Here is a 268,484-nt window from a genome sequence, read left to right as displayed (position 1 = left end):
AGCCATCATCCCAAGATTCACACTGCATGCTATACCTACCATTATCTAGAATTGGGTGGAGAATTTTGCCCTTCTCTAATCTTGACCTGCCAACTGAGGGGTATGATTAAAATTGGAACTCATATTGTTGGAAACAAATACATATTCCTGTATATATTTGGGGCATTAAAATCTACATGCAAAGTTTATTGAATATGCTAAATTCTGATTGCCAAGACTGAGAAACAGTGATCTATAGCAAGGGACCTCCCAGCAGCACCAATGAAAAAATGCCTGCTGCTCGCTCCCAACCTACACCAAAGGACTAGAGCAGTGATGGCTAACCTTTTTCAGACCAAGTGCCCAAAGCGTGTGCGCCCAAACCCTCAAAATGCAATGCGCACACAGCCCCTGCACATGTGAGCCCTGTGCATGCAAGCGCCCCCTGCATATGCCCCACCTGGCGCATGCGTGCGCAGCCCTCCATATGCCCAAACCCCATGCATGCACAAATGTACAAATGTACAGACCCAAAGACCAGCCGGCTGATGGGACAGCAAAGCTGAGCTGGGCTGATTGCGTGCCCACAGAGAGGATGCTGCATGCCACCTCTGTTACGTATGACATAGGTTCACCATCGCAGGACTAGAGGGTGGCAAACTCAATCATCCACAACCCCTTGCCCTTCTTTGCAGCCAGTGTTGTGCAAAAAAAAAAAAAACTTAAAGAGGACATACACACAGGCATGATTCCCCAAAACAGTAAAGTTTGCAATTGATTGTATGAATCATCTGATTGTGTGAGACCATCTGAATCAATTGTGTGAATCATCATTGATTATGTGAGACATTTGAATCTCTGGGGGTGCATCATTCCATAAGGCAGTAATGTGACAGAGAAGGCCTGCTGACTGGTCCCATAGAGGAACTTTAATCCGTTTATATTGTTGCTGCTGTTGTTCATTCACTCTGACTCAAGACAAATAGCCCTTCTGGATGATGGCTGCCAGCTGTTTTTGCTCCAGATCGGAGTTGCAGTCTTAGAGATCTAATATAAGCCATGAGAACGTCATATGTGTAATGATGTTGCAACACAAATTATGCATTTATGAAGTCAGTTACCGTTCCAGGGATTCCCTTGATTAGTAAATTGCCTGTTGCAAGACATTGGGGGAAAAATTGGCTGCCATGCCTCTTTTTATGGGTTTCGCATTTGGGCGAGCAAAGAAACAGATGAGATATTAAACAACAAACGAAAACAAGTTTTCTTTAAGCCCACCCTAAGATTGAAAGACAAAACACCCAATCCCAGCAAAGCGGAAAGTTAAAAAAAGCAGAGTGGAAAAGCCTGGGAGGGAAAGGAGAAAAAGAAGATATCCGTATTGCAAGACTTTGGATTGGACGAGGTGACGCTCTGCGTCTTGACGTCATGGCCAGCGACGGTGCTAGTGACTTGATTTAGCCCTTCAGCCCGCTGCTTCGTTCCATGGACATCCGGGTCTCTGCGAGTGCGTGCGGAGAAGGTGGAGTCTACGAGGCCTGGCTCGACAGGTGTGTGTGTCGGTGTGTGCGTGGGGGGGAGGGCGTCGATGGCGGCGGCGGCGACGTCGGTGCTCCTGTCCGCCTTGGCTACTCGCCTTTCCCAGTCGGCCACCGCCCGCACCTACGGGATCTTTTGCAAAGGGCTGACGCGGACCCTCCTCATCTTCTTCGACTTGGCGTGGAAGCTCCGCATCAATTTCCCTTACCTGTACCTGGTGGCTTCGATGATGTTCAACGTTAGGCTACAGGTGAGCTTTTCTTTGGGGAGCGGGGGAGAGAAACCATCACCAGAATCAGAAGGGCTCCCCACATGGGTCCAGCCTCTGCCAGCTTTGCTTCTTTAAATTTTATTTCATAAAATTTATAAATTTAAATTTATCGTTATAGTTTAGAATAGAATAGAATTATTTATTGGCCAAGTGTGATTGTACACGCAAGGAATTTGTCTTTGGTTATATAGTGTGTGTGTGAGTGTATACTTACACACACACACAATATTATAAAATGATAAATGGGTTTATCAGCAAGCTCACATTCCTGGCCTCGTATCCCAACAGAGGTAACCATAGAGACATGAAATAATGGCTTTTAACCGAAATAACCCTGCTTTTCTGGGTTTGTGCTGCCTAATTAAGTTGGTTTACTGAGTGACCCTACCTTGTGGGTTCATGCCACATGATGATTTATTAAGGAATTGAAAGGAGTTTGCATACCATGCGAAGCCACCCAATACAAACCAAGGTTAAATCTCATCAAAGACAGGTGTGACATGAATGGTAGTTGCTGAGGATTAAAATGGCCTAGCCTAAATGAGAACGTGGCAAATCATGTTGATTTGTAATGTACCTACCTCAAAGGTTTTCTGAATTAACTCTGTATTGCAAATTTTCAGGATGTACCAAACCAACAGTAAGTCCCTTGGAGAATTTCTTGCAACATCCTGAAGTAGAATTAGATTTTTTAAAATATATTATTAATGTGTATTCTGCCCAACCCTAGATATTCAATGACTATAAAAACACTTAAGACAATACTACTAGGGTGCATAAACAGGGATAGAATCATGGTCACGTGAAGTGTTAATATCACGTTAATAATGCCTTGCTAAGGCCACACTTTGAATGCTACATCCAGTTTTGGTTGCTACAGTGTAAAAAAAAGATGTTGAGACTCTAGAACAGTGATGGCGAACCTTTTTTGGCTCGCGTGCCATAAGTGGGGGGAGCGCAGGGGGGTCGTGTGCGGGCGTGGTGCACCCATAATGCAATGCATGACACCCCCAGTGCGCACGCACGCACTACAGCTGTGACCCCCCATTTTTTGCATGCTTTTTTTGCCTCCCCAGGCTCCAGAGCTTTATAGGAGCCTGGGGAGGGCGAAAACAGCCTCCCCCGCTCCCCCGGAAGCCCTCCGGAGGCTTCAGGGACCTTCAGGCTGTTTCCCTGAAGCCTCTGGAGCAGTCAAAACGAACCTCCGAGCAAACCAGAAGTCGGTTCCCGAACTTCCGGTTTGCCCGTAGGGCTGGTTTTTTGCGCTCCAGAGGCTTCAAGGAAGCTCATGAAGCCTCCGGAGGGGCTCCGGGGGACGGGGGAGGCTCTTTTTGCCCTCCCCAGGCTCCTATAAAGCCTCTGGAGCCTGGGGAGGGAGAAAAATGGCTTTAAAAAGGAGTGAACTCAGCTGGCCAGCGCACACATGCGCGCTGGCCAACTGACAGGGCAGCGCCTCGCGTGCCCTGACAAATGGCTCCGCGTGCCACCTGTGGCACGCGTGCCATAAGTTCGCCATCACTGCTCTAGAAAGTGCAGAGAAGAGCAACAAAGATGATTAGGGCACTGGAGGCTAAAACATAAAGACCGATTGCTGGAATTTGGTGTGTCTAGTTTAATTAAAAGGACTAGGGGTGACTTGATAGCAGTGCTCCAATATTTGAGGGGCTGCCACAAAGAAGAGAGGTCAATCAGTTTTCCAAAGCACATTAAAGCAGGACAAGAAGCAATGGATGGAAACTAATCAAGCAGAGAAACAACTTAGAGCTAAAGAGAAATTTCATGACAGAACAATCAGAGAACAACTTGCCTCCAGAGGATGTATTCTTCCTGTAATTATCACACAGAGAAATAACAGTAATAATATAAAAGCAGGATGTGACAAAGGAATATATTACAGCCCTTTCTTAATTTCCAAATGGGGAGGACGGATTTTAAATCTATTCTCAGCCGCAAATACTCTTTGGATAGCTGTGAGCTAGGGATTCTTTCTCAGCCAGCCTACCTCATAAGGTGATTGTGGTGAGGGGAAAACAACTGAATTGGGGGGGGGGGACACGACATTATATTGGTTACATATGGAAATATGAATTTTAATTTTTTTTAAAACTGGCTGAGGTAATAAATATAAAGATGTATGCATTCATGTACACACATTTAAGTGCTCAGAATTAGGTTTATAAATTTCTTGCTTTAGTCCAAAGACTTAAGAGCAAATCTCAAGATAAAATTGAGGTTCAGATTATGTTATTTTTAGAAAATAAGAGCCCCTCTGTGAGGCTTTTGGAGTTGTGTTCACCAGTACCCTAAGCCACAAAACAGCCAACCTTTGGCTGGCCAATTAGTTTTATGAGTAATTGTGTTGTATAGTTCTAGAAAATTGGATTGAGTAAGTGGATAAGAATAATGCAGTTTTGTTTCCTATTGCCAATTTTAAAGTGAGAAAAGCAAATATCACTCATCTCTGTTCTTGGATTTGAGCTGTGGCATATCCAAAATTAATAACATAGATGAGTTAATAGTGAAGTCGTCTCTCTCCTTCCCAATAAATATATTTTCTGAACTCTTAATTATCATTTGTGCAAAACATTTTGATTGAACTTTCCAGGTTACACTGATTTGTTCCCAGTTGGGTGATCCTTAGTTGATCTTTTAGAACAGGATTTAAATGCTGTGAATACTAAATATCTGAGATGTAATCCTATGAAAGGATTGATTAGCCAGCAAATCAGCAGACAATGTTACAATAGCTTAATAGGCAATCTGTGGCCTTCAGATGTTATATAATTACACACATGCTTTGGCCACGCTTCTAGAACAGGGCTGTCAAACCCGCGGCCCGCAGGCCAGATGCGTCATGCACTGGTCACGCCCACCCCCCTTTTTAGCAAAGGGGAAGAGTTGTGATACGTCACATGACAGTGTGATGATGCGAGTTTGACACCCCTGTACTAGAAGTACTTGTAATTCATAAACATCTGGATTCCTGTAGATCGCCCCACAGTAGATGATCAAATATTGTCAACTGGTAAAAGTCAGTTCTGAATATCTTACTGATCTTCCCAATGTTGCTGTACTCCTATTTTCTGTATGTTTGTTAACAATTGAAGGCAACAGGTGATATTTTATTTGGAGATATGAAACTTGTTACTCTGTGCAGGTACAACTTAGTTTCTTAAAATGTATTTCTCTTGTGTTCATATATTTCTCCATAATGTGTTCTTCCTGTGATGAAAATTGTAATCATCTTGGTCTGAAAACAAGCCCCTTAAATCTATGCTTTAATACCGTGTTTCCCCGAAAATACAACCTGTCCCGAAACTAAACCCATGCCACATTTTTCGCGTGGGCAAAAATATAAGCCCACCCCCAAAAATAAACCCCCCCTCCGGCCAGGCAGAGCACCGCTCACTGACCTAGCGTTATTCCGAAAGCGCCAAGTCGCAGGAGCCAGGGGGGGGAGAGCGCTCACGTTGCTTGCCGCCTTCGGGATACCGCTAGGTTGGGGAGTGGCGTTCTGCCTGGCCGAAGGGGAGAGTTGCCAGGCGGCTGCTCCCTTGTGAACTGGCTCCCGAAGAGCCGGGCACAGCCTCAGCGGCGAAGCAGCCATGAGGTAACCATGCTCACGAGCAGCCGCCCGGCAAATCCCCTCTCCAGCCGGGAAGAGCGCCATTCACTGACCTAGGAGGTAATCCCTAAGGTGCCAAGCCATGTGGCACTCTGCCCGCCCTCCAGCTCCCGCGGCTTTGCACATTCGGGATACCCCCTAGGTCAGTGCATGGAGCTCTGCCCGGCTGGAGAAGTGGGTTGCGCGAGCGCCTGTTCCGCCCGCAGCTTCACCAAGCACTTGCGCAGCTCTCCCAGGCCACCGCCGCTGGCTGCTGCTGCCCGCCACCGCCCGCCACCGCCCCGTTCCGCTCCGCGCATAACTTCCAAATCCAAAAATCGGGGCCGAGTGTTCTAGCATCAGCCGCTCTAGGACTGCTCTCTATGGTGGGCCGGCTGCTGGAAGACTCTATCCGGAACACTCTCTGTCCGGCAGCCAGCCCACCATAGAGAGCAGTCCTAGAGCGGCCGATGCTAGAACACTCGGCCCCGATTTTTGGATTTGGAAGTTATGCACGGGGCGGCGGCGGGCGGTGGCGGGCAGCAGCAGCCAGCGGCAGTGGCCTGGGAGAGCTGCGCAAGTGCTTGGTGAAGCTGTGGGCGGAACAGGCGCTCGCGCAACCCACTTCTCCAGCTGGGCAGAGCTCCATGCACTGACCTAGGGGGTATCCCGAATGTGCAAAGCCGCGGGAGCTGGAGGGCGGGCAGAGCACCACATGGCTTGGCACCGTAGGGATGCCATTCACTGACCTAGGGGGTAATCCCTAAGGTGCCAAGCCATGTGGCGCTCTGCCCGCCCTCCAGCTCCCGCGGCTTTGCACATTCGGGATACCCCCTAGGTCAGTGAATGGCACTCTTCCCGGCTGGAGAGGGGATTTGCCGGGCGGCTGCTCGTGAGCATGGTTACCTCATGGCTGCTTCGCCGCTGAGGCTGTGCCCGGCTCTTCGGGAGCCAGTTCACAAGGGAGCAGCCGCCCGGCAGCCCCAAAACAATAAGCCCTCCCTGATAATAAACCCAAGGGCATATTTCGTGGGGCAAAAGAAAATAAGCCCCTGGCGTATTTTCGGGGAAACACGGTATTCCATTTAATGTGTTTAAGAAAAGGTGTTCAAGAATAATTCTGAAGTGTGACACCACAGATCCCTGTGGAATCTAAACAAGCAATTGTTGGAAGATACTATCTTGGTATTTAGTTTATTGGATAGTGGCAAATGCAGGTTTCACTGAATTGCAAAATATTTTAAATTGCAACATGCTAATTGTAGCATCAAAGCCAAAGAGTACTAGAAGAGAAAAAGTTAAGTTTTTTAAGTACAATTACCTTGTTTTATAAAAAGTTGGTTAGCGCACAATGCTGATCAAGGTGTATTTGCAGTAGGCTCTCATAGTTGAAACTGTCATAGTGTTTTTACTGTGATGTTATTGGGATTCAAACATTTAGCAACAAGGCTTGCTATTAACATCACAACATCCTGCAGCCATGATTGCCATTAGCAACCTTGACTGACAGCTTCTGACAAGCCCCCTTTCAATGGGAAAGCCAGCAGGAGATTGCAAATGGTTATGTGACCATGGGACAATGCAGCTGCCTGGGATTTGCCAAGCAGCAACTGTTGGAATTGTTATAAGTTGGTACGGTCCTGTGATGTGCCTTGTAAACAATATGACTTAGTAATGGAGTTACCCAGTGAAGTGAGGACTATTTGTATATGTTGCTCTATTTCTTTAGATTCGGATTTGTTTTAATCATATTGAATAAGCAGCTTGGTTTACACATCAGAGTAAGCTAAAATCAAACAGATTTCAGAACAGGTTAGATCAATTCAAGTGTCTTGTTTTACTGAGCCGTTAAATTTAAAAAGGGGCTATGGTGTTGTTCTTGTGTAGTTGATGGGTTTTTATTTGCTTAAAGCAGTTCTATGAGATAATGATTTGGTTTACTTTAAATCTGGATACTGTATTATCCATGCATTAGCAAATTGATTATAACCAATATGTGTATTTTACTTTTTCCTCTAAAATGGGAATGCCCTTAATCATGAATAGTATCAAAATAATATACAGATTGGAAAACATCAACAAACAAAAAAGTCAATTAAAAATATTTAAACTATACTGTGCTGAAACAGGATAGGATTATAAAAATCATGATTGGATTTGTTGAATCAAATGTAGATTAAATAATACTTTATGGCCTTGGATTCTTTCATCAAATGTCAATTTAATCTATCCACAGTTCAAAGTAATAACAAATCTATTTGATTCCTCAGATAGGCAACATGAGATCCCAGGAGCGATTCTTGCTTATTTTCATGATTGTAAATTATACTTATTGTCATATCCCACATCAAAATTTCTGTAATCTAAACAATCCCTTATAATGGTTAACTGGTCAGTTCAGTTACAGATAAAGCTTTCCGAATTGGTTAACTTTATGATTTTAATGATAACAAAAGTTTTCTTATCTGTGTTTTTACTTTCTTTGCAGGTTCATATTGAGATTCATTAAATCATGTCTTATGTTGCAACCAGAAAACATTCCACCATTTACTTTGGATTATTACAATGCGGAGCTTTGAGGACAGGGAAATGATGCCTTTCTCTTTTACCTGTATGGCCCCGGAAGAAGATTTGGGACACCATCACCTGCAGCAAAGGACTAACCTAAATCAGCATAAGGAGATCCTTCACTTTCTAAGGCAAAGGTCTCTTTCCTTCACTTTCTTAGCAAAGAGCTCTCATATGGATAATTATCACTTGCAAAAGAAATCTTTCTTTCTCAAAATTGGGTGCTGCCCTCTGTTTCAAGCTATCCCACTGCCTGATATTGGTGAAAATGTCTTACCACATTGGAGCAACATAACAAGAAGAGTCCTCTCATCCAAGGAATCACTTGGTTTACTACAGAAAGATCTCCTGGAGAAGGTCTTTAGTCCCTTCACTAGTACTATAATAACTGGTTGGTTAGAGGGAGCTCATGACTTCATTAGTGAACCAAACAGGTGGAGAACACTTTATACCCTTTGCACATTTTTGACTGTCAGAGCCCTAGCATAACCAGAAGCAACAACGGTTAGAACTGGAATTAAGGGTTGATGATGGAATGTACCCTTTGTTTACTTGAGATGTTGATTTGCAAGGAATTTCAGTCTTCAGATCTGAAATCCAGCCTGGCTGCTGGCATTGGATGAGCATCTAGTGTGGCTTTTTGGTGACCAACATCTGTCTGTCTCTCTGATTTACTTTGACCTCATGTCTTTGCCCAGTAACTTTGAATATACAGAAATATTTTGCAGTATAAAATATCCAAGCAAGCATCGTCAGATATCTCAGTGGTTGCTAGCTATATGAGCATTATCACCTCACATCTCTGTCATGTAATAGTAAATATAAAAAGTAGCATTTGGAAATAGTAATGATTACTGAATCTGAATCTGCTTATTGAATCTCCCTCACTTGTTATTTTTAATATTTTTCCGAAGCCGAGTACTGGTGTGGGTTTATAATATTCTGGACAACCCAAATTTAACAGCACTAGGGAGCTAAACTGGCCCATGGGCCACCAAATTGATTCAATACAACATTCAGGAATCCATTTTTGCTATCACTTCTGTGTTAATACCAGCATATTATTGATAGGGTTGAATTTGAACAGTATACAATCCTGTGAATTGTTGCCATACGATGCAGGAGCAAAAAAAAATTCAGCTTTTACTATTTATTGCACTGGGGTCAAACTTGCAGCGTCACATTGCCATCATGTGACTTTTGCAACGCTATTTCCCCTTCACAGAACTGGGATGGGCGTGGCTTGTGCGTGACGCATCCAGCCCACAGGCTGCCAGCTTGACAACCCTGGTGTATTCCTACCTTGCATATGGGGTGAGGGAAGCTTTTCCACTTAACATTTTCTGAAGCATTTCTGAGCCCACCAGAAACACATTATATATGAGGAAAGCTGAAAGTTTTAAAGAAATTAAAGAACTGGAAATCTTACTGAATTATAGTTTGTACTTGGTCCAGCGATCCTCATTCTCTTGGGTGCAACGACATGCTGGTTCGGGAGATGAGAGTCCAATCATGGGTGATCCAGGTTGAGGAATGCTGGTTTAAACGTGACAGCATTTTCAGCTGGCCTTTAGGCAATGCAAAACACCCTCAAGATAAGGTTTGTGATGTTCTGAAGGCCTAATCAAGTAGCCACCTGTAAAATGATAGTTGGCTATAGCTGTTTTTAATCATTATCTCTGTATTGCCATCTGTATCCAGGTGTATAAGGATAAGCTTAGATGCCTTGTTTTAGGTACTGTGATAAGGATTTAATAAAGAATTGTTACTCATGAGGCAAACATTTTTACGGTCAAAAGCCAAAGACCAGGTTTCTATCATATGAAAGGATGACTATATAAAGGTCATTTTTCCAATATACCTTCTGATGATGTGGGATGTAGTTTCTCCTATAGAATATTATAGTCTAAAATATATTTACGGTAGCATCAGAGCTTTAAAAAAAGCTGCATAGGTATTTCCACCTACCAAAACTTCCAGAATCTGGAATTGCAACCTGCAGGACTTACGATTCATAAAACATTGTAGGTGTGCAGTAGTGTTTGCAGCTGTCCTGCTATCTTGTAGCAAGAGTAGCAGAACATTATGAAGATTATTAAAGATTCACCACTTTATTATGCAGGTATTCTTGAGACTGTGTGTGCAGCTGGGGAAGTGGCTTATGCGCAAAACTGGGTGCGATAAATTAGCTTATAACCCAGAACACTCTACTGCAAAGCTAAGGGTAGCTCTTTTCCCTCAATAGGTTGCCGTGAATATCCATTTTAAATGGCAATGTGATGAAATACATCAGTGAGGTTAGGATTCCAGAGAACAGCGTTCTTCTTCCAAGCCAAGGGGACTTCAACCTAATTCTTGAACAATTCTCGAACAACACAATTCTTGAATATTTTCAAGTTTCCTATTTCTGAAATATTTTCCACAAGCTTACTGGGGTTTTGTGTCCTGATACTTTCCACATGTGACTAATGCATATGCATAACCTCCTAGTGTGTTTTTAAAAAGGATTTTGATGAGAAAGTTAATGCAACTCTCTTTTAATCACATTCCCTACTTGCCTTGTGTGGGACACCTGAAGATTTGAAACATTCAGCAGAACAGAAGGACATTTGGATTTTGCAGTCCATACCAAGATGCACCACATCTTTGTGTAGCTTGATAAAATTAAGATTTGCATTCAGCCTGGTACTCTGCCATTTGTTCTATTGGCAAAATTAACATGCTAACACGCCAGAATCCAGAGATCTTGACTGATAACAAATCATGCTTAAAGAAATGACTGCAAGATTATGGCTATTCTGATTTAAATGTAACTTGCCTATGTAAAAATCCCCCAAAGTCTGAAAAAGCTTCTATTTATACATTTCAAGGATGAAGTTGAAATTGCCTGAAGATCCATCATTCTGGACTTTGAATTGGACTGTATCTTCCTTTTAGTAAAGTCTGCACTTTAATCTGAAAGAGGGACTTTTTTTCAGATGTTTTTTGCACTAAAGAATTATTTCATCAACAAGCTGATACAGACATTTCAGAAATACTTTGTTAGGAACGGAGTAGGCAGGAGTGTGTACAAAGAAGGCCTTGTTCTTGCAAAAGTCCAAAGTGGCATAACACTTGGACTATAAATGACTTTTGCTGCATCCCTCTGCAAATATTATCGTGTGTTTTGGTACTGAACTAAATATATTGGGCTATAAGGCCACTACTTAGCCCTTAAAAACAGCATGATACAAACAGCATAAAAAATATTTTGTCTTGTTCTAGTCTTACATAGCGAGCAAAATATCACTTGACAGGGACTAAGATGGATTACTGTCCATATGTGGATGTTTATATTTTCTGACATGTTTCTTTTTAGAAGAGTTGATGTACCAAAGGTATTGGCATTGGAACTTAAGGAATACAACCCATTACAATCTCCCCTTGTTTTAAATGTTAGTTCTAAAAGACATTGGCCAGTACTGAGCTGTCTTCTGAACAGCCCCTGGGGGCCTGTTGAGCTGCTGGACAATACTACAGTGAAGTGGTTGAAGACATGCAAAAATATTCACACTTACTGATTCTCTTAGCAGTACTTTTTAAAAACTGTTAAAATATCACATTTAAACTAGGATTGATGCAAATGCTGCTCTGCCTTACGAATGATTAAATTCCTTATTGTGGCCAAAAGCCCAGCACCATTTCTTTATGAAATTGGGCATTATCCACAAGGATGTGTCCTTTTACACAGCATTTTCACAAGAGAAGCCATCTCGGTTGATTGTTGCTGATGTTCTCATGATAAAAATGCCTTTATATGGCCTTACATTGAATATGCATCTGTATTCAACTTCATATGTAATGCCAAGATTTGCACACTGGAATGCTTTGTTTTACTAATAGTCTATTGTAAAGTTTTGTTCATTCTTACATGGATGTAGAATTCTGCAAAGTTCCCCCCATCCTAACATTATAACAAGATAATACGGGGGGGGGGGGGTGTATGTTTAGGATGGTGAAACTTCCAAGCCTAAAATAATTTATTATACAAGAGTATAAAATCTTTGTTAGCCTCTCCTCTTTGTTTAAAGAGAGCAAAGATTGCATTTCTAAATCATGGGTGTTCACATTTTTGGCTTGCTTTTGCCACATTGAATGAATAATTGTCTTAGACTGCATATAAAACACATAATATAATTAATGTATATAAATCACAATGTCAAAAATTTACAGTCTTTACATTACTAGCTGTCCAGGGCCGCAGGCGGCCTATGGGCCACCAGTTGGACAGGTCTGGATTAAATACTTTTATGATGGGATTTGGCAAGTGTAATTTTACTTACTTCCTCTGGAAGAAGTAAATTCAGCCCACATCGTATTTGCTTTCTTCGTATCTGGTGTATTTCCAGGTACCTTATTAAAACTGCTTGAAGTTCTTTGTCAGCTGTACCATGTTGAACTGAATCTATTGGTTTTATGCTGAATTAGCTGATACACTAAAAACTCTTCTAATTATTCAAATCTGGGGGAAGAGTTCCCATACATAGAAAATGTATATTAAATTGCAATTCTGGGAGTTCCTCGATTTCAGTCTGTAGATAATTTTGGAAGTATTGCAAGAAGCAGGTGCCGGGATTTGTTTGTTGTTGGGTTTTTTGCATGTTCTCCACCCAGGTTTCCCCTATCCATGTCAGTTTGGGTGAATGTATGGAATACATTCCAGTTTGATACCTTTCAATGTCTCATCACTGCAACTGGCTTCACTCATCCTACAGAACCATGATTTTAATTGTGGGTTATTAATGAACCTACCATTGTCTAGACTGGCAAGACTTGTTAATAAATCAAGCTGACATCACAGATTGCACACACCCAGAGAGTCATTGCTAATTTGTGGCTGGGGGCTGTACTTGGTTACAAGCTTTGGAATTGAGAAGAATTGAGACTGGTTTGAAATTTTCCTAACTAGTCATTACTTGTGGCTGAAAAACCAGCTGAGACCTTGAACCGTGGTTTAAAATTAACAATGGTTAGGTTAACAGATAGCAGTAAACTCTGCACTCCTCAGTGCCCATGCTCTCAGTGTGAAGTTTCCAAGAGTTGCCCTAATTAATTTACGATCCCTGAGACAAGGTTCAAATAGACCCCCATTCATTTATTAGGACTAACATCTTGGCACGGACTTCTGTGTAGCTGAAACTAAATCACACTTAATGGCGTCTGACCTTTACCCCTGTGCCCCCTCCCCTCTGGCTGAGGTCATCAATCACATTCTCCAACAGGACGTTTGGCAGGGTTCTGGACATGCGCATTCACATCCCAGTACAGAAATATGAGACTTTTACTCTGGCCAAAAGTATGACTGTCTATTATAGTCCAAATCACTGTGTTTCCCCCACTTTTTGGCAACTCTACTATAAAGTCCATTGCAATCTCCTCCCACGGCCTTGTTGGCTCTGCTACTGTTTGCAGTAGTCCATGGGTTTTTCCTGGTCGTCTCTTCATTGTGGCGTAAATGGTACAACTTTTCACTTAACTATTTTATTTATTTATTATTATTAATCATTTTTATGTGCCGCACCCTCTCCACCAAGGGACTCGGGGCGGCGTACAGTTTACTACATAACAAATGAATGACAAGGAGGAGATATACAAAAAGCATTATACACACACAATAAATAAATAATCAATTAATTAAAAACAGCAAAAGGCAATTAAAAAACAATTAAAACACCCAGAGTCAAACCTAATTTAAAATTGTATCCAGAGGGGTTAGAATAGCTATAATTCAAGCCAGGCCGGCTAGTCGGAACAGGTGGGTCTTGAGTTTCATGCGGAAGGAGCGGAGATCGGTTGTTGTCCTGATGTCGGGGGGGGAGGTCATTCCAGAGGGCTGGGCCCATCACAAAGAAGGCCCTGCCCCTTGGCGCCGCCCTCTGGCATTGCTTGGTGGACGGCACCCGGAGAAGTCCCTCCCTGTGAGAGCGAATTGGTCGCAGGAATGTATGGGGCAGGATACAATCCCGCAAATAGCTAGGTCCTGTGCCATGGAGCGCTTTAAAGATAGTAATCAAAACCTTGAAACGCACCCAAAAGACTACAGGGAGCCAGTGCAGCTCGCGCAGGAGTGGTGTCACATGGGAGTACCTCGTACTCCCCATCACTGCCCGCACGGCCGCGTTCTGGACCAACTGCAGTCCTCGGGTGCATCTCAAGGGAAGCCCCATGTAAAGAGCATTGCAGTAGTCCAGACGAGACATCACCAGCGCCTAAGTGACTGTGCGAAAGGCATCCCGGTCCAATAGGGGGCGCAATTGGCTCACCAGGCAAACCTGGTGGAACGCCCCCCTTGCCACGGCTGCCACATGGTCATCCATGGACAGCCGGGCATCTAGGAGGATGCCCAAGTTGCGCACCTGTTCCACGGGGGCCAGTTGGTTGCCCCCAATGGCCAGCGATGGGGTCAGCTGGTTGAACCGAGGGGTCGATAGCCACAGCCACTCTGTCTTGGAGGGGTTGAGTTTAAGTCTGTTGTCTCCCATCCAGACCCGTACGGCTTCCAGACACCGGGACATCACGTCAACGGCCTCGTTGGGGTGGTTCGGGGTGGAAATGTACAGCTGAGTATCATCAGCGTACAGATGGTATCCCACCCCAAAACCACGGATGATCTCACCCAGCGGTTTCATATATGTGTTGAACAGGAGAGGCGAGAGGACCGACCCCTGTGGCACCCCACAAGTGAGTGGCCTCAGGGTCAACCGCTGCTCCCCTGCCAACACACATTGCGTCCGGTCGGAGAGGTAGGAGCAGAACATCTGCAGTCCGAAAGGCAACACTTTGAATTGAAAGCTCCCTAGGGGGCAGTTGAATGCTGTTTTCCACTCATCTCCCTCTCTGATTTGTACTCGGTAGTATGCTTCTCTGAGGTCTAGTTTGGTGAAGACTTTTCCCTTGGCCAGATGAGATAGCATATCCTTCATGAGGGGGAGGGGTATAGGTTGTGTATGCACAACCCATTTATCCCTTGAAAGTTCACACACAATCTCATGGTTCCATCTGTTTTTTCTTTAAAGAGGACTGGTGCCGCGACCCGTGGCGTGGCTGGCTCAATGAACCTCCTTGCTAGGTTTTTGTCTATGTATTTGTGCATCTCTTGCATTTCCCGGGGTGTCACAGCATACAGTTTGGGCTTGGGTAGTTTTGCCCCGGGGATGATTTCGATGGCACAGTCTGTCTCCCAGTGGGGAGGCAGAACATCGCACTCAACCTCGCTGAATACTTCTGCGAGGTCCTGATATTCTATCGGAATCAGTTTTGCCTCTGGGGTTTGTCGGATGTGGTTGCCAGTTGTTCTTTTGGGCTTTCTTGGGGGGTTTCCAGAGTGGGTGGTGTTTCTGCTTGCTGGTGTGGGAAGGGTTGGGGGCCCCTTGATATCCTAAGTCTTCAGGTACCCCCTTGCCACCAGATGGTCAGTCCCCACTTGTCTAGCCAGGAAAGTCCCAGTATGACTGCGTCTGTCATTTTGGGGGCTATTATGAATCAAATTACTTCCCAGTGATCCGCTAGTTCTAGCCTCATTGGTTCAGTTAGGTGGGTGGCATAGGCTCCTCCCATTAGGGACCCGTCGACCTGCTCGAACCTGATTGGGTGGGCCAGTTTTTTTGCTCTGATCCCCAGATTCAGGACTATGGTTAGGTTGATCAAGCACCTTGTGCAGCCTGAGTCTATTAGGGCTTGAAAATCCCCCTGGTTTCCTGTTTTTGGGACTGTGAGGCGTATTGGAAAAAGGAAAGGGTGAATTGATTCACTCACCATTGGATCATTTTCTCCCTCGTCCTCGCTGTCATATGATTCGGGTGACTGGTTGTCCTGCCTGGGGTTCCATCACTTTCGCCTGAGGGGAAAGGGGCCTTTGTAGCCTGGAGGGTTTTCCCGGATGTGTTAGTGGTCCGTTTGGACCCTCGTTCTGGTCGTGCCCTGGGTGGTGGGTCTGGCCTTGGTTTGGGGGCTGGGGTTGGGCATGCAGCTGCCATGTGGCCCATCCCCCCCATCTGTAGCATTTCAGCGGACTTCGAGGGAGGGCTGGACTCAGAGCCTGCTGTGGTGCTGTGGTTCCCTGCTGGCTGGGTGGTTTCAGTTCGGATTGACCTCTCTCTTGTGTGTCCGGTTGGTTTGTCATGTCGTTGGTGCGCAGCCCGCTGTCGACTTTTGTTACTACTTAGAACCACTCAAAGAGTTGATTTGGGATGTCGCAGTATGCAGTTACCTGGGCAATTTGCTTGTCCAGGCTTGTTCTGAAAAAATGCACCAGCAGCCGCTCTGGTAAAAGGGGTAGCCTTCCTATGACCCTCCTAAATTCACGGATGTACTCTTTGATGGGGCGGCCCGTCTGCTTTAGGTTGCTGAGTTCCTCTTCTGCATATGGGTCCTCCTCCGCCACCTCCTCAAATCTGGCCTCTAGCAGTTGCAGGAAATCATCTATGTCTTGCAATTGGGGGGGCTCTCCTCTTGTGAAGGGCTGCTAGCCATTCCCTTGCTTCTCCCTCTAGACCTTCTGCGATGGCATTCACCATGGCTCTGGGGGATGGGTAGAGGTGCCCATAGCATTCTAGGTGGATATCAGCTGACTCAAGGAATAGGGCTAGCTGGTCTGAGTCTCCGTCAAACTTTCCCCTGAATTGGGGTGGGTCATCCAGCCCTAATCCCCCAGCCTCCTGTCGGCCTTGGTATGCTTGCGCCTGATATGGCTGGTTATCTCTTTCACCCCTAGTTCGGAGAGAGGGAGGGGGTGGCCTGCTTTTGGCAGCCTGCCTTCTACATGGGAGAGGGACTGGTTGCCGTTCTGGGCTCCTTCTCCTTCCATCGGGATGGGGAAGGGGGCTGCGCTCCAGTCTGCATTTCTTCCCTTCAACAAAATCAGATGTCCCTCCCCTCAGTTCCTCCCTCTGTTGCTCTTTTGCACTCCCTCGGGATTCCATCTAGGACTTTGGATTAGGGCAAGGAATTTCCACCAGTACTTATCTTCTGTTGCTTCTGCTTCTGAGTTTTGCCACATACCTCCAGCTGCAATCAATCTCCTGTTGCCTGATTTTCCCTCCAAGCAACCCAAACATTGGGGGAGGGGGTGCTCGGAGGGCCCGGGCTTCAGGAAACCTGGAAAAAAAATATTTTAAAAGTCAGTTTCAGCTATCACTGAAGTTTCCAAGAGTTGCCCTAATTAATTTACAAGCCCCAAGACATGGTTCAAAAAAAAAAAAAAAAACCCATTCATTTATTAGGGAGGTGGAGCTTCCTGGAGCTATGGCGTCTTACCCGTGAGCTCTGCATGCCTGCGGAGCTTGCATGAGCGAGCAGGGATGCTACTGGTCCTCTACACTAACTGGGAGGACCGGGTCCAGGAGAGGACCACCCTGGCTTTCCAACATGACCCCAACGGGTCCCCAGGGTGGTCTGGCGATTGGAGAAACCCGATGAAAATGCGAGGGTGAGAGAGCCGGAGAGCAGGAGAAAGAGCCAGCGCCGGCCGCTGCTACGGCTGCTTCCGCCGCTTCCGCTGTGGAGACGCCGGACGTGGGATGGCGTGGGACGGCGCGGGATGGCGCGGGACAGCAGGGCGAGGTCGGCTGGCGTGTGTGTGGCATGTGTGTGAATGTGCAGAGCGGCTGGGCGAAGTAGGAACTATGCAGGTTGTTGTCAGTGCTGGCTGTGCCGGGAGAGGCCATGGAGCCGGGTGCTGGGAGCCCTGGAGGCCTGACGAAGTGCCGAAGCGCCAAAACGTTGGCAGGAGGATTGGAGGCCGGCTGAGGCGTCGGAGGCACTGGAGGTTGGTGACAATGGCCCCTGGGGCTGGAGCGGCGTGACATGGCGATTTGAGATGCTGGACACAAAGGGGATATACAGGGAGAGGCAATGGCGGCTGCTGGAGCGAAGGAGAGGGGAGGAGCGAAGGTAGCAGCCCTTTATCTTCCATCATTGACCATCTGCCCTGTTATTATCCCCGGTTTACCATCCACCGACCAACTGCTTCTTACTGTTTTCCTACTGTTTTTCTACTGCCCACCTATCCTTTGACCATCTACAGACTGATTGACTGGTCTGCTATACCCATCATCCCCACCTACGACTTTTGGCTTTTATCATCGGTACCCAGGCCCTGGCTTTCTGCATCTCTCTGCTTTTTCCTTTCTCCTGGACTCAGTGCTGTAAGCAGCACCTATTTTAACATCTTTTTAAAGTGATTTTAACATCTGTAGCACCCTCAATCGATCTGAGGCCCTGCTGAACTATGGTTTATTTTTACTCAAGGGTAGACCTGATTTTATTGCGGGAGTCCCCCCTCTCGCAAATATGGCCCTCTGCCCTTTCGAGGGCCCACCTTAATGACGGATGCATTAATCCAGAGAGGTGGAAGAAGAGGAGGCTCCGGGGGTTTTTGTGTAAATGTTTTTTAAATGTTTTAAGGGGATCCAGGGTGGGGGGAGGGTTTAGCCAGACCAGGAATAGGAGTAGAGCCAGGCAAACAGGTGGGACTGAGGAGGAAGAGAGCGGAGTGGGGGAGGGGAGTCAGTATAACGTTCCTTTAGAGGGTTCCTATATTCCAACGGTCACAGGAAGGGGTGGATGCGAGGACAGAATAAGATTCTGCAGTCGGTTGGGAGACTGCGGGCGCTGGATACGCCCGGTCGTTTGTACCAACCCCCGCATTCTAGGTGGTCAGGGCTTACAGAGCCGAGGCATGAGGCTGATGTTGTGTAACGCAAGGTCCGTTGTTAATAAGGCCCCCCTCATCCATGATCTGGTTTCTGAGGGGGAGCCGGACCTTGCAGGGATCACGGAAACCTGGTTGGGCCACGAGGGGGGCTTGCCCCTCGTGGAAATGTGCCCACCAGGATACCGTGTATTCCATCAGCCTCGTGCCCGGGGTAGGGGTGGTGGGGTGGCAGTCATTATGCGGGAAGTCCTGGCACCGAGAAAATTCACCGTACCTCATATATCCGGATGTGAGACTCTAGGTGTGAGATGGGGCCCAGGGAGTCAGTTGGGCCTGCTGATTGCATACTTGGCTCCTCGCTATGCATCAACGGCCCTGCCAGAGCTCCTCGAGGTGATTGCGGAGGTGGCGGTTGAGACCCCCAGACTATTAGTCATGGGGGACTTCAACCTGCCATCCACGGGTGAATCATCCGAGGTAGCCCGGGAGTTCATGGCTTCCATGACAGCCTTGGACCTGACCCAAATAATTCAGGGCCCCACAGACGAGGGAGGCCACATGCTGGACCTTGTTTTCATCTCTGGTCGATGGAAGAGTGATCTGGGAATAGGGGATCAGGTTATCACTCCCCTGTCATGGTCAGATCACTCGCTTCTCCGGCTGGACTTCCCTGACGCCACCCCCCATTGCGGGGAGGCGGAACCAGAAGATCTTAGATGGTTCCACCCCAGGCGACTGATGGAACCAGATAGGTTCCAGACGGAGCTTGGGCCACTTCCTGTAGCCCTGACCCGCTCCCGGATGGAGGACCTGGTGGCCGCATGGAACAGTGCGGCAGCCGGGGCCTTGGACCGGGTGGCGCCCTTGCGGCCTCTCCGGTGGCAGCGAACCACCCTGGCCCCTTGGTCCACCGAGGAGCTGAGGGTGATGAAGCGCCACAAGAGACGCCTAGAGAGCAGATGGAGATCCTCTCGTGCCGAATCTGACCGAACACAGGTAAGAGTTTACGGACCTACCTTGTGGCACTAAGGGTGGCTAAACGTCGATACTATGCCACCCTTATTGCGTCAGCAGAAAACCGCCCTGCCGCCCTGTTTCGGGTGACCCGCTCCCTCCTGTCACAGAGGTCGCGGGAAGCCCCTTTGCAGGGGAGGGCACAGGAATTTGGGGAATATCTGCAGGACAAAATCGCTCAGATCCGGAGCGAATGGGTCCCCCTCACCGGAGGCGAGTCTTGAGGTACCACTCTGGGAGGAGTTTGACTCTGTTGCCGCCGAGGATATAGACAGGCTACGCGGGCGACTGCGGGCCACCACATGTTTATTGGACCCTTGTACTGGCAGCCTGGGAGGTTACACGAGACTGGCTCCTAGGGCTGGTGAACGCCTCGCTGGGGGAGGGGTTCCTACCAACCGCCTTGAAAGAGGCGGTGGTGAGGCCCCTACTTAAGAGGCCTTCCCTGGACCCAGTAGAGTTAGCCAATTATCGTCCTGTCTCCAACCTTCCCTTTTTAGCGAAGGTTGTTGAGAGTGTGGTGGCGCAGCAGTTCCCTCGACACCTGGAGGAAATTACTTATCTAGACCCGCGCCAGTCCGGTTTCCGACCCGGCCACAGCACGGAGACGGCTTTGGTCGCGTTGGTGGATGATCTCTGGAGAGCGAAGGATGGGGGTTGTTCCTCCATCCTAGTCCTCTTAGATCTCTCAGCGGCTTTCGATACCATCGACCATGGTATCCTATTGCGTCGACTGGAGGGGATGGGGGTGAGGGGCACAGTTTTGCGGTGGTTCTCCTCCTTCCTCTCCGGTCGGACGCAATGTGTGTTGGCGGGGGAGCAGAGGTCGACCCTGAGGCCGCTCACGTGTGGAGTGCCACAGGGGTCAGTCCTCTCACCTCTCTTGTTCAACACATACATGAAACCGCTGGGCGAGATCATTCGAAGATTCGGGGTTGAGTGCCATCTGTATGCAGATGACACTCAGTTGTACATCTCTACCCCGAACCACCCCAACGAAGCCGTCGAGGTGATGTCCCGGTGTCTGGAAGCCGTGCGGGTCTGGATGGGTGACAACAGACTCAAGCTCAACCCTTCCAAGATGGAGTGGCTGTGGCTACCGGCGCCCCGCTTTAGCCAATGTGTTCCATCTCTGGCCATCGGGGGGGAACAACTGCCCCCAGTGGATAGGGCATGCAATTTGGGCGTCCTCCTAGATTCCCGGCTGTCGCTAGATGATCATGTGACGGCCGTGGCTAGGGGGACGTTCCACCAGGTTCACCTGGTGCGCCAATTGCGCCCCTTACTAGAGCGGGACGCCCTTTGCACAGTCACTCATGCCCTGGTGACTTCCCGTCTTGATTACTGTAACGCTCTCTACATGGGGCTCCCCTTGAGATGCACCCGAAGGCTCCAGCTGGTTCAGAATGCAGCCACGCGGGTTATTATGGGGAGTACTAGGTACTCCCATGTAACACCTTTCCTGCGTGAGCTGCACTGGCTGCCTGTGGCTTTTCGGGTGTGTTTCAAGGTGTTGATTGTCATCTTCAAAGCGCTCCATGGCTCGGGACCTAGTTACCTGCGGGATCGCATTCTACCCCATACATCCCTGCGACCAATCCGCTCTCACAGAGAGGGTCTCCTCCGGGTACCTTCTGCTAAACAGTGCGGGCGGGCGGTGCCTAGGAATAGGGCCTTCTCTGTGATGGGCCCAACCCTCTGGAACGACCTCCCCCCGATATTAGAACCACCTCGGATCTCCGCTCCTTCCGCAAGAAACTCAAGACCCACCTGTTTCGATTAGCCAGCCTGGCCTAATTGAAATTGTAATTGTATTTACAGGGAACATCTATTACTAACCTTCCTGGATGGCTTTTGAAATTTTAAATTGGGGTTTTAAACGGGTTTTAGAATTGTTTTAATTATTTAAATTGGTTTTGGGTTTTATACACAGACGGTATGTGTGCGTTGTTTTGTTTGTCTTATGTTATGTTTTGTCGTCTTGAACATGAACGGTCTGTACACCGCCCCGAGTCCCTACGGGGAGAGGGGGTGGTCTATAAATTTAATAAACATAAACATTTAAACAAACATTAGGACTAACATCTTGGCACGGACTTCTGTGTAGCTGAAACTAAATCACACTTAATGGCATCTGACTTTTACCCTATGCCCCCTCTCCTCTGGCTGAGGTCATCAATCACATTCTCCAACAGGACGTTATGGCAGGGGTCTGGACATGCGCATTCACATCCCAGTACAGAAATATGAGACTTTTACTCTGGCCAAAAGTATGCATGGCATTTCCCTCCCCTTCTCAAGGTGATAGTAGTCATGGAAACACCTTAGGCGTTGACACTCAGACTGACAGGCGTTGGGATTCAACCAACACATTTCCATCCATTGGCACTGAGCTTCAGAAGAACCCAGAAGTATCAGCCTGATTAAAACTACTGAATCCAGCATCTTGCTTATAAGATAGCTATTCAGATTCAAGATTTTGTGTAATAATTGATTGGATTGGAACATCATGCTGAGCCAGGGTTTTTAAAATGCTGTTATGTAAGTCAGTGATCCCCAATCTTTACAGCTCAGCGATCCAGAATGGAGGGGGAGAGGGGGACCATCCTGCCACTTGTGCAACTTGAGCTGTGTGTGCGGGTGCAGGCCCGCCACTTAACACAAGTCAAACTGCGCATATGTCCTGACCAGCTTCCGCAGCCTGGTTCTGAACAGGCCATGGTGGTTCATGGCCTGGCGCTTAGGGATAGTGGTGGGATCCTACTGGTTTAATAATGAGTAGAATCCCATCCCTGGTTAGGGACAAACCTCAGTGGTTTGTTTCATATAGCGGTTTGTTTGTTACTTACTAGGCCTGCAAAGGATCATTGTCATTTGATGGCTTTGTGGCAGTCCAAGCCTTCGGATGAAATCCTATGGAGGTCACTTCTTTATATATATATATATATATAAATTTTTATTTTTAATTTTCAAAACAAAGACAACACAAAGAATCCTCCTTTTTTACATACTGTAGAAAGTGTATCAGTTAGTTACAAAAAACCTTCCTGCATCTTTTCCACAGTCATCAACCATAATTCATATTAACTCAAGTATTTTAACTCATATTTATACATATTACCATCATCAAATCTCCATTTTCATTTGACTACAATTGTTTAAATATCCTTCATCATAAAATATACCAAGATTTAAAACATAACCACTTACTGGCATTTCATTTGCTATTTCTAAAATTCTCCAATAACACTGAATCCTTATGGCCTATTCTAGCTAAACATCCATAATATCTAGTAACAAAAATTTCTAATCCTCCTTACCAAATCACTGTTTACAATTTACACCCAGTTTCTTTATGTTGTACCCATACATATATATTTTCCTTTGTATCATTATCCCTCCTTTATTTAACTGTATCCTGTATCATAACATTTCCCCCCTAATAATCAAAATTTAACTTAATTTAAAAGTTCTTTTTTATTAGCCTTTATATATAACCAAAACGATTTCTAATTTTCCTTTCATGGGTACCATTCAAATATTCATATCCAATTATTACTTATCATAACAATGCATATGTATATATTATCATCAATTATTTATTTGACTATATCTATTGTCACTAAATTTCACTAAGTTTAACTAGTTTTAAATTCTGCACTTCCATGTATCAACTTGTATCTTTCCAGTAGCAAAACAGTCTCATGTCTTCTGCCATTTGTGGTATCAGTCCTCTAATCATCTCCTTAATCAAATTTGTATGGACTCCTCTTAGCAACTCATTGCTTATTAAGTCTCTCATGTAATTTTGATGCCCTTCTTCTCTTTCCTTAATCAGCCTATCTTTAATTGTCAGGGGTGTTATCAATGATGTTGCTAATAAAATTTCTCTCTTTAAATCCATAAATTCTTTTGTTTTATCTTCTTCTGTATCTTGCCATCTGTGGTAGAGTTCCCCTCCATTTAATTCCTCTTTCAATGTTCCACTCTTTCCATTTCCAGACACAAACCAATCACCGTAGATATCAGCGGATTTAATTTCTTTATGGTCATTTTCCTCTTCGGTTTTTAGGACTCTAACCTCCATTTTTTCCACTTGATAAACATCTCCAACTTCTTCATCATATTTTACTGTTAGATGCTCTATGTTTTCCAACTTCTTCTCCATTCTCTCAAATGCATTTGATAATTTCTGAATTTCTAACAATATCTTTTGCAGGCTTAAATTTTCTTTCTGCTGTTGAAGTTGTGCCATTATCTCCAACTGACAAACACTGCTCCTCTAGCTTAGAAGGTTTTTAGAAGATTAAGCATAAATTCACAATAAGGTCTTATTTTCACTTTTCTCTGGTTAAAGATATACTTCAAAGGAACATCTATATGCTTTTCTTCTTATCACTCTCTATAAACAAATAGTGAGACCTTGAAGTGCCAAGCCAGAATAATCAGGAAAGTAAGAGTGTTTTGTTTCCAATACACAAACTTCCAGCCTCCGAGCAATAGCGTTTTTCTTTCCCTCTGTTGTAACATTTTTTGTTTCCTTTTGTATCTTTTTTATATTCCAAGTTAAACAAAGGTCAAATTCTTGAATGAGTTAGAGAAGAAAAGGGGAAAAACACCCACAGTAGTGAAGAAGTAGAATTTTAGTCCATAGGTTACAAAGAATAATAAAAGAAAAAAATAGAAGAAAACTTCTTCCATTCGTTTTAAAAGGCTTGCATAAATTCCATCCATGAACATAGCATTTAAAAAGCAAGATAACTCACTGTCCCAAACCATTCAAAGCTTAATTCCGCCGCTTATTTCTTCTGTTCTTAAATTAACTTTAAGTTTTTTATAGGCAGTCTCTTTTAAAACGGCAAAAATTCCTTACCAGCTGGAAACGCTCTCTCTTTCCATATCCTTCTGTTTTGGAGCCGCCCCAACTTCATCAGCCTAATGGCTGGATTTTTTGTCCCCGGCTTGAAGAACTTCTCTTGGATCCATCAGGGACTTTGTGATGTCCCTGAGATCAGCAAGACATATTCTTCCTGTTCACCGTCTCTGCGGGACGGTTTAGGTCCGATTGGACCACCCAGCGGCAAAAGTATCGGCTGTGGTCTCAGAGCATCAAGACCGCACGTCTGTATTGTCGCAACGTTGGCTCCTCCTCATCTATAAAGGTCACTTCTAAATTACTAGGGTGTTTGTTTGTTTTTTGAGATCTCTAAACCCGGGCATGTTGTTTTTACTGTGCAACACTAAACTGCTAAATCTGGTGAGGATGTATTTTCTCAGTGGACATGCACTGAGCAAGAGAAGGAGGCAATGCAGTCATCTACTAAGTTGGAATGTTTTAAATGGAATTTGCCCCCTGCGCCAGTGCTTTGAAAAAGAAAACAGATTCTTCCTCTTACTCACTTTCAGGGACATTATGTAGTGTTGTCCACCATTACAAAATATAATTAAAAATGAAACAAAGTATTTGGATACAAATCGGGCTATTTTTAAAATATCTCCAGTAGCCTAGACAAATTTAGACACCATCACCATCAAACGTTTTTAAAAGTCCTCGCATCACAAACCCTCCTGGTCTGGAAAAGCTATTTCAGTGTTTGAGGTTTGATCTGCAGTCCCTGTTGAAAGCTGATCACCATAGGGCTTTTATGTTGTAAAATAGTATTAGAGAATAAATGAATCAAAGGCTTCTCCAGGACTGGAACTCTTTAAATGTAAGCAAAAAACAAAAACCAACCCTGGAATTGTGTGTATTTCTTAAACAGATAATGATGACATTGCTTGCTCACACCACCTGAGGGTGCTACAGGTCAAATCTAAAACTTCTTAGCATTGAGATTTTTGAAAGTCTTTCATTGGGTTTTTTTGTACATTTGTGCTGCATTGTATTTTTTTTTCCTCTGCTGCTCTTTTAGCAATTTAGCATAACGTATCAAAACTGAAATTCATGCATTTGTTGTGGTTGTTTAAATTTGAACATGCCGCTGAATGTTTTGACTTTAAAAAGGAGAAATAACGTTTTCTTGGTAAACAGTGGGAAAGAGGGGAAATGCTGTTAGTGTTGCCATTAGAAAAGACTCTCTCTCTCTCTCTCTCTCTCTCTCTCTCTCTCTCTCTCTCTCTCTCTCTCTCTCTCTCTCTCTCTCTCTCTCTCTCTCTCTCTCTCTCTCTCTCTCTCTCCTCCCTCCCTCCCTCCCTCCCTCCCTCCCTCCCTCCCTCCCTCCCTCCCTCTCTCTCATATACAGGTAGTCCTCGACATTCCATGTTTCGCTCAGTGACAGTTTGAAAGTACGATGATGCATGAACAAAATGACTTTATAAGCCCTGCTTGAAGTTATGGCTGCTAAAGGGCCCCCACAGTCACTTGAACAAAATTCTGGCATTTGGTAATCTGTGTGTCCTCATGAACCCCGTAGGAACAATGAACGGCCCCGTTGTCTATCCTTCCCCCATCCTCCCCTTGCTGGGTGCCCCCCCCCCCAAATCACACCCTGGTCTACTTACCTTTCCATAAATCTCTTTCTGGAAGCAGTTTAGCCAGCCAACAAAACCTGTTGGATTGATTAGATGGCTAAAACTGGTCTACTCTTAAGTGTGGTGGTTTCCATCATCTCTAGGACAATGGCTGAGAAAGCTTGTTCAAAGCAAAGCAAACTGGATAGCTTAGGCCTTTCTGGAATGATGAGAAGAATAGAGAAAGCACATATCAAATTAGGGGAAAATCTCCATCACAACCCCATGTAGGCAGGGCCGGATTTAGATGAAAAGAGGCCCTAGGCCAGTGGTAGGCAACCTTTTTTTTCAACTGAGCCAAATCTCGCCAAAACCACGATTGAAATTTATTTTGAGAGCCACATTTTTAAAACCGAAAATACATAGGATGGTACACTGTTTTTAGTTTCAATAAACTCTGGCATTTGAAGCACGCAAGTCTTAAAGCTGTCAAGTTACAAGATCCTTGCATCCCTAACCCTTTAGAAAAAAAACCCAGGGTCTTCAAACCTGACAGCTTGAAGACTTGTGGACTTCAACTCCCAGAATTCTGAGAGTTGAAGTCCACCAAGGGCATCAATCATATTAGCCCAGGCAGGGATCTGCAAAATTGGCTCTTAAGACTGGTGGACTTCAACTCCCAGAATTCTGAGAATTGAAGTCCACCAGTCTTAAAACAGCCAACTTTGCAGACCTCTGTGTTAGCCCAAAGCCTGGCGCTGGGGGGGCCTTGCTCCCCCATTGGTGGAGCCCCAAGAAGCGAGGAGGGAGAAAAAGAGACGGAGGCCAAGGAGCTTCTCCCCCACCCCCCGCAAAAATCTTATCAGGGAGCTGGCGGGCAGTAGCAAATTAGCTGATCACGCGGCGTGATCGGCTAATTTGCTACTGCCCGCCCGGCTCCCCGGTTAGATTTTTGCTGGGAGGAGGTGGGGGGGAAGCTCCTTAGCCTCCGTTTCTTTTTCTGCCTCCTTTCCCTTTTTTCTTTTCAAGCGCCCCTTTCCCTTTTTTCTTTTCGACCCACAATGATTAGGGAGGATCCTGAAGCGAGGAGGGAGAAAAAGAAACGGAGGCTAAGGAGCTTCCCCCCCCCGCCTCCTCCCAGCAAAAATCTAACCGGGGAGCCGGGCGGGCAGTAGCAAATTAGCCGATCACGCCGCGTGATCAGCTAATTTGCTACTGCCCGCCGGCTCCCTGATAAGATTTTTGCGGGGGGGGGAAGCTCCTTGGCCTCCGTCTCTTTTTCTCCCTCCTCGCTTCAGGATCCTCCCTAATCATTGTGAGTCGAAAAGAAAAAAGGGAAAGGGGCGCTTGTTTTGAAGTGCCCGAGAGGAGGGAGGGGAGTGGGCGCCCGGCACACAGAAGAGCCACATTAAAGTGTGTAAAGAGCCGCATATGGCTCGCGAGCCGCGGCTTGCCGACCACTGCCCTAGGCTATTCCACTTATGGGGCCCTTTCACCTCCCATTTTTAAGTTTGTAAATTACATGAGAGATAATAAAATACATCATTACTGTGATATATATCAATATATTAAATGAAACGTTGTAATTGGCACTAACCTTTATAAAAAATGTGGCACGGATAATAAATAAAAATAAAAGGCCCCTCTTGATCTTGAGGCCCTAGGCTGAAGCCTAGTTAGCCTATAGGAAAATCTGGCCCTGCATGTAGGCTTTGCTGGTAATTCAGAATTCCTCAATGTTCTTGTCCATGTTTCTCCACGTACAACAGGCTTCCAGTGATGCTTATTGAATGTATTTTCTCATTCCCCCCCCCCCCCCCGCCCTCATTGCTTCTGTGCGAGGATTCTATGCAGGGATTAAACAGTATAAAGTCCCAATTGCAATCAACTGTGGTACCTAAACATAAGCCAGGAAAGAGAACTTTTCACAGGGTTTAATACTGAAGCAAAAAGGATAGGAGGACAAATAAATTTACACAGGGGAATAAGAGTCATTTGCTGAGATGGGCAAGTATAGAAATCAAACAATTTAAAGCGAGCGAGCTCCAGTTCATGCAATATATAATTTATAAAGGAAGAAAAACAATGTAACAGAAAACACGTAAGTGAAAGGAATTTATGCTGCTTGCTCTGGACTGCTTCTGGGTGGTTGGATAGCTGGATGAGGCATGCTGGGTGTTAACTTAGGGGCCTGATCCAGCACACGTTCTGATTCATCTGAATATGATGATGCCTCATCCACAATCTTCATCATAGATGAAAAGGAAACTGGATTTATATCTTCTGTCTGGCAATTTCTGGAAGGCACTACGGAGGCCATTTGCCTTCGGCAGAAAAACTTCATTCTAAGGACGGAAAGTGTCATAACATTGGAGTTTAGTACAATGTGTAGATTTAAAACCTTTCCTATAGACTTGAGGTGGCTTAGGATAGGGAAAGAATTCATTCATCTGGGTTTTTTTTAAAAAAAAAAATATTCATGTCTTTATTTCCCTTCAAACTCATTCGGCACTCAACAGCCAATGTGCCACCATAAGAACTTAAATCTTTCCTCAGATTCTATAAGTGCTTGTAGCACTTTTAGCAGCAATAAATACAACCAAACATTTCCTATAATTTGTGATGAATCTCTCTCATTTCTTCATAGGCATTCTGATCCCATTTTCTATGGTGACCTGCTTGTATTCAGTAACGTTTTTAAGATTTCTAGTGTGAATTATTTGTTTCAGGTACTGCTGCAACATTTTTAGTGGGTTAGACCTCTTGTCTGGATGAACTTTACAAAAGCCTGCATTTGCTACTCTGCATCCATTCAGTTAAGTCTGTTTGGAGTCACTGATTTAGCCATTTGCTCTTCAAGGACTGATAGCTTGATATTCTCCTGCATGTATTATTTTATTATTTTATTTTATAGTGAAATTTAAAGAAAAAGTACAGCATGAACTGAAAAAAAGAACTACAGAAGAAAAGTATAGATATGCTATGAATTATGTGTCGCAAAAAGAAAACTAACAAAAAAGGGGGGAAGAATCTTTGTAATAACTGGAGTAATGTAAAATCTATTCAATCCTTATGTTTATAGTTATAGTTTATGATTAAATCTAAGCAGTGGTTCAGTGGTTAAGATGCTGAACTTATCAATCAGAAGATTGGCAGTTCAGAGGTTCGAATCCCTAGTGCTGCGTAATAGAGTGAGTTCCCGCTACTTGTCTCAGCTTCTGCCAACCTAGCAATTCGAAAGCATGTAAAAAATGCAAGTAGAAAAATAGGGACCACCTTTGGTGGAAAGGTAAAATCGTTCCGTGCGCTTTCAGCGTTTACTCATGCTGGCCACATCACTACGGCCACATGACACTTCAGACAATGCTGGCTCTTCAGCTTTGAAACGGAGATGAGCACTGCCCTCTAGAGCCAGAAACGACTAACACATATGTGCGAGGGGAACCTTTACCTTTAAGCATAAATCGAATCATATAGACACAAATTGCTTCATCTTCCTGTGTTTAGAGCACAGAGATCTTTCAAAAATAGGTAACAAACTCATGTTGGATCCATTCCTTAAGCTCAGGAGAGTTTCCTATTATGAAAAATAATTCTTTTTCCTAAATCTGGTTTTTTAGGAATGCATAGTTCAGCATCACATTAAAATCCGTAACTACAATAATTATCCTAAAAATTGTATTAACATATGTAATAATTTGTAACCAAATCAAGGTCTACATGTTCTGACCTAGGCTTCCCAGGAGCATGAAACAAACTCCTTGTCCCAACAAAAATCCTTTTATTAATTTACTGTGAATTCTGCTCATTCACGTCCAACAAAGTCTTTCAAGGGAGGATTTACAGTCACAGACCTTATCTGGCTTGGAGAGCTGACAGGCCGATATCTGCAAAACTTGGCAAGGAGTCTCAGAGAGTCACAAACCAATTAAGCAAACTAATCGTGTCCTGCAAACTCCACTCCCCTTTCGCTCCTCTCTTATTTCCTCTGGGAGGGGCCATTCACCATCCACCTGTGGCCTTACTCCCGTCGACCCCTGTTCTTTAGCTGTTCCCTTCGTCTGACAACTCTGAGCATGCGCACACTGGGAACAGGTTCCAACTGTTTGTCTGCCTCACTGATGTCTGACTCTGAAGGCATCTGACAAGTGCCATACAGCTCTGGGCCCTCATCAGAGCCTTTCCCAGACTCCAGGGCTGAACCATGTTCCTCCCCAACCTCCTGATTGTCTGAATCTGCTGCCAGCTCCCTTGGCCACTGGCGGGCCACAACACTAAATAAGATTTGATCATGCAAGAATTCTCACATTTCTTGCAATGGTTTGCCATGAGTACTTTCAACTGGTATTTTGATGAGAGACTTACCTGCCATTCCTGGAATGAAGCCATGCAGTTACAATGCAGCACCCGGATAGCATTAGCAGAAGCAGAAGATTCACAGTCGATATTATCAACAGAACTTTTTCCTGCTGTCTTTTGGGTTGGGATTCTTTGACTCCAAAATATTTCCTAGTCTTTTGTGCCTTATCTGAAACTAAAGTGTAGGGGGGGGGGGAGAGAAAATGGTTAAATGGGGCCAATTGGAGTGTTTAGGAACAGTAGTGGGATTCAATTTCTTTTACTACTGGTTCTGTGGGTGTGGCATGACTTGGTGGGCATGGCTTGGTGGGCATGGCAGGGAAAGGATACTGCAAAATCCCCATTCCCTCCTGATCAGCTGGTACTCGGGAGGCAGAGAATAGATGGGGGCGGGGCCAGTCAGAGATGGTATTTACCGGTTCTCTGAACTACTCAAAATTTCCGCTACTGGTTTTCCAGAACTGTCAGAACCTGCTGAATACATCTGGTTTAGGATGTATTTCAGTGGAGCAAAGAAATTTTTAACATTGCCCTGTTTTGATTACAGGTAGACAAGCCTACTGACTGCCTACTTCAGTGACTATTCAAAGTTACAACAGTGTCCCCCCCTTTTTTTTCAGCCAATGCCTGCATTTAAGACCATTGCAGCATCCCATCCCTTTAAGACCATTGCAATGTGTTGACCATTACAGTCAAGTACACCTTGTTCCATGCCTCACCTATTGTTATTTACTCCTTGCAGAAGGGGTGGAGGAAAAAAACAGGTAAAGCATAGGTAAGATTGCCTACAGAAATATCTTTCTTATTCTTCACTCCCATCAAAAGGAACATAATCAGAGATGGTATTCAGCATAGGATACAAGGATAAGGAGTGGTGTGACCAGAGGTGGTATTCAGCCAGTTTTGACAGGTTCTGGAGAACCAATAGCAGAAATTTTGAGTAGTTCGGAGAACCAGTAAATACCACCTCTGACTGGCCCCGCCCCCATCTATTCTCTGCCTCCCAAGTCCCAGCTGATCAGGAGGGAATGGGGATTTTGCAGTAACCCTTACAGCCCACTAAGCCATGCCCACAGAACTGGTAGTAAAAAATAAATAAATCCCACCACTGAACGCAATGATGCTCTGTAATATCTCCACTCTGAGAGGGGTTGCAGTTGGGATGAAAAAAAGAGCAAGCGTTTATACAGGCAGTCTCTCCTGTGCCTGATTTGCTCTTCTCCCCTGCCTTTCTCACAGAGCAGAGGGATTGAAGAGGGAGGGATTACAAGAAAGTAAGCAGGTACACAATGGGGAATGCTCCAGACTATTTGCGTTGTGTGCCTGTGGTTGCCACTGCCAATGCATTCCCTTTGAGGTATGTTCCCTATTGTGAACCTGCTTAATCCCTTGTAATCCCTTGCTCTCCAATAAATGTAAATACATTAATTCCATTTTTATTAATTATCCTGGCACTGGGATGAACCTTCCAAAGTGCAGGATGAGACAAACAAAAGCTATGAAACTGATTAGTTTGGTCAATTTCAAGCCAGCTATCCCAGGGCCAATGGGCAGGGGAATGGGGGGAAAGTCACAATCACATGATTTCTCACTTAGTGACCATTTCGCTTAGTTGCCAGTTTCATTTTTGGTAGTTAAATTAGGACTACGGTACCTGTATCCATCTCTGTCTGAATAGGAATAAATGCTAATAAATGCATTCTTTGGATAAAAAAATTCAGATAAAAACCCATATAATACTTAGTAATACTTAGAATTAAATCTAGCATTATTTGAATTAATAGTACATTTAGTCACTTCCATAAACAAAGGAATGAATTAATGGAGACTAGCAATTATATGTAATAAAGAGATGGATATATAGATATAAATGTATAGATATAAATGTAGATGGTGAAAGATATATAGATGCAGATGATACATACCGTATTTATCGGCATATAACACGCACAGGTGTATAACACGCACCTTCATTTTAAGAGGGAAATTTCAGGAAAAAAAATTAAATTTCAAATAAAGAACTTTGAAGCATCTTTTCCCTGAAGACTCGTGTTTAGTACATTCAGATGCTTTCTTTCCTCTTTCCCTCTTACTTGTATATCCTTCCTTCCACCCTCCCTTCCTCCTTCCCTTCCTTCCTGCCTCCCTTACAGTTCCCTCCTTCCTCTTTCCTCCTGCCTGCCTGCCTTCTTTCCCTCCTGCTTATCTATGCTTCCTTCCTTCCTTGCACCTCCCTCCCTTCTGCCTGCCTGCCTTCTTTCCTCTTTCCCTATCCTCCTATCCTTCCTTTCTCCCTCCCTCCTTCCCTGCCTCCCTTCCAGTTCCATCCTTCCCTCCTTCCTTCTGCCTCCTTCCTGCCTGCTTGCCTTCTTTCCTCTTTCCCTCCAGCGTGTCTGCTTTTCTTTCCTTCCTTCCACCTCCCTTCTGCCCTCCTGCTTTCTTTCCTCTTTCCCTCTTGCTTGTCTATCCTTACTCCCTCCTCCCCTCCTTCCCTTCCTTCCTGCCTCCCTTCCAGTTCCATCCTTCCCTTCCTTCTGCCTTCCTGCCTTCTTTCTTCTCTCTCCTGCTTGTCTGCTTTTCCTGTGTGTGGTGGGAGAGAAATTTGAAAGGTCTTCTGCTTTTGGAACTCAGAAATACCCCCCCACTCCCCTTTTCCTCCAGCGAGCACGGAGCTTGAAGGAGGAAAAGGGAAAGGAAAAGCGCGAAAAGGAGGTGGGGGGAGAGAAATTTGAAAGGTCTTCTGCTTGCCGTGGGCGGGCCGCATTTACATAGAGCAGGGAGGGCTGTTAAAGGGCTGTATTAAACTGTAAAAACATGGCTTCTTAACATTATATCGGCGTATAACACGCATACATCATTTGCCCCCTATTTTTCGGGGGGGAAAGTGCGTGTTATACGCCGATAAATATGGTAGATGCAGGTGGAATAGATAAAGATATAATAATTATTGATATAGATAGACATAGTTTGAGTTTGAGTTTTTTTGAGTTTTATTAAATTTATATACCGCCCCCCTCTCCCCGCAGGGACTCGGGGCGGTGTACAGACAGTACATATAAAACAACAAAGCAAGAACAACAAAACATTAGACAACCAACATAAACATATGGTCTGTAAAATACCCGAACTCATTTCAAGTTAAAAACAGTCTAAAACCAAATTAAAACCCCAAAATTTACAATATTAAAAAGCCATCCAGGAAGGTCAGTAATAGATTGTACTTATGATTATGATTAGGCTAGGCTGGCTAGCCGGAACAGGTGGGTCTTGAGTTTCTTACGGAAGGAGCGGAGGTCAACAGTAGTTCTAATGTCAGGGGGGAGTTCGTTCCAGAGGGTTGGGCCCATCACAGAGAAGGCCCTACTCCTGGGCACCGCCCGCCCGCATTGTCTAGCGGAGGGTACCCGGAGAAGACCCTCCCTGTGTGAGCGGATTGGTCGTAGGGATGTATGGGGTAGAGATAGAGATAGATAGATATATTTGGCCTTATTCTATTTTGCACAGGCGGCTTTAAAATTTGGAAAAGTGAAAGAAAATAGCAGAAGAGGAAAGCCAGCAGCAAGAGAGGGGTTAAACTTTGTTACCATAGCAATTGAGCACTGAAAGAATTGAAAGATTGGGGTAGGGACCAGAGGTTGGTTGCTGCCAATTCGGCCCGGATCAGGAGAACTGGCAGTGTGAGGCTCCACCCACCTGCCCGGATGCTTCTGTGTATGCGCAGAAGCGTTGCACGCTCAAACCAGTAGTAAAAAAATTAGCAACCCACCTCTGGTAGGGACAGATCATCACAGAGAAAAGAAAAAGAAGTAACTGCCATTTTCAGTGCCCTGACAATTCCTTACAGAAATGGCAGCTGCTTTTGGAGCTTTCTGCCCCATCAACAGCTGGCCGATAGGAAGCTGAAGGCCTCCTTATCTCTTGCAAGCTTTTAGGAAGCCAAGCCCTGTGTGCAAAGCTGGCAGCTTCAGGAACACCTTCCCAAAATCTTTCCTTTGCTTTAACCTCAACCCTCACTCCAAAAGCCACAGTTCTTCAATAAAGAGAACAAAAAAAGTTAGGAGGGATGGACTTGTTGATATCCCCCCCCCCAAAAAAAAAAATTAGGTGCAAAAATTAAACTTCCGGCCTCTGCTCTCCAGTGTCTATCACTTTTTAAAAATCTTAACTCTAGGCTGAAGAGTAGACGAATGGAAGCAAGCAGGAAACCAACTTTTTCTCTTGAACTGGAGGGGGGTGGGAATTATCTCCAAAAGTTTTGCTGACTAGAGACTTGGGCAACAAAATGGAGGACGCTGGGTCTTTGCAGGCTTTACTTGTCCTTCTGGCTGCCTATAGAGCCCAGCTAGGACTTAAAGGCTTTCTCAACCTTTGACCGCTTTAACAGGTGTGGACTTCAACTCCCAGAATTCCCCAGACAGCATAGCTGCACAGAGAATTCTGGGAATAGAAGTCCACACCTCTTAAAGTTGCCAAGATTGCGACGCACTGGGCTAGGGGAAGTCCTTTGGAGATGAATTATTTCCAGCTGATGGGACAAAAAGCTCAGAAAGCCTAGGGAATGGATTCTCTTTTTCCGCCCCAGAAAGGCAGGGGCGGAATTAGAAAAGCCAGGCTCGCCTAGTGTTTTCCTTCCCCATTGTTTCTTGGTGATGGGGTGACATAAACACTGAATCTCTACAGACCTTTAGCTATACAATTTGGGATGAACACCCTTTGAATGGTGTGGGAGAAGGAATTGGTTTCTAGAGGGGGGTGAAAGACTCAAGGACTATTTATATTCATTGTTAGATATTAGCATATATCGGAGTAAGTCTCCCCTCTGGTCCGCTGCTACAGCGGGAAACAGGTATCGTTCTGATTGGTCGAGGGGCGTACCCGATCCCTATAAAAGGGGAACCCTCCGACCACAGAGCAAGCTGGATCACTACTATTACTAATAAAGAGCTGTTAAGTCACTTCGTGTCCGCAGTCTGTCTCTCGTTGCCCAGATCTAACATTGGCGACGAAGGTGGGGTCAAGAGGCAGATAGGACGAAGAACGCTACCTCCAGAATCTCCGGATTTGATCCAGCCCAGGAATTCGGCAGAAATTCCGGCAGCCATCTCAGATCACCGCAGCGCGGCAAATTCAAACAGAGAAGATGGCGATGCATGCTCCCCCCGCTCCTTTCGACCCAGCAAACGACGAATGGGAAGCCTTCATGATTCGTTTCGAGTGTTTCCTCGAAGCGAACGAATACACGGGGATCACCGACGCGAGGAAGAAAAACATCTTCCTCGGCTACTGCGGAAAGGAAGTCTTCAATACGGCCAGAGACCTCACCGCGCCTACTCCAATACAGGCAGTATCGTGGACGGCGTTGCAACAGGCTCTACAAACTCATTACGCGCCAAAACCTTCCCGCCATGTCTGCCGCAAGGAATTCAACACGAGGAACCAGAAGGCGGGAGAATCCATAAATCAATATGTTGCAGCCCTACGAAAAGCAGCAACTCACTGCGAGTTCAGGGATCTGGACGAGCACATCTTAGCGCAGCTCATCTGTGGGTTAAGAGACATTTCGCTACAAAAGAAGCTGTTGGCAAACCCGAATTTAACCCTACAGATAGTGCTAAACGAAGCAAGAGCGTCAGAGTCAGCGGAGAAATCATCGGTGACCATACAACGAGGGGCCAACGTAAACCAGCCAGCACCAAGACAAACCAGAGTACACTACGAGGACACAAGCCCCGACTACGAGAATCCCGAGTTCGAGGACAGTCACCTGATGCAGAGCAGTCACTTGAGGCCTGGGGGAAGACCCGGATTCCGTTTACCGCCCTGCGCAAGCTGCGGAGGGAATCACCCCAGGTCTACTTGTAGGTTCAGGAACGTTGTTTGTTTGCATTGCAACAAACTGGGGCACATCGCACGAGTGTGCCGGAGCGGAGTCCCTGCCACATGGCAGCCACCCATGTACCGCCAACAGAAGCCCAACCCAGGGGCTTGGCGAAATCAAAAAGGGCGCCCAGAGAGAAATCCACAAGTGTTTACCCAGAGAGAAAATTTCCAAAGAGCTGAACGAGCGTATCCCCAGAGAGATTACTCACAAGGAGCTGAGCGAGCGTATCCCCAGAGAGAATACACACAAAGAGCTGAAAGAGCGTTCTATCAAGACGCTCAACGAAAGTATTTTCAGGATGTAGACGATGAGATAGAGTTGACCCAGAGAGAGGAGTTGCGAACGTATCTCACCACAATACATCAGGTCCGCCCTAAGCGGCCAAAAAGGCTGAGAGTCACAGTCCTCTTGGAGGGCTCACCCTGCAAGCTAGAAGTTGACACAGGATCGACCCTGACGATTATTTCATGGGCATCCATGAAACAGGCTATCCCTAGCCTCAGAAAGAGCCAACTACGCGCTCCAGACGTCCTGCTACGAGACTACCAGGGGAACCAAGTCCCCATCGTGGGCCAAGGCACATTCCACATCCGTTTCAAGGACATCGAAGCGCAGCTGCCCGTGACCATCGCCAGCGCGCCATTGCAGAACCTTCTGGGGCTTGATTGGTTTGAAGCCCTGGGGTTAGAAGTCACCGGAATCAACGCCGTGAGAAACAGCAGCGCTGAACAGATTTTTAAGGAGTTCGAGGATGTGTTCAGCCCCGGTCTAGGCAAGTATGTGGGTAAACCAATATCATTCAATTTAGACCCCAAGGTGGCGCCAATCCGACTTAAACCGAGACGAGTGCCTTTTGCACTCCGCCCAAAAATAGATAAGGAAATAGATAAGTTAGTGGAGCAAGGAATCCTTGAGCCGGTAGATCACGCGCGCTGGGAAACACCCATTGTGACCCCAGTCAAACCAGACGGATCAGTCCGCATCTGCGCGGACTATAAATGCACAATTAATGTCGCGCTACAACAGAGCGCATATCCTGTGCCTGTAGTACAGCACTTATTGCACTCGTTGGGGCCAGGAAAGGTATTTGCTAAGTTAGACATGGCACAAGCTTACCAGCAACTGCCAGTTGATAGCGCCACAGCGGAGGCCCAGACTATAGTGACACATAGAGGAGCATTCAAATGCAACCGGCTACAATTCGGTGTGAGTATTGCCCCAGGATTGTTCCAGAGCGTCATGGAACGACTGTTGCAAGGGATACCGGGAGTCGTCCCCTATTTTGACGACATCTTGGTGTCCGCTGCAAACGAGGAGCAATTAAATAAAAGAGTCAGAACTGTTTTGGCCAGAATCAGAGAGAAGGGTCTCCGCCTTAAAAAGGAAAAATGCCAAATTAACGTGCCTAGCGTAGAATTCCTGGGTTATAGAATCGATGGTCAGGGAATACACCCCACTTCAAAGAAAATTAAGGCGATCCAGGACGCCCCCACACCACGAAACCAGACCGAGTTGCAGGCCTTCCTCGGATTACTTAACTACTACAGCATTTTTCTGAGGCAGAAGGCGACCGTCGCTGAGCCACTACACCGTCTACTCCAGAGGAACGCACCATGGAAATGGGGACGATCCGAAGCTGCAGCTTTCGCTGGGGTAAAGCGCCTGCTCACCACTGACTCACTGCTTGTCCAATACAGCCAGACCCTACCGCTGGTATTGACCTGCGACGCATCACCCTTCGGAGTTGGAGCAGTCCTCAGCCACAGGATGCCCGACGGAAAAGAAGCACCCATCGCTTTCTACTCCAGAACTCTTTCATCAGCCGAAAGGAATTACAGCCAAATGGACAGGGAAGCGCTGGCTGCTGTAGCTGGAGTAAAGCGTTTCCACGAATACCTCTACGGCCGCGATTTTGAACTAATTACAGATCACAAACCGTTGTTGGGACTTTTGGCGGGAAACCGCCCCACCCCGGTCTCCCTTTCTCCACGCATGACCAGGTGGACTGTTTTTCTGGCTGCGTATTCATACAAATTGATTCATCGACCGGGCTCCACTCTCGGACACGCAGATGCACTCAGCCGTTGCCCATTACCTGACATTCTGCCAGACCCCACTCCAGAAGTACCGGTATTGCTCATTGACTGTTTGGACTCTGGACCGGTTTCTTCATACGACGTTGCAAGGTTCTCCTCTAAAGACAATGTAATAAAGCAAGTTCAAACTTGGGTTTGGAGGGGGTGGCCGAAGGGAAACGTGGGCCCGGAATTCAAAATGTTTTGGGCAAAACGGGACGAACTCTCAGTGTTACAAGGTTGTTTATTGTGGGGGGATCGAGTTGTTATTCCGTATGTTTTACGTAGGAATGTATTAGATGCTTTACATATGGGTCATCCGGGGATTGTTAGAATGAAGGCGTTAGCAAGAAGTTACGTTTGGTGGCCAAACATGGACAAAGAAATAGAGGAGTGGGTGGCCACTTGCGACCCATGCCAGGAATCGAGACCAGCACCCCCGGAAGCGCCCGCCACAGAATGGGAGAAACCTAAAGCACCCTGGTCGCAAATACACATCGACTTCGCAGGGCCATTCCAAGGTCAGACTTTCCTTATAGTTGTGGATGCATACTCAAAATGGCTAGATGTAGTCCTAATGACTTCAACCACGGCAGAGGCAGTCATTAAGGTTCTACGGCGACTTTTCGCCACTCATGGCCTGCCCGACCTCCTAGTCTCCGATAACGGGCCCCAATTCACGGCCATGCATTTCGAAACGTTTTTAGCAGGTCAGGGAATTCGGCATGCCCTCGTCGCGCCATTCCATCCGGCATCAAACGGACAGGCGGAGAGAATGGTGCGATTCACAAAAGAGGCCCTCGCTAGGATGGGTCCAGGTGATTGGCAAACACGCATTGACCATTACCTCCTAATTCAGCATATTACCCCAAGCGCAACGACGGGTAGGAGCCCCGCTGAACTACTCATGGGCCGCCGTCTACGGTCTCACCTGGACCGTCTTCACCCAAATTACTCTGCCACAGCTCCCCCAGACTCCACAAGCAATATTCGGTCTTTCAGCATAGGGGATTCAGTATACGCCCACAACTATGCAGGGGGAACATTGTGGATGCCGGCAAAGGTCATTGGCATCACGGGTCCACGATCGTATCTGCTGGAATTAGAAGATGGGCGGAACTGGAAAAGGCACATCGATCAACTTCGGGGTCGTCTAGCACACTCAGACCTTCGAAACGAAGACGAGATTTTCCTGCCTACAGAAAGTCAGCCACGTGAGAGCCCCATCATAGAAAACTACGACACCTGCGATCCAAGCTCGGAACAAGAGAAAACGCACGAAGCAGAGCAAACCCCAGACAACGTAACCGAGAAGACTCCAGAACGCCCTAGCAACGAAGGCACAAAACCTCCCGAACGTGAAACAGGAAAAGCACCCGATCCTGCAACCATTTCTAACCAACCCGAACTACGACGCTCCTCCCGAGCAAGACAAACACCCACCTACCTAAAAGACTATGTTACATACCGCAACGTTCCATCTAGGAGGGGAGGGGTGTTAGATATTAGCATATATCGGAGTAAGTCTCCCCTCTGGTCCGCTGCTACAGCGGGAAACAGGTATCGTTCTGATTGGTCGAGGGGCGTACCCGATCCCTATAAAAGGGGAACCCTCCGACCACAGAGCAAGCTGGATCACTACTATTACTAATAAAGAGCTGTTAAGTCACTTCGTGTCCGCAGTCTGTCTCTCGTTGCCCAGATCTAACATTCATTTTCTAGCTTACCTAAATATTTGCTGCACGAATTAGGAATTATTTGGAGCAATTCAACTCAAGTTCTTTGAAAGCCAAAATGTTTTACTTCCATTATTATAGATGAGCATTAGAAACTACGGTATATAGCTGATATAGTAAATGTTTTCAGTTTAAATACTGCTAAACTGTTTCCTTACGTGGCACAGATTTGAAAAACATATTGTGAGGAATATCCAGTTGATCATCATGTAATCCTGCAATGAATTTTAGAAGAAAGTAGTTTAAAAAAAAAACAATTTTGCCAACAGTTTTAATCATTAATTAATCTTTTAAATAATTAAATATGAAATCAAAAGTGATGTCCCTCTGAGTGTATGAAATTTTTAAACTGTAGTTCTTTATGTGTAGTAAGAAGATATCTAGTTTACATCCTTTAGAATTTTACTAAATCTTCTATACATAATTATTGATCCTATTAAGGTTCCATGAGATATTTAGTCTCTTGTCAAAAACTCTGGAATGTAAACTAAAGGATGCACTTAAGGGAATGTTGGCAAAAAAAACCACGTTACCAGGGATAGCTGGTAACACTTTTTCTATCAAGTTTTATTTATTTTTTAAATAAAAATAAGCTTTTGTAAATGGTAGATGACTTCATCAGATGTTTGGAATGGCTAAATTGATATAGAATTTGGACTGGAGAAAGAAGGAGGGTAGCATGTATGTAGAAAATAGAATGGCTAGGTAGATGCAATTAACATATGGGTTAGATTCAGGGATGGGTTCCTGCCAGTTCTAACCTCTTCTATAGAAGAGGTTGCACAAATGAACCGGTTCCAGCTCCCTCCCCCTGCCCGTCCGCACATCATCAAGATGAAGAGCGAGAGGAGGAATTCTGGGAGTTGAAGTCCACAAGTCTTAAAGCTGTCAAGTTTGAACACCCCTGGGTTTTTTTTTCTAAAGGGTTAGGGGTGCAAGGGTCATGTAACTTGACAGCTTTTAAGACTTGCGTCCTTCAAATGCCAGAGTTTCTGAGCCAACACTTTGGTTGCTCAGCAAGAGCATTGTTAAGTGAGTTTCACCACATTTTACAAGTTGGCCACGCCCACCCAGTCACATGGCTGGCAAGCCACTCCCACCTGGTCACATGGCCAGCAAGCCACTCCCACCCAGTCACATGGCTGGCAAGCCACTCCCACAAAGCAGGCCACACCTACAGAAGAGGTTCTAAAAAATTTGAAACCCACCACCGGTTAGATTATGAGTATTATCAATTAACAATTATAATGTGTTTATTTTTGCTCTGTAGTTGAAATTCAACAGAGAAGAGTTGATGCAGCAGAGCTATAATACCACCTGTCAGGTCCACCACCTTTGGCTCAGTTCAGTGCTGGTGTCATGCCATCAAAGACTGGTGGGGGAGGAGGGAAGCACGAAGGGGACACAAATGGTCAGCAATATACCTGTGTGCATTTTTATATGGGAATTTGGGATCGGGGATGACATATGAAGAAAAGCAGATCACTGTGGGACTGGTTGGTGCCAAGGTATCTTTAAGGCCATTTGCCCTGAGTGTGGAAAGTTATCAGTCCAAACCCCTCAGCATTCCCAAAAACCCAGGCAACATTGCATTGGCTGGAGTCGGATTGGTCATGGGAGGAGGGATGGGATTGAAAGAAATAGTTTGGTCTTGCTGCATGGAAAATTCAGATTCCGCCTGACTTTACTGCAACCAGCATCTCTTAGTAAAAGTACCTTTCACTTCAAACATGAGTCGAAGGTTTTTCTTCCCTAAGGGATTAGACTGGGGCGAGTCGGACAGCCACCTCTATCAGTGACATCACTACTTCAGAAGGCTAGTGTGGACATTACTGAGTTGCATAGATCAATGGTCTAATTTGGAACCAGTTTCCCCCTTTCCCTAATGGCTGGCTGGGGAATTCTGGGAGTTGAAGTCCACAAGTCTTAAAGTTCCCAAGTTTGGACACCCCTGCCCTAATGGAACCATGAATTGTGTTATTGTTTAAATATTACACTATATAGGCCGCCTTTTCATACATTTCATACACAATGCAACATCTTTCTAGAGTTCTGGACATTTGGTAGCTGACTGAAAATGTCAAATTTATCTGTCTTACACCATATGTAAGCTTCTATAAGGCATGCCTAGGCAATTAATTTATGTTGAATGGAGAACGTACGCTGTTGTAGACTCAAATGCACAGTTCCTCTGATTGGTGCTATATTTAGGTATAATATAGTTGGACAATATGGAAGTTGAGCACTTTCCATTTTGCATCTGAGAAGTGGTTTCACTGGGGGGAAATGGAGGAATGTGTGTGATACTTAGCCTCATATTAATAACATCCTTTGAGCTGAACGATACCTTCCACAGGGATATCCATGGGTGGCTCTTGTACATTTATGCTGGGATAGTGAGGGCCGAATATCGGTTCTAAAAATTTAAACACAAATAGACACACAGAGTAGTCTTCTAAATGAGAGTCATACATATACCTTTCTCTAATTGTCGCTTCTAAAGGAAGGCTGGCAGATGGCTTCATATCAATTACGAAAAATCAAATCAAATCAAATCAAATTTTATTTGATTAGCCGCACCCTCTCCAGAAGGACTCGGGGCGGCGTACAATTAAAACACATAAAATATACAAATATAAACAGTACATAAACATATACATATGCATGGAGGAGGTAAACAGATGAATAAAATAGAATTAAAATTTCAATTTAAAATCCCCTCAATTAAAATACAAAATACACAATTAAAAAACCCATCAGGAGCGATATGATAAAACTATGGTTGAGCCAGGCCAGCTACTTGGAAGAGGTGGGTCTTGAGCTTTGCGCGGAAGGAGCGGAGGTCAGAGGTGATCCTGATATCAGGGGGGAGGTCATTCCACAGGGCTGGGCCCGTCACAGAGAAGGCTCTGCTCCTAGGCGTCGCCCCCCGACACTGTCTGGTGGACGGCACCTGGAGAAGTCCCTCTCTGTGCGAGCGAATTGGTCACAGGGATGTATGGGGCAGGATACGATCCCGCAAGTAACTAGGTCCTGAGCCATGGAGCGCTTTGAAGATCGTTATCAAAACCTTGAAACGCACCCGATAGACCACAGGAAGCCAGTGCAGCTCGCGCAGGAGAGGTGTCACATGGGAGTACCTCGTACTCCCCATAATCACCCGTGCGGCCGCATTCTGGACCAACTGAAGTCTCCAAGTGCATTTCAAGGGAAGCCCCATGTAGAGAGCATTGCAGTAGTCGAGGCGAGACGTCACCAGCGCATGAGTGACTGTGCGTAAGGCATCCCGGTCCAATAGGGGGCGCAATTGGCGCACCAGGCGAACCTGGTGGAACAAGCAATAAAGGAAATATTTGTGGCTCGGGGTTGAAATGTGGAGGTCCTTGGTGCTCTCCCTGAACTTGGTCATTTTCTTGCAGATGTTTCGTTACCCACACAAAGTAACATCATCAGTGCACTGGCGATGTAACCCGGGGGTGTCAAACTCGCGTTGTCACACGAAGCATCAGGACCTGGAGCTTCTTGTTCCAGTTCTCAAGAAATGCAGCTATTAATGTGGTTGAACTTTGGTGTCCATAATTTAAAATGCTGACACTAAATGTTCCCTCCTAATTTCTCTAGCTAATATCTGAAGGAATAAAGATTGCCAGAATTCTGCATTTAAAAAAAGCAAAGTTCAGTGGATATCTTCAAATATCACAGAAATGGGAAACACCCAGCTTGATTCTAACATCTATAAAGGATATTAGAAGGTATACAATTTTGAAAGTGTTACCAGAATATCAATTACTTTTCTGCACAAGTCTTACCATCTTTGAGTTCTGATATAGTTTCTCCTTTGTTTGTGGTCTTGAGCTCTTCCACTGCAAGATAGTATCAGAGTGTTTATTAAAAACAACCTAAATGTATCTGTTGGACATATGAATTGAGCAGCCTAATCTTATAGCATTTTAAAAAAATCATTTTACTGCTTTGAGGGTTAGGGTTAGGGTCAGAGCCAGGGTTAGGGTTCACACGTATTTTCTTCTAAAAAAGCAAATACGTAGCCCACCTATTTTACAACTCTCCACATTTTATTTGTCTGTGTCGCTCTCTTTCTCAATGTATCCATCAATCATCTGTCCTCTATCTCTCTATTTCTATCTTTATCTCTATATATCGATCTCCATATACAGCATCTATATCATCTATACAGTATTTATTATCTCTCTATCTCTATCTACCTACCAACCAATCTAGCATCTAGCATCTATTAAAGTGATAGATAGATGCCACAGGTGGCAAGCAGCGCCCTCTCTGTGGGCATGCGAGCCATCGCCCCATTTCAGCTCTGCTGCGCATACACACGTCTCGCGCCAGCCAGCTGGTCGTCAGGTCTCTACCATGCATATATGGGGGAGGGCACATGCAGGGGCCCGCACACACATATGCAATGGGTGGTGTGCATGTGGGATGCTGCATGCATGCGTGGGGTGTGCAGGGCATGGGGTGTGCAGGGCACGTGCGCATGTGCGTGGGGTGTGCAGGGCACATGCGCATGTGCAGGGCATGCATGCAGGGGGTGCATGCATTGCATTTTGGGAAGTCGGACGCATACACGCGTGTATGCTTTGGGCACTCAGTCCGCAAAAGGTTAGCTATCACTGATCTATCTATCTATCTGTCTGTCTGTCTGTCTGTCTATCTATCATCTATCATCTATTTATCTATCTATCACCTATCTATGTATGTATCTATCATCTATCTATTTATCTATCTCTCTATCTTTCTATCATCTATTATTATCTATTATCTATCATCTAATATTTATTATCTATTATCTATGTATCTCTCTCTCTCTCTCTCTATCTATCTCTCTATCTATCTATCTATCTTTCTATTATCTATTTATCATCTAATATTTATTATCTATTATCGATGTATCTATCTCTATCTGTTATCTATCTATCTTTCTATCTATCTCTATCATTTATTATCTATTATCTATCATCTAATATTTGTTATCTATTATCTATATATCTCTATCTATCTATCTATCTATTATCTATCTATTTATCTTTCTTTCTATCTTTCTATCATCTATTATTATCTATTATCTATCTATCATCTAATATTTACTATCTATCATCTATCTATCTATCTATCTATCTATCTATCTATCTATCTATCTATCTATCTATCTATCTATCTATCTATCTTTCTATCATTTATTATCTATTATCTATCATCTAATATTTATTATCTATTATCTATATATCTCTATCTATCTATCTATCTATCTATCTATCTATTATCTATTTATCTTTCTTTCTTTCTATCATCTATTATTATCTATTATCTATCTATCATCTAATATTTACTATCTATCATCTATGTATCTATCTCTCTATCATTTATTATCTATTATCTATCATCTAATATTTATTATCTATTATCTATATATCTCTATCTATCTATCTATCTATCTATTATCTATTTATCTTTCTTTCTATCTTTCTATCATCTATTATTATCTATTATCTATCTATCATCTAATATTTACTATCTATCTATCTATCTATCTATCTATCTATCTATCTATCTATCATCTATCTATCTATCTATCTATCTATCTATCTATCTATCTAATCTAATCATACCTAAAGACCACCCATCTCTGTGTATTCAGGGGCTGAATGGCTTTTCATTTTAGGGAAATCAATTTCCAACTGCGTTATGGAGATCCTTGGATGCTGATCAGAGTCCTTGAAAGGATCCGAATAATGGCCCACATAAGCTTCTCTAGAGTACAGACTGTTCATGAGAACCAAATCTTTTGTTACAGTAAACATTTACAGGGGAATTTGGGATGTTCCTTCCTGATGTGTTGTACTGATAAGGGAGTTGGCCCACATTACCAAATCAGCTGAAGTGTACCCCAGACCCTACATGATGCATAGGACCACACTTGGCACATTTCCAGGAATTTTTCAGCATCTGAGTCAATATATAAAGGTTTAATTAAAATGGGGAAAACTGACCAAATTATAATGCATGAAAAAGTAAAACAAAAAAACCCTTTGGATTTTCAGATACCCTCTGCCAAAAGAAAGATTATGCGGGGGGGGGGGGTGTGGAATCTTGCAGCCATTACTGTATTCTCTGAGAATGTAAAATAAACCTCATTAAATTGTTTTGGAAAATATCCATTCAATAACAATATGGCATAAAATCAATTTAAACTCATGCATAACATTTCACTGCTTCGATGCATATCTGCTGCTTACAATATTTCTGCAAGGTCTCTAAACTCTCCAGAAGCTTAATATTTATTCTTTCATCTTCTTTCAAATGCTGTTTTGGAATCTCTAAAAAAGAAAAAAAATAACAATATTTATTTTTGTGCTCCTCGGTTTAGATCTACAGGATTGAAAATAATTGAATATTGTTAAATAAATGTTTTTTTAAAATGAAAAGTAAATTAAAAAGAGCCAGTTTGATATAGTGGTTAAGGGCAAGAGTCAACACTGTCTCAAAGGTACACAGAGAGAGATTTTAAATATACCCAACTTTTATATCTATAATGATATAGATAGAGAGATAGATGATAGATAGATAGATAGATAGATAGATAGATAGATAGATAGATAGATAGATAGCGATAGATAGATAGATAGCGATAGATAGATAGATAGATAGATAGATAGATAGATAGATAGATAGATAGATAGATGATAGATAGATGGATGGATGGATGGATGGATGGATGGATAGATGATAGATAGATAGATAGATAGATAGATAGATAGATAGATGATAGATAGATGGATGGATGGATGGATGGATAGATAGATGATAGATAGATAGATAGATAGATAGATAGATAGATAGATAGATAGATAGATAGATAGATGATAGAGATAGGTAGATAGATAGATGGATGAATAGATGGATAGATGGATGGATAGATAGATAGGATGATAGATGATAGATAGATAGATAGATAGATAGATAGATAGATAGATAGATGATAGATAGGTAGATAGGTAGATAGGTAGATAGGTAGATAGGTAGATAGGTAGATAGGTAGATGATAGAGATAGATGGATGAATAGATGGATGGATAGACGGATGGATGGATGGATGGATAGATAGATAGATAGATAGATGATAGATAGATAGATTGATTGATAGATAGATAGATAGATTGATAGATAGATAGATAGATAGATAGATAGATAGATAGATGATAGATGGATAGATAGATAGACACAGAGATCGGTGGGGCTAGAGAGAGACAGCATTAACAACAGGTCTTTAGATTTGAGGAATATATCTTTTTCTTAAGTTTTCTTTTAGTGGCCATCTTCCATTATTATGGAAGATAAGCTCATCGATTATTTGTGTTGGCTATGGCACAACTGCTGGAGAGGATAATTGTCTTCATGCCCTGTCTGACCTCTGGCTTTTCCATGTTGGAAAAGGTCCTGTCCAAAGTTGTTCCATTTCCCCAGCCCACAATCTAACTGGTCACAGTTTCTTTAAAATTGCTATAGGTTGAAAACCTCCATCTACCCCCCACGCCACCAACAAAGAATTGCTCTGCAAGAGAAGTGTTTTCAGATATTCCCGAAACTAAGAAGTTCATTATTCACAAACTGACTCAGAATAAAAAGGGAAGAACATTTTCTCATTATATCACATATATAAATACTGAGGTCTGTCATTGAAGGGTTGGCAATATCAATACTTAGAGTGTTACTTGTTCAAGCTTGCTCTGTAACATATTACAAATACAATAAAAGGAAGGCCAAATAAACTTGAGAATCCAAGCCCAAATCCAAAAATGAAGCAATTCCTGCTTTTTGATATCCAAATGGCTTCCTTTTCCTATCAGCAAATTTGGGAGTTTGCAGGGATTTGAACCATAGGCAAACACATTAATTAAACCACAAGTAAAATCATTTAATATACAATTATATGACAAAAGCAATCTCTGTTCCTAAAGGAAACAGAGACGTTTTCAAATATATCATACCTTTACTTCTTCCTCCAATACAGACAAGGAAAGGCAAAAATATCAAGAACAATAGATCCATATTGTTCACAATCTATACATCCATGTAACAAAAGAATTGTTGTGGACAAATCTGGTTTTTTACCAGAATCCCTCCTGTCATTTTTTGTGGTTACTCATTATGACATCATCACATCTTCCTGACTCATAATGAACTAGTTGAATAAGAAAAGACACCTAATCCTATCATTTTCCATTTGCTAAAATCATTTATATTACACATAAACATGCTTCCTAAAATTAGTGATTAGAATTAAGAGAATTGTGTAAATATTTGTCTAGATCCACCGTGCAAACAATAAAGCCTGACAGATCTATAAATAAAATTTGAGATTTTGATATCCTATTCATAGCTGTTGATACCCACATGTATAATCATTTTAGCCATTGCCTGACCAATGCAAGATGAAGGCCTTGTCCGCCTGTTTCCAATCTATACGGTCCTGAGCTTTCTTTTGCCAATTGGGCCTGCAATACTTACTGATGTTGTCGATCCACCTTGTTTTAGGTCTTTTTTGAGGATGCTTTTATCAAGTGGGATCCATTCTATGACTGCCTTGGTCCACCTGCCATCAGTAGTTCTTGCTATGTGACCAGCCCATTTCCATTTCAATTCTTTTGCTCTCCTGAAAATATTGTATACTTTTGTTTGTTCTCTAATCTTTCTATCTTGTAATGCTGAGCATGTATGGCACTTTCTGCCACTTGTAGCTTTTGTATCGACTGTGAGATTAGTGTCCATGTTTCATACCCATGTACAGTATATACCAGTAATAGCTAACCTTATTTGGCTCCCATGGCAGAAACAGGGGGAGCGCGGGAGGGGGTCATGTGTGGACATACCACACCTATAATGCTATGTGTGCAACCCTGCATGCATACACATGCAACCAGCGCCCCCGCTTTTGGCACTGGTTCTTTTGCCCTCCCCAGGCTCCAGAGGCTTTATAGCAGCTGGTGGAGGGTGAAAACAGCCTTCCCATGGCCCTCGGAGGCCCTCTGGAGGCTTCAGGAGCTTCCCTGAAGCCACAAGAGGGCGAAAAATGGCCCTACGGGGAACTAGGAAGTTCGGGAATGGTGACTTCCGGTTTGTCTGTAGGCCATTTTTCGACCTCCGCAGCCTTCAGGAGGCTTTCCTGAAGGTTCCAGAGGGCGAAAAACGGTCCTATAGACAAACTGGAAGTCACCATTCTCGAACTTCCGGTTTGCCCCTAGGGCCGTTTTTTTTTTTGCGCTCCATGAAAAAACAGCCTCAAAAGAAGGCCGAAGTCAGCTGGCCAATGTGCGCATGCACGCTGGAGCTGACAGGGCAATGCCTTGCATGCCCTAACAAATGGCTCCGGGTGCCACAGGTGGCACGCATGCCATAGGTTCGCCATCAATGAAATTGAATGCAACATATGGTATTAGCAGCTTTCTCACAGTCTCAGTGGGCCCTCCGACATATACTAGGAACTGGAATTTTAGCTTTATTTATGGAAGTACCTCCTCAAACTAATCTGATGTTTAAGAGTTATGGTGAGGGGGGGGGATATGTTTAGAAATATATTTTTAGCAAACATCTTCCAGCCTTTACTAGAAGTTGCTCAAACTTGATAAGTTTAAGATGGAAGGACTTGGGCTCCCAGATTTCCCACCCATCCAGAATTCTGGGAGTTGAAGTCAAGCCATCTGAAAGTGCTCGTGGTTGAGAGACACAGCTTTAAGCAAAGGGCCATAGGCATTTATCTTTTACTCATGGAGCTGTATTCCCAACCAAGCTATTTTCCTGAAACCAAACTGGAGCTCAAGACTCAATTGTTTGTTGAATTGCCTGAGAATAGTCTACAAACGGACAATGTGCAGAAAAACAGGAGAAACCCTGAGCGTTTCTGGAGGAATCTGCAATCTCAGTTGCGCTGTTGACACACAATCATATTTATATAATCCACTACTTAACTTTTGCATATCCAATCGATGTATTGATGACAAGCATCTATAAAAACTAATTATAGTATTTCCGCTCCACCCCTAGTTTTAAAGGATTTAGCTATCTCAGATTTCAGAGAAGCTCAAAATGCTGCTGGTCCAAACCTTGTTTGTTAAGAAATGTAGTTGTAAATATTGTTATTGGGCCGTATCCGATAGAGGATATAATACAGAGTAGGTTAAAAATGTCATCTTCATTGTCTGTCAGTTGGTCCGAAGTCAACAGCTCTCCTTGAAGTACAATGTGATGTATTTTTCACAGAAAACCTTACTCTGTGTGTGTGTGTGTGTGTGCACGTGTGCGCGCATGCGCGCGCGCTTGGCACACCATTTCAAATCACCTTTTTTTCATATTCTTACCCTGGAAACAAGAGTGGTTATGAGGGTGAAGGTTTGTTCTCCAAACTTCTAGATTGCTTTCCAAACAGGCTAGATAACATCTTCAGCGGAGTTTAGTGTCACTGTTCTTCTGTTTATAAGGACTTCGGGTGTGGGTGTGTCATGTGAGGGTCTTGTGATGGGTCAGCTGTGAGTCATCAGGGAGTCTTGTGATGGGTCTTGTGATAAGGAGATTACCTCAGTCAGGGTCATTAGGAGGTGAAGTGCAGGTGGTGGTGAGTTTGCGTGGGTTGGTTGAGGGTCAGTGCTGTCTCTGGTTGGCTGTGTGGTTGATTTGGATTCTGAGGGGTTCATAGGCTGATTCAGAGATAGTATTCAGCTGGTTCTCTCTGGTTCAGGTGAACCGGAAGCGGCAGCTGCAGGAGGCTCTGCCCATCCCCACCTCCGATGTAATGCTTGAGTGCTGCCCACGCTCACATTTGCACACTGGTAGGAAAGGTAAATGAATCCCAACTGGTTGTAGGTCAATGTGTCTGCTGATGGAATTATCCACAAAAATCCCGCATATTTTACAGCAATGAAGCTTGTCAACCAGCTAGTTGATGGTTAGTAGCACTCAATCCTAGCATTCAGCAGTTCTCCATGCAGTCAATCATCAGATTTGAAGGAAAAGCACACCTTGGAGGCTAAATATTTAGTTCTAAAACAACTTAGTGATCTTCTGTTGGAAGGCCAAGTAGCTGTGCTCACACGGAATTTGTTTTAGTGATGGTACAACTCAAAAAGGTTTTAGTAACAAAATTAACTAAAATAATATATTGAACTGTACATTGAACATTGTTAACTAGGAAGATATAAAAACATGCAAAGTTTTAGGTAAGTGACACATTAAAGAATATGCCATGGGATAATATAAAGGAAAACAACATTGCACAGCAGATGATACAATGGTTTTTCAGATTGCTTTTGTTGGCAACATTTGGACAGAGTGGTAATAAAATGGACTATGGGGAAAAATCTGTCTCTTTTATAGAGAAAACATTGAAATCCAGGCAATAAATACACACTAACCTTTTAAACTCAGAATCTTTTAAATATTGAAAAAAACCACACATTGAAATAGACTGTATTCTATCATTAACTCTGAATTAAAGCTCCCATTTAGGTTCTTTATCTATACTTTATGAAATACTCACGGTTATAAATTGAGATTTCAGGAAATGGAACACTCCCGTTTTCAATTCTTGTTTTCTTATCACCCTTTTTCAGCATTCTTTATTTTTAACTAAAGAGGAGAGGTTTTGCCCACATAATTAAGAGGAAGTAACCCATCCCATTATTTTTATTTCATTAAACATAGCTACAAAACTTCCTTCATTTTGTCATCTGCACTTAAAAACAAGCTGAAAATGTAAAAGTTTTCAAGCAATAAACTTGATGTACTTTATCAAAACTGAAACCTTCTGAAATCAAGAGCATCAGGGAATGAGAGGGGCTACGATTAAAAAAAAGTCAACATTTTACGTCAAAATAATATTGTGAGAAAAAATAAAAATGGATTTGGTTGCTCTGCTAATTCAAAACAGATAATGTCATGAAAATCTAAGGAAACTCTGGTATTATTATGCCACTTTTCTTTCACCCATCTAAACTATGATTTCTTTTTTAAAAAGTCAACAATTTATCTCAAAATAATATTGTGAGAAAAAATAAAAATGGATTTTGTTGTCTTGCTAATTCAAAATAGAGAAAGTCATGAAAATCTAAGGAAATTCCAGCATTATTATGTCCCGTTTCTTTTACCCATCAAGGCTATGGAAAGAGATAATGTAAATACCAAGATTTCTTTGCCCCAGAAAAGGGGAAGGCAAGACATAAAAATTCCATTTCTGTAGGAAGAGAAAATTTGTTGAAAAATATTTTCTTTTTTTTGTATGACATTTCACAGATATCCATATCAAAGAGAATCTCTCTCTCTTTCTCTCTCTCTCCTTCCCATCTCCCACCTTCCCTCCACACATGTGCACACCCAAACACACAACCATACACAATCATACACACATAGACAAGGGAGAAAGCCCCGCAAGATTCTCCATCTAGCAGCAAGGAGAATTCTTTCCTTCGTCTTTTATGTGACCAGCGTAAAAGAAGAATACTAAAATAATAAACCTCCCTAAGGATACATTTAAAATTAAAGTCAAATTTACATGATAAACCCCTCTTGGGAGGTTTTGTAAGGGTTGCAAATCTAGAAAGTTTCACACTTTGCAGTTGTAGGAAAAGAGCAGTATATAGAAAATTCCTATTATTAGAAGTCTTTCGGCATGAGCATGTTCTCAATTACCCAAATATAAGTTTATGATAACATCAAACCACATTTGGTAACCTAAAACACCACACATTTAATAGTAACTCTCCACTAATTGTTAAAAGTCTGGAGATTTCACATGGTCAGAGTAGTGGTATCAGGAAAGTCCCAATTTGGTGCTGAGGTCAGGTGTCATGTCCAAAGGCTTGCTATTTCTGTGTAAATTTATATATAATCAGCCAACATTGCTTATTGGTGACATATCAATATTACAAAGAAAAAGAAAGGGCCTCCAGTTCAGGAAATTATGTTTCTTGAAATAGTCCCAAATGTTTTTATTTTATTTTATTCAGCACTGAAATAACTACAGAATGAATCCTTCAATTTAGAGAGGACTCTAAATCAGGAGTCTCAAACTCAAGGCTGGATTTGGCATGCAGGTGCCCTGAGAACAGCGAAGGACCAGCCCACGGTACCTCCGTCAGCAAAAATGGAGCTTGACCCACCACAAGCGCCTCCAACACGAGTGACAGTGAGCTGGCCAGGGCCTATAGCCACCCCCCTCTCCCCTTGAGGTCAAACACAACCCTGATGCGGCCCTCAATGAAACTGAGTTTGATACCCCTGCTCTAAATCAATGGTCTTTCTCTCTCCCTATACCTCCCCCCCCACATATCCCAAGCACTTCTTATGTTCTTCTAAAGCCAAAGCATTTCTTTTCTGACTTCAGGGTATTGTACGAAGAATAATGTCATTTCATTCAGTCCCTGCTTGAAGGAATAATGTAGGCTTGAGAGGAGCAGAACGGAAAATCCATTGAAAAGCCACCTCGGTTTAATAATCTCCTTTCAAAAACAATAAGAGGAAACCAACACTAAACCTCATGTCAGAGAAGCCCTCCTCCCCAAAATAAAATATTCAATCTTAATTGCAGCGTGAACTATAGAATCCATTGTTCTTTGAAGACATGATTGGGCCTTCTGGTCAGTGGTCAGAAGGGGTTGTCACAGTCAGTCTCTCCGGGGTCTCTTTTCCAGCACACCGCAGTTAGTCCAGTAGTAGCACTTGCCAAATACCCTCAGCAGAAGGAGAATCTCTGCCATTCATAGAGAGCCTCCGTGTGACATTCTATACCTCAAGACTATTTGTCCTGCTATAGAGAAGGAAATGCAACAAGGGTGTATGCCTAATCCAGAACGGGATTAGGTTGTTTAATGGGAGTGGAAGGTTTTCAAAGTCGATTTGAGTAAGAAAGATAACACATACTATTAGACTAAGTGCATCATGTAATTAATAGCGGGTATTTCTGAAAATTTGGAAAAGAAACCTTCTATCTTGAGTGATAGTAACTGCCTTGTTGATCAGTTCCCTTTGTTTGCAGAAATAAAATGTCTCATCTTTTTGTAATAGCTTATTTGCTTTCTGTTTACATACATACATACATACATACATACATACATACATACATACATACATACACAAACATATACCTACATATATACACATATACATATACACATACATATATACACATACATATACATATACACATATACATCATATACACATACACATACACCTATACCAGTGACGTGTGATGAGGTTTATGGCTGGTTAGGCACTGACCCAGTGGTGAGTTTCAAATTTTTTTAGACTTGTGGACTTCAGCTCCCAGAATTCCACAGCCAGGCATGCTCAGTTCCGATTTAAAGCAACAGCATTTGTTTTTCTCCTTTGCAAAAGAATTTTCCTTCTTTCTTTCTTTTTCTTCTCCCTTCCCCTCCTTCCTCCCTCCCTCCCTCCCTCCTCTCTCAAACACACACACACACACAAACACACACACACACACACACACACTGGATTGGACTACACACACTTTCCCCCAGCCCCGGAAGGATCCAGCCCAGCTTCACTGATTACAGGTTTGAAAAGGCAAAGTGGCTCTGCCTGCAATCAAACCCTAACCCTTCCCTCCAGCCTTTGCCCAAAGCCCCGCACCAGAAGGATGAAGTTTGAATTCCTCCCCCTCCCTCCGACCCACACGTACCTTTTCCAGCTGTTTCAGAGAGGATTTCAACTCTGCTCTTGCCTCGGGTCCTCTGAAGAAGCCCCACCCAAATGAGTGCCCTCTACTATGAGGCAGAGAACTGCGTGCCTCACCTACGTCAGGAATTTTTAGGCTTTTAACCCTTGCTTAACTCTGCTCGAGTGATCATAAAACACCTAAAGTCAGACTAGATGAGGCATGCAGTTCTCCTGCCTCATAGTAGAGGGCGCTTTTTTAGAGGCTTTTTTAAACAGTTAAGCAGAGTCATCCACTGTGAGGCAGCAACTAGCTCAGCTTTTTCCTTTTACATTTTTTTTCTTTTCATGATGACAGTGGTGAGGCTGTGCCTCCCCTGCCTGCACGTCACTGACCTATACCTATACATGAATCTGATCTAGTTCATGGCCACTGTTGGGGAGGCAGATCTGGTCCAAAGATTTAGTCATCATATTCAGGTGATCTTGATTAACATTACCCCTTGAATCATCCAAGCTGTGTTTGAAACTAGTTTAGAAATCAAGACACTGTTGGGATGTTTTTCAAGTATCCTACTCAGCATGGTTCATTCAGTATCTATTCTCTGAATTCTGATATCAAGAGAGGATGCCGGGGAAGGAAGGACATAGATGTTCTCAATTCCTTTCCCAAACAAGGAGTATTTTTAGATTAACATTAATCTAAAATATTTCCCTCTATTGCTTGAGGTCAGCAGAATGAGCAAAAAACATCTCAGCCTCTTGACTCCCGCCTCCGAAATAACTTGGTAGAACATCAGGTTTCTTAGCAGGTACTTCAAATGAACCCATCTGAATTGCTCTGCCTACTTATTTTATTTATATATTTACCAAAGCCATCAAGAGTTCTCACTCAAGGCACAAATGGCTAAATCGTGTTACTGTGGGTTTATTATGCAAAGACTTGGCTCTGTGGAAAAGGCTAATGCTGGGTATGGTGGAAGGAAAGAGAAGAAGAGATTTGAAAGACTAGGTTAGGGACAGAATATCATGAAGAAAATATATATACAGATTGAAAATGACTTGATCCCCCCACTTACTCACTCCCTTCTCTCTTGCTCTCTTTCGGTAAAGTGATCTCAAAACTCTTTTTAAGACCATTGTTCTCTTGTGTTTTACAAGGATCCTCCAATAATCTATAAGTTTGTCTTAAGGAACATTTTTAATTTGTTTCACCACTTTCCAGGAGAGCAAAATCGTCTCTCTTTGGAACCTGGGGCACTGAGGCACTTAATGAGCCTCAATAGATTATCTGGTTTACTCAATTGGGCCCTTGGAGATTCCCCCGTCTGGACTTCCCAATATAAATCTGACTTTAAAAAAAAAGAAACATGAAACATAAAGAACTGTAAAATATATTTATTTGTGCCATTTCCTCATCCGAATGGTGCTTGGGTATGCATGCAGTGCATAGAGAATGAGAAACTGAATGTTTAGATATAAGTATTGGGTACTGGCACACATACACATTTACATACATATATACATGTACACACATTTCTAGAGCATACTGACTTGAAAGTACACTCTTAAGGTACAAGTAGTCCTTGATTTACAATCAGTCGCTTAAGAAACGTTTGACGTTACAACGATTTGAAAAAAAGTTATTTGTGATCTGTCTTTGAGATTATGGCTCTCATATTAGCCAAATGGTCACATGGTTATACTCTGGACCTTGGCAAACAGCTCACAATTTTGGTTGCAACATCCTGCGGTCACCTGATTGCATTTTGTGACATTTTTTGCCTTTTTTTTTTTTTTTGGCAAAAGGCAGCAAAAATAGCTGCCGGATAAAATGGGTTTGCATTTACGACCACGTGGTTCATTTAATGGCACCATCATTCACTTTAGTGACTCTGGTGACATGTTTAGCAACTGTCATAAAAACAATCATAACAATTGAGCCCAGTCACATAATGCCTCAATTTATGACTGCAACAGCTGAAATTTCAATCCCAATTGTAATCGTAAAACAAGGATTACCTGTATGTGTATAGTCAAAAAGTATTATACAGAAAATGTCATCACACCGCTTTTTTTTTACTTCACAAAACATTCCCCCAGGAGATCAAGCTCTTAAGTCATTCGAACTGATAAATAATTTAAAATCTTCCATCTTAAGCAGCTTCTTCAGCGGAACAGTCAATGCCTGCGTAGGTGAACTTTTCATACAAAGTTGTATTCACATAAGTCTGGAAATACAATTGAAAAGAATAAGCTTTATATATTTTACTTGTACATAGCAGCTGATGCAAATTATTTTCATTATTTATTTATTTATCATTTTTTTAAAGAAGAAAAAAAGAGAAGGAATGGGCAAAATGGGAAAAGAAAAAGAATGATGCAGAAATATAGTATCAGTAAGTGGACAATGGAGTTACCTAGTCTGTACAGTTAGTGGTCAGAAATTAATCATTAAATAAATTATTAGAAAAGATTTGAATCGTTGAGCTAAATCCCCACTGTTTAATGATGAAAATTCTCATAGATCTCTTACTTTAATCTCCACTAAAGCAAAAACTATGTTGGTGAACCTCTGCTATTTTCCTTCTCTTAGAAAAAAATATTCTTGTCCCAGCGTTTTTTTCAGCTATATTATTCTTAGGTCAGCATGGAGTGGAATGGTGGCCTAGAGGTGGAGTTTTCACCTCACAATCAGGAGCTGTGAATTTGATCCTAGGTAGTAGCAGATATTTCTCTCGGTGCAAAGAGAAAATATCTGCTGTGGGCTCTCCATAGGCATCAGGAAGGGCATCCAGCCAGTAAATGCTCAGCTCCATCAGTCATTCTGACTCTACCCTGACACAAGGGATTACAGGGTTGTTAAAAGGAAAAAAAAAATCTTAAGTCAGGATATGTCCAAACACTTGAATGTGGACTGTTTAGACCAGGCCACCTGAAATTGTCTTTAGAATTTTGTGATATTCTGCCTCTGAATGTTTTTTTCCCAATCACGAAATGCATGAGAGATTTTCACAGTAATACTGAAGGTGATTTCCAACCATGCTATGACAAAACATCTTTTCACTACCCATGTGAAATAGAAGTTAGTTTCAGGGCAATCATTTCAATGGGAAATGTGACTGGATGTCAGAAATCATTGTTTATTCTTACCTTCCTTTCTTCTAACATCCTGCTCAAGGAAACGAGTATCTGGGCAAAGGATGGCCTTTCATAAGGTTTTTCTCTCCAGCACTGCCTCATTAAATCATAACTGAGGGGGGAAAATCAGAAGGAAATATCAGCCAGAACAACAAAAATTATGTATGCATAATAACTACGCCGCGTAATGGAGTGCGCTCCCGTTACTTGTCCCAGCTTCTGCCAACCTAGCAGTTTGAAAGCATGTAAAAATGCAAGTAGAAAAATAGGGACCACCTTTGGTGGGAAGGTAACAGTGCTCCGTGCACCTTTGGCATTTTGTCCTGCCGACCACATGACCACGGAGACGTCTTCGGACAATGCTGGCTCTTCAGCTTTGAAGTGGAGAGGAGCACCACCCCCTAGGGTTGGGAACGACTAGCACATACGTGCAAGGGGAACTTTTACCTTATAATAACTACCAGATGCTTAAAAATAAGTCTATTAAATGACAGAGATGGTCTGTGGCAAAACAGACTATCCATTCCTTCCCTAGATCATTATTATTAGTGGTCCCATTTTTAATAGCTCCTAAGCTAAGTGCAAATAGTAAAGGGACCCTCTAATGGACGTTTTCCTTGAAAACTCTGGGAAATGCATAGAAGAACAGCTCCTATTAGTTTCAGTCTGAACTAAAGACGAAGAATATCTCCTACGGTGCCTTTTAAAATGCCAATCTAGACAAGCATTTTATAGAAAGGTGAGGCTCATCTCTATGCTGTGGGATGACCTTCCAATCTTTTTTCTTGACACAATTTTCTTCCATCCAAAATACTTTTCTGGAGGTCCCATCCCCACCCTCAATGAAGTTGTTCTCCCAATACTGCAAAGCTATACATTTTCCCATCTAGGAATATCTGTATTTGTGGGTCATTTAAAAATAATAGAACCTATTTTACAGTATGTCTCCCCACCTCACCCCGCCCCGGTCGGCCATTCAGATTTCATTGAGGCATTGGGATTTTCAGGCAGGGAATCAATTGTTTTTTTCCACATTGGCTATTTGCTCTATAAAACTCACATAACTCATCATCATTAAGTACTTGTTATAGAAGCTAAGGTGATTAGGCCATTGCAACCATCTCTTGAAAAATACACACTGGGAGATGACTCCGAGCACAAGCCATGTTACTAAAGCAAATATGATAACAAGAAAGGCAGCAAAATGTGCGATCACTACTCTGCTGGAGATGATCAAGACATATATTTTAAAAAGTTTTCATTTTGAGCTCAAAGTACCTTTTGTGGACCTAGCTTGTTTTCAGAATGTCATACATTCTAATCAGAGGTGGTATTTAGCCCGTTCGGACTGGTTCGGCCGAACTGGTAGTGGCGACTTGCAGATGGGCCCACCCACCCACCCATCTACCCACCCTGGCTCTATGCCATCCTATTTAGCTATTTTTTCGAAGCCATGTACATTCATGCAAGCTGCACGTGTGAGCAAAGCACATGTGCGGAAGGCCATTCACGTGCGTGGAAGGCGCTCGCGAAGTGAGAGTGTACACGTGGGGTGAACTAGTAGTAAACCTCTGTGAAACCCATCTCTGATTCTAATGCAACCGGATTCATAATGACTATCTAAAACATTTCAAGCATTCTATCAGCGGGAACAGTGGGAATGCAAAACTAAACCCTGCTTTCTCTCCCCCCCCTTCTAGAACATGGGACACTTTTCCTGACAAGTTATGTGAAGTTGTCAAATTTATGAAAAAGGTGATGTAGGCAGAAATTCTAATGGTAGGTGGGAATGGCTTTGGGTGACAGGAGGAAGAACTGTAGACTAATCAGCATGTAAAAGATTTATCTCAGAAGGAGAGAGAGAGAGAGAGAGACAGACTATGTTTCAGAAAGGCCCCTTCCTAGTTTACTGGAGAGTAACAGGAAAGGAAGGGAGAAATATTTCCAGACTTGCAAGATTCTGTTGTAACCGTACAATAAAGATATGACCTCCAACCACTAAGCACAATCAATCAATCAATCCCAAAGAATATTTGTTTTGATTTTCTTGTTTTTCTTTGAAGACATTTCGTTTCTCATCTAAGAAGCGTCTTCAGCTCTGACTGTCTGGTGTGGTAATGGAAGGATTTATATTCCTTGCAGAGACCTGGTCATTTGCATTCTTTTAGAGAGTTGTTGAGTCCACTTTGAGGTTTGTCTGTGTCCTGAGTAGTTCAATGGGTGTCCACACCATTCAGTCAGAGCTGTTGGATGAGAAGGGAAACATCTTCAAAGAAAAATAAGAAAGTCCAGTTGCCTCTTGAAAAAGCACCTTTGGGACAACCATGATCTGGATGACTAAGAATCTCCATAGACAATCAATCAATCAATCAATCAATCAGCCAATCATCAATCAGAGGTATGTTGAAATGTGACATATTGTACAAAAAATTACGATCACATAGACTGATTACGCATATCCATTGTCCTCATTCATTCGTATGTTCTTTTGAGATTTATACATTTTTCTTCATCTATGGCTTATTTTAATAGTCACCTCTTTTCTTTCTTGAAACAAGTTTACTTACTATTGTGAGTTCATTTTTGCAATTTGAATCTCACCTCTGGACCCATAGGGCATTCAAGACCATTTTCAGTATAGCAAGAACCAAGAGACTTACACCTCATCATCACAGTTGAGTGGCTTCTCCAGTCTATACCCTTGGGGCAATTTTTCATAGAGTTCTGCGCAGGTCATCCCACAGTATGGTGTTCCACCTAAAGAAGAAAACTATTTTTTTCTCTTTTTTGGGAGGGAGGGGGTTTGTTTGTACTCTTCTAGATGACAATAGGTTTATAATTGTCTTCTTAAAACAAGACAAATGAGATATTATCAACAAGGCTGGGCATATCATTATCTAGATCAGCTCTACAAAATTGGACCATAAACCCCAGATATCAGAAATTCATCATTTTTCCATTTTTGCTCCATTCCTCAGGTTTACCACAAATAGTGAAGCTATGAAACATAGTTTATGTCTGATTTAGTGGAAACAACTGCTTGAAGTTTTATGTACCAAAGGGCAGAAACGTTTGAGTTGACTTCTGTTTATTAATAAATGATAATGAAAGGGTAGAGTAAAATTAAAAATTCTGCATTATAAGTTCACATAAAACCCTCAAGGTACAAAGATTCCATTTTTGTCTGCTTTTAACAATCGTTTGTTAATATCTCTGAATTGTTGACAGCAGAGGAAGCTAATATCGCCTTATTTTTTTATTTGGACAAATGTGCACACATGGATATATAAAGAAGCAAAAAAGCTTCCTTTTTATAGGTTCCTTCTTGAACCTATCCTTCCTAGCCCAATCTGTTTGCTCAACCCAACTATCCAGCCCAGGGGTCAGTAACCCGCGGCTCTGGAGCTGCATGTGGCTCTTTCATCCCTCTGCTGTGGCTCCCTATCACTGGTCAGCACCACAATTTTGAGAGGAGCTTCCGGTTGGGAGGGGGGAAAGCACAGCATGCCAGGAGGAGACTCTATGGCAAGTGGCAGGTTTTCCAGTCAGCTCCACAATTGATAGGGCTTTCAGTTAAGCCAGGTAGACAAAAAAGGATGCCATGCTAGGAGAAGACTCTATGGTGGGAGGAAGACTCTATGGTGGGGGGGGTCTTCCGGTTGGCTCCAGAGTTGAATGTGGGGCTTCCAGTTAGGACCTTTGTGACTCTTTGAGTGTTTAAGGTTGCCGACCCCCTATCCAGCCCAATTTGCTTGGCAAACCACATCTGGAATATAAGTGGCATCCAGAAGTAAACCGCAATTCAAGTGTGCAATTTTCAAATATAAAAGGTCAAAAAACAGATCAGCCAGTCTATGAACAGAAACTCCTAGCATCATCTCCTGTTTTGGTATTGGAACTCAGGAGTTTCATGTCCATTAACATTAGTTTTTATTGTGAACATTTACATAGCAATCTGTCATAAACATACTATACTTTGAGTTCATGAGCACATATATGCACTTGAAATAAAAACCAAACAAGCAACATGATAAAAACCAAATATATCCAACAAATAAAATGATGCATACTAAGACATAAATATGGTTCCTATATGCAGATACTAATATTAGAAAAGATTTGATTTGGCCTTCTATTTATTAGCTTCTTGGTTGAGCAAGCTACATGCTAGGATGATGTTCTTGATAGAAACAATATAATAAAAGCACAAGAAGTTCTCAGAATGTATCAATTCAAAGTGCAGTAGTGGCAAAAATAAGCGATTTTCAGATTAGGGAAGAAAACGAACAGGTCAAAGTAACATACCTAAAAGTATTTTTAAAATTATGTATCTATTTATTTATTTTTATTTATTTATCAGGATTTATAGACCGCCCCCTCTCCCCGAAGGGACTCGGGGCGGTGTACAGGCGTCTCATTAAAACAAATGCAAAAGATAAATATCCTATACCCTTAAAAATGAATTAAACCTAATACAGCTGTACAGAAAATTAAAAATTAAAAACAACTAAAAAGCATACCCCTAAAAAACTTAAAAATGCAGGCTTGAGGGACTAAAATTGGGAATTAGGCCAGGCCAGCTAAATTGAATAGGTGGGTTCTGCTAATCCTGTACCAGAAAATTTTAGAAAATGTTGACCAAAATTATTGACCGTATTTTCTACATTGGGATACATAAAATTATTTAGGGTTTTTTAGTGCAGAAAAAGGACAGGAAAATGGAGATGTGTGACAACAGCAAACCATACTTTGCTAATCCACAAGTTATCCCACAGTTGACTGGCTTTATATGGTACCAGTGCTTTGAAACTTAACACCTTTAAGATGTATGGACTCCCAGAATTCCCCAGTTGAAGTCCACATATCTTAGATTTGTCAAGTTTCAAAAACTTGAGGTTTACACAAAACCTCATACTAAAAAAAAATCTTACCCCCTGAGAGTGAACCTTATACAATATATTCTACAGTTTCCCAAATATCATTTTTAGGGCTAAGAGATTACAGCCTAAATTACTTTAATGGGGGAATTATTTAATAATGGAGGACAGGGGAAAAAAAAGATAAGGCATCTCTGAATGCAATAAAACAGTAAGAATATAGGCTAGACCTGCTTGGAGGCTCAAGGACAAATCACACTGGACTGACTATACCCAGCCTATGATTTTATGTTCTTTACCAAAATAAAAACTCTAGGAAAAGGGTGAGGGTAAGGAAACTTACCCAAGCTAACTATTTCCCATAACAGCACGCCATATGACCAACTGCAAACAAGACAAAAGAAAATAATAGCTTAGCATCGATTTCCTTGGAAGAAATGTGCATTATAAAAATGTATTGATATAGAAGCAAAATTATCAGATGTAATCTTCCTTTTTTTGCCTCATTTGTTTATTCTTTCATTTGTTTATTCTTTCTCTCACAAGCATGTACAAGAAGGCAGAGCTTTGATCACACCACCTTTTTTGATTATTTTGATTCCCTCTGTGGACATAACTAAGTTGAAAACAATATGCAAGGGAAATGGATCTCCCTCATTTTCACAAACACTGTAACCCTCTGAAGAGAAAGAATTTTCCAAATCACACAATGAATTGAAAGGCCAAAATGGAGATTTGAACCTGGGTCCAAGTTTGTTTCTTAATGATTCCATTATACATTTTCTCCAAGTTTTCTACCTTGAATAAAGAAATATAAAAATGATCTAAACAGAGAAACTCACACATCACTGTTGGAGGTATACACGCTGTAGTTTAAAGATTCAATTGCCATCCATCGCACTGGAAGCCTTCCCTAGAACAACAAAATTAACATGCTATATATTAGGTGTTTCCTTAAGCACAGGATCAATTAACAAGAACAGTTTACTAGACATCTACACATTCTTTCAAACTATGTTTATATTACAGGGACATTGATGTCTAGACAACAAAAATGCATCATCTGTGCCCATCTTATAGCTAAGAGGATAATCCTTCAACTTTGGAAAGATAAGTTTGATTGAAGAATTGATATTGCTTGAAAATTAAAATTATTACAGACATAGATCAGTATAGATAATAGCAATGAAATACAGTCATCCTTTTTTGCAACTGTTGTGTATGATTTTATACACATGAATGATAAGCCCATACAATATATAATTGTATTGTACTGTTTTAATTATATTGTTTTTTCTCTTTTTTCTTTTTTATTAAATAAGCAAAGGGGGGGAAACTAGAATGGTTTCCTTAGCCTTTTTGAAAGAGGGAATATCTGTTGTATGCACACTATTTATTTTATTCATTCATGCCATTTTTAATCTGCATATTCATGGTTAAAAACAACTCTATAACGAGGATATTATCTCTTTCCCATTGTAAATAGGATCCAAGTGTGCAGTTACAGTATCACTTATAAAACTTGTAGGGCACCACAGAATAAGTGGCAAAAGCCATCCAAAGTCCCACTATAGGTGTAAGTGTGTCACAGGTAGAAAAAGGGGCAGAGAGCATTGACTGTGCCATTATGACTATCCTGTTGACTTTTTTTGACACCTGCACTTTTCTTTGTACCCAATTTTCACATCTGTATAAAGTTAATTATCATAAACTATTCATCTTTGTCCTTTAAGTGCCTATAAAACATCATGTCATCTAAATTCTCAATAGGAAAAATGGACTAATATCTAACTTTCTTATGGTACCAATAAAGTTTCTAAACAAGAGAAATCTAGTCTTATGAACAATACTGCTTCCATTCTTCTCTGCTCCTTCCTGAACAGGTATTCTTTGCAAGAAAAATGATGAAAGAAATGTGTGAAAGATAGGAGGGGACAAAGCCAGTTCACTCAATAATTCCAGGAGTGAATTCTAACTTTCTAGCCTGGATAATTTTGATCAGATATAGATTTAATCTAGGACGTTTTAGCAAAACCTTTAAGTTCTAAAGACAATTTTCATTTTTTAAAATAACATTGAGACAGACTATACCCTTCTGTATGAAAGATATGATGAAAATGTTCTTCTTTCCTTACCATGGTCTTTTTAACATAAACTTCTTGACCTCTAGATAAACCAAAATCGGCTATTTTTGCAACATAATTTTCTCCAACCAAAATGTTCCTTGCTGCTAGATCCCGATGGATAAACTAAAGGGAGAAAAGATTCTCATTGCAAATTTGAATCTTAAATTATATCTAATAACATATTTTTGTGTGCGAAAACAACCAGAGAAATATGCAAGATATGTTTTCTACAGGAGCAACAATTTTATTGTTCATATTTTTACATGATAGATACCAGCATTGATCGAAGAAATGCCAAGGATAAGGTGTGGCGTGACCAGAGGTGGTATTCAGCCAGTTCTGACAGGTTCTGGAGAACCGGTAGCAGAAATTTTGAATAGTTTGGAGAACTGGCAAATAGACTGGCCCCGCCCCTGCTACTTTCCAGCTTATCTTCTTTTGTTGCCCTGAACAGGAGAACGGAGCTGGAAAGCAGGTTAGTAGGGTGGGGAGGGAATGGGGGATTTTGCAGTATCCTTCCCCTGCCACACCCACCAAGCCACGCCAACAGAACTGGTAGAAAATTTTTTGAATCCTATCACTGGGTATGACCCGGTTCAAATTAACCTCAGCCTATTTCATGGACTTTGGGGAGATGTGCACTAAATCACATAATACAACCATATTTTTAATTGGGGAAAATAAAATAAAAGCTCACCTGTTTTTGGCTCAAGTAATCCATCCCTCTGGCCACATCAGCTGCAAAGTGCAGAAGTTGCTGAGATGAAAGAGTGGAGGCTGTACTATTAGCTATGGCAAATGCTGGATCTGTCTCAAGGACCCGACTTTTTCTCAAAAAATCAAGCAAATTTCCATGGGGTGCATATTCAATAGCAAGGTAAAGATAGCCTGTTATTTAAAAACAAAAACAAATATTGTATACAGGTAATCCCCAAGTTACAACTGTTCATTTAGTGACATTTCAAAGTTACAAGAGCACTGAAAAAAGTCACTTATTTTTTTCATACTTCTGACCTTTGCGGCATCCCCATCATCATGTGATCAGAATTCAGATGCTTGGCAACTGATTCATACCTATGACCATTGCTGTGTCCCAGGGTCATGTGATCACCTTTTGCAAGATAAGCAAAGTCCATGGGAACCAGATTCACTTAATAATTATGGCAAGACAGATTGTAAAATGGGGCAAAACTCACTTAACAAATGTCTCATTTAACAATAGAAATTTTGGGCTCAGTTGTGGTTGTAGGTTGAGGGCTACCTGTAATTTCATAAAATGAATGAATAATTATTTCTTTTCCCAACAGGAGAGATCCTATGGGGTGAGTTTCTAGAATAGAGGTATTTGGGGTTGTTGTTTTTTTCGGATAAAATAGAGTTTTTCAAACTTGGCAGATTTAAGATGTGTGAACTGCAACTCTCAGTATTCTCAAGCCAGTATATTGACTGGGGAATTCTGGAAGTTGAACTCCACATATCTTAAAGTTGCCAAGTTTGAAAATCTGTATTATAGAAGCATTTATTTACACAGATTAGTTTTCTGGTTTCTTACCCAGGCTGCCAAACATTTTTGAATAATACCCATCTTTCCTTTTCTTCTTATTATGTGCCTCCCATCCAGATCTTCCAAAGTTTTACCCCATGGTATAAATACAACATGGTGTTCCTAAGCTAGTAGCTAGAGAAGGGGTATGATTAGTCTAGACTTCAGTGTCCAAATTTGGAGGAGAGATACCTGGACATACATAGTAAGAAAATGAAATTGCATCATAATGTTTTCATGCAGTATAGCTACTACTGCAAATAATATTATTTTCCTTAATATGATTTTAAAGAAATCCACTGAAAATAAATGTACCTCGATGTTCACAGGCACCTAAAAGGTTTATGATGTTAGGATGATGTCCAAGTTTACAAAGTACTTCCAGTTCTCCAGCAAAATCTCTGTGATCGTCTTTGGAAGCATATTCTGCAAATAATTGTTGTTTGATTTTATTGTCTTTAGTTATTAATCTTTGCAGCACTTAATTAATACAATATTGTTCATATTATGAATAGCATCTGTTTTTTTAATTATGTCCAATAATAGATGTATTAAAAACTAACAAAAAGACAATTTTCAATAGTCATAAGTGCATTGGTTGCTTGCTTGCTGTTTATAACCTGCTGAATTAGTTTCTGCAATAGAGCAGCCAACGCATAGTAAAAATATAGTAAAAAGATAAAAGACAAAAATATGACCAATTGTATTCAATGAGATTAGACCTTGGTGGTTGGTTGCTCATGATTTCAATTTTAAATATTAACACACTAGAAAGTTAGCACCCACCCCTCTTTTTGGGAAATATTAAAAAGGTAGAATATTATATTTCATAAGAAATGGAGAAACATGCTCTTGGAAAGCAGCCCCCACCTTTCTTAATAGCCCGCAGCAGATGTCAGCGCTTAAGTGATAAAGAGTTAGCTCTATTCATAAGCAAATACCCTCACCCAAGATCCAACAAAAGTAGGATTAGCCCTCAGCCACAATAGGAATTGCCCAAAGCCCCTTCATTGTATCATCTCAGTTGTACCATCCCCAGTAGTTCAAACTTCAACCAAACGTAGCTCAAACAAACGCCTAGGATTTGTACATGGCCCCATGGGAGTCTGACAATAGACAATAGAATACATATTCTTGCACAGGAACAGGAAGCTCAAGTGCAAAGCCTAAGAGAAGGTATAAACACTCCTTACTCTCAACTCCATGTAGTCAGCTGCCCAGAACCTATGTGGTTCTGCTTCAACATTAAACCATATTTCCAATCTGCCTCCATGTTTCCAGTGTCTTTCTCCTCGCTTGGAATTGAACCAGATGGATATTTCTTCCAACAACACTATCATATGTCCTTCCTTATCTCTATGTCCCAGGGCATTTTGGGAAGGAGGAGACAGATGAATAGGAGCCAGGCACTCCATATGGTTTCTTGTGCTACAGAGGTCGCTGCAGAGGTCCGTGTAAAGCTCAAGACCCAACTCTTCCAATTAGCTGGCCTGGCTCAACCATAGTTTTATCCTATTGCTCCTGACGGTTTTTTTTAAATTTTGTAATTTTAACTGAGGGTGTTTTAAATGGTTATTTTAATTCTATTTTATATATATTTTATGAGTGTTACCTCCTCCATGTACATGTACGTGTATGTGTTTATTTGTATTTGTATATGTATTGTATATATATATATGTATATTGTATGTGTTTTATTGTACGCCGCCCCGAGTCCTTTTGGAGAGGGTGCGGCTAACAAATTAAATTTCATTCATTCATTCATTTCATTCATTCTTGGAGTAGAAAACCTTGAGAAAGTACCACTAAAATCTGCCCTGGGTATACAATATATAACACCAGCTAAAGAATGGGCAGCTGTATTTTCACATGTTTGTGCATATAATAGTAATTTCAAATGGAACACAACATTGTTTTGATACCTGAAATTCCTCATTAAGGAATCACCATAAGGAACTTAGTTGCTTTGTTATTAAGCAGCGTGTGATTCAGGGATGGTTTCTGGCAGTTGCTACTGCCGGTTCGTTCAGCTGCGGCTGTGCTGCACTGCACGTGTGTGCATCACATGCGTGTGTGTGTTTGATGCATGCTGCATGTGCATGCGCACTGCACATGCATATGGAGTGCAATAAAAATTGTTCTGCGCATGCCCAGAAGCAAAAACAAGAAGAGCCAGTTCGGGGGAATGGCAGGCCTGGATCGCTACCAGTTCCAGTGACCCAAGCTGCCGAACCACTACCAGTTCAGCCGAACCAATCTGAACTGGTAGGAATTCCAGTGTGTTTCCAGCATGCTGAACAACTTGCAGCCACAGTTGGTGAGAATTTGCAGTTGACGTGTGCCTTGATTAACAAACTAGTTAAAAACAAATCACAGTTTGTGCAAAGTCCGTGGGCCTAGCCTATGTTTTGGGTTACTTTTGGAGTCAATCAAGGAAAAAACACGGGTAACAATTCCAAGTAGAAAAATGAAAACCAGCAAATTCAATAAGAATTCTCTTCCTGCCTTTCAAACAACCCTCCCTTTTCTTTCTTTTTAAGAGCTTTTCGGCTCTCTTTATATGATTTTGAACATAATAGGATTCTTTCCTGAATACACATTCAAATCAGAGGCGAATTCCACATCAGACAGATAAAGCCAACAGATGCCTTCCCAGAGATTTTCTGCCTGGATGTCCCTTCTTGCTCTGAGATAGATGCTCACCTTTCATCCTTTTGATAGCGGCATCCATTCGCAAGCCGTCTTTTTTAATTCGGGCTTTCAGAACTTGCCCAAAGTTGCCTTCTCCAATCACATCTTGAAATTTGATGTCGTTCCATTCCAAAACTGGGTAGATTGTAGGCTCAGTGCTATTTTTGGCTTTCCGGCTTAGAGTCAGAGTTCCCGAATTGAACTGTACGGCTGGTTCATCCCTCTGAGTAAAAAAATCAAGCAAGCATCATGTGATAAATTGTTACATGGATCGCTTAACGCTGCATCAATTGAACGTCTTGGGAGATTGTGTTTATGTCTCTGATTTTTTTCTAAAAAGAATTTAAAGGAAAGGTTTCCAAAAGCAGGATCGGTTCAGTATTTCGTATTAATTAATTTCCCTTGCTTTCAAGGCACACTTAAAATACAGATTTCCATGATTTTGTGTAGTTGGCTATGTTATACTGCAACTGGCTTCAGTGCCTGCCAACCAGTATAAGCTATGCTATCTTAGTGACCATTGGGAAGGTGAGAAATGGAATTGCAGTAAAACCTCCATGGAGCTCTTAGTTAGAGAGATGGGCCTTTGCTAAACCAAAGGGAATAGGCACAGAGAGTCTATGCATTACAATAGACCTTACAGAATACAGAATAACAGAGTTGGAAGGGACCTTGGAGGTCTTCTAGTCCAACCCCCCTACTCAGGCAGGAAACCCTTCAGACAAATGGTTGCCAAATCTCTTCTTTCAAAAAAGGTGCACACTATTTTTCCTAACAATGAGAGCACCGTGGTTTAACCTCCTTCACTAAGAGGGGAACTTGGCCATCTCTTTGCTTCAAGTAGACAAGCATCTCCTTCTAGCATGAGGGACTCACCACCACATTTTGGAAAGCCTGGGCCATGCGCTGCTGGAAATTTGCCCGCTTCAACTGTAGCATAATGAAAAAGGCCAGTAGTATTGTCAGGCAAGTCATCCCTGCTGACCCCAGGATAGCTATCAGCAACATTTGACCTCCTTTGGACTCACTTCGAACTGTGGGAAGCAGATGGATATGAATCATTTATTGTTAAAGAATCGTACTCTTCTGAAGTGATGCTACAGCTTATTCAATCTTTGGTTTCTTAAATTACTAGCCAGAAGATATAGATCTCCATATTACAGGCATGATTGATAGATGAGTAATTCAAGTGATATGAAAAACAATAGGACATCCTCTGAAAGTAAGCCCTCTGCATCTTCCCCCCCCCCCCCCCCATAATTCTCTCTCCTTAAGGATGCCTGGCTTATTTGTCATAAACCAGATTTTCAAATACAGGCCTTAGCAGTAGGTTCACAATAACAGTGAAATATTACTTATATTTCCATTTTCAACATTCCATTTCCTTATCAGAACGTATCTACTATAATAAAATCCCAAGTTGCATGGATTTATCTGTAAAGCTTCATTCTCAGAAACTATTTATGTAGGGCCAGGGGGGATGCAATCCTGTTTATTTTCTTTAGATTCTTGGGTTCTACTACCTATTCTAGAATTAAAACGTTGTTTTCTTAGAAAAGGGATTTACACCCAAGCTGCAAACAAGTAGCAGAATGTTTGCCTTTTTAGTTTACAGACAAACAAACACAACTTATTCCAAGGTGAAGATTTAAGACATAATCCTGTTTGAGAAGTTGTCTCAAGGGTTATGCAGGGGTCCCCAAACTTGGCAACTTTAAGACTTGTGGACTTCAACGTCCAGAATTCTCTAGCCAGCGGGAGTTGAAGTCCACAAGTCTTAAAGTTACCAAGTTTGAAGACCTCTGTGTTATAGGATAGATTGCGCTCTGTGTTGACAGGGGAGGCCTGTAGGTGGCAGAAGAGACCTATTGCTAGAGAGCATTATTTTGTGCAAAAGAAGTTGAGCTGAAGGAATAAATACTGAAACAGCATTGCTTGAAGATCCTGGGAGGTTTTACCTCTCCTGGATCAAACATCCTCTTTCTCTTGATGCTCGTTCAACAGAGCACGGGGAGGAATATGTCAGCCTGGAGCTGGCATGGAAGCAATGTGAAATAAGACTTTAATAAGGCCAAACAGGGAAGAGGAGAGTGAGAAAACAATGAGATGTCACTATCAGATATAACTTCTGTGCTGGCTGTGAAAGGCTAGGGATAACTGTTCCGACAAATTTATTATCTCCGACTCTTAAATTTTAGACTTTTTTTTTTTTAAAAAAATCTCTATTTCCTTTTTGGGTGACTTACAAATATAAATACCCTGGTTCCCTGAAAAATAATATCCAAATGGAAAATAAGCCCTAGCATGAATTTTTTCAGGATGCTCGTAATATAAGTCCTACCCCCCCAAAAATAAGCCCCAGTTAAGATCGCCAGCAGACGGAGGCTTTTTGTACTGTATATCCCCCCCAAAAAAATAAGACCTAACCGGAAAATAAGCCATAATGTGTCTTTTGGAGCAAAAAATAATATAAGACTCGGTCTTATTTTGGTGGAAATACGGTAGTGGTGTAGAATTTTAGCTGCCATGTGCTGACTCTGTAACCTCTTAGAAAGGGCTGTAAAGCACTGTGAAGTGGTATATAACTTTAAGTGCTATTGCCATTAGGTATGTGGAAGGGATTCTGCTTAGATTAAAGGACACTGTTGGTTGTAAAGCCACAACTTCCAGAAAGCCTCATCATTCACCATGGTGATCAGAGTTATGTTGGAGAGTGTTGGAAAGCCATGTTCTCTATTCCTGGCATCAGAGGTGGGTTGCCAATTTTTTTACTACTGGTTCGGGTGTGCTCCTGCATCTAGGTGAGTGGGCAGAGCCTCCCGCTGCCGCTACTACAGGTTCGGCCAATCTGGGCTGAACCGGCAGCAACCCACCTCTGCCTGGCATTCAAGATTCTCCTAATGGAGAAGAATATTTTACACAATTCCCTTTTACTCAGAAGCTCTGGCTCCATTCTGAAGGCATAGGGCTGGGGTGAAAGAGGGAAGATAACTTGGCAAAATTAAATTTACCTCCCATCCCTCAATGAGAATATCTTGCATGAAAAGAATTTTGCATCCACACCATAAATCTCAACAAATGTAAACACAACAGAACAATAGTAAGTGGCATGAAAGCATCATTTAAATAATTGATGATAATTAAAAGCTGGACAATTTAAACAGTATGTTATGATTCTTTTATTACTTTTGTTAAATAACAGAAATGAGGAAGGTGGTAAAAACCAGAGTAATCCCCATTGTTATGGTTCAGTTGTGACTGACCAGTAGTGACTTGACAGCTATAATTTCATCAATGCTGTTTGTCTGAGTTGTGGGAGTTCTCTTAAATTCAGGCTGGGAGCTGGGATAGTAATCTAGTTTCCTTGTCAGCTTTGGTCTCTTTTTAAATTACCTTTGATTTATCCAGGCATCAGGATCTTCGCCTTTGAATTGTGCATTTAAGATTTAGGTTCATTTTTAGTGCTTCTGGTGAACTTTATTTAGTATTGAATTATTTGTTTTCTTCCGGTGTTCTCTACAATTTTCTTCAGAACCACAATTTAAAGGAATCTTTCTTTGTTCAGCCTTTCTGATTTTATGTTCAGCCTTTCTGATTTTATTTGATTTTTTTTATTACAGTGTCTTTTTAAATTACCTTTGCTATCATATTGCAACTGGCAAGGCCGTGGTTTTGTCTCTGCACTTTAATATTTTGTCAAGATGTATTATAGACGTATCGATGTATCCTAAGTAGCAAGTATCTATTTCACAGTTTCCGAGTTTGAGAAGCTAAAACCAATTACTAGTTCAACATCACCAGTTAATATTTCCATTGAGTTGGCATTGCTCATTGTCCTGTTTTTAATTTTTCTTTAATACTGAACATAAAATTGGCTTTGGCAATTATTTCTTTCACTTTAAACAAGATGTTCTTTTAAGTCTTTTTTTTTTTTTGCTTCTAGGCCAATTCAGTATATCTAAGATTTTTTAAAAAATATTTCTCCCAGTTTCTGTTTCTTCTAGTCCAGCATTTTTCAGGATATATTATATCTGTCAGTGAAATAAATAAGAGACATCACGTAACCTTGCCACACCAGCTTTCTAATTTTGAATCTTTGGTGCTCCATATTCCGTAGAAGGGACATTTATTTACAGGAAATGCAACGCCTGGCACCTAACTAGTGACATCATAGCAGGAGGAGAGTCAAAGATCATGTATTCTGAGTACATGTGCATGCCTGGGAACCAAAGCAAAAGGAAGTGACCTGAGATTAGCAATCTATTGTACAAAGCAGAAGCAGAATGAAATAGGAACTCTTCTTAACTCTCTGTTATAATCCATAGATAGCCCTTTTGTAGCCAAGTGTCAATGCCACTGGATTTCCACTTTCAATTCTCATTTGGTTATTATTTTCAGTTACACCTTATTTAAATGCAACTCTTAGTTTCTTCTGGCTGTTCCCTGGAATGCAATGTTGTTGGGCAAACTTCCTGTTTCCTTTTGCTTCTGGCCTTTCTTCAGTTATTTTCAGCATGTCATCAGGCAGCCATTTAGCTTTTTGTTTTGCTTTTTTGCATTTTAGGATCCATTGCTTTAGTTCATATTTAGGATTAAGGTAACTTTTATTAGTCCATTTACAGGTAGTCCTCAATTTACAATCACGATTGAGCCCAAAATTTACGTTGCTGAGCAAGATATTTGTTGTGGGTTGCCCGATTTATGACCTTCCTTGCCACAGTTGTTAAGTGAAATGTGGCAGTTGTTAAGTTACTTACAGGGTTGTTAAGTGAATCTGGTTTCCCCTTTCTTGTCAGAAGGCCACAAAAGGTGATCACATGATCCCAGGACACTGTAACAGTCATAAATGTGAGTCAGCTGCCAACTGTCTGAATTTTGATCATGTGACCATGGCAAGGGTGCAATGGTTGTGTGAAAAACGGTCATAAGTCACTTTTTTCAGTGAATGTTTAACTCTGACTGGTCACTAAACGAACTGTTGTAAATTGAGGACAACCTGTACTTCATTTCACCATTTTACTTGCAATTTTAGGCCTCCATCTGCTGTTCTTAGTACATCACTTTTTGATGTTATGCTCTTAAGATAATAAAAGAATCACTATTTAACCTCTACTTGTTCTCTTTCTATGACTGCAACATTGACCTGGATCACTGTAATACTGGTTGATTAAAATTGAGATTATTCTACCTTCTTTGTTTCTTTGAATCCAAGCATTAATATTAACACTTTTTTTGTTAGTAATGGCAGCAATTCTGTTTCTTCTGTGATTTTCTTATCTGCATTGGAAGATCGGCTGTTCTTGTGATATGACATGACCTATTCCCATCCATTTCACTTTATTGATTCCCAGGATGTCAATGTTCAGTCTTTACATTTCAGCTTTAACATCCAATTTGCCTTGATTCACATTTCTGACATTCCACATGCCAGTGGTATAGGGGTGGGTTCCTGCCGGCATTACTACCAGTTTGGCGCATGCACATTTGCACCTAAAAAAGTCTACGCATGCGCACAACATTAAAAAAGGGAAAAATTACATTTTTTTCCAATGAAGATCGTTCTTGCATGTGCAGAACAGAAAATAAAGATGGCAGCATAGAACCGGTTTGGGTACGTGGCCGGCCAAGTTACTATCTAATCGGCTGAACCAGGCTGAACCGGTAGGAACCCACCTCTGCAGTGGTAGATGTATACATATATATGCAGTACTGAGCTTTCTTTTTGCCTCCAGCCACATCAGCTACTGTTCTTTGTGGTTTAATCCAGCCACATTCATAAACACCAATGATAATTGTTTTGCGTTTTTCCCGCTGTAGCTCTTGGGATGAAGGTTCATCTCCTGATTATATGTTGGCATTGCTCTAGTTTCTTGGCAGAATACTGGAGTGAGATGTCATGTACTATAGATAGAAGATTGTTTCAGCCTTCATGAGGGATTTTCTTTGGGACTTCTGAGCAATTTTCTTTACTATTTGCATTATTTTTGATTGTTACATTTTCTTTCACTTCTGATCATTGCCAGCCTAATCTCTGACAAAATATTAAGGAAGATGATCAGACATTGGATTTAGAATAAAATAATTTAAAAGTATACATGAAACTGCTTAGAATCAGAGGTTTTGGTAGTCCTAATACAAACAAACAAACAAGCATCTGTGCATATGTGTGTCTGTGCACACATGTGTGTAGGCATAATGATCAGAAGATACAACAAAATAACCAAAAATGTAACAGTGCTAATAATATCTGGAAAATATGGGGTGATAAATAAGTGAGTAACAGCAAGAAGTAACAGAATATTCTATCCTTCACTAAGGTGATGGCAAACCTTTTAGGCACCCTGCCCAAAGTTCACATCCCACCCAAACTACAAGGTGTGGGCGCATGCACTGCAGAGACCTGAAGACTAGCAGGCTGGTGGGAGGTGCGCATGCATGCGTGGCAGAGACTCAAAACAGCTGGTGCAATGGTGTGCATGCCCACAGAGGGCTCTGCGTGCCACCTCTCCCATAGGTACACCGCCAATGGAATATGGTTGATATATTTACAAATAGTCAAAAGGACAAGGTTAGAATATAAGATGGATGGATGGATGGATGGATGGATGGATGGATGGATGGATGGATGGATGGATGGAAGGAAGGAAGGAAGGAAGGAAGGAAAGAAGGAAGGAAGGAAATAACAAATATTATGCCCTGAGTCAAGTGAAAGTAGTCTAAAAGTCTATGCAACATGCTTACTCTTCCTGGTGTCTTCCAAAAATGTTGGAATTATGATTTTCAGAAATCTCATTCAGGTTGATATAACCAGTTTACTCTAGCCTGGGATCTCCATATATATTGGGTGATACTTTCCAACCACTGCACAAATTAGTCATGAATTCTGGGGATTTTAGGCCCTAGATACAACTAGACAGCAAGAGGATATAACAGCTACACCTACTATTTCACTTACTATAATGAAATTGATTACGAGCAAATATGCCTAGAATTTTTCAAGAAATGGAAGATCATTGATTGTTGACACTACTAACCTTTTGATTCTGTCAGAGTTCTCAGCTCACAAAAATTATTTTCACTTTTCCCAACATTATTCTGGGCTGTAATCTGAACCAAATATAGGGTGTCTGGCTCAAGACCCTTGAGGTTGTACTGGGTGATGGTGGTATTTTTGATGGTAACGTCAATTTGGTTGTACTCGGTCTGGCCAAAATTTTTGTAGCTGAGAATGACGGAGGAGATGGAATGCCCTTCCGCAGCTGACCAAGAGATAACAGCAGAAGTATCTGTGATGTTCATGATTTTGATATTATCAGGGGGAGGGGGAGATCCTGGTAAAAAACAAAAACAAATAACACATGTTGTATTTCACATTGGTCCATGGAATGTCACAAACTTCTATTTTAATATCTCAAACTGACTTTGAATTTCATCTACATCAAGGGGGTCAAACTCGATCGTGTCACGTGACATATCAAAATGTTTTTTGCCTTTGTGGAGCTACGATGGCCATGGTTTTCTCATGACGCATCCGGTCCACAGGCCGCCAGTTTGACAGACCTACATGCTCAATGGTATCTTAAAACCATGTTCCAATAAATAACCATTAAAACCATATCATCAATCATTTAAGTAACATTGAACGATGCCCTTTAAGGTTGAACAATGCACTTTAGTCAGTGTTCCTCCCTTGAATTAACTTGGATTTGCTTCCAAGGTGAGATTACAATTACAACCTAAATGTTATTATGCCATTTTGTTTTTAATCAATTGGAAATCAATTTATATTTGCAATCAACTCTCAGTTGATGAAAATTCCTGGCTGGAATTCTGGACAGCCCCTGGCAATCAGAGATCCGTTCATTGTTTGTGCTAAGCTAAAACTAAGTAACCACATTATAGCTTAGCCTTAGAGCAATGTGTCAACTATGTAGCCAGTGTCAACTATGTAGCATGGTTCTCCTTGAAGGTGTTATTACTATCATCAGAAATGTGTCTATTCATTGTAATATTAGTGTACAGAAGAAAGGATCTGGTGTTGTATCTCTATGCTATTCATTAGGCATGCATATCTTTAAAGTCTTCTACCCAGGCTTGAAAATAAGTTGTCAACATTGTAAGAGTCACATTGACTCTCATGTAACTTCTCTCCAGTTACATCTACTTTAGCCCATTGGAACAGGAAGGCAAAGTAAGCTACAGGGCCCAGGGAAGTCCATCTGGTGGAACGCAGAAAAAGAGCCTTTTTGGGGGTGGCACCCTCCCTTTGGAATATTAGAGATAAGACTGGGCCCCTCCTTGACACTTTTCAGAAGAACCTGAAGACACGGTTCTGTCAGTGGGGCTGGGAACCCAAGGGTGATATCCAATCAAATGGTTGGTGTGATTGCTCCTGTTGCTGCTGTGGGCGGTGGTAGTGGGGCACAGGTTTTTACATTGTGGAATTTTAATGTTGTAAGCCACCTAGAGTGTGCGTGAGTCGGGCAGACATGTAAATGTATTTAATAAATAAAATAACTTATCAGACAGAAAAGATAATTGCAAAGCCAGTCAAGAATAGCCACTAGTCCCAGAATTCCTAAACAGCACAGTGACTGGTTCTGCTACTGTGAATTACACCAGTTGCTGTCCCATCTGCAGGTTGGGAAGGTTATTAGACTATTGCATGCTTTACCATAACATATGTTACAAAGCAGTTTCCAAGAGAGAGCAGCCTGTGGCCCTTATGACAATGTTGGAATATTAAAAACAATTATCCTTGATCACTGACCACGTATGAGGGGGCTAATGCAATTACACCTGCAGCTTCAATTCTGGCTGCCTCTTGCAATGTCACACCGTTGAAAGCAGGTCTATTGAGCTAATCATTAAAACGAACAATGTTTTCCCCCTCCCTCCCACCCCAAACTAAAAATATACTTACTGTCACTGAAGGTCCATGCTGAGAGATAGTCACTCCATTCTCCTTTGGACTTACTATTTATACGGACTCGGCACATATACTTATGCCTGGGTTCTAGCCTGTCAATAACCAAACTGGTCTGATTTCCTGGGAGTTGTATAGTGGTAGTATGCTCCCCATTTACATCCACCACACTTTTATTTTCTACTTCAACGCGGATGTCTTCCTCCAAATGTTGGTTGATTGGCTGCCATGACAGTTTTAGAGCCGTTGTACTATTAGGAACAAGGAGTAGTCCTCTTGGTGGAGAAAGACCTTTAGAAATTATAACAAAGAACATTAGTATGGCTAGAACACCTATTAACCTAAGAAGATTCTTCTTGGATCATAGTAAGAATCAAAACTTCATAGTGAGCAATCAAAATGTCTAGCCAGACACAAACCATACGGCTTTTTCTTTTGTCAGATGTCCATAATTAAATAGTTAGAGATGTTCTACCTTGGAGTAAGTATTCCCTATCATAATTCTGCATATGATGAATTAGGGACATTATTTTATTATTCAATTAGTTATGCCCGGTGAACCAATTGGAGCTTGAGAACTATCTTCTGTCCTCCTCCTAGGGCTCTTAAGAACAGGGGAAACAAAAGGAGACCATAACCTCTATAAGTTGTGTTCTCAGAGATATGAAGATGTCTCTCAACATTTCAATGACTGGCCTTATTGGACATTACACTGAACAATCACTTAAAGATCACTGTTCTTAACAATTGGGTTTCAGTGGCTCATCAGTAGTAACTTGGCTCTTCATGGTATTTGCAATGGGAAATGGGATGATAAATGCAAACCCTTCATCTCTCTTTTCTCCTACAAGTGGTGGAGGAGAGACAGCAAAGGGTTTGTGAGCAAGGCACAAAAAGACATATCTGCTAGAATTTAGCATGTTTACGAGAAATACTATGGACTAGTGAGCTTCAACTTTCTTGACTTTAAGATATATGGACTTCAACTTCCAGCCAGCATGGCTGGCTGGGGAATTCTTGATGCTAAAGTTCATATATCTTAAAGTCACCAAGGTTGAGAAACAAAGCTAAGGACTCCAGGGAAGTCATGCTGAGATGATGAACTGAGGAGACACATAATGAGAAACAGGAGTCTATGGGAGTAAATGTTTTGAAACTTCATTTATTCCCAGCCTGGATGTAAATACTCCTTACATTTCAGATACACCGTTAGTCTTCAGTAACTTCTATCCAAGGAAACTTGTTAAATAGTGGTACTCCTGAAATTCAAATTACTATACACTATGTTTGGAACATAGTGGCTCAGTGGCTAAGATGCTGAGCTTGTCAATCAGAAGGTCAGCAGTTCAGCAGTTCAAATCCCTAGCACCGCCTAATGGGGTGAGCTCCCGTTACTTTTCCCAGCTTCTGCCAACCTGGCAGTTTGAAAGCATGTAAAAAATGCAAGTAGAAATATAGGGACCACTTTGGTGGGAAAGTAACAGATCTCCGTGTGCCTTCAGCATTGAGTCATGCCGGCCACATGACCACGGAGATGTCTTTTGACAGCACTGGCTCTTCGGCTTAGAAACGGAGATTACCACTGCCACTTAGAGCCAGAAACGACTAACACACATGTGCGGGGGAACCTTTACCTTATGTATAGTAATTTATATGTGTGTGTGTGTGCAAAGCAACTACTGACTGACAAATATCCCCTTTACAGAAGTCCAAAGATTTGCATACCAACAGCAGCTGTAACGAAGTTGGTTGGTGGACCAGGGTGTCCTGCGCCCCCCTCTCCTCTACGAGTCAGGCGAACACATACAGAGTACAGCGTTTTTGGTTCTAGATTGTTTAGTCGCCAGGGGTCTGTTGTGACTGAGTTTCAAAGGAAAATAAAAATAGGAAAATAATAAGGAAAGCTTTAGAAGTAGATAAACATATTTATTTTGTTCTAATATCAGTTGTTCCCCTGTGAAATAATGCAGAAAAGAGTGAAATCTATGCATGCAAACAGAACTGGGATAAGAGTGTGCATCACAAACACCATCCTTTGTCACCCCAGGAAGCTTTCAGAACTGGTGAAAAAGAAATGGTGGCAAAGACAAACTGGTTGACGTATAGTAAAATTTTATCTTTCAACTTGGGTGATCCAATATTAAAGCCGAGGGGAAAACTTGAATCAGAAGGTTATGTTTGCCATTGGTTTATTTATCAACAACTGAAAGGAAGATTTCAACTGAATAAAAAGTGCTATGGCTGTGACTTTGTTAAAAATGAATTGGAAATTTTATTATGTGGAAATGATGAACATATTATTGCTAAAATCTATACAAGGTTATTAAGATTGAATTTGGAAAATGAATATGTAAAACATTGTATGATTCGGGGGCAAGGAATTTTGGATATAATGTGATGCTTGAACAATGGGAAAATACATGGACAAAGGGTTTAAAATGTACATTAAATTATAATCTAAAATAAAATTTATATAAGAGTATGCATTATTGTTTTAACACCAGATAAGTTATCTATATCAAGGTATGTCAAATATCAATGAATGTTGGAAGTGGAAAAGCAAAGAACGGACTTTTAACCATCTGTGGTGGACATGTAATAAAGCAAAAAAAAAAAAGGAATATGATTCATATTTTAATACAGAAAATTTTGAAGATGGAGGTAAAGAAAATTTTGAAGATGGAACTTCATTACTATATACTGTATGTTGACAGCAGCAAGTCTATTCTATGCACAAAGATGGAAGGACACTTCAATTCCTAAAATGTACAAATGGCTGCAGAAGTTGATGGAATTGGCTGAAATGGCAAAATTAACTATTTTGATGAAAGAAAAGAATATAAGTACTTTTATTTCCACATGAAAACAGCTTCTGAACATTGTGCTTGAAGTGAAAAAGAATGAAACTTTCATTTGGGGTTTTACCAATTAGATTGATAGATCTTTATAGAAATGGCTTGTTCATATTATTATGAAAAAACATAATCTTTCCCCGTCTTCCTCCCCACCATTTTTCTATTTACTTTCCTATTTTGTATCTTAGTTTTATCTTATTACCTGATAAAAATGTTAAATCACAGACATCATCCTTGGGGAGGGGGAGGGGGAAGGAAGAGGGAGGGGGAGAGGGAGGGGAAGGGAGGAGGGGGGAGGGGGGAGGGAGGGAGGGAGAGAGAGAACACATAATTTAAGAAATCCAGTTTCCTGAGATTAGACATAAAGATCCTAAGGCTGTTTGGAAATCAAAACCAGAAGTTTTAAAATTACCTGAAAGTACCGTACAGGGAAAGATGAAAAATGAAGGGTAAATAAATGAGCTTGTTGTTCATCACTGCTCATGTCAGTTGTGGCCAACTATGTTGTCCTACTGTATAGAAACCATACAAGAATATCCAGCCTGTTCCTTTATTTCCAGACAAAAGTGCTTTGATATGTGGAACAGTGTGTACTATCTGAATCCTATATAGAAGCAATGCTAGGTCATTTAGTAAACCATCCACCCTCTCTTTTAGAGAGTCCCATGAAAAATAGGATACACACACACATTGCCTAATCTCTATCGAGTATTTTAGCCTCAGATGTGAGTAAGAGTTACTGCTCAAATGAACTCAAGAAGAAATAAGTACCAGTAATCTGGAGCATAAAATTACTATACATTTCATTGTTAAGGTGTTAAAATGTTTTTAACATGTAATCAATCTTTGTTAAAGAGTATAATGAAACTCCCTAGCCCTAGCCCAGGAAATGAATATCAGTATGATATTGACAAATACCAGAAGTAACACTGATGGACACTACTGTATTTATTTTTAGTTCACCGACCTGGGAATTAAATAGGATCAGTTCTATGGGTTTATCTGTACTGTACACCTATATCAGCTGTATATCACTATAATTACCATAGTTTCCCCCTAATTATCTTGAAAACTGTAATAGATGAATTGCTGAAAAGTCTCTGCTAAAGCAATTCTTTCTTTCTTTCTTTCTTTCTCTTTCTTTCTTTCTTTCTTTCTTTCTTCTTTCTTTCTTTCTTTCTTTCTTTCTTTCTTTCTTTCTTTCTTTCTTTCTTTCTTTCTTTCTTTCTTTCTTTCTTTCTTTCTTTCTTTCTTTCTTTCTGTTTGTATGCTGCCTAATATTGGCCTCTAGGCTTCTTATGGAATTACAATTTGAAGAATCCTGGAAGCATAGAACAAGTGCAACATAGATATGCTATGACTTGCTGTGAAAGTGGAATGTTTTTGGAGAGCAATTCTGAGTGATTTGTTTGAGTCTTACCTTGCTCTGACATCCATTGAGAGTTGGCACGTTGGTATAGAATCTGAGTGGATACAATTGGTCCATCCCCAAAATAGGATCCAGCATTTGTTGCAATCCTGAGAAAATTATGGCCTCTTTCTATCAATGTTGGAGCATTCTGAGGCACAGGAAGAACTGGTCAAGAAGGGGAATAACAACACATGTATTAGAAATTTTTTTTGGATGAACCCCCCCCCCCCCCAGTAGAAATGTGTTTTGTCTGTCTGTAGAATTAAGGCTGAGGGGCAGTGATGGGTTTCTATTTTTGTTTACTACTTTTTCGGTCATGCACATGCATGCAACGCTTCTGTGCATGCACGGAAACGTCTGGGCAGATGGGCAGAGCCTCCCGCCAATGCCACTACTGGTTCTCCCGATCCGGGTTGAACTGGCAGAAACCCACCTCTGCTGAGGGGTTGTTAAAGACAATTGAATGACATATCTAGCCTATTGCCTTGTCTTTGTAGAGGGGATCTGCAAACTAAATTCAGTGACCTGAAAACGACAATTGTCAGAATTCTTCTTTCACATTCTCTTTTATTGCAGCAATTTAGTCTTCTACAATCAGATTGTCAGGTCTGCAACCCACAACATCCTACTCATTCCTCATTAGCTTCATTTTTCTCTCTCCTAGTGGTAGAAGACTCAGACGGTCAGATCGAGTCCTAGGATGTTTAAAAACACAGATCCTTCCCCCCATTTCCTGTTCTCATTCATTTTTCTTCTGCCACACTCCACATATTTCTCCTGTTTGCTCATTCTCAGTTGTCATTTCCTTCAAGCTGAACTAAATTGACATGTTTTCCTAAATCGCATGTGACTTGCTGACAATAGTCTCAGTATCCATTGATTCAAAACCGTTGCTTTCTTCAAAGGCCCTTTCATAACTCAGGCTTCTTTGATACCTGGTTTTTTCCCCTCATTAATGTGCCCCCCTTTTTTGGCTTCTGATAATAGAGGCAAACTCATAAGGTCCTTGATACAGCTATACCTCTTATGATTAGCCAATATCTCTTTTACTATTCTTACGTTTCCATACTTGCTACTGAAATTATTTCTAAAGGCAAGGATTTGGGTATTAGCCTAAGAAATCAAGTACTAAAATCGTATTTATAACACTAAATTTTGGACCTGCCTCTCTCTTTTTTAAAGACCTAGAGAAAATACTACATTCTCTGATGGCCATGTCAATTGCTCACAGATGATAAAGAAGCACCAACAGAGATACTCAATCAATTCAGGGACAACCTAACCATTAGAGAGTGTGGAAGCTGCCTTTGACATCAGAGCTTCCATAGTATGCAGTGGTGGCATTCAAATAACTTAACAACTGCTCTAATGACTGGCTGGGTGGGCGTAGCCATGGTAGGCATGGCTAGGGGTGTGACAGGCAACACTCGGCCTCCTGTATCCTCCCGGGAGCAAAAACAGGCCACCCCTCCACGCCCCATTTCGGGCCTAGTAGGCCTCCCTGCACTTACCTGGGAGCCAAAACAGGGCATGTGGGGACTCCTTGAAGGGGCGGGGCAGGAAGGGGTGGGGCCTTCAACAATTTAACAACTGGTTCACCTGAACCAGCCCAAACTGGCTGAATCCCACCACTGATATTATGACATGTAATAGTAGCAAATTGGTAATTACTTAATTTATAGCACTGGGCCTCAGGCACAAAGCCAACCACTCTCTCTTAGCTCTAGAAAGAAGAAGATGGCAAACCTCTTTTGAAAAACATTGCCATAAATCCTCATGGACTTGTAGTTGCAGGAATCAAGACTGTCTTGAAACACAAAAACACAGAGAAAGGGGGGGAGGAGAGGGCATGCCAAAATCCCGGGCTGACCCTGCATGTACTTTGTGGGTGAGAGAAACAGTGACATGTGTTTGTCTGTCTTAGATAGCAACATTTCTTTGAATAATCCTGAAGGAGTATATGAATTAATATGAATCAATATTGGCTGTTTGCCTTTATTATGAATTGCTTATGTTACTATATAATTGTTACTGATTAAACCAATATTTGCTGTTTGCTTCTGATATGATATACTGCTAGAAATCATTTATTAAGAATTAAACTTTGTTATTGGCTTCTGCTTATATTACTATATACTGTCAGAAATTAGTTGTTTTCTAGCCTAGCAAATTGTAACCTTAATCCTGGATGGCATTACTGCAAATGTTATCTCACTGCTGCGTCTCGCTTCTATTTTTGGCTTCAAAGCTAGGCACATTCTTGAAAACATAGAAGAAATTGTTACACGGGAATATCAGGCCCCATAGATAAAGGAACCAAACTAGGGAGTTTTTCTGGCTCAGAAATCCTTAAAGCATTCTGCTGAAAAACAACTTGGTAAAGGGGGGCTGCCACTTCCTACACAAGGCTATAGGAATAGTCCATAGATAAGGAAGACAGAGACAGGAGCTTGAAGAAAAGAACGCTTTAAGGATCACGTTGGTAACAAATCTTTGTCTCTGATTGGATAAACTTTGTTTCTATCTGCCTAAAATGTATATAATACTCTGAGCCACTCTTGTGTGGTGTAGCTATTCCTTACATGCATTTGCTTGTATGTTTTGAATATAGTTTTGTCACCCAGCTTTTGCTATGGCCATAAATAAAAGCTGATATTTTTTGCAAGCCTCGTCTCGAGTCTCATTTTCTGTGGCATTTCAATGGCTCGGGGAAACTGCTGGAACCTTACAATCCTTTCACCATCCTTTGATCTAATCGTAGTGATTTGTAAGTATGGCATAGAGGTGCAGTAAGAAAATGCTTATTGGGATTTAAAAGCTCCCTCTTCTATCTTTCCCAAAAAAAATCAATCTAGGAAACATTCTCATTTGCTGAACCTTTAATTCTGATCGGTAAGTTTCCTGTGTTCTACTTTACATTAAAAGGCATTTCGAAAAAAATCCATTTACAGCAGTGGTGGGTTCCGGATCCCGGTGCAACCGGTACAGTTCAACGGGGCTGGGCGGCCACCACATGAATGCGCGTAGCGCGTGCATGTGTACTTACTGCCTGCGACGCTCCATCTGCTCGGCGGAGCATCGCACAGGCGCCGTATGCTCCATGCACTTGCACAGAAGCCCCTAAAACTTTATATACCGGTAAGGAGCGCGGGCGGTTCCTCCGGAGCACTGTACTGGAATGGTACCTGATGCTCCCGGCAGGCACCAGTACGCCCATACCGAGGCGTACCGGTCATAACCCACCACTGATTTACAGGTAGTCCTCAGTTTATGACCACAATTGAGCCCAAAATTTATTTTTCAAAATGAGAGAGTTGTTAAGTGAGTTTTGCCCCATATTACGACCTTTGTTGCCACAGTTGTTAAGTGAGCCACTGCAGTTGTTAAATTAGCAACGCGGTTGTTAAGTGAATCTGGCTTTGCTTATCGGAAGGTTGCAAAAGGTAATCACATGACCCCGGAAGACGGCAACTGTCATAAATATGAGTCAGTTGCCAAGTGTCTGAATTTTAATCATGTGATTGTGGGGAAGTTGCAATGGTTGAAAAATAAGTGACTTTTTTCAGGGCCATTGTAACTTTGAACTGTCACTACATGATTGGTTGTAAGGATTACCAACGACTATCTGTACACTGGATACTGATGTTGATACTATTTGCAGCTCGCTTCTTTCTGGTAATGTTTGCAATGCCCAGGGCATCAAGCCACTGACACTTAGCTAGCAGTTACTGAAATCACTTGGATCGAAATGCACTGAAGCTGCTAGGATGAGACTGGAATCTGGATGATAAACGATGGCAGAAATTTCTCATTTACCTTTAACTGCAACTTGAAAAGTTTTTTCGGCCATGCCAACTCTTGTCTCGGCGACATAGACCCACGTTCCAGAATCAGCAGGCTGGACACTTTTCATAAGAAATTCAGCTTCTAAAGCTTCTGACATGTTGTTTTTTTTGGCTATTGTGACAGGCTAGGCAACAAAAATTTTTTTTTTTAATTAGATGTTTTACCACAATACAAAAAATAGTCTACTTTTAACAATGGGGGTTTTTTGCCTCTTTTTTTTTTAAACAAAGCAGAAAAATCAACATTCAGGTAAAATTTCACTAGGGAGAGAGGGCAATGAAAATTATATACCTATTTTATGTTTCAAGTTAAAAATGTCACTGTAATATCAACTGAATGTGTTTTAATATCTAAAATGGACCTTGAATATTTGATGGACAATGCAAAAAGTTTTTTCCTTCATAGGACCATCATGCTTCTTGTTTTATTGCTGTGATTTTAACTGATGTATTCTTTGCTTTAGTATATATAACCCCAGAATAAAAGATAGGTTCTTGAAACTTAAGGCTTGTTGCAAGTAGAGATGGAAAGGAGCAAGAAAATGAGGCAAAAGAGATTCAGTGAATAAGTACAATGATCTCCATTAACTTATCCTTCCTACAAAAGAATAAGATCACGAGAAACTTACTAGAAGGATGGCTCCATCTTTTTTAATCAATTTAATGTCTTCCTTTGTAGGAGGTGGTTTGCCAGTAATTGTGCAGGTCGACTTGAACTCTGAACCAGCATTGAGTTCAATTTCATCAAGCGAGGTCTCTATCTTGGGGGATTCATCCGCTGTACCTGCATACGTAATGAAGCATAATTGTTTAAAAGTTAATTAACCCAGATTAAATCACTTTAATTAGTCAGCAACTCCACCAGATACATATCTTCAACCAGACCTGAACACACACGTCTTGCTCTTCCTAGACCAACATCTTAACCACCACACCACATTGTGTCAGGGAATTGCACAGCAAGTGTCCCAAGGGAGTCAGAAATGCTGACACGAACTCGTAGTTTTATGTAAATAGATATATTTTACATCTATATCTACAACACACAAGATAGTTAGGCAAACAGGAGCATCATGAAGTAAATCACAGAGCACACAGGGCACAAAGAAGAAAAAAGTTGGGGGGGGAGTGTGTGTGTAAGCTACAAGTCAGCAAATCATACTGCAGAATATATATATATATATATATATATATATATATATATATATATATATATATATATATATATATATATATATATATATATATATATATATATATATATATATATGTTGCATTTGTGCTGATAAATAAATAAAGGGAGACTAGTATAGATCTATTTCAAGCTATTTAGCTCTCATCAGCTAGCCATAGATCCTGCGCACTGCGCTGCAATGGAGAAACGAGCAACGGGGCAGCCAGCACAAGGGAAGAAGAAAGCCACTTTCCCTCTTTCTTCTCCCTGCTCCTCTTCCTTCCCTTATGCTGGCCATTCTGTTTCCCATTTCTCCATTGCAGCGCAGCACCCAGGATCCAATTTGATAGCGGGGAGGGGGGAGTAATTTAACAACTGGTTCACCCAGAGTCTTATTGGCTGTTGCGGGAGGCTCATCCTACATGTATGGCAGAGCTGGAGGATGGAGATGGGCCACACCTCCCACGATGGCCAACCTGACCCTGGGCAAAACGGTTGCTACATTATTTGAATCCCACCACTGACTAGACAGCTTGATAAGAGACTGGAAACCATTTGTGGACTTTTTACGTGCTAAATAACAGATGGATAACAGAGGGATTTGAAGATTAGTGTAATGTTTAGCTCAATCTGTTTACTGCTTTTTCATATGTATGTATGTATGTATGTATGTATGTATGTATGTATGTATATGTTGCGTTTGTGCTGATAAATTAATAAAGGGAGACTGATGGTCACATGACCCCAAGACATTACAACTGTTGAGAATACACATTGGTTGCCAAGCAACCACATTTTGATCATGTGACCAAGGTAATATATGTGGTGATATATGAATGGTTGTAAATCGAGGATTATCTATACTTCAGATAAAATTTCTGTGATTAGTACACTTTAAATTCTGGGAAGACAGTCATATGATATGTTCATTTTAGATAACTAAAAATCCCAAAAGCAAATGGAAGCAATAATTATAGGATTCACATCATTGTTGTAATGTAAGAAACAGACAATGAATGATGTGTACAGGTTTAATCATTTCTCTTCCCTTTCTCTTTTTAATTTAACTAATGAGCAGATTCAGTGAGATGGCAGCTGTACAATTATGGAACTGCTGCCATCATCATCTTTAAAAAATGTAAGTAGGAAAAGTATCATTACTTCCAAACAGAGTCAGACTGGCTTCCTGCCAATCTGGTTGTCAATCACAATCCTAAATGTAAAATTTATCCTAGTTATTAAATTGGGGATATCGATGTTTCATTACCTGTCATTAAGCTTTTTTGCAAATGGTAATGAAACAATTCTCGATTTAAGAACCAAGTTAAATCTAATTGATTGACAAAATTCATGACCTCCATTCATGTATGTGCACACCCATGAACATTGGTGCATGTCATATATTGCAACAGTTGTTGGCCTAAATGTTGGTTTAATCTGTCTGGCCTGAACTTGAAGAATGATACATAAATGGATTTAGGCCCTTATATTATGACAGTGCATTGACAACTTCAATTGATTTTGAAGAAGTGTAGCAGCAGGGGTGGGCTGCTATGGGTTTGCCTGTGTTCGGGAGAACCTGTAGCTAACAATATGGCCAGGTTGGAGAACCTCCAAATCCCATCCCTGGCTGGCCCTGCCCACCCCTCCCCTCCCAGGATTCTCCACGTAGCCCATTTTGGATGTGAGGTAAGTGCAGGGCCCGCGTAGAGGCTCAGAGAGGAGGAAAATAGGCCTCCCAGAAGGCCTCCAGACCCTGGGGGAGGCAGTTTTCACCCTCCCAGAGGCTCGAGGAAAGCTTAGGGAGCCTGGGGAAGGTGAAAATGCCCCACCCCCACCCCGTGGTGCAGGAGGCCAACTAGGCCATGCCCACCAGGGCCATGCCCACCCAGTAACCAGGCAGAGAACTCATTGCTGAAATTTTTGAAACCCACCCCTGCTTAGCAGGTTTGGATTTGAACAGTTCTTAGTGAATTCAGGAAATTCCAGGATTATAGACTAGTTTAGAAAGTTGCAAAAGCCTTGTGGAAGAAGAAGCTGGCTAGAAGCCAGGAGGCAATGTCTTTAATCCTTTTCTTAGGCATGAAAGTCTGTAGATGATTTTGGGCCATTCATTCTTTTTCAGCCCAACTTATCTCACAAGATTATTATTGTGGGGAAAATAGGAGGAGGAAGGAGTAATAGGTATGTTTGCTGTCTTCAGCTATTTATATATTGTCTAAAAAATAAAGGTAGGATTAAAAAAAAGCCTAAAGCAATTATTCCTTTTAAAACAGTCCGGCTTTGTGGATCAATGGCAAGCATGCACATGCAGCTCCATTTGGTTGAGTGGTGTGAATGTGTGCCTGCCACTTGCTTAAACAGAGTGTGTGCACACTCACTCAACCAATTGAGGATGCATGTGCATGTGCTCGCCGGCTGTTTCCATGGCCTGGTTGCAAACCTCTCAGGACCCATTAGTGGGCTACGGCCCACATGTTGGGGACCCCTGCTTTAAAATAGAGTCGTTCAACCTTTTGGCTTGCTTGGGCCTGATTGAGTGAAGAGGAATTGTTTTGGGCCACATATAAAATATATAATATAGTGGAGGAGACAGGAACTGATGTCGCAATGGTACGCCATGCGATGTCGGAGCTCCGTGATTGCAGTTGATACTTTTGCCGCTGGATGTTCCTTTTGGACCTAAACCATCCCGAAGAGACGGTGACAGGGAAGAGTACATTTTGCTGATCTCAGGGACATCGCAAAGTCTCTGATTGAGCCAAGAGAATCTATTCTTGTCGGCAACAGAAGCACGGCCAAAAGCTGCTGAAGTTGGGACAGCTTCGCAATGGGAGGAAAGTGGAAAGAGAAGTGTGTCCATCTGGTGAGGAAATGTTATTGTTATAAAAGAAACTGCCCCCCAAAAATCAAAGCTAAATTAAACTTGCAAAGAAAAGAAAAATAAGCAGCGAAATTAAGCTATATTGGACAGTGTGTTATCCTTTTTTTAATGGATGGAAGTTTTGCAAGTATTTCCTACTTTTTAAAGTGAAAGTATTGGTTTTTCTTCTTCTATTTCTTTTTTTACCTATGGATTAAATTTTTTCTTTATTTTTATAATATTGGTTTGGAGGGGGGTTTTCTCTTTATTTTGCTCCATTGAAGGATTTTGTTTCTTTTAAGCCTGGAATATAAAGAAGATATAAAAGGAATATAAAGAGGGTAGTAACATCAGAGGGAAAGAAGTTACACTGCCACTTGGAGGTTGGAGGTTGAGTCCTGGAAATATTGCTTTCTCTTTTTTCTCTTTGATCATTTTGACTTTGCACTTCAAAGGCTTCAGCTTGTTTACAGAAGAGATAAGGAGAAGAGCATGGGTTGTTTACACAGGTGCTCTTTGGATGATTCTGTGGCAGCTGGAGAGAAGTGAAAACAAAATCTTATTTTGAAACTAAAGTGGCAGTGTTTACTAGTTGGAAATATAACACAACATCAAAAAGAAACCATAACATTTCAACAGATTATGTTTGAAATTCAAAAATTATTAGAAACAACAGAGAGAATTGAGAAGAGATTGGAAAATATAGATTGTAATGCAGTAAAATTCGATGGAAAAATGGAAGATATCCAGCAAATGGAAAAAGTGGAGGTTAGAGTCCTAAAAACTCAAGGGAAAAATGAACAAAGAGGCAAGATAATTGTGGATACTGACAGTGAACTGAGTGTGGTTGGAGATGGAAAGAGTGGAACATGGAAAGAGAAGATAGATGGAAAGGGGCTCTACCCCAGATTTCAAGGTTTAGAAGAAGAAAAAAGAGAAGAATTGATGGATCAAGGAGAGAAATTTTCACAAAAGCACTACTGATAACCAAAGATAAGCTGATTAAAAAAGCTGACGGAGGGTCTCGGGATTTTATAAGATATGTAAAAAGCAACAAATTGCGAAGAGATGTCCACACAAATTTGATTCAGGAAATAACCAGAAGACTAATTCCATAAATGGCAAAAGACATAAGACTGCACTATTACTGGAAAGACACAGGTTGAGATATGAAAACTAATAAAATATTAGTCAAATTTAGTTAGAATTAGAGCATTATGTTAAAAATGAAGTGATAAGGGATATAGTTAGATAAATAATTGATAATGATAACAATGTACACATATGTATTGGTTTGATAAGAGGAAATTGGATATAAATTGTAAACAGTGATTAAGAATAGAGGTCTAGAAACTTTGTTATTAAACATAATTAATTTTTATTTAGAAAGTGTCATAAAGATGTAATGTTGCTGGATGATATTGAAAATAGATAACGGAATGCCATCATGTGGTTTTGCTTTACATTTTGGAATATTTTATATAAAGGGACGTAAAAACAATCATAGTCATATGAAGATTGAGGTATGATGATAGTAATATATATATATAAATATATTTGATTTAAAACATATAACTTGATATGAATTGTAGGTGATGACTGTGGAAGGGATGCACGAAAGCTCTTTGTAACCAATTGACACACTCTTTACAATGTGTAATGGAAGATATTTTTGTGGTGTTTGTTGTGTTTTGTCTGTTTGTGTTTATTCAAAAATAAAAAATTATTATAAAAATATAATATAGTTAATGTATATAAACCACCTAATAATGTTAAATGTTTATAATCTATGGGGCTGCATTTTTAGCTGCCCAGGGTTGCGTGCAGCCTTCAAGACACAAGCTGAACACACCTGCTCTAAAACAACATGGGTGGCTTTGTGTATCAAGCGTAGCTTAAGGGACTGGTGTCAATATTATTTTAAATTTTTCTTGAATATTTTGCTCCAATATTTTAAAGAAAGTATATATATATATATGTATATCAATTGAATGTGTCAAGACAATTGTAATTTTTATGAAAATGATCACAGCTAAAATACATTCTTGCTGTCCAAATAAAAATCCAACAGCTTCTAGTTACTAAGGAAGTTGCACACTGTACTGTAATATTGTTCTACCGGAATGTTATAGAATATATTCTTATGTACAGTATTGTTATGTAGTGCATATAGTTGTCAGTTGAAGTTCTCAGTCTGGTCCTCTGTTAGAGCAGGAAAATACTCTCTCTTGATTGGTTGTGGCCTGATCGGCTTCCCTATAAAAGAGCTGTGTCAGTCAGGGAGAAACTGTTGCCTCACGGCAGTATTGTTAGAATACTGACAGGCAGCTGTTAGAAATCACTTTGGCCTCACCTCCATTCTTCACCCAGAATATAACAAGTACTACAGTACAGTTTTTTTAAAATTAATAACAGAAGCTATGAGTATGAATTGTAAAGCAATATACAGTCCCATGTGCAGCAATGCTAATAATGTCTTGCTTCCTGGGATGTGTATGTTGGTGGGAAGGGTGTATTTTCTCTTTTAGAGAAAACGAGGATATAAAAACTGCCTTTGAGAGGAGGAATTGCTGGAAGGAAGAGTTAAATACCTTTTTTGTATTGTTGTTTTTCAAATAGCATGCTTGCTTTATTTATTTTTTAAAAGCCCTAAAGCTGCTGAATGATGGTTCTTGAACCCTCCATAAATTCTTTAATGTAGTTTTCTTTCATGTTGATTTGTCTTCGAATACAGGCAATGGCTGGATTCCCTTGGCAAACAGGGTACCCAATCTTTGGTGCCAAAAATGACGCGAAACATGCAAACTGGTGTGGTATTACAGGGTTACCTTTGCTTTACCTTCTTTTTCACATTGCAGACCATGCCACCCAAACTGGCAGATGCAGCCCTTAAAACTGTCACATGCTCCTCGATTACTGCAGTGGTTGCACTTCAATTTACAGTCTGGCCCGTAAAAGTCAGGCTCACAACCTGTCAAAATGAACAGTACCAGTGAACTGTTAGGTTGCACACATAGCAAACTGCCTGAATAGCATTATTCAACAGATCACCATGCCTTTAGACCAGGGGTGTCAAACTCAAAGTCTGGGGGCTGGATCTGACCCATGGGGTGCTAAGATCTGGCCCACAGGGCCGCCCTGGAAACAGCAAGGGACTGGCCCATGGTGTCTCTGCCAGTGAAAACGGAGCTCGATGTGGCCCTCCCGAGCTCCATTTTTGCTGGCAGAGGGTTGTATGAGGCCATTGCAGCTGAAAAAGGAACTCGGGAGCCCCTTTTCTCTGGCAGAGCACTCGGGCCGCCCCAGGCACCCCCAACACAAGTGACATCAAACTGGCCACACCCACCCTGGCCACACCCTCTTTGGCTTCCCGAGGTCAAACACAATCCTGCTACATCCCTCAATGAAATCGAGTTTGACACCCCTGTTTTAGACCATGCTATATTTGACTGACATCAGACTCTCTCACATTGGTAGGGAGTTGCTGAAGTGCAGATCCCAGCAGAGTATATTCCAAAGGGTGTGTTTTACCCTTGGTAAAATCCATATAGTTTTGAGCAAAACCTAACTCTGCAGCTGGCTAACTGTTGTACTCCTCCCATATGTAGCTAGCCCTTGTTTAAAGACTGTTCCCGGTTACAACAACGATGAAAAAAGTAGCTTCGTGTTCAATCCTCACGTTTTCAATATTTACAAATCTTTATAGCAAAGAAAAGCTTGAAGTAAGATCATAAGCACGGTCTTGGTTTCAGTTAGCAACTGCTTCACTTAATGACCAATTTACTGGTCCCAGTTGCAGTCATTAAATGAGGATTACCTCATTATATCATTTCTTGGCGGAAAAATATGTATTGACTTCCTTAAGCACTTGTGCAATATTCAGCCGAGATGCTGACTACATTATATGGTTTTAAAAAGCATAGAAGGAATGAGTTTAATCCAGAGGCTGGATTAAAAATGAGCAAACTATCCCACTGTACTTTTCCCCCGTAGAATTAAAGTATATTCTTAGCAAAGCTGAGTTATCCCTTGCTCCCTCCACAAACACATATATTGTCCCACCTACGAAATTAATTTTCTTATTTCATTTTACCTTCATCACACAGGAGTCCCTTCCATCCTGAGGCACATGAACATCCATAAGGATCAGGCAAGCAGAACACCAAAGATTTGCATCCTGATTTTTCTTTACATTTTTCTTGGCATGCCTTCCCAAATGTGTTTTCTCCACAAGCTTTTTTTTTTGTTTTAAAAAAAGGACAATATTTAAAGTAAGGTGAAAAAGTATTTCTTGGATGCCTGAAAACTGTGATAAGCAAACTTTATTTTCAAAGTGTAAAAGTAATATAACAAAAGCAGAATCCTCCAGAAAGTTAAGCATGGTGTTAAATATTCATTCAACAAAGCTCTTTTTTTAAGACACACAGAGAAGTGGGTAACTCCTAGCTGGGAGCTCATTTTTACTTTTCCTTGGAAGTTAACAGCTATAGTAAGTGAAGCACAATCACTAGACATCCTTGCTTAGATCATACATTGAACTTTTATGTCTCCAAATGCTGGGAAACCATGCTTTATTTATTTACTTGGACATAACTGTCCAGACTTGGGCAGTTGATAAATGATATGATGATGGATAGATTGATAGATTGAGAAAGGAAGGAAGGAAGGAAAGAAGGAAAGAAGGAAGCAAGGAAGAAAAAGAGAAAGAGAAAGAAAGAAAAAGAAAGAAAGAAAGAGAAAGAAAGTAAGAAAGAAAGAAAGAAGGAAATTCAGTCTAATTCTTCCTTAAAAGCAAGGAAACCTTTATAGGATTGAGCTGCACTAAATTCTCCTATGAAGGGAGGGAATACCTTTTTGCTCTTTACCACTACCACTATCTTTGTAAATACTTCTTTGATAGATTCTAAACCATAACACCTCAAATGTGGTCAATATATTCGATATATTGATCTCTTGTTTTAGAAGAAATTGTTCATCAACACATGATCTTTTTCTTTTCTTTTACCTTTCTCACATGTTTTCCCCATAAAGCCTGGTGGGCAAATGCATTCTCCAGTATCTTCATGACAGATGCCATTATTCTTGCAGTCTGGACAAGGAAAAGAACACCCAGGTCCCCATTTCTGAGCTTCACACCCTTTACATAAAAACATAAGAAGAGTTGGTAAGCTAAATAGTGTAAAGGATTTGTAAATCTTCACTGGAGTATCTCTCAGTGTCAAGGGGAGCACAGCATAGGGAAATGAACAGCCTTTTTTATTTGTATCATCCTAGAAGAAATCTCTTGAGAAAGAATGATTTTGTCTCTCTTTGAAATACTTTTTGCTTTCCCTGTCTCTGTTACCTCTCCTTTTCCTTCCCTCCTGCCAGAAGAGATTACAGGAAAAGTACAGGTGAGCAGTGGTTGAATTGGATTCCTTATAGAGGGCCCCAATATGGTTGTCAATAAAACTAAAAGAATGTAACCATGAAATCACCAGGACTTAAGTTGGACTCCAAGGAGTCTATCTTGACAGGATTTTTCACAATTGTCTGATAGTCACATGTGAGCCTTGATAATTCATCCCTGGTGACAAAATGACAAGGCACTACAAGATCGTTACAATCACCAAAATGCCTTCCAATGGCAAGCAGCTGCACCTAGCTCATAAGACATGCTGGCAACTGAAAGACTAACAACAATCAAGATTAAAGAACAAAAACAGGAAGCCAAATACAGGGGATGACAAATATTTGGAAGAACATAATGTATGCTATCTCAATGAATTCATTTAGCCCGGTCAGTCACTGCTGGGTGTGGTCTTCAAAACACAATTTTCATAACTCAGATTGCATAATTCTATAATTTCCTCTTAACTCAAGAAATGTGCTATGTGTTCCAGACCTAAATTACCCAGAATAACAGATCTGCAAGGGTGGCCTGAAATCTACTGCCCTACTTCACTCCTGTATCTCTTTTTGGGGCAATAAAATGAGAGGCTTATTAAACTTCTTCTGGGTAATCAAGTTTGACCGAATAGAGTAGACTAAGGCTGAGTTTGTTGGCTGCAAAGTCCACACATCCGGTTTATGTTGATGTTGGATGGACGATCTATCCTCATCAAAATCTCACTTTTCAGAAGTTCTTCCGAAGCTTCACCTATTAATATTCAGCTTAAGGAAGCTCCAGGGTTCCAACTGAGAAGGCAGTTTTGAGTGTTAATAGTGGAGCTGAGGGTTGGCTGTTTCCCCACCGATAGGAAGGTTTGCCTTCTGGCTTCTTAACTGTCCTTCTTCCCCACCAAAAGCAAGATATTTTGTGGCAACTTGCTGCATTTCAGATGTGCAGCTCTATTTTCTTCCCACAAATATCAAATGGAATGAGGAAAACATGCGAAGTCAAACACTGATTAGTTGCCAATGTTTGCAGGCGGACCAGTTAGTTGGAGGGGACACTGGTAGGCTTGTGGGTAATACAGGTAGTCCTTGATTTATGATCAGTTGCTTAGCAACCATTTAAAGTTACAACAGATCTCCCCAAAAGATGCTTATAAACTGTATTCAAAATTCTGACAGCCCATCTCCTGGCCTTGCCTGCCAGGTATGCTCAGTAAGCTACTTGTATTTGGAGCATCCTGCAATTTATGACTTTTTTTTGTCAGAAACCAGTGTTTACTTCTTGTTTTTAGCAAAAAAACAAACAAACACCCATTACAGACAATAGGTTTGGTTAACAATTGCAGAGTCACTGAACAATTGCTGCACAAAAAAACACATAAAATCAGGTCAGTCATGTGATGGACCCACTTAATGACCGGTATGACTTACAGTGGTAATTCTTGGCTCAATTCTGGTCATAAATTGAGGATTATCTATATTGCGGCTTTTGAGAATGGCAAAAGGGAGGATGTTGGATAGCCTGAAAGTAATTCTGGGGGTGTAAAACCAAGTGGGTGAGTAAACATATCTTTAGCTGAAAGTGAACAAAACTGCATGCTAACTGGTTTACACTTTGGGGGTCAGATTTAAACTAGACATTTTTGTTTGGGAAAAGAAATCATGCAACATCTCTTTCCTTAGCTATACCAGAGCTTCATTGCAGTTTTCTTCTCTAAATCTCTCCAGAGCTATGTTGTAAAAAGCCAGATGTGCAAGAAATAGCCCGCTCAAGAACTCAAAAGAATGATATGGAGTGAGATATGGGGAACCAGTTTGCAGCTGTAAGATGGCTTGACACCGTGATCCAAATTAGGAACATATTTTAGACTGGCATTTTACGATGTATTTTCTTCAAAATGAAACAGAGCAACTTAAGCATATTTTTTAAGTTTAAAAAAGAAAGTTGATAGCATTTCAGCTTGCTTGTACAGAACCCCAGAGGCAAATAATATCTCTACCCGTGACTCAGTGTTAAAAGAACATCCTATGAGTAAAGGCCAAAGGATTCCTGTTTTAGCTATCTGTTTAAGGAGTTGATCAAATCTTACTTCGTACAATCAGTCGAGTGTAGGCTGAAGTGAAATGGCTTCCTCCTATGTATCTGGCTGAGTAAACTCCCGCATTATCAAGGTGAACTGAAGACAGGGGTATTGTTAGCAGTTCTGGAACTCGCTTGAGTACAGAGTATATAAACGTACCTGCAATGGAGAGAAAAATCCAAAGGCATATAATTGAAGATGTGGATCAACCAAAGAGAACATGTCTTCTGAGAACAATGAGAACATGTCTTCAACTGATTTTCCATAGCACCCATTCATCACTTGACATCTAAAGCTTTACAATATTTTGAATGTATGAAACAATGAGCACAGATAAAATGGAACATTTGTGATTTTTCTTATTTCCTTTCGCATGCAGATAGGGGAGCTGCTACATTTAATCGTTGCTATTGCTCAGATTAAAACACTTCTTGGGTTATGTACAGATCAATTAAAATTTGAAATACAAAATAAAACCCCTTGCCACTTGGATCTTTTTCTTCTAATACGATAGTACCCAGTTGTACCCAGTTATCCAGTCTCAGATTTCCAGATTGTCACCTTAATCATTTTAATTAGCTACTATATCATTCTTCCACCATGAAGATTGCGCATTTCAATTTAGAATTAGAATTCTTTATTGGCAAAATGTGATTGGACACAAACAAGGAATTTGTCTCCAGGGAATAAACTCTCAGTGTGCATATAAGCAATAAGTGATAATCATAAAATACAATCACCATAAATCATAGATTCAACACTAATTTGACCCAATTGCTGCTTTTTGATAGGATGTAGCTAGAATGGGATGTAAAGACATGTTGGCTTGTTTTAGATCAGACTTCTGGTTCAATGTGGAGAGTTGATGAAGCCTATGAACCTCTTTTCAGAAAAATGCATCTAAATGCATAAAATGAAACACATAGATTATAAAACAAAGCTATTATTCTCAAATGCAGTTATCAATGTGCTACAAAATTACAATATGTAGTAATGTATGTGATTCTTTATTATCCATTAAATAAATAACAATAAAATACATTTTAGGGTATAATAACTTTAGATAATAAGCTATATTGAAGTTAATAGTTTTGGTAACCTGAGGTAACCATAGATTATTTTGTTGCCTATATACATTATGGAATGAAAACCTAAATTTCACTAGAGATGAGTGAATGTAGAAGTTGTATGTTCTCCCCATCTGGTATCATAGACTCTCTGAACTCTATTTATGGTCTCCCAACTTCTCCCAAATTAAGAATCCCTGTTTTAGATAGATATTTGGCAAAGGTGTACAGTTAAGTGACTGCCTCTACATTCCCACAATATGTTCTCAACAAGACTAAGTAATGCATGAGGTATGTATTCTATGAAGAGGCCTGTCATCATCATAAGGATTTATTTCACCCCACTTTATCCCCACTGCATGTAATAGTGGTGATGAGTTTTCCCATAGCACAAAATAAACATTGCATGCTTCTAACTGGTCAGATACAAGATAGTTTTTGACTTATGACTGTAATGCTCCTTATGTTTGCAAGCAGTGATAGCCATTGAGTGAGACTGCCCTGCTTAATGACTCCCACCACCTGTTCTCCCTGATGCGGTTATTAAACAAAAGCACAAGTTGTTAAGCGGAAGACAGAGTGCCTCAGGGGTACGGAAAGCCTTGGGAGGAGTAGTGCAGGCAGAACCAGTTTGGGGGCATGGCAGGCATGGGTCACTGCCAATTCCAGAGACCCAGGCTGCCAAACCACTACCGGTTCAGCCAAACCAATCTGAATCAGTAGGAACCCACCACTGCTCCCAAGGTAGGCGTGGGTTTCAACTGGTACGTACCGGTACGCCGTTCTGGATGGTAAAATGCCTTCCCGTACCCGTTGGTCAGGAGGCCCCGTACCGGAATGCTCCCTCCCCTCATTCGCTCTTTCACTCGCCCCGCCCATTTGTACCATGCTGCCGAAAAGTTTTCAGAAGACAAACCAGAAGAAGAAAGAACTGGTGAGTGACTGGCGCGGCTGGCGTGGGGGAGGGGGGGAGGATATTCCTGGATTCACTCAGACGTTTTTAAAAGAGTGGAAGAGTGTGTGCGTGTGCACAGGCTGTGAGTTTTAAAAATGTCTGAGTGAAACCAGGAAGAGGGAAGAGGCAGAGGGGCTGGAAGTGTGTGTAGTCAGTAATGTTGAAGACTGGCAAGGACAGCCATATTTCTTCTGTAAGTAGCTGTTTTATTGCTTTGTGTACTTATTTTATTCTTATTTAAGTAGTAAGTGCACAAAATAATTTCATTTTTTTATATCTTCTTTTTGTAGGTCATTCTTTGGGGCAAAGAATTCAGTGACATCGACTTGACCACTCCAACCCAGTCACATGACTACCAAGCTACTCTCACCAAGTCACATGACCACCAGGCCACTCCTACCTGGTCACATGACCACCAAGCCACTCCCACAAAACAGGCCACACCTACAGAATAGGTTCTAAAAAAATTTTAAACCCACCACTGTCCCAAGGCATCCTGTGCTCTGCTCCATGCCATTTAGGACTCTGGCAGGACTTGTTCTGCTTCTAACCGGGCCACTCAGCCACTCAGCCACCCAAAGGAGCCAAAAGCTGGACAGCAGGAGCTGCTACATTGTGAGGCTCAGTTTTCTACAGAGGTTGCCTCAAAACAACCACAAATTGTTCTACAACATGTTTTGTTGTGAGCCTGTAGGGGGCTCCATTTTTTTAGAGAGGCTCCTCAAACTCAATCCACAAACAAAGCCCCCTACAGGCCCTTAACAATAGTATAGGTAGGTACAACAGTTACAACAGTTCATTTAGGGACCGTTCAAAGTTACGATGGCACTGAAAAATGTGACTTATGAGCATTTTTCATAGTTGCGATCTCTGTAGTATCCCCATGGTCATGGGATCAAAATCCAGGTGTTTGGCAACTGGTTCATATTTATGACCGTTGCTGTGTCCTAAGGTCATGTGATCCCCCTTTGTGATTTTTTTTTTTTGACAAGCAAAGTCAATGGGGGGAGCCAGATTTACTTAACAACCAGGTTACTAACTTATCAACTGCAGTGATTCATTTAACAACCATGGCAAGAAGGGTCATAAAATGAGGCACACCTCACTTAAGAAATGTTTTACTTAACAACAGAAATGTGGGGCTCATTGGTTGTTGTAAGTTGAGGACTACATGTACCAGCTTGCACAATAGCATGAATGTCCCAAAGGTGCTTTTTCAGGAGGCGACTGGACTTTCTTGTTTTTTCTTTGAAGACATTTCATTTCTTATCCAAGAAGCTTCTTCAGCTCTGACTGGATGGTGGGGAATGGAAGGATTTATATCTCTTGCAGAAAGCTAGTAATTTGCATCCTTTTTAGAGAGTCGTTGAGGCCGCTTGGAGGTTTATCTCTACCCTCATAGAAAAAAAACCAGAAAGTCCAATTGCCTCCTGAAAAAGCACCTTTGGGACAACCATGACCTGGATGACTGAGAAACTCCACAGACTTTAAACAATAGAACGAGGTTGCCATGAGATGGCCTCTGTAGGAAAGCTGAGCCTTGCATGGCATGGCATGACACCGCATTGTATGACATTGCACGGTATCTCATTGCATCACATCGGCTGGGCACCTCTGCAAAAAATAGAAAGGTAAGTTTGGATACTGCTGGGCCCTGGACCTAGCTGAGGAGCAGGTTTGGTTATGCAAGTCCATAGGTGGCTATGTGGGGGAAAGGCCTCGCCCTACAAGCTCTTAACAGCTTCCCATGAACAGATAGCTTTTGTTGCACAGCTTTAGGCTCACATAAGTTGCTGAATGGCTGAATTGGGACCAGGCCAAAGACCTGCACGGGGAGATAATGTGTGTGTGTGTGTGTGTGTGTGTGTGTGTGTGTGTGTGTGTGTGAATGGAGCATCCCTGTGGTTGGTCATAAGGGTGAACAAACCAGGAACACTGCAATGGCTGTAACCAGGTCTTCAGTAGCTTTGGGAGAGTCTGTTGTAACTTAAAATAGTCACTAAATGACCAGCCTAAGTCGAGGACTACTTCTACAGTATTATCCAGAAAGGAAAGAAAAAAAGCACAAATACCATTTTTGTAGATTACTGCATCTTCCTCATTAAAAACCTTTCTGATGAAGGAAATGTTGACCACTTCACCCTTGTTTGCTGTAATGGTTAAAGCGACCGGTAGGAACGAAGCTAAAATAAAAATAAAACAAAATAGATTATGGATCTGTTCTTTCTTAGTAAATCCTCCGGCATGGAAATTAGAATGACATACTGTAATATGGGGGAAAACTGTGTAACACAATATCGGAATCAGGGGTGGGTTGCTACCAGCACTACTGCCGGTTTGGTGCAAAAAAAAAAATTGCAAAAAATGTGAGTGCGCATTTACACCCAAAAAGATCTGGGCATGCTCAGAACATTAGAAAAGCGGAAAAAAATACATTTCTGTAATGGAGATTGTTTTGCGCTTGCGCAGAACCAAAAACTAAGATGGTGCCTCTGACAATAGAAACGGTTTGGGTGCATGGGCGGCCGAGTTACTACCTACTGGTCCAAACTGGTCCAAACTGGTAGGAACCCACCTCTGATCTGAATATATTCAGAAATGGTTGATTCATTAAAAAGAATGTAGTAATGTTCTATTTGAAAATGACCTCCAAATGGGACAAAGGAATTCTATAAGCCAACTTTGCAGATTTTAGTTATAAATCTTTTCCATAAATGAAAGTGGATATACCTGTCCCAGGATAGTGTTACAGGATCCAATCTGGGTCGGTCACTGGGACCAGAGGTTTAGTCTTCCAAGCTTTCGAACTTGTAGCTGGAGCCCATTCTCATAGAACGTATCTCTAGCAAAGTATGTGTAAAATTTTTTGATTGATTCTGTGTGGGTAACTGATATGTGTGTATGTAAATATTAAATAAATGCTTAACGTAGATATGCATATATGCACACAAACACATATGCATACTTATTTCCAAAGAAGATCTTCCTGGGGTCTCGTCTCTTCATTTTTTTTTATTTCCCTCCCACTTTGGAGCCTTATTCCTTTTGTATCACTAGTTCAATTTATCCATCGGCTCCGTGCTTCACGACATTGTTAGAAGGCAGAGGAATCCACATTCTTCCACGGGCTCCATTCCAATGTATTTTTAGTCTGTGGCCTATATTTGAGTAATTCATTTGTTTACAAATGGCTTGGATTCCTCATTCAGGGAAGAAGAATAACCAGGCTTTGTAGCAGGAGCAGCTTGCTTGACATCTTAAACCGGAACCACAGTTTGCTGAGGGGTTTCTGGTATTTCACTAGGTTTGGTTTTTCCAACGATAGTCCACTGCCTTGAAGACTCCACCATTCCATTTTCAAAAATAACTTGGCAAATATTTATTGGGATGCTACTTGACGTCAGGATTAATTATTTGCTCACTTTATCTAAACCCAGAGGTGGGTTCCTAGCGGTGTCGACCGGTTTGGCCGAATTGGTAGTAACTCAGCCGCCCACGCCCCTGAACTGGTTCTATCGGCTGCACCATAGGCACCGCCAGCTTATTTTTTTTGCTTCTGCGCATGTGGAGAAGCAATTTTTTCACTACTGTGCATGCGCAAGTAGCGCGTCTCTGAACGAACCGGCAATAAACTAATGTGTAACCCACATTACCCCTGTCTAAATCTCAATCAAGATATCCACCATGAGCACTGGGGGCACTCTGACGAGGAATTCTGAAGTTACAAACCTCACATGAAGGCCACCCACTTCGAAAAAGCTGATCTATTACAGAATTGTGCATTCTGACATAGAAGGATTGTCCATCACAACCATTTTGAAGGAACTGAGAGGAAACTGAATGAAGAAATTTCAGGGTGTCAAGTACTTACAATATCACAGGACAGTAGTAATAGCACTTATAGACTTATATACTGCTTCATAGTGCTTTAAGTCGTTTACAGAGTCAGCCTATTGCTCCCAACAATCTGTGTCCACATTTTACTGCCCTCGGAAGGCTGAGTCAACCAACCAAACTGCATGCAGTCAGTAGAATCAGCCTGCAATACTGCATTCTAACCACTGTGCCACCACGGCTCTTTAATAATGTATTATTTCATAATAATACCGTAGGTATTAATATTTCTTATAATATATGGAATCATAGGGGTGGAAAAGCCTTGGAGGTCTTCTAGTCCAACTTCCTGCCCAAGAAGTCCCATTGCTTAATATATTAAGCAATGGAACATCTTGCCTCCTTACAATAAATATTGTAAGTTTTCACTGCCAGGAAATTCCTCATTATTTCATGAGAAGTCCTATTGCTGTATACTGCTCAGTAGCTTCAGTTTGGAGCTTCTGTAATAGTAATAAAAAATCTCACCAGAAAAAGGAAATTGAACTGGGACTCCCAGTTTGGCATTCTCCTAATAAGCCTGAGAGTGATCTTATCACTGAGAGTGATAAACCAGGAGTTCAATTTGGTTTTTAACCCCCAGCTATTTCCCATTGCATTCCATTGAAATGCAATGGGAATAACAGTAGAATACAGGAAAACCAGCTTATCCTTATTGAGAATAACTGTGTGTAGCCTAGGACTCTATTATAATTTACACAGTTAAAACTGAGGAATTAATACTGGATAGAATTTTAATCAAATATATTACATTTTTCACACAAATATTGAAGTACACCAAGGAGTCAAATGTCTATAAACACGTTTCAAAATATAGTACAAACGGATATGCAACAAAATTCCAGAAATTGCTACAGGAAAGGGCGAGAGGTTTATGAGACTATTTTGGTCCTAGACAGTCACATATTTAACTACACACACAGAATCCCTTGCATGTTTTAACAAAGAAAGCCTTGATGTTTTGGATGATTAGAAAGAACTCTATTTTTAGAATTTTATTACCATAAACACAATATTCAATTCATCATCCAACATGCAAAAACCATATAAAAGAGCTTTGAAGCAACATTTTATTTATTTATTCATATAACATTGACATTTTAAATTTAAATGCTTAATATAAAGCAAGGGTTGCCGTTGTACTGACTACAAGGTACATTCCAAAGGAAGCAGCATTTTGGCTACAGGATTATCCACTATTCAGTTATCCAATCTAAAGTCTCTATTTCCATTGAAATTGAGATTTAAGAGGTTTAATTTTGGATGTTTATGCACATTTGAAAAATTATCTTGTCTTGTCTCACACCGGATTCTTCCCCATGGTTGCATTAATGAGTTCTCTGCCTGTCCACGAGTTAGCACAAAAGAATATCAGCAACAAGGCCAATCACTAATTTTAACTTGCTGGGCTCTCTTAGATTTAATGTGACTGGGCTTAAGGTGGTGGAGTGGAGTCCCTTGTCATCACCTGGCGATGTGATCACCAATGTGATCACCAATCACCAATTCTTCTCCTCAAGGGAGGAAGCAATATTTGACAGATGATTAGACCCTTAGGTGTAGCCATCTGTCAAAACCTGGTCTTGAGACATCTGATCCATAGAGGCAGCAGGATGGGATGTTACCCAGCAAAGGAGGAAAACAGTGTTTCGTTATTGGATAGTACTCACTTGAATCAAGAGGACATATAATGGGAAGGGAGAACGGAGAATTGATGCTAAAGAGGTACTCCCCATTCTGCTGATTCTATGCATCAGAGCCATAGTGGCACAGTGGTTAGAATGCAGTATTGCTGGTTAATTCTGTCCACTGCCAGCAGTTTGCATCTCACCAGCTCAAGGTTGAGTCAGCCTTTCATCCTTCCGAGGCCAGTCAAATGAAAACCCATACTGTTGGGGGAAATATGCTGACTCTGTGAACTGTTTAGAGAATGCTGTAAAGCACTGTGAAGTATATAAGTCTAAGTGCTATTGCTACTCCCCCCCTCCCACTTTTCTTGTCAACTCTGACGCTACCTGCAGATTGAGATAAACTTGACGTATAATTTCGTTACCCAAAATATTGATTTATCTTGTAGCCCAAATAGTTCAGTTTGGAATTTGTCACAATTGTAAAGGATATTCATATCTGGACCTATGTCCCCATATGGAGCTCCCAGTTTTTATTATTTGTCTCCAATAGCCAAAACCCTAAAGAGGACCTATCTGAATGATCACTAAGAGTCAATACGGACTTGATGACAACCAACCAATCCATTCATTATCTGGTTCCAAAAAATCATTTTCAAACATGTATTTGCAGTGGGACCTTTGCTTATAATAGGACAAAGTACCTGTTCGTTGCATCTTCATTGTATATATAACCTTCATGTTATCTTTGAATTTTCCTTCACAAAAGTATGCTCCAATGCTTTCCCCAGACTTTTCCCTTTGCCATATCACTTTTTTTGCTATCCCTCTCGTTTCATCCTCAGCCACCGCCAAGGGGTTTCGATTCTGGCTCATTAAGGCATCATAATCTCGGCCAATTTTAACAGAGTCCAGAGAACACCAACGAGATGCAATACAAATTAGTGATGTCTCTGAATCGGCCACAGTGGGGAGTGAGTTGATCAGTATCAAATCAAATGCTGTCTCTGCATTGCCTGCAACAAAAGAAAAAAAAACATTTGAAGAATTCATTTAACTTTGCTTTTTTATCTTTTATCTTCCTTTTTCAGTGGGCCCATAAAAAGCAAAGTAGAATTGACCTTGGTCAGGATTTAGATGGAGAGTGCTTAGAAGTTCTAGAACTTCTAAGGCTGCAAAGCCAACCTGCAAAATTGAAGACGGAGAACTACTTTTACTCTTTTGTAAAAAAAAAACTACATGCACAAGTCCATGAAATCACCAGAAGTCAAATTCAAGTCCTGCAAAAGTTTAATAGAGGGGGGGGGGCGTTCTGAGTAAAAGTGTTCCTTGTGGCTCAACTCACACACTTCGAATATGTTTTTGTTTTCTTAATTTTATTCACCTCACTATCAGATTTGGGTTAATGTCAGGGTTCCAAGTAACACCCCCAACGAAAGAAGACTCTGAGTCTTGAATTTCCTCAAAGTTCCATTTTATTAGAGATGCCATATTGGCACATCTGGGAAAACCCGAATCTCAAAGCTTCCAGGTTTTCCCCACCTAAAAGAAAGTTAAATTTCCTGCCCAGCACCCACATGTCCATCACATGGTCCAATCAGGCACCGTCCAAAACTGGAGATGCCTCCCAGTCATACCATAGCAGCTGCCAGGCAAAGTGTCCTTGACTCTCTGAAAAATAATGCTATTTTAACTACATATCTCCCATACTCCATATAATCCCCCTCCCATTTTCCCACAGTAGAAAATATGGCAGGCCTGAAGGCCCAGTGTAAAATATGGCTTCCAGGTCTGACACTCACATTAAACCAAAGTCTAGAAATGGAAGAGTCCTGCAGCGAGACTTGCCCCGTTACTAATGGTGGTCCTATGATTAATGGCATCCATATTTAACGCAGTGGATGGTGATGTTTAGAAGAAGGGAAGACAGCAAAGCTGAAGGAATTACCGTTGCTTTGCTTATCATAAGCTGCTAGCACAGTGGTGGGTTCTAGATCCCTTTGTAACTGGTACGCTGCAACGGGGCCCGGAGTCCACCACATGAACGCCAGCAGTATGCACATAGCGCGTGCATGTGTACTTACCACCTGTGATGCTCCAGTTGCTTGGCGGAGTGTAACGCAGGTGCCGTACACTCCGTGCGAGTGCGTGAAAGCCCTAATCGGCTCAAATAGCGTTAAGGAGAGCGGCTGGGTGGATGGACCCTCCAGAGCACTGTACCGGAACGGTACCTGGTACTCCCAGCAGGCATCGGTACGCCCATACCGGGGCATACTGGTTGTATCCCACCACTGTGCTAGCATGTGCCTAGTTGAGGCAACACCAAATGGTAATATGTCTCAATAGATACAGTAAAGCAAGATGGGCCAGCAGATTTCAAATCTAGAGTTTTCTGTCAATTCATTGGCAAATAATACTTTAACTCAGCAGTGGAGAAAGGCTGTAGGAGTTGTCAAATTAGCAAGAAACTTTCTGAAATTGAATGAGTACAGAGCATATTTTCTTTCTTTCTTTTAATAAACCACATTTTATTCCTGCAATTCTTTTATTATCAGTGACGGTTAACCAATAATCATCATACTTAACAAACAGAAACTGGAGTATTTAGATAAATGGCACAGGCTGATTACATGACATGGAGAAAATTTTGATTTTGCTACATTTTGAAATAATTCATGAAGCAACATACAGTAGATGCAGTCTTTTAAAATATAACATTTTTGATTCCTGGTCTCGATTGGGATTTACTACAGACATTTAGTTGTGGGCTCTCATCCAAGGGTGGAGGCAAGTTTTATATGTCAATATTTTTGCCTTTAAAGCCTGAGGGGAATTAATTACATTGAAACAAATTTATAGTTGCTACTCCTAGCGATCCAAAGGCAGTTAATCCCAACCAAGATAATTTGCATTGTCTAATAGAGGAGGAACATTTTCTGAGAAGGGCAGGCCAGGCATTACTGTAAACACACTAGACAGAATTTCCACTGAAATAAAATCACATCTGAGTGCTCTGGCTTCAGTAATGATAGCCATTGTGGTGGTTGTTTTTTAATACTAATGCCTTGGCATGTCCGTTTCTAGTATGTATTAATTATGGATTGAATTAAGAGCAAAACACATTCATAGAAGTTTCTCACAAGCATTGGCTTCTACTACTCATTTCTATCTCCTTTATCTCTTTCTTCTCTCAGAGTCATCTAGAAATGGTTCCAAGAGACTTTCTTGGAAATTTAAGATTATTCTGATGCCTGGAATAATTTTGTGGAAAAAGATTTCCTTCACATCAATCTTCATTTGCCTCCTGCTCTCCTGGTGCTTTCCTTTTGCTAAATAATGATTCCATTCCTTATCAAAGTGGGAGACATGCATTCTCCGCATTATTTATTCATTTTATGACATATATTACTTTATAAGTAAGTGAAGGTGGGTAAATGTACCTAATATTCCTTTCTACCCAGTGGTGGGTTCCTACCGGTTTGGACCGGTTTAGCTGAACCGGTAGTGGTTTGGCCACCTGGGTCGCTGGAACTGGCAGTGAACCAGGCCTACCACGCCCCCAAACCGGTTCTCTGGGTGGTGCCATAGGCGCCAGCATCTTGTTTTTGGCTTCTGCGCTTGCACGAAGCAATTTTTATTGCACTGCGAATGCGCACGCATCATGAACAAACCGGCATTAGTGCCTGCTGGAATCCACTCCTGTTCCTACCCCTATTTTCCCCACACCAGCAACCTTGTGTGGTGAATTGGGCTGAGAGAGAGTGACTGGCCCAAAGTCACTCAGCCGGCTTCACATGCCTAATATTTTTACAAAAAGGAGAGTGTTTCTAATTAAAAATAGGAGGAAAAACATATTCCAGTTGGTTAACTATTTATAGATCTCATGTAAATTTCCTCACGATTAGCACAGTGGTGGGATTCACAATTTTTTTAATACCAGTCCTGTGGGCTAGGCATGCTGTGGCTTGGTGGGTGTGGCGTGGGTTGGTGGACATGGTGTGGCTTGGTGGGGATTGGTTGGTGGGTGTGGCAGGGGAAGGTTACTGCAAAATCACCATTCCCTCCTGATCAGCTGGGACTCAGGAGGCGGAGACTAGATGGGGGAGGGGCCAGTCAGAGATGGTATTTATTGGTTCTCTGAACTACTCAAAAACTCTGTTACCGGTTCTCCAGAACTGGTCAGAATCCTCTGAATACCACCTCTGGATTAGCAGCTTTAGACTGCTTTAATTTATACTGCTTTCATTTTCAGGAGGTGGGAAAGAATATTCTCCCAGCATTTGAACAAAAAGAAATTTTACAAAATCTGGATTTTTTTTAAAAAAAAAGTTTATACCATGTACTTTTGCTTAAGAAGCAAAAGTACCTAAAATCTTTGTTGGGGACCATTTTCTGACTGCATTGATTCATCAACCATTAATGTTCTGCAGACCTGCATTACTGTACTCATCTCATTATATTTGCTTCTCATCCTTTCCTAAAATCCTGACAGCAAATCTAGTAAAACAGAAATGGATGCCTGCATGCTTTGCTTTGCCTATACTGATGAACTTCATTCTGCCTCAGGAATGAGGCTGGCAAGAGGTACAGGCCTTATAAATTTAGGAAAGTGATTGGTAGTTCCCCCTTTTTGCTATTCCTCCTCCTTGTTGGTAGAAAAAGCACCTACCAATCATATTCCTTAATGTATGATGATATGGGGACAGGAAGTGGAGGTAGATACACAGGTAGTCCTTGACTTACAATCACAATTGACCCCAGGGTTTCTTGTTAATGTCTCACTTTCTTTATTAAGTGAGAAATTTGTTTTTGCCCCATTTTACAGCCTTTCTTGTCTCAGTTGTTAAGTGAATCACTGCAGCTGATAAGTTAGTAACCCAGTTGTTAAGCGAATCTGGCCTTCCCATTGACTTTGCTTGTCAGAAGGTCACAAAAGGGGAATACATGACCTTGGGATACAGCAACAGTCATAAATACAAACCGGAATTTGAATTTCGATCACATGATTGTGGGAATGTTGCAAAGGTCATAACTGTGAAAAATGGTCATGCCACTTTTTTCAGTGCCATTGTAACTTTGAATGGTCACTAAATGAATTGTTGTGAGGATTATCTCTACTGAAAGTGACTGGTTTAGACTCCTTCAAGCAGCGAACTAATAGACTGCAGGTACAGAAATGCTCTGTGCCTCTTACCTGTCAGTTGATGTCAACTTTACGTGATTGACGAGATAAGAAACATGGCCAGATGAGCTAATTCTACTTTATTGTAAGTTTACATCAACGAAATCTTGCAAGTGTAAAAGTACAAGTAGTCTTTGACTTACAACCTATGCTTAGGGATTGTTTGAAATTACAGCTGACCTCCCCAAAAAGCTATTTATGACAGTGTTTCGAAGATCCAGTTTCCCTTTCCCAAGCACATTTTGGGTGCTCAACAATCAGCCCGCATTTGCGACTGTTTGAAGCATTCTGTAGTCACAGGGCTGCCATTTACAATGTTTTTCTGAAAACTGGAGCTTAATTCCAAATTCTGGCAAAACATGCCCCATGGCTGAAAAAGGTCATAAAATCATACCAGGTCATATGGTGGCCTGCTTTATGATGGTCACAACTTACATGGGGCTCAATTATGGCTCGCAATCTGGGAGTCCTCCTGGATACGTGGCTTAGTTTAGAAGAACACCTGACGGCCGTGACCAGGGGCGGCTTTTACCAGGTTCACCTGGTACGTCAGTTGCGCCCCTTCCTGGATCGGGATGCTCTGTGCACAGTCACTCATGCCCTTGTCCTTTCTCGCCTGGACTACTGCAATGCTCTCTACATGGGGCTGCCCGGAGGCTTCAGCTGGTCCAGAATGCGGCCGCGCGGGTTGTCATGGGGGTACCTAGGTGCTCCCATGTTACACCCCTTTTAGGCGGCCTGCACTGGTTGCCGGTTGTTTTCCAGGTGTGATTCAAGGTATTAATTATGACCTTTAAAGCACTCCATGGCTTAGTCCCAGGGTACCTGCGAGACCACCTACTGCCACCAGTAGCCTCCCACCGTCCAGTACGATCCCACAGAGTTGGCCTCCTCAGGGTGCTATCGGCCAGACAGTGTTGGTTGGTGACCCCCAGGGATAGAGCCTTCTCTGTGGGAGCGCCTTCCCTCTGGAATGAGCTGCCCCTGGAGCTTCGCATAATCCCTGACCTCCGGTCCTTCCGACGCGCCCTAAAAAGTTGGCTTTTCCAGCAAGCCGGCCTGGCCTGTTAATTTTAACTTATTTTAAATGTATTGTCTTTTAAATTCGGTTTGTTTTTTTGGATATGGATTTAATTTTTTAAAAAACGTTTGGGATGTGTGTTTTTTAATGTTGTACGCCGCCCTGAGTCCTTTTGGAGAAGGGCGGCATATAAATCCAAACAAACAAACAAACAAACAATTATGGTCATACCTTGAGGATTACCTTTACTTCTTTCCCACTTCCCCTTTCCACACCCCCAAACTAGTTGGGGTCCCTTCTGAACTGCTGGCCCTGCCCACATTCCTGCTGTGGGCTAAGCTGTCTTTTATCTGCCCATTCAGTTCCCTTGGCTGTGATTCATTATCCTACTCCCAAGGTCAGACTACATACCATTGCAGTTGGGCTATTTATTCCGAAAAAACACCAAGGCCAGCACATCATAGACATGAACTAGTGATGTGGAGAGAATCAGGAGTGAGCAACGGGGAACAAGCGAGCTCAATCTTTAATGAGTACCACAATGATGGTTGTGCTGGCAGCAGGAGACTATGGGTGGTGGCACCTTGAAGTCTTTGAGTCAGCAAAATAGTGTCGGGGTAGGCAAAACAATCCACCTTTCAAAGTAATGACCACAGATATAGCCACACAAAGTCCCTTGTCAGCAGAAGTACAACAATTCAAAGTGGGGAGGATCTACTTGCAACCATCTAAAGTGGCCAACAGGAAATGGGCAGATCCCAGATTCTGAGCAGAACACCAACCTCATCAACAATGAAGTATCCAAGATCACATCCATGGAAAAAAATAGTCAGGAAGACGGGGTGGGGGGAGGAATATCCTATTTTGAAACTAGAACAGCTAAGGAAACTTTAGACTGTCTCAGCTGTGGGCTGGAGTTATGAAGAAGGCAAAGACATGTCATATGAAAACAATTATTGGGGCATGTTCATCCTGTGATTACGTGGATGTGAAGATGAGCTCATCGTTTTTCAGATAAAATTTGTGTTAGTGCAAGGAGTATATAGCAAAACAAGTCAAATGGGTTAATTTGTCTTCATCAGATGGCTGCTGAAGATGAAGTCACAAAACCAGAGCAAGATGCAAGATATTTGCTCTCTGACCTGAAGAACAAAATAGCACATCATCCATCCCAAGTACAATGACTTACTGGACTGGCAACTAATGTTAACATTGAGGATGGGAAAACATCTTTCAATTTTCGTCTTGCTCAAAGATTTACTGAAAGCAAAAATTTAACATGGGCTGAGAAATTTAGCTAATATGTTCACTTTTGGAAAATGCAGGATAGTTCTAAAACTGCCAGATACACTTTTCCAAAATGTCCATATACAGAAGTTAATATCTATAGATTGCTAGTGCCATAGAATCTTCCACCCCAATTAAATACTTAAGTGATACCAAATAGTTGCAGGACATGGATAGTTTTGTCTTTCACAGTCTGACTGTTGCCTACCAACCTAGGAGTACTAGCACAAATCCAGACAAGCAACCGATGGTAGCAAAAAGTGTTTAAGCTAAATCAGGATATATATTTTTTCTACTGTACCTGCATCTGAACAGCAACAAACCTTTCTCACCAACGATCTCTTAAAAATGGTGGGATCTGTTGGTGTCCGCCCTTTTTTATATAGCAAGAACCTGTGGTGACATTTTATTCCCCCAATTAAATCACCATTTTTACCCCAGGGAACAATCCACGAGAAAAGCAATTGCACATGTAAGCAGAATTCTCAGAAAATTTAGCACAATTGGACATCAACTTAACAAAAGTCACGATAATCTCTAGAAGGATATGACACAGCAAGTACCAATTTGTAAATTCATCAGTGGTAATCCTTCCTTCCTCCCTTCCTCCCCTTTCCCTTCCCTTCCCTTCCCTCCTCTTTCTCTTCCTTTCCCTCCCCTTCCCACAAGACCAATGCACTTCTTTCCTTCTCTTCCCTCCCCTTCCTACAAGACCAATAAACTTTTCCCTTCCCTTCCCTTTCTACAAGACCGATACACTTGTACATATCTGGTGAAGATGACTGTGATTCAGAAATGTGATTCAGAAATGCATTTTTTTAAAAAATGATACAAGGCATTTTGTTTTGCTTTGTTACTAAAGACAAGCACAATAATCTCTCTCTCAATTCATGATCTTGCTTTTGGGAATATATTTATTTCTGACTTGCCCCAGTTCATTGAAAACTGCAGCCAAAGTTGGTTTTTTTTTTTTTTTTTTTTTTTTTAGAATTAGAGAGAAAGGTTTCGTTCACGTTGTACAGCTCTTATGAACAGCCTGACTTCCTAGTGGAATTATTCTTGCTTCCTATCATTCCATCTCTTGGTACCCAATTTCAGGTCAACCATAATCCTACAAGATTCAGCAGTCCATCTGCATTTAAAAGACAAAGGCCATTCCTTTGAAGATAGAAAAGTCCACATTTTGGACAGAAAGGACCCCTGATTTGAAAGAGGGGTCAAATAGGCCATCTATGTCAAAACTGAACAGCTTTCTCTGAACAGAGGGGGAGGGATATGACATCATCCATCTCCAGTCTACAACACAAACCTTTTAACAGTTCTAAGAAAGTTCCACACCCATTTGTGCCACTCAGGTGACCCTGATGCTACAGATAAACCTTCTCGTGGCCTCAATGACTGCCTAAAAGAATGCAAATAACCAGCTGTCTGCAATGAATATAAATCCTTTCCCACCATCCAGTTAGAGCTGAAAAAGCTTCTTGGATGAGAAGCAAAATGTTTTCAAAGAAAAGTCCAGTTGCCCCTTGAAAATTTTTTGGAAGAGTAGCCAAAGCTTCTTTGATAAAATGATAGGTGGGATTTAAGAAATGAAAGGTTGAGAATCTCTGTTCTAAACCATGCAGTATGAAGAGAAAATCTCAAGAATCTCTGGTTATGGGTAGAAATTGCTGCAGCTGTGGGATTGTTGTTGACTTGAAACTAGGTCCTGAGAGATGGAATCAATCTGCAAATAACAAAGGCAAATTCTACCTAAGTTTCAAATTGCTTTGTGAGAAATAGGGAGGTGCAAACAATGGTTTGGTGGAAATAAAGCTATTATGAGCCATGGTGGTGCAGTGGTTAGAGTGCAGTACTGCAGGCTACTTCTGCTGCCTACCAGCTGCCTGCAATTTGGCAGTTCAAATCTCACCAGGCTCAAAGTTGACTGAGCCTTCCATACTTCCGAGGTGACTAAAATGAGGACCCAGATTGTTGGGGGCAATATGCTGACTCTCTGTAAGCCACTTAGAGAGATCTGTAAAGCGGTATATAAGTCTAAGTGTGATTTCTATTGTTTATCAAGTTGTTGTTGTTGTTGTTGTTATTATTATTATTATTATTATTATTATTATTATTATTATTATTATTATTATTATTATTTAGTCTCATTATGTTGAGATCAGGACAAATGACAGCCCCCTCATTGTGGATTTTTGCTGTTTTATCAATCTCAGCTTTAGAATGGAAGTATAGCAGTTGTCATGGGAATGACATCATCATCGTAATTACTTACAGGCCCTATTCAAGTCACACATCTGGTCTTATAAAGCTCTACATGGCTTGGTATCTGGACCATCTCTCCTTCCCAGACTCAACTCATCCTCCAAATTTCATCTCAAGGACAGCTGCTGAGATTTAGGAGGCCACACCTGGTTCACTTTTTGTAAGACTGTACAAAATATACAGCAATCATGGCTCAGGACCTAGTTACTTGCGGGATCGCATCCTCCCACATACATCCCTGCGGCCAATCCGCTCTCACAGAGAGGGCCTTCTCCAAGTGCCGTCCACTAGGCAATGCCAGCAGGCGGCGCCGAGGAGTAGAGCCTTCTCTGTGATGGGCCCAACCCTCTGGAATGACCTCCCCCCCGACATTAGAACCACCTCGGACTTCCGCTCCTTCCGTCAAAAATTGAAGACTCACCTGTTCCGACTAGCTGGCCTGGCATGATTATAAATGTTACACCTATGAACTCCTGGTAGTATATTCTCATCTGGTTATTTTAAGGGTAATGTTTTAGTTTTAATTGTTTTTAGGGCTTTTAGCCTCATATTTATTCTTCTGTACAGGACTCTTAATTTTAACCTCCTCTACATACATACATATATTTATAGCCCTATTTATATTTGTATTTTATCTGTGATTTATTGTGGACTGTACACCGCCCCGAGTCCCTTTTTGGGAGAGGGGGGGGTTTAGAAATGTGAATAAATAATAATAATAATAATAATAATCTGCCGTATTTGTTTTGATCAGTTGGGTTGTAATTTTTGCTACTTTTCAATGACCTTTGCTGTTGTCAATGGATCTATTGTTGTTGTATTGAGAACCCCCTTAGTCTTTGAAAGCAGAGTGGGTATAAAAATTTAGAAACAATTAGTAAATTCACGGTGCTGTAGAGATTCAAAGCTACTATAATTCTACTGACTGGACAACAGGCTTATGTTTGCTTTGCTTACTGACCGTTCCATTAATTAACACTTTTATCCCAGATTAATAGGGCTTTTTCATAGTGTACATTATGATAGAAAGGACAAAACATTTCTTTCTGTGTCCCCTTGGCATTAGTCTTCGGGGGGGGGGGTAGTTGGCAGAGAACATGGCCCCGTAGGTCACACGAGGAAAAAGGAGGCGAGAAACATTTAATGCTTTTGGCAGTAAAACCCAGAGGCCTGTTCTCCACCTTGGGTGGAGTAATTTTTGCCCTCCTAAGCAGCAACACCCACAACAAACCTCACCACCTTCCTTCCCCCTCCCAGCCCGCTTGGGGCGAGGCTAAGCCAGTTTTTAAAGCCTGCCAATGGGCAATCACTCTTAATACCTTCCCCGTTCGGGGAATGTCAATACTGCTTTCCTGGACTCCGCCTGTTGTATCTAGAGGAAGGCGTGTTCGCATTGTCTTCCCTGCTTGCCCCAGGAAACATGATATCACACTTGAACAAAAGCGGGAAAGCTGTCAGATCTATTGAGATGGGTGTGACCCCAATACACACCTAAAGCAGGCAAAGCCAGGGGGTCAGCAGCTCTGTCGTATGCGAGGAGAAATATGCATCTCCTGACTCGCCAAGAGGATTTTAGTCCTGCAGAATTAGTATCCAGCACAGCGATTACCGTTAGGAATACAGTAGTCCTCGCTTTACAATGCTTCATTTAGTGACTGTTCCAAACAGCATTGAAAAAAAGTGACTTCTGGCCGTTTTTCACACTTCTGACTGTTGCAGCCTCTCTACAGTCATATGTTCAAAATTCAGATGCTTGGCAACTGGTTCAGATTTATAATGGTTGCCGTGTCCCTGGGTCATGGGATCACCCTTTGCGACCTTCTCACAAGCAAAGCCAATGGGAAAGCCAGATTCACTTAACAGTCATGTTACTAACTTAATAACTGCGGTGATTCACTTAACAACTGTGGTAAGAAAGGTGGTAAAATGGGACAAAACACACTTAACAAATGTCTTGTTTAGCAACATAAATTTTGGGCTCAATTGTGGTTGTAAATCCACAATATCTACCAGGAAGACAAGTGGATAATGGACCAGCAAGGACATAATTTTTTTTTTCATTTAATAAAGTAGTATACGATGAATGTTCAGTGTGGAAAAATAATTTTTACATGCATTCATCCTCCTTTTAAAGAAATCAGAATGATATGATAGTATGCATCCTTGCCTCTTTTTCCCCTCCTCCCTAATTTTGGAGGATACAAACAATTTGTTCATAGAATCTTCACAGGACCTAAACCCATCCCTCTCTCTTTCTCTTCCTAAAATCTAGCTTTTTGCTCTCTGTATACAAACTCTCAGAAATTGTATTCCCTTTGTTTTTATATTTATAGAACATACATTAAAGATTGAATGCTATTTTCTGCTTATTGACGGCAAGCCCTCCTTAAAAAGATCTAGTTATGATTTGATAATTAAAACTAACAAAGAAATCTGTGGTCTCTATTTCTTTTTCTCAGTGCAGATTAATAACTTGCCAGGAATTGTTTTTTTAGCTTATAGAAAGGACAGAACTCTAATTTAGATACCGGCTTTCCCCTTCCCCTCTGCTAAACCTACTGCTACAATTTAAAGTGAAAATGCCGCACGGTTAAGCCTACAGATTTTTGTGGAATTAAAGTAGTTAATTTTGTCTTGTGCAGATAGTGGCACACACGTTTAAAAAAACTTAACATTGGAATATAGAGGGAATCAATATTTGTTGTCCGAATGACTGAATAATATTTTGATTTTACCAGATATAGATTGCTTAGTCCTTTATTTATTTAATTTATATTCCACCTTTCTTCAGGGGCTCCTAAAGGATAAAGTATTTCCAGAGTGAATGAACTTAATTTTACACCTTAATAACCTTTAACACGTTTTACTCTTTCTTTCTAAGAATTTTTGGACCAAAACATAAAACATAGGTGCTTTTTTTAAAAATAGACTGACGAGTGTAAATAGTACTGAAATGTAATACATAGGATTTTGTGGACAAAATGCTTTCTGCTTTTTTTTTTATTTCATCCTTACAAACACTTTCAAAAATAGGTCTGTATTATTCCAATAGTATAAGTGGATGTGTGATGAGGAAACTGTGCAAAGACCTGAAAAATTTGAATCCATGTCACCTGCATAGTAGATGTTTAATTACACTATGTGCTTTTTTTTCTTCCATTCCTACTATATTTTGGTTGAAACATTTTTTTTAGGAAAATCAAAGCAGACTGGCCAGAGATAAGCTATTGAATGAACGATACTTGAGATATAGTCATTAACTAAAGGCAGGGGAAGAAGAAACAAAACATTTTTTAAAAACATGTGAATATCACAATTAAAATGGGTAATGATTCTAAGTTGAGTTTAGTATGTTAGCATGAATTCTACTTCTAAGAAATGTTATAGGGCTGCTGGTCAACATGTAAACAAAGGAAGCTAATTTTGTCATTAATGCATATTTGTGCAAGACTTGGTTTCCCCCAAACTAAAGTACTGATATTGTAATCAAAAGAGAGACAGCATCAAACCACTAATAGCAAAACTGTTTAAATTGTGCCCAGAAACAAAAGTGCAAACATTCCACATATTTGTCAGACAATTATTTCATAGAACAAATCTTACTAAAAGTAAAACTAAACATCTGACTTGTAAACATTTGTCTACAACAATCTTCTTTTAAATTACTTACGAACATTCCCAATGATCAAAAGACAGCACGGCTAACGCAGAATATGCTTTTTATCATCACTTTTCAAGTTAAGTGAATAGACAATGAGAGAACAACTTTAATGCAAGGATTTTGAGATCTTCACTATGAAGTTGCGAAGAACTAGAAATATACGTATACTCCTACCTGAAAGCATAAGGCTGAGTCCACAGAAAAGAAGAAGTGCTAAAAATGTCCACGCTTTTCCAAGTATATCCATCCAGTTTATACTTTAGTTCATGAAATACCAGAGGTCCTTTCAGTGGGATAAGCCTCAATCTTCGCTCTTCCTTCGCATCGCACAGCAAACTTGCTTACCAGGGAGCAGCAGATTCACTGAGGTGGATTACAGCAAGCTCTTAGCTGTCTCAGCAATGGGAGTTTTAAGTTCCTTTTTCCTGTTTCCTCTTGTAGATTAGGATGGGGAAAGCAGGATCTTAAAGTCATTCTTCATCAGCAGGATTTGTGAGATTGTCTGAGCAGCGTCTATTACATCTAAAACTTTGCTTCTCCTGTAGGGGAGGGAGGGGGAATGGGTCGTAAGTTCTCCCTCCCCAGGTCATGGCCAGTGCTGTCAGAAACAATAGAACATCCTCCGGGAGGGAGAATTATGAAAATAACAAACCCCTCCACCTAGACGTGGTATGTGAAAATGTGCTACTCCACCTCCTCTTCCATCTCACCATCTGCTAATTATTCCCAGGGTTCCTGTTTGGAATAAAAAGTTTTTGAATTCTTGGTTTACCTGTAAGTACACAGCTAATGCAAGAGATGTGTTGGCTCAGTGGCTAAGACGCTGAGCTTGTCGATCAGAAAGGTCGGCAGTTTGGCGGTTCGAATCCTTGGCGCCGCGTAACAGAGTGAGCTCCTGTTACTCGTCCCAGCTCCTGCCAACCTAGCAGTTCGAAAGCATGTAAAAATGCAAATAGAAAAATAGGGACCACTTTGGTGGGAAGGTAACAGCGTTCCATGCACCTTTGGCATTTGGTCATGCCGGCCACATGACCACGGAGATGTCTTCGGACAGCGTTGGCTCTTATGAGCACCGCCCCCCAGAGTTGACTAGCATATATGTGTGAGGGGAACATTTACCTTTACCTTGCATAGCTAGTTCTTGAATTTTCAGGAAACACGCCCCTCCCCCCATTCTACACCATAGTTCGTCAGGGAGGGAATCACTCTAGTCCTCATCCCTGGCCAAATTCTGTTCAGGGTGAGAATCTATAGTTCTCAACAGCTTCATCCATCTTCTTTCATCCCTAGGATGAGAGATGCAAGTGGTTCTTCCACCAAACTGAAAGAAGATATCCCCATAACTTGCTAAGCCTTATTTTTTTAAAGTACAATGCAACTGTTGGGTTTACAACATCAACACCAAACACTTTGCATCATGGCATAGTACAGGGTGAGAGCCCAGTCCAGGGTTGATATACTGTACTACACTGTTTTGACTACAGTTTATTGAACAAACCATTCCATTCATCTATAATACTAAGTGACAAATCACCATGCACCATGCTGAGCCAAACCCAAATACAAGGAGTCCTTGCCTTATGACCACAATCAAGCCCAACATTTCTGTTGCTAAGTGAGACAGTTGTTAAGTGAGTTTTGCCCCATTGGTTAAGTGAATCAGTGCAGTTGAGTGAATCTGGCTTCCCCATTGACTTTGCTTGTCAGAAGGCTGCAAAAGGTGATCACATGACCCTGGGACACTCCAACCAGCATACATATGAGCCAGTTGCCAAGTATTTAAATTTTGATCCTGTGGATGGGGATGTTGCAAAAGTCGGAAGTGTAAAAACAGTCATAAATCACTTTTTTTCAATGCCATTGTAATTTTGAAAGATCATTAAATGAGCTGTTGTAAGTCAAGGAGTATCTGTGAAACATTATATAGAAGAGAATACATATAGCCCAGGATTGAACTTTGGAGTCCTTTGTGCTCTCGGAGCTTGGTTGTTTGCTTGTAGGTATTTCATAAACCAACTAGATAACATCATCAGTACTGATAATGTTACCTAATGTATATTCTGCTGTATAAGGCGACTGGGCATATAAGACAACCCCCTACTTTCAGGCGCCATTGAGCCAGCTGAAGGCCTCTGCGCTGCCGGGCTTTCGTAATTTGAGCTCAGCCCCTTCCTCCTCCAGACCGCCAGCCAGACCTTACTAAGCCATCCCAGCGTTCATCCATCCATGTGCCCAGGCGAGGAGCACCGAGGTTATCGATTGAAAGGCCAGCGTCTGCACTGGTGGCGGCACAGCTTTTTGCTTGGCGGAGTTGCTTTTTCTTTTGTTTTGTTTTTTTGGTATGTCCTTTCTTATACCCAGCGTATAAGAAGACCTCCGATTTTTAAAATATTTTTTGGGGGTTAAAAAGTCATCTTATACGCTGTAAAATATGATTAATGAGCTGATTGGTATTACCTAGTTGGGTAACAAAATGTCTGCAAGAAAACAAGCAAACTCAGAGAGTACCAAGGACTCCACAAAATACATCAAAAGCAGAAGGTGAAGTCAGTATGCCTGAGAGGTCTTTGGAACTCATTACTCTTTTCAAGAATGAGAAGAACAAAGAAATGTAACAGCTGTCTTCTGCATAATTTACCCGCATGTACACTTCTTCAACGAAGCCAATAGGATTTAGGTAGATGTGAATATAATTCTGGTCTGAGTGTGCATCTCGAAGGTTGCAGTTGCAAAGCAAGTCATATGAGAAAGCTTGTAGCAAAACGTATATGAAAAAATACATGGAAGTTGGTTTACCCATTGTGGAATTTATTGCACTATGTGGCTTGTTTATTCGTGCCAAAATAAATATCCTGACTTTCTAAGTAAAGGCCATCTTGAAGAAACATACAACACATTAAAATAAAATGAATATACAAAACAAATGAATATATTACCAAACTGACAAAATTATGATTAATTAGGAAGTGTAGTTACTATACAAGAACAGACTGTAAACAAACAAACACAAAAACAAAATCCTGTTGATATGATTTTCTTTTTAAAAGATGTTTAAAACAAAGCTCGATTCCATGGTTGATGCTCTTTGAAATTTGGAGCCCCTCCAAACTTTGCCCTAAGCGTGGCTCCAACTAATCATCCTTGATGGACATCCTGATAATGCAGCCTTTCTTCCTTCCTAGAGGATTATAGAGTTCATCTTAATGAAGGAATGCAAAAGTGGTTACATAAGCATTCAGGCTAGCCCTGAAATATAGAAGATCAGAAAAAGAAACCACTCAAGATGGACCGGCCTTGATTCTCTTATCACAAAGAGAATCAAGACAGTGTTATGGCCCACCAGCGGCCAGCGGAGTTGGCAGCAGATTTGGACAGGGAGAACGTTGAGGAGGAACATGGGCCAGTTCTGGAGTCTGGGGAAGGCTCTGATGAGGGCTCTGTGTCGGAGGCAGAGAGGGGGCCAGAGCCATATGCCAGTTATTGGCTGCCTTCAAAGTCAGATATCAGTGAGGCAGATGAATAGCTGGAGCCTGTTCCCAGTGTGTGCATGCGCAGAGTTGCCAGATGAAGGGAACAGCTAAAGAACAGGGGTTGACTTGGGAGTAAGGCCACCAGTGGACAATGAATAGCACCCCCCCAGAGGAAATAAAAGAGGAGCGAAAGGGGAGTGGAGTTTGCAGGAGACAATTATTTTGCTTGTTGGGCTCGTGACTCTCTGAGACTCCTTGCTAAGTTTTGTAGATATCGACCTGTCAGCTCTCCAAGCCAGATAAGGTCTGTGACTGTAAATCCTCCCTTGAAAGGCTTTGTTGGATGCGAATGAGCAGAATTCACAGTCAACTAATAAAAGGGGGTTTTGTCGGGACCGGGAGTTTGCCGCATGCTCTTGTGGAGCTTAGGTCAGAACAGACAGGTCAATCTTGAGTTTCTTTCTGATCTCTTCCTTTCTTTCAGAGAAGAGAGAGAAAAGCTCTGTCAGGTTCTCAAGATTTATCATTATATTTGCAACAATAATCGTGAGTTCCATGAGACCTTGTGGAGTGTGTTTCCTGAGCTGGGTGACATATCCGTTCTATAGCTGAGGCTGCCTAATCCAGTTTTTGCCTTTCTACTTAAACTGTCTCATATTAAAAATGGGAGGACCCCACTTGGTGGCCTTGTCACTGAACTAGATAAGAATTCAGCTGTTGGGGCAGAACTAATGATGTTGGTACATTTGTGTTGATTCCTGAATCAGAAGAAAGCAAATTTAAATTGCTGTCAGGGTGATTCTTTTGCCATTGATGGAAATGGGTTACAAAATAAAAGAAGTTGAGCTTAGAACTTTTTAATAAGGAGGAGCTCGTCTTTCCATTGATCTGGCTTCAAGCTGTTTAAGGATAATACTTTATTATGGCTCAAAGTGATTATCAAAACTGGATAGTAGAATAGTAATAAATTCCCAATACAACGCTTCCTCCCAAATCCCACAACTATTCTGTTGTGTTAAGTGAGAGAATTGTGTATGTCATTTGATATGTCTTGAACCTGCAACAGAGCTATTATACTGTATCTCCTCTAAAAAATTAGAATCTGTGGTCCACTTAAAATATTACTCCATATTCACCACTCTAGTTGGGTTGATGGAGTTAAATTTAGCAGCATAGTTTAAGGCAAGAATATTCTCCACTTCGATCTGCATGCAGCTTTGGGTCTTTTGTTGGTGGAAATTATCTGATTCAAGAAACAATGCAATCCTGTGGTAAACAGTCTAGAACAGGGGTGTCAAACTAAAGGCCCATGGGCCAGATCCAGCCCACAGGGTGCTTAAATCTGGCCTGTGGAGCCGGCCTAGAAATAGAAAAGGACCAGCACAAGGTACCTCTGGCAGCCAAAACAGGGCATATTTTGGCTGGCAGAATGCTGCAGAAGGCTGTCCAGACCAAAAATGGGGTGTGGGGCCTCAAGTGGCCCCCACAGCCTGCTTTGGGTGGCAGGGTACTGTAGACCTCCGTCCATCCCATCTCCAACCCTCCCCCCTGGCCGGCCCACAGAGGAGAACTACAATGCAGATCCCTCCCTCAAAGAAATCCAGTTTGACACCCCTGGTCCAGAAGATCTCCTCTTCCAACTGGAATGTAGGAAAATGTATTTATTCACTTTCTTTATTTCTATAATAAAAATTCCTGAAGGCACTGAGTGGCTAACGATCCTAACCATCACAAAATAAAATTCAAAAAACCCTCTCAGAAACAATAGATCCATGCAAAAAAAACAGAATAATCAACAGTATCAAAATTATACCAAAAATTCAAAATACAAAACCATTAATCCATTAGATCCAAATCTTCTGTCACTCTATGTCATCTGCTTGAAGATCATAACTGCCCCACTGAAACCCAAGAGGAAAAGAATGAACAGGATCTCTTACAGAGGGAATTCTAGACTATAGTAGTGAGCCACTTCCACTTCCAAAGTCCCAACAGAATTGCCATTCTCATGTGGATGAGATCCGGAAGAAATTCATTCATTCATTCATTCGTTCATTCAGCAGTGGGGTACCACAAGGTTCTGTCTAAGCAGAGGTGGGTTACTCCTGGTTTGGCCCGGCTCGGGCAAACCAGTAGTAGTGGCGGCGGGAGGCTCTGCCCACCGGCCTGGACGCTTTTGCACATGTGCAGAAGCGTTGTGCAGGAGTGTGGGAGTACACCGAAACCGGTAGTATAAAAATTACCCACCATAAATGATTTAGATGAGGAAATAGGAGAATTCATTAAATTTGCAGATGACACTAAATTGACAGGAATAACCAACACTCCAGAAGACAAGCTCAGGATCTAAAAATATTTTGACAGACTTGAACAATAGGCCCTATCAAACAACATGAAATTTAATGTGGAGAACAGCAAGGTTTTACACCTGTGCAGGAAAAACCAAAGAAGAACAGATTAGGCAAAACCTGGCTCAAAAACAGTAACTGTGAGAGGGATCTTGGAGTCCTAGTGGACTATCACTTAAACATGAGCCAGAGGTGTGTGGCCCCAAAAAAGCTAATACAATCCTTGGTTGTATAAACAGAAGCATAAAATCAAAATCACATAAGGTATTAACATCACTTTATAAAACCTTAGTAAGAATACTGGAGTACTGCATCCAGTTTTGGTCATCATATTACAAAAAAGATGTTGAGACTTTGGAAAAAGTGCAAAGAAGAGCAACTATGGTGAACAAAGGCCTGGAGACAAAAACATATGAAAAATGGTTGCAGGAATTGGGATGGCCAGTCTAGAGAAAAGAAGGACTAGGGGTGACATGATAACAGTGTTCCAGTATTTCAGGGGACACCACAAAGAAGAGGGGAGTCAACTAATTTTCCAAAACACCAGAAGGCAAGACAAGAAACAATGGATGGAAACTAATCAAGGAGGGGATTAAGCAGAAACTTCCTAACTGTGAGAATAATTAACCAGTGGAAAAGCTTGCCTTCAGAAGTTGTAGCTGCTTCATTACTGGAGGTTTTTAAGAAGAAACTGAACAGTCACCTTTCTGAAAGGTCTCCTGCTTGAGCAGGGGGTTGGACTAGAAGACCTCTAAGGTCCCTTCCAGCTCTGTTCTGACTGATGGATACTCACCTGCTCAGAGAAACAGAGGAGGTAATTTCATTGGGGAAAAGACTAGCTAGGAGGTAAAAGGTAACGCCCAGTTAATCTTCCATTTACAATGGCACTGAAAAAACTGACTTACATAAGTCCTCGCACTAATCACCATTGCAGCATCCCCACGGTCACATGATCAAAATTCGGGTTCTGGGCCACTGGTATGTATTTACGATGGCTGCAGTGTCCCGGGGACATGTGATCACCATTTCTGTGCTTCCCAGCTAGTTTCCAGCAAGCAAAGTTAATGGGGAAAGCCACATTTGCTTAACAACTATGTGATTCACTTAACACTGCAGTGATTTGCTGACAACCGTGGCAAAAAGTCATAAATTAGCCATGACTTACTTAATAGCCATCTTGCTTAGTAACGGAACTTCTGGTCCCAATTGTAGTTGTAAATCAAAGATTACCTGTTTATATATTATTTGAAATCCAGCTGTATATTTAAGAGATAGGACCATATATTGAACCAGAGATTAGACAGTCCTTTGGGAGCTGTACATTAGAACAGTGTATTTTATGTGTCGCCAGAACCCAAATATTACATACAATATTGTATTTTATCTGAATAGAAATGTACAATCAAAAACTGCATATGGATCTTGTTACATACTGACAAACAGTATGGTAGTTTCTACCAAGGTCCTCTGTTCCGGCGGGAACAGTATTCAAATCTGATTGGTTGAAAGGTCTGACATCTCCCTATAAAAGGGCTGCTGCCAGACAGAGTCTTTGCTGGATTGTACATAGTTGTCACTTAATAAGGAGCTGTTTGTTGCCTGAGTCTGCCTCATCTATTCACCCTATCTAACAGATCTGATTGGGGTAAACTGTTGGAGAGATATAAAAATAAGATTTTATTTTAGTTTTGCCATTATTTTGTTAAAGGTAAAGGTTCCCCTTGCACATGTGTGCTAGTTGTTCCCGACTCTAGGGCGGTGATCATCTCCGTTTCAAAGCCGAAGAGCCAGCACTGTCCGAAGACGTCTCCATGGTCAGGTGGCCGGCATGACTAAATGCCGAAGGCTCACGGAATGCTGTTACCTTCCTACCAAAGGTAGTTCCTATTTTTCTACTTGCATTTTTACATGTTTTCAAACTGCTAGGTTGGCAGAAGCTGGGACAAGTAACGGGAGCTCACTCCTTTACATGGCACTAGGGATTCGAACTGCTAAACTGCCTACCTTTCTGATTGACAAGCTCAGCATCTTAGCTACTGAGCCACTGCATTATTCGCCAGGAAGGTGGGTTATATGAGATCAAGTGTGAGGGAAATTTCTTTTCCCTCACACTTGGTTTTATACATTTGTGTTACATGTTTATGTTATACACTTATTTTATTTACATTAGATTTGTTTTGAGACTGTTATTGACTGTCCGTCAATTTCAATTGGCAAGTAATATTCTCTATGAGAAGAATTTTTCACTATCAAAAAAAGCTGAGACTAAGCAATATTTTTAAAAAAGGATTGAAAAGCTACATATAGCATCAAAAGTTAGCTGAGCCAGTGATTCACCTCAAAAAGATTGTCTTGGATAATATTTAGATGATATATTTGCATTCAGGTAGTTGTACAGAAGGATATCTGAAGAATGTACACCAAGGACTGGGCTTACAATAAAATTTTAGTACAGTTTGATAGCTTCTAGATGTGACATTCAGAGTAAGCTGAGTAACACAGAAACAGAACTTCAAATGTTTCCAATAAATAGCATGATTGCAGTCACTAAAATATTTCCATTGCAAATCAAACTTTCTTTGAAACAATCCATTCTCCCCTCCCCCTTCATGTTTCATCTTTGGATGAAATTAATGAGTCAATGAATGAGTCAATCCTATTTAAAATGACTTCCTAGTCCCAACTCAAGGAGTACTTTGTGAATCAGCCCTAATGAAAAAACTTGAAAATGTACAAGAACAGAACGTACTGCTTGAAATTCATGGGATACTTTTAAAAAACAGCAATATAGAAAATTGACATGGACATGGGATCTATTTGCTTCTGGACATCCATGCAACGGCATAATTCAGAACGTCCAAGAGGTTAACCTCAGCTCATTTCCTTCTATTTCTATCTCTTCTGAAATGTTAAAAGAAGCTAAGTTTGGTTCAGTGTTGTGTATATCCTGCTTTGGAAACAGCAAGGAATGCCAAAAATCATAGGGCAACAAAAGGCAGGATTTTTTTTTATAAAAAATGCTTAGTGCAAGTGTTGCAAGACAAGATTCTCCAGGCATCACTATAGCAAGCAAACCATTCTCTGAGATTTTCAGATTTTTTTTAAAAAAGGGAATTTATTCATTTATGATTGTTCTTAGCCCAGGAGCTAAGAGACAAAAAGAAAGGGAAGGCTAAAACAATTAGATATATAGCAACGCACACACATGAAGACACTTTCTCCAATAACAAACTTATCAAACGTCTTTGATCTAATGTCTTCTATGATATGAAGTCTACAATTCTTATTAGCTATGTTGGCTGGTGGAGAGTAGGAAATGCAGTCCAGCAGATTTGATGGGCATCATGCGAACTGCACGATACCCATCAAATCCAGGTAGTGCTTGACTTACAACAGTTCATTTAGTGAGTGTTAAAAAAAGTGACCAATAATCATTTTTCATACGACCATTGCAGCCGCCCCATGGTCACATGATCAAAATTCATATGCTCGACAACTGACTTGTATTTATGACGGTTCAAGTGTCCCGGGTCATATGATCGCCTTTTGCAATCTTCTTACACAGTCAATGGGGAAGCCAGATTCACTTAACCGTGTTACCAACTTCACAACTGCAGTGATTTACTTAACAACTGTGGCTAGAGTGGTTGTAAAATGGAGCAAAGCTCAGTTAACAAATATCTCGCTTAGCAACAGAAATGTTGGGCTCCGTTGTGGTTGTAAGTCAAGGACTACCTGTATTGGTTTATTAGTTTATTCAAATAGCCTGGTAGGATTCACATTAACATGCGGTCCTTACATGGGACATTTTAGGGACTTACAATGGGACATTTAGAGAGCAGACTGTACTTTAGAGTTTGGTGATTGAAAAGGGTGCCAAAACCTTTTTCATTCTAGTTCAGTTACACATAGGATTTGAGTAGCAGCACAGGTTGCAGCAACTAAAAATATCATACAGAAACATTCACCATTCTATCAATATTTTCTTGGGAATTGCCAAACGATTAAAAAATAAAAATCCATCTAAGGCACGGGTGTCAAACTTGCCGCCTTACTTTGCCATCACGTGACATTTTGTAACATTGTGTGACATTTCGTGACATTTCCCCATTCACGGAGCAGGGGTGGGCATGGCCTGTGCATGACGCATCCGGCCCGCGGGCCAACAGTTTGACACCCCTGATCTAAGAAGATGTTCATTTTCACTCATTTTAGTTTTCTAGTTCATTTGGCACCTAAACCCTTACCTTACAGGTGCTAGGCTATCATAACATACCTGTATAAAGGTGTCAACAGAGAAACAAATTAGCATACGTATGTCATGAATTTGAAATTTGTATCAAACATACTAGCATGACTGAGGTTTTTTTTTAGCAACAGCCTTCATTGTTCACGCTGGTGGGGGTTGCTGGAAGTTACAATTAGCAACATCTGGTTGGCCACAAGTTCTTCCACTTTGGGATACAATAAGTTGAAGAATAGGCTTGGTCAGCATTTCAGTGGGACATCTTCCTTTAGGGTACTCTATGACTGGCTGAACCTATTACAGTAAGCTAGAGATATGAAAAATATTGTGATCCATTTCTGGCACATTTCAGAAGTTCCTTTTTTCCCTTGGAGTTCTCCAAGTGATTGGGGGATGGGGTGGGGTGTTCATTTCATAAATGAATCTTTAAGAACAAGAAATGGGCTGTAGTGTTCTACGGATGGCCCTGCTTTGAATTGTTGACTTGATAAACCCTCCCAGGACATTTCATGAAATATTTAAGTTTGCAGACAGCTTAGAAAGTGCAATGATATAGCTTGTCTGAACACTTGTGACTACTTACGGTTTAACCTGATGATCTGGTTCCCATAACACATTCATTTAATAGCTAGATTTCTACAATTTACAATACAATTGCAGAGTTGGAAGGGACCTTGGGGTCTTCTAGTCCAACCCCTTGCTTAGGCAGGAAACCCTATACCGTTTCAGACAGATGGCTATCCAACATCTTCTTAAAGACTTCCAGTGTTGGGGCATTCACAACTTCTGGAGGCAAGCTGTTCCACTGATTAATTGTTCTAACTGTCAGGAAGTTTCTCCTCAGTTCTAAGTTGCTTCTCTCCTTGATTAGTTTCCATCCATTGCTTCTTGTTCTACCCTCAGGTGCCTTGGTTTGACTTCCTCTTCTTTGTGGCAACCCCTGAGATATTGGAACACTGCTATCATGTCTCCCCTAGTCCTTCTTTCTATTAAACTAGACATACCCAGTTCCTGCAACCGTTCTTCATATGTTTTAGTCTCCAGTCCCCTAATCATCTTTGTTGCTCTTCTCTGCACTCTTTCTAGAGTCTCCACATCTTTTCTACATCGTGGTGACCAAAACTGAATGCAGTATTCCAAGTGTGGCCTTGCCAAGGCATTATAAAGTGGTATTAACACTTCACGTGATCTTGATTCTATCCCCATTTCATAGGCTCCCCAAGTTTTTGGAAATCCATTTGGCCCAGCCTAACATGAGCCCGGTCATTATATATCAGCGGTTCTCAAATAGTGGGGCGCGCCCCCCTGGGGGGGCGCGAGGCTCCGTAAAGGGGGGCGCGAAGGCTCCCTTTCCATCTGGGTGCAACGGCGGCGGCGGCGGCGTGGGCGAGGCATAATATATCCCGCCTGGAAGTGGCAGCACTTCGGACTGTGGATTTTCATTGGAGCCGCGGGCTGGAGCTGTGCAAGAAGCCTGCTCAGGCGGGGGTGGGAGGGAGGGAAGCATGGCTGTCCCAGGCTTCCCTCCCTCCCCCCCCAGCCCAAGCAGACTTTTTGCACAGCTCCAGCCCGCGGCTCTGATGAGTCTCTGAGCAGTCCCCAGCGCTGCCACTTCAAGCCGGGATATATTCTGCCATGCCCTCGGCGGCGTCTTTATGCAGGTAGCTCGCCTCCCCGCCAGCAGCTCCACCGCCAGCATTCCGTCTGGAAGCGGAAGCGCAACAGCCGCTGTTGGGGAAGGGACAAAGGGGCGGCGGTCGCCCGATCTTGCCACCGCCACCCCTTCGCCCCTGGTAACGGCGACTGTTGTGCTGCTGCTTCCAGCTGGGATGCTGGAGGAGCTGCTGGCAGGGAGGGAGCGAAGAAAGGGAGGAGGGAGTAAGAGGAAAGAGGAAAGAAGGCAAGCAGGCAGGAAGGAGGCAGAAGGAAGGAGGGAAGAATGGAACTGGAAGGGAGGCAGGGAAGGAGGGAGGGAGAAAGGAAGGATAGGAGGATAGGGAAAGAGGAAAGAAGGCAGGCAGGCAGGGGGAAAGAGGAAGGAGGGAACTGGAAGGGAGGCAGGAAGGAAGGGAAGGAGGAAGGGAGGGTGGAAGGAAGGATAGACAAGCAAGAGGGAAAGAGGAAAGAAGGCAAGCAGGCAGGAAGGAGGCAGAAGGAAGGAGGGAAGAATGGAACTGGAAGGGAGGCAGGGAAGGAGGGAGGGAGAAAGGAAGGATAGGAGGATAGGGAAAGAGGAAAGAAGGCAGGCAGGCAGGGGGAAAGAGGAAGGAGGGAACTGGAAGGGAGGCAGGAAGGAAGGGAAGGAGGAAGGGAGGGTGGAAGGAAGGATAGACAAGCAAGAGGGAAAGAGGAAAGAAGGCAAGCAGGCAGGAAGGAGGCAGAAGGAAGGAGGGAAGAATGGAACTGGAAGGGAGGCAGGGAAGGAGGGAGGGAGAAAGGAAGGATAGGAGGATAGGGAAAGAGGAAAGAAGGCAGGCAGGCAGGGGGAAAGAGGAAGGAGGGAACTGGAAGGGAGGCAGGAAGGAAGGGAAGGAGGAAGGGAGGGTGGAAGGAAGGATAGACAAGCAAGAGGGAAAGACGAAAGAAGGCAAGCAGGCAGGAAGGAGGCAGAAGGAAGGAGGGAAGAATGGAACTGGAAGGGAGGCAGGGAAGGAGGGAGGGAGAAAGGAAGGATAGGAGGATAGGGGAAGAGGAAAGAAGGCAGGCAGGCAGGGGGAAAGAGGAAGGAGGGAACTGGAAGGGAGGCAGGAAGGAAGGGAAGGAGGAAGGGAGGGTGGAAGGAAGGATAGACAAGTAAGAGGGAAAGAGGAAAGAAAGCATGTGACTACGGTGGGAGACGAGGAAAGACCGGTGTGCTATGTTATGCAGAGGTGTACTTATAACAATTTTATAGACAAATTATACTATTTACAGTCGCGCGGGGGGGGGGGTGCGCGAAATGTTTTCTTCTTCCTAGGGGGGGCATGACAGAAAATAATTGAGAAGCACTGTTATATATCAATGTGATGTCCAGAGAAGACAGAAAAAAGAAAAACAGACATGATATATAATTATGGTAGATGTCTAGACAAGTCAGATTCCAAGATGTCATATAACTATGACATGTTTGATATGTCCCCAATGTCTGATATAAAAGCAACTGAATAAACCCCAAACACCTACAAACTATCAGCCAGATAAAAGGACAATTATGGTTTAGATAAATGCAGGATTTCAGCCATTGTCTGAGCATCCTTTCAAGTAAAAAGATTGTTGACTGTTCCATAATGGTCTTCCAGGTCTCCCCAGCATGTTATGGAGTTCACTTCTTTACAGCTTGCCACAGGGCATGGTATGCCAAGTCAACCAAAGGAACTTCTTGGAAGTAATCTATATCAGGCATTAGTACTCATCCATGGCCTGTTAGGAGCTGTGCCAGACAGCTGGAGGTGAACGGTGGGTGGCAGGCAGGATAGTCACTCCCCAGTTCTAGTATCACTGTCTCAGATCTGCTTCAGATCATCAGGCATTAGATTCTCATAGGAGTGTGAACTCTACTGTAAATTGTGCATGTGAGGGATCTAGGTTGTGTTGTCCCCCTCCCCTCCGGTCTGTGGAAAAATCTTCTTGCACAAAACTGGTCCTTGGTGCCAACAGGTTTGAGCACTATTGACCTATATCATATTGTATCATATAATATAATATCATATCTCATATCTCATATCTATCACTTTTTCTATCTATCTATCTATCTATCTATCTATCTATCTATCTATCATCTATCTATCTATCTATCTATCTATCTATCTATCTATCTATCATCTATCATCCATCTATCTATCTATCTATTATCTATCTATCTATCTATCTATCTATCTATCTATCTATCTATCTATCTATCATCTATCTATCTATCTATATCTATCTATCATCTATCTATCTATCTATCTATCATCTATCTATCTATCATCTATCTATCTATCTATTATCTATCTATCTATCTATCTATCTATCTATCATCTATCTATCTATCTATCTATCTATCTATCTATTATCTATCTATCTATCTATATCTATCTATCATCTATCTATCTATCTATCATCTATCTATCATCTATCTATCTATCTATCTATCTATCTATCTATCTATCTATCTATCTATCATCTATCTATCTATCTATTATCTATCTATCTATCTATCTATCTATCTATCTATCATCTATCTATCTATCTATCTATCTATCTATCTATCTATTATCTATCTATCTATCTATCTATCTATCTATCTATCTATCTATCTATCTATCTATCTATCATCTATCTATCTATCTATCATCTATCATCTATCATCTATCTATCTATCTATCTATCTATCTATCTATCTATCTATCTATCTATCTATCAATCATCTATCTATCATCTATCTATCTATCTATCTATCATCTATCTATCTATCTATCTATCTATCTATCTATCTATCTATCTATCATCTATCTATCTATCTATCTATCTATCTATCTATCATCTATCTATCTATCTATCTATCTATCTATCTATCTATCTATCATCTATCTATCAATCATCTACCTATCCCCTATCTATCAATTAATCTAATCTAGTCTAATCTAATGTAATCTAATTTTTGTAGGTTGAAATAAATCATGGTTTAGAAATCAGACAGGATAGATTTGCAATTATGCCAAGACCAAACAAGAAACTAGTATTTGGCTTAGCACTATGTATCACAATGTACACATGATGGTGCACTATGGCTCTGTAGAGTGGGGAAGGGTACAATTAGGTATTAGGTGTTATTAAGTCAGTGGAAGTCTTTCAATAAAATAGGTAGAATCTTGAGTTTCCAAGAATTCTTCATTAAACAAGGTTTTTAAGAATCCAGGCAAAAGTGATTTAAATAACCCATTCCAGGCAATTATTTTATATTTCAGACGCAGATTATTTCATCACTGTCAATCCAGGCAGGGCATTGCTTAATTTTAGGAAAATGCTCCAGGAAGTTTCAAGGTTGGAATTTGAACTCAGTTCCGTAAATCATCAAAAACAATAATACAATCCTATACAAGTCTGTTCAAAAGTATGCAATTGCAGGTCAGTGTGTAAAGGACTGCAGTCTTGGCCTTCCTTCCTAATCCATTCTTTCTCCTTGGTTGTTTTAGCCTCTTTAGTACAAAAATAAGAACTGTTTAGATTGGAGCTGGTTCATTTCTGCTCTCCTGGCATTTTAATGAAAGTCTCAAAGTTGTGCTTAATGGAATGTCTATCTTTGTACACAGTTTACTTTCTGATACAAAAAGTTCTTATGCCACGTCTAATTTGCCATTCAAAATATTGTCCTGTGGTTCATTTCTAGGAAAAGTTAATGTGGAAGGAGCATGTTCCATAATGTCCTTGGCAGTAATATATCAGTGATGGCAGTACCTGTCTTAAACACATATTAAAATATCTCAAAATCCTAGAACAGATACTTAACTTCTATCAGTCAAGAGTAACACACTTTTTTTAGAAGTTAGATTTTCAAAACGATGTAACAGCTGTAGAAACATCACAACAACTAAGTTTCCAAAGTCATTTTTGTACTGAAGATGATTCCTATTCCAAACATTGAAGATGACTACCTTATGGAACTTCCACAGAGTTGAGAAATTATCCAACAATTAGCATAATTGTATTACTAATCAATAGGCAACATCACAACATTGATTGGCCTATTCAGTACATCTTTCTACTCAGCAAAAAAGATAAAGTTTCCCAAGTATAGTACAACTTTGTTTGAGTGATCAAAAATCTGGTCACTAAGGGAGACTGCTTCATTTCTGGGTATTAGAATTAGACAGACCTTGGCCTGATCCAAGACAATTTAGATGCCCTTAAGTTACAAATGAAGCAATTAGGCAGTAACTATAAGAGGATTCCTATGAATTCAGATTTCACTCTCATTCAGTAAGGTGCCAATGACAAATAAATCATTAGGTGAGACATTACAGATTCTGTGAATCCCTCAGTACAGTATTACAGATCCAATTAATCATTCAAAAATGGGCATTCATGTCTGTGCAAAATTAATTGGGAAAAACATGTGGGAGATAATAGGCAGTCCCGCCTATATCTCATTTTAAAAGCAGAGTTACGGTATTTAATAATTGTGGACACAATTATTGATTAAATATATAATAGTGTGTGTGTGTGTGTGTGACTTTTGATAAATAAAGGCTGCCATTTTGTGCCATCCCTAACCCATTGGATTATTGATAGTACTTCTTGATTAGCATTTTACGGAGTTGGACTCCGTTAGTGACCAGATAATAGAGCTTGAAGGGACCTTGGAGGTCTTCTAGTCCAGCCCCCTGCTCAAGTAGGCGATCCTAAACCATTTCAGAAAAGTGACTGTCCAGTCTTTTCTTAAAAACCTCCAGTGATGAAGCACCCACAATTTCTAAAGGCCAGCTGTTCCACTGATTAATTGTCCTCACTGTTAAAAAGTTTCTCCGTAATTCCAGGTTGCTTCTCTCCTTTATTAGTTTCCATCCATTGTTTCTTGTCCTACCCTCTGGTGTTTTGAAAAACAATCCTTTTTGTAGCAACCTCTCAAATACTGGAATCAAGTTACAATATACAAGCAAGTCAATAGAAAAAACTACTTGACTCAAATGATCAGTAGAAAGACATAACACAACTGTACATAGCTCATGCAAATGAGAATTCTCGAATACTGAGAATTCTCTAATTCTTACTGAAGCTGTTGTGCTAGAATTTGGAATGGTGCAAAAAACTTGCTTTTCCAGGTTTGGTCACTGCAGTATCATTTCATACAGCTGTGTCTTTTGTACAACCTAGGCCTTATAAAAAAAAGCAACATTGAAGAATATATTCATCTTCCGAGACAGAAAATGTTTATAATATTAAATATCAAAGCAGTGGGATACAGATTAAAAATGATTGAGATATCTATAGGTAAGAAATAAGCTTTGCAAGAGAGAACATCAGGGGTTGTATCTTTAGAATCAAGATTTTCTCACTGTAGATACCCCACGAAGTAGAGACACAAGGCTGGGGAACTTTCCCATGCTGTTCTGCAAAATTGGTGCCATGTCACAACTGACCCCATATGAAGAGCACAATGAATTTTCATTTAGTGTGTTTACTCAGAGAGTGACTTCTGTCCACTGTTCATCAAAATTTGTTATTGTAGCATGGGGAATTTCAATGGATAAACCAAGTGACTGACAAAAAGACTCCTGTGAATTTATTAGAGACCAACTTTTATCTTAATAATAAAAAAAGTCTCACTGGAATAACTGAAAGTTCTCCCCAAAAGGAAGGAAGAGATATTAGTGGGAATTTCCCCTAGATAATAGGCTGGGGTCTATAGAAATCCTGTTTTGTCTTAGTTAGATATTAGGATATGAAATCAGAATGAAGCAGATTTATTGGGTTAAAGCAGGAAATTGACAATTCTGCAAGGGTACTCCTAAACTTGCCATTTTAATAAACAGCATCCTTTTTTGTTTTCTCTTCAGATGGAGTCAAAAAGGGAACCAGATGCTAGAAAATGCACAAAGCTAAGACCAAGCTTTTATAAAGTTGTGCAGAAGAACAAATTTAGCTCCTTTAATAGTTCCCAAAGCTATGGGTGTGCTATCTTGTTCTGCATCTTACCTACACTGCTGAGTGAAGTATTTGGTGACTTCTGGCTATCAACAAATGCACAATGGCAAATATGTAGTGGCCTATTGTGTTCTATTATTCTAAAACGAAAGAAAATTCTCCTTCAGGCAAAGCTGAAATCTCATTTGTTTTGAAGTGTAACTCTAATCATGAGAAGACATTAAATTAATGGGTTATGTAAGAATTGTGTAAATCAGGTTATTAGGTACAAAGATATATTAACAGTGCAGGGAGAACTAAAACAGAAGAAAGAATTAGAAGAACAAGGGATTGCTATAGAATGGTTTAAACAAATGCAAATACAAACAAGATATGAGAAAGATGTTAAAGAGTATGGTTTTAATATGGAAAACTCAGAATTAGATAGGATACTCATGGGAACAGATGAAAAAATGATTAAAAATTGTACAGTTATCTAATTAGAATATACCTAGAATAAGAAGAGATTAAAGAAATAATCATAAGATGGGCAAAAAACTTTGGATGTACAATAGAATTAGAAAAATGCAACAACTACTGTATGGGAAAGGAATTATAATCTGACAATGGCAACAGCGTTTAAAGAGAATTTATATAAAATGTTTTATAAATGGCACATGACACCTGAAAGATTAGCAAAAATGTTTAAGGATAAATCAGCTAAATGTTGGAAATGTCACCAATTGCTAGGAACGTATTATCATATGTGGTGGATGTGTAGGGATGCAAAAAGCTATTGGGTTAAAATACAAACATGGTTAGAGAAAATGATACATAAACCAGTGGAGTTTAAATCAGAGATATTTTTATTAGGTATTCTACCAATGAAATACAGTAAAAATGATTCATATTTGATTGTACAAATAATAACAGCAGCTAGAATTTTATTTGCCCAAAACTGGAAAGCAGACAAAATCCCATCGGAAGGGGAGATAATAAAGAAGATATTAGACTGTGCAGAAATGAATAGGTTGACATTGAGAATAAAGGACAAGGAGGAATCAGTGTATTACAGGACATGGGGGAGATTTTATGAGTGGCTTGAAAAAAGATATAAATAGAAAGAAAAAGGAACAAAACATGAAATAAGTATCTCAGATGACACATTATTAATTAATATAATATAATTCATATAGGGGGGGAGGGAAATAAGAAAATATCAAAATGTAAACATACAGGTGGAAAAATGATATGAATTGACATATGTTAAATAACAATTATAAGAATGCATATCTAAGAATAAATTTGAAAGGAAAAATGAAAAACGTTTTACAAAAATGAAAAAAAGAATTGTGTAAATCCAAGAAAGTTCAGATCCTGAAGAATTAATTTCGCTTTCTGATGATATGAGCAGTGGTTTAAAGACTGAGAGCTCTTCAGCATGTTGCCCTGCCTAAGCAGAACATGCACCAACTATTTCTAAGGTCACACCACATCTTCATGATAGTTTTCATTTCATCTTCCGCCCATAGCTGAGTCTACGTAACTATCCAGTATGATGTTAATCAGTGGTGGGTTGTAGGCGGTATGTCCCGGTACGGGCGTACCGGAGCCTGCCCGGAGCACCGGATACCGTTCCGGTATGGTGCTCCGGAGGACCCACCTGCCCACCAGAGCTCCTTACTGGTCTTTTAAATCTTTGGCGCTTCCGCTTCCGTGCGCGGCGCATACAGCACCTGCATCACGCTTCGGTGAGCAACTGGAGCTTTGCGGAGGCTTACAGAGGCGGTAAGATGCATGCTCGCGCTGTGCATGTGTGCACTGCACACATCCATGTGGACGATACCGGGCCCTTTCCAACTATACCAGTTGGAATGGGATCCGGAACCCACCACTGATGTTAATGTGTTATTTTCCATCTTCCTGAGTAGTAGTAACTGAAGCGTGAGAATCTACTCACTCGTATCTGTAAATAGTACCCCTAAATATTACTTTTGAGACATGGAATGAGAGAGAAGACAGCACAGATAAGTGAATGAAAGAAGAGGATTCAGAGAGAAAAGTGACAGCAAAAAAATATATGAATCACATAGGTATAGAAATACAAAAAAACCCACTCCAAATCATAGTGCAGATAATAATGCACTTATGATAAATGTTTATGATAGATAAAATAGAGATGGCAGGGAAGTCAGTGATGGCACCAGTGGAGTTGCCCCTAGAGGAGGTGATAGAATCAGCAACAAAGCCAACAACTAGTCAAAAACAGATCTGACAAGGCAGCATTAGTGATGGAGCCAGGGATAGAGCTGGAATGATGGAGCTATGATGGACCTGCAATAGAGACAATTATAGAGCTGTTATAATAGTTGGTGATGAATTGGCAATACAAATGTTGGAACTGATGATGGAGACCAGTAATTGAGATGGTTGTGGCACTGAGGATGGAGCTAGTGTTAGAATGGTAGAGCTAACAACAGAGAGTGATGCAGAGGAGCAGGTGATGGTTGAGAGAATGAGCAATGAAAGAAGAGAAGATAAACGACCCAGGAATGTGAAACAGGAAGAGAGTGATCATCTGTGCAATGGACACCATACATAATTCTAATTCATAGGGCAAGTGGGGACTTCCTGGTAAGGCAGGAGAGGAAAACAGCTGGTTAAATTTGCCAGTCAAAACACATCTCTTCCCTTGCTGCAAACCATGTTCAGGGGAGCTGGCAGGATATCTATTCATCAACCACTTTGCTTAACTTGTTCCACTTTAAAAGCTGTCAGGACAAGACCTCCCACAAGCCTCTTTTCTAAGGCAGAATAAAAATCAGCTTTTGGGACAGAGGGACTACTGCCATTTACTTAGAATTGCTGCAAATCTCTGGTAAAGACTTTTGTTTGTTTGTTTAGCCAACTGACTGGTTAAGAAATTGTCTTAATCTGCCAAAAAATATAGGCAAAACTGGATAAACCAACTTCCTTAATCCATTTTCCAGATTTATACAATCTATCAAGTCTACTGCAAGTCAGTTTAGCATGTCTGATAAATATCACTAATTTTGTACACTTTTACACTTAAAAACTCCCCCCTCTCCATTAAATATAGCACAAGCATGAAATAATGCAGTACCACAGTAAAATTCTAGTCTAAGGAAACTCATTTGAAAGATTTTGGGCAATCACTGACATAATGCTAAATTGTAAGGTGGTTTGTTTTGGCCTAAGTATAATAGGTGATATGTCCATGATGGTGAAGCCATTGGCTTATTTGAGTAACCATTTGGAAATGAACTAAAGGATGCCTGTCATAACATTTGTACTTCAGAGATAAAATTGAGACTTCCAAATGTACCATCCTGAGAACTTGGATGAAAGTCAGGAAATAAATGAAATAATAAAAATAAATATTTCATGCAATGGTCTTTGGTTCAGGATGCAAAGGTTCACTATAACAACAATGCAACCATCCAACAAGAGCAAAATGCCAAAATCTGTTAGAAATACAGTTCCAAATACTTTGATTTTTTAAAAATTTGGATTACATTTTTAGTATTTTGCATTCGCCAATCTGTGTAGCTGTTTTTTAGTCATTCCTGCATTCCTCAGAAATTACCAGGTTACTGAACATCCATTGGAAAGATAAAGCAGCATGAAAAAGTTATATTTGTGAGGAAAGGGAGTCATCTGGCCTGTTGGTATCAGTCAGAAAAACTAGTTACACATGTTTGCTTTTCTTATTCAGGCTTATCAATGGGGTTTTACAAACAGAACATTACTCACAGAAGGATCCCTTAGGAATAAGGGAGATGGGTCAACAAGAAGAGCTGATTTGGTTTTTGCTCATTCATGATGACTCCCTTGTCAACACAATACTTCTGGTTTGCTGTTCTCTGGATCCCATTGAGAGTTTTATCCTCCTACAGCAAGAATGTGACTCCATAAGAACCTTGTATGCTTCAGATAGAAAGAATGCTGTGAATTTTTCAAGTCAGGCAGCTTATTTCAAGCTGGAGTCCCTGGATTCCTCAGATACTGAGGGTTAAGAAGTCATTTCTTAGATATTCATTTTGCTACATATGACTTTTACTGCATAATCTTTGGGGGGGGGGGAATACAGGGTGACTTCTTAAATTTCTTTATGCATCTTAAATACAGTTCAATGTAGAACAATTCTGATATGTCAAGATAAATAGAAATACAGAATAACAACATTTTCTGCTTTTGAAGTTACAACTTTAAGAAGAAACTTAAGAACTTTAGTGTACTTACAATCACAGTTTTTTTAAAAATGATGTAAATCAAACTATATTGCTTATTTAACAAAGCAAAACAAATCTAAATTAAAGAATCTTCACTGAACAAATGTTTTACAATACAGAATGAATTCAAAGGAAAACAAACAGATGTGTCTGGCATGGGTCTATCATGCTCCCTAGAATACAGGGAAAAAGTACAAAGGTTATACTAATGTGAACTGGAGTGCCTTCAAATGTCAATGTTCTTCAAAATAACTGTAGGTAAATCCTTAATTTGGTCCATCCAGGATAGTCAGATCTAGGATCAATTCTTGCTGCTCTGTAAAGATTCTATTATAGTTTTGTTATATTCTGCAATTTCCTTCATCACATCGTTCATTATGGGCCCGTAGTCACTTTCCTGGCTTTTTGTAGCTATAACTTGATTATATCAATTAAGGAAAAAGTTATCCAATAAATCTAAAAGCTAGCAATAAGAAACACAATCAACTCCTAATTCTTAAAGAACTGAGGCCATAATGGGAAAAAAAATTCCTAGATATCTATCCTTTTTGGTGTGTATCATTTTGCCAGAGAGAAAGAAGGCATCCGGGTTGAGAAAACTCAGGGCAATTTTTTCAACAAGATGCCTTCTCATTAACCATGAATTAAGGCAACTTTGCCACTGACAATATGGCAGCAGGTTAAGCTGTTGCAATCATTCTCTATTTCAGGGTAAACCTCACATGATTCCATTAGCAAAATCTATTCTTTTCTAAAAATAATCAGTAACCACTTCTAAATCAATCCAATCTCTTTGGAGGCAAAATGAATATTTGCAGAACATCCATATGTGTTGTAATAACTTATAAACTGTGAATTGGCTTCAATTGTATAAAGAGCCTGCTCCCCCCCCCCCGCCCCAATTATACTCCAGGGTCACGTTGAGAATAAGTCTGATCCTCCTAATAGGTACATTCTGACAACATAGAAAGACATGTCTAAAAATCACAGACAGTAAGGTTCTTTTTTCTGTAGTGATTTAGCATATTCACACCTGGAATTACTACTGATGCCAGATGTAAGAATAAGATAGGACAGATGTTAAATTACCGTATATACTTGAGTATAAGCCGAATTTTTCAGCCCACTTTTTGGGCTGAAAAATCCACTTCGGCTTATACTCCAGTGAACAAAAAAAAAAAAAAAAGAACACCGAGGCTTCGGTGCTTCCGGGATCGCTTCCACCCCCTCCTCCACCTTCCTACTGGCTCCCACGGCCTCATGGCTCCTCAAAAGCACGGCGAAGAAGGAGGGGGCAGGGGTAACACACCCTTCCCTCCACGCTGCTGGCGCCCTTGCTTTATTTGAGTGCATCGCTGCTGCTTTCCTTTCTCGCCCCCACTTATGCCATTCTGAGTCCTCGCTTTCCTTGCCCTGTGCGCGTTTTGTACTTTACGCCCGCCGCTGCAACGCCACCGCGTCCTCCCACTCCGCCTGGAGCGCCCCGGGAAGCCGGCGGCGCTGCGCTCCGTCTGCCCGCCGCTGCAACGCCACCGCGTCCTCCCGCTCCGCCTGGAGCGCCCCGGGAAGCCGGCGGCGCTGCGCTCCGTCTGCCCGCCGCTGCAACGCCACCGCGTCCTCCCGCTCCGCCTGGAGCGCCCCGGGAAGCCGGCGGTGCTGCGCTCCATCTGCCCGCCGCTGCAACGCCACCACGTTCTCCCGCTCCTCCCTGGATCGCAGCGCCGCCGGCTTCCCGGGGCGCTCCAGGGCTTTAAATGAAACTACCATATCTCCATTTGTTGTGCTGTGTATAACCAATGGCAAATTCTACTGATGCTAAGCACCCTAAAGGCCCTTATTACACTGATAATTGGTACAGCTTCGCCTTACTTTGACTTCACTGACTCTTTTTGGCCAAGGAATTCTAAAAATTCTTTAGGTATGATCATAGAGAAATTCCTGTTACACAAAGTGCCACTCAGCACTTTATTTCTCAGCAGTGAGAAAGAACAATGGAAACACATGACATTTCTAAATTCATGCTTGCTGTGGTTATCTGGAAATTCACCCTAGAAAATGGCTGAATGGAAAGAACATTCAGTTGTGTAACTACTCTTGTTACCCATCTCAAAATCTTGGTGGAACTTCTATTGGTCAAATAAACCCAAAATTACATATAATCCCTGTTGCAAAGAAGCAACCATTAACCACGCTAAACCAATTGCTGTATTTAACCAAATGACTACTGTATTTAATCAAATAACATATTTGCACATTACTGTATACAACAAGGTTATATTTTTGGTTCACTGAGAAGGTAGACAATATTTAACAATCCTCAATTTATGCACTTGATTTACTCTCTTATTAAACTCAATTTGTAAGTATTTGATGTGTGCCCCTGTTGTATTCAGGAAAAATATATATATTTGCACCAAATTTATTCAGAATAAATGTCAGAAGAGCATAAAAAGACTGGTGCTTTGGAGGAAATAATAGTAAAAATTTGCAGTATTTGAGAACAGTAATGCTATTTATGAAACAAAAAGGATACATTCTTTCATAACAAAATTATTTTGTTCATGGTGTTGCCATTTTCTTTCCAGATTCGTAAGCTGAAGGTAGAAAATGAAAAATATGGTAACAATAGGAATGAATACAGTAGTTCCACTTTTGAGCACAAGACTGACCTCTCTTCTAGTCAACTGTTTAACTACGTTGATTTCTATAAAGCATTCTGATTAACCCTAATTGCAGTATAGTTTTATTTCTATATGTACATGTGTGTATGTTTGTATGCATGCGTGTTTGTGCACACACACACAGAGACACACAGATAGGTTTAATGGTTAGGGTGCTGAATTAGAAACTGGGAGACTTCAAGTTCTAGTCCTGTTTTAGATGGACTTCGACTAAGTCATTCTCTCTCAGCCCAAGCCACCTCACAGGGTTGTCACTGCGAGGAAAATAGAAGGAGGAAAGAGTATCATGTATGTTCAACACCTTGAATTATTTATAAAAATAATAAAGATAGAATAAAAAAAATCAAATAAACAAATAAACACACACAAATGATTTTTATAGCGACAAACAATTAAAATAACAATCCCTCACAGTGAAGATTTGCTTTAGATAAGGCACATAATTCTCCTAGTCTGTTTTGTTTTTGGTGGGGAGTGGGGGAGGAGTCAACAATTGCTTCCAAAATATTTTACTCATATGAAACTATAGTATACTCTGCACTAAGAGGGAGAAACTTCCTCACTTCCATAGCTGAATTTCCTGTCTGATGGCAGAATGTGTGATTAAGAACCGGGTCTGTGCTGAGAATAGTCTAACACAATAAGTTAAACAGTGGAATTTTAGCCGTTCGCTGAGCATAAATAACAAGGTTACGTGGCTATTATATTTATGGCTGCTTCCTAAAAATACTAGCAGCAGTTTGCTTGCTTAAATATTGCTATTCCAACCTTTGGAATCAAAACATGTCGGCTCCTTACAATGAAACTTTCAAAAACATTCTGTGGAAGTCAACATGTTTACTTTAAGAATATTTCACTGTTAATGGAAAATTAGAATATAAACCATTATAGACATTAAAACAACAACTGTCCATTAATATTTGAGTTGGAAAAATACTTTAAATTTTATTTACCAGTAAATTTTGAGATGCAAAATACTAAACCACAAGCACCATTTGTTTTATAATTAATCGTCTTCTGTGGCATACTCTGAAGCTGAGTTCCATCCTCCGTTTTCATTCAAATCTGCCATCAGAGGTATTTACTATAAAATCCTGTGTGCCCAACATGTTAAAACACTTGTTTCAAGACGTTTTGAAGCAATTTAGTGTATCCTGAACAATTTACCTGAGCATGTGTTTCATTCTCCTGGAGCTGCAACTTTAGGCCTTCATATTCTTTATTCAAATGTTCCATAATTTTCTTGAATGCATCCCGATGTTTGATCAATCTTTCTTTCTCTTCTTGCAGTTTCTTAGCATGAGGAAATGATACAAAATCAAACCACTCAAAGAGGGAAAAAGTATTTATACTTATAATTAAGTCTGGAGCACAGCATTTGTCATAAAGAGCACATAAAATGAAATAGAACTGATTGAAGTGGCCAGCCTTCGGTTTTAAGTTATTCTAATTTTTAGCAAGTGGAAAAAAAAAAGAAGATTAGCATGAATCCAGACTTCTAATTTCTTTAGAAATGCATACCTTTTATTTGAATCATTTCTTTCTCTTTCGCTGTGTTCATGCACTCACTGTTGATTTAATTTTGATTCCCAGCCAGTGTTTATGAACACTGGCTTCTGCTACTTTTTCCTAGCTTTTACTTTCTAACACATTTCCTCTTCTCATAAAATCTTTTGCTCACAGTAATAAATGCTACTTAAATGCTGAAACACTTCATATAAATAATGCACAATTAGAATAAATCATCTATGGGATTACAGGATTGTAAAAAAGGGAGGTACTATTCCAGATCTATCAGAAAAATATGTAGTAGGATAAAACTGGAATGGTTAATAACATATTGAAGGAGGACACAACAAACTCCAATCCTCAAGACTCAAATTAAGCAGTAAGAATGTATTGTCCAAAAAAGCTTCAGCTGGGGAACAGCTCTTAGCATAAAGGCGAAACAGAAGGGATTTAAATCTAGACTGCATTTATCAGTTACAAAATATTAAAACAAAATTGCTGATGTGAATTTGCAAATTTTTCCCCATTGGGGATAGCGTGACACAAAACTCTCATAGATGCTATGTACTTTTTATCTGTTAAAACTAAGAAGAAAAGGAGCAGTGAAAAAATGGGATTCAGTGCTGTTATATACGATAAGAAAAACACACAAAAAAGGTTGAACAATGTCCAGAAACAGATTTTAGTACAAAAAGTATAGGTGTGGTTGTTAATCTAGTTTACTGTGTTGTCACAGAACACTGTTTACTGAAAGAATTGCACTAGCTGCTGATTTAACTGAGTTTAAAGCTTTAGCCTTAATGTGTCTATAAAACTTTATAGTTCCCTCAATTAAATGTTATATTATGGATCCAAGGAAATGGATCTTTTCTATCACAGCTCTTGTCCGTTAGAACAGCATTCCCCCAGATATATGTACGGCTTCCATGTTTCCATTCCTTTCTAAATCCCTTAAGATCTGACTCTGCTCCTGGAACTGGGTTTAGGATGGTTGTAGAGCCCCTACCATGATCCCCCCCCCCCAGATTTTGTGAATGTTACTGTTCTTGAATTATCCAGGAAATATTATATTTCGCTATGTTATGTTTTTAGCTGTGTTTTACTTACACATTTCATATTCTGAAAGCTCCTAAGAGTTTTCTTGGAATTTGGGTTAGGGCTATGTTCACTTCATATCAAAGTCCTTCCTGCTTATATCTATCAGAAACCTTCTTAGTTGTGTCATATCCTGTAGATATTTGCCTAGCAGAAATAGGATTTTTTGCATTGTGTCTTTCTGTTGAACAACAGGAGATAAGCCGCCTACTTTACACATTTTGGCATTCCAACATTTTATATTTATTTTATATGCCACTATTTTATATTGTGCCTTACCTTATTTACCCAATTATCACATGTATTATTTACTGTTTATTACAATCATAATACCAAGTAGGAATACCATAAAAATAGAATTAAAATTCACCATATAATTTAGTACTATATATTATGGTAACACATTTAAGCTAAGAAAACAGTAAATATAAGAATTAGTGAAGATGAAATAAAAGTTGGGTGAATTCCATACAAAACACTATCACACTTGCTTATGGCAACTCGAGAGCAGGTCAGGAATGCTTTCGAGCTGACATTAGCATTTAACATAACCTCAATCTTGTATTTTATATTTTAAATTAAAAAAAAACATTTTTATTTGTTTTTGAACAAGGACAAACATTAAAAAAAAACCCATCTTCCACTACAAATTGTAGAAAGTGTTGGTTACAGTATTTCCATGTATCTCTTCCATAATCACCACCTGCTTTTCATATCAAATCACATTTTAAAAATTCACCTATATTCATGTATATCACAATTATATCTCGACCTTAATTTGACTATAATTGTTTTTACATCCTTTTATATATAATATTCAAAATCTAGAATAAGATTATATAACATTCCAATAAATTATCCTAAGATCATCCAATCGCAATACATCTTTATAACATATTCTAGATAAAGCTTTTAAACCTCCTCTCATAATCTCCACATGTTGTTTATATAAAATTTCATATTATCAAACTAATATATCTATATATATTGTTATCATTATTAATCATTATTTAACTATAGCTACTGTCACTTCATTTTATACATACTACTAGTAAACTAAATTTAGCTTAATTTTTATTATACATTTTCATTGCATCAACCTGTATTCCTCCAGCAATAGTATGGTCTTATATCTCTTGCCATTTGTAACACTGATGTTCTAGTTACTTTCTTAATAAATCTTGTATAAACCTCCCTTGGTAACATGCTGTTCCTTTCGTATCTCACAAATGCTTGAAACCCAACATCTGTTCTTTCCATCAGCTTATCTTTGGTTATCGCTAGTGCGTCTATCAAGATTTCTCTCCTTATCTCCATCAATTTTTCCCTCTTTTCTTCTTCTGTGCTTTGAAGTCTGAGGTAGAGTTCCAATCCACCCATCTCCCCTTTCCATATTCCGCTCTTGCCATTACCAACCACGCTCACTTTGTTGTCAGTATCCACAGTTTTCTTATCTCTTTGCTCATTTTTTTCTTCCATCTTTTGAACTCTGTCCTCCATTTTCTTCATTTGGTAAATATCCTCAGTTTCTCCATCAGATTTTTCTGTTTTGTATTCCATATTCTCCAATCTCTTTTCAATTCTCTCTGTCACAACTAATAGATTTTGAATTTCAAACATAATCATTTGCAATGTTACAGTTTCTTTTTCCTGCTCAGCCATTCTTTCAATTTTGCAGACACTGCCACTATAGGGTTCAGGGCTATTTTAATAAACTTCAAACAGGTTCATTTATTATCTTTCAAGTCAAAATGTTGTCTTCCCTCCAATAGCTAGTGATAGAACTTCCAAAAGGTGCCTGTATAAACTACTTGTGCTCTTCCTACTATCACTGTCAGTAAACAAACTTAAAGAACCTTGAATCTCAAGTGATCAAAGAGAAAGAAGAAAAAACAATGTATCCAGCCGCCAGCCTCTAAGTGGCAATGTAACTGCTTTTCCTCCTGTTGTTACAACCCTCTTTATAATCCTTCTTATTTTCTTCTTTATATTCCAAGCTTAAGAAAGAAAAAAAACCTTAAATAGAGATCAAAAACAATCAAATCAATCAAATCAAGCATTATAAAAAAGAGAAGGAGAATTTTAATCCATAGGTATAAGCAAAAGGGAAAAAGAAGAAGAAATAATTAATCCATTCAATTTAAAAAATAGGGAGCACCTGCAAAAATTCCATCCATGAAAAAAAGAAAAAATTAGAAACTGGATAACACTTAGTTCAATGCAGATCAATTTCGCCGCCTACAGTCTTTTGTCTTCAATCTTAATTTAACTTAATTTTTTTTCTTGGGTAGTCTCTTCCTCTAATAATAAAATTTCCTCACCAATTCGACACACTTTCTCTTTCCGCTTTCTTCCCATTCTGGAGCTGTCCCAACTTCAGCAGCTTCATTAGCTGCGTTTCTGTTGCCAGAAAAAAAAGGCTATTTCCTGGATCTTTCAGGGACTTTGCGGTGTCCCTGAGATCAGCAGGAGGTGCCCTTCTCAATCACAGTCTCTGCGGGATGGTTTAGGTCCAAATGGACCGTCCAGCAGCAGGAATTCGACTGCAATCTCGGAACACCAAGATTGCACGTTGTGCTGTCGCGACGTCAGCTCTCTTCAATCTTACATTTTATGTCATAGAGTATGCCTTATTTTAAATGTGATGCTTCTGACAAGAATAAACAATAAACAAACATAATATCAAGTTATTTTGCATTACTGGCAGTATACGAACACTTTAAATCATCATTTGCACCAACACCTCCTTCTCCTTGCAGGCACTTTTAGTTCTGTAAGGTAAGGAAACTTAGTTGGGATAGCCTGAAAATGCACCTTCTTACAAAAAGGACAAAGCAATGTGAGAGTGATTTAGATCCCACTGCAAGAGAAAAGGGGGAGAGCGTGTCTTGGTTGGGTTTATTTATCGCCCATTCTAAACATCCATTCCTACAAGGAAGCACCACTAATTTTCACAATATTTCTTTCACGTGAGAAGACTGTTGGCTGTATAAGGAAAAAGTTAAATGTTATATTTTTAGAATTTTTTAATGACTTTTCAATTTTACGCATAAAATGGTTTCTAAACATTCACTAATATTTTAAATGTATTTTTTAAAAAAACAGTCTGATTATTAACCTTCTACTGGGAAGAACAGGAAGCCATTTGAAGCAGCTGGCTTGTATCTTGGGTTGCAGCAGTAAATATGTGAGTATTACAACTATTTTGAGTTATTACTGACCCATCAAATGGCTCTGCCATACTCAGTTGAGATAAGATAGGGGGAAATAGCCCTGCATTATTTCACTGTGCCGTTAACAGTGGAAGCCCTATTCGGTGCAAGCGGTGGAGCATAATCCTACAAAAATGATTATATAGTAAGATCAGTTTCTATATATACGTTTTAGCAGGCCGAAGACAATTTAATGTCAAATATTTTATTCTGAATTTTGAAGAACTGGTTCTCAAGCATATTTCCTACTTGCTTTTTAAAAAGTTGTCACACAAGAGAGAGAAAGTGAACTTCTTATTGCCCCATCAGGCAGTATCGGAATCAGTGGCTTAAAACTATAGGTAGTCTTCATTTAGAGGTAGCCCTTCACTTACAATGGTTTGTTTAGTGTGAGAAGTTACAGGCACTGAAAAAAGTTACTTATGACCGTTTTTCACATTTATAACCACTGTAACCTCCCCATGGTCACATGATCAACATTTGGATGCTTGGTAGCTGACTCATATTTATGATGGCTGCAGGGTCACGTGATGCCCTTTTGTGACCTTGGGGAAGTCAGATTCACTTAACAACAAGATTACTAACTTCACAACTGCAGTGATTGACTTAACAACTGGGGCAAAGAAAGGTTGTAAAAGGAGGCAAAATTCACTTAACAAATGAACAACAACAAAAAAATCTGAGGCTCAATTGCGGTCGTAAGTTGAGGACTACCTGTATCAACCATAACTGGAATTGGCAATTTGGCCTTTAAGCAGGATGATCACTAAGTGAAACTGGCTGCACTTATGTTTTTACTTCAGTTTTCCTTTGGTTTACAAATCTGCGGAGGTCATAAATGTGAGAATTGTTTGCAAAGCAACTTTTTCATTTCCACTGTAACTGAAAACAGTAGCTAAATAAGGCTGTTGCTAAATAAGTCTTACTTATATAAGAAAACTAGACAACAGGAGGAATTTCCTGACTGTATCATCCAGTGGAATAGGCTAACGCACAAAGGGCTAAGTTATCCTTTGCTAGATGTTTCAAAGAGAGGCTTGGTAATCATCTGTCAGAGATACTTTAGTAGTAGATCCAGTACTGAGCAGGAATTGAATTAGACGACTCCCAATATCCCTTGTAATGCTATGGTTTTAGGATTTGGACTGCTGATTACCTTTTTCTTTTCTTCTCCTGCTGTTTTCAGAGCAGGCAGATTGTTATATACTTCCAGGTCCTTGGTCATCTGTTCAATTTTTTCTTTGAGTGAGGTTAGTTCATCAACCATCTTTCCCTCCAATAAGCCCATCTTCTGGAGGTCCATTTGGAGTCTCTGACTATCTATAACAAAGGAAGACGGTCTAGCATGAATTACTGACAAACATATTTTCCATCACAGCACACATTTACTTATCCAACAAGACAACCAAGTCCTGCTTGCCTTATTCGCATTGGCATTGATCCAGCAAAGCTCTCAAGAATGTTATCTTTTGCATACAAATATCCATTATCTGATGAACTAGCAGTATGGCAAAGACTGGTGCTGAAATAGTTTACTACTTGTAGCAAAAGCTGCCAAACTGAAATTAAGACTGTTATTCTTCATTTATATTTGTGACTAAAATGAAGAACAATGAAAATAATTCCATTGCCTTCCTTAGCTTTAAAACAATCCAAAATGTTATAACCTCCTAGAGATTATGATGGTAATTTAGAAGAAGAAAAAAGCAGATTACTATGATTCAAATAAAAGCTGATTTTTTGTGTACCAATTTTGTTGACCCATATTTTAAAAATGGTTTTAAATACTGAACTTACATCCAGCTACTACACAGTGTATCCTGTGGTCTGATCATTTTTATTGTAAAATAGACTGATACCTATCCAGTTTTTAAAACACCAAATCCTTAGATACTCCAAAAATAATAACCGAATCTCAGTGTATATGAATACTCATTTCCTCTTGTGCATGGTCTCATCTGGGAATTTCAGGCAGACATATTTACATCTCAGAATTACTAGTGATGGCAAACTTTTTCTGCACCAAGTGCTCAAACTGGAATGCACTGCAGCCCTAGAACTCGGAGACCACTTGGCCTGCGCATGCCTGCACAGTTGGTCTTCAGGTTTCCGGTTCCCGTATGTGCACAGCTAGCTGGTCTTCACGTGCGCCGGAGTGCCAGAAACCAGAAGAGCAGCTGGTTATGGTGCGCATGCCCACAGAGAGGGCTCTGTGTGCCACCTCTGGGCCGCGTGCTATAGGTTCGCCATCACGGTTGTATACTGTAGACTGAAATATTTTTTTAGGCTTCAATGCAAGATACGGAGGTATAAAATTAGCATACTGGGATAAAGTAGTGCATATCACCATGATTTAAAATCCTCAATGTGCATTGTTAATTCCTTTCTTAGGATATGACTTAACTCCTTGTCTCAAGAGTTGGTCAACCTGTTCTCCTGGCTGGCCTTCTTATTTGAGGATACGTGGATTAGTGCTCCAAAATAAGGATTCAAGGATTAAAATTCCTGCACTGTGGAATGTCTGGGAACTGACAAAGGTACAATCACAGTTATTTTGAACCAAAATGTTTAAATCTTAAAAATCTATTGTGGATGGTCACGTCAGCCAGATGTACATATAGGATTTGGCATTTTTGTGCACATGTGTAGTTCTTCCCAAGGACCTGGGATAGGTAGATATATCCTACATTGTTGCAGGATGTAAATTGTTCCAAGCAAAGCTACCTTTTGCAATTAACAAATAGTGATTTTGTCAATGCCGATGATCAATGCTGATGGTGTTCAAGTGGTACTCTTAAATGTTTTGGAATTGCACCCAAAGAATCTATTACAAATAGTACTATATTTACTATTTCTTGTCTGCTGAACAATTGTTCACATTTGGTGAAGAACATCCAAATTCCAGATTTCTATTTAAAACCATAGAAAACTGTTCTAAACAGTATAAGCAATATCAAAAGTGCAACAATTTTGGGATAAGACAGGCTGTTTTGGTGAACAATCTGGAGAAGGTTCTAATTTTCTTCATCCAAATACCATCCTAGAGTAAAAAAAAAAGGAAAGGAAAAGGGGGGAAAAACAACCCTTCTCTCTGGGAAGAGACAGGAAGAGGATGCAGTCCAGTTCCTTCTGATATGCCACTAAGTCACAGACTTCAGCAAGCCTTGTGTACATAGTAGCAAATTCTGAGACAAAATTGCTTTTGTGCTTTGACCTAGGGAAACGCTAGTGGGAAATGCTGCCATCAGCAAATCTGTTTACTCACAGAAGTTTCCTTTAAGAAGGGAAAGGCAGACTACTCTGTAGTGGTATTTTACACAAAGGGGGAACTTATGGCCTCCAAGAACTTTTCTAAAATATGGAAGACTTGCTACTAAGCAAACAGCAATGTGTAGATTGTAAAAGACATGATTTCAAGACCAGCAGAGTCTCACGTTTCTATTATAGTTGGTTAAACAAATCAGCAACCACAATAATAGATTAAGCAGTTTAAGAGAACTAAAACAGAATAAAAAATTGCCTGGTTCACCTGCCTTTTTCATCTTCCTTTTAAATTGCATCTCATATACACTATATTGCCAAAAGTATTCGCTCACAACTGTTTCTGATTATGTGGATGGGTGAGCGAATACCTTTGGCAATATAGTGTCTTTGTTTACAGTGCAATTCTGGTTTTAAGACCTGGCTAAGAAAGAGAGAATTACCACAGATTCACAATTCAGATCTATACTCTAATCCACAAATGTTCCCATCCAGGATGCACACATAGTATACAGAATGTGTCAAGATCTGACTCCCAAAATGGTTTGTTCCCAAATTAATATTTCTGAAAATCGATATTGCTTTTATTTTTATTCACAATCCATAAAATCTCAATGCCTTGTAGCATTATTTGTTGCCCAATGTCTTTAAATAAAACTCCTACTTGAATTTGTTTTTGAAACAGTATATCCATATATCCATACATTTGGGGAAATCAGCAGTATTTGCCTGATTCTATGCCAGTTTCAAAAATTGTATTTAAACAATATACAGTAAATATGTTTCGATTTATATAATGCAAGGAAAATACATACAAAAGTATAACTCGAATCATTCAACCCACAGAAAAAGGGAAAGCAAATATAATTTTGATAAGCAATCTGAGCTTTTTATTGTTTTTTGCCATTTTCCTCTTGTACCATCAAACAAAATTTAATAAAGAAAGCTAGACAATTAGTTTACTTGAGATATTATGATAATTTGCTTGAATCATAGTTCATCAGACAAGTTCACTGTGTAGTTATGGAGCAGGGAAAAACAAAGACATTGCTTCTCAAAGATCTATGGAGAACTTTACTATAAGCATTTTTTTTCTTTTCCAAATATAACATTCCACAAATATTTTTTTTTCCATAAATCTTTCCTCTCAATACTCCCTAATAGAATTTGTAAGTTTAGCTACTCATGTAATTAAAAATCTTTCCCAGTGCTAAAACCTTAATGATGAACAGAAAGCATGAACTATGAAACAGCTGAGTCCTTGAGATATAAAAGGGGAAGAGTTGTTTTTTGTAATGGAATAAATACACCTCTTACCTGTACCCAGATTTTTAGCTGTACTCTGTGATTTTTGCATTTCACTTGATTTGAAAGTCAGATCTTCCTGCATGATCTTCAATTCCTGATTTGTTACAGAAGATATCTGCTTCATACGACTTACATTCTGCACATTACAACAAAAAACAAAAAAACCCTTACCAAATATGTTGCCATGCCTAGAGGCAGATCAATAAGAAACCTTTTTCCATAATGTTATCAGTCACTGTAAATACCCTTAAGAAATGTAAATATTAGAGAATTTATCTCAAATAAAGCACTGTTGGCTTTATTACTATAGTTTACATAATGAGTCAAGACTAAAGGTAAACAAAATATTAAAGGCTTACAATAATTTGAGGAAATTTAACTAAGGGATACCTTGGTTAACCTCGACATACAACCACAATTGAGCCTGAATTTTCTGTTGATAGGTAAGACATTTGTTAAGTGAGTTTTGCCCCGTTTATGACTTTTCTTGCCATAGTCGTTAAGTGAATCACTGCAGTTGGTAAGTTAGTAACAAAGTTGTTAAGTGATTCTGGCTTCCCCATTGACTTTGCTTAGCAGAAGATCTCAAAAGGGGATCTCATGACCCCAGGACACTGCAACTGTCATAAATATGAGTCAGTTGCCAAGTGCCTGAAGTTTGCTCATGTGACCATAGGGATGCTGCAATGGTCATAAATGTGAAAAATTGTCACGTCACTTTTTTCAGTGCAGTTATAACTTTGAATGGCCACTAAATAAACTGTTGTAAGACTACCTGTAGTTGTTTCTTGCAAAAATAAACCTAATCCTTATGCTCTGAAAAACATCTTCACAGGCAATGTATCCTAAAGGAAAACTGTTTCTGAAATGTTAATGGGACAATCAGATTCTTCTTCCGAAATTGAGACAGCCAGTTTTAAAGGAAGCTATTTTCACTATGACATGGCACCTTAAGGTGTTTCTAGTGAATTGACTTATATCTGCAAAAGACTTAATAAAACATTGACAAATTTGGTATAAGGACAGTTTTTAGGCAAATATATGAAATGTAATTACTACATGGTTTAAGTTGTGCTAGGATGCTTTGGAAACATAAAAAGCATATCTGACAATCATTGTTCCGTTTCACATCATACACAATTGGTTGTAATTGAGGTCATTTTTCTTTTTTCAGACCTAAGCCTAAGGTATCAAAGGAAAAAACAAAAGTGATGGGGGAAAAGGAAAGAGTAGAAGCAAGATCAATTCTATGGAACCAGTTGACTTCCTATGAACTATGTTGTAAAAACCCCTGAAAATATAAGCCTACCTCAATTAAGTGCTAACACCAATGTTAAACAAACTAAAGAAATATTCTGCTATTCTAGTGGCTAAGATCTCAAAGAGGCTTAAAACGTGTTTCTTGTTTGCAATAATAGAAGTCACCATTTCAGGAAGAAAAAGGCTAAAGCAAGGCTAGACTCTTCATTTGTTAACTGTGTTTACTTGAAAATCTATATTAGGAAGGAAGAAATCTCAGTGCCTTCTTTTGACTTCTCAACTGTGGTTCGCATCCCTTAAGGAGCTCTGATAAAAATATAAGGGAGCTTGCCTTCACTCCTACGCTGCCTAGACAGGGAGTTTGTTGGTACCAGACCAAGCCATATGCAGGATCCAGCTGCTGGAACATTCTTCAACAGCCTTTGTACTCACTATAATGACTCCTATGAAATCCCCTACTCACTCCTGAGTACTCTCCAACACAAGGGTCATTTTCCTTCTATGCCAAGGTGACTCTTGGGGGAATAACCCTGAGCATAGATGTCCATTCCAGGTAGTGAAAGATTGTTTCTCCTTTCCTTTTTGTGATAGGAGACTGACATGCCCTGGCTGCCAGTCTTTCTGGAGCATCTCCTCATGGTGCTATACTTTCTTAAGGTGGCTGCTCTCAAGATAGGAAGATAGCCATCTCCCTGGTAGCAGTTACTAGTGAGGACTTTCCTTTCCTTCCTGAACCTATATGAAATGGCTTCCTTCCTTACTCTTTTATGTGCAGTTCATGATAGGGAGGAAAATATACAAACTCAAGTATTATTTTAGAGGGCCACAGCACCATAGAGTCTGAGAATTCTTGACACTAAATTACTATTGGATTTACTCTTCTTTGCATTCTGAAGAAATACAAAGAAATAAAAAAACCCATGTTATTATCAAATGGCTTTATTATTTAACAGGGTGATTTTCAACTTTATTTAAAATTAAATAATTGTCTGGGTTTCATTTGTTTGAGAGAGAGATATTTCCCTAATAGTAAATTAGGATTTCAACAGAGATTACTTCTTACCCGGCTCGAGTGCTCCAAAAGCGCCACAATATTGGCCTCTATCTCTGATTTCCGTTCCAGTTCCTGGTTCTTTGTCTCTTCAAAAGATTCGAGAAAGTCTGAAGATTTTTTTAAAAAAAAGATAGAGGAAGCTATTGTTTACAATAGGAACAGCAGAGAAGTCCAACAGCATTGCTTACAATTGCACTTTGAATGTTAAAGCATTTAAATATATATATATATAGGGAGTTTAAACTCAGAAAATAATTCAATGAAAAAATAGTTTATATGAAAAAGTACAATGAGAACCAGTTATTCAATTTTCACTCAATTGACACTTGAGCTCTATATGGCAAACTAGCAAATAATAATATAAAGATATATCTAAGATATTCAATACCTCAATTACATTCTATTTGGAGTCCTGTAACACAATCTATTTGTCTATTGTAACATAATCTCTGAAGAATATTCAAAAAATTAAGCAGAATGCTATACCTTATTGATTGATTTTTTTTCTAACAATAGCTTCACTGGGAAAAATACTGTTTCCAAATCCAACTGGAAATGTTGATGATGATCCATAAAACCATATATACAGACTGTATGAAAGACCCTGAACCTGAAGATTGCCTGGAGGATACCAATGTTCAAACAGAGAAACTCTTTACTATCTGCTTCCAGATTCTGGAAATTCTTCCAGCAAATGTGGCAATTAAAGTAGAAATTAGGAGAGTTGAGGTCATCCACGCCACCATCCAAGATTGGGCAACAGCTCTCAACATTTACAAATACTGTGTGACTGCTTGTTTAAATAGAAGAAAACTTCACATCCTGAGATTTTAACTCCATAAACCTCCCTGATATCTGGAGAGCTTTTGGAAACAAAGGTTCAATATGCAGGTTAGCTGTGGGAGTGCAACTGTGATATGACCACAGAACTTTAGCAATACTGAATTCAGTAGGAAGCTTTGGTTCATATGGGGCTCCAAAATGTGTAGCAGAGTTCCTATATGTGCTGAGCAGCTCCCTACATAAAAGGATTCTGTTAAAATAGACTAAATTCTTCCCTATCAATTTCTCTTGGCAAAATAACAATATACAGAATTCTTGAAATTAACTTAAGAAATTACTATTCTTCATTAGCTATGGTCTTGCCAAATGTCTGCTTTATTTTATAATATTTTTCAACACATAAGAAAGTATTTCAATTTACTTTTAGTTTCTAATAATTTATCTGAAATTCAAAAGACATAAATGGGAACCAAATTTTACTCTGTGTTGCCATAAGTCCAGTTATCATGTGGGAAACTTGAAAAGTTGGATTTACTAATAAGTTTTAGCATTCCTACCAAGTGACTGATGATGCAGTCTTGTTCTCACTTACCTGAGATTAAAGGATAAAACACTGTTAAGATTTTTTTCTGAGTAGACATATTAACAAAATAACAGAGTTGGAAAGGACCTTGGAGGTCTTCTAGTCCAACCCCCTGCTTAGGCAGGAAACCTATAGTATTCCAGACAAATGGCTGTCCAATCTCTTCTTTAAAACTTCTAGCGTTGGAGCATTTACAACTTCTGGAGGCCAGTTGTTCCACTGATCAACTGTTCTAACTGTCAGGAAATTTATCCTTAGTTATAGGTTGCTTCTCACCTTTAATGAATATTTAAATGAGTGTTTTCAGGGCACTGAATGCAAAATGTGCATTTTATATATGTTTATGAATCTTACTTACTATCCATGCTTTCCTCTCGCTTCTTCAATTCTTTATATTTCAGATTTTTTTCACCTACAAAAGCCAATTTAAAATTAAACAATTAATACTGCAGTTATTTTGTATTGACAGATTAGCGTACAGGTAATCTTGGTTAATGATGGTAAGTGGGACCAGAATTTCCATTACTAAATGATGTGGTCAAAGTATAATGTCACATTACCTTATTCCTTAGCAATGGAAATTCAGACAGTTCCCATTGCCATCATGAACCAAATTCTGCTGGTTGTTAGGCAAGGACCCACCCTGATTTAAACCATTCCCAACTTGGTCCCTCCTAACTGTTTAGCCTCACTTCTTAATTACTTTCAGAAATTGCTTTTTGACTGCTTTTTAGTAACTAGGGATTTTTATAATGATGAGTTAATTTAGAGTACCGGCTGAATCTCCTTCAATCCTTAGCAAAAATAAATAAATAAATACAAATAAAAATATACATTTAAGAATTAAGAAAAAATATTAATTTGGAATAAAAAGCAAAAGGGTGATTAGAATTTTGGTTTTGGACCATTATAAATGGATGATAGATGGACTAAGAGGTAAGACGGACTGAAATAAGATTTTAAAATTGATTATAAGAATTCTTTACATGGGAAAATACTCTTCAAGTCTTAAAAAATGATAGGATGGGACTTTGAAGGTTGGACACTAGAGGGAACCAGAAGGTACTAAAGATTACAGTTAAAGGAAAACAATACATATATTTGAATTACGAATATAGAATGGAGCAAAATAGTTAACAGTGAATGTACTAAAGGATATTGGTGAGCAATAGGCCCAGAATTATAAATAAGCTGTGTTTCAAAAATGTTGTGGAATAGGAAAAAAATTTTACCAGACAAACCTGAGATTGAGTGGCTTTAAAAATTACAGGCTACAAAAATGATAATTTTAAAAAATGCTGTATACAAATGGATATAGGAATAAGGAATAAAGCTGGCTGATGTCATGATAATTAAAGGGGATAAACAAATAACAAATCAAGAAAACAGTCTTAACTTTCCTATACTGAATTTACAAAAGAGTCTTGTTAAAGTTTTGAAGGTTTTTGTGAGAAGGAAAAGAATGACAAAAAATGAAAAGAAATCTAATTCTAGGATAATATTTGAGGTGATAAAGATCCAGACTGTTAAAACTAAAAAGAAGGAATACAAAGTAATTTGATCAAAGTTAAGAATATATTGTTATCTTTGCAAACCCTTAATATACTTTTGTGACCAAGATTGAACAAGGTTTTAAAGATTTGTTTATAGATAAGAGATGAGAGATAGAGAGAAGAAATCATTTGTTATATTATAAGGAAAGGCAAGTTATTAAAATTGTCTATTTTTGTTCCAATGAAGGGAGAAGTAATTTCTTTATACATTTTCTGTTTTGCTACAATATTCTTATTTTTCTTTCTCTTTGTTTTTGTCTTTTTTCTTCTACTTTTTTCTTTTTGCACTTTTTTTCCTTTTAGTTTAATTTGTACTAGTTTTTAATTAGGTTATTCAAATTACTATTAAACAAACTACCTTTAATGGCCGTATGTGCAATATGGAGCAGCCTTCCTGTTGATATCAGGTTGACCTCTATATTATTGGCCTTCTAAAAACTGTTAAAAATGGAATCATGTTGAAGGACAAATGGTGAAAGAAATGATGCTGATCTATGATGTATGGTTTTAGTATTTTGTATTAAATGCCTTTAGGAAGGCACTTAAGACCTGGCTCTTCCTGCAGGCTCTGTGTTACGTTGATGTGTGGCCACTAATCATTAGCAGTGCTGTAGTATATTTGAATCTATTTCCTCCATTCTTTTCAATGTCTGTATTTTCACTGTTTTTAACCCATTATAAGTGGTCTATTCACAGAGTGGGTGACCTTAAAATTGATCAAATAAATCATTGTATATTTAGGACTCTTTTTTACCGCAGATGTTTTATTACATCATTGAATGTTATTGTAAAGCACTAAGAGTCCTGTTGAATGCATTGGGGACAAACTGAAAGATAAATAAGATGCATTTGAATTAATACATGATATATCTCTTCCATAATATACTCTGATAGCCACACTTTATTTATGATAACTGTAATCTCTGTTGACTTACAAAAATGGCAGATTCAAAAATTTAAAATAAAGCATATAATACAAATAGGTAACAGCTTCAAAACCTAAAGAAGAAATGGAATGCATAAGCTAAAAATAACCATATTAGAACTGACAGTCCTGCCTTCTCTTTTCCCTGCTATATTATATGACATTCCCACTGCTTGCATTTATAAATATGTGCACTGTTCTAAGAGGACATTTTAAAAAACATCCTGGTAACTAGGGTCCTATTTCTTGTCAATACTTTCTTTCATGATCGGAAAAAAATACCGAATTTAAAATCTAATTTGCTTTTCAGAGGACCATGAACAGAGATGTAGACTGAGGCTTAAACCAAAAAAATATTTGGAAAATATTTTATGAAAAATAGCTTCAGTTATCAAGCTATAAATAGTAAAACAATTTCTTACCATCTACAGTCATCCAAGCAATATAGGAAAACGATGCAAAAAGTGTATGAAAATAAAACAGATAAAAGCAGAATGATGGAATTACTATGGAAAAGCTAAAATCAAATACTAATTATATGATCAAACTTAAGAATCAAGAAAGAAAAACAATACTAAATCACACTTCTAAGGAGATAGCATTAAGATAACTACTTCCTTTAAGATATTAAATCAAAACATACATCTGCATGTACTTATTTTATTTATCTAAGGGCATTTAAATGACTGCCCAACTCAAATAACATGACTCTGGGCAGCATATGAAAAGAAAAAAGAAAGGAAAAATAATCATCCAATAAACATTAAAAAAAAACCCTGAAAGGTCATTAAATCATGAAAGCTGAGTTTACTGTAACTCCTCAAATTGGGAATTCTATTCAACTGACCCGAACGTTTGAGGAAAGAGCCAGATCTCAACTGCTGCCATTGAGAAGGCTTTGGGTTTCATAAGATGGCACCATTTCGGTGAAGCAACCCAGGGTGTACCCTCTGTATAGAATAGAAGCATTATTGGGTGTCACTGGATTACAACTGCCACAATAATCTGTTCAGATTTGGAAGCACTAAATTGGAAAAGGCGACATTATTGGTTGAAATGCTTTTCCCCCTTAATTGCATGGAACTCAAAGATTTCATAATACATATGCAGAGAATTACCCACATTCACATTCTTCCAAATAGTCTTGCTTACACAAAGCAAATCAGAAGACCACCCATGTATGTTGCAAGGATTTGTTTATGTTGAAGCTTTTCTGCATGATGGTAGAATTTGAACAACTCTCATTAGGGAGGATTAATTTTTGGCTTATTTTGTCACGCCATCAATTTTTTTTTTCCATTCACAGTGAAACACATTCTTTAAAGTCACTTGAGAAAAGGGATATTTCCAGACAGCTAACAAGCCATTGCACTAACATAGTGCAATGCACTATGAAGCTGTATTAGACTGTAAATATCATTTATAGATGTTTTAGCAATAAGAAAATAGATAGAAGTGGAAGGAAACTACAGAAAGGTAACAAATGGAAATAATTATCATATATGAGTATGGAATAAAAATATTGTACAGAATCGTGTAATTTGCATGTATGAGCACATTTTTGTATCTATTCACAATTCACAGACTCTCCCCGAATATAAATAATCAATTATATTAGATTAAACTATAATAGAACATTTAAATACAGTTTGGAGAGTCAGGTCTCAAAGCCTTCTTTCACCTTGGTGTTCCTCTAAATCCATGTCAAGCTGCCGGATTCCTTCATTGAGATGGTTGCTCTTTTCTTTTATCTCTGTTAGCCTAAAACAATGGGCATGGTGATAACTATAAATATGCAGCTTTTTGTAAAATGTACTGAATAAATAGCTTTCAGACTAACAATCAAACAGCAATGTCTTTTTCTCCTAATATGTTTTCGCTTCTGCATATTCTTGAACTGAGTTTACATAATTTTACCTAAATGAGTTTAATTTTGTAGAGAATGAGGAACTTAAGAATTACTTATGTTAAATAATGGGTCCCCCTGCTGGTTAAAACAATTCATTACAATAATGTTACAACACAGTGCTTCTTTACCTCACTTTCTCAAATTAAGTTTGATTTCAAAAGACAAATGCAGGTAAAACATTAATGAAAGTAACCCATTTAACGTATTAACCTTATGATTATGAGGCCTGTCTCATAAGCAATTCAAATATCACAGGACAAATATTTCTTTTAGACCTTCACCTGCTGCATTACTTATTACTATTGTTTTATTACTATACAGTGGTATTACCTACTTAAGGCATCAGATACCTTAATTCCAACTCCATTTTCACATATGATTCTTCGGAATATTTCCACAAACAGGTCATAAAAACAGCCCTGCTTCTTTTTACAGTCAATGGGTGCAATACACACGACTGACAAATCTTCCAAAAATATGTGGATGTAAATGAAACTGATTGTATAACAGACATTTGAAAACTAGAGGAACAATATAGAAAATCACTCACTGCCTTTCCATGCTTGCTATTTCTTGATTGTCTTCCTTCACCTTAGAAAGAGATAACAGTAACATAACATATTCTTAGTGACCCAAATAAATTACTGTTATGGAAAGAATGATAAGAATGCTGGCTTAGCTGTAGAAACAGATTGATATTACTTGTATTGTCTATAATTTGCTGAATAAAATACTGTCATCTTACCTTTCAGTATCATAAATATGTGTATATTAGAAAAAGTGATATACAAGTAATGTTTCACTTACAACTAAAATTGAGCCCGGAATTGTAGTAATCAGTTATTGCGGTCGTATGTAAGGTATCACATGACCGTGGATGGAAGTTCCAATGTTGTAACTTTGAAAATAGGTTGTAAGTAGCTCAGGGAGGTCCTTCTTAACTTTGATTAGTTGTTAAGATACAGGTTGTAAGTCAATGTATACCGTGTTTCCCCAAAAATAAGACAGGGTCTTATTTTCTTTTGACTCCCGAAATAAGCACTTGCCCTCATTTTAAGGGAGGTCTTTTTATATTTGAAGTGCAGGAGGCAGCAACCGTGGTCACCTCATGGCTACTGCGGTGTTGCAATATTTTGGGGGAGGACTTATTTTCGGGGGAAGGCTTATTTTAGCACATATGCTCAAAAGCTTGATCGGGCTTATTATCCGGGGAGGTCTTATTTTCAGGAAAACAGGGTAGGATTGTAAGTGTTACCTATAGGGTCAGAAATGTCTTCAAATATATCTGCTCAGATATTCACTAATGATGATGGTCAGGGATTCAAGGGACACGGAACTAAACCCAGAATAGCACAAATGTCATTCCTGGAGATATCCTATATTCATTTTACATTTTTTGTCAGCAACATGGCACTGATGGCTTAGCTAGTTTTTCACATCTTACTTAAATTAGGTTTTCATAATCTTTTAGTTACACCCTTGATGTTTTTCAGCCACCTAAATATGATACATTTTATTATCTTTCATAAGTATAATATTTATTGTCATTGTACTTAAATACAACAAAATAGGTTTTAACCTAACTAAAATAGTTTGGTATTATCAGAAATACTGAAATACTTCCCTTTTCAGAAGGGAAAATAAATTGTATAACATAGACATATTTATTGCCTTCTCAATTCTTTTTATGATATGTGAATACTAAGTCACAATCAACATGTCTCCTTTCAAACAAAAGAGTCCCTTACAAAAATGTGCTCTCATAGTTAGCTCTGTTGGTCAAGGTCACCAAGCTCCAATTGTTACATTTGCTGGCCTAGAGTCATGATGATGAAAGTAAGCGTGGCTTTTCTACATTAACATGACATGTAAGCACTCTAGGCCTTTATTTCTATCTGTTAATTGAGCTTTACAAATATTATGAAGTATTTTTTCTACCTGTTTTAATAGTCTTTCTCTCTCCTCCTGGGGAGATCCCATGTTCTTGTCCTCTGCAATCATTTGATCTCGATGTTCCTCAAGACCATGGAGCTTTTCATACAGCTGTAAGGCTTCTTGTTTAATTTGAGAGTGGGTAATTTCCTAAAGACAGAATACATGCAAGTGGTATTTTGTATTTATACAACTGAAATAAAAAGTAAAGACAAGGGACAATGAATCGGTTTCGGCTTGCAAGACACATTATTTTATGTCTAACCAGCAACCAGAGAGTAGCATAAGAAGGTTCCTGCTAAAACTGAGCACTCTGCCCTTTATATTATATATGTTCATTGATTCATAGATTATCGTTCCTAAATACTTCTAAATGAACAGATAGAACAAAGCCATTCTCTTATCTTCACATACAGAGCTATACACTGCTAATTAATACCTATATACATTTTCTTATTTCACATCTATTTCTGAGCCTTCTTAATCATTCTTGATTTAAGAACATATGTATTATCCAAATTATAATTGCCAATGTGTGAAAATTATAAGGTAATAAAAATAGCTGTCAAAATTATTTTCTGGTGAGATTTTAAAACTAAGAAAATTGAAGAAATATCAAAGTTATAACCTTTAAAGTACCACATAGTAACTTTCTAAGAGATTATCAAATGGGAAAATTCATAAAACAGTTGATACATACATATAAAAATTGTGGCAGTAATTAAACTGAGGATAACAAGTATTTAGAAAGTTACACAGAAGCTCTGTTAGTTAGTATAATACTATGGTTTAACATTATAAATTGAATAGTAGGAGCCTACTTAAAAGTTCCCACATTGCTTAACTTCTATTTATTGAATAAGACACAACTGCATGGGTTTACAAGTCCCAATGGCTAAATTCACTCATTATGCTATGTATATATGAATCCAGCCATATGGTATGTTACATGACAGAGGAAGCAAATAGTGATAATTTTCCTTCAAGAAACAATTATCCTTTCCAGTATTTTATGTTAATATTTACTGAGTCACTGAGAGTTGAACATAATAATAGAAATAATAATTAAATAATATTTATTTATCCTAGGTTTTTGAGAAGGACTTGATAGATAAATTAAAATGCCAAATCCATTCAAAATGCCTGCCAGCTATGTAACAAATCATAGTAATACAAGTAGAAGAGAAACAACTGAAGAAAAGCAGCAAATGTAAAGACCTTCAAATAGCAATGGAATGATGGTGGCAAAAGAAAGAAGGAATAGTACCAATACGTGCTTTGGGTGCAATCCCTAAACATCTGGAGCCCCCATGAACACCAATGGCATTTACAAAATCAAGTTCAGTCAATGGCAAAAGGCAGCTTTACTTGGAACAGCTTACATCTTGGGACAATTCTTTTAACACAAACAACAATATCCATCTTTTTTATCCAACTTATCCACAAGCAATCAGGTGTTTAAACTGTTTTTCGCTTTATTTATCCACCAATCTAGTCATTCCCTAGGACTAGATAGTGTGCTTAAGATAACAAACACCTAAAATGATACTAGTCAGGAATTTTGACTTTATTTTTAATTGTATGTAAGACGCTTATTTATGAATCATCGCATTTCAACTTATTCTTCCATTATGTAATGAATTTGAGAATAGGAAAATACATACTGCTTCCAGAGCTTGTTCTTTCATATTCACAGCATCCATTTCTTGTTGTAAAGAAGACAATTCCTAGGAGAGGAAGTAAGATTTTCATATAATAAAGAAAACTGTTAAGAGATTTGGTGCTTGAAAGAAACTTTGAAAATCAAGGCTTCACAGGCAGCCCAGCTATGGCAATATTCTATATAAATGTACATTTGTATTCAGGGCATCCAATCTTATATTTGATAAATATGTCACCTGTTTCTTTGAATAATTTAATCACTGGACTAATTCCATCATCAACAAGACCATAATCATTCTTAGGTTAGGACTTGAATTATTTAAGTTTCTACCAGTCTTAGACTGTGACTCCAAATGGTAGAGCTCCCAGACATAATAATTCTAGGGATAATTGGAATCATTTCCTCTGCATTTGTAGATAATAAACAATGGAAATCAGTTTCCCTGTGAAACAGATAAACTCAAAACCTGAGTGGGACGCTCTCCACATTTCAGGATTTTTATTTGCTAAATACAGTCAATTATAGTCAAAATAATTTACTATGTTCCTGCACAGATAAAATGAGATTCTTATAGAAACAAATATAAAAACGTAAGGAATAACAACTGTAATCCAGTAACTTAAATCAAGCAAAGTTAGATTATAGATCATGTTTCAAAATGTGACGATTGTAAACATTCTGATATTAAAGAAATATGTTGTTTCCTTTAAACATTAGATTCATTTATCTTATTCTGAACATTTTTTTTCTTGAATGGAGTCAATCGAATATTTCACTCCTACATGGAGTTTTTCTATAAAGAAAAGCATCACACTAAACAATCATGCATGCTTAATGTGTACACTAGTCTTGCAGTGGCTAGTTTCTCCAGTGTGACAGAAAGCTACTAAGCCACACATCTATGGTTTCTTTAAAATTAAGAAATCATGCATCTGGCAAGAAACTGGAGAACTAAAGATATAAGAAAGAAAAAGAGGTTGGTAGATTCTGTAACATGATTTCTGTGGTAAAGAGTTAATCACACCTGTTCAACCTTTAGAAGATTAAAATCTTAGATTTTGCTGGAAGATATTTCCCTTGACATGTTGACTGAAGCTATCTGGAATTTGTTTTAAATTTTCTTGGTCTGAAACTATTCTGGCACACATCAAACTGTAAATTAGGGAAATATCAAAAACTACCTTCAAGAGCTTTTCATTTGCCATTTTCATGTCTATGTACTTGGTTTGATCTTCTTCCGACATATTTTTAATTATATTTTCTGCTGCTTGTTTCTCCTGCCGGATGTCATCTTCCACAGCTTGAATTAGTTTTTCTTTGCTGCATCACAAAAATAAATACTTTGTAAACCCGATTCACTTTTTTTTTTGCATTCTAATTATTTTTAAATTTAGAACAGCAGTAAATGTCACACTAAAGAGAGTGAAAGCAAAAAGAAAGAAATAACAACAAAAAGTAAAGTTTTCTTTGACTTCTAATGGCTTCATGGCTATATACAGTTTTCTAAGGGACACATAGAAATGCCACTGTCAACTACAGGGATTTTTTGGTTTCAAGCTGTTGTTTTTTTTTTAAAAAAGTAAACAATATTATGCCTATTTTTAGCTAATATTTCATATTTTGTCCTTCCTACCACAAAAAATGGCAGGAAATTAAAATTAAACAATGTGTTTGGAGAGTTCTCTTGAGACCACAAAAAGGATCATAAAGTCCACAATTTGTTTACACTAACTAAAACCTGAAACTGCTGAGGTGGTTTGGGAAAAGGACCTGACTATTAGAGAAAGTATGACAGAAACAGTATTTCCTCACACTGGTCAGATCCTTATTATGAAGCTTATTTAGTATTTGTTAACTCTTTTTTCCTGACCTTTGATATAAAATCAAGCACATGCCTGCTTCCTTTTAAAAACAAAATTTATAGACAGGCTATGCTGTGTGCCAGGACTGATTTTTTTTTTACTGCTAGTGGCAGTCACCATCCCCATTAAAGAATGAAGAACTCTCCCTTTCTAGCCTTAGCATTTGTATCCAATACAAACGTATTTTATGGGAAATTCTAGATTACTCCGCCCTCACCTTGCAATTTAATGTCATAAAACTGCACAGATCATATTCAAAAGTCTTCTTGATTGGTTGCAAGCCTCTAACTCATAGATGATCACAAATAGTCAATCTTTTGCTAAAGGTGTCCTGCACTTTATTTTAAACTTCCTCCCTGCTAATTGGGTACAAAGGTTGCAGCCAAGTGCAGAAACATTGCAACTTTCCTCTCGTCTTTTTCAATCACAGGAAAATATGCAAGTATGATATTCCGAAGAAAAATTAAGAAGGTATGATATTTACAAATAAATCATGGTACATTTGTGTGATAACAAAGTTTGCTTCATAATCCGGTAGAATATATATATACTGTCTGGTTCTGATATTTTATAAAATTCAGAAAAGATACTGAACGATTTATGTTTTGGGGGAAGTCATATTTAACTCTACTGTTACCTTGAAGCTGTATTTTGTTTTTAAACCACCTAGAACGTAACAAAGATTGCTTTGGCAATAAATAAGAAACCTTGAGAAATAGCATATACTTGATTTTTTTTTAAAAAAAATGGCTGAAGTTAAGATTGAGAGATACTTTCACCATGAAACTTTACTGCAACCTTGGTTTTGTTTCTCTGGCAACTGCACTGTATAAAATAAACATCTTATTAACTGTTTATTTTATCAATTCTTGAGAGATTTATGCAGTTTTCTTTATAAAGAATGGTCACATAAATTGCATCACAACAATGAGAGATGACTCTCTGCTAAAGTGGAACCATTTTAGACCTCATTTGGGAGCAAGAAGCAATGCTCTTAAATTATTGAAGCTGCATTTAGAAAATACTTGTTACTACTTTATAAAAATGTACAACAAAATTAATTAGCAGAAGCAATGCATTTTTATGAAGTGAAGTGCTTGTACTTTTAGCAAGTGGACTTGGCATGTAACCTTTGAATTCTTTAAAAAAATAATTGCTGTTTGGTTTGTCAGCTAGAGATGCTTTAGAGAGAAAATCATATCTACTTTGAAACATGGAAGGAGCACATTTCACAGGCTTTCTCCTACCTAGTCACATTTTCTGTAAGAAAAAACACTCTGAAATTGGGGAGATGACTTAGAAAGTTCTACATTATTGAAACATAAAGGCGGGGATTCTGCCTCCCACATATGCATTCTGTATGGGATAGATTAGTCAATCACCGAACACAGGTAAGAGCCTATTTGCGGACTTACCTTGTGGCAATAAGAGCGGCCAAACGTAGACATTGTGCTGCTCTTATTGCGTCCGCGGATAACCGCCCTGCCGCCCTGTTTAGGGTGACTCGCTCCCTCTTATCGCAGGGGGCGCGGGAGACACCCTTACAGGGTAGAGCAGAGGAGTTTGGGGAATATCTTCAGGACAAAATCGATCAGATCCGGAGCGGGTGGACCTCCGTCAGTGGACCAGACGAGCCGCCAACAGCGAGTCTTGAGAGACCATTCTGGGAGGAGTTTGACTCTGTTGCCCCCGAGGATTTGGACAGGCTGCGTGGACGGCTGCGACCCACCACTTGTTTAACGGACCCGTGCCCCTCCTGGCTGGTACTGGCAGCCTGGGAGGTGACACGAGGCTGGCTCCTGGGCCTGGTGAGCGCCTCACTGAGCCTGGTGAGCGCCTGGTGAGCGCCTCACTGAGCGAGGGATACTTACCAACCGCCTTGAAAGAGGCGGTGGTGAGACCCTTGCTCAAGAGGCCTGCGCTCGACCCAACGGAGCTAGCTAACTATCGTCCAGTCTCCAACCTTCCCTTTCTGGCGAAGGTTGTCGAGAATGTGGTGGCGCAGCAGCTCCCGCGACACCTAGACGAATCCGACTATCTAGACCCACGCCAGTCCGGCTTCCGACCCGGGCACAGCACTGAGACAGCCTTGGTCGCGTTGGTCGATGATCTCTGGAGGGCCAGAGATAGGGGCTGCTCCTCTATCCTGGTCCTATTAGACCTCTCGGCGGCTTTTGATACCATCGACCATGGTATCCTATTGCGCCGGTTGGAGGGGATGGGAGTCGGAGGCACCGTTTTGCGGTGGTTCGGCTCCTACCTCTCCGACCGGAAGCAATGTGTGTTGACAGGGGGGCAGAGATCGTCCCTGAGGCCACTCACTTGTGGGGTGCCACAGGGGTCGGTCCTCTCGCCTCTCCTGTTCAACGCATATGTGAAGCCGCTGGGTGAGATCATCCGTGGTTTTGGGGTTGAGTACCATCTCTACGCTGATGATACTCAGCTGTATATTTCAACCCCAAACCACCCCAACGAGGCTGTCGAAGTGATGTCCCGGTGTTTGGAAGCCGTCGGGGTCTGGATGGGGGACAACAGACTTAAACTCAACCCCTCCAAGACCGAGTGGCTGTGGTTACCGGCGCCTCGGTTCAGCCAGCTGACTCCATCGCTGGCCATAGGGGGCGAACAATTGTCCCCTGTGGAGCGGGCGCGCAATTTGGGCGTCCTCCTTGATGCCCGGCTGTCAATGGAGGACCATGTGGCAGCCGTGGCGAGGGGGGCGTTCCACCAGGTTCGCCTGGTGCGCCAATTGCGCCCCCTACTGGACCGGAGTGCCCTGCGCACGGTCACTCATGCGCTGGTGACGTCTCGCCTGGACTACTGCAATGCTCTCTACATGGGGCTTCCCTTGGGACGCATCCGGAGACTGCAGCTAGTTCAGAACGCAGCCGCGCGGGTTATTATGGGAAGTACACGTTACTCCCACGTAACACCTCTCCTGCGCGAGCTGCACTGGCTACCTGTGGCCTTTCGGGTGCGTTTCAAGGTATTGATCACCATCTTTAAAGCGCTCCATGGCAGTGGGCCTAGTTACCTGCAGGATCGCATCCTACCACACACGTCCCTGCGGCCTATCCGCTCACACAGAGAGGGGCTCCTCCTGGTGCCGTCTGCTGGTCAATGCCAGCGGGCGACACCTAGGAGTAGATCCTTCTCTGTGATGGGCCCAACCCTCTGGAATGACCTCCCCCCTGACATTCGAACTACCACCGACCTCCGTTCCTTCCGGCAAAAGTTAAAGACTCACCTATTTCAATCAGCTGGCCTGGCACTTTCTTAGTTTTACCTCCCGGGGATTTATTCATTTTAATTGGGTTTGGGGTTTTAAAAGTTTTTATTATACTATATATTATATTTAATATTTATTATTCCATGTACAGTCTGCAACCTCCTCCACCTACCTACTTATTTAATTATTTAACTGTTTTGCATGTATTTTATAACGTATTTTAGTGACTGTACACCGCCCCGAGTCCCTTTCGGGAGAGGGGGCGGTCTATAAATATGAATAATAAATAAATAAATAAATACCTTTGCAAAAGTTTCCATGTATCATTATTCCAAACAAAAAGCAGAATTTGGGAATATGAGAGTATGAAAGATTACTGTGTGCATCTCTCTGTGTAGGTATATGTGTTTTTGCCTACATGATGCACAGTAATCTATCTTTTATAAAGTCAGAATAAAAGTTTTCTTCCATACATAGGTCATCAGATGGTTGAATGGATGATTTAGGGATGAAAACAATAGTACTTCAATTTCGATGTTTTAATTCAACTCAATAATTCTATTCATTTATTTTGCTTTGCAATAGACTTCCATACATGTTATGGCCACAAATCATGACCCAAAGAACAAATAATAGCTCCTTAGTTTCCTATGTTAAATCCTCAGTTGTTACTATTTGAATTATATCAAAAATTAACAGATTTTGAACATGAAGTTTGCTTGGCTCCCAATACTGGTTGCAGTTCTCTTCCTTCATCCTCTCAGTACTGAATGCAGTGATATTTCTCAAACTGTAAGTTATCATTTTTTTAGCCACTTGTTAAAGAAGCTGTTAGCTCCCAATTTCTAATTAGATGAGAATGAAATTTAGATCCAATGGAGCTTTTTTTATGATGCCATTCAATTTTAATAAAAATATGTTTTAGAACGTGTATAAACTTGTGATATTTATAAAATATAATGATCACATATTTCTATTAATACTATCAGTCATTCCACTGCTCTTCCACATATATATGCTCAGAGCACGTCACACATTCCATACCAAAAATAAAGAATGCTTCTTCAGGATGTTAAGGAAGTTAGAGAATATTTATTCTGTAAGAGTTTAGAGATTCAATATAGCACTGTGCATTTTGTAATATTCAGATTCAATTCCTTCAAGTGTCATATTCTGCTGCATATATAGTGTCCATTACAAATCACAATGACGTATAAATAGATCTGAGGCATGATGTATTTATTGCAGAAGATGCTATTATGTACCACATTTGACCTATGCCAAAGAGCGAAGCAGCATTCCTATAGTTTACATAATTTGCAATAGTTGCACCATGATGTCTGATGCAAATAATTAACAATTTAAAATGGTCACATTGGCATGCTGGTATGATGCATATGTCAACACGTGGTGTCCTTTGCATCCTTTGGCAGCCCTAGAGATTTTTAGAATGAAACAGCTCCTTATGCCAAAAGATAATTTTCAGATTAGGTTACATGGAAATGTCACATGCATTATGCTTCCTTTTCCATTACAGAAAGCTTTTTAAAGACTTGGAGTATGGAAATTTTAAAGTATCGGGAATCAACATTCATGATCAATTTCTTTCTTGTATATAGTATACTTGGAATGAAAATATTCCTAACTAGAAGCAGCATATAAATGTCATTGCTCTGATTTGGGTAGTGTTTATTTTGTTGTTCTCTATTGCTACTTTTCTATCTTATGGAATTTGTTGTCACAAGGTTCTTTATTTTATTATCTAAACTATGTGAATTTCTTTTTGAGCTGACAGTCACTTTTTAAACAACACATATTATACAGATTTGTAAAAGATTTTTGTAAATAATATGTTATGATATTTCCATAATTGTTTTTTTCTCTATTTAACAGGTAAACTATCAGGAAGTGGCAAAAAATTATTCTTCCGTTCCTTCTAACCTAAACAAAGACATTTCTGTGTTATATCTTAGTTGTAACAATATTACTTTAGACAAGAATGACATCGTAAGACTTTGGCAGTACAATAATCTCTCAGAACTCTATTTGAACAACAACTCTATTGTTGTTGCTTCTAATTACAGCTTTAAAAAGCTTTTACACTTAAAAATTCTTGATGTCAGTAATAATTATATAAAAACAGTTGAAAAAGCAGCATTTGCTGGTTTGAATGAATTGCAGATTCTGAATCTACAAAATAACAAAATTACACAATTAAATTCTAATATATTTGCAGGGCTAAACAAGTTGAAAGTCCTAAATTTACAAAACAATTTGCTAAAAGATTTTCATGTTGAGCAAAAATTTAATTCAATATGTATTAAATTAAAAGGAAATGTGTGGACTTGTTCATGTGACCTTAGTTTACAACATTGGCTGAATAACTCTACTGTGATAATGGGTAGGTCAATATATATTTACTTGATTATTTTTCCATTTCTAAAAGTAATTTCAGAATTGCTTTCTGAAATTCCTAATTTGGGAGTCAAAAACTATAAAAGAAAACTGCATATTGGAACAGCCTAAGAGATTTGGCTTATATACAACATTAATGTGATTTCCAATCAACTGGATTGTGAAATTAGCTTATATAACTGAGTTTTTTATTTATTTATCATGTACTCATTTATGCACAATGCTAGCATGCTTGAAAGTAAAACTTAATATTGGCAAGGTTCTTTGTCTAATACTGCAGGACCTGGTTTGGGCTCATTCCAATCACATATGAAGCATTTAGGCATGGTTTACTACTCTTGTTAACATCCCCATATGAAACTAAATATAGCCTTCATATTTTAAAGTATTCATAATAGCAAATTCAAAAGTTATCTGATTAGCCAAGTGGGTTAGAAAAAAGGGTTGGACAGCGAACCAGAAATGCATTCAGAATGATGAATTTCGGTAAAATAACTTTGCATGCTTCAACTAATGCCATCTACCAGATCTGAGCTGAAAAAAAAATCAAGAGGACCACTAGATGATAGCATACAGAAAACTTTAATGGCTGTCATCTGGTACCGTAGTTGTTCAAAGTTTTTCAACACAGATCTGATAATCCTGCATTTCAGTATCTCCTTATAAGTGAATCACTTTGGGTTCTAAAGAATATCCTTCTAGGAAATCAATTAATGCAATTTAAACAGATAATTAACACAATAATATACGTCATTCAGTTTTTTTATAATGATACAGTTAAGACAACATATTTATACATTTTTACTCAGAAATTGTTTTCCTTAGATGTCCAGTTTTTGAGATATACTGCACACATTACTAGAATTGATTTTCTACTGTAACATCTTCCAGATGACCATCTAATGAATTATTCCATTACTGAGGCCGACAGTGATGGAATATATCTTTGAATTAGCTATTTACTAAATTTAGCACCAAGAAAGTGGTATTTCACTACGAAATTCTTCTGATACATGCAAACCAGTTGTTAATGAGTAAGATCAGTAAAATTGGACAGCATTTCTTGAAGTTCTCAAATGAAGTTTGCTTTCTGTGCATTAATACGAAATATTTTCTGTTGATACGTTTAGCTGGTTAACTGTTCTAAAAGTCTACTGGTTTCGTTTGCTGGCTTTCTTTTCTGTTAGATTAAAATGAATATAAATTAATTTAGGTTTATTATGTTACATACTATTTACTTTGCTCCACTCTGTTAATCATATTGTGCTATTTCATCCATTTTTTAAATTTATAAACTAAACAATATTTTTAATATAAAAAGTTTAGCTTTGTACAAGATTGCAGGCCAAACATTTTAATGCTAATACTGAATATACTTACAGAAAATGTGGACAATACTATGTGCCCTATTCCAGTTCCTCTGAAAGAATACCCTATCACAAATACATTAAATTGTAAACAAATGGGAATATCTGGAACAACTGTCTCACCTTTTATTTCTATTAATACTACCTACGGCACTACGTATAATTATACAAATGGATCAGCATATTCAGGTACATTTCAGTTTAAATAAACAATTAAGTGTATAGTGGGGCACATTGTTTCAGAAAAAATGTCAAAAATAATATAATTCATTTTGATTTTAAAGCATTGAATATTTTTGAACATAAAAAATATATGTAGGTCTCCTAACTAGGAAAAAAAAGAATGTGCAGAGTTTTGAGTTTTACCAATATTCATTGAGGAAATCAACTTAGATTGTTTAAATATTCCACTGACTGTTCTGCATTCATACAAATCAAAACCTTTATAACATATTGCTTTCCATTTAAAAATAGCCTTTGTCAAATTTGCCCTCAAATGCCTGCAATGTTTTAGCTGAAACTTGGTACATTCATAAAAATCTAGGAGTCCACTTGAATAAATGAAGCTCCAAGCCACATAATTGAGACAAGGAGCAACTTCTACCAAACTAAAAGCTTATCATTCAGATATATGGGCAGATGCATTCATGCATAATGCCAGGTTCAATTCTGTTTTATTTTTTATTTTTGTTCTTGTAAAGGACTGGTAGCTGCCTTTTTCTCTGGTGTATCCGGAATAGTCAACTACAGAGTGTTTTCATAAAAGGTTGTTTTTCTCTCAACCTTCCTTCTTCCCAGCTTGGTTATTTCAGTCATGCTTTAAATTTTAAACAAGGAAATAATTTTATGGGCACCACTTAACCGAAACAATCTTTTCCCTAGCAGAGCATAACTGAACATGCTAAATTGCAAGGTGTTCTGAGTATCTTTACATGCATATTGGTAAACTACAGTTAATCAGATAATCTGGATAGTTCAACATTCCAATTATCTATTATAAGTCCATTTGAGCATAAATTTTTGGCTTTGGCTGTCTGATATGGCAACAATTTCCTCTCATGAAAGTCAAATAGAACCCAGTTGTAGGATTGGCACTATACTCATATCAAAGGGCCAACTAAGTGAGCCATTAGTCTTGAATAAACTAGACCATGATTTAGGCAGGTACCAGAGATCCATGTGGACAGTCATTATGTGGATTACTCATTGATCTATTATTAATTCAGTTGAAATTCCATATTTGATATTTAAAAGTATCATGCCAGTTGACAAGTTTGATAAATAATAACAATTACACTATAATAGTCACTTAAAATTGCTTTAAATGTTTACAGCATTTATTATGTCTTTTTTTTTAAAGGCAGATAATCTAAAGTCCATGTTTCTCATAAGGAAGAAACTGCTTAATCAGATCAATAGACATTAATAAATGGCCTCTGGAAATCAAGCAATTTCTCAGAAAGTTTGTGTAGAAAAGACAGTTATGGATGAGGACTACATATTATAAATATTTTATTTCAACCTCCAGGTATTCAGCCCATTGGCAAAAGCTGGACTTTTTTGATGGGTGTCCTATTAGTTATCCTCAGCACTACAGCACTGATTATTGCTGCTATCAAGTTTCCGATGTGGTACCGTTATTTAAGAAGCTATAATCACAGACATCTCCAAGAAAAAGAAGAATCTGAGCTGTTTGAAGAAACGTTCACACCTCAATTATGCATGCCCCCACAAGCATCAGAGACTAATGAAGAAGAGTCTATAGTTGTCTTTGAACAATTCCGTCCATATGTTCCAGAAGATGATGGATTTATTGAAGACAAATATATTGATCCATAAATGTTTACCATATATATTATAGACTTAAACTATTTCTGTTATTAGCACAGAATTGTGCCCTTCATTGTCCTATATATAGGACAAAAATACACACACACAATCTGTGTTGTTTTTCATTGATCAATTTCATGTGATCTAAACATATTAAAAAAAACATCACAACTTTAATTTAGCAGATATTGATATGATGGATTCCTAATGCAATGAATTAAATTTCTGTGGTAATTTATTAAATTTGTTTTATGATGTCCAAGTTATTTGCAATTATTTACATAATCAATCTCTGAGGGAATGGGCGTTTAAGAAATAGGAAATATAAATAAAATTTTGTGCAAATGAGAATGCATGCAACAATACAATACAAAAATGTGGTTATGATCGTGGAGCACTGCTTTTGTCAATCTGCTCTCCTCTACTTCAGAGGCCACTGACTGCACTGAATTACTCCACACTTAATAAGAGCTGCTTCACAATATTTATACAAATTCTTGTGACTACTATTGTTTTTTAGTGTGGTAAATATGGAAATTGTGAAAGGCTTCTTCAAATGATTGAAAACAAACACTGGACAAACTGCAATGGATATGAAAATGCCATTGTACATTTACAAAAAAGTGAATTTAGGTACTTACCTCTGTCTTTCTGTAAAAATAATGTCTATGCTCTGAGCTTCACGGTCATTTTGAGCTTTTAACTATTAAAAAAGACAAAATCATTGGTAATATCACCATATATGCACTAAATAATACCAATACTGAAATGAGACATCAGTTTTATGCTTACCAGGTTATAGTCATTCATTACTTCTTCCATTTCAGTATTTGTGTTAAGTTTATCTACCAACTAAATCAACAAGAAAAGTTAATTAATCCTTTATGTAATCTTATATAGGAACAAAATCAAAGACATTATTGCTTAGCATAGTTCAGTGATGGCGAACCTTTTAGATACCGAGTGCCCAAACTGTGTGCGCGTGCACGTCCAAACTGAAAGGTACGTGTGTGCATGCAAATGTGTGCATGCACGGACATGCGTTAAAATGTGCACACATGTGCAGACATGCGCTTGCACATGAATGGACATGAGTGCCTGTTTAGCAGAGACCTGAAGACTAGCTGGCCGGTGGGAGTCTGGTCATCCCAACACTGGAAGCGCAGCAAGAAATAAGATCTTTTTCTTTCGTGAGCTTCTCTTTCGTCGTTTGCAGGTAAACAGAAGCTCATGAATGAAACGCCATGGAGATGTGACCTGTGGTGATGGCACGTGTGCCAGCAGAGGTTCTGTGTGCCACCTCTGGCACATGTGCCATAGATTCGCCCTGCCAGACATAGTTACTGGCAAATCTGCATTGATCTGAACTAGATTAGAGAAATAATAGTTGGGAAGGTATTTACAAATGCTATTCAAAATTGTGTCCAATTTTCATACTGCATAATTCAATCTAAATTATCTATGAAACAATAACATACCATATTGTAGTCTGCCAACTGTCCTTGAAATTCTTTGATTTCACTAGCTAAAGATTCTGCTCTAAGAGCACAAGAAAACACAAGATTATTACACAGTCTAGCAATGAATGGAATTTAAAACAAGCTCAGCTGTACACTTCCAACCCAAAAGTTACTCATAAATATGAATCCATAGAGAACAAGTGTATTTATAGATTTTGATGTGCAGTTTACCTTTTTTCATAGGACAGATAGACAGAATTCTCCTGGTTATACATATCAACTTCTTTCTGAAGCTTAGTGATTTCTGCGCTAAGCTCATTTATTTTACCTCTATAAGAAAAGAAATAGATGATCATATTAACATGTTTACTTTAATCTTCGGTATGGCTGAAATTTTATATAATTTAACTTGAGATAGTACTTGAGAGAACCAAATGTACTACAAATACTGCTACATCTTTTTCATTTTGACAATAAAGGACTAAATAGAATGTGCACTAAATTGGATTTATTCAGGGACTTGCAGTCTTGATTTTAATTTTAAAATAGTTAGGATTTTTAAGAGGGCCTTTTAAAATTTCCACATGAGTGTTCTGAAATATGAATTTAATATAAAAGAGGTTATGTTTATCATTGACCAATTTGTCAATATTGTATTATTTTAGGGTCAGCTAGTTTTTCCTAGGGTAAGAACTATTACAGATTTTGCATAGATGCCTTTACAAAAAAAATGATGTTTTTATAGTTATCAATTCTCTCATTACAATGGCAGAATGAAAATCCTTAAATTAAACATAGCTAAGGGTGTTTAATTAGACTGACTCTGCTACCAAGTCTTGATACTACAATTTTTTTTTCAATGTAGTGGACTATTATACAACATTTGAACCAACCCCATCTCATCTAACTAGTGATAAATTCTTTCACATACCTAAGCACTCCAAGGTAATAGGATTTGTCCATAATTTGTCTCTGTGGACCTAAGGAAAAATATTATTCTGATGTGACAAAAAGATTTGATTAAAAATAGAGAAACGATTCTTGCAAAACAACAAAATTATCATATAGAGAAGATATTTATTCACTAATGAAAAAAATCCTAAAAGATTAATGATAATATATTATGTATAAAATTAGAAAAGTACCATGTTTACTAGAAAATAAGACCCGGTCTTATATTTTTGGGGGGCTCCAAAATAAACACTAGGGCTTATTTTGGGGGAAACACGGTATAGGCCCTGATATATTTGCTCTGCTCTGGCTAACAGAATCCAGATTCAATCTAGCATTGAAGGTGCTGCTTATTCTATATTAAAATCTACATTATTTTAATCTTTGTTATGGTCAACTAAATACATTGTACACTGCCCCGGGTACCCACCTCTGGCCCGCCACTGCTGATCCGTAGCTGTTGCCTCACCCCAGCCAGCTCATCATGGATGGCTTGCCCCAAGAGATTTGCTCCAGGGCAACTCACCCTGCGAGACAACTAGCCACAAGTGAGATAATTGTACTGGAGTGCTGGGGTCTCATTGCAGGTTTGGCTGGTGCCGGCCACCCCCTCCGCCTCCTTGTCCTTGCAGAGTGAGCTGTCTTGCAGCAAGTCATTCGGGGTGAGCAGGCTGGAACAAGCTGTTGGTGGTGACCCATGGTGGTGACTCAGCCAGGGCAAGCCAGTGGCAGTGAGCTAGCAGCAGAGAACTGGCATTGGCAAAGTATCCTATTCTGTCCCCTGGAACATGAATGTATAAACATTCATAATAGTGAAAGAACCTAATCTTGTGACTAAGAAGTAATTACCACTTTATAATCTCTTGGTAATGCCACCCTTGGAATACTGCATTTAGTTTTGGTCGCCACGATGTAGAAAAGATGTGGAGACTCTAGAAAGAGTGCAGAGAAGAGCAACAAAGATGATTAGGGGACTGGAGACTAAAACATATGAAGAACGCTTGCAGGAACTGGGTATGTCTAGTTTAATGAAAAGAAGGACTAGGGGAGACATGATAGCAGTGTTCCAATATCTCAGGGGTTGCCACAAAGAAGAGGGAGTCAAACTATTCTCTAAGGCACCTGAGGGTAGAACAAGAAGCAATGGGTGGAAACTAATCAAGGAGAGAAGCAACTTAGAACTGAGGAGAAATTTCCTGACAGTTAGAACAATTAATCAGTAGAACAGCTTGCCTCCAGAAGTTGTGAATGCCCCAATGCTGGAAGTCTTTAAGAAGATGTTGGCTAGCCATTCGTCTGGAACGGTATAGGGCAGTAATGGCGAACCTATGGCACACGTGCCACAGGTGGCACGCGGAGCCATTTGTCAGGGCACGCGAGGCGCTGCCCTGTTAGCCTGCCAGCGTGCATGTGCGCGCTGGCCAGCTGAGTTCAGCCTTTTTAAAAGCCATTTTTCGCCCTCCCCAGGCTCCAGAGGCTTTATAGGAGCCTGGGGAGGGTGAAAACAGCCTCCCTCTGCCCCCCCGGAGGCATCAGGGAAGCCTCCGGACAGTCCCTGAAGCTTTCGGAGCGCTCAAAACGATCCTCCGAGCAAACCAGAAGTGACTTCCGGTTTGCTCGGAGAGTCGTTTTGAGCACTCCGAAGACTTCAGGGACTGTCCGGAGGCTTCCCTGACGCCTCCGGAGGGCATCCTGGGGAGGCTTTTTCGCCCTCCCCAGGCTGCTATAAAGCCTCTGGAGCCTGGGGAGGACATGTGGCAAGTCTAGCATATCAGATCTAATCAGAAGGAGGTGTTACAGAGAGAATGTGTCTCAGAAGTACCTAGATCTCAAATCTTAAAGAGCTATAAAGATGACAACCAGCAGCTTACATTGTACCCAGAAGCAAGTGGCTATCAGTACACTCTTGGAGTAAAGTTGTTGCATGAATACTTTAATATATACCATTTCCTATTTGATCCACTGCCTTCTGGACCTAGCAGACTTCTCCTCTGAAGTAACTAGGAAGGTTGCTAAATTCTATCCAATAACAATTGCTGCACGGAAAACTTGGATCTAATGGAATAGAGTTTACATTCCTATTAGATTAGATATTGTTGTATATATTAATTATTTAACCTTTTAATTTTCAATTAATTTTTACCATGTAATGGTTTTAACCTTTGAATGGAAATAAAAAGATAAATGAGGTTGATGTTTTTGTTCTTTCGTATCTCAAAATACCTTTCATTCCTGTTTTCATTCCACTCAGTCCTTGCTGTGTCACTGGACGGTCTGCAACTTTAATCTGAGAGGACAAAACCACACCAGTTCCTATGGATCCACCACGTGTACCAGGCCTGGATGTACCTGGCGGCATCTGATACGGAAATCAAAATAAATAGAAAAACATAATTAAAATAGCACTCCCACAGTGACTTCTGGTTTGCTCGTAGGGTGGTTTTTAGTCCTCCGGAGGCTTCAGGGAAGCCTCCTGATGGTCCCTGAAGCCTCCAGAGGGCTTAAACCGACCCTACGAGCAAATTGGAAGTCCGTTCCCGAACTTCCTGTGTGCCCATAGAGCCGTCTTTTTTGCGCTCTGGAGGGTTCAGGGAAGCTCCTGAAGCCTCCGGAGGGCCTCCGGGGGGGGAAGGCTCTTTTCGCCCTCCCCAGGCTCCTATAAAGCCTCTGGAGCCTGGGGAGGGCGAAAAATGGCTTTAAAAACGCCTCGCGTGCCCTGTCAAGGTATTGTTTTAGATCGTTATGTATACAGAATAGAGTACTATGCTAGTTGGAGTTAAAAAGGGGATAGTGGTAGCCAAAGAAAGGGGTGACACCAGAGAAATCAAGCTGCATCTCATCCAAAATCTAACGAGGTATGGAAGATTCCCATTATACTGGCACATAATTAGCTACAGAGAGGGTATTTCAAAGTAATCTCTTGACACAAATAAACATGTAGAACTGCCTTAATATCATTTGTCTAGCAAAACATATCAGTGCCTACCATATAACTAAATTGGAAAGGGGGAACTGATTCCTTGGTTTTTGAATAAATTAATATTAACTTACCCCTCCTCCAAGTAATGCTGCAGATGGAGGTCGTAATGAGGATGAAGGTGGCCTGGCACTCAGGCCTATTCGTGAAGAAGGACGTGCTGTAGGAGGTTTATGATTACTCGCCATTTCTACTCTTCAAATTTATTTCTAGAAAAAGACAATCACATTTATCCAAAATCCTCCTTAATGAATAGATAACTCTGATCTGCTTAATATTAGCCAGTTATTTTTAAGCAAATAATAATATGCTCTCCATTTTTTAAATTAGAATTACAAATAAGAAGCAATCTTTAGGAAAAGAAATAGTTTGTCTCACTTGCATTGAGAGCAATTACTGAAAGGGGCAATGTTAAAAATAAATTTTAAAAATGCACAAACTGATAAAATGATGCATATCAATGCTGATATTTGGGTACTTGTATAGTGATAATTATAAATCACAGGGGCTGTCAAAATGACAAAACATGGTTTATTAAAGAAGGAGTACATTGAGTGAACATTTTTAAAATTATAAGTGAATGAATAAGTCAGGGGTGGCGAACATGCGGCTCGTGAGCCGCATGCGGCTCGCGGCCAAAATAAATGAGGCTCTTTGTCTCTTACCATTATTTAGTATACTGTGGCTCGGATCGCGCGCTAAACCCGGAAGTACGGTCGACGCGACGACGCTTGCCTCCGCTCCACCAGCTCAGAGCTGGTGGAGGGCAGGCAAGCGTCGTCGCGTCGACCGTACTTCCGGGTTTAGCTCAACAGCGCCCTCTGCTGCGCCCAAAAAAATAATGCTTCAAAGTCTAGCACAGTTGCTGCAGGATTCCGGTGAGGTTCTAATGATTGCTCAAATTAATAATAATGGTTGCATATTGAAGCTCTGGGTTCAGGAGCAGCAGAGTTTTAAATAGGAGAAAACATTTAATTGAATTTCCATGGTTAGTATATTTCCCAAAATTCTACAAGTGTTTTTCTCACAGCCTGTAATTGTAATAGATATCAAAGATAATCCAAACTCATATATATATTATAATACATATATTAGGTTAAAGGAAGATAATATTAGGACCAGGCTTTACCCATGTATAGGTTGTACTCGATTTACAATCACAATCTCGTCACTGAGCAAAGCAGTCATTAAGCGAGATATGTGACTGCTTTGTTTAATGACTGCAAGTGTGGCATTCCTGGTTGTGGTCATCAAGTAATCTTGTAGGTTGTTAGGTGGACAGAGATTCCACTTATTTATGGATTTAAAAGTTATACAGCAGCTCTAATGGGTTTATAAAAATTTATAACAAAAAACACCTGACTGAGCATGTTATATTATGTGTTTAATATATTATTGTTAAAATTATATGCTTTTGTGTGAGTGTTTGTCTGTTTTGGCAGGTCACTGCGTGGTGTGGCTCTCTGACTCTCACAGTTTAAAATTTTGACTCTTTTTGTCGAACTTGTTCGCCACCCCTGGAATAAGTGGTTATTTTATATATTGTATAATTATAGTATACCGGGCACTTAAGTTTACCATAGTGATAATAGTTTGCATTATTTCTGTACTGTTTGCTATTTCTCAATTTTTCAGGAAGGGAATTTGATATTATATCTCCCTTCTAGGAAGGATTAATTAATGGATTTATTAAATCGTTCCATTCCCCCACCCTTCAATCAAAACCAAATAAACCTCTTGGATGAGAAATGTCTTCAAGGAAAAAATAAAATCTAGTTTCCTTGTGAAAAGCATCTCTGGAACAAGCAAAATAACATTTAAGAACATTAATAAATCTTTCCCAGTCAGAATCAACCAAGAGACAGAAGGGTCAACGTACCAGTGATAGGCCAAGCTTATCTAAGCATCTTGTTTACATCTTCAAGGGGAACAAATGAAATGTTTTCATAGCATTTTGTCTTGACAATAGGAGAGTCAGAGCTCTCCTGCTTCTGTTATTAATCTGTGGCTGGCCATAGATTCCCAAACTTGAAGGGATGGCAAGGCAAGTATGTATCTACTGGGATGGAGTGCGGTGGGAAGTAGCTCTTTTAATTTCCATTTCTCCCATCCCATAGCAAAATACATCCATGGGACCAGATAACCGTTGAGGAAGAGAAATGTGTGAGGGGAAGTTATCTTCTCTTCTGTTAACCTCAGCTATGCGTAAGCGCACTAACGTGCCTATCGTCCCTGTCCTAATATTCCCTTGTATATTCCCTTATATACCCAGACCTGTGACAGACCAACACCCAACCCGTGGGACTACTGTATACTTTTTGACAACATGTAGCTTTCTGTAAACTCACTGGGCGCATGTCAAAATGCACCCTAATGGATTAAGCACTACAGAAATTAATCCATTAAGTAAATGCCGTTTTGATGTGTGTGAGGGAATAGATTGGGGAGGGGAAGGGTTCCAGCTAAAGAGCCATTGTCCCCTTTATCGTTTCCTGTCAGCAATGCTTGCAATAAAGAAAAACAAGATCTGCTTCCTCTCAAGTGTGGCAAGAGAAGCTAGGGCAGAAGTGTGGCAGAAAATAACTCCTTTGGTGAAAGTTCTTCAATCCAACAGAACGATGAGAAAATTGACAGAAAACCTGCAGGTCTTCTACTGCCATTAGCTGATGCTAAAAGTGTTTCTCATTGAGCTCCTCATTTGGTAGAGATTATTCTGCTTCACTGCCACAGCAGAAGAGAGGTTAGACATTTGGTCACAAGTTCTTTAAGCTTGCATATATTCCTTCCAGCTTTAATACTGGATAATTTGTATGTTATTGCAGAAAACTCCACAGTATAGCTCAAGTGTGGTCTGAGGATCCCTAGGAGTCCTCCAAGACCCCTTCCAACGAACCATGAAATCAAAATTATTTGCCATCATGTGGTGAAAAATAATACAATATTAAAATCCCATCAAACACTTGTGGAAAGGGACAGTGGTAGTGAATCCATTGATTTTAATTTTTAATAGTAAATACAGGTATTCCTCATGTCCACAACTGAGTCCAACATTTAAGTGAGACAATTGTTAAGTGAATTTTGCCCCATTTTACAATCTTTCTTGCCACAGTTGTTAACTAAATCGTTGCAGTTGATGAACACATCCCACACAAACAAAGCTCTTTGGGAGTTCTCCGTTGATTTTTAAAGTGAGAGAAAAGTTTAAGAAACACTGGCAGAGCTTGTTTTGGCTTAAGATCAGCAACCAATCTGCCTTGCAAACTATCATTTACATTTGGTATTTTGTCAGCCTCCAGTGGTTTGTCGAATAAACTATCCAGACAAGTGACATGATTTATCGTGATGCGACTACACTCTACCTCAAGGCTTTCCCATCTTTCCCATTAGACACCAGTCTATGCCGAAGAAAAGTCATAGCGGAAACCGGGGCGATGCTAATGCGGACTTGCAGTGGGCAGTCCAGGGGCGTCGGTGACTGTCCGATTATTCCTTCCTCTACTCCCCACCCCCAATCCCCGCAGTCAGGCGGACGAATCTAAAGACGCCCCTTTTGCTCCGCGCTTCAAGCTTCGGCCTCTTCTTACCTGATTCTCAGCATGCGCGAAATGCCAAGGCAGCGTTGGCTGCCAGCGAACTGCTTCACGCGCGCGGCACCCGTATCATAGCAACGGGAGGCCGATCAGTTAAAGTGCTCTTTTCCTTTTATTATTCCGGATCTTAAGACAACACGCGATCCTTCCCGTATTTTATCGCGAGATTCCATTCCCCTCCCCCCCGCATAATACATGTGTTTATTACTTTATTAGATTTATGTGCTCCCCATTTCACTTAGAGGCAACTCTAGTTAAAATATATTGTGCTATATTATACTATAGTACACTATACTATTATGTTATGTTGTTATACGTAAACAGCTTACGGCTATAAAGCACTGTGAAGCCGTATATAAGTGAAAGTGCTATTGCTATTTATATGATATATATACGATATATTATTTATAACATTACATATTGGATTGCATAAACATTCACAGAATTAGTGTCTTCTTGCTCATGCAATTATCTCTTTTCGTCTGAGTAGAAATGCGACCATTTCTTCATATACACAACTCCACTTTTTAATGACGGCCCGTTTATTTTTATAGCAGTTTGGTACCCTAATGATGCTGCTGTTGCTATATTGTCAGAGCTATTGCTCTGAAAGTAAATTCACTACTCATGTTAAAAAGATGCTACAAGAAAGCTATAGCAAACCTAAATCTAGTTAAAGGAAGTTAAGATCCATTCATTGCAAAACATCTGGGAAGTGTATATGACTTCAAGTCAGTTGTGGACTCCTGGCGTCTGCCTGAATAAAGTCCTTACAGTTTCTCCGGCAAGATTTCAGAAGTGGTTTGCCGTTGCCTGCTTCCACCGAACCACCAGCACACACTACCCTTCCCCGTTACCTAAATCCTACATTGGGTTCGTTATGGCAGTGCTTATTGACTTATATACAACAAATGTCTGTAGAGATTCTCAGTTATCCAGGTCATGGTTGTCCCAAAGGTGCTTTTTCAGAAGGCAACGTCTTTAAAGATGTCTTCAGAGAAAAAAAACTATTTAAGTCCAGTTGCCTCCTGAAGAAAAAAAAAAGCACCTTTGGGACAGCCATGTCCTGGATGAATGAGAATCTCTACAGACTTTCAGCTATACAATTTGGGATGAACACCCTTTGAATGATTTGGGAGTAGGAATGGATTTCCAGAGGGGGAAAAATGCAGACTACAGGAATCATTAGCAGTACTCAGGTGACCCTGAGGACACAGATATGCTTCAACGACCCTCTAAATGCAAATGGTTAGCTGTTTGCAAGAAATATAAATCCTTCCATTCCCCACTATCCTGCCACAGCTGAAGAAGCTCCTTGGAAGAGAAGTGAAACATCTTCAAAAGGAGAATAAAACAAGAAAAAGCAAGAAAAAAACAGTTGCCTTCTGAAAAAAAAAACCCACCTTTGGAATATACAACGAACGTTAAACGCAAGACCGCCACACTCCCCGCCCCATTAACAAGAAAACTAGGGGACCTCACTCCCCCTCCCTAGTTCTAGGTAGGTCTCCTCCTGTCCTTATTGAGGTCTACGGTATCTTGGGTTATGTAGTCTTCGTCTGTTTCTCGCCGCAGAGAACTGTGGTTCGTCGTCGTTTTCCGGCGCTTGGCGCTGACGTCGTACGCGGGGGGTGGGGGGAGGCAGAAAGCGGGTGGGGAAAGGAAGGGAAGCGGGTGTGGTGACGGCTGCCGCGGCTGGTGCTGTGTCAGTGTATATAATACCTGAGTTGCGGGCGGGATGGCCACCCCGGGAGGTGTTTACCGGCTCCGCTGCTCCCTGGTTGGCCACGAGCTGGACGTCCGGGGCCTCAGTGGCTGCCTCTTCCCGACAGGGTCGTTCGTGTCCGTATCCCGAGACCGGACGGCGCGAGTCTGGGCACCGAACAGGTTAGTACGGTAGTAACTGAGACGGGAAAGCCCAAGAAGGTGCCGGGATGGGGGGGGAGGGGGAGTAAGACGGCCTATAGGGGCTCTTGCTTTGCCAGCTTTTCGCGTACAGTGTGAGATCGATGTGCTCCCCCCCCTTCTGAAATGGCATAGCCTAGACTCGATCCATTGGGAGGGAAATCGGAAGGGAGTTGGAACAATTGGCCGGTTAGGACAATACGCGGGAGGTGGGGGGGAGGAGGTCTTGGCTGAAAATCTGTCCAAATTACTACTTTTTCCTGTTTTACTAGATCAGAGGTTGATGGTTCCCAGATAGTTTGAACTACAGCTCTCATCAGACCTAGCCAGCATAATAATTGGTAGGTGCTTCTGAGAATTGAGGCCCAGAAAACTAGGAGGATAGTGCTTTACCTGTCTTTGTAAATGGGGGCCGTAGTGTTTACAAGAAGCAAAAAAAAAAAAAAAAAAAGTTGTGTAGATGCTCATCCGTTGTGCATATAGAGATAGTCCCAGCAAATATGCGTAGTCGAGGTCCATCTGCCTTTATGGAAATAGAAACCCATGTTTTCAGTGGGTCTTGTGAACGCGCCAAAAGGAACTGACCCATGTGGCAGTATGTTCCATTTCAACCAGAAGCAGCACCAAATCTGGCTTTTGTAGTGGAAGACAGAACTTTTTTTTTATATGTTGTAATATAAAGCCCAGTCTTCTGAAATTTATAATCACTGCCTCAGGATTTCTTACAAATCTACAACAAAAACATAGCGCTCATGTTACATGCACCATCAGTTCAAATTCATTATTGGAACTTGTTCTCAGATTTGTTTCTCAAATATTTCCCGAACTATTTATTATTGCTGTTGTTACCTAACTTCTGTAAGCTTTGAAGTCTGTTTTCTTTTTAAAAAAGAATAGTGGCTTTCAGAGCAATACTGCAAAAGAATTAGGATTAGATCTACATATGAAAGGCCTGAGTAGAAGTTATTTGATGTATTCATTGGAGAAATAGAAAGCATTGTGCCATTGGAGAAATAGAAAGTATGCTGACTAAGGAAGTGAGTAGAAGAAAAGGAAGATGTTTCATCTTATAGTTTAAATTAGGTCCTTGTGGTTCATGTCATAATAGTTCCCCTGAAGAATAAGTTCTTCAAGACAGAATTATTTGCAATATATTGAATATATTGAATTATAACTAAATAATTTGCAATACAGTACATGTATCCTTTTTCTTCACATCTCTTTGGTCTGTTGCATTTTTTCTCTTTGCCTTCCAGTGAATGGGATAATGCTTTCAGCTTAAATAACTATGTTGAACACTTACAAATCAAGCCTGTTGTACATTTAGTCCTTGATTTACAGACATTCATTTAGTGACCGTTCAAAGTTACAAAAAAAGGGACATTACCATTTCCCACACTTATGACCATTGCAACATGATCAAAATTCAGATGCTTGGCAACTGGCATGTATTTATGACAGTTGCAGTGTCCTTGGGTCATGTGACCACCTTTAAGACCTTCTGACAAGCAAAGTAAATGTGGAAGCCAGATTCACTTAATAACCATGTTACTAACTTAACAATTGTAGTAATTCACTTAACTATGACAAGAAAGGTAGTAAAACTCGCTTAACTGTCTTGCTTAGTAGATGAAATGTTGGGCTTAATTGTGGTTGTAAGTCGAAGACTACCTATATTTATACCTCTGGCTGGAACTCAATTGAAAACCCTGGGGGATTCTGTAGCTCATTTTAAAAACAAATTAAATCCGATGTTCATCTGTTTATTCTTCTAGATCAGGGGTGTCAAACTGGCAGCCCACAGGCTGGATGCATCACGTGCAGGCCATGCCCACTCCAGCTCCACGAAGGAGGAAAACGTGAAATGTCACGTGACCGCAATGTGACGTTACGAGTTTGACACCCTTATTCTAGTTTGTTTCCATTTCAAATACCGTATTTTTCGCCTTATAAGACGCACTTTTTTACTCCAAAAAAGAGGGTAAAAATCTGAGTGCGTCTTGTAAGCCGAATGTAGCCAATGGGTCATCTGAAAATGGGGCAGGCAAAGAGGGGGCTGCAGAGATCGTGATGGCTGGAAAGGAGAGAGGTTTCCTGAGATCGAAGCCTTTGAATCAAGTTTGATTGTGTCCCATCTAGCGTTCTCCACCCCCACCCCCAAATCTCTCCGGATCCGGAGAGATTTGGGGGTGGGGGTGGAGAACGCTAGATGGGACACAATCAAACTTGATTCAAAGGCTTTCGCTCCTGAGATCGAAGCCTTTGAATCAAGTTTGATTGTGTCCCATCTAGCGTTCTCCACCCCCACCCCCAAATCTCTCCGGATCCGGGGGTGGAGAACGCTAGATGGGACACAATCAAACTTGATTCAAAGGCTTTCACTCCTGAGATCGAAGGAGGGAGGGAGAAAGGAAGGATAGGAGGATAGGGAAAGAGGAAAGAAGGCAAGCAGGCAGAAGGGAGGGAGGTGCAAGGAAGGAAGGAAGCATAGATAAGCAGGAGGGAAAGAAGGCAGGCAGGCAGGAGGAAAGAGGAAGGAGGGAACTGGAGGGGAGGCAGGAAGGAAGGGAAGGAGGAAGGGAGGGTGGAAGGAAGGATAGACAAGTAAGAGGGAAAGAGGAAAGAAAGCAGGAGGGCAGAAGGGAGGTGGAAGGAAGGAAAGAAAAGCAGACACGCTGGAGGGAAAGAGGAAAGAAGGCAAGCAGGCAGGAAGGAGGCAGAAGGAAGGAGGGAAGGATGGAACTGGAAGGGAGGCAGGGAAGGAGGGAGGGAGAAAGGAAGGATAGGAGGATAGGGAAAGAGGAAAGAAGGCAGGCAGGCAGAAGGGAGGGAGGTGCAAGGAAGGAAGGAAGCATAGATAAGCAGGAGGGAAAGAAGGCAGGCAGGCAGGAGGAAAGAGGAAGGAGGGAACTGGAAGGGAGGCAGGAAGGAAGGGAAGGAGGAAGGGAGGGTGGAAGGAAGGATAGACAAGTAAGAGGGAAAGAGGAAAGAAAGCATCTGAATGTACTAAACACAAGTCTTCAGGGAAAAGATGGATACATTGTGAAAACTCAGCTGTCAGTTGATCTTAATGTTATGAAATGAAAAGTATGCCATTTGCAATTAACTTGGCATAAAATAATTAATTTGCATTTAATTGTTATTGTTCAAAGAATGTTCGGAAAAATGTTCGGCCCTCCAGCATGTTCACTTCATCCAATCTGGCCCTCTTTGAAAAAAGTTTGGACACCCCTGTGTTACATGGTTGACATAAAATTGTTCTTAAACTGCTGTTAACTTTATACAGTTGATATAAAATATTTTACTATAGTATTTGGTTCAGAATCTTTTTTTTCTAGATTTTCCTCCTTTAAAATTGGGTGCGTCTTATATTCCGGAGCGTCTTATAGGGCGAAAAATACGGTACATTCCAGAAGAGTTAGGATTTACAAAGAATCAGGGATTTTTTACAACATGAATTAAGAGTTTTGTGGATAAAGGATCACTATTTTAAACATTTTTAACCTTCCGGTCTTACTTGTTGAAATGTACATTTTAGTTACAACTCAGTTATTTTATTTTTTTAAGCAAAAACACCATTCTTGGATTGTAGAGAAAATAGGAACTATGACACGTTAATAAAGTATACTGTATTTTAATTTTCTGTCTCAAAATCTTAATCTCTTCAGTATATTAACACCTAGAAGTTTTATTTGATTTGTTGATCTGATTTTGATTGTAAATTTGGTATTTATTTTTAGCCCAAACAGAGGTTTCCATGAAATGCACTGCTTGAGCGGCCATACCAATTTTGTTTCTTGTGTATGTGTCATCCCACCAAATGACCTTTACCCCCATGGATTAATTGCTACTGGTGGTAATGACAACAATATTTGTATCTTCACTTTGGAAAAGTCTACACCACTATATGTCCTTAAAGGTCATAAAAACACTGGTAAGAAAAATCTGTTTTAACTATACAATTAAGCAATTTATGTGTGATTTCCAATAAAAGGGCATAAGTTGACTTAGCAGCTGTTATATACAGATAAACATATTTTGTTAGAAATATTCAAAGTTACATCGCTTTGTCATATTTTGAATTAATAATTCATTTGGCAGGGCATTATTATGAATGTGCCAGTCACATTTTATGATGCTCTGTGTTGCATAAAGCTAAATATTTACACGTCAATATTAATTTGTACTTTGTATGAAATTTTATATTAATATCTATAGTTTTATAAAGGATTTTACATTTGTCAGTTTATCCTTGTAAATAGGACAAATACTTAGGGAATGGCTAAGCTAACAATGTTATATTGATTTTGCCTATGACCATAAGTTCCATCACTATGCAGTGCATCTTTACATTTATATTTTTACTTAGAAAAATCCAGAGCAACATGTTTAAGGAAGGGGAAACGGCTGTTTGAATTCAGTAATTTGTAGGAATGAGAGAAAGAGTGATAAAAAATATGGAGACCAGGGGAAACTAACAGAGTGTTAATAGTTGTATGGAAAGGATGTTGCTTGTTTAGGTATTTACAGGTAATTTGGCTGTGGTTTCCATGGTGGTTTAGCATAATTTTTATTGCTACTTCATAAATGGAATAATTATGAAAATCAGAATATGGGATTTTGTTGTGATGTATCTTTAGGATTATCTGAAAAGCCTCATCTAAGCTGTTCCTGAGCATATCAACACTATTGATTAACACTAAGCATATCAACACTATTTCTAAGTTCGACAATGCTGATTTTCTTTTCTTTTCTAGTTTGCAGCCTCTCCTCTGGAAAATTTGGCACCCTTCTTAGTGGCTCATGGGACACTACAGCTAAAGTCTGGTTGAATGATAAATGCATGATGATATTACAGGTATGGAAGCTCCACTTGCTGCCATTAGTGAACCAACAGATAATGTGTGTGTGTTGGCATGTGCACGCTTCAGAAAACACAGATGGGCTCTGGCAGAGAAAATATCCTTTTTTTATAGGGCCACACTGCAGCAGTCTGGGCTGTGAAGATACTACCTGAACAAGGTTTGATGTTGACTGGTTCAGCTGATAAAACTATTAAACTGTGGAAGGCAGGTAGATGCGAGAGAACATTTACTGGTAGGTAAAATTGCCTGTACAGTTTCTAAATACAAAATTGTGAGAAACTTCTTTTTTGTAATTCAAAATGGATACTCTTCCCTACCATGAATGTTGCGATACAGGAAGGAAAAATCTTGTTTTGTTAATAAATACAAGCATCAGAATATTTTATTTTGCTAGCCTGGTTCAGTTTTTGTTTATTCTTGAGAAATATTGTATTTCATTTGAGACTTTAGACACTGGTCATATCAGTGTTTGATTTTACACTACACACACTGTAAAAATCTTGATTGGGTTACCAAAAAAGCTTTTTACATTTAATGAATAAAGTGCAAAAAAATAATTGGGTCAATTTGATTGATGAGTGAATTTATAGCTCTGAGTTATATTTACAGAAAAAAAGTCTAAGGTAGTTTAGAGTTTAACGAAGTATTTTCTCATGTAAGTGAGTTTAACCCAAGAATTCATTTCTGAGTCCTTTCATATGAGGATTACATTGAATGTAGTTAGCCTACTGCCTGAAAACACTTATTTGCAATTCTTGTATGGTTTGTTAATACACTGTTAGAACAGAGAATAGGAAATGTTAAAATAGGTGACAGGCACTAGAAAAATGTTTTCCCTTGGGATAACTAGCTTATTGTATATATTGTGAGCTATTGTAAACTAACAAGCCCAGGAAATTTAAATTGTATTTAGCAGAAATCTGTTTGCACATTTGAGAAAAATGATTTTTTTTTTTAAGTTTGGAGTTTTATTGAAAACGAATAGACAGCTTTGGTTAGAATCGAAAGACATGTGAAGATTTCTAGCCCTTTCTACTATTGTGGAAGGATATTCTGTGTTTGACTTTGCCACTAGAATGACAATTATTCATCTCTGAAGTGTCTGTTTTGTGTAGATATGGGCCTGATACCCCAGCAACAGGCAAAATTATTCTATCAGCTAATTATTCTATTAGCAAAGTTTCCTATGAATAATGCTCCATTATGGAAAAGTCTCGGATATTAAAAGTTAACACCTTCCTTTCTAAAATTGATCAATTTAAGCCATCTTTTCCATGTTGGGTGGGGAGGCAGTTGGTATCATACAGGATGTTTCTAACAGAAAGAAATGAAAGTAAATGTATGGTGGAAAAAGCGATTTATTTTTAAAAATTGGTCTGGCTGTTTATGTTACCAATCAATTCTGCTTGGTTCAAAGCGGCACTAAACTAGTGACTATAAATTATAAAGCAGTAAAACGGTTAAAAAAACCCAAAATTCGGCATCTTAATGTCTATGGAGATTATCAGTCATCCAGGTCATGGTTTTCCCAAAAGTGCTTTTTCCGAGAGGCAAATGGATTTCTGGTTTTTCTTTGAAGATGTTTCGCTTCTCATCCAAGAAGCTTTTTCAGCGCTTGGATTCAGAAGCTTCTTGGATGAAAAGAAAAATCAGAAAGTCCAGTTGCCTCTTAAAAAAGCACCTTTGGGGTCTGTATCTTAATCACCCCCTTAGGATGCCCTGTAGCAAGGTTCAATTATCCTTAGTTCCTTTTTCTCAACCCATCCCATTGCCTGAGTAAAAAGCCAGGTCTGGATGGTCTTCCAAAAGGCTAAAATAATGGACAGCCAACTTGCAGGGCAATTGCTGTTTCATAAGGTAGGGGCAACCACAGAAAAGGCATGGTTCCAAGGTCTCAGGTGGTAGGATTTTCTGGTAAGTTATCTGAATAATTGTAGGTAAAGTTAATATGGATAAGAAGAAATGAAAATTACTTGACCAGTTAGGCATATTGAAACCAGATATTTGGCTTGGATACAAGTAGTCCTCGAGTTACAACTATTTAGTGACTGATTAAAGTTACAACAGCACTGGAAAAAAAAGGGATTTACAACCAGTCCTCCCACTTAACGATGGTTGAAGCATCCCCACAATCACATGATTAAAATTCGGGTGCTTAGCAACCAGCATCTGTCTATGACAGTTGCATTGTCCCAGGGTTAGATGGCTGCCATTTGCAACAGCAGAAAATCTGGTCCCAATTGTGGTTGTAAATAGAGGGCTACCTTGTACAGAGCTTCAATCAATGGGACACACCAGTTGTTTCTGAGCTTATTTTATACCTTGCTTTTTTGGGCAGGCGTATTAGGAACATTATTATTCCTTTCTGTATTTTGCATTAGATTGCTGGTGAAAGGCTAAGGGAAAGTATGCAGTGAGAGAGCTATTAATTCTCACATTTTTATATGACGGCAGGAGGAAAAGAACTATTGTTTTTCCTTGTAGGGTATTTTTTTTTTTTTTTGGTTATTCATCACAATTAACATATAAGGCGTAGTATATGACATAAAATTTAGAAGACAAATTTAAAATATTTCCTTGCAGTGATGCATGGAAAGTCCTTTAACCACCCTATTGTGAGTTAGTTTGCATTTAGCTTCTGTAGTTTAAAATTCTGATTTGCCTCTTACGTAGCTTAATTGATATCCCTGTCAATGTAATCAGCGTTATGACAAGGAATGCTGAAGAAAACTATTTTTAAAACTTTTCCATTCCTTTCTTTTTAAAAACCACCAAGAATACTTCTTGGTGGTTTATTCACCTCAATCACTTGTTATTTAGCTTGTTTGGTTCAAGCTGTTGTTGCTGCTTTAGAAGATCCCTAGGGGCCAGCAAAAAAATCTCCCTAAGGCAGTAATGCCTTTTATAGGAAGTTGGAAGAAGTTGATGATAGTAATTAGTTATTGCAACCTGTCAGATATTGAATTTGACCTACCCTGGTAGACTAGTTAACAAGCTGTTTTAAATAACATGAAAATAGTTTTCTATTATCTTATATTAGATTTCTATGCAAAGATCCTTTTTATTTTATTTCTATAGGATAACTCAAAGTATGATTGATAATGGTTAAGGACTGTTGACTTTCTATTGGAGATGCCAGTTATAGTTTGGAAATGTTCTGTTATTCTGTTATTGCCACATTTTAGACAGAAAGCTGCAGGGATGGATTGAACTTACCGCTATGTGTTGAGAAGCATATGTTCTTCTTGACTATATGCTTAATACTTGGAATCTTATGAAAACATCAAAAATTGTGAATTATTCTGAGGAGGGAGTCATCTATAAGAATCAGCATACAATAATAGAAGTCTATATCTGATTTTCAGCATTGATTCTTAATGTGAGTTATTTGTCAACTTTTAAACTAGTTTTCTTGCCAAAAGAAAGAAGCAAGAAAACTTCTTCCTCTGTGTTCATTTATCATAATAAAAAGTATATATATATTTGTATCCCTGAAAATGCTTTTCTATGTATTAAATTGCAACATAGATGCATGCAGAGTACACAGTACATCAGCTTATGTGCCAACTTAGCTTCTAGTCTCAGAGAAAACTCAGGTAGAATATCAAGATTGATTTTATATATAGTGTATATTATGAATATTGTCTGTATTTAAAAGACTGATCTCACAGATCAGGAAAGCAAGAGCACTGACGGCAATTACTGTAAACCTGGTTACAAAGCTTACTTACTGTCTTACATTTAAAACCAGTTGAGACAGGTCTTCTTTGTAGGGTTGAACAGGGGCATGGCTCTTTTATAGGGAGAATATAAACTTTTGAGCAAGTTATCAAAGAAATGGATTTCTAATCTATCAAACCTTTTCCCCCCCCAAAAGGACATGAAGACTGTGTAAGAGGCTTAGCTATTTTAAGTGAAACAGAATTTCTTTCCTGTGCGAACGATGCCAGCATTCGAAGATGGCATACATCTGGTGAATGTCTTCAAGTTTATTATGGCCACACCAATTACATATATTGCATTTCTGTCTTCCCTCAAAGTAAAGGTAAGACTTGGGCTGCAAAATAACTCTCTGCACTTTTTTTTCCCTTTTGCAAATGGCAACATCACTATTTTATTTTCTAGAGTATTGTCACTGTTAGTATAGAATTACTATTGAATAAAATCTCAGTTCCTTCTCTAGCATTAGAATAATAGTTCATTACTTAATGTAACATGAATTCTTCCTTCTGCCAAGGCATTCCTGGCCACCTGTCACAAACTCTGAAGTAGCAAGAGTTGTAGTAGCAGAGTTTGAGGAATGAATACATAATGCCAAGTAATAACATGCTTTGACTTTGGTTTAGCATTTTGTGAGCACAGTGATTGTTATCTAATGTTGTGTGAATTATATTGTTGTGATTTATTCAATCAGCTGTGCTACAAATAAATAAATAGATCATAAATCATCTTAACATGTGGCTCTAGCAGTATTCACAGTGTGCTGCCCGTGCTTGTTTAGTCCTTTCGTTTGCCTCTTCTGAGTTAATAATTTACCTTAGATCAAGGACTGCTATTTATTTTATTTATAAATAAAAACCGTTAATGATGACTGTTGATAGACGACATCTTCTTTCATTCATTCCTTTGTCAGATTGATAAAATTTTATACTATAGAATTACAGGTAATCCTTGAATTACAACAGTTCCTTTAGTGACTGTTCAAAGTTACAACAGCACTGAAAAAGTGACTTACGACCATTTTTCACACAATGATTACAGCATCCCTATCGTCACATGACCACAATTCAGATGCTTGGCAATTGATTTCTATTTATGACTGTTGTAATGTCCTGGGGTGATGTGATCCCCTTTTGCGACCTTCTGACAAGCAAACTCAATGGGGTAGTCAGTTTCACTTAACAACCATGATACTGACTTAACAACTGCAGTGATTCACTTAACAACTGTGGCAACAAAGGCTGTAAAATGGGCAAAATTCACTTAAATGTTTAGTTAGAAATGTTGGGCTCAATTGTGATCGTAAATCAAGGACTACCTGTACAATACTAATGTTAATGTGTGTAGTGTAGTGTAGGGTAGAGTAGTGTAGAGTAGTGTAGTGTAGTGTAAAGTAGAGTAGTGTAGTGTAGTGTAGAGTAATGTGGTGTAGTGTAGTATAGAATAGAATAGAATAGAATAGTCCTTAAAGGTTACTCTAAACAGGCATTTGGGTAGAGGCCTAATAATTGGTGCTATACAATACTGACAAATTTTATTTTAGCTACGCAAACTTGGTGTGATTTAATTGTCACATTTCTTGGTAGTTTTTCCTGAATTTGTTCAGGTTAATAGCTTGGCTCCAAAGAACTTCTTTTGTGCAGTGCCCTTCCATTGTGGTGAGTTTTGTTCCTAATATGTTGCTGCAGAGAACCTCTTCTAATATGGTGTGCAATGTAGCACAGCAGTTGCTGCTAGGTGAAGAGATTTGGTCATGCTTTCAAACACATTATACCCACTCTTTAAATCTAACTGTAAAAGAACAAATGATCCTGATTGTATAATGGTAAGCCATTCTACACAGTGGAAGAAATCACAGCTTCAAATGAGCAAATATTAAGGTGGGATTATCGTACGTGTGCAATATATTAATGTTTGTATGGACATAATGCAACTGTTAATTTAATAAGTGTTTTTTATAGACTGATTCTTTGTTGTCTCATTACAGATTTTGTTACAACTGGTGAAGATCGATCACTAAGAATCTGGAGAAAAGGAGATTGTGTACAAACAATCAGGCTTCCAGCTCAGTCTGTTTGGTGTTGCTGTATTTTAGACAATGGAGATCTTGTGGTTGGAGCAAGGTATCTTGCCACCCATTTAGATAAATTAGTAACAGCACTAGCCAAGAACAGTATTTATAAGTTTTATATAATGTAATTAAATAATTTGGTGTATTTACTAATACTGGCTGCAGTTATGTATCACTTCAGTGTTATACAAATGACCTTTAGATAGTTAAGTTTACACTCTGGCCTCTTACTTAGCTTGGCTGTGAGAAGTGATTGGAGGCTTCTGTTTTCATTTTTGATTAAGGAGATCAATTGAGTTGGCTTTAAGAAGCCATAAATAAGAAGAGTCACAGTTTGTCAGAGTCAGACACTATGGTAAGTTTCCAGTATTCCAAAGCTGATGTTTTGAGCTTCAATTGTATTGCATCAGGAGTAGGTGGAATTTATAATATGAAAAGAAATACATGATCACATTAAATGAGAGTTTAACATACATTAGAGAGCGTGGGGATTTAGCAGCAAAGTATCATATGAAACAAAAGACATCACATCATTTTTACACCAAGACTACATTACCTTTCCCATCACTTGGACAACAACCTGCTTGACTTTGAGTCTTTCATAGCTGGTAATTAAGTAACAGCTGGGGGCCATTCCCTAGGAGTGGTGTTATCCAGCTACTGGCTGTCTCAAGGAAAGGACAGCAATTAAGGGTGTTCAGGGCCCTTTTGTGTAATCATTGAATGGATGACACAAGGGTAAGGATCATACCTTCAGTGAGGCTCCATAATAAAATGTACAGATGAAGTATTCAGTGCTGTTCTTAGAGAAGATTATTAGGATGTATGGAGGTAGTTGCCACCAATAGACCAGGGGTCTCCAACCTAGGAAGGCTCCAACCTCCAACCTGAGGAATTCTGGGAGTTGAAGTCCACCAAGTCTTAAAGTTGCCAAGTTGGAGACCTTTGAAATAGACTACTGACGTCCCAACCTATTTCTCAATAACATCTTCAGGAAGTGATGTGGCTCTCAATAATGTGCTGAATGACGGATGACATAAATTGAAACTGAATCCAAGCAAGATGGAGATGCTCATTATGAGGGACCATAATTCCAGAGAGGTATAAACATGTCTGTTTCGAATGGGATTATCCTCTCCCAGAGGAACAAGTTTGCACTCTGGAGGTGCTTCTAGACCCAAATTTCTCTCTGGTTTCCCAGATTGATGCAACCGCCAGGAATGCCTTTTATCAATTTCAGCTGATATGTCAACTGTGTCCCTTTCTGGAAGAATATGTTAAAACTGTGATGTGTGTGCTGGCAGCTACCAGGCTTGATAATAGTAATGCACTCTATGTGGGGCTTCCTCTGTATCTATTCTGGAAACTTCAGTCGGTAAAAAGCTCAGCAGCCAGGTTGGTCTGGGAAGACACACAGAGGCCATATTATGCACGGGCTTTAAAGCACTCCAGATTGATTCTGGGCAAACCCCAAAGTGTTGATTATTGCCTTTAAAGCCTTCAAGCCATTGTAGAGAATGTCCCTTTTCTACAAACTTTTTACTTTTGCAGGGATCATCTGGGTTGGTTCACCTATAGTTGCCATGAGAAGTTCTGGCGATGGATTGGCATTTGGCCTTTTCTGTTGCTACCATAGTACTTTTGAATACGCCATATTGAGGGCCCCAATATCTTTAACGTTTTAAAAATTGGTGATTACTTTTAATTACTTTATGTAGTTTACCTGTTTATTAGGTTTTTTTAAAAAAATATTTTAAGTCTTTGTTTTTGGAATAGAATAGAATAAGAGTTGGAAGGTACCTTGGAGGTCTTCTAGTCCAACCGCCTGCTCTGGCAGGAAACTCTACACCACTTCAGACAAATGGTTATCCAACATCTTCTTAAAAACTTCCAGTGTTGGAGCATTCACAACTTCTGGAGGCAAACTGTTCCACTGATTAATTGCTCTAACTGTCAGGAAATTTCTCCCTAGTTCTAGGTTGCTTCTCTCCTTGACTTGTTTCCACCCATTGCTTCTTGTCCTACCCTCAGGTGCTTTGGAGAATAGCTTGACTTCCTCCTGAGATATTGGAACATTGCTATCATGTCTCCCCTAGTCCTTCTTTTCATTAAACTAGACAGTCCCAATTCCTGCAACCGTTCTTCATATGTTTTAGCCTCCAGTCCCCTAATTATCTTTTTTGCTCTTCTCTGCACTCTTTCTAGAGTCTCAACATCTTATTTACATCATGGTGAACAAAACTAGATGCAGTATTCCAAGTGTGGCCTTACCAAGACATTATAAAGTGGTATTAACACTTCATGTGATCTTGATTCAATCCCTCTGTTTATGCCGCCTAGAACTGTGTTGGCTTTTTTTTTTACAGCTGCTGCACACTGCTGGCTCATATTTAAATGGTTGTCCACTAGTATTCCAAGATCCCTCTCACAGTTACTACTATTTTAAATTAGTTTCAGTTGTAAACTGCTGAGAGATTTCAGTGGCCAGCATAATGGACAATAATTCATACAGATCAAATTAGTAGTAGGCAGTGTCTGCTGATATTTTGTATTATTTGAAAAATACACCTTGCCTGTTAGCCTCCTTTTCTTTTAAGTAACTTAGTAACTATAATAGCCATTGATCATCCCAATTTAAAGCAGGACCTCCATATTCAAAGGTAATGAACTCTAGATACTGGGGGAAAATTTCTATATTGAACCAGTAAAGTTCCTGGAGATATTGTAGCTATTCTGAATTTCACTCTAGTTCAAACTATATTAATTAAATAAGTCATTGAACACATTTTTTATAGATTGTGAAGGTATCCTTCAGCGTATCTTCTTGTTTTGTGGCTTTAGTTGGTGTTCATGGAATCTGGTGTTTCCGTGTCTTTAAAAAGTAGACTAAAATGTTTAAATAAGCCAGTTTATGATATGATATTTCATTGCATTACTTTGAATTCATTGGAAAAAAAAATCTAAGATGGGGTTCTCTGTGAGTTGGACCTTTTAGACACAAACATAGCAGAAAATGGAAAAGTAATGATGGAAACTACTTTATTGGATAACCAGAACAATTTTTACTCTTCCTTCAGTGATGGAATTATCAGAGTGTTCACAGAATCTTTGGAGCGCACAGCCAACCTCGAGGAGATTCGTGCTTTCGAAAAAGAGCTTTCTCAAGCAACCATTGACTCTAAAACTGGTGACCTAGGGGACATCAATGCTGATGAGCTTCCTGGTAGAGAACATCTGGATGAACCTGGTATGGCACTGTTGTCTTCTCCTTCTCCCAAAAGTTAAAGCAAAAGTTGAAATCTTTAGACCTCAAGAGAATTCATATATATATATAAATGTTGACATCTTGTGGAATCCCTAGTAACCTCAACGTTGACATCTTGTGGAATCCCTAGTAACCTCAACCCTAATGGAGAAAGGCTGATTTTAGATTAATTTGTAAGCCAAGCTAGTAGGTATACATATTAGGAAGATATGAATAGAATTTCTTTCAAATCAATTTCAGCAGATTCTCAAGGATTCATCATGACATGGTATTTCATACCTTTAAAATTTCAGCATATAAATTCTAATCTTTTAGATTTTGCTAGTAGAGTTTAAGGCAACCTCCCATAATTACCATATTTTTAATGCAGGAAAACATGTTGGTTATTGAATTATTTTCTCTAGTCATACAGTTAATGTTCTTTTCTATACATTTTAAGGTACAAGAGATGGGCAAACCAGACTTATTAAAGACGATGGAAAAGTTGAAGCCTACCAATGGAGCAGTAGTGAAGGCAAGTGGATCAAAATTGGAGATGTTGTTGGTTCATCTGGAGCCACCCAGCAGACATCTGGAAAAGTTTTGTTTGAAGGAAAGGTAAATCATTTTTTTCCTAAATGACTAATTTTTCAGTGTGTTCACCTGTGTGCTTTGAAGGAAAATATAGGAAAATCATTGTTTCTATTTTGACTTCCGTTGAAAGGAATACGACTATGTTTTCACTATTGACGTAAATGAAGGTGGCCCCTCTTATAAGCTGCCGTATAATATTACTGACGATCCATGGCTGACAGCATACAACTTCCTGCAAAAGAATGATCTGAATCCCATGTTCCTGGATCAAGTGGCCAAGTTCATAATAGATAACACCAAAGGGCAAACTCTGGGACCCACAGAGGCTGACTTTTCAGATCCTTTCACAGGTAAGAAAAAAATTGAACTGCTGGAAGAAGCATGACAGAGTATAACTCTAACACATTTTTATATACCTAATGTAGATCTTGGCATTCTTTTGCTTCAGCCATGTTCAGCCAGCACTAATTTGTTCAAATTTCAATCCAGACCTGGCCAAGTAGCGATTTCCTGAAAATAAAGAGAGACTTGATGCCTCAAACTTTATAAGATAATATGGGCTTAAACCTGTAATTCTTGGTTTTAATCAAAGATATTAGCCATTTCACTGTCTGTGTAACTCTAAATATGTGCCTTCCTGAGACTCTGCAAAGTGTGTAGTCAGAATTTAGCAGCCAAAAAATTCAATTACATGGATTTTCATAACAAGGGACAAACAAAATGAAAAGTAGCATAACACTTTTTATTATAAGTTACCCTGTTCTAGATTGAACTAATCAAGCTATACTACCTCTGGTGATAAAACATTGTAAAAGAAAGTGCACTAGTGTAAAATATGTCCTTTATGAAATATATAGCGTCCTGTCTAATTAAAACAATCAGATCATAGAAGAGAACATACAAGATTCTCGTCCAAGACACCAATGAAAATAATATTTTGGACATATTGTGCATGAAGGTCCTGCTCTCATGTGAAGTTTACGATGCTAGCTTGGGATAGAAATGATAAATTAACAATGTCCACTGCATACAAAGAAAATATTTATAAAATGTTTTATAGTGGCATTTTCCGCCCTCAAGGTTAGCAAAGATGATTAAGGATAAATCTGCAGAATGTTGGAAATGCCATCAGACACCTTGTTCATACTACATAAGTAGTGGACATGTCAAAAAGCAAAGAAATATTGGACAGAAATACACACGTGGCTGGACAAAATGATAAAACAACATACAGATTTGAAACCAGATACATTTTTGTTGAGAATTTTACCAGACAAGTACAACAAAGGGAATGTATATTTGATTTTACATGTATTGACTGCAGCTAGACTAGTATTTGCACAACAATGGGAAAGTGAAGAGATCCCAACAGATGTAGATGTGATTAGAAAAATATTAGAATGTGCAGAAATGGATAAGCTAACACAATTAAGGGGAAAAATAAATTGAATATTTCTTGACTTGGGACTTATTTTATCAATGGCTAGCTGATAAAAACAGGAGCTAGAAACAGGGATATATATGGAAGGATTAGTGATATAAGGAAGGTATCCTAACTTGGTTAAACAAATATGGTGATTATTATTAATATTATTACAATTGATATTAATGCAATGAATATTGTTGTAAACACTTGGATTATTATTTCTTAAAATGGTTTGTATCCAGACAACACACTGTTCAATTGAAATTGTAATTTTTGTATGTTATAAAATAAAATACTTATTACAAAAAAAAAATGATGTTAGCTTGGTAGTGCATCATCATGACCTCTTTCTTCTGTTGGGTACATCTTTTCACAGGCAGTGGTCGCTATGTTCCAGGTTCTTCCTCAGAATCTAATGAAAGACTTGCCACAGATCCATTTACAGGTATGACTTCTCTTCCACATCTGTGAAAAATGGTTCACAATGTGAAAAATACAGTGTTGACTCCATACATTTAGAGTCAGACAAATGTTCCTGACAAGGAAGAGACTATACTACTAAATGTGTGCATATATGTATATGATTTGAGCAGCTGAAACCCATCCTAATAAAGCAGTGTTTTATACCTTCAGATGCAACTTAATATAACTGAAACCTGAAAAGATAATGGATTATATTTTGTCCTCATATTTATGAATAACGTATATTCAGCTTAAAAAATGTAGATAGAAATGTGCCAGGAACCAGTGCTTTCAGACACATGTACAAGTTACACATGGTACCTCAGGTATAATGATATTTATTATTGCTTGCTTGATTATTTCAATTTATTTAGCTGTCCATCTCAAATATATTACTCTGGGCAGCTCACAAATGAAAAAGCAATATAAAAGACCAAAACAATATAAGAAAAAAGAAAAACAATGCAAAAAAACCATGCAATCAAATTCATAGCTGCAATAGTCTTAACATCCATCAATAATAATGATCACAGCACAAGCGTTACCACATTCCTGAGTCCCCAGACAGAACTACATTTTCAGGGCCAGAAACCAATCCGATTTCCAGGGGATGATGTCCCAAAGGGTGGGAGCCACAAGCTTTTATAAATCGCTCAAACCTTATGTGGTCTCGTATAGATCCTGCAAGATTTTAGCAAATTCTTGGCTGTTTTTTCAGCTTTTAAATTTAATTAGGTTCTTGACAGCCATCTAGTGGCATTACTGTCATTTTGCCTACCAATAGATGTACTAACTAGGCTATAAATCTAGTATTAACCAAGAGAATGAGAATTGTTTGACGCTGTTCTTTTTTGTTGTTGCTTGCTTTGTTTTCACTTCGTACCTCTTTCATTTATATCAGTCAATAGGCTTTTCCTTATACTATTCAGAAATTACCGCCAGTTGGTGGTGTTATTTGTTTTAGTTTTATCCCGTCTTAATTATTTTTTATAAATAAGGCGGTGATTACAGTATACCTAGTACTCCTTCCTCTTCCTGATAGCAACAATCCTGTGAGGTGAGTTGGGCTGAGGGATGGACTAGAACTCATAGTCTCGAAAGTACAGCAAACTTAGGTGACTATATTAAGAATGAAATATGGATTTGATTTTGTTTTCGTCAAAATTGAATGTCTATATAAGCTTATATTATAATGTCTATGTAAGCTTTGTGAATATACCTTTCTTTGTTACTGCTGTTTTATTTTTAAGGTACTGGTCGTTACGTCCCAGGTGCTACATCTGATCTTTCAACTCCTCAAAGTGGAACTCATCCATTTCCAGGTAAGTGGACAGGTTTTCACAGTTAAGAGATTAACTCGTATTCATTATTCTCTTCCCTTATTTGTTACAGTTAACAAATGCAACAATTTCTTTGTTGCCATTTACCTATCTGGCTACCTTTTTGTAGCTAGAATCACTGCTAAGCTTTCACTGAATAAATCATATTTTATATAAATCATTTTTTATTTTACAGTTTCTCCAGGCTTTGAAATATTATTGGCCTTTTAAAAGAATATATTGAGAAGGGTACCTATATTATGGTACAACTGGCTTCATTCATTGTTATGAATGATAGTTTACAAACCACAGAAGTCGGATTTGCATTACATGTTAAACCTGAATTTGAGAAACCACATTGCTTTCAGCAATGTGTGAATCATATTAAACAATTTGGGACATTATTATTATCTGTTCACAGCAGTGTGAAATCACAGCTGCCAGTTCTTCAGCTGATACTAGCTTTTATATGCATCAAGTTCTTTCCAAGAACCTAGGATGTTATAACATATCAGCGTATTGTTTATTTATATCCCACCTTTGATATATTTATAAATCTCAAGGCGGTGAACATACCTCATACTCTTTCCTTCTATATTCTTCATAATAACCACACTATGAGGTGGGTTGGGGTGATAAAGAGTGACTGCCTCAAAGTCATCCAGCTGGCTTTTCAGCCTAAGGTGGAACTAGAGCTTATAGTCTAGTTTTGATCATTTTCCTCCATGAAGAAGTATTAATATTGTTTTGATTCATTCGCTTAATTGAGTTCTGTTTATCTAGTTTTAGGAGAAAATGTGGAGAATAGATGACATTTTGGGTCATATTTCTTGAAATACTGAAAATTCAAAAAGGTTCAGAAACTTTTAAGTACCCCTGTGGTTGGCAATCAATAAATTTACTCTTCATTCAGTATATCAGTTATAAACTGGTTCTCTGCTAAATTGGCTGGCAATCTCTCCTTCTCTTTTTACCTTTATTCTTTAGGGCCCAAATCAGTGGTAGCTAACACTGAAAATATTTACTTTCCAAAGAAAGAAGCTGTTACATTTGATCAGGCCAACCCTTCATTAATACTGGGTGAGTATATTTGTAATGACTTCTTCAACAATTCGTGCAAAAAGGATATTTTTCAGGCATATTAGTCTTGAAAAAAAAATATTTTTAAAAAAGATTTTTTTTATTTTTGGTTAAACAGACAAACACAACACACACACAAAAAATCATCTTTCGTTACATATTGTAGAAGTGGGTCGATTGGTTACAAATAACTTTCGTGCATCTCTTCCACAGTCATTACTTACAGTTCATATCACATTGTATATTTTAAATAAAAAATCTTTATATATCTTACTATTAACATCCCACAATTCTCATTTGACTATAATTATTTTAACGTCCTTTGCATGAAATAATCCAAAATTAAAAACACAACCACATAATGACATTTCATTAATTATTTCTAATATCATCCAATAACATTACACCTTTATAACATGTTCTAAGTAAGAATTAATTATGATTGATAACAAAATTTCTAATCTTCTTTTCCAAATTGCTGTTTACTATTTGTATCCCAATACCTTTTATTGAGCCAGTATATATATATATTGTAAACTATATCCCTTGTCATTTCATTGTTATTATAATTGTTATTTATTAATAGAAATTCATTCACTAATTATATCAAGTTTCCTCTCTTCAAACCAACACATCTGTATCCTTCCAGTAATAATAGTCTTATTTCTTTTGTCATTTGTGGAATTGATCTATTTATTTCCTTAATTTTTGTGGACTTCTCTCCGCAGCTTGTTGCTTGTAGCATCACTTAAGTAATCTCGATGCCCTCCATTTGCTATTTTAATCAGCTTATCTTTGGTTGTCAATCTTGCTTCTGAGAAATTTTCTCTCCTTAAATCCATCGTTTTTGCTTTTTTCTTCTTCCATGCCTTGAAATCTGGGGTAGAATTCCTGTCGATCTAATTCCCTTTTCCATACTCCCCTTTTCCCACTTTCAACCACGTTAACTCCACTGGTAAAGTAATCAGTTGTCTTGTCTTTATAATCATTTTCCCCTTCAATTTTTGGGACTCTGACCCCATCATTTTTTGCTGTTATAAACTCTATTTTTTCCCATCTTCTTCTCAATTCTCTGTTATTTCTAATAAATTTTGAATTCCGGCCAAGATGTTTTGCAAAGTTACTGTTTCTTATGAATATTGTGCCATTTTGGCAAGCTGGTAGATATTGCCACTCTGGCTTTCAAGACTTCTTATATTAAATTAGCTTAAACGCAAATTCATTTATGATCTTCAAAAAAGAAGGTTCTGTTTCTTTTTCTCTCCCACTGCCAGTAAGATTCTCAAAGTGCACCTGTAAAAACAATTTGTGCCCTTGCTTCTTATCACTTTCTATAAACAAGTTGCAGAGCCTCAAGATACAAAGTCAGTGAAATCAAAAGGAAAAGGGAAAGTGCATTGTTTCAAAAACTCAAGCCTCCAGCCTCCAAGTGGCAGTATTGCTTCCCACTCTCTAATGTTATTTCAAACTTAAAAAGAAACAGAGTTCTTAAATGGAATTAATAGCAAGAAATAAAAGTCGTTGTTGAAATAAAGAAGACTTTACTCCATAGATTAAAAAATAAAAATAAAAAAATAGAAGAAAAACTGATCCGTTCTCTTTAAAAAGAAAAAAAAAGTTGCGAGCACTTCAATCCACAAAGTAGAATTACAAAGAAAAAGAAACACACTATCCAAAGCAATCCAATATAGGTTAATTTCGCTGCTTGTTTTCTTCTGCTTTCGGATTTAATTTAACTTTTTTAAAAAAATTGGGCAGTCTTTTCCAAAACAGTACTTTCCTCACCAGATGGCCACACTTTCTCTTTCCGCTTCCCTTCAACTATATTGAAAAAAATATTTTAATCCCTTGGTACTTACCATACAAACTTCTTCACTTTAATCTATAGCCTGAGTATAAATATAGAAAGAGAATTTATGTTTTTAATTGAACGAAGCTGCTATTTGCTTCTCATAAAGTATAGGTATTGCAGGTCAGTTTTTTTTCAAGAGATTCAGTTTCCCCAAAAATGCTCCTATTGGAGAAAATGTTAGGCTGGAGTTAATGCTAAATTTGTTCTGTTTACTTTTTTTGTCTTTCCGATAAACCATCAGGCATAATCTTCCCTGGGTAACCGTTTTGTTATCAGGCTGAACATTAAAAGCACTGCCTGCTTTCTCCTCTCTACATAGCTGAAGACATTGTAAGAGGAGGGCAGTGTTAATCCATGATGGCAAAAATAAAATAAAATAAAATTCCAAAGGAGCAGCTTTTCTGACTACCAAATTTTATGCAAAGAGAAAAGCTTTTGTGAGTTGCACTTACTTCATCAGATGCCTAGAATGTTTTAAGTTTTTATCCCACCTTTTTTAAACATATAATTCAAGCTGGAAAACTTACTTAAAACTCTTCTCTGCTGTTTTCCTCACAACAACATTCCTATGAGGGGTGTTGGGTTGAAAGAGAGTGCTGGGCTCAAAGTTACCCAGACAGATTTCTTGCCTTAGGCAAGTCTAGAACTCATAGTCTCCTGGTTTCTAGCCTACCACCTTAAACACTGTACTAAACAGGTTTTCTGTGCAACATCTGTGTAAAGTGAGCTGCAACTCTTGAAAGTTTGTCTCTCTTAATAAAATCTCCTAGTTGGGAAGGTGCCACCAGTCTCCTTCTGACGCACAGCTGAAATATTTGCCAAAGGGTGCAAGTGATGAGTGACAATTAAATGGAATCTTATGTGCCAACCAATAAAATATAAACCATTTTTGTTCATTAAAGCTAATTAATTTTATGTTACCACATGAATAGCATTAAATTATTGCAGAAAATAGTTCAAATAGTCTTCTGAAATAAATCTAAATTCGCCAGCTCATGATACCTTCTCTGACACAAGTTTCTTTAGGTTGGGCATCTATTTGCTGCATCATCACAACTTAGATTGTAGTTTTGATATATCAGTTATATTTGTTAATGGCAAAAAAAAAACTCATTTTCAAAAGCTGTCAATAGTTTATTACTTATTACTTCTTATAACCGTTCTTAGTTTCCAAAATGTTCATAAGACGTTCTAAATTAAGAATGCATCTAGAGTTTTGAGATAGTGGAAAGTATCCACAATACCAAAGTCTGATGATACTAAAGTTTTATGAAGTTATTTTCAAGGACTCTAGATTTCAAAAAGTGTTGCATTGAAAGGCATATCTTTAGTTCAATAATCACTTTTTATTTCAGTTTTTGACCAGCATAATTTATTATCCCAGTAGAGACTGTCTTGACTAGCAGTAATTTTGTCCACATCCTTGTAAGATCCTTGCTGGTACTTGGGTACCAAAGCATGTGATTCTACCAATATTTAATGCACGTTTAAAGCAATTATAAATGTTCTTCAATTATGTTTCATAATTTTTCACTTGTACTTCAATCTTAAATATATTTGTTTGAAAATATTTTCTACTGGGTCTTATTTTACCTGGTAAGTATGCCTGGGACTATAGCTTCTACATAACACCTGACAATTTATAAGCTATTTTGGAATAGGAACTGATAGACTATAGATACATTACTATTCCATGTCTACAGCAAATTTATTGCTTGTGAGCATTTTCGTAGAGTGTGGAGATTATTAAAATTACATCTAATTTGAACATAATGATGGAAAAGCCGACAAGTCATGCATGGTTGAAGTATGGTGGGTTTGGCTCTAGACTATCTCAGTTTAAACTTTTTTTAAAAGTTGGTAAAATGTGTTTTATAAAATGAAATTCATTAATTTATATAATTAAATGCAGACTGGTTGATGTTAAAATGCTCATACGAGATTGAATTTGATCCATTCAGTACTTACAAGAAAAATAATGCAGTATTTTTATAACAAGGAATTAAATGCATTGTAGAGATAAATGGAAACTCATTTCAAATTATTTCACATCTCCCATGTAGGTAAGATGAAAGAACTAAATGGAGATGTGCCTGAAGAACAACAGTTAACTGAAGATGATCTAGATGTTTTAGAAAAGATGCTATCTATAATGTGCAGTGTGACCATGGAAACACCCACACGAGAACAGCTGAAAACTTTGTGGAAAGCGATTAACTGGCCAAATGGTATGCAGTAATTGTTGAGGACAGATCTCACAAATTATATGGACTAAAGGCAGTGTCTTAATACATCCTTTTAAGTAAGCCATTTTTATCCCACACTTACCTTAGATCGGTACACTCCATATTTAAAGTTGAGAATTTTTTGTATAGCTACATACATATTCAACATGCTCTTTCCTTTTGGAGTAAGCAACATTATGTGGAGTATAAAAAGGGAATAAAAAAGAAAAGAGAAAGGAGAAAAAAGAACCTAGCTAAAGCTACTTTACCCTAAAGCCATTCATTTTATCCCTCCACATCTTCCTGTCCTTACAAACCATCCTTGTTTCTATTATATGCTGATTCATACCTTGTTTTTTTCCCTTTTAAAATTCTTAGTTCTCTCTTTTGGAGGATGTGATCTCCATCCAATCATAATTGTTTTCAGTCTTCTCCTTCTCAACTCTTTCTCTATTCATAATATTTACAGAAAGCCCCAAGTATATAAACTCTAAGCAGTGTAGATGTAAGCAACAATTAAAATCCCCATTACCTTGCATAAAATGGCCTCAGAATCTTCATCGTGAACCAAATTTTCATTTAAAAAGAATGGATTAAAATACTTCCTAAAACATTGGAGTGATAGAAGTCATGCATGCCTCCAAGGGCTGCTGTTACATATGTACAGATACACTTACCAAAGAATGTGCCTTCTGGTCTTTCCAGAATTGGAACCTTCAGCAAGCCTCCCATAGATGGTCATCCTTAGCAGATGATCCTGCTAAATGGGACTCTACTATAATTGATGTTCCTGATTAGAAATATGGCCATTACTTTCTATAGAAGTTATATCTTCCAAGCCCTTGTATTTAAAGCCAGCCCCATGTCGAATACATTGCAGGTTCCATTTATGGTGATCAAGACAGGAGTTACAGTTGCTGAGACTTCCTTGTCCAGGTAGGTTTATAGCTGATGTATCTGTTAGAGCTGGGCCTCCTGGCCATGATTTCCACCATTTGCTCCAGCTGGAACCACAAATCCAGGAACCCCTCCTTCCTCAAAAACTGGTTTCATCAGGGCCATTCAATCCCATCCTAGAGCAACTACCGCAGAATGTTTCTGATAAGAGTTTAAATCTTACTTTCAGATGAGGATGAATACCAGCTACATAGAAATGTGAATTGCCTTAGGAATTCTCATGAAGCGATATAAACTTTTACAATGCATATTTTTTAATATTTGATTATAGTTCTCAAATAACAGTGGATGCCATAAACTTTCTTAGAAATTAAGAATGGTGGTAGTTGTAGCACAGTGTTTTGCTTGGACTATTTCTGATAAACGGGTACTTTATTATTCATTACTCATATTCACATAGTTGCCACTGTGTCAATATGCAGGTCTTTGCATGAGTCTTTCCATTTTGTAGAATTGCTTGACAAAATTCATGGTATATCTACCAATTAAGAAAAATGGGGAGTCCATGTACTAGAACCAACTAAAAGCTGGAAGTTCAGCTTGGATATGTAGTCTGACTAATTGAAAATGCACACAGTGAATGCATGTTTATGTTTAGATAATGCTAGTAATTGTTTTCCTCTAGAAAAAAACATGCTTTTCTTTATCTATGATTTCTAAGGTTAGGGTAATTAAAAAGAAAAAAAAGCAGAAAGCAGCAATGGCATATTTCTATATTTTTGTCAAGAAAATTATATGGATATGTTCTTAAGGCTACTAGGATATAGGTTTCAATTACAAGAGTGATTTTAATGAATTGTTTGTTTGCTTTCCATTTCTTGCCTAATCGTGTATCCAGTTTTGTAGTTCTCCCTATCTTCTAAGAGCTTCCTTCTCGTGAATAGGTTTGTTTAGGAAATTCATGCAGCTGCCCATCTTCCAAAATATTACTGTTGTTATAAACAGTTGCTTGCTGTTGCAATCAGTTGTTGGACAATTTAGAAAGCTCGAGGCATAACCCATTTTCTATAGGCAAGAATGAGCAGATGGGTGAATTAAATGGTGGTGGGGTGACATTCTCAGATTTTCCATTGCTGATATTTATTTGAGAAGAAATATGTTTTAAGAATGGAAAGGAACAGTAAGGTTCTGAGGGTTATGATGAAATATCCATTCTGGGTTTTTCAGCTCATATTTAAGTCATTTTTCAGAATTGTCTAATTTTCAAGTGAATGAAAGTAAATATACGTGTCCCAGGATAATGTTGCAGGATCCAATCTGAGTTGGTCACCAAGGCCAAAGGTTTATTCTTCCAAGCTTTTGGGCTCGTGTTGGAGCCCATCCTCAGGGAACTTAGTATACTGCTATATCCTCTTACAGATAGGTTAACCTAGATTTTCATAATATGCTATATTCAGTCCATTGTTCCAAATGTTGTGACTTTGATATTAGTACAAAGATCTATAGATTAATTTCTGGTTAGCCAACTATCTTACTTATTAAATTCAAGTCTCCTACAAGTTGAGCTTGATTCCTGTTGACTTCATGAAGACATGCCTAATTTATTTGGCAACAGTACAGAAGTGGTTTGCCAGAGCTTTATTATGGAATATTTCTTAATTTCCCAGGCTACTTTACAGCATAGTGTTTCCTTAATATCTCTCCTAACCAATAAGTCTTAGATTCAGAGTATGTATGGATGCTATGTAATAGAGATACTATGGGCATACCACATGTATTTCTAACCATTGCTTCCCTTTTATATCCAGATTGCTGAATAGATTTCCAATTAGGCCTGGTGCTGCTTAGCTTCTGAGCCTAAACATCAGCCTAAACATTCTAAACGGAGTCCCTGTGTATAAGTTCATTTTAATATCCATAAGGTTTAGTTTTTCCATTTTTGCCAGTGGAAATATGAAATGTATCTCTGAGAAAACCATTTCATTTAATTCTGCTCAGCTATTGGAATAGTGAGAGTTACCAATTTACTGACATAATGTACAATGTAATAGAAAAACCATTAACTGCTTCTGTATTTCTGTTTTTAGATTTTGTCTTTCCAGCACTAGATATTCTTCGATTAGCAATCAGGCATCCCAGCGTGAACGAAAGCTTCTGTGGCGAAAAGGATGGCCTTCAGTTCTGCAGTCATCTCATCAAATTCCTGAACACTGGAGGAAAGCAAGCCAACCAGATGCTGGCTCTGCGAATTTTATGCAATTGTTTTATTCACCCAGTTGGCCAAAAGCTCATGATGGCACAGGGGGACTCCATAATGTCACAAGCAATAGAACTGAAGCTGAGCAGCAATAAGAACATTCACATTGCACTGGCTACGTTGGCTTTAAACTATGCCGTTTGTCTACATAAGAGTAACAACATTGAAGGCAAAGCTCAGTGTTTATCAGTGATCAGCACAGTCATAGAGGTAGTGCAAGACCTTGAAGCTGTTTTTAGGTTGCTTGTGGCTCTTGGGACATTGATCAGTGATGATTCAAATGCTGTACAATTAGCCAAGTCCCTAGGAGTCGATTCTCAAATTAAAAAGTATTCCTCTGTATCAGAACCAGCTAAAGTAAATGAATGCTGTAGATTTGTTCTTAATTTGATGTAAACCCCTCCCTTAAAAAAACACTTGGGAGACTAGGACTATATCAAAGATACCCATTTTCGTATTTTACCAAAAAAAAAATATTGTGGGCAATCTCTCTGGAAGTGAAATGATCTGAATAAAAAAAATTTTGCACTGATTTTAAAAGTGTTTTTCTTCAAAGCTGTTAAGTGCGTGCTTATTTTAAAGATAATTTTAGTAGCTTCTCCCCTTGATTAACCATTGCTTCTTGTCCTACCTTCTGGTACTTTGGAGAATAAGGAAATCTTGATTCATTGACATATAACACATTTACTGCTGCTTTTCATCAGGCAGAAATCACTGGCAAAATGATTCTTGTTTCATCGAGTGCCTCTATTTTGGTAAAACCATCTAGAATCGATTTGTATCTGGGATTAGATCCACAGGGCTGCAAAGAAGAGGGGACTGAAAAGTTCTCTTGAGCAAGGAGAAATTTTCTCACTATCGACTGAAAGAGCTGGAAGGAAAAGTTAACTACATTTAAGTTTTCTATTTTGGAAGAAATTCCAGCAATGTGTTGATATTAGTTCCTTGCTTATTCTGTGAGCTTTTACATTGTATGACACTACTAATAGTGGTCTTGATTCTTTATGAAACTGGGGATATACCAGAAAGTTGACTTCCCACATACAGAAGATGTCTTTTTAACCGCTGTTCCAGAAAAATCTAGCATACAAGGAAATAAGTATTTTGTATTTCCAGGTGTACTGTTCTCTTTTTCATTTTGGGTTGTCTTTCTATAGAATGTTTCTTCAGAATACATATAGTTCTATCTTTCTCTGAATTTAGTGATAACCTTCCCAGTGTTGAGTGCAGTGTTATCTTCAGCCAGCCAGATTTGCAAGAATAATGCTACAAAGTATGAGCTGTCTCATTCATATTGATGAAATGCTCAATCTAAAGTCTAAGCCCTTATACCTAAATGTCAGCATTATTTCTTAGTTCCTTATCAGAAACATGCAGCTTCCATGCTTATCATTACTTGTGGATTTAGAAATGCAGCTGCAATGCTAAATATGCAAATAATTATTTCCATTCTGAATGTTCTCAATTTATTTTGGGAAGTTTCGTTTATAGGAGGTGGTTTCTTATTGAAATGGAAATTACAAGTAAATTTTGTGTGAGACCTATCAAGTTTCAAAATCAAAGTCTGAATATCATATTTAACAGGGTTAATAAGATATTCAAACTTTCATGTATTCTGCTAAGACATAAACAGATTGCAAACTACAGAGAAAATGCATCAAACTATTATCTACTATAGCATAAAAAGCCCCAGCCATAATGACTTAGTGTAGGGATACAGCAATTCCTATGTTACTTTTGCCTCCCTGTACTCAACCCCCAAATCATTCTACCTTATGAATGTGATATATTTGAAACAACCAAATTGACTAATTCTGATCACAATGAATAAGACCCTAGTTAAAAAATTATGTGAGTGGGCGTCAAAGAGGTCCTTGGTGCTCTCTGAACTTGGTTGTTTTCTTAATAGATGTTTCATTACCCAAACTAGGTAAACATCATCTGTGCTTATCATCACTGGGAATCTATACACTTCCCTAAATTATGGAGAGTTTCCTTAGACTCAGTGGTATGAAAGGAGTGTTCTCAAACTTTTCTGTCTTAGATTTGGTGCCTATATGCAAAACAATCAGAATGCCATTGGTTAAGTTTGAGTAACAAATAATATCTTAGCACCAGATATTAATCTATAATTGGTTTGGTTTGCCTAACACAGCTGACACAAAAGTTATGGAAATAGCAAAAATGTGAGTGGTCCAGCATACATATATCTTACTGCTTTAGATGGTTGTAGCTCTTCTCTATTGCTTTATACAGTTACCAGATGATGATGAAGAAGATGGGACCTCTGATTCTAAAAATCATAGACATAAAAGATGAGCACATTACGCTTACCTCTCTTCTTTTTAAGAGACTGCTGGTATAGCTACCTTTCTGTTTCTATAATTAAAGGTACAAATGTTTGCTTTGGATTGCTATGAAATTGCCCTATTGTCTTGCTGCCAGTTCCATATTCAAAATATTTCAATATTCTCTGCAAATAGTTTTAGAAAGCTGCTAGGATCAAGAGAGAACATTTGCAGGCAGATGTTTTGGCTTTACAAGCAGAATAGATTAACTCTCCTTGAAGGGCCAAAGTAACTACTTGTAAACCTGGCAGATGCATTCCTCCAACCCTATAAAATATTTGAATGCTGCATTCCCCTACAAGAAATGGGTGGAAAACATCGATATAGTTAAAATCATGGGTGTTCTGTTAAACAATATTGAAAAGGTAAAGGTTTGCCCTAGCCCAGTGATGGCGAACCTTTTAGGCACCGAGTGCCCAAACTGTGCGTGCACATGCCCAAACTGAAAGGTGTACATGTGTGTATGAACACATGTGCATGAATGTGCATGCACAAAAATGCATGTGCGTGGACAGACATAAAGAGGTAAGATCTTTCATGAGCTTCTGTTTCGTCATTTGCAGAGAAACAAACTCACGAAATGCCACAGAGATCTGACCTGGGGCGATGGCGCGCATGCCAGCAGAAGGGCTTTGCTTGCCACCTCTGGCATACGTGCCATAGGTTCACCATCACCACCCTAGCCAGTCGTGTCCAACTCTAGGGAGTGGTGCTCATCTCCATTTCCTAGTTCCTTCAGCCAGCATTGTTTGAAGACACTTCCATGGTCATATGGCTGGCCTGGCACTGACTATACATTGAGGCACACGGAGCACCATTACCTTCCTACCAAAATGGTACCTATTTATCTACTTGTGTTTGAATTTTGTTGAATTGCTAGGTTATTGGGAGCTGGGGGAAGAACAGGAACTCACCATGTCACATGGTACTTGGGTCTCAAAGTGCCAAACTTCTGGTCAACAAGCCAACCTCTTAACCGCTGGGCCAATAAAAAAAGGTGCAGTCATGAATCTTTTTACAAATATTTTTTTCTCAAAATGAGCAATTCTCATACAGTATTTATATTGAAAGGAAATACCTTTACATTTGTGTTTTCAATTATGCAACAGGTACAAATAACATCTGATTCTGAGCATGGTGGTCATAGATTCAAATACTGTTTAGACTGGAACCACTGAAATTCATAGATCACAATTGTGATCGACCAAATCATACAAATTGTAGAATCCTACTTTTCACAATACCAACATTGTGCAAATATATAAATCAAAGCGAGGACTCTCTTTTTATTTTATTTTACAGGGGAACACACAAATGTCAGATTTCATAATAATCTATGTTCATTATTAATAATGGACTTTAAAAGATCAGTTGTTAGATGAGACAGTGGGAAAAATTAATCATCCATGATTGTGAAGGTACATAAATCAGATTTGTCCAAGGGGAGTGTGTATAACAACAAGGATCTATTTTTGGTTTCACTGGGCCCCAAAACCTCAGTCTGACCTACAAAATCTCTTTTGTTTTTTCCATTATTTTTATACTGCTTCCACATAAAACTACCATCAACTCACAGAATATACTTGAATTCATGAAGTAATTCATGCTCTGTCACCATGAAATTGCCCCAAGGAAGAGTATTTGTTTTCACTAAATCACTTAGTCAAATCAAATTTGACACAGGGTTTTTGTTGATTGCCCTCAACTGAACATAAACCAAGAAGATATCCATTTGAAATAAATGCATGGATTCTTAAAAAAAATGTCAGGCTTTTATATATTTGGGTGGTTCCAAGAAGAGCAGAATGTATTAATATTTGTAGGCTATCATATTACCAAAGCTGTTATTAACCTGCATTTTTTCAGACACTCTATCTAGGCTGCCCTTTTCATGTAAATGGTACAACTGCTTATTTCAGATCCTCCAAAAATATCTCTGCTTATTATCAAATACTGGTATTTATTCTTTTTACTTGTATGATAACCAATGACCCTGGGAATTTATAGTTGAATTAGTGTACTGAATGTGGGCTAAATGGCAGCAACCTGAGCAATGTTTGTTTGAAGCTGGAATAGTTCCAAAGTCAGCTTTGGACTGATAATACAGGTAGTCCTCAATTTATAACTGCAATTGAGCCCAACATTTCTGTGGCTAAGTGAGATATTTATTAAGTGAGTTTTGCTCCATTTTAGGACTTTTCTTGCCACGTGACGTGACTCATTGATGTTGAGTTAGTAACACGATTGTTGAGTGAATCTGGCTTCCCCATTGACTTTGTCTGTCAGAAAGTTGCAAAAGGGGATTACATGAATCCAAGACACTGCAACCGTCGTAAATATGAGTCAGTTGCCAATCTGAATTTTGATCCCATGGCCATTGAGATGCTGAAATGATCAAGTGTGTGAAAAATGATTCATGTCACTTTTTTCAGTGCCGTTGTAACTTCGAACGATCACTAAATGAACTCTTGTACGCCGAGGACTACCTGTAACGTAACGTACATGAAGTAACAATAACAAAAAAAACACCCTCTTTGCCAATTGCTTCCAAATAAAAGATACTCGTTTTTCTCTACAGGATTTTGTATCTTTAGGATGAACAAGTCGCAAGAATGACGTAAGCAAGCTGCGACAGGGGTCCAGCTGAGCGTAACGCTGATCCCTCCAGTCGCGAGATGGCTGTTTGATGGGGTTATTTTATATTTGAAGACGCTTTAAAGGAACTGCCACCGTTTCGGGGTTGCGGACGCCATGACGGGCCGTAAATTCTCTAAAGAGAAGAAGCGACATCGCTCCCGTTTAAGCGGCCAAGAGGAAGGAGGTGGCAGCGAAAGAAAACGGCGGAGCACTGAGGCAACCCGCGGCCTTCCGGAGGTATCTTTAACAGCCAGTCAGTCTTGCGAGGGAAGAGCGGCTGAATTGCGCAGGCGCAGAGTACAGTTATCAGAGTCACTTGACAAGAAAGCGCAGCTTCAGCCTGTTCCCTTCGCGCGCCTGTTTTGGCGGGATAATGGCTGTCTTCTTTTTAACTCTTAAAACTCGCATCACAAAAAATAATGGGTGGCAAAACGAAAAAAAAAAAGAGAGAGCAGAAAAGCCACTAAGGGAAAATGCATACCTTAGTTCAATCAAATCAAAAGTGGGTTGGCAATTAAATATCAAGTGATTAGATTGTGAAGTGAGCTCACCTCATCAATGTATATGTATATCTTTTAATAGCATTTCTTACTCCGAAAAGGTGCTGCCCTTTCTCTGGAAATCTGGCAAGTGGTAGCCCCTTTTCTGAGTAAGAAATGCGATTAAATGCTGTTAACGTTTCTAAACTGTCCATGTGTTGGGTGAACCCATAAGATTGGTTGAGGGAGTAAATTCTAGTTAACTATGAGCAAACATGCTTAGGGAAAACCTCCGTTGCCATTAACACGCAAGCTACTTTATTCTCTGGAACTTAATAGGGCAAAATATTTTTAGAAAGTATTTAAAATATTAAGAAGCTGAACTAGGCCATCTTAGAAGGGAAATTAGTGCTTTCTTGTTACACAGAAGCAAGAGTGTAGGTGCATAGAGTAGAAAGGGATGTAAGGACAAATGTTAAGGCTCATAACAATAGAGATAAAGTATGCCAATTAGAACATGAGAAATTTGGCTATTTTTTCTCTCCCTCCGTCATCCATCTCCTATGCCACCCATCTCATCTAGATGATTATTAGGAAATTAAAACTTGAAAATTTTAGAAGTAGATATGTGCAGACTACTTGTTTTGCACCTGACTATAAAATGTCTTTGCAACCTTTGCCGATGTTTTTGTCTTATGGGTCAAATAAAACTTTTGAACACTGAATGATGGCATCTGGTGGTTTAGCCTGAGCAAGGAATGCTCAAAAGGTAAACATTTAACAATTGTAAAAACACGGTCTTCCTGCAAATGTGAGGTTGTGGCTGTCTGATGTAACTGGCAGGGGTCTGTATTTTCAGCAGTATAATTTGAGATTAGGATACAGAGGCAGAAGTTAATATCAGGTAGAAACAATTCTGCAAGGCAAGTAGAGAGCTGTCTCTGCAGAATATCCTACTGTACTACTCCAATTTACATTTTCTTTTCCTAGTGATGGTCACACTTGTAAACTAATCTTTTGGCTGTGCCCACCCAACAGGAGAGTGCCAGATTGGAGGCGGTTGATAAATTAAGAGACAATCCACCTCCCCACCCTCCGTGTCCTGCTCCATCCCTCCCCATCTTTTAATTATAACTTTATCTTTGATTAGAATTCCATTAGAATTCCATTTTTACCATTTTAGAAATATTTATCTTTTATGGTTTTAGTGTTGTAAGGGGCCAAGCATAACTTCTAAATGAGATGGGCAGAAAATAAATAAGTAAATAAATAAAAATAATCAAACAAATAAATAATACACATCTAATGGGAAGCAAAACCCTGTTCCATGTGTATTCATACAAGGTCTTACAATCTGTTGGCCTTTTCTATGACTGAATTATGATTTTGGTCTTCCTACTTGGAAAGAATGCCATTGAGCTTGATGTGATATCTGAATAATAGCATGAATAATTTATTACAGATAGTCCTCACAATTGAGGCCAAAATTTATGCTGCTAAGTGAAACATTTCTTAAGTGAGTTTTGCTCCACTTTATGACTTTTCTTGCCTCTGTTGTTAAATAAATCATTGCAATTGTTAAGTTAGTAACATGGTTGTTAAGTGAATCTGGCTTCCCCAATGACTTTACTTGTCAGAAGGTCACATCAAATGACCTAGAGACATTGCAACTGTCATAAATATGAGTTGCCAAGCATCAGAATTTTGATCATGTGACCATGGGGATGCTGCAATGGTTGTAAGTGTGAAAAATGGTCATAAATAACTTTTTTGGTGCCATAAGTTTGAACGATCACTAAATGAACTGTTGTAAGTCGAGGACTACCTGTACATCATTAAAAAAGGAATGAATTATGCAGTATGTTAATAGCTATATGACTTTTTAATAAACTTAACTACAAAATCTAGATTGCATTTTGGAATGATACTATTACATCCAACAATTACATTCTAAGGATCAGTGAAAAAACATATTTTAAGCATCATAGCATTCCAAAATAAGTTATAAAACACACATATTGCTCCAAATGACTTCATTATATCTTATGGATCTTGGTATTGATATATTGAAAATGCTGTATCTGAGAACTTACAGTGTTCTCTCTTACATTTTATGCTACCCTTTTCTGTTTTTGTTTGTGTGAGCTATTATTGTTTTGAGGTCAACTCACTATATTTCAATACTTGTTAAAATATATCCTTGGCTGTTCCTTAGTGGCTTGCTTGCTTTGTCCTGCATGTTCAGTCCTCTGCTAAATTATGGTGCTAATATGGTTATTGTGACTTTTTTCTGACCTCTAGTAATTTATCTTTGGATCTTTATACTGGTCATCTTCAAGTTTTATAATCTTCTCTAATCTTACATTCAGTGCCTTATCTTTCTGTATGGAGCATTTCTCTGCAGAAAATCATTTGTGATAATCAAAGTAATCAGTAAACAAATAATGTGATAGTTCTTAATTTTCTCCAGTTCCTCTTTTTTCCAATGTCTGGTTCAATTTTTCTTCCTCTTTCAAGACTTTCATGACTTTGATTTTTTTTGAGACATAGCTCTGAATTTTTGTTATTCTCTCTCCATGCCCTTAGATGTTCAAAAATATTGTGTCTCCCTTAAATGACCCAATACTTTATCCTTCATTTATTTCTTAAAACATATAAGTTGTCCTTTGGAGTATACGCAACATTATAACAAAATTATATATAAAACATTTATTGGTTTCTATTATTGCTTTTTTATTCTGCCAATTAGTTGTATATAATGGTAACCTTATTCTATTAGTCTTCCTTTCCAACATTCATTTGTAAACTCCTTTGCAGGCCTTATGATCTTTCAAATAATATTGACATGCAAAATTGAGCAGCTTAATGGACCATATTAAAATATTGTCACTGAATGTGTCATAACTTAGAGAGTGTTATGATGTTTAGACTATATAACAGTAGGAAGCAATTTTAGAAGCTTCATTGATTCAAACTGCAATTCTGTATGGATTCACTTGTGAGTAATCTATACTGAACTCCATGAGACTCAAGTGTCAGTTCTTTGTCATAGTTTATTTGCTGAGAATACCACACAGTCAATCAAGTATGTATTGGTTATTTTTGTGTGTCATATTTTAGGAAACCAAGTGTATTGCTCAGGTTCCAGAAAAGAAAGATGTGGTAGAAGAGCCCAGTGACATAGAAGAAGGTGGATTAGATCTGACTATCCAATTAAAGCCTGTCAGTTTCTATATTACGGACAAGAAGGAAATGCTTCAGCAATGCTTTTATATCATAGGGGAGAAGAAATTGCAGAAGATGTTGCCTGATGTTTTAAAGGTATTGAAGTATATCAATTAGAGCTGTGCAAATTCTTTTAAAAAACGGTGCCTCACAATACATTGGAACACACATAAAATACTTTTTTTAAAAAAAATGATTAAAAAGTAAACATGTTTTTATCCATGAAGTATATTGGTTGTACACACCCATGCCAAGAATAACTTGTGAAATTAATCTCATGAGCCTAGAAAAAGATGCAGCTTTTAAAATGGTTCAAAAAAGTGCTTCATGTGAATATCTATGTTATTACATTTAAGAGAAGGCTGAGTATATGTGCGCATGTATGCGTGTCTGTGTGTGTACACACATACAAACACATGAATGAGATATGACAAGTTAATAAAAATTTAAATAGAGTTTGATTTTAAAGGTAATAATTTAAAACTTTATCTTTTTATCACAATGATGAAGTCACAGTGCTTATGACATTGCTACCATCTCTTATTTTTGAAAAAATATATAAAGAAAAGTATGAAATAGTATGGTATCAATTTACTATCACTAGACTGCAAATCTGAGGTCGGGCAGATAATCCGTGGTCTATGCTAGGATATATTGGTTTTCATCCTTCGGTGATGGGCGGGTGAAAGAAATTCCCACATCAAATTCTGTGTGTGATTCTTTTAATGAGTCATAACTATGACATAATCAGAGCAAAAATGTTACCTATATAATCATATAATAATTGTGTTTATGGGATATTCTGGAAATAAATCCATAGATATCCATTTCATAATAAATATGAATAGCAAAATCTTCAGTATGAGAACTATGTGCAATGCAATAAAAGCATCTTTATTTAACACCTATTTGGTTACTGTTTAGATGTACATCCATTTTGTTCACACTCAGTGTAGGGATCTTTTTGAAATATGATAAATTGGGTGAAATAACATAGTTTAGTAAGCCAGAATTTAAGAGTGTAGAATGTAGGATTTGCCGGTTTGTTTTAAATCAGTTTTAAAGTTTTAATGTTAAACCATCTCTCCATCATCACCTGGACAGACTACCGTTAATTTATTGCATTTTTCACATTGAAAAAGTAAATTTTTGCATTCGCTACCTGTGGGTGTCATTCCTTTTCTCAGTTGAAGTTGGGTGTGGCTTCAGTTTATTTTCCCCCAAATTGTTCCCCAACTGTGCATATTTTAGAAAAGGTTAAAAGAAAAGGTTTTACCTACCATATATTTTTGAAAGGAAATTACTGTTTTCTGTTTGTTTTCTATTCCTTATTGCAATATCACACCAACATTTGAAAATCTTCAACACAAGACATCTCAATCTTACAACCTTATCAATTATAGTGGGCTTTTTTTACTGATTAAATAAGTTCTCACTGATTCATCAAGAAAGCTGTAATTGATTAACCTGCCAATTAAACTCTGCACCGTTATTGGTGTGCACCTTATATAATTGTAAGACAGTTCAGTAGTAGTTTATATGGATTAAATTGTTCAGTTATTAAGATGCTGTAAAGGCAGCTAGTATTTATATATTTTATGTGGATGTATATTAATAAATTCTGTGGTATAAATGCTGATGTATAGTCCTTGGGATAAATCAGACTGGAAATGTAAATAACGTTAATTACTGTGGCATATGGAATAATGTAATATATAATTACAGCTTTTCCAAGGGGATATTGAAATTTTTCTTTAATTGGACATAACACCAGATAAGAACCTGGTGGCAACCTGGCAGTTTATAAATAAGTCATTTATAATTAAAGAACATACTACTCCCAAAGGATTTTTGACATCTTTGCCTGGAAATAACTAACTAGAAATCAGAAGCAAGCAGGATTTAAAAATAAAACGGAAACAACATTAAGGTGTTACTATTCAGTGCTTCTTAAGAATATTGATGAAGCTTTCAGTAGGTGAGAAAGGCACTGATATTCAGTTGTGATATCCTAAATCTATCTTTGTTTTTCTTCACAATAATTAGTTTTGTAAAATTGTTTTTAAAAAATAAAAAAAATTAAAATATATTTTTAAAAAGGGACAGATTAGCAACTGTAAAACTTTTCAGCATACCCCAAAACAATGGGAATGCCTGTTTAGAAGACTGCAATAGAGATAGGTTTACATTAAACTTGGGGTCTACTAGGAAAAAAATGAGATTGTTGGCATGGTTTCAATGAGTGAAACTGCTGGACATTTGTGGGATTTCTTGACCCCTTAACTGTTCTGACAATTTAAAAAAGCTACACCTCTAATATTGGAGATGCTTTGGGGCCAGGAAACACATTGGAATATCCAGAATTGCCGTTCATTCATAAAATGGCTATGGTGATGATTGCAAGTTCCAAATCTATTTCAGGCAAGGGCAAATTACTAGGGCTGAAAAATAGTAAACAGTTTAACTGAACATAATTCATAGTTCATTTTTGTTATTCACTTGCAGTTACCCCAAAACATTTTTTTCTCTTTAATGAACTGTTGATGTATAAGATACATCCCAACATGTATCTTTTGCATCAAATGTGGATCCCAACACATTATCTTTGTTTTATATATTACTGATACATAAACTGCCAATTTTTCCACATAATTTAGTTTTCTCTGTAGTTCTCTCTGTTGAGGTCTGGATCATTCTGTTTTATGTGAAAACAATTAGTCAATGGAACAGCTTGCATTCTGGAGTTGTGGCTACTCCATTGTTGGTGGTTTTCAAGAAAAAAATGGACAACCATTTGTCTGAAATGGAATAAGGACTCCTGCCTAAAGCAAGGGTTGGACTAGAAGACTTCCAAGGGCCCTTTCAGCCCTATGATTCTATTGGATTGTTTATGTAAAACATGTGTTTAATCCATAATGCTAATTTCTGATTATGCCAATAAATTTAAATTGTTGACTATATATATATATATATATATATATATATATATATATATATATATATATATATATATATATATATATATATATATATATATATATATATATATATATATATATATATATATATATATATTTATTTATTTATTTAATATTACTATTTAAAGTCAACTTTAGTTAATAATTAATTACAAGATTTTAAGTTTGTTTCAAGTATGTTTAAATTTGGTTTATCTAAAGTATCTCATTTTAATTATTGTATAGAAACATTTCTTTTTTATTCAATTTCCTTAGAACTGTTCTATAGAAGAAATTAAAAGGCTTTGTCTTGAACAATTGGATCTTATATCTGAAAAGAAGTTACTGAAAATTCTTGAAGGTAAATATCATATATACTGAACTAACATTTGGATTGCTTATTCTAAAATTTGGAGTAACAACTATTGAAGATTAGATGAGGACACAGCTTTGTTTCAATTAAGAAAATTAGAAATATTTTTGTAGCAAAAAACTAAATATTATATAAATGTATGTTTACTAAGATGTAACTGTTACTAAGTTCAGCAGGATTTCTTTGCACATCATATATATGGTCTGGGAATATACATATTTGATTAAAACCTATGTGTCTTTCTAGACATCAACTATAGCTATTAAAATTAGAATTTAAATATCTGAATTAGAGACGACAAGAGTTGAAAGCCCTCTATTTTATGTGGTGCCATTAGATGAATTATTGAGCTTCAAACTATGGAGTAATTCATACCAAATGAAATCAGTAGCCCTTGCTTCAAATATCCAAAATAAATATGTTTTGCTTAGAATTACAAAGTTTGATCATTTTGACTCTGAGTATTTAGATACATTTGCATCATCTGAAAAAAGAAACATATTTAGTTTCTGTCAAGTCATAGGTAGGATCATATAACTTCCTTTCCTGCAGAACAACAAAATGATTTAGGAGAAACCAGAAGAGACTTGGAGACTTGGATGGTACCGCAAAGTAGAACGCAACAGGAAAAGTGAGAAAGAAGTGGCTCCTACTGCTGGGTTATCTTTAGCTTTTGATCTCACTTAGGGCTCCTCCAAGCACTTTCCAAGTCCATGTGAGCCATGGCAAGAGTGAGGCTGAAAGGCGTAGGCAAGTGAAGGAGCAGATAAGTTTTCTTTGGAATAACTCTATTTAAGGGTCTGTTTAGTAAATAAGTTATTTCAAACACTGAGGTACTTCTCGGTGCGGCCAACCCGCCATGGCCAATTCGTGGCGGGATCACTTGCTGCGGCCAACTCACCTTGGGTCAACTTACTGCAGAGATGGGGGTTGCTCCTCCATCCTGGTTTATTAGACCTCTCAGCTGCTTTTGATACCATCGACCATGGTATCCTATTGCCTCGTCTGGAGGGGTTGGGGGTGAGGGGCACCGTCTTGCGGTGGTTCTCCTCCTACCTCTCCGGCCGGACGCAATGTGTGCTGACAGGGGAGCAGAGGTCGACCCTGAGGCCACTCACTTGGGTGCCGCAGGGGTCGGTCCTCTCGCCTTTCCTGTTCAACACGTATATGAAGCCGCTAGGTGAGATCATTCGTGGTTTTGGGGTCGAGTACCATCTGTACGCTGATGATACTCAGCTGTACATCTCCACCCCGAACCACCCCAACGATGCCGTCGAAGTGACCTCCCGGTGCCTGGAGGCCATACGGGTCTGGATGGGAAGTAACAGACTCAAGCTCAACCTCTCCAAGACAGAGTGGCTGTGGTTACCGGCGCCCCGGTTCAACCAGTGGGTTCCATCACTGGCCATCGGGGGCGAACAACTGGCCCCCGTGGAGCGGGCACGCAATTTGGGCGTCCTCCTGGATGCCCGGCTGTCGATGGATGACCATGTGACAGCCGTGGCAGGGGGGGCGTTCCACCAGGTTCGCCTGGTGCGCCAATTGCGTCCCCTATTGGACCGGGACGCCCTTCACACAGTCACCCATGCGCTAGTGATGTCCCGACTGGACTATTGCAATGCTCTCTACATGGGGCTTCCCTTGATATGCACCCGAAGACTGCAGCTGGTCCAGAATGCAGCCGCGCGGGCAATCATGGGAAGTACTAGGTACTCCCATGTAACACCTCTCCTGCGCGGGCTGCACTGGCTACCTGTGGTTTTTCGGGTGCGTTTCAAGGTGTTGACTATCATCTTTAAAGCGCTCCATGGCACAGGACCTAGCTATCTGCGGGATCGCATCCTACCCCACACATCCCTGCGGCCGATTCGCTCTCACAGAGAGGGACTCCTCCGGGTGCCGTCCACTAGGCAATGCCAGCGGGCGGCGCCCAGGAGTAGAGCCTTCTCTGTGATGGGCCCGACCCTCTGGAATGACCTCCCCCCCGACATCAGAACAACCACTGATCTCCGCTCCTTCCGCAAGAAACTTAAGACCCACCTGTTCCACTTAGCTGGCCTGGCCTAACCGTAGCTTTAATCTTCAATCTTTCTGGCCTGTATTTTAAATTTTTTGGGGTAAGCTTCTTAGGCTGCTTTTTAATTTTTATTATTATTGTACAGCTTTATATTTAATCTGTTTTTAGGGGTATTTAAGATTTTCTATTTTGTATATGGTCTTTTAACTGCTGTCTGTACACCGCCCCAAGTCCCTTCGGGGAGAGGGGGCGGTCTATAAATTCAATAAATAAATAATAATAATAATAATATTAATAATAATAATAATATTCAACAATTCAATTTTAAGTATTTAAAATAATTAAAAATACTTCATTTTGTCCCTCCTTTTGCATCCATTTTTTAATGATTCTACTCCACCATTGCTTCAATATTAGTGTAACTCTTGTCTCACAGCAAGTAGACCTGGGGCAAGCTGACTATGGCAAATTGTCCTGCAGCAAGTTGGCCATTGGGGCTTGGCCACACCGAGTTGGCCACACTGAGTTGTCCTAGACCCCACTGTTGTTCCCAGATGAACTGGGTCTGTGACATGAGCCAATATGTACCATCTGATTTAGGAAAGAGATTTGAATTGGAAGTAACTTAGTGTTTGAAATAACTTCTTTACTTGACCAAATTGCCAGAACCTTTGCCTTGTTTTCTAAGACTGATTATTTGGACCTGTAATGTGGTTTGTATACTAATCCTGTTATTTTCTGCTGAGTTATTTTGCTGTTTGATGATAAATCCTATCTCTGCTTCTTCATTGTTCTTGCTTGGCTATATGAAAAAACCTAGCAAATCCTATCTGCTGCCAAAAAGCTCAGTTATCCTGTGTAGGAGCTTAGCACTTTGGGTGGAAAGAACAAATGTCACATGGCAGGGGATATAAGTGAAATTAGAGAAATGGAAGCCAGGAGACACTGTTTTTTGTCACTGTTACTGTAATAGTCTTCCTGAGGTTTGCTCCATATTTGTAACAATCCGGAAACTAAATAAAATGGAACTCTTATGAAGAATGATTGGTAAATAGTTCGCTATTGCCATTTTTAGCTTACCTTCAAATTATTTAAGTTGATTAATTATGTTATTTTAGTAATGATTTTGTTCCTAGTTTATTCATTTTATGATTAGTATTATTTTAATTGTGCATTTTATTAATAATTAGTTATTTTTTATTTATTTTATCTTTTATGTATGTTTGGGAAACTGCCATGATTTCTTGATTTGAGGAAATGGTAGTAGAACAATTTATACTGTATTGTACAAATGCAGAATGAATGAACTATCAAATAAGTCATTTGTTTTTTAATTACAGAAAAATTTAAAGATGGGACCTAGAGCATTGCCTTGTCCTAAAGCCTCTACTTTATTTATCTTAGTGGTGTTTATTCCACTATGAATGCCCTCCATATTTATAGAGTTTAATCTCCAGAATCATCTGGACAGCTTAGTCATTGAGAGTTGAAGTTCATGCATCTAAAGGGCGAGAACATATTGCTAAGTGAGACATTTGTTAAGGTAATTTCCCCCCATTTTATGACCTTTGTTACCACAGGTTACCAAAGGTTGTTAAGTGAATCACTACAGTTGTTAAGTTAGTAGCACGGTTGTTAAGTGAATCTGGCTTCCCCATTGACTTAACTTGTCAGAAGGTCGCAAAAGGTGATCACACAGCCCTGGAACACTGCAACTGTCATAAATATGAACCAGTTGCCAAGCATCTGAATTTTGATAATGTGACCATGTGTTTACTGCAACGGTCATAAATCACTTTTTTCAGTACTGTTGTAACATTGAACAGTCACTAAATGAACTGTAGCAAGTCGCGGACTAATTTCAAATTCAGGTTTTGGCAGCTGATCATATCAGGGATTGAAACCTAGGACTTTTTTTCAAGCAAAGTATGCAAAAAGCACTGGATTTTCACACAAAATGTCTTCTTCCTTATTCCTGTATCTTACAGAAAGAAGAGCAACACCCATTTTTTAATATCTTCCAATTGTTCATCAACATTGTCTGTCTATGAAAATAGCCTTTCAGTTCATTCCCCAAGTATATAAACCAGCCCAATCTTCTGCCAGACCTACAGATAAAGACAAGGAAATTATATTGCAGGAGAGAATGAGAAACCAGTGCTGGGATCTGAGGAAGATATTATATGATTTGGATGAAATAAAGCCAAAGTCTGAATAGAAGTGAAGTGATGGCTGGTGTTGATAGAGAAGGTCAGTTAACTGTAGGGAAAGCAAGATGGGACTAGAATATAAACATCAAACATCCATTTTAACTGTCCTTATGAAGAAAGCATAAATTCTATTTTGTAATTGCAGTATGAATAGAGATTTGCCAGTGCCCTTACTTGGCATCAAGGTCAGCTCCTCCCACTAAAGGTAGATTTGATTACTGAGACATTGTTTGGATATTGAATAGCTAAGTAGTCCCAAATGTATAGATACAGGCATTTATAGAAGCACATGCATTAATTATACTATGCTTTTGTTGTGCGATGCATTTATATATTCCTAAAGCAGTGGAGTCTTTGAAATTGTGAATCCCCAATGAACACTAAGCAAAAAAGTGTGTTTGCCTATGCAGCAGACAAATACAGCAATTGTCTATAATACAATTAGAATAAGACACTTATAGCAAGTTTAGGGATATGTAGCTGGAATCTCTCTAAATATAGGGATATTTAAGATTAATATTTTCAGAGTCAGTTTCTCACAAATGTAATACTTTTTTCTTACTTTGCAAATTAAAATTTGGAAGTTGTTTTGCGGCTATCTTTTATGTTCATCTTAATGAGTATTGTTTTTGTTTATTCGCCCCGAGTCCTTTAGGAGAGGGTGCGGCTAACAAATAAAAAATTATTATTATTATTATTATTATTATTATTATTATTATTATTATTATTATTATTATTATTATTATTATTATTATTATTATTATTATTATTATTATTATTATTATTCGAATTATATGGTTGCACAGTTCAAAATACCAGGGCAATTTACAGCAAATTTAGAACCAAGTGCAGTATCAAATCTTAAAAAACAATTAGAGACAATCACTCAATGCCATAAAAACTCTAAAAATGTCTCAGATTTTGTTTCACTCAGTGTCCTAGCCCAATTTTTATGGGAATAGCCAGCTATTCAATGCTTTTTGAAAGGCCAACAGGCGGCCTTTCATATTTTGGGAGATAAGCTGCCAAATAATTCCATCAAATTATTGGGTGGGTGGGGAGGTAAGCAGGCTCCATGACAAGGAAAGCATTCTTTCTGAGTCCATCAGACAGCACTCCTTGTTAGAAAGGACTTGGTGTCTGCCAACTCTGTTGGATTTGTTGGGTTGGACTTCCCAGGTAAACCATACATGAAGCACAACTAGATGAGCTAAGTCTACTTTATTGTAAGGCTACATTAACATAATCTTACAAGTCTAAAAATGCAGACTTCCTGCCTGCCACTTTTAACTGCTAGATTGTTAGGGCAGGCCCTTTCTAAGTTTCTTTGACCATTCAACGATTGTGGGCTTCTGTCTTTCTTGTCTGATAAGTTTTCCAGGCAGCATCTCTTCTCCCCTTTTCTCAAGATTATCCATGCATTCCATTATATGTTGGAACAGGCAGAATTAATAAGAGACAGATGGTTTGCAGATAACTCAACCTTGTGCCATTGAAGAGGTTTACAGATGGCAGCACTTTTAATTCTCATGATGCCACATTCTGGACCACCTGTAGGTTCTGAATGGTCAGATCACGGGTGTCAAAGTGGTGGTCCACGGGTTGGATGCGTCACGTGGAGGTCATGCCCACCCAAGCTCCACAAAGGGAAAAACATTGCAATACCTCACGTAACAGCAACATGACATGGCGAGTTTGACACCCATGGTTCAGATGATAACTTACACAGAGATAAAACTTTGCCTATGCTTATTAGCAATGATTCTGCAGTGTTCCATGTTGAAGATGATAGTGTTCTTGTGCATGAAGAATAGTGATAACACTTAGACTTATATACCACTTCACAGTGCTTTACAGCCCTTTCTAAGTGGCTTACAGAGTCAGCATATTGCCCCCAATAATCTGGGTCCTCATTTTAGTGACCTTGGAAGGATGGAAGGCTGAATCAACCTTGAGCTGGTGAGAATTGAACTGCTGCCAGTCAGCAGAATTAGCCTGCAATATTGCATTCTAAGCACTGCACCACCACGGCTCCTGACATAAATGTGGGGTATTTTTTCCTTGGATATAAATATGGAGCAACTACTAGGCAGCTGATGTTTATCTTAAAACAGCCTGCTACTCTTCTAGGAAAGAGTACACCTTTGGAGCTTGCAGTGCCTCTTATTGCCAACTGTCTATAAAATGCAGATATTTACGTTACTGATTGCAATTAGAGATTGCTTATTTCAAGCCCCCTTCTGAAATAGATAGACTGCCTCTTTCTTGACAATAATAACAATATTTATTGGTGAATAACATTAAGACAGAAAAATGCTACCAAAACAATATCTCATATTGACATCTTGTTTTAAGGTGAGAATGGGGCAGATTCTGACAGTGATGAGGAGACCAATGGTGTTGAAGAAAAGACAATAGTTGAACCAGCCAGTCAGTAAGTAATTGCCATAAATTAATTATATTTGTTCTTAGATAGTTTGTTTTAATTTTGTCTTGTATTAAAACTTCAGTTAGAAATGCTTATAAAATGTCAGCAAAATTCCTGCTAAAACTTTGTCAAAATATTGGATGAACTATAGAAATGTTGGTGAAAATGTATGAAATCTTGCTGCAATATGACAAATGAACAACTGTTGTGGATATTACAAAAATGAAAGCCTGCAAAATTCCATGTAAAGCCTTAGTGAGCTCTATGGGATGTGCAAATAAACACAATATTGCATGACAAAATATTGTGAAACCCAGATGAAAATACCCTAAAAAAAAGGGACTGCAATGGTGGTTAATTCTATAATTGTTTTCTGTTAGTTTCTAAAATGTGATAAATAGTAAAAGTTTAATAGTATTTGCTGTGATTCAGTTAAAATAGTACTTTTAAAATATTGGTCTTGGGATCCTGCCTACTAATAACATTTTGCATATTTTTTATTTTTATATTATTCCCAATAGTGCTTTTTAATTGAACTTTGAGCAAATACTATTAAATCAAGAAGTAAAATTGCCTATCTACTAGATTCAAATATTAGAATTCAGATATTCCTCATAGGTATTTTAATCAGCTCTCCAGAATTGTTAGGAATCAAGCTGCATTCAAATTTGATAAATACATTGATCACCTCTTCATGTATGCCGCATGCTTTTTCTTTAAGAACAACTTTTTTTTCTTGATTGCATATGTGTACAATGAACTTATTTATTTCAAAGTAAATCCTAATCTTTAATATTGTTTCTCTGAATGTACATAGAATTGCAGGCTTCAATTGGGAGTCATTGCATTCTGAACTGCATTCATAGGAGGGAATGGCATTATAAGTATTGAATTTGATCTTGAATTATAATCTGCTTTGATACATCTGAAAGGCAAAAAGGTATACATTCCAACAGTATCCAACAGTATCCCTTGTAAAGAGATTGTGTTATTTCTCAGATGGTAATCATTTTGAGTTATCTGAGGTCTTTGCTAAAATACATCTTTTGTAGATCTGATTTCTCTTTCTGCCCCTCCAATCTAAAATAAGCCTATAGTTGACTTGTTTAGTGGGTGTTATAAAACTTCAGAAGATATAGACACGTACTAATAGGACAATTATAGAGCTATTGTAAAATCATAGCAGGAAAGGAAGAAAAATCAACCTAACCTAAGGCATTAACTTTTCCATAAGTGACTTTGAAATGATCTTTTTTTAAAATTTGTTATTATTTAAAAAAATCGACCAGGCAATATTTAATAAAGTATTTTGATGTAAATAGATATGGGGGATAATATTTTAGCATATATTAGATTGTGAGAAAGCAACATTTCCCCAGAAATAAATACTTGTAATGACTCTATCAGCAATTAGAAATGAATTGTGTGATATGACCTTTAAAACTTGAACAATATTCATTTATGTAAAAAGATATGGTGTAATAATGACTTTATCAGTTGGCGTAGTTTGGTTAAAATGAAAATTAAGTGGGAAACGTGGTCCCTAAAATTTATACTGTTTAGCCACAAGATGGCAGAAAATGCATGCATATTAAAGGACCAATTGCAGCCCTGTATCAGAAATTCTGTATGTGACAGCAAAAGAATTGCTCAGCGCTAGTGTTTTGGACAACACATTGTCTTATTAGTATATGTACAGTTCTGTCTGCTGAAGTGGTTGATAAAAAGCAGGTACTACATTTTTCTTCCAGATGGCTTTGTATCAGACTCTTCAGTTGTCAGAAAAATGACAGTGCTAAATAGATTGGCTGTAATCATTTCCATGACCTCTACTACAAGTCATGTTATTAGAACTAAAAAAGTTACTGCGTTGCTCCTGCCTAACTAACGATTCTGAGTCCCAAATGAAATTTGTCAGCAAGTTTCAAGGAAGAAAAAAATGTATTATTTTGGAACCTATTACCCTTGGGTAGTTTCTTCCTCAATAAAAGTAGATTTTGGCCAACCATCCTTTTAGTTTGCTGATGAGTGCTTGATTATAGGATTGCCATCTAATTCAGGAATTGAAGTCTTTATCCTATGTTCAGTTAGGATATAAAAAACTAGGGGAATCATTGTCAAGTACCCTTCTCCTGTTTGCCAGCATGTATGAAAAAATATTTTTCGTCTGGTTGTAATGTACTTTGAATAGCTGGTATTTAACTTTGTATTGAAAGGGTACTGCAATTTTAAGGGCATTGCAATTTCTATTTAATTCTAATGAACTGTTTGCATGTCCAGGTGTGGGATAATTTCAAGATTGTATGTGCCATTGATGTTTTTCATAGTTAAAGTAGGTAAAAGTCCTATGAATTGTATGGTATTGTGGTATGATATTGTTATTTTACAAGTTAGAAATCCTATGGCATCTAAAATATTGCCAGAATTATTATGGTACAAGATTATTCCATGAAATGGTTTGAAGAACAGAAAACTCTGCTGCTTTTGTTTAATTCTGACCTGCAGTGTCATTGAGTATTTTGATTGTGTATGTATATTAACATAATATGTATTTACAATTGTTAGACAAAATAATTCAGGTGTGAAATTACTTATATAAATATAAAATAATTTTATGACTAAAATGCTCATTAAGCTCAGCAACTGGACTAGCCTGCCTTGATTTCAAAATCCTGTGGAGAACTGTATCCTGTTTTCTCAAGTGTATTTTATAGTCTTTCTTTTCCGTTACTGCGTTGTATAAAGACAATGAGACAACAGATAAGATACCTCCATTTAGCAGTTTCCCTTCACTGTACAGTAGACATCTTCACATTAAGGGGAAAGCATGTAAAAATCTCTTAAATTGGTCACTCATCAACTCTTCAGAAAATGTGTTATTTTTCTTTCAGTTCTGTATAGCCTGTCAAATGTATAAGGCTATTTTAAAGAGATGTCCTTGCCACAGTTTCGAGCTAGGCTATTCCTTGTTGCAGATTGTATAATTGCCTTCCTGAAATCATTTTTCAGTTTTGAGAATAAAGGCTAAATTACTGTTAAAACATATTCCTTATCATCACTGTGATGGTGTTAGCAGTTGCAAATGTAGCATTGAGCAGCACTGCATGCAAGGTTTGAATTTATTTTTTTATGCAGCAGTTATCCGAGGATACACCCTCAAGTGGGTTTTACAGTTCTTATCCAACACTGTGGGCTTATTTTGAGGCATCCTAGTTTGTTCCTAAAACTGCTTGCTGGGGAACCTTTTAATCCTATCTAATGTAGAAAGAATTAACTTTCAGATTCTGTTTCTGAAGGTAGTAACACTAGACAGATTCACTGCTGGAGGCTTTGTGGGCCTGCCATTCATAAAGGTAATTGTTTTCAGGTTTTTTGTAGGTTATTAGTTCTTCTGAGTTCTTCAGTCAGACTTCTTTAGGACTTAAAATGCTGAAGGCCATTCTGGGAAGATGGAGCTGGGAAAGCATTTTATTAAGAAGTCAGAGATGGGGGTTTTTTGTTTCTAGAAAGAGTCATAACCCATTCGGAGAATCAACAATAGGTAGAGCACATATCTTTGGGGTGAGGTCAATGATCAATATATCACATATTACTCTATGCAGAAAATACTGAAACTATTGATAAGTCATCACTTGCAGAGGGTATGGATAACCAGGCAATACTCCGAGTTGTAAATAAGCTTACTATGTTCTTGGAGTCATTAGGTTGGGTAGTTGCAAAGAAAGGCGAACCTTCCTCAGTTTGTTATCTGAAATAAAGATTTTGAGTGGAAGCCACACTCCCTTTTTCATATTTATAAAAAAAAAGCCAAGAACCTGCCCTTCTTTGTATTTGGCTATTTTATTGGTAATATAGTTCATATAGTACACTTTCAATGACATAGGGTCTTCTTCTTATGCCCAAATAATATCAAAATATATTATGCCTTCAGAAACCTCTAACATAATTATTTAGATTCATTGCATCAAGTTTAGCTTTATTCAGCTTGGTTCCCTCCAGGTATATTGGGACCATAAATTCCTAATTCACAAGCTGGCTTGGAATTCTGAAAGTACTTGCCTTATCAGATCTAGAGGGGAAAGTAGCAGGCTAGGGAAACTAATGTAATTTTTTCTGAAAACTCAATATACCATATATACTTCATTGTATTACTATTATTTATGATTATGTCATTACGTAAATCAAGCAATAAAATAGTGTGCTAAGCAGGTATTGATATATTTGAAGTGCTTATTTTATAATTATAAAAGGCAAACTAATTTAAATGTGTTCTTGTTCTCAGGCAAGACAATAGCATAGATTCTACTTCTTCTTTGAAGGAAGAAAACAAATTGGAAGGGCTGGATTCAAAACAAGGTAGGGATTGGAGAAAATCGAACTGTTTTGTGTTAGGTATCCTGATGTGATGCGACTGAAAATTGGGTGGGTGGGGAACTTTCCATGCATGTATATAAATATATTGTAAAGAACCATTAGCACTACATATTTATTTGGAAAAATATATTTATATGATATAAAACTTTGAATTAGCTTTTAGTTGTCAGGTAAGGAGAAAACAGGCATAGATGGATTGCACATTCCCATCAGGTAAACTCAATATTCATAATGACAATTCTTTAACCGTGATTTTGACTATGAGTTTTTTTTCCTGTTAGAATATAATTGATAGAACAGGGGAACTTCAGTAGCAGCATTGTCCTACTGTTCATACAGTTCTTGTCTTATATTAATGAATGGTTTTCATTCAACCATACAGGAAAAGGAAAATGGTGTTCCTAAACTCACAGTTGTGATGAGGATAAACTCCATCTGTTACTACTTCATAGACATAGGTCCAACTTTATTTTGTCCCCCCCAGTTGTGTGGATTTCAGCACCCAGAATTCTTATCAGATGACCTATCTATCTCCTGTAGAAATTTTAAAATTCAACCCTACCTATTTGATACCTCAGCCTTGTAGAAGGCTAACCTAGAGTTTGGAAAGTTGACAGGAACAATGTGTGTTAGAAATTGTAGGGAAGAGAATAACTTATTTTGTTGGTGGCAGTTGGATATGAATTCAGTGAGAAATTCCATTTATGGGTTTGTTTGAATTTCAACAGTTTCCCATCTATTTTGTGATGATAGGTATGTGCAACAAACTATAGGATTGGATCAAATAAGATCTTATTAGGATACATATTCCCACTAATTATTTCTGTAAATAAATACTTTATTTTTCTGTACTGGCCAATAAAGAAAATTCGACTTGAATAGAATAGAATTATGAGGCAATGAAACTTTAGTAAAATGCTGTGACTTTCTAAGGAATAGTTTAAATACTGCTTTTTTTGCACTCTAGTATGACCTTTGAATTGACATGTTTCCTGCAGATTTGCTCCCTTTCTTTTCTGCTATCAGGGGGAATTGATGACTTCTTGCAGATGATTACTTCTTTGTCCTTTTTATGACTTTATCAGCACCGTTTTCATGATGGCTTTAGGCAATGACAACAGTTCTAGTCAGGATGTTAACGTTTTAAGGAGCTTTGGAGAATGTGCAAGCATAAAATGGCAAAACTTAGTAACTGTTCTTATTCTACACTGTGATGCTGAAGATGAAAAATACAAAATCTTAAGAAAAAGTGATTCAGAGACAGAAATTAAGAACTCGGAAATAAATTTCACCATTTTAGTTGAAAGTACAAATGTAGGTTTTCATTTTGATAAAATGAGAAAGATAATGAGAGAAATACCACCAGAGACTTTTATTACTATGTAAAATTACGATGCAAAAAAGGAGAATAAAGCAGCTCAAGTAATTAAACATTTCTTAGGCCATTATAGCTGTGTCATTATTGTGTAGCATACATCTGTGGAGATTTCAAGCACTGAACAAAAAAATCCAGGCTGATAGCACTTCTTTTCAGAGTCAGATAACTTCTCATTCTTGAGGAAAAGGAGAAATGATTTCTCTAAAAAAAAATAAAAAAAATTGCCTCAGTCCCTCAGGTCAGTTCTTCTTTCACTTGGAACAGTTGTCTTTGACAAGAAGAGATGAGTATGCCAGAACATAACTTCTGATCTTTGAACTAGGCTTACTCAGTGGGGAACGTGATCTCTCACTGGAGAGCTTCTGATTAGCTGAACAGTATATTAAGTAAATATGGACTAGCAAGGCAAAATAATTTTCCATTCCTTAATCCTATTGATTCCCATTTCATTTGGTCTTTCACACCTCTCATTTGTTTCCGACAGTATGATATTTGGTTGCTTTTCTTAGGTGGTTGAAAATTAAATATTGCATCTCGTAGGTACAAGTTGAATATTTGATTATTATATTGACAACTATTTCTCAGAAGGCAATATTGATGACTACATATTTCAGAGGTTCCAAATTACTGATTTTGAACTTTTGCTTTATAACTGCAGTTGTTATAATTCACCCCACGCCTATCCTGCTGCACTGCTCTATGGTGTCAATTCATGAATGAGCAAAACATGTTGGGAATATATACCAAGAGTATATAATCACAACAGGGTCATCAGAACATGAAGGTCATTCCAGCTGCCCAGTTAAAGCATGTAGGCAGCTATATTGGGCAGCAGTAATATAGGAGGATGCTGACGGTACCTTTAGTGACAGTGGCAAAGGCTGTGCAGGAGAAGGCAATGGAAAACGACTCCTGTATTTTACCAAAACTCCCTCCTCTACATATGCACATGATGCGTAGGATAAAGTGATTGATGATACAGCACCAGATGATGAGCCCTTAAGGCCAGATGCACTTAACGTGCTATTGAGAAAGAGCTCAGTGGTGTTTATGACATGGTTAGATTAAAGCCTTCAGGATGTCTAGTTGCTGATGTTGCCATGCAGACAAAAAAAATCCAAAACGGCAAAAATAGAATTACAGTGGGAATATAGAATGTAAAAAACACGAACACAGGAAAACCAACACCATCAAAGGAAAAATAAAATAACTACAAATTGACATCTTAGGCATCAGCAAATGGAACTGGATTGGGATTGAATACTTGTAGTCAGAGCATCATACTATTTACTACTCAAGACATGAGAAATAAGGAACAACACTGCTTTCATAGTTAGGAATGGCTAACAGTTTAGTTAGCCATTCCTAATCATAGCATGGTTACAGTTCAATTAGCGACCTAGTACTATCAATTAGACTTTATGAAAAACCCTTTAATGTGACAGTTTTAAAGTTTATGTTCCAACCACTCATATAGAAGAGAAGGAGGTTGGTGAGTTTTTATGATCACATTCAATTTCAAATGGCCCAAATAGATTAGTAGTGTATCAATGAAGGCCTTGAAAAAGATATCAAGATGCTGGGGTATGTACGTCCACACGAATCAAAATCATACAAACAATGGATTTACTTGTGATACTGTATGGAAGTGAGAGTTGGACTTTGAAGAAACAGGATAGGAAGCGTATTCATGGTTTTCAATTTTGGAGTATTCACAGTAGTTTGAACTTTGGAGAAGATTTTTGAGAATATTGTAGAACACAGGTGTCAAACTCGTGATGCGATGTTTCGCAATGTTTTTTGCCTTTGTGGAGTCGGCGTGGGCGTGGTCTGTGGGTAACACATTCAGCCCGTGGGCTGCCAGTTTGACACCCCTGCTGTAGATAGTCAAGAAAACTGACAAATGGATCATCAAAAATACCAACCCACAATTATCCCTTAAGATGCAAGGGACTAGGCTCAAATGATCAAACTAGACTTATTATGTGAAGCTTTTCTCTAGAAAAGTCTATAATGCTGTTAATGGTAAAACAAAAGAGAAGAAGAGGATATCTATCAGCAAGGAAAATGAACAAATAGGTTGACCTTTGGAAGATTTGAAGAGTCAGATTGGGAAGGATCCCTTTGGAGTATATCTATCTGTGTAGTCGTTAAGGTTCCATAACTATTTCTTGGCGCATAATCAGATGTAACTAAGAAATGGAAAATCACAATCATAGCTATATTTCCTACACTGCAAGTGTTGCTCTATGCCCAGTTTAAATATGTTGCATTTAATATGGTAGCCTAATGTCTTCTGCATTTGATTTTCCTGGTTCTGCTAACCCCTCCCTCCCCACACACTCTATCTATCTATCTATCTATCTATCTATCTATCTATCTATCTATCTATCTATCTATCTATCTATCTATCTATCATCTATCTATCTATCATCTATCTATCTATCTATCTATCTATCTATCTATCTATCTATCTATCATCTATCATCAGAAAGGTACATAGTTTGACAAAAAATAGTCTTAAAGTATCAATTGCTGAAATCAGAACTTGCAAATAGAGCTCTGTGCAGTTGAATAGGCATAACTGATTATTTTGGTTTTGCCATTTTGATATTACTGATGAAATCATAATATTTATATACTGCAGCTGACTATCTATATTTCTAATATCTGTAAAATTACTTGTGCAGTGCTTTACTTTCCAGGTTTTTTCCCCAAGAAAAGCTACTTCCTACTTTATGGGCAAGAGCATTTATTATACATTTCTCTTAGTGTTCAGTATTGATTTTTTTCTCCCTCCAGATACCAGTTATATCATAAAAAGTCAAAGAAAGTATGTTTTTCTAAAGATTTTCTTCCTAGCTCATAAACACAAGACCCAACGCATATACGCACACAATGAAAGTTATGGCATTTCTTTCAGAAAAGATTTAAAACCAGAATAGTTTTTTTAAAGGCTTTTTCACTTTACTTTTGACTTGAGAGACAAAAAAAGTAGTCTTGCTTTAAATTGTTTGGAATGGCTGTAGATTAATTTCAGTAATATGTATTCTGCTGCTCAGTTTTTGGACAGACTTTGATGTGAATGGAAAGTAATTGATATAAAGATCAAATGCAGAATATTAACTTTTTTGTGTGTATGAAAAAGTTTTTATTTCTCTGTCATATTTTCCAAAAGAAGTATTCATGTTGCCAACTCATATATTATTATTGCCAACAGTGTAATAGTTAGGGTAGCAACTCTCTTATAGAAGCTTTGGTTTCTGAAACCTTCACAATGAACAGAGATTAGCACACATGAGAAAAGTGCTTAGCAGGCCGTTTTTATTATGTAAAAATGACAAGCAACCTTCAAATTGCAGTATCTGGGTAATTTGACTAGACCCTAGTAATAGCAATAGCACTTAGACTTATATACCGCTTCACGGTGCTTTACAGCCCTCTTTAAGCGGTTTACAAAGTCAGCATATTATCACCAACAATCTAGGTCCCCATTTACCAACCACGGAAGGATGGAAGGCTGAGTCAACCTTGAACCAGTCAGGATCAAATTCCAGGCTTTGGGCAGTGAGTTAGTACTGCAGTACTGCATTCTAACCACTGTACCACCACATGGTAATGCCAACCATTTACCGTATTTTTCAGCATATAAGACGTACCTTTTTTCCTCAAAAAGAGGCTGAAAATCTAGGTGCATCTTATACATCAAATACAGCAATGTTTGCCTCACGAAGCCCCACTCCCTCACCAAAATGGCCATGCATACCCTTATGGAAGCTTTCAGAAAGCTCCTGGGGGCTGGGGAGGGCAGAAATGAGCAAAAAACGGTCCGTTTTTTGTCGCCCCCAGCAGCATTCTATAAGCCTCCATAAGGCTATGCATGCAATTTTTTTTGACAAAAAACGGACTGTTTTTTGCTCGTTTTTGCCCCCCCCCCTGCAAGCCCCCCCCCCAAGGCTATTCATGCCTTTAAAAAAAACACGGGCCTGTTTTTGTGAAAAACGGGCCGTTTTTGAGAGGTTTGCAGATGAGAATTACATTGATCAGGTGTTGTGCCAGCAGAAAGAAAGTCTTAGGTGCTGCAGATTGTCAGCTATTTCCTTCTCCAGCACATGGATAAATACACCTGGAAATATCTACTTACCTACCTACTCTCTCCCTACCTACCTACTGTATTTCTCTCTTTCTCTCTCTCTCTCTCTTTCTCTCTCCTCCTCTACCTCCTACCTACTCTCTCCCTACCTATCTACTGTATTTCTCTCTCTATCCCTCTACCTTCCAACCTACCTACTCTCTCTCTCTCTCTCTCTCTCTCTCTCCCTATCTACTGTATTTCTCTCTCTCTCTTTCTATTTGTCTCTCTCTATCCCTCTACCTACCTACCTACACACACTCGCTCTCTCCCTCCCTCCCTACTTATTTCTCTCTCTCTATTTCTCTCTCTCTATCCCTTTATCTACCTACCTAACCTTTCTCTCTCTCTGCCACCCTCCCTCCCTACTGTATCTCTCTCTCTTTCTCTCCCTCTCTCCCCCTCTATCTACCTACCTACTTTTTATTTAATTTGCCTCTTCGAAACCTTGGTGCGTCCTATACTCCAGTACGTCTTATACTCCGAAAAAATATGGTAATTCTAAGAATTAATCTACCTGTCCCAATAAAGTCTGATTAGATAGACATATCTGGGATTTTCATTCTGATTATTGAGATTGGGATTGTTAATGCCCGAATGCATCCCAAAGGTGCTTTTTCAAAAGGCAATTGGACTTTTTTTGTTTTTTCTTGAAGATGTTTTGCTTCTCCTACAAGAAGCTTCTTCAATTCTGACTGATGGTGGAGAAGAGAAGGATTATACTTCTTGCAGTCATCTGGTTGTTAGCAGTCTCCAAATGGTCTCAGGATGGATTGAAGCTATCCAGATAGCCTCAATGACTGTCAGAGAGAGGGTTAAAGACCCGATGACTGCAAGGAATATAAATCCTTCCATTCTCCACCATTCAGGCAGAACTGAAGAAGCTTCTTGTAGGAGAAGCAAAACATCTTCAAGAGAAAAAAGAAAGATGAGTTGCCTTTTGAAAAAGCACTTTTGGGATAACTATGACCTGGATGACTTAGAATCTCTAAACATGGCCAAGTGCATCCATTCACATGCATTTTTCTTTTCTTTTTCTCACTTCTTTATCTCATCTTGCTATATTTTTCTTTAAAGGTTAGTCCCTCCTTCTTACAAAATACGTCTGTATGCTGCTTGTGGGGGTGTTTTTGAAGTGCTTAGATATGTGTTGATATCCAAGATGAAATTCCTTCAGTGTGTGCTACTAAAGTTAAATCTGTCTTGCCTGTATCATTCACTCAAAATGCATTGAAGAGTTGCTTCGCTGGATTGTTGCAGAGCAAAGGCCATTTCTACTACTACCTTAGTTAGGATTTCCCATGTTTTCTTACAATTTAATCTGCAAATAGAGTCAGAAATAAATTGATTAAAGAATGGTCAAGAAATTAAATTTAAGGTATTGTTGCTTTAATGATTATCAATGACTTTACAATCATTGTTAATTACATAGCAATTATGTTAATTTGTAGAAGAGTAAAATTAATTTTCAGATTTCTAGATCAGATTCAGATTGTCACAGCAATGTTTTCATCATTCTAGAGAATTGGCAATATGGTTCCCTGGTATACCCCATACAGATCTACGTTCCCCAAGGTACATAAAAGTCCTGCTACTTCCTTGATAAGTAATAACAGCCTCTAATTTGGGGAAGTGGGTCAATGGAGGCATATTGACCCTGACATGATTATTTTGCCAGTTCTTTTAAGTATTATCAATTAAATATTGCAATTCATTATTTGTTCTTTGACCAAGTCGAACAGATGGCCACAGCCAGTCAAAGGGATTGCATTGAGAAAAGATCAACCAGCTTGAATCCTTGAGTGGAAAATCATCAGGAAACTACTGTGCCGGAAATAATTCAGAAAAAAATAATTTAAAAGTGATTAAGACAAAAAGGTAGAAAGCTTATAACATTTATAGCAAGGTTATAAAAGTGTTTATACACTTCATAAAACTGTTTAAACCTGCCGAAGTTCATTGTAAGTAAAAAAAAAAAGTTTCATACAATGCCTAATTGTGTCAGAAAGGGTGAAAATAACTTCTAAAAGTGTTTAAATAACTTTGTTTTAACAAATTCACAGCAGAAACTATGATTTTTAACTATAATAGCTATGAATAGAATCATGAGATCTTGAAAGTATCTTCATTAGTAGCTTCAAAAGGACCTTTGGCTTTCTGTAGATGGTACTGTTAAAATGCTGAACTAATTGGGGCTTTGACCTGATCCAGCAAAACATGTTCTTTCTTTGTCTCTGTATTCTACTGCTTACAAAATCTGTCATTGTACTGTTTTGTAGTATTAAATTGCTCTGTTAATAGTTAATAGCACTAGCACTTAGACTTATATACAGCTTTACAGTGCTTTACAACCTTCCCTAAACAGTTTACAGAGACAGCATATTGCCCCCAACAATCTGGGTCTTCATTTTATCCACCTCAGAAGGATGAAAGGCTGAGTCAACTTTGAGCCTGGTGAGATTTGAACTGACAAATTGCAGGCAGCTGGCAGGCAGCAGAAGTGCCTGCTGTAATTGCACTAACTGCACCACCAATAATAGATACGTAGCTTCAAAGTATAAATGACTACATTTGTAGTACCTGATGACTCAATATCATATAAATATATATTTTCTTTTAGTATCAAAGAATAAAATCCATACTCTACATCAATGTTTTTCAACCTTGGCAACTTTTAAGATATGTGAATTTCAACTGCTGACTGGGGAATTCCAGGAGTTGAAATCCAAACATCTTAACCTTGCCGACATTGAGAACGTCAGTTTCTCTGGATTAAAAGCTCCTCACAGCTGGTTTTGAACATCCAAGCAAATTTGGGACTTACATTTTTAGTACCTCAGTTATCTTGTTGCATTATTCTTAAACCTAATGGAAATGTCAAAGGTGGTATAACTTAAACAGATTTTCCCAAACAGGTGTCCTCAATTGGTATCAGAATTCCTATGTAAAAGAAAGTACTATACCGGAGAAGGTTGAATTATAAAATGGGACTCTAGTATTTATAGAAATCACTTCTAAAATTTCTGAGCCTTAGTGCATGCTCAGATTGGGTTAAGTCCACACTGCAGTTGTTACACTTGTGTATCAGTCACAAGGCAGTTTACAACAATTAAAATACAAACTATAAAACATTAATATATTAAAACTATAGAACAGAATCAGGAACATATGCAGTCACTGTCAGCACCACAGGAAAACTGTCACTGTAAATCTTAATAAGTTTATATATTAGAGGAGAGAGGCTTCCCAACGGATTATTTGGTACTATGCTGTTTAGGGCTTTATAAATCCACACCAATAACTGACTAGTACAAGTAACCAAGTATAGGTATAACATAGTTCTGTATTACCTAATGCTTTTTGGATAATCCAAAACAATCTCATTTTACAGTAATGTAGACATTATCACACCATGGATCACTAGATACAGGTTAGCTAAAGATTGGGAAGTGAAAATAGACATTTGTAGGAGCGTGGTATAAAGGCCTTATGAATATTTGGGGCAAAATGTTAGTGTACTTCATTTATTTATTTAAGAAACTTTATATGGCCTCCCAACTCACTTTCAGTGGCCTCAGGTGGCTTACAAGGATAAAAGACCAATACAAAACCAATAAAAAAAGCAATAATCCCCCTCCCGGTGACAACAATCAAATGAACCGTTCAATGTCTCTGTCCCACTCTGGGATTCCCAGGCCTGTGGGCAAAACCAGATCTTAAGGACCTTGCAAAAGAGTGTCAAAGTGGGCAGCCGAGTTATCTCCATGGGGATGATGTTCCACAGGGAGGGAGTGGCTATGGAGAAAAGCCTTTTTTTTGGTTCAGCTAGATCAGTGGTGGGCAACCTTTTTTTTCAACTGAGCCAAATCTCGCCAAAACCACGATTGAAATTTACTTTGAGAGCCACATTTTTAAAACCGAAAATACATAGGATGGTACACTGTTTTTAGTTTCAATAAGTTTTTATTGAGAATATTCTGCATGCAAGTGTCCACATAGGTCGGGAGGATACAAATAACACAACTAATAAAACAAAAACTTTAGAACGATATTATTTATCGATAACGTTAAATTCCGTAAAATTTGCCTTACAATGTAGAGAAAATTACATCCTGACATTGACTGACAAAGTCACAACCACTAATGTGAACATTGGCCTTGCATTTCCTTGGATAGTTTGAGTAAGTCAGGTTTGTATGTTGTTGTTTTTAATTTCATCTCTCTCTCCCACTTTCTTTTTTTCTTTTTCTTTCTCTCTCTCTCTCTGGCTCTTTGTCTCTCTCTCCCTCCCTCCCCCATCTCTGTCACTCTGTGTGTGTGTGTGTGTCTGTCTGTCTCTCACTCACTCTGTGTGTGTGTGTGTGTCTGTCTCTGTCTCTCCCTCTGTCTCTCTCCCCTCCCTTCCTCTCTCTCTGTCACTCTGTGTATGTGGGTGTGTCTGTCTCTCACTCATTCACTTAATCACTCACTCTGTGTGTGTCTCTCTGTCTGTCTATCTTTCTCTCCCTCCCTCCCCCTCTCTGTCTCTCTCTGTCTGTGTGTGTGTGTGTGTCTGTCTGTCAGTCTCTCTCTGATTCCCTCCCTCACTCCCTCTCTCTGTTCCTCTATCTGTCTGTCTTTCTCACTCACTCACACACACACTGTGGTCACCTTGTTGAGTGTTCCAATCACATTTGAAACACTCAACAACTGGCCTGCATTTATGGTATTTTGCAGCATTCTGCAGTCATAGGACCAAAATTGGTTGTCACTCGCCCGGGCTTTTGCAGAAGCCTCCCTCCGAAGCCCGAGAGGAGGGAGGGGAGCGGGCACCCGGCACACAGAAGAGCCGCATTGAAGGGTGTAAAGAGCCGCATGTGGCTCCCGAGCCGCGGGTTGCCCACCACTGAGCTAGATGAACCTCCTTGGATCTGTAACATTTGCTGCCTCCCTGTTGTAATGGGTTGGGTCAATGTGGCTGGGAAAAGATGGTCCTTAAGTTAACCTGGTCCCAAGCCATGTGGGGCTTTGAATGAAACAAATCAGTAGCCAACGCAGCTCCCTCGGAAGTGATGACTTGTGCACATCTAGGTCTGCACAAAACCATGTGGGCTTCTGCATTTTGAACCAATTGAAGCTTATGGATTCTTTTCAAGGGCAGTCCCATGTAGAGTGTGTTGTAATAGTCCAGACGGGAGGTGACTAGGGCATGTGTGACTATGAGCAAAGATTGTTGGTTCCCAGAAAGGACGTAACTGGTGCACAACTTGCCATTGCACAAAAGCCCTCCTGACCACAACTGCATTGCTCCTTGAGCAAGAGTTGGTGAGTCCAGGAGAAGCTCCAGATTATGCACCAGAATGAGAGATCTGGCCATCAACCACACTTTTGTCTTCTAAGGATTCAAATGTAATTTATTGCCTCTCATCAAGCCTATTGCTACCATCAAACATAACTAAACAAATAAGAATGCCATAATTGTTATGAAGGAAACCTAAATTGAAATCTAAACCTCACTGAATGTCTTTGCATAGATATATCTAATACGTATACTACTGTACTGATAACTATTTTTGTATTTTTGTTACAATACATAAAGTAATTTTAAAGTACTTTTAAACTGCACTTTAGGAATTAAATTTACTTCTAAAATAATAAACAGTAGTCAGTCCCAGAGGCTTCCCACATCAACTTTCATTTTGAAATGCAGACGCGTCCTTATGATATAAAACCTTATGACATTTTAATTAGGAAAATAGATCATGCAATTCCATACGATGGAATAAATTTTCCAAGCGCTGCTGCTTTGGACTACTGCATGTTCTTGTAAATTGGAATAAAAATGCATTAAAACTCGTCTAAATTAAATCAGTCATAAGGTAGGGAGAGTGCCGGAAAGAGAGAAACTTGTTTTTAATTTATAGATGACCTTTCTTATACTTTAAATCTGGGCAAAGGAATATTTGTGTGCAAAAGCAACTGCAAGGTGATGAAAAGCAGCTCTTCCTTTTTGGTAAGCCTTCTGAATTTGTTCATTTTGTGCCGCAGGCAAAGGAGAAGATAGCGATATTCTCAGCATCAATGCAGATGCATACGACAGTGACATCGAAGGACCATGCAATGAAGAAGATAATCCAGATGTGCCAGAACGGACGGTTGGAAGTGGAGACGGTCAGATAGATGACCTTCAGAAAGACATTGAGAAAAGTGTCAACGAAATCCTGGGGCTTGCTGAATCCTCCCCAAAGGATTCCAAGGCGGCAGATTTAGCAGTTCCTCCAACAGATGATGTTCAGCCATCAGCACAGCAGCTGGAACTCCTGGAGCTTGAGATGCGAGCGAGGGCTATTAAGGCCCTTATGAAAGCTGGAGATGTAAAAAAATAGCCGCAGGGCTGTTTCATTTGTTAGATAGTTGGATTTGCTCTGATGAGTGTAGGGTCAGCTTCTTTCCACTCTATGGTCTATTTGGACTAGTTTTGACATTCCTCATTCAAGCCCTTTGGGTATTCTAGCTCATAGCCAAAATAGTTGGCAGCGGTTTATCAGGGCCATCAGTCTGCTTCTGTGACTTATATAAATGGATGCTGGTATTTTCCCCCCAGCTGTCCTTATTTTCTAGTCCGGGTTAGATTATTTCCCAATGTGAATTGGAAACCAGAGTCAGAGGCAGTATAGTTGCAGCTAAGACCTGTTGCTCTATAGACCAGAATAATCCCAGGGTTATCTCTAGCTTTTGAGGAATTGAAGCTTTGGTTGTGTTTAGGTAGCGGCTATATCTGCAGGGAAGTAAAACATAGAAGCACCACACATTTAGGAGGGTACAGACCACAAGAATATCTTGTATTATCATCATCATCATCATTTATGATGCTTTGTGATTGCTTTGATGCCAGCAACAAATGTTCATAATTCTATGGTTTGAAATTAAATTTAATTCATGTCCCTCTTAATGGTAATTTTGGATATCTGTCTGTTATCTTAAATTCTATACAGGCAGTTCTTGACTAATGACCACTTGTTCAGTGACTGTTCAAAATTACAGTGATGATGAATGAGGGGGACCTATGATGAGTCCATGAAGTTGCAGTCATTGCAGCATCCCTGTGGTCATGTGATCTCTATGCAGGTGCTCAAGCACCTGGGTGAGCTGCAGTCACATGATCACCGTTTGCAACCTTTCCTGCCAGCTTCCCACAAGCAAAGTCAATGGGGAAGCTGGCAGAGAAGGTCACAACTAATTTTGTAAGTTGCTCTTGCTGCTTTTTCTCCCGAGGAACCCCACGAGGGAGTATGATATACCAGGGGTTTTGTACTCCATAGCGTTTCCCCAGCCACCCCCTCCAGTGCTTACTCCTGGCTCCTGCCAGGCAGCCCACCACTCCCTGGTGCCCTCCTGCAGTATCCTCCATGCTCCTTACCTGGGACTCCTGCCTCTTCCCAATGAATGACCTGCATAGTCATTAAGAGTTACATAGGGTTACAAGGGCAACTGGATTACTGGGTTTGTCATCCTAAGTGATGTCACACATTTAGTGATGGCAATACCAGTCCCAATTGCTGTCATAATCCTATAAAGCAACTTTTGGTGGCTGAGAGTAGATAAGTATATAAATTGCAGAATGTAAATTGATAGTTAAATATAAATCTTTAAGCATGGCTTAGATTGCATAATCAGTATGATGAAAGTAAAATTTGAAACTCAAAGAATGCTACAGAGGCACCTGACTGTTAGAACAAGTGGTACAGAAGTACTTAATTTCTTGACCTGTAAGGTTCTTTTCTGTTCTTTATCAGTAATGTTTTAGAGCTTCTCTTTGGCAAAGTGAAATTACATTTACACTTAATTTAGAGGGAATTTTGTTTCTTTCTTAAATATTTGGCTATTGTGAACTATAGGGAAGAGTAAGACCAGATGTTAAAAAAAAGAAGTGATTTTGTTTGAACATGCAAATGCTTTGTAGTTCTTTATTCAGGGTATGAAGCACAACAGTTTGAAAACACAGATGGAAAACCAACATATACAAATGACTGGCAATAAATTGATTTCTTAAGTGCAGATTCGGAACTTTTTCCCCCCAATAAAAATGTTTGGATCTAGTGGGGAATTTAAATTGGACAGGGCAGCACATGCCAAAAAGCTTTGCAAGATATAGAAGTATACCAAACTCAGTGTGGTTACTTGTTCTATGTTACTGCAAAACAGAGAAGGAATGAAGAGAAACTGGCCAAGAAATACCCATTTTATACCATCCTATATTCTGGAATCAGATAAACATCATAAACTGGAATAAAGAGAGAAAGATGGGTAGCAAAAAAGGAAATAACTCTCTCCTAGAGTGTGTATGTCAGTTGACCTAGGAAGAAATCTAGGAGAGGACTGAATAGCGATTGATCCTCTGGTGTTTCAGCAAATCCTGCCTTTAGTTTCCAGAAATGATCAGTGAGCCAAACATATAAGGGGCATTTAGAAGCCACATTTATGGACTATAGTTTTAGGTAACGTTGGTTTCAACATTTAAAATTTAAAAAGTAAAAAACTCTGATGAAATTTCAGCTAGTCCTTGTGAATAATGGAAGGAATCACATAGGCATATGTGATTGGAATAGTTTCATAGAGATTAGAATTATGTTTTTTTATTAGTTTTGGAAATATAAAATTGGTTTATATTTGTTTTCATGTAAGACTTGTTTGGAAAACAACATATTCATTAAAAATGAAACTTACACAATTCAAACAGTTCGCTTCTCAGAAATATGTAGTATGTATTTAGGATTATTTAATTTTGTATTTGCTCAATATTAACATTATTTTGGTACTTAATCACCTGATTCATGAAAGTTTCTTTTAATGAACCATCTAAATAATATTTAAGCCTTAAAACTCGTTATTGTTAAGTACTTTTATTGCAGCAGCATCTTTTATGCAACTGTATATTAAGCAGTTCATGACTATGTTTTTTCAAAAAGTCAGGTTTAGACTCACTGATGTCTAAAAGAATACAATGAGTGGGTAACCTTTTCCTCCTAGCTCAGAATGTTTCATACTTATACATTTTCTTTTACTTTTTGTTTCTATATCATTGAAGAAAGCAATTTTGCTTGGAAGAGTTAGCTGTAAAAGGAAACTAGGCCGCCAAAGAACACAGTGGCTGGACTCCATCAAAGTTTACACCAGCAAGAGTATGAAAAAATTGAAAGAACTCAAGATTGGAAGATGAGGAGAGATGTGCCCATAGAATTGCCAAGAGTCAGACATAACTGAATGGATAACGCCATCATTTGTTCCTATGAGGAAACAAATCGCCTTTTCCATCTCATAACCACCATCATTATGTGTAGTATTTTAAAGAATATTGGAACTAGATTGGCTCCTATTTAATTAAAGAAAAAATACACATAGTGCATCTTATATATTTTACAGTGTATCACATAGCAGAAGATACAGCTATGGATCTTGACATCGGAAAACAGAATTAAAACCAAATTTGCAGATGATATCAAGATAGCAAAAACCAAATGTGTGTGAGAAGAGCTTTAGAACAATCTTATTTAAATTGAAGAATGGCTAATCAAATGCAAATACAGTTAAATTTAAGTGAGTGTGAAAAATGATAGATAAAATAAAATTCCTTAATGGTACACACACATGTGATGGGGTCCGAGATCTCTCTTTATCATCCTCGAGAAAACTCTTAGAGTTACAATGGATGGCACAATGAACATATCAGCTCAATATCTGGTAGCTGTGAAAAAGGCAGATTCCATGATAGGAGTCTCTAGAACTGGGGTGTCAAACTCAAGGCCCAGGGGCTGGATTCAGCCTTCAGGGTGCTTAGATCTGGCCTGTGGGGCCACCCTGGAAACAGCGAAGGACCGGCCCACAGTGCCTCTGGCAACAAAAATGGAGCTCGGGAGGGCCACAACATGAGTGACAAGCTGGCCACACCCACATTGACTATGCCCCCTGAGGTCAAACACAACCCTTATGCAGCCCTCAATGAAATCGAGTTTGACACCCCTCCTCTAGAAAATTGTCAAGCCTTTTCAGAAAGAGATGATACTTTGCATCCAGAATTCTATATGCTGTTCTCAGATACCACATTTTGGCAGGGGTGGGGGAGTGAAATAAAGTACAGAAGAGGGCAACCAAAGTGACTGATGGCTCAATACTCTTCTGTGAGAAAATGCTAGAATGTTTGGGACTCAAGGAAACAGCCAAGTGAGGGGGAATATAGTTGAGATGTATATGATACATGCTGTGGTGAAAATGGACAGTTTTGTCTCCTCTCTAAACATGATCCATGGGAGGGAGATTGAGAGCAGACACAAAAAAATATTTCTTCACTCAGTGCAAAATTAACTTATGAAATTCACCGTCACATAACATGATAATGACCATTAAGTTGGGTTGCTCTAAGAGAGGATCAATAAATTCAATATTAGTTGCAGGGCAATAACAGCAAATGCGGTGGCTCAGTCGCTAAGACGCTGAAAGGTTGGCAGTTCGGCGATTCAAATCCCTAGTGCCGCATAACGAAGTGAGCTCCCATTACTTGTCCCAACTTCTGCCAACCTAGCAGTTTGAGAGCATGTAAAAATGCAAGTAGAAAAATAAGAGCCACTTTTGATGGGAAGGTAACAGCGTTCCGTGCGCCTTCGGTGTTTAATCATGCCGGCCACATGACCATGGAGATGTCTTCGGACAGCACTGGCTCTTCAGCTTTGAAACGGAGATGAGCACTGCCTCCTAGAGTTGGGAATGACTAGCACATATGTGCAAGGGGAACCTTTACCTTTGCCTTTAACAGCAGTAGGAAGTATGTATCCACCTCCTATTTATCAACAATTGAGACACATCTGTACCCATTGTGAAAAATGAAATTCTGGACTGCAACAGACATTGGCTTGGTTCAGCAGGCCTGTTTTTCATTTCTTTCTCAAATGTGTAATTACAATAATATAGAACTAATTTGTATATTAAGGCACCAGGCTAGAAGCTTGGAGACTGCAAGTTTTAATCTTACCTTAGCGTGAAAGCCAGCTGAGTGATCTTGGGCCAATCCCTCTCAGCCCAACTCATTTTAATTAAAATAGATGATTTTTTTCTCTAAAGATGCTGTAATGTCCATGAGGACATGCTAGTAAATCAAAATGGTTTCATCAGGAGAATTTGTTTTGTTGGAGTTGCAAAAGAAGCTGTTTAAAATATTGAAGAAATTCGTAACCATCTGAATGGATTATAGACCAAGACTGTTGTAAAAAGAAGGAACACAACATTGGCTTATTTAACTAGAATTAAAGTAGGACATGTTGCTATTTGGGGCTGTTCTTTTTGGATTTGCTGATATTTGGAGTAAAAAAAAATGTTGTGTACTGGATTTGCTTATATTTAATATGGTGTTTAACATTTTTCCTTACAGTTACTTTATATATCTTAATTTGATTGCATTTAAACTGGCTGAGTATTTAACAAGTAAAGAAGTTTGGAGAACCTGCTCTTTCTAAAGGAAAAATTAGCCTTCTTTGTTACATTAAATGTTAGGTTTTTTTTGTTCATATTAGGGCACTGGGATTACTTTTACCTTTGCTAAATGTATTTATAATTAGGAATGAGGCATGGGATGATTACCTGAACAGGATATGTTGCTATCTGGAGAGATTCTTTTCCAAACTGTTGGCATTTGGAATGAAAAAAATGTTGTGAAGAGAGTTTGTTTGCAGTTAACATGGTGCTTTCCCTACAGTTGCTGTAGAAGAAAAGGATGTTTGTGAGTTTTTTTAAAAGGAAAAATGGTCCCTCTTTGTCATTTTAAATTGTAGGAGTTTGTTTGTTTGTTTACAATAGGATTACAGGACTACTTTATGCCTTTTAAATGTGATTTTGCTTACATTTAAAAGTTCAGATGTGAAATGTTGAGTTTTATATATGTTCATTAAAATTAATATTTTAGAGCTCTGTTTGGATTTTAGTGATTTTTTTTTTTTTTTTTTTGCTGGCACCTGGATTGGAGAAGATGTTGGATTTGCCTACAGTTAAGAGATGAGTGACGGAAGGAAGAAGTTTATATTTGTTAATTAAGAGCAGGTGAAGAGATTATGAAATTGTTTATATTCAATGTGATGAGGGTGGGAAGTTGATTTCTTGGAGGGGGGGGTCCTTTTCCTTTTTTAGTTTGCTATTATCTCTTACTGTTGTAACCAAAACCCTTAATAAAAATTATTTTAAAAATGCACAATACACACACACACACGTACGTATGTTGTGGATACCAGCCTACATCAACAATTCTGCAAACTGCCAGCCTTATGCCAGCTAGTTATTCAACCTTCAGTGAGTCAGGGATGTCATTTGGTCATTTGCTGAGACAAATTACCCAAGCCTTTCTTTGCTGGAAATAGAAAAATGTGACATCTTTTTAAACAAGAACAGCAGCTATAGATAGGGAGAAAAGGGCTGCCTATCTCTTCAGCAGTCTCAATATTAATTTATAAGAATTCCCAGGAAATGGGAAGCCCAGGAATAATTAAAGCAGACAGAATATTTGTTTCATGAAACTGTTATCTCTGGAAAAAAAATAGGTAAAAACATATCACTAGGAACTTTGTGCTAAGTTTATTTTTAACTGTCTGTTGCTAAAGTCCTCTGTATAAATTAGAAAATTGAGTGTATCCCAGCCTTCCCTTCTATCCTTCAGGCTGACCTTAACTTTAGTTATAATCCTCTGGTCATGTGTGTATTAGTTTGCAATTCATCTGTAGAAAGCTGCCATCTAGTCGTCTACCTGGCACTGCATAAGGTATCTTTTGTACAGATAGTCTTCAACATAGCAAGCATTTAACGACCATTCAAAAATTACAACAACCCTGAAAAAACTTACTTAATGATCAGTTTTGCACATTTATGACTGTTGTATAGCATTTCCACAATCATGTGATCAAACTTTGGCAGCTGTCATGTATTTACAATGGTTGCAGCATTCCAAGATTGTCATTTGCAACCTTACTAGGGAGTTTCTGACAAGCAAAAGTCAATGGGAGGAAGGAATTTATTTATCATTTATTTAGTGTATGGCAATGGGGTGTCCAAACCTGGGAACTTTAAGACTTGTGGACTTCAACTCCCAGAATTCCCCAGCCAGCCAGCTGGAGAATTCTGGGAGTTGAAGTCCACAAGTCTTAAAGTTCCCAAGTTTGGACACCCCTGGTGTATGGCAATGGGTAATCAAGATTTGCTTAACAACCACCTGAATCATCACTCATCCCTAGACTTTATGGCCAATGGTTAGGACTAACAGGAATTCTGCATATAGGCCACCAAAAACATTTAGGATTTCAAAGTCATACATCACTGTTTTACATCGTAACCAGGGAGACTTGGACTAACTCCCACCAGCTCAGGCCAAGCAAGGGCAAAGGCAGATCATTGTTGAAGAAACAACTCCAAGCCACATGGAAGTATGGCCTTGCCTATAGGTGGTCCTCTACTTATGACCACAATTGAGTCGAAATTTCTGCTCCTAAGTGAGACAGTTGAGTATGTTTTGCCCCATTTTATAACCTTTTTCACCACAGATGTTAAGTGATTCACTGCAGTTGTTAAGTGAATCTGGCTCCGCCATTAATCATGCTTGTCGGAAGGTTGCAAAAAATGATCACATGACCCCAGGACAATGCAACCGTCATAAATATGAACGAGTTGCAAGCATTCAAATTTTGATCGACTGACCATGGGGATGGTACAACAGTTGTAAATGTGAATAATGTTCATAAGTCATTTTTTTCAGTGTTGTAACTTTGAATGGTCACTAAACGAATGGTTGTAATAGCAATAGCATTTTGGCTTATATACCACTTCACAATGCTTTGCAGCCCTTTCTAAGCGGTTTACAGCCAGCCTATTGCCCTCAACAATTTGGGTCCTCATTTGACCGACCTTGGAAGAATAGAAGGCTGAGTCAACCTGAACCAGTCAGGATCGAACTGCTGTCAGTGGGCAGAAATAGCCTGCAGTACTTCATTCTAACCACTGCACCACAGCTCTTAAAGTCAAAGATTATCTGTGTTTCGTTTCAGTTTGTTCTTCTATTCAATGAGGGGCAGGCCCAGGTATTAAGAATAGGGTTGGGCTCATAGAAGTTGATAGTTTCCATTGATGTTTGCTTTGTGTGGCCACGTGAGAGGTTCAGGACCAGGGAATATTTCTTTCCTGCAGAGTTTAATGCGGTCAGTTTCAAAGCTGCATGACTCAATTGATATGCACGTATCCCCCCCCCCCCCGAAAGTGAAATAAATCATGCGAGGGATCAGATTAAAGTCATTCTACTTCTGCAGAACCTGACCAGATGCTAGGCTCGGCCCATAAGCTGGAATTGGGAGATACGCTGCCACTGATTTCACAGTTGAAAACAGGGATCTGCTTTGAAAGCACATAATCCCGTATCAGAGATCAGTGCTCCGTTTTCAATCTTCCCCGAGGAACCATTTGCCCTGCTCAAGGCTCCGCTCCATCTGCTGCCTTATTTACTCTTCGTTGTAATCGGTTCTTCTGCTCTCTTCTGAAGCCAAGATTTTGTCCCTCCTTTCTAGAAAAAGATAGGCTAGAATAACTTAATTAGCCTATCATGAATTGTTCAAAACGGGTCCCATCAGCACGCGAGGAATGGCAAGCCGTGCATAACCTTGGCCTGTGCGTTTCAGTGGAGGTATGCAAATGGAAAGATGCAACCATTATCTATTTGGGGATTTAAATGGCGGCAATGCGTGCTTAATGAGCCTCCGGACCTCGCTAAATGGGCTGTTTCTCCCGTGGCTTGGACAGTTCTATTATTAGGCAGAACAAGACAGCTGCCTCAGGCATAAGGTGCTCAGGGACAGATTGCAAATAGAGTCGCATGCCAGACAACTTGCTCTGGCTCCCCATAGCCTGCCGCTGTTACACACAGTGGGGGATTCTGCCTTTCATTAGCGCCGGAGTAAAAATTGACCCTCTGGACACTACCATAAGCTCTATAAAGCAGTTGGGAAGGGGCTTTCTGAATGCCTTTTTACTCCTGCTGATCTCAGGAACCTGGGAGTAATATGAGCCAATCCAAGATAGCTAGGAAGAGCTTGCAAAAAAAAAAAAAGTTATCTGCAATAGTATACAGTGTGAGAATGAATTTGGGAGATTAGAGGAAGGGGAAAGGTCAGCTAAAAGGTTGCTTAGCCAGTAGCAGCAATGGGAGCATGGCAAACACCTCAGAAGGATCTTTTCCTGGTTTCTTGGGCTACAGCTCATTCTTGATTTACAACCATTCATTTAGTGACTGAAGTTAAAATATCACTAAAAAAAGAACTGGGACAACCATGACTTGGATGACTGAGAATCTCCATAGGCATTTAGAGCTGAAGAAACTGACTGTTCCCATGTTGTCTAATTATGGTTGTAGGCTGCAGTGGAGGAAGAAAGAAGGTGGAGGGTGATAAGTTCTATACCAGTGACGGCGTACCTTTTTTTTTTTTTGCTCGGGTGCCAAAAGGGCGTGCACGTGTGTGATAGCGTGCACATCTGTGCCCACACCCATAATGCAATGCCCTCCCTCCACGCATGCTTGCTCAATCCCCAAGCTTTCCTGAAGCCCGGGAGGGCGAAAAACAGCCAACAGGCCTACTGGAAGTTCGTTTCCAAACTTCCGGTAGGCCCACCTGCCCTGATTTTCGCCATCCACAGACTCCAGAGACTTTCTTAAAGCCTGGGGAGGGTGAAAATGGCCTCCGGCTCTCCAGAAGGCCAAAAATCAGCTGGCCAGCGCGCACGTGTGCACTGGAGCTGACATAGGACAACACCTCGCATGCCCTCAGATATGGCTCAGTGTACCACCTGTGGCACACATGCCATAGGATCACCATCACGGTTCTATATAATTGATCTGTACCAGTGGTTCTCAACTCTTCCTTCATCAGGGACCCCCTTTAAATACCTTTTGTGGCCACCAACTCTCAAGACGTAACTCAAGATTTAAATCATGACATTTCTTCAAGCCTTCTGAGACTCCCCCTGTGTGGCCCCACCGGAGATCCATGGACCACAGGTTGAGAACCACTGATCTATACAACTGTATAGAAATTCTATACAATTCTACACAATTGTAGTTCTGGGAGTACTTTTTCTAGGAACTACAGTTCATGGCTAAAACCCAGCTGCACTGCCATCGTTTGCTCACGGGAATAACCCAAATCCCTCTTCCCAATACACACCCACACAGACATTCCATGTGAAAGAAATGGGGGAAAAAATCTAAGCAAACTGGTTCTTTGTAAATCTTCTGGTCCCCATCCCAGGAGACAGAACCCAAGAGAACCCTGTCATCTTCTGAAGCTCAGAAGGTAAATGGAGAGGAAAGATAAGTTTCCCCTGGTAGAAACACATGACTTGTGAGCTTTGTAGGACTACAGTGCATCCTTGTCAAAATGATGATGATGATGATGATGATGATAGAACAATTTCATTGGAAATTGTGCCAAAAGTTTGGATTTGAGTACAGCAAAAACCACTGGAACCATCAGGTTAAGAAGGTTCTAGTGAATGATAAAGGCAAGATCTTGTGGGACTTCAGAATTCAGACTGACAGGCACTTGGCCTACAACACACCTGACATAACAATAGTTGAAAAGAAAAAAGTTTGCTTCGTTGACATTGCAATACCTGGTGATGCACAAATTGAAGATAAACAGCTGCAGTAATTTGGTTTACAGCAGGGGTTCTGACAGGTTCTGGAGAATCGTAGCGGAAATTTTGAATAGTTTGGAGAACCGGCAAATACCACCTCTGGCCGGCCCCAGAGTGGGGTGGGAATGGAGATTTTGCAGTTTCCTTTCCCCAGGAGTGGGGAGGGAATGGGGATTTTGCAGTTTCCTTCCCCTGCCATGCCCACCAATCTACGCCCACAGAAAATTGAATTTCACCACTGGTTTACACCACAACTGAACCAAAAGATTGGTTGAGCTGCTGAAATCAGTCAACCAAGTGGGTTCTAGAAATCTAGGGCTGCTTAGAGTTCTCTTTTGCAGGTATCTTCAGTCTAGAATGACATAGCATTTCACTGTCTTGCTTGTCTTTTCCTCTAGGTCAGTGTTTCTCAACCTTGGCGATGCTCAGTGCTAGCTGGAGAATTCTGGGAGTTCAAGTCCACATATCTTAAAGTTGCCGAGGTTGAAAAACACTGCTCCATACCATGAAAAGTTTGGGATTGATTGACATTATTTATTTAACACTATTCGTGACCTGTTGCCCCATCTAAAAAACTTGAGCCACCTTGGCTTTTGTTCTTTATGCTGATTATTTTTATAATGCCTTCATTTATCTTACAAATATAAATGCACACAGAAAGGAAAGATGAGAAGAAAATATGCACTAAGAAAGGAAAAGAGCTGTATTCTGTTGTAATGATTCTCCATCCCAATGTTTCTAAGCGATGGTCAGTTTTTGTATGAATTCCTGTAACGAAAGGAATTAATTTGCTAACAATGCTAATTCCTACTTTCCTGCAACAATCTATAAAAAGTAGGCATTTCTATTGCTTTCCAATCTCGTACAGTGTTTATTTAAATTGCTGTTTGTGAGCTTAATTGTAAATCCACAGGACCACTTTACCCCTCTTAATTATATCTAGCCTCTTATCTTAGGAAGAATCTAAGGATTCATTGGTAATTGGCTGAATATTATCAGTTGAATATTACATATTTTTGCTTATACTGTTTTAAAACCAACAGCTGAAGAGTTAGAATATTTACCACTCTTTTTGGTTATTTGTATGGTTATTCTTTTTACCATTTCTGCATCAGGATGAAAACTGGTACATAAAAAAAAAACTTAATGAAAATAATGACATTAAACAGGTATTAAAATAATTGGGATTAAGGAAATACAAGTTAAAATTTGATTCAGTTGGATTCCATAACATATATCCAACGTTTAAAAGTTGAGCTGTGCTTTTTCTTTTTAATACATTGGATTGTGAGAAAAAAATATTATTTAATAAATCAAGCAAAAATAGGCCAATATCCCTGTATTGTATGTATTATTGTGTAAATTAGATGTTGTCAATCAAACAGCCTGGACATTTAATTTCCGTTTGGTATAAAGAAAAATGAGCAAATTAGAATAGCTTTTGAAAAGTTCCAAACATCATATGAATAAAATAGCCAGTCACATTTTTAAATTTTACAAAGCCCCCCTGCCCTCCTCCCAGAAGTATCTGGTAATGGAAAAGAAATTGGAGCAGATTCCCCTATGCTACAATTTAAATTTCTGTAACTAGAAACAAGTATGCTTAATTTTGATAGCAATCAGTTAGTGTGCTTACTTGTTCCAAGAATATACAGTAATAAAACTGGAGATGCAAATTAGAGAGCTAGATTTAAATTGCTTGTTTGCCTGCCACAAATAACTCTTTATAACTTTTGGGTTCACATGGCAATTTTTCCTTGGAAAACACAGACTTGACTTTTTCTGAGCTGCAGATAGGCTCATTTTTATGGTTGGTTACACAGTCAGCCAGATGTTTAGACTTGATTGGGCATTTTTATCTACCTGAGCCCTTCCCAATAAACAGATGCTGTTTGGTGGTGTTATAGATTGCAGGATGTAGCTGTTCCAAATAAAGCTACCATTTGCAATTGACTGGTTGTGAGTTTGTCCAGTGCCAAGGGTGTTCAAGTGGTGCTCCAGATGTTTTGTGATTGCACCCAAGTGACCTATTACTATTGGTACTATCTTTGCTTTCTTTTGTCACTGTTCTACTTCTATTTCAGGTCTTTATATTTGGTGATTTTCTCCAAATGGATAGGCAGGGCTTGATAGGTAGATAAAAATGCCCAATCCAGTTTAAACATCTGGTTAACTGTGTAACCAACCATAAAAATGAACCAATCTGCAGGTTTCCCCCTTCTCTTCTCCTATTTTCAGGTACTGCCACCTCTGCTATCCAAACTTAGTCTTCCAGGTTCAAATCAGCACCTGTCTGACTACACAGGTTCTTGGAATTATAATTAAAGCTTTGAAATAGCCCCAATGTGGCTATCACATTGGTTATCTCTGATGTGGAAGTATAAACATGAATTTGGTTACACTACAATACAATAGCAGAGTTGGAAGGGACCTTGGAGGTCTTCTAGTCCAACCCCCTGCCTAGGCAGGAAACCCTATACCATTTCAGACAAATAGCTATCCAACATCTTCTTAAAGACTTCCAGTGTTGGGGCATTCACAACTTCTGGAGGTAAGCTGTTCCACTGATTAATCGTATGGAAATTTTTCCTCAGTTCTAAGTTGCTTCTCTCCTTGATTAGTTTCCACCCATTGCTTCTTGTTCTACCCTCAGGTGCTTTGGAGAATAGTTTGACTCTCTCTTCTTTGTGGCAACCCTTGAGATATTGGAACACTGCTATCATGTCTCCCCTAGTCCTTCTTTCTCTTAAGCTAAACATACCCAGTTCCTGCCACCGTTCTTCATATGTTTTAGTCTCCAGTCCCCTAATCATCTTTGTTGCTCTTCTCTGCACTCTTTCTAGAGTCTCCACATCTTTTTTACATTGTGGCGACCAGAACTGAATGCAGTATTCCAAGTGTGGCCTTACCAAGGCATTATAAAGTGGTATTAACACTTCACGTGATCTTGATTCTATCTCTCTGTTGATGCAGCCTACAACTGTGTTGGCTTTTTTGGCAGCTGCTGCACACTGCTGGCTCATATTTAAATGGTTGTCCATTAGGACTCCAAGATCCCTCTCACAGTTACTACTATTGAGCAAGGCACCACCTATACTGTACCTGTGCATTTCGTTTTTGTTGCCTAATAACATACTTGCCTAATTACATAACAGATGGATGCAGTTGGAAGCAAATTCTGTTGCTGCTGTGGATGCTTTTAATTGATAACATCCCATTAATTTTCTTTTTTCCCCACACTATAATCTATATAAGTAGTTCTCGATTTACAACAGTTTGTTTAGTGACTGCTCAATGTTATAGTGTCCCTGAAAAAAGTGGCTAATGACCATTTTTTAATACTTGCAGTATCCCTATGGTCAGGTGATTTACATTCGGATGCTTGACAACTTATTCACATTTATGACCATTGCAGGGTCCCATGGTCGTGTGATCCCCTTTTGCGACCTTCGGATGAGCAAAGACAGTGAAGAAGCCAGATTCACTTAACAACCATGTTACTTATTTAACAACCTCAGTGATTCACTTAACAAATATGGCAAGAAAAGTTGTAAAGTAGGGCAAAACTCACTTATTCTATTTCTCACTTAACAGCAAACATTTTGGGCTCAATTGTGGTCGTAAGTTGAGGACTACCCGTAATTTAGCAAGAAAGACTGGTCTGCCCATAAACTGAAGCTGACTAAAAGGGATAGCATTAAGGTCACCTTTTGGGGGGCCTTTTTTTCTTCAGTTGATGTGTATTTCTGGTAAGTTCTCTCTATATTAGTGACTTATAGAGTCCCCATGGCATCACTCAGCTACCACTACACTGATTGAAAGCTTTTCTCATTACTGCTATTTTGAAAAAAAACCCAGAAAACTCTGGATAATGCTGTAACAAATTCTAAGAAGAATTAAACCAGTCACATAGCGCCTTCTAGTGGCCAGTAATGAATACAATTGCTGTAATATAAACTACAGGTGCGAGTAGTTCTCAACTTTCAACAATTCATTTAGTAATTGTCCAAAGTTACAATGGCACTGGGGGGAAAAAAAGATTTTTGACACTTATGACCACTGCAGCATCTCTGTGATCAAAATTCAGATGCTTGGCAACTGATACACATTTATGACGGTTCCGGGATCATGATACCCTTTTGTGACCTTCTAACAAGGAAGGTGAATGGGGAAACCAGATGCAACAACCAGGTCACTAATTTAACAACTGCAATAATTCACTTAACAACTGTAGCAAGAAAGGCTGTAAAATGGGGCAAAACTCAATAATAGACCTAGCAACATTTAACTATTGATTTATTAATAAAGGTAATCCTCAACTTACAATCACTTGTTTAGTGACCGTTCACAGTACTGAAAAAAGTGATTCTATGACTGATTTTCAAACTTAATGATTATTGCATTTATTTTGAGGTCGGACTTTGTCAACTTTTGGGAATGTGGCACAATAGTGATTGGGTTCAGATACTGTGAAGAACCATGGTGTATTTAGCAGGAGTTTAATGAATAAAGTGAAATTGTCTATTTCATCTCCCAGAATTAAGAATTAATTTAAATATTAATTAAAATTGAAATAGTTAAGAATGATTTCAACCTAGAATTAAGGAGAAACTTCTTAACGGTGAGGACAATTAACCAGTGGAACAGTTTGCCTTCAGACATTGTGAGTGTGTCATCACTGGAGATTTTAAAGAAGAGACTGGACAGTCACTTGTCTGAAGTGGTGTAGCAGTGATGGCTAACCTTTTTGTTAGCGTGCATGCCCACACCCATAATGCAATGCGCCCTTACCCCAGCACATGCACGTGACCTCCCCCCCACATACCCCCCAATGCATGTGCGTGATCCCCAAGTCTCGTTTTGGGCTTAGCAGGCCTCCCTGAAGCCTCCTGATACCAAAAATGAGGCGTGGGGGAACGCTGTGCTCCCTCCCCACATGCATGTGTGACCCCCACCACCACCAGCGCAGGCATGCCTGACCCCTCCATGCATTAATGCATGTCTCCCGCATGCACGGCAGACCCAAAAATCAGCTGGCCAGTGGGAGGCACGCGCATGCGTGGTGGAGCTGAGCTGGGCGAGAGCTCGCATGCTCGCAGAGAGGGCTCTGCCAGAGGTTCGCCACCACAGTGGTGTAGGGTCTCCTGCTTGATCAGGCGGTGGACTAGAAGATCCCCAAGGTTCTTTCCAGCTCTATTCTGATTCTGAATTCCCATGTCACGTGATCAACATTTGAGTGTTTGGCAACTGGCATGTATTTATGACAGTCGTACCGTGCCAGGGTCATGTGATAACCTTTTGAGACCTTCCCAGCCGGCTTCCTACAAGCAAAGTCAATGGGATAAGCTTAACAACCACATGATTAATTTAACAGCTGCAGAGATTCGCTTAACAACTGTGGCTAAAACAGTCATAAAATGGGGGAAAACTCACTTAACAACTGCATTGCTTAGCAACAGAAATTTTGGGCTCAATTGTAATTGCATACAACTCCCAATCCCACTGGGAGGCCTTGAGGCATCTAGTATAAAGTTCAGATAAATTCATACCTACAAGTCCTTCTTTCTTCCTTACTTTATCTTCTCTCCACCCCAATTTTATCCAAACACCAGTGTAGTAGTTGGTTAGGATCAGAATAGCAAATGGCCTAAGGTAGTATTTTTCAACCCTTAGCTACTCTTAAGACATGTGGACTCCAACTCCCAGAATTCTCCAGCCTGTAATCCCAGCTGGGGAATTCTGGGAGTTGAAGGCCACGTATTTTAAGAGTGGCCAAGGTTGAGAAACACTGGACTAAGGAATGAGCAGTGTAAGTACTGATCAAGTGACAAGGAAAATCATCCCATATCATACAGCACAGGGTTGTCAAACCCGTGGCGTCACATTGCCATCACATGACTAAGTTTCCCTTCCCTTTGCTAAACGGCGGGTGGGCGTAGCCAGCTTGTGACACATATGGCCCGCAGACACACCCCTCATATAGCAGAGGAATTCTACTCCATGACATAGTTTTTTTGTTTTCCCCCCTGTTTCATTATTGGCATGATCGCTGCTGAAATTATCGAAATAAAATGGTGTGACACCCTGCGAACCGAAAGTACCAATTATTGCTGGCAAGAGGCTTTAATGCTGTTTTTATGGTGATTTGATGAGAATAATAAATAAACATCTGAATGTTACTTTAAAAGACAAATTATAGGCATCTCTTCCATACACCAGGTTGTTTGGAACACACACACACACACTCCGATAGTATTGCTTTCTCAAAAAAAAAAAAGTTTTGCCCAAATTGTTTAGGAAACCAGGGACCTGGTTCTTCCAAATACATTTGAGATACTTGCCATCTCTGCAGTTTGAGGTATTTAGTCACTCACTGCAAAGCTGGCAAAGGATTCACATGAACAAGGAATTAGATGAAGTTTCTTAAAGACTGCCTAATAAAAATATTACCAACCTTTAAAAAATGCAAATACTTTTGAACCAAAACTGCAAATCTCTTTTTTTCAAATCCCATACAAAACTATTCAGCTGGGTAATATTGAATACAATGGCTAGTCTGAAATAATTTCTAGGCATTTCCACAGAACCATTGGGCTGACTCCAGGGGTGTGATACGGCGTACTGGTGCCTGCTGTGAGCACCAGCTACCGTTCCGGTACGGTGCTCTGGAGGGCCCGCCTGCCCGCCCTCCTTACCTTATTTGAGCTGAGCATATGGCGCCTGCGCGATGCTCCACTGAGCAGCCGTTGGCGAGCATCGCAGGTGCTGCGTGCATGCATGTGATGGACGCCTGGCCCTGTTGCACCGTACCGGTTGCACCAGGATCTGGAACCCACCACTGGCTGACTCCCTTATCCTCTAAAGTAGTTGCAAGTTGTCACATGTCCTCACTCTTGGAGGCTGGCTGGAGTGAACAAAGAGAAGGATGGGTTAAAATGTTAGCCAGATTATCAATGGTAGACTATGTTCAAAAGAAAGGGAAGTATGTGGAGAACGCTTGGCTTCATGAGGAAAGGGCAGGATGAGGTGGGAGATAATTGCTAATGGGAAGCACAGTCAAAGAACTGGAGGCAGTCTTTGACTTGTGACCACAACTGAGCCCAAGTTGCTAAGTGAAATGTTTGTTAAGTGAGCTTTGTCTCATTTTGCAGCCCGTCTTGTCACATTTGTTAATTAAATCACTGCAGCGAAGTTAGTAACATCATCGTTAAGTAAATCTGGTTTCCCCGTGGACTTTGCTTGTCAGAAGGTCATAAAAGGGGATCCCATGATCCCTGGACACTGCAAAGGTCATAAATGTGAGTCAGTGGCCAAGTGTCTGAATTTTGATCCCACGACCATGGGGATGCTGCAATGGACATGAGTGGGAACCATGTTCATATAAGTCACTTTTTCCAGTGCTGCTGTAACTCTGAATGGTCACTAAATGAAATATTGATATTACTTGATCAGGATAATGAAACATCTGCAAGAAAACAAGCAAGCTCAGGGACCACCAAGGAGTCCCCATTTCACCCCAGAGCTACAAATATTCTCCTTCATTGACACTAGGTAAAAGTAAAGGTCCCCCTCGCACATATGTGGTAGTCATTCCTGGCTCTAGAGGGCGGTGATCATCTCCGTTTCTGAGCTGAAGAGCCAGCGCTGTCCAAAGACGTCTCCGTGGTCATGTGGATGGCATGACTCAATGCTGAAGGCGCACAGAGCGCTGTTACCTTCCCACCAAAGGTGGTTCCTGTTTTTCTACTTGCATTTTTTACGTGCTTTCAAACTTCTAGGTTGACAGAAGCTGGGACCAGTAACGGGAGCTCACTCTGTTATGTGGTGCCAGGGATTCAAACCGCTGAACCGCCAACTTTTCTGATCGACAAGCTCAGCGTCTTAGCCATGTGTCCCTTTATTGACACTAAGATCAGCCAAATATACTAAGATCATTATACCTAAAATCATCTTCGCCTTACTACCTACTTTCAATTTGATTAACGTTGCCCGTTGAGATATTTTGAACCGTTGGTCCATTCTTCTTCCTTGGTGGATTCTTTTCTTCTTCTTTTCTCCAGGAAGGAGAAAAAAAAAAAGATAGGAGAAGTTGTAGGAGAAATCGGGAAGGAGGGAGGGAGGAGGATTGCAGACAGCAGCTGGACTTTGGGACACAGAAAATTAGTTGAGCCTCCCAAACTGCAAGGGGGCACGAGGTGTTGAGAATGAAAAAAAAAAAAACCCCACCATAGATAACTTTAGGAGTGCAGGTCCCAAATTAAAATCTGATTATTAAACCCTGCAGTTTAGTCATGATAATATAAAGCTTCGTGTTTATGGCTAACTCAATCTGCAATATGTGTAGAGAAGGGGAAAAAAAACAAACCTCAACCACCCCTGTTTATTATGTTTACCTTATTTATGGCCAAATTTAAATGTTAAAATACTGCCATTTTTTTGTCAAGACTCGTGTTTTATGGTTGCTTCTTTCCATTAATATTAAAATATGTAAACAGGATACATAAAAGGTGAAGAAAAGTCTGAAGCCCGTAAAAAGGTTTTTGCTGCATACCAGTTAATCAAAGTGACTCTCTAGGCAGAAGGGGAAGGAACCAGAGAGCGTAACTATAAATATTGCATGGTTATTAAACTGTAGAGGACAAGTTATCATCTCTAGTTTTAAATGCATCGTCATATGGTCCAACAACCCTATCTACAAATGCACGGTCCAATTTGGCCCACACTCTTTTTTTTTTTTAATGGCTAATCCCTGAAAAATGGCAAGCTTTGAGAAATCTTTAAATGCTTCCTGCTCCTTGAAAGACACAACTGTCACATCTATCTCAACTTCCTTTCTCTAATTTCATTCATTTGCACTTAAATGTAAGGACTTTGAAATCAAGATTAAATACTTCATTGCTCTAATCTGGTGTAAATCTTCAATGAATTGGCATAGGTGGCCAGTCAAAATCAGGCGGTGGAACAGATTCCAGGAATTGATTTAAACAGGGAAGTTAAGAAGGTGCTTGACATAAACTTAAATTCTAAGTATTTATTGTTAAGCATCGAAATATATTTCATTAAAGAAATTAGTGGGTTTAGATTTAGATAATGCTTACTCTATTTAATCTGGATAGACAAATGAAAAAAATAAAACCTTACATTCTAATGTTTTCCTAACTGGCAGCTTTTCTAAATTTAAAAAGCAAAACTGCAAACAAAACTCTAAAATTCTTCCAAACAGGGAACAATTACTGGAACATCTTTTTCTGGAACATTTCTTGCAATGTCAAAAGCTCCCAAACTATTGGTTTGAAAATTAAACTTATCACTAAAGGCAACTATGATTGCAAATGTCTTCCAATTTTGCTAGGATGTGAGTATTTCTGAAATCCCTGTTTTTTTAAAATAGTATTATAAATTTAAAAGGGCATTTATAACACAATTGTTTTTCACTTGATTGCCTGTAGTTTATCAAGGCTTTATTCACCAAATGGAATAAATAAAGAAAAACAAAACAAAACCAAATGGCTATTTGTTGATTTCCAGTTCTAGCCAAGTTGGACTGGGCAGCCTCTGAATCAATCCAAAGCAAAACTGGTCGCTTTCCAGATTGGGCTCCAAACTGCATTTTGTAAACACCATGTATCCTTCTTCCGTTCTTATTCTGGAAGCATGTTGCTAGATTTTTTTAATTGAAATGATGCGGTTGATATGGGCGGTCTGTTTGTTTGCCCACAATCCACAGGAACTGTTAACAACTGATGTGTAAATGGCATCCCACCCATAAGGTGGAAATGGTGGAAAAAGAATCCTCATAAAATTGCATTTTACCAATGTGTCACCAGTTGCCAAATTGACTTTCCTCACATTCGGCTCATTCTGTTTATTTGTAGTTCAAAGATGGCCCACTAATTGCTTCTAAAAAAGCAGGAAGGTGAGAGAATATTACTCCATTAAAGGGCCTAGATGAGAGATGGGGAACTGTGGCCCCCTTCATGATTTGTGGACTTCAACTCCCAGAACTCCTGAGTCAACCAAGTCCACAATTCATAAAAGGGGCCATAGTTCCCACCCATCCTAGATAATTAACACTGAGAGTATTATGTTTAGCCTGAAAAAGGCTAGGAATTACTAAACTAACTCCCCACTGTCAATTACCTCTCCCCATCAAATCATGATGTTTGATGACATCTCCGATCAAAATGCAAACTTAGCAAAACTTCATGAGAATGGGGTTACTCTAACATTCCATATCGGTCATCATCTTATAGTACAGGAGGTCCTCAACTTACAACTA

The 268,484-nt window shown here is 39.3% G+C and overlaps 6 protein-coding genes across 9 annotated transcripts; 4 read left to right on the top strand and 2 right to left on the bottom strand.

Annotated features, from left to right (window-relative positions):
• The first annotated feature begins 1,315 nt into the window (after positions 1 to 1,315).
• Positions 1,316 to 9,394, top strand: SMIM10L3 (small integral membrane protein 10 like 3). The gene is made up of 2 exons (XM_081941107.1): positions 1,316 to 1,768; positions 7,882 to 9,394. The coding sequence occupies exons 1-2, from the start codon at positions 1,568 to 1,570 to the stop codon at positions 7,900 to 7,902; spliced, it is 222 nt and encodes a 73-aa protein (XP_081797233.1). The 5' UTR covers positions 1,316 to 1,567; the 3' UTR covers positions 7,903 to 9,394.
• A 46,861-nt stretch (positions 9,395 to 56,255) lies between these two features.
• TEK (TEK receptor tyrosine kinase) lies at positions 56,256 to 119,243 on the bottom strand. The gene is made up of 23 exons (XM_081941616.1): positions 118,906 to 119,243; positions 106,020 to 106,331; positions 101,866 to 101,976; positions 97,781 to 97,930; positions 95,320 to 95,451; positions 94,408 to 94,548; positions 93,154 to 93,285; positions 86,907 to 87,061; positions 86,249 to 86,402; positions 82,442 to 82,597; positions 79,892 to 80,026; positions 78,164 to 78,457; positions 76,275 to 76,571; positions 70,117 to 70,274; positions 69,253 to 69,463; positions 66,865 to 66,975; positions 65,704 to 65,894; positions 65,016 to 65,129; positions 63,723 to 63,793; positions 63,224 to 63,264; positions 60,664 to 60,760; positions 58,016 to 58,115; positions 56,256 to 57,093 (listed from the first exon to the last, which is right to left on the bottom strand). The coding sequence occupies exons 1-23, from the start codon at positions 118,976 to 118,978 to the stop codon at positions 57,019 to 57,021; spliced, it is 3,411 nt and encodes a 1,136-aa protein (XP_081797742.1). The 5' UTR covers positions 118,979 to 119,243; the 3' UTR covers positions 56,256 to 57,018.
• Positions 119,244 to 138,577: 19,334 nt separating this feature from the next.
• IFT74 (intraflagellar transport 74) lies at positions 138,578 to 186,902 on the bottom strand. 3 transcript variants are annotated; one of them, XM_081940187.1, is made up of 20 exons: positions 186,764 to 186,902; positions 181,526 to 181,660; positions 180,698 to 180,833; positions 178,455 to 178,503; positions 177,755 to 177,853; positions 177,542 to 177,602; positions 176,856 to 176,915; positions 176,705 to 176,766; positions 166,542 to 166,680; positions 165,362 to 165,424; positions 163,704 to 163,847; positions 162,316 to 162,356; positions 161,538 to 161,617; positions 157,737 to 157,790; positions 156,022 to 156,119; positions 153,708 to 153,834; positions 150,286 to 150,449; positions 144,481 to 144,606; positions 143,166 to 143,226; positions 138,578 to 141,049 (listed from the first exon to the last, which is right to left on the bottom strand). In XM_081940187.1, exons 2-20 carry the CDS (start codon positions 181,637 to 181,639, stop codon positions 140,934 to 140,936), a joined length of 1,794 nt encoding a protein of 597 aa, XP_081796313.1. In that variant the 5' UTR covers positions 181,640 to 181,660; positions 186,764 to 186,902; the 3' UTR covers positions 138,578 to 140,933. The 3 variants fall into 3 exon arrangements, with proteins under 3 accessions (XP_081796313.1, XP_081796315.1, XP_081796314.1); XM_081940189.1 differs by lacking the exon at positions 186,764 to 186,902 and adding an exon at positions 186,445 to 186,630; XM_081940188.1 differs by lacking the exon at positions 186,764 to 186,902 and adding an exon at positions 185,036 to 185,177.
• LRRC19 (leucine rich repeat containing 19) lies at positions 171,160 to 176,072 on the top strand (the record flags this gene model as incomplete). Its single annotated transcript, XM_081940419.1, has 3 exons — positions 171,160 to 171,243; positions 172,345 to 172,852; positions 175,762 to 176,072. The coding sequence occupies 3 exons, from the start codon at positions 171,160 to 171,162 to the stop codon at positions 176,070 to 176,072; spliced, it is 903 nt and encodes a 300-aa protein (XP_081796545.1).
• Positions 186,780 to 213,490, top strand: PLAA (phospholipase A2 activating protein; the record flags this gene model as incomplete). Of its 2 annotated transcripts, none has more annotated exons than XM_081940185.1 (14): positions 186,780 to 186,928; positions 190,687 to 190,880; positions 191,704 to 191,804; positions 191,923 to 192,043; positions 195,689 to 195,856; positions 197,519 to 197,654; positions 200,680 to 200,849; positions 201,307 to 201,464; positions 201,571 to 201,790; positions 203,243 to 203,311; positions 204,579 to 204,650; positions 205,635 to 205,727; positions 209,643 to 209,807; positions 212,789 to 213,490. In XM_081940185.1, the coding sequence occupies 14 exons, from the start codon at positions 186,780 to 186,782 to the stop codon at positions 213,352 to 213,354; spliced, it is 2,382 nt and encodes a 793-aa protein (XP_081796311.1). In that variant the 3' UTR covers positions 213,355 to 213,490. The 2 variants fall into 2 exon arrangements, with proteins under 2 accessions (XP_081796311.1, XP_081796312.1); XM_081940186.1 differs by lacking the exon at positions 186,780 to 186,928 and adding an exon at positions 187,219 to 187,287.
• Positions 213,491 to 217,952: 4,462 nt separating this feature from the next.
• CAAP1 (caspase activity and apoptosis inhibitor 1) lies at positions 217,953 to 253,534 on the top strand. Its single transcript, XM_081941106.1, has 6 exons — positions 217,953 to 218,180; positions 221,543 to 221,743; positions 224,881 to 224,965; positions 231,560 to 231,638; positions 235,915 to 235,988; positions 247,544 to 253,534. The coding sequence occupies exons 1-6, from the start codon at positions 218,058 to 218,060 to the stop codon at positions 247,879 to 247,881; spliced, it is 900 nt and encodes a 299-aa protein (XP_081797232.1). The 5' UTR covers positions 217,953 to 218,057; the 3' UTR covers positions 247,882 to 253,534.
• Positions 253,535 to 268,484: the final 14,950 nt, after the last annotated feature.

This window comes from Natrix helvetica, assembly GCF_964273705.1.
Source record: "Natrix helvetica genome assembly, chromosome: 2".
NCBI classification, from domain to species: Eukaryota; Metazoa; Chordata; class Lepidosauria; order Squamata; family Natricidae; genus Natrix; species Natrix helvetica.
The sequence above is the reverse complement of the archived record's forward strand: the minus strand, read 5'-3'. Positions and strand labels throughout refer to the sequence as shown.

Bases quoted from the DNA above. Each gene is read 5' to 3' on its own strand.
- SMIM10L3 (XM_081941107.1), top strand. From the start codon at position 1,568: ATGGCGGCGGCGGCGACGTCGGTGCTCCTGTCCGCCTTGGCTACTCGC. The intron at 1,769-7,881 runs GTGAGCTTTTCT...CTTTCTTTGCAG, and splicing joins TGTTCAACGTTAGGCTACAG to GTTCATATTGAGATTCATTA.
- CAAP1 (XM_081941106.1), top strand. From the start codon at position 218,058: ATGACGGGCCGTAAATTCTCTAAAGAGAAGAAGCGACATCGCTCCCGT. The intron at 221,744-224,880 runs GTATTGAAGTAT...CAATTTCCTTAG, and splicing joins TGTTGCCTGATGTTTTAAAG to AACTGTTCTATAGAAGAAAT. The intron at 231,639-235,914 runs GTAAGTAATTGC...TCTTGTTCTCAG, and splicing joins ATAGTTGAACCAGCCAGTCA to GCAAGACAATAGCATAGATT.
- TEK (XM_081941616.1), bottom strand. From the start codon at position 118,978: ATGGATATACTTGGAAAAGCGTGGACATTTTTAGCACTTCTTCTTTTC. The intron at 70,275-76,274 runs GTTAGTAGTGTC...TGCTTCCCACAG, and splicing joins AACTCTGACAGAATCAAAAG to TTCGAAGTGAGTCCAAAGGA. The intron at 69,464-70,116 runs GTGAGTCCCTCA...TTTTTTACTCAG, and splicing joins AGGCTTTCCAAAATGTGGTG to AGGGATGAACCAGCCGTACA.
- IFT74 (XM_081940187.1), bottom strand. From the start codon at position 181,639: ATGGCGAGTAATCATAAACCTCCTACAGCACGTCCTTCTTCACGAATA. The intron at 178,504-180,697 runs GTATTTTGAGAT...ATTTTTCCTTAG, and splicing joins AATGAAAACAGGAATGAAAG to GTCCACAGAGACAAATTATG. The intron at 153,835-156,021 runs GTAAGAAGTAAT...TGTAATGTGCAG, and splicing joins TTTTGGAGCACTCGAGCCGG to AATGTAAGTCGTATGAAGCA.